At 43.1% G+C, this 243,793-nt stretch overlaps 2 protein-coding genes across 6 annotated transcripts in view; both read right to left on the bottom strand.

The window, feature by feature from the left end:
- Positions 1-336: 336 nt before the first annotated feature.
- On the bottom strand, positions 337-123,144 carry RADX (RPA1 related single stranded DNA binding protein, X-linked). 4 transcript variants are annotated; one of them, XM_077484856.1, is made up of 14 exons: positions 122,513-123,144; positions 91,069-91,211; positions 88,098-88,290; positions 56,967-57,075; positions 50,923-51,014; positions 49,756-49,878; positions 44,042-44,149; positions 43,076-43,243; positions 40,258-40,406; positions 35,488-35,693; positions 21,251-21,318; positions 12,290-12,592; positions 8,122-8,271; positions 337-566 (listed from the first exon to the last, which is right to left on the bottom strand). In XM_077484856.1, exons 1-14 carry the CDS (start codon positions 123,063-123,065, stop codon positions 430-432), a joined length of 2,502 nt encoding a protein of 833 aa, XP_077340982.1. In that variant the 5' UTR covers positions 123,066-123,144; the 3' UTR covers positions 337-429. The 4 variants fall into 4 exon arrangements, with proteins under 4 accessions (XP_077340982.1, XP_077340910.1, XP_077340918.1 ...); XM_077484784.1 differs by having other exon boundaries at positions 12,290-12,595; positions 122,513-123,143; XM_077484792.1 differs by having other exon boundaries at positions 12,290-12,595; positions 40,258-40,403; positions 122,513-123,143.
- A 65,478-nt stretch (positions 123,145-188,622) lies between these two features.
- NRK (Nik related kinase) overlaps positions 188,623-243,793 on the bottom strand; it is a 406,388-nt gene continuing 351,217 nt past the window's right edge. For both annotated transcript variants that reach the window (XM_077484749.1, XM_077484758.1), the window contains 4 exons: positions 237,607-237,756; positions 215,620-215,779; positions 201,020-201,159; positions 188,623-194,564 (listed from right to left, as the gene is read on the bottom strand). In XM_077484749.1, the coding sequence (XP_077340875.1) occupies positions 194,481-194,564; positions 201,020-201,159; positions 215,620-215,779; positions 237,607-237,756 (534 nt within the window). In that variant the 3' untranslated portion in view covers positions 188,623-194,480. The remainder of the gene's footprint in view (positions 194,565-201,019; positions 201,160-215,619; positions 215,780-237,606; positions 237,757-243,793) is intronic.

The following is a 243,793-nucleotide window of genomic DNA, read 5'->3' as shown; positions in this document are numbered from 1 at the left end:
ATAATTACTTCAGGGTAAACACTGCACTAATAATTCAAGTATATGCTCATTGAAAATACACTATACTTTCCAAATTGAAATAAAAAAAAAATCCTAAGAAAAATATACAATAGTATAAGCAGTGCAAATAATTAAACTGCATGAAAATTAAGCTGATACTTCTGCTCAAACACTGCTGCCCTCAACACCAATGGCTCATGATTAAAAAAAAAAAAAAAAGTATAATATATATATATATATATATATATATATATATATATATATATATATATATATATATATATATATATATATATATATATATATATATATATATATATATATATATATATATATATATATTATATACATACACACACAATTTCTTCATATAAAAATGTAAATACAAGAAACCAATAACTTGGTAGCAAAAATGTTACAGGGTTACAGTTATGCCGACTCCCCTATGACAGGATAGTAAATTCTGTTTAGGAAAATCTCCTTTTTTCTTTCTCCCAGGTGGCAAATGTCCAGGATACATATGGTATGCAGGCTGTCCTGTGCACTAGAATACTTCACAAGTTCATCTGTAGAAAAACAAAAAAAATAAAAAATGTATGGTTAACAATTATAATACATACAAAGAAAAGGGCACCACGATTACTCATAGGCATGAGATAATTGTATGTTCCTATTTAATACAAACTCAATGACTGCACTGGCAATGCTTGGCCAAACATGAGAACAAGGGACGTTTTTTTGTTTAATCTGACTCGCTATTCTCTTCACGATTACTCTGTGGTAGAGAGGTCTAATTGGCTTTCTATTGCTACATTTAATGCCAATGGGCAGTTTTAGAAAGTTTGCCTGACCTTTAGCAACTCCTCAAAAGCAGCATGGACGAATAAAAGTAAATTTAAAAAACTATGCTAAATTCAAATATAAAAAAAAAAAACAAAAAAAAAAATGTAAAAAGTAATTTCTTTCTCCGCCGGGACTCCGCGTTTTTTTTTTTTTTTTTTTTTTAAAGCCAGCAGCTACAAATACTGCAGCTGCTGACTTTTAAAATAGTGACACTTACCTGTCCAGCGCGCCCGCGATGTCGGCACCCGAAGCCGATCTCTAGGTCGTCTGTCGGGTGCTGCCGCCGCCATCTTGGGTATGGGAATCAGGAAATGGAGCCTTTCGGCTTCATTTCCCGGCTCCCTACTGCGCATGCGCGAGCCGCGCAATAAGGACGATCCCCGCTGCCTCTGGGATCTGTGTTTCCCAGCAGGCATCGGGGCACTTGCGGAAAGGGGCGTAATCTACGCCCCTTTCCGCAGAGAGCTATCCCGGAAGTGGGTGCAGAATACCTGTACTGTACAGGTATCTGCACCCCCCTCCCCCCTGAAAGGTGCCAATTGTGGCGCCGGAGGGGGGGAGGGTTCCGATGAGCGGAAGGTCCACTTTAGGGTGGACCTCCGCTTTAAAGTTTGCAAATTGTACTTCTCCCTGTACAGTTCTGGAATTCATTTGAATCAGACATGTAACTGTCCTACACAGAAAACACAAAATGTGTAAACCATAAATAAATCAATTATAAATGCCTCAAAATGGAAATAATGCATAGTAATTTGAATGTTAAGAGTAATTTTGTCACAACAGTTACTGTTTAATGAAAGTTGAAAATGTATCAAAGAAGCATCTTAGAGTGGGGGGAATAGAATGTGTTAAATCCCAATTAAACTTTTGCTTTAATACAGCAATCTACATTCCAAGCACATGAAAAAAAAGGGGTGTGTGCAAAGTCGTGCAGTTTGAGTAGGAAAGCCTGTGCCCAGCAATCAGCAAAGCCCATGCCCCCCGCTGACAGAGCTCCTGTTCTGACTGAACTGAAAAGAAAATACATAATCGATTTCATGGAGTACTTTCTAGGATGAAGTTTTCTCAACCAGTACTATGAAAAATAGGCTTTCCAGATGCAATGGTGGACATTACGAGTCAATTTCCTAACTTTCAAGAGAACCAATTTTTTTCAGGACCGTGGCTTTATGAGTCAGGCCATGGTCCTTGGTACAGGAGGCCGGGATAATGTGGAAGGGCCCAACCAGTGCCTGTCAGGAGTACAAGTATGACAGAGTACTCTTGGGCCAATTCAGCGCGCTGAGGATCACCGGAATGCCCTACATCTACATGGTACTGCAAAATAGACAAGAGATAATCTCGAAGAGGGGAATGCATAGATCAGGCTGTACCGATTCCATGATGCCACAAGATTGTTCACTACAAAGACCTGAAGGTCCATGGACCTTAAAAAAATGTCCAGTTTGTTGCTGAAACTGGACACCAGCAGATCCACATTTAGCACCCCACACCTGTGGCAAAAGGTATGAAACAACTCGCAACATTGAGCCTATTTCTACAGATCAATGCGGTGATGACCAAGCCTGTCTTTTCCATGCCCAAGATGTGAATGGTTGACAGGGCCAGAACCTGAAGCTCTGCCCAAAAAGATTATCACATTAACTTCCCTTTGAGGGGTGCAACTTCTTGTGCCTCTTCAATGATTCATGTAGGTGACGGCTGAGGCGCGGTCTGACTGTATTCTCATTGGGTGACCTTGTATTACAGAAATCCAGTGCTGAATTGGCAACGGAATTGCCCTGAGCCCCATCACGTTAATAGCAAGGTCCTCTGATGGAAAAAAAAAAAGTCCTGTGCACTGAGAGGACATCCAAGACTGCTTCTTAGCCCTGTCAGTCTCTCTGCTGGGATCATCATGAGAACCTTACATGACTGTGGAGGAAAGGACTTCCTATTTTCTCTTCATATATATGTCTCCGTTTTTCATCTAACTATAAAAGTCCACATGCGGCGCTAAATAAACAGTCAATCCAAGATGGGAGAGTTGATATACCAGTCACCTCTGGTCTGTCTGTTACATGCCTCCCTTCTTGGATCTACTGTTTATTTAGCACCGCATGTGGACTTTTATAATTTTATTTTGCCGATCAGCAAATTGCACTTTCTGCTCATAGTACTACTCTTATTATTAAGTAGTGTGGCTATTGACCAGTTTTTATATAATGTTTCATCCAACTATGCATGACTCATAGCCATGAGATTGTGTTTGCACGTACAAGCCTAATCAGAAATAGTTCCCTTAGAAAACATTTTGACTTGTAAACACTGCTGGAATGCATCGTATCACCAACTCTTTTTCAGACCAGTTTCAAACAGTCTACCTCCTATTGTTTTAACTGTATATAAGCTCGGGATTTCCTTTGAATAAACCAAACATGTTTTGGCCTCATCTTGTGTGGTGTCATTGTGTGTTCCCTGAGCTCCGTCGGGAGTTCCTCAGCCGTCCAGTTTTTAAAGTCCCCAACAAATGCTGGTGTCTGGTCATGGGATGCAAGATCATCTAAGGTGAGTGAATCGTTACTTATTTTTTGGCGTATTCTAACACCTTAGCTCTGATCAATTTAGCAGAAAAAGAATAACGGGGTGGAAATAAAAATATGTTTGGCACAAATCAAGTTTGTGCTTTGCATACAAGTTTTGCAGGAGCTGCACAAGGTGCCGTGTTTGGTAGGCGGCCGATAGCTTGGTAGCTCCCATTGAAACTCTACATTGCTTGTATTTTATGCTGCATGCTTAAGGTTATATAGATGTATAAGATTTATATGTAATTTGTGCGCTGACAAGACACTCTTGTGGTTGACCGGATTGTTGGATGTCTCTGTAAAAGGAGATTTGACAGCAGTGTGCCTGAAAGAACACACGCACATAGGGATAGCAGGAGAAATCATTTGGTATGGTGGCTCCCCCGCATCCTTATAGTGCGTTTAAGGCTTGGTTGAAAATGTGCTCCCAGGGTAGTAAATATGCAAAAAGTATGTAGGAAGAGTGTCATCAACAAATAAATTACTATGTTAATGCTTGGGTTAAATTTTTTTTATCAGCGTGATAGATAATGACACCTTAGCCGTAAACAGCTGCAGGCATAAACTGCCCCAATTTGAAAACTAACATAAGATAGTGACTCTGTTCTATCTGTTCCCTTTGATAAGTGGAGTAAATCTTGTTTGGTCAGTATCCCCTTTGAAATGTGTAATTAATAACCTTGGATTGCGAGCATAATCCGTTCCAGAAACATGCTTGGAATCAAAAGCACTTGTATATCAAAACAAATTTTGCCATAAGAAATAATGGAAACGCAAATGATTCGTTCCACAACCATTTATTCATAGGGCCTTCAGTTTAGAGGGCCATATAAAAAGATTATAGCAATGTTGTGAAACCATAAACTACCCATCCACAAATGGAAGCCTACACAAGGATATTAGAAGCAAAATCCATCAGGAGCTACAGAGTATAAAAGAGAAGAGAGGCGCCTCAAAGTGTAGCAATATGGTTCCATTTAATGAAGGTACAACATTTAGCAACTCACATGGTTGATGGTTAAAAGAGGCACATCTGAGTATGCAGGCATCTGGGGTAAAGCTGTCCACATAGACTGTCCTCCGCACCACCGGCCCTCACCGCTGTCAGTCTGAAATCGTGACCGGGAAGACTACCCTGCAGCAGAGCGATCTGAAAGAGGCTTAAACCGCTCGTGGAGCGCAGAGGGGAAGGGATGACATTGATGGTGACGAGGATGGTTCGTGTGGACAGCTTTACCCCGGATGTCTGCATACTTATATGTGCCTCTTTTAATCAACCATGTGAGTTGCTAAATGTTGTACCTTCATTAAATGAAACCATATTGCTACACAGAGGCACATTCTCTTTTTTGTGACATGACACTACTTGTATATCAAGTCAAAATGTATTTAAAAATTTTGCTCGTTTTGCAAAATGCTCTCAAACCAAAAACCAAGGTATTATATATACCATATATTCATATTATATATACACACACACATATTATATATATATATATATATATATATATATATATATATATATATATATATATATATATATATATATATATATATATATATATACTACAAAAGGGAGCTTTAATAAAGGGCCTCTCGCTTATTAGGTCTGAGGTCAGGATTCATTTTCCATGGAGACCGAGAAGGTCTTGCTGTGACAAGAAATGGCAAGATCTACCACAGTGAGTTCACACTTATGCAGAATACTATTGGTTAAAAAGTTTTTATTCCTTCTAAAGTCTCCCCAGAGTGAGGCAAGTCCCAGCGCAGTACAAACTCTACCAGACAGTGGACATGGACGGTCTTGGCTGGTTTAGGGATCTTCTGGGACCCCATAATAGAAACCCTGGGATGGCATAGACTGGCGTGCTCCAACGATAAGCAAGACCATATAGCATCAGTATGGGAAGCTATGGTATCTTAACTTGAACATCTGTTACAGGAATGACATCCTGATCTGATGCCTCAGAAGGAGGAGATTATCCTCAATTACCATCTCAACAGGCAATGCATCTAGCTCAAGGACCAAAAGGGGCACAACTGTGACCAACTGTCTATGGTCTCCAAGACCAAAAATTCTGATGCCCTGTCAGAACATTCTTCTCTAGACAGAAGAGAAAAAAGGCACTGCAGGCAGGCCAGCAGAATGGACAGAGGAAGGCAGGGAGTCAGAGGGGGGAGAAGTCAGAGGAGAAGTTATTTGGGGCCCTGAATGGATAAACTTCCATCCTCACTGAAGATAAAAGCTTAGCCCGAGCTAGCAAGCTTGACCCTCTTTTCCTGGGCTGACGATCCACTATGCTTGTGACATTGTCCCCGTAGAGGTACTCTGTAGGAATAGGGAGGGAAGGCCTCAATGGCAAGCAGTTGTAGGCCACAGTAACCCAGGTAGTGCAAGAATAGTGTGTGTCAGAGAGTGCGCGAGAGAGAGTGCGCGAGAGAGAGTGCGCGAGAGAGAGTGCGCGAGAGAGAGTGCGCGAGAGAGAGTGCGCGAGAGAGAGTGCGCGAGAGAGAGTGCGCGAGAGAGAGTGCGCGAGAGAGAGTGCGCGAGAGAGAGTGCGCGAGAGAGAGTGCGCGAGAGAGAGTGCGCGAGAGAGAGTGCGCGAGAGAGAGTGCGCGAGAGAGAGTGCGCGAGAGAGAGTGCGCGAGAGAGAGTGCGCGAGAGAGAGTGCGCGAGAGAGAGTGCGCGAGTGTGCGCGAGTGTGTGAGAATGAGAGTGTGTGAGAATGAGAGTGTGAGAGTGAGAGTGTGAGAGTGTGAGAGTGTGAGAGTGAGAGTGTGAGAGTGAGAGTGTGAGAGTGAGAGTGTGAGAGTGAGAGTGTGAGAGTGAGAGTGTGAGAGTGAGAGTGTGAGAGTGAGAGTGTGAGAGTGAGAGTGTGAGAGTGAGAGTGTGAGAGAGTGAGAGTGTGTGAGAGTGAGAGTGTGTGAGAGTGTGAGAGTGAGAGTGTGAGAGAGTGAGAGTGTGTGAGAGTGAGTGTGAGAGTGAGAGTGAGAGTGTGAGAGTGTGAGAGTGAGAGTGTGAGAGTGAGAGTGTGAGAGTGAGAGTGTGAGAGTGAGAGTGTGAGAGTGAGAGTGTGAGAGTGAGAGTGTGAGAGTGAGAGTGTGAGAGTGAGAGTGTGTGAGAGTGAACCAGAAGCTGTTGCTCGTCAAAACGTCCTACTAGCAAAGAGGAAGATGCAAAGGAAGGATTGCAGCCTCCATAACCTCAATAAGGTGCCAATGTGGGGAATGCATGCAGGCAATAGGCGTCAGAGCTAAAAAATGGCAGCAATTTTTATACTAACCCTGGCACTTCTAGTTCCTTACTGCGATCGGCAGGTCCCATGTACCCCAAAGGGGATCCCAAGGAATGGTGGGGGCCTGTCTGGGCTGAAAATTTAAAGGACTTCCACCTGAACACAATTCAGTGGACAGAGTTATCAAGTAATTAACCATATTCAGGCTTCGCCTTATATGATGGGGATAACCCACAGCAGGGCCCAGTACATAAAAGCAACATTACAAGCTGCCCCTGCATCATTTACCAGGAGGGGTACGATCTTCCAAGGCTCTGCCGTGAAGTCAATCAATATAGAAGGTGCAGTGTCTACATATGCAGCTGATAGATATAAGGACCTCCATAGAAGGGAAGCTTCTCTTAGTAGGAGAAAAATAAAATAAAAATAGGGTTCAAAACACAAGGATGCTTGTAAAAAAAAAAAATTAAGCTAACGGGGTGGATAGAGGGATGTCCCTGCAGCCAATTGTTTTTTTTTAGCCAGTGTCAGCAGCATGTAACCAACTCATAATGATTAAAGGGCCTGTGTCCTATACTGTGTAACTAAAGACAATAACAACGCCAACTAGAAATCCATTTGTTCAATGCATAATTAAACAAGAAAATGGGAGTACAAAACCACAATAAAGTCCCTTTAAAAGGATAGCTTCATCTTTTTGTTGGCAGAAGACCATTATATATTGGGTATGTAAATATCACCTCATGGTTAGTGACGTCGTTGAAGCACAAAGATAATCCAACTGCAAAATAAGAAGGTTCCTTTCCTTAAAGTGACATTAAAGGATATGCTCCAAAAATAAAAATCAATTACTTAGTGGCCCTGTAATCTATTCTTCATTACATTTTCTCTTAGTGCTTTTCTGCCTCTTTATAATGACCGCTGAGCAATCTAAACCTTTCCCATTTCATCTCACTTTTGGTTTGGAACAAGCAATTCACGTTTGCATTTGCAGTCATAAGCACTGGTCTATGCATACTACAAATCTCAGTCCCTAGTTCACCATGGGAGTGAGCAAGAGAAGGCCACTTATACATACAGGTGGAACCATGGAGAATGAACATAGCCACCCCCTACCAGGGAGCTGGATCAAAGCAGCAAAAAAAAAAATAAAAAATAAAAAAAAAAGGCGGAGATTTGGAGGCAGCTAAAAGCAAAAGGTACTCAGAGTTACAAAAAAAAGGTTGAATAGATTTTTTTTTTTTTTTTTTAATAAACCAGGGTTGAGTGACATTTTAAATTTAATAAACGCATATTATGCAGATTCTAAAAATATATTAAAAGCAGCAATAAAGAGAAGTTGAACACAGCTGGGGATCATTTTAAGAGACAAAAGGTTCATACCAAACAACAAATGACCACCTTCAAATTACATTATAGACATGATAGGAGCAAGTCGGTTCACTATCTTTGCAATTAAAAAAAAGGGCTTACCATACCTTTAAGAGACAGCCAGTGATGATCCTGGGTTTCCACATTCCAATCTAGATTAAGGCACTGCATATGGTTGGGAAGGCAATTTGGGCCAAACAGACTGAAGTTCTTACATACAGGCACAGACACGTCTATTGCTAGATCATGATTTATACCTGTTAAGACAGCACAAAGTTGTCCATTTATCATTGTACAAAAGATATTCTCTGCTCTCTTTCAGTTTTGAAATTGGATAAAGATATGACAAATGAGTACACCAATAAACATACATTCAAACGTCTATAAAAACTGTCTTGCATATACTATAAGATATGGAAGCACTGCGTTTGTTCTTTTTAAAGAGATGCGTACATTTTATTACTTACATCATTATGTAATTATGAATCACACAAGTCAAACACAGTAAACTTTACTGGTCCAACCAGGTTCCCAAGACAGAATGAGAGGAATTCCATGGTTCCTCCCGCTCTGACATCAGAAACCAGAAATGGATGAGGATTTTGTCACTTCTGGTTTGCATCTTGGATGCTTCGAAGAGCAGAGGAGAGATCTGGAGTCGATTAGATGCCAGATTTATTTATTTTTATAATTTTTTTTTTTTAAGAAAAGAGGACCTGTTAACGGCCAATCTATGCACACACTATAATAATAATAAATTATATATATATATATATATATATATATATATATATATATATATATATATATATATATATATATATATATATATATATATATATATATATATTACACACACACACACACACACGCGTACGCACTGGTATCTATATCGAGTACACTCCTCAAATTTTTGTAAATATTTTATTATATCTTTTCATGGGACAACACTGAAGTAATGACACTTTGCTACAATGTAAAGTAGTGAGTGTACAGCTTTGTGTAACAGTGTAAATTTGCCGCCTCCTGAAAATAACTGAACACAGCCATTAATGTCTAAACCGCTGGCAACAAAAGTGAGAAGTGAAAATGTCCAAATTAGGCCCAAAGTGTCACAATTCTGTGGCCACCATTATTTTCCAGCACTGCCTTAACCCTCTTGGGCATGGAGTTCACCAGAGCTTCACAGGTTGCCACTGGCGTCCATTTCCATTCCTCCATGGCGACATCACGGAACTGGTGGATGTTAGAGACCTTGCGCCGCTCCACCTTCCATTTGAGGATGCCCCACAGATGCTCAATGGGGTTTAGGTCTGGAGACATGCTTGGCCAGTCCATCACCTTTACCCTGAGCTTCTTTAGAAAGACGGTGGTCGTCTTGAAGGTGTGTTTGGGATCGTTATGTTGGAATACTGCCCTGCGGCCCAGTCTCCGAAGGGAGGGGGATTGTGCTTGGCTTCAATATGTCACAGTACACGTGAACCAAATACGTTTATTTTGGACTCATCAGACCACAGGACACGGTTCGAGTAATCCATGTCCCTAGTCTGCTGGTCTTCAGAAAACTGTTTGTGGGCTTTCTTGTGCATCATCTTTAGAAGAGGCTTCCTTCTGGGACAACAGCCATGCAGACCAAAATGATGCAGTGTGCGGTGTATGGTCTGAGCACTGACAGGCTGACCCCCCCCCCCACCCCTTCAACCTCTGCAGCAATGTTGGCAGCACTCATATGTCTATTTCCCAAAGACAACCTCTGAATACGACACGGAGCACGTGCACTCAACTTTTTTGGTCGACCACGGCGAGGCCTGTTCTGAGTGGAACCTGTCCTGTTAAACCACTGTATGGTCTTGGCCACCATGCTGCAGCTCAGTTTCAGGGTCTTGGCAATCTTCTTCTAGCCTAGGCCATCTTTATGTAGAGCAACAATTCTTTTTTTCGGATCCTCAGAAAGTCCTTTTCCCATGACATGCCATGTTGAACTTCCAGTGACCAGTAAGAGAGCGAGTGAAAATTTAACACACTTGAACCCCATTCACACCTAAAACCTTATAACACTAACAAGTCACATGACACCGGGAGGGAAAATGGCTAGTTGGGCCCAATTTGGACTTTTTCATTTAGGGGTGTACTCACTTTTGTTGGCAACAGTTTAGGACACTAATGGCTGTGTGTCGAGTTATTTTGAGGGGACAGCAAATTTAGACTGTTATACAAGCTGTGTACACACTACTTTACATCGTAGCAAAGTATAATTTCATCAGTGTTGTCACATGAAATAAAATAGTTACACAAATGTGGAGGGGTGTACTCACAGCTGACCTGTGACATTAATGTTTAACCACTTCCCGACCAGCGCACGCCAATGTACGTCCAATCTTAAATGCCGCCCTGCCATCGCGAGCGCGCCGGCGGTGGCGCGCTCACGTGCTGGTCGGGACCCCCGGGAGTCCGGTCACGGGTCCCGTGGACTCAATCGCCACGGGCATACCCGCGATTGTCTCAGGGGGGGCTGAACTGGGAGATGCCACTGTAAACAGCTTCTCCCAGTTCTGCCTAGCAACAAGTGACGCCGGTCTCTGCTCCATGTGATTGGAGCAGAGATCAGTGTTCACTAAAAGAAAGCCCAGCCCCCAACAGTTAGTAACACACCCCTAGGAACACTTAACCCCTACACTGCCACCCACTGGTTAACCCCTTCACTGCCAGTGTCATTTACACAGGAATCACTGCATTTGTATAGCAAAAAATAAGTAAAAAATAATGCGTTTTTTTCAAAATTGTCGCTTTTTGTTTATAGCGCAAAAAATAAAAACCGCAGGGGTGATCAAATACCACCAAAAGAAAGCTCTATTTTTGGGGGAAAAAAAAAGGACGTCAATCTTGTTTGGGAGCCACGTTGCACGACTGTCAGGTAAAGCGACTCAGTGTAGAATCGCAAAAAGTGGTCTGGTCTTTGGCCAGCAAAATGATCCGGGGCTGAAGTGGTTAAAGTGAAGCAATTCCTTTTTTCAACTTCTCAATACTGCACTGCAATAGTCATTTACAAGCATAACTGATTACCTATGCAAGCTGGCTGACCCCAAAATTGGATATGTTGTAGTTCTGGGTCCCCTCTTGGTGCTCCCTCAAGTTTGCTGCCCCTGTCACTTAGTGCTCATGCACACGGACGTTTTAAAAAACTGGCTGCAAAGCTAGCTCCGACGCCTGGAAAAATCGTCGTTAAAAACTTGATTTTTACCGCGTTTTGCATTGGCGTTTTTGCGCGTTTTTTAGCGTTAGCGTTAAGTAGTGTTTTTTAAGAAACACATCTCTTGGCTATAGCACTCAGAAAACAAAGAAAATATGTTGCGCGTTTATGCGTGTTTGTGCGCGTTTTCCCGCGATTCGCGTTTTTACAGCTCTAGCTCCACGCCACGGAACGCACTGGTCCTGGGTTTTTTTTACAGCTTAAAAACGCCTATGCCATTTGCAGCTCAAAAACGCCTAGGTGGGCATGAAGCCATAGACTAACATGGACAGCCGTTTTTAAGCTGCAAAAAAAGCTCAAAAAAGCGGCTGTAAAAACGTCCGTGTGCATGAGGCCTTATAGCTCAGAAGCAGTGCCATGTCAAGCTGACCAAGATTTCCCATAGAGGCCAATGTGTCTGTACTCGCAAGTGTACATAAAGTGAGGGCACGTAAAGCAGGGTATGTGTATACTAGGAAGCCATGATTCGGTGTACACCTTTTCAACTTTTTGATTTGAATTGTGATGATACGTTTTAGTTTTTACTATACATTTTTAAAGGTAGACTGCCATGAGAGAATCACTGGAGGCTGGCATTACTAAACGCTTACAAGAATGCCAACTCCCTGTCAGGTGCTCCGATTTCTGTGCGGAGTATACCCAGTACAAGTATAGAGATAAACAAATTTGACACGTTTTAGATTTTTGAAGAACACTTAGCTTATTTTAAGACTGACTAAAGCATATTGAAGTCAAAGACAGCCAGGCATTGAGAATTTTCAGAAGGAGGACAGTAATGGCAGTGCGCTGTGCTTCTCTAATGACAAAGTCACTGTAAAAAGGAAACCTTTGCTGAGAGAAACAGATGCTGCATTCATAGACTTCTCGTTCTGCAAATACTATCATGCTGACCCATTGCATATATGTTCAGGGTCAGTGGCTCCAAAAACTCAAAGGTTTACTCAAAGTGATGAAACGATTTACTGAGAATGTGAAAATGACTGGATACTTGTAAGAAAATCTAATTTTAGGAGTCTATACTTTACCCAGTATGGTGACTTCATAATGGCCAGGCCCACTGGCGCTTGGGAAATCTTGAATTTTCAGATTTGAGGTACAAATTGGCTTCACAAGTTTAGCTGGATGGAGATTGTACTGCTGCATGAGGAACTCCCTGTGGTTGTAGTCAAACTTTCGAGGTAGGCTTTCTGGAAATACTGTGCTATAATGTAAGTGATCCATAAGGTTATGTTTGATCTCGGACCAGAGAGCACTTTCCCAGGATCTTGCAGGAGACCATGTTCTGTCACTTTTTTCACTCTCCACAACATTGCTATGGGTTTTTTCGTCTACTGCGTAAACAAAGGTTGAAAATTTACAAAATTTCAATAAACAGAAAAGGTAGTATTTGCACTTGTATTAAAGGCATTATGTAAAAGCATATCCCACCAGTGGCTTATCATACAAACACAAAATTTAACAAAGGGATGGCATTATACTGCTATAGTCAACTCCATAGCAGATGGATATTCCAGCATTGTGTGGTTTCTGTCAAAACGAATAGAGCATTATGCGGTCCCTAGCCACTTAGTAGACCTCTCCTTATGCATAAAAAGAAAATACACTGCAATATACTTGGCTATATGGGAAAAAAAATAAAATCAGCAATGAAATCAACCTAAAACACAACAATTTAAAGTAACAAAATGAAATCAACCTGTAGCAAAAACAAAAACGAGCATCTGATAAATGCATTTAAAGAAGCAGCCAATGCCAAGAAACACACAAGCACCATTAGTCCAGTGAAGCACACCACAGGTAGTGTTAACGCGTGTTGTGGTGCAACACAGGCATTTTTAATGTAGAAATCAGGTGAGTGGTGCAGATCCTGGCACAGAACAGCCAGCTACTTTTTTCGATGACATGGTAAGAATGGATTTCAAGGGATTCATGCTGTGTTAAGTAAAGGTTTGAAGTTCCCCTAAAGGCTCCTGTATGAGACAAATTGAATTATGTAATGCACAAGCCTTATAAAGTAAAGCAAAACATTGATCATCCCCGACTAAGCCAAATCCTCCTTTGAGTCTCACATGCCACCCCAGTCAGACACTGCAGCTCACAGTGGAAGGGTTCAGCAACAGAGGAAGTGCTGCCAATCCAGAAAGCAGTAAGCAGGACTAGGCTTGGCCAGGTGCTGACAGGATACAGGCTTGTGAATCAACATTTGGAAAATCTATAGCCATGCCCGCTGAAACATTTATTCATACCACTGTACTGCAAATAGGCACAGCTAGCATGAGAGTGGAAATGATGCTAAGAATTCAGGAGCTGTGCAGCATTATTGCTACTCATCACTGAAAGCTACATTAGGTGGACTTTACTGGTCGTGCCAGTTATTTATAGGACTTTCCAGAGATATTAAATGGAAAACTAAGTGCTGATGCACTTGTTATTGCTGTACATATGTTTTCAGGAGAAGCTATAGCACTACTTTGTGTTACGAATGGGTTTATGGAGTATCTTTTGGAGTTTATTTTCAGGGTTAAAAGAGAAATTACCGTATTAATCGACGTATAACACGCACTTTTTTCCCCTTAAAATCAGGGGAAAATCGTGGATGCATGTTATACGCTGATCCCCCGCCGATTGCGAGCTCTTCTGCCTTTTCTGGAAGCCGCAGAGAATGACCAAAAGCCGCTGAGAACAGTCGAGAATGGCCAAAAATAGCCGAGAGCTACCGAGATACACAGGAGATCCACTCTGTATCTCGGCGGCGCCATTTTTAAACAGAAAGCCTGCAAAAGAAACGGACAAGGCTGCAAATGACTGGGAAGGCTGCAGATGACATGGAAGGCTGCAATGGAAGGCTGCAAATGACATGGAAGGCTGCAAATGACATGGAAGGCTGCAAATGACATGGAAGGCTGCAAATGACATGGAAGGCTGCAAATGACATGGAAGGCTGCAATGGAAGGTTGCAAATGACCGACAAGGCTGCAAATGACACTGACAAGGCTGCATTGATGGGCATTTAAATGTAAGTTTTTTTCCTTAAACTTCCCTCCTAAACTTGGGGCACATGTTATACGCCGATAAATACGGTAACTTTGAGTTAGCTTTAAGGGTGTAATAAAATCCTACTGTATATTAGATTACAAATATTTATATAGTGTTGTCAGTTTACTCAATACATTCATTCACAGCAGTCCATGTCCTCCAAGCTTTTATAATCTAAGGTCTCCATCTGTACACATACACTCCCAATTCCAAAAAAGTTGGGATTCTATGCAAAATCTATATAAAAAACAGAATGCAATGATTTGAAAATCTCATAAAACCAGAATTTATTCACAAAAAAATAAACACGTCCATATTTACCACAGTGTAGCATCCCCTCTTTTTAAACACCACTTTGTAAACATCTGGGAACTGAGACCAGTGGCTGGAGTTTTGGGAGAGGAATGTTGTCCCATTCTTTCCTGATATAGGTAATCCCACTACTAAACCATCCTGGGTCTTGTCGTATTTTTTATTTCAAGATGAAACATATCTGAGTATTAATGGTGCCTTTCCAAATGTGCCAGCTCCCTCTTTAGCCCAGAGGACTTGGTGCCAATGGTTGCCAAAAAAGAATGACAAACTTTGATGCGTTTGACCACAGAACAGTTTTCTACTTTGCAACAGATTATTTTAAATGAGCTTTGGCCCAGAGAAAACGACAGCATTTCTGGATCATGTTCTTATATGGCTGCTTCTTTGCATAACAACTTTTTCTTGTATTTTTGATGACACGTGAACAAACTGTATTTGGACATATTCTTGAGCCTATATGCAGTGATGTCCATCGCACAATCATGCCTGTTTCAGAGCCCAAAGATCACAGGCATCCAATATTGCATTTCAACCTTGCCCTTTGTGCACAGCAACGTCTCCAGATTCTCAGAATCTTTTGATATTACGTACCTTAGCTGAGATATTTAAAACCTTTGCAATTTTATACTGAGAAACATTATTCTGAATTTGACAGTTTTTAGATGCAGATTTTCACAGATTGGTGAACTTCTGCCCATCATTACTTCCGAGATCTCGACTCTCCAAGATGCTCTTTTTATACCTAATCATGTTACTGTCCTGTTGTCAATTAACCTAATAAGGTTCAAAATGTTCTTCCAGCTCTTCCTTGTTTGTACCACTTTGCCAGAATTTTGTTGCCATGCCCCAACTTTGAGACGTGTTGCTGCCATCAATTTCAAAATGACCATATTTTCTTCTTAAAAAACTACATTTACTCAGTTTAAACATTTGATGTATTTTCTATTGTGCATAAAATATGGGCTTTTGAGCTTTGCAGATCATTGCATTCTGATTTTATGTAGATTTTACACAGCGTCTCATCTTTTCTAGATATGAGGTTGTACTAGAACTAATTTAGACAGGAGACACCCTACCACCATGTTTTTGGAATGTGGGAGGAAACCGGTGTACTAGCATAAACTCATGCAAGCACAGGTAGATAACGCAAACTTCATGCAGACAGTGCCATGGTTGGCATATGAATCAAGGTCCCCCTACCTAAAAAGGCATAAGTAGTAATCATTGAGCCACTGTGTTACCCAACGCTAGCAGGTTTATCGTTTGGCAGAACAGACTTGTAAAGTCTGTTTTGTCAAAAAAAATAAAAAATCCCCTCAGACTTTAACCACTTGGGATCCACGCTATTGCCAAATGACGGCATTAGCGCGGATCTACTTTTCCGGGACTACGCCTATTGACGTCGTCCCGGGTACGAGCGGCCTGCGCGCGCTCTGAGGGGCGCGCGCGGCGCGCTCTGTGATCGGCGAGTCCGTGAGACTCGCCTGATCACCAATCCGTGCAAGGGGTCGATCCCGACCCCTTATCACGTGATCAGCTGTCAGCCAATGACAGCTGATCATGTGATAGAACGGAGCCGGTAATCGGCTATTATTCCTCCTCGCGCTGACAGCGCGAGGAGAGAAAAAAAAAGCCGATCACTGATGTCCCGATCACGGCCAGCAATACAGCTGACCACCTGCCCCCTGCCAGTGCCCACCTGCCCACCGCAGTGCCATCCTGAATAAAAGTAAGTGCCCCCCATCAGTGCCCCCCAGCAGTGCCCATAGTGCCCACAGTGCCACCCACAGTGCCCACAATGTGCCTCAAAGGTGCTGCACCCCAGTGCCGCCCATCAGTGCCCAGCAGTGCCGCCCATCAGTGCCCATCAGTCCCATCCATCAGTGGTACCTATCAGTGCCCATCCGTGCCACCCATCCGTGCCACTTATTCGTGCCACCCATCCATGCCATCTTATCTGTGCCCATCTTTGCCCATCAGTGCCGCCTTATCTGTGCCCATCGGTGCCGCCTTAACTATGCCCATCGGTGCCGCCTTAACTATGCCTATCAGTGCCCACCAGTGCAGCCTATCAGTGCCCACCAATGCAGCCCATCAGTGCCCACCAATGCAGCCCATCAGTGCCCACCAATGCAGCCCATCAGTGCCCACCAATGCAGCCCATCAGTGCCCACCAATGCAGCCCATCAGTGCCCACCAATGCAGCCCATCAGTGCCCACCAATGCAGCCCATCAGTGCCCACCAATGCAGCCCATCAGTGCCCACCAATGCAGCCCATCAGTGCCCACCAATGCAGCCCATCAGTGCCCACCAATGCAGCCCATCAGTGCCCACCAATGCAGCCCATCAGTGCCCACCAATGCAGCCCATCAGTGCCCACCAATGCAGCCCATCAGTGCCCACCAATGCAGCCCATCAGTGCCCACCAATGCAGCCCATCAGTGCCCACCAATGCAGCCCATCAGTGCCTACCAATGCAGCCCATCAGTGCCCACCAATGCAGCCCATCAGTGCCCACCAATGCAGCCCATCAGTGCCCACCAATGCAGCCCATCAGTGCCCACCAATGCAGCCCATCAGTGCCCACCAATGCAGCCCATCAGTGCCCACCAATGCAGCCCATCAGTGCCCACCAATGCAGCCCATCAGTGCCCACCAATGCAGCCCATCAGTGCCCACCAATGCAGCCCATCAGTGCCCACCAATGCAGCCATCAGTGCCCACCAATGCAGCCATCAGTGCCCACCAATGCAGCCATCAGTGCCCACCAATGCAGCCATCAGTGCCCACCAATGCAGCCATCAGTGCCGCCTAATCAGCGCACTTCAATGAAGGAGAAAAATTACCCGTTTGCAAAATTTTATAACTATTAAAACATGATTTTTTTTTTGCATCTTTTTTTGTTTGTTTAGCAAAAAATAAAACTCCGAGCTGTAATTAAATACCACCAAAAGAAAGTTCTATTTGTGGGAAAAAAATGATAAAAATTTCATTTGGGTACAGTGTTGTATGACCGCGTAATTGTCATTCAAAGTGCATCAGCGCTGAAAGCTGAAAATTGGTCTGGGACTGAGGGGGGTTTAAGTGCCCAGTAAGCAAGTGGTTAAGGGAAAGGCAGAAGTAGAGCCAGGGAGAATAAAAGTCCTGTATGCACATGTTATGCATTACCAGTGGCCCGTCCAAGCACCGAAAAGGTATAATGGTAAGACTCCAAAAGAAACAGGACGGAAGATGGTGGCAGTGACAGACGGAGCTCACAGAGTTAGTGTCATAATGTGCAAGTATGCTGTGCAACTTCCTCCACACAACAAAATTAGGTTTGCTTTAAAACTACCTGATGCTACTTTGACACGGAAAACCAAAATACTGCAAAAATATACTGTCTGCTACTTAACATGTATGTTAAAAACTGTGGTGGCATGTTTAAAAAAAAAAACGAAGAACATTAACATTTTTTATTTAGTCACACTAGTGCAGCACTATCAGCGCAATCCTTGGCTTCCCTTTTTGGAAAGACTGTGTGGTGTCACCATTCCAGGATTTGTTAGAGGACTTCTGGCCAATGATGTGGCAGATACAGGGGTTGTGTCTAATGCGGTGACTGATGATGCGGGGCGAGTGGCCTGACACGTCATGTCGTTGAAAGTGAGGCCTGAACCACACACATCAGTTTCATCGTGGCGAAGTGAACGCTTCATATACAGTGCGCTTGACATGGATAATGGTCCTTTCCTCATACTGAGGCTTGGACCGCACGCGCCAGTACCATCTTGTCTGACAGGAAGTGAATGCAGTATCACACCCACACTGGGAATACATCACAGGTTTGCATATCGTTATTGGGGTCACATTATCTATTTAAATGCAGTGGCCACAGCAGGCTTTTACCCCAGATGACGTCTAGAGGAAACACATTGGGACGAGCCTTCTTGATGCCACTGCGTTATCTTCACAGTCACTACTACAAGAGATTTTTATCTACTCAAATGTGTGTGGTCCTAACTTTTAAATAAATACTTAGTCTATCAAATAGATTTACACTATGTGGAACTTTGTTTTATTCCTTGGTCACATCGTGTGAGTACATGGGGAAGATTTGAGCCACCCTGTTTTGAGATCACCCACCATATAGGGGTATTGTCATTTTGAACCATCTTAAGGACGGGGTATTGTTATTTTGAACCATTTGAAGGACAGTGTGATTATCTCTCATTCGGGCCAGACATTGCTGACATGGATGGCCCAATCCGTCTGTGTTTTTTTCACCATAAGCTTTGAAGACTCATTGGGCGTACGCTCTTTTCGAGGCCAATAATTACGGTAAGCTTCTCCTGGTTGGTGACGGCAGCTATCTCCCATACTCATTCTTCTCACCTATTTTTTCATTGAGGTCATAAGGATATTATTCATCTGCTTGGACTAATCAAATACTTAGCTTCCAATTGTGGACTCACTAAGTTCATCAATGTATTAATTTATTTACATTCTTACACAATATGTTATTCAATGTAATGTGTATATAACCTATTTATAACCAATACTTCTATACGGTCTCTGGTTGCACAGCGACCGTTCCTTTTAGCGCTGCACATTTATTCCGTTATTACTTAACCACTTGCCGTCCAGCGCACGACGGTGTACGTCGACAGAATGGCACGGGCAGGCAAATGGGCGTACATATACGTCCCTTTAAATTTGCCGCCCTGCCATCGGGAGCGCGCCGCCGCGCTCCCGCGCTGGTCGGGACCTCCGTGAGTCCGGTCGCGGGACCCGCGGACTCGATCGCCGCGAGCATACCCGCGATCGTCTCACGGAGCGGCCGAATGAAGAAATGCCGTTGTAAACAACATTTCTCCATTCTGCCTAGCAACTAGTGACGCTGATCTCTGCTCCATGTGATTGGAGCAGAGATCAGTGTTCACTAAATGAAAGCCCAACCCCCCCCCCCCCCCCACAGTTAGTAACACACCCCTAGGAACACTTAACCCCTACACTGCCACCCACTGGTTAACCCCTTCACTGCCAGTGTCATTTACACAGGAATCACTGCATTTATATAGCAGTGATTACTGTATAAATGACAATGGTCCCAAAAATGTGTCAAAAATGTCCGATGGGTCCCCCACAATGTCGCAGTCACAATAAAAATTGCTGATCGCCGCCATTACTAGTAAAAAAAAAAAAAAAAAAAAAAAAAAAAAATTATTAATAAAAATGCTATAAAACTATCCCTATTTTGTAAACGCTATAACTTTTGCGCAAACCAATCATTCGCTTATTGCGATTTTTTTTCACCAAAAATATGTAGAAGAATACGTATCGGCCTAAACTGAGGGAAAAAATGTTTTTTTATATATTTTTGGGGGATATTTATTATAACAAAAAGTAAAAAATAATGCGTTTTTTTCGAAATTGTCGCTCTATTTTTGTTTATAGGGCAAAAAATTAAAACCGCAGGGGTGATCAAATACCACCAAAAGAAAGCTCTATTTGTGGGAAAAAACGGACGTCAATTTTGTTTGGGAGCCACGTCGCACGACCGCGCAATTGTCAGTTAAAGCGACGCAGTGCCGAATTGCAAAAAGTGGTCTGGTCTTTGACCAGCAAAATGGTCCGGTCTGAAAGTGGTTAACGTGCATTGCATGAAGAAAGCTATAACACAGTTATGAGGCAATTAATGCCTTTAAACCACCGCAGTTAACTGCCTAAACACAGGTAGAACTATTCTACAATATAAAAATGTAACAATTGCATATCCATTATAAACGAATTGAAGATCCAATAAAAACTCAAAAAAACTTCACTCCTACTCACTATTCACAGTACTGGGGTGAGCAATAAAATGATCTACCGTATATACTCGAGTATAGGTCGATCCGAATATAAGCCGAGGCCCCTAATTTACCACAAAAAAAATAGGAAAACTTATGGACTCGTGTATAAGCCGAGGGTGAGACATGCCTGTCCATCCCTGTGTGTCCAGCCTACCTGTGTGTCCAGCCTACCTGTGTGTCCAGCCTACCTGTGTGTCCAGCCTACCTGTGTGTCCAGCCTACCTGTGTGTCCAGCCTACCTGTGTGTCCAGCCTACCTGTGTGTCCAGCCTACCTGTGTGTCCAGCCTACCTGTGTGTCCAGCCTACCTGTGTGTCCAGCCTACCTGTGTGTCCAGCCTACCTGTGTCCTTCTGCAGCGATCTGCATGTAAAAACATATGGCGGCCATGCCAGGATCGCCGCACCTCTTCTCCTCGTCTGTGACAGACGGCGGCCATTCCACTGTTCAAAAGCCGCGCCTCCGTCTGTGATAGGCGGAACACTCAATTTCCCAGCAGTCAGTGTTCCGCCTATCACGGACATCCTCTCATCCTCGTCCGTAGTATGAGGATGAGCGGATGTCCGTGATAGGCGGACCACTGACTGCTGGGAAATTGAGTGTTCCGCCTATCACAGACAGGGAGGCGCGGCTTTTGAATAGTGGAATGGCCGCCGTCTGTCTGCACGACACGCTGATCGGGTAGACAGACGGCGGTGACTCGAGTATAAGCTGAGGGGGGCACTTTCAGCCTAAAAAAAAGGGGCTGAAAATCTCGGCTTATACTCGATTATATACGGTAACTAAAATGATGAGAAATTACCTTCAGAAAACAAGGACTCCTGTATTCTGGTATCCACATCATGACTACTTTTTGATGCAATCACAGAGCTGAAAGAAGAATAAAAAAAAAATATAAAACATTTTTTTTCGTTTTTTGTTTTTATTATAAAGGATTTCTATACCAGAACACGATCATTTTTATGTACAATAAATGTATACTTTTTACACATATTAAACATGTTAAATATTTTTTTCATAGAGAAGCCAGAAATATGAACCAAGCACAGGCTGGTGTCAATTTAATATTAATATCAGCAATACTTTTTATCAATGCACACCAAATGTGCACCAGAGAACCAATCTCTTGATTACAACACCAACACAAATCAGAGGACTGTGGGAACAATTGTTTCAACTTATCAGGAGTTATATAGCAATGTGATAGAAGTTTATATAAAAGTTCCTGAAAAAGAGAGAATGGAGCATCTGTGTGCAAAGATACATGCATGCTGCCATTGCTCATCATGAAATGTGTTAAAGGGGATGTAAAGGTAAATGTTTTTTCACCTTAACGCATTCTATGCGTTAAGGTGAAAAAACATCTGACACTCCCTGCGCCCCCAGCCCCCTTGTTTTACTTACCTCACCCCTCGAAAATCCCGCGCTCGCCCTCGCCGTCCTTCAGCACTCAGCCTGGCCGCTGATTGGCTGGAGTAGAAGGATGGAAAGCAGCGCAGCCATTGGCTCGCGCTGCTGTCAATCACATCCACTGATGCGGAGCGCCGGGGGGCTGGGCCGTGTGATACAACGAGCGGCTATAGCCGCCGGCTGCATCACGGGAGCGCGTCCGCAGATGCTTCTCACCATGCGAGGGAGCTCACATGAATGTGAGAAGTACCTGCGGGAGGAAGCAGAGACAGCCGCCGAGGGACCCCAGAAGAGCAGGTTCAGGGCCACTCTGTGCAAAACGAGCTGCACAGTGGAGGTAAGTATAACATGTTTGTTATTTAAAAAAAAAAAAAAAAAAAAAATTACTTTACAATCCCTTTAAGAACTGATTCCCAGAGTGCTTTAAATCTGTTTGGGCTTGAAGTGTAAGAGGATTGTAGCTAGGCGTACACTAGTATTTCCTTGAAGGCAATCCGATTCAAAAGGTGTTAAAGGTCTTAACAAGGAATGTTTCCGTGTTGTAGTGATGTAATTGTGCATCTGACATTATATCCTTTTTGGTTTAACGTGATCTCCTAATTCTATTATCATAGTTGTACGTGATTTTATTTTTGAAGAGACAAGTCCTGGTTTCAAGCCTGGGTTAGATCCTAGTGGTGTTAAAGGACCTGGTGAAATGGATAAATCTGAGAATTGAATCACTTGGTGGAAAACTTTTAGGGTTGCACCAATTAGTTTATCTGTGTTACAATGCCAATTAATAATTCTCATGAAATGAGAATTTGTTTGGATGTGCAAGTATTTGAGATTAATACATGGTCTTTTATCCTCCCCCGGAAATTTATAAAGGTAACAACTGCAAAGAGTAAAAAAAAAAAAAAAAACCCAAACAGTGCGAAAGCGCAGGACTTCCGGGAAGGCATGCTGACCTGGAGCTCCGATCCAGCCTTCCGAAGTCCTCAACGGAAGCTTCTCTCAACGGGACCCCCGCCGAGACAGAAACACGAACCCCCAGACAGTGGAAAGCTCCGGGCACCGTTTTGTATGCAGGGGAATGCACAGAAGGAGGTAATCCGGCAACTCTACTTCGGCCTACCCTCCCCCACAGTTCCTAAGATGGCGGCCACGACCTCTCCATGAGGGGGCACAGGAGACCAGGAATCCATAGCGGACCATCCTACATCTATCCAGCATGCCAATCCTCTGCTAGCAACCCCTGTGAATAACCTGCCTCCACACACCGCTTCTCCTACCTCCACTGAAGCACTCCTCAGCAGGACAATGAGACTTGCTGCGCACCCCCATGCTGCAATCCCTCCTCAGCCATCCGGGCTCCCAGCAGGCATTCCATCTGCAATCAGCCCACCAGACTGACATGGCCCAATTGCTGAACTGCTTCTCAGACATGCTTGCAGCAGGCCTAGCTCAGAGTGCATCACAGATCCCCATATCTATCAAAGCAGACCTGCAGAGCCTTGGGGCCCGCATAGGTGTCATTGAGCAGGCCGTAGATCACACAGCCGCATGTACCAACCAAAACACAAATTGCATTCAGATGCAGCAAGACCAACTCTAAATTGCACTTGCCAAAATTGACAATTTAGAGAATAGAAGCAGGAGATACAACTTCCGCATCAGAGGTATCCCTGAATCAGTCACCAATATCCTGGACACGGTAAAACTTCATAAAAGGACGTCATCCCAGACATCCTCAGTCAAACTCGAGCTAGACAGGGCCCACAGAGCTCTTCACCCCCCCCCCCCCCATAAAGATGGGCTCCCGAGAGATGTAGTGGTCAAACCCCACTACTATGGAATTAAAGAGGAAATCATGAGAAGGTCCTGTAATCTTGACCTCACCATACAGGGAATATTTTTTTTCTTTGAGTGGGCTAACCACCAACACTTCACAATTGAGAATTCTTGATCAAACTTAATGTTTTCAGGTTACCCTACCCAATTGTCTCAGACTTGGTGCTACTCCTTACCTCATCCCCTCCACCCCACATAATCTAATGGCATCTCCTGAGAGAACTGTTCAATGTTCTAATTGTTTGTTTGAATGTTTATGTCAGTTATCCCCTTTTACCGCTTTTTTTTTTAGCTCCTTAGCTACCATGCCTCAAGGTCCCACACCAATTTCCTTTATTTTTGGGGACCCGATATGCCCATGCATGCCAGAGGGTTCTCCCCTCTGGTGACATCAGAACAGCAACCTTTCTAGAGGTTAATTTTCTTTTTTTTTTTGTGGGTCTTGGTCCAGGACTTGGCTTGCCAGTCCTGCCCTGCATTATCCTAGTCGATATTGCCTAGGACTTTTCACATTCCCCTCTCTTACTCTTTCCTTCCCTTTTTTCCCTATGTACCTTCCCCTTTTACTTTTTCTCCCCTTATACTCCCCCCCCCCCCGGAACCTGCACAGAAGGCTACCATCAACCAGAAACTCCAGATGAGGTACCTACTCGGACTTTCCAGACTCAATACCCGATCATCAAGGTTCCAGGTAAGCCAAATGACATGTACTCGCTTCCACCCTCTCGTATCCATGGCCGATTCCAGATGGCCCTTAATATAGCCTCACATAATGCCTAAGGTCTAAACTGCACCGCTAAGAGATGCAAAGCCTTCCAAAGATATAACTCTAGGGGCATAGATATAATCCTCCTCCAAGAAACTCACTTCCCTAACAGTTATACCCGCTCCTTCCTCCATAATTGGCATCCCACCTTTTTCCTAGCAAACACAGAAGACAAAAAAGGGGGGTTGCTATACTACTTTCTAAACAGACATCATTCGCACATTCTTTGACAATTAAAGATAAAGAAGGGAGATACATACTAGTCAAGGGTACTATGGCAGGCAACCTGTACACCATTGTATCTTATTATGCACCCAACCGGGGCCAAGCCAAATTCTTCTCCTCAATGCTCACATCCCTCTCCCCCCACTTCGAGGGCAGAGTGATCATAGGCGGCAAATCCAACATCACCTTTGATCAATTGCTGGACAGATAGGCCCACGAGATCCCCCACCTTCAACCTCCCAAGCAGAGCCTCCGCATTGCCAGACTCCTTCACTCACTAGGCATTATGGATACTTGGAGGGAACTAAACCCATCCGCAAAAGATTATATACATAACTCAGCCCCACATAAGACCTACACTAGAATTGATCACATTTTTCTACCCACCTCTGAAATACACACAGCCACCCAAGTCTCCATACAAGATGTTCCATGGTCTGATCACTCCTTAGTGACCCTGAAACTTACAGACTATGACGCGCTCAGTAACGCGCCACTGGCGCCTAAATAAAACAATCCTTTCCAATGCAGTGCATGGCATTATGTTGGAAAAGGATTTTTGGGAATACTTTTCAATAAATGACACTGGAGACATTTCCCCAAGCTCTCTTTGGAGTGCCCACAAAGCAGTAATAAGAGGGAAGATTATCCAACTTTCTTCCAGACTAAAACGTGGACAACAATCGGAAGTCTTAAAATTAGAAAAAGAATAACCGCTTAAGCCCCGGACCATTTTGCTGGCCAAAGACCAGAGAACTTTTTGCGATTCGACACTGCATCAATATAACGGACAATTGCACAGACGTGCGACGTGGCTCCCAAACAGAATTGATGTCCTTTTTTATCCCACAGATAGAGCTTTCTTTTGGTGATATTTGATCACCTCTACGGTCATATTTTTTGCGCTATAAAAAAAAAAAAGCATTATCTTTTACATTTTGCTATAATATCCCCCAAAGATGTATAAAAAAAACTGTCCCCTCAGTTTAGGCCGATGCGTATTCTACATATTTTTGGTAAACCACCCCCCCCCCCAAAAAAAAACAAAAAAAAACGCAATAAGCGTTTGATTGGTGTGCGCATAAGTTATAACGTTTACAAAAATAGGATTTTTGTACTCACTGTAAAATCATTTTCTCTGTAATTCCCCGACCGACACAGCTCCTCTCTGTAACTAAATGGGTTTGTTAGCCTGCCATTAGGAGAACTAGGCAAAAATTGTAACAATGCACAGAACTTTAGTCCCGCCCCAGGGGCGGACCCTGTGCCAACAACCCTCCCTGCTCCCAGGCAGAACTCAGTGCGTCAACAAGCAGTATAACGTAGAGAAAAGGAGGGGTGGGTGCTGTGTCGGTCGGTGAATTACAGAGAAAAGGATTTTACGATGAGTACAAAAATCCTATTTTCTCTTATATTCACCAACCGACACAGCACCTCTCTGTAACTAAATGGGACGTCCCCAAGCAGTGCCAAACAAGGGGTGAGAAAAAAAACAGCATTAAAACTTCATCCACCATGGCAAGTGGGAACTAGTGAAACTAAACCTACAAAAAAACAGCAGTGTACGAAAAAACACACTGCCATATAACCGGGCATTCTCAACAGGAGAGAGCCCCAACACCGCAACCTTTTTGCGGAAGTAATGCAACAGTGCATTAACAGTACTGCGTTTTTATCGAAAAAACAGGAAAAAAAATCTCAAGTGCAACTACACGGCCGCCTGCAAAACTTTGCGGCCAAAACAGGCATCAGCCGATGCACTGACGTCTACCTTGTAGAACTCTGTAAACGTATGGACAGACGACCAGGTCGCCGCCTTACACACCTGAGCGACAGACGCTTGGTGTTGGAAGAACCAAGACGTTCCGATTGCTCTTGTAGAGTGGGCTGTGACTGGAAAGGGGGGCACCTGCCCCTTCAAGGCGTAGGTACCCCCTGAACAAAAGTACTCACTAATGAGTGAGATGCCAGGGGTCTCTGAAAAAAAGACAGCCAGGGCTGAAATTTGCCCCTTAATGGTGCTCAACGCCAATTTCTGGTCTACTCCTTGCTGAAGAAACAGCAGGATCCTGGATATAGAAAAGGAGCGCGGATGCCACCCTTTCTTCTCACACATGGAGATGTAGGCCTTCCTGGTACGATGGTATATCTTCCGTGAAGAAGACTTCCGCACATTCAGCATAGTTGGAATCACAGAATCCGACAGACCCTGGTTCCTCAGCACCTGGCTCTCGATAGCCATGCCGTTAAAGCCAGCGATGGTAAAGCAGGGTGAAAGATTGGACCTTGAGATAGGAGGTCCTCTCACAGCGGCAGTCGCCAGGGAGCGTCTGCCACCAGACGCACTAGATCTGCGTACCAGGGCTGCTGAGGCCAATCTGGGGCAACCAGGGTTACTGGGATGCCCTCGGCTTCCACTCTGCGAAGCAGACGTGGCAACAGTTTCAGTGGAGGAAAGGTGTAGATCAGCTGGTATTGATCCCACGGAGCCACCAGCGCGTCTGACGCGTCTGCCCATGGATCTCTTGTCCTGGACACGAATCTCGGCACCTTCTGATTGAGATGGGAGGCCAATAGATCCACATCTGGTGTGCCCCATCTCAGGCACAGCAGCCTGAATATCTCAGATGCAACGCCCATTCTCCTGGGTCCAGCATCTGACGACTCATAGTCCGCCTGCCAATTTTCCACCCCCGGGATGTAAATGGCTGACAGGGCCGGAACGTGTCGCTCTGCCCACCGAAGTATGTGAGCGACCTCCTGAGCAGCGGCTGAGCTTCTTGTTCCCCCTTGGCGATTTATGTACGCCATAGCCGTGGCGTTGTCTGACTGTATCCTGGTCGGATGTCCTTGAAGACACGTCGACCACGTGTGGAGGCAAAGCCCGATTGCTCTCAATCCGAACAGATTGATTGGCAACCTGGATTCGTCCATCGACCAGAGGCCTTGAGCTGACTGAATCCCCATCACTCCACCCCAGCCTGAGAGACTGGCGTCTGTAGTGATCACCGTCCATTTTAGAGGAAGGAACGATTTTCCAGAATGAATCACCGGGGGCTTCTACCACCAGATCAGAGAGTCCCTGACTGGCTGGCTCACCTGGACCTGTCGATCCAGGGACAATGGAGATTTGTCCCATTTTGACAAAATCTCCTTCTGCAGGACTCTGGTGTGGAACTAGGCATAAGGTACTGCCTCGAAGGAGGCTACCATGAGCCCCAGTACTCGCATGCAAAAGCAGAGCGACATCCACTTGCGGTTCATCAGTAGTTTGACCGCAGATCTGAGAGTCTGCCATTTGTCTGAGGGGAGAAAGACCCTTGCTTCCCTGGAGTCCAATAGTAAACCCAGGTACTTCAGACGCTGGGTCGGCACAACCACCGGACTTCTTTAGGTTCAACAGCCACCCAAATTCTCGCAGAGTCTGCATGGTGATCGCCACATCCTTGAATGCAGGAGTCCCCTCTACCGTGGATTGTGGTTACTTTATTTAACCTGCATACTGGGGGGTCCACGACCGGAGGAGCCGACCATTTCTTGAGAAGGCTTACCTCAAAGGGTTAACGCACCGCCATGTTTTTGGGGATCGAAAAGGTCCTTTGCGGCCGACTCCATTCCCTGTAGATGAACTTGTCAAAATAAGTTAAATACGGGAACACCTTAAGTGAACGTGCTGGCTTGCGGGACCCAAAAGGGACCGATACATCAGCAGAGGGATCAGCTGGCTCCTGTATCTTCAAGGTATCACGCACAGCTATGATAAGTGCTCCAACAAGCGCTTTGTCGCGCCTGGACTCAGATGGGAAATCATCCTCACTGTCCGAATGGTCCTGGTCAGCCTCGTCTGATAGGTCAGAGCAGGGGTCACCAGCCGCAGCAAGGCCAGAGTCTGCATCAGAGCTCTCCCCAGAGGACGGGGGGGCTAGGGGCCTTTTACGCGCAAATTTCCTTCCACGCACCGCCTCTATTTTAGCAACAAGAGAGTTAAGGACCGCTGTCAGAGTGTCCATGGGCACAGCGCTATCCGCAGGTGACCCGGTTGCAATAGCCTGGATTTCGGGGGAAGAATAACCAGCTTCTGAAGCCATGCTGACCCTACCCCATCTTCAACCTGCAAGGGGACTGCTGCTGCTGCCGCTTTGGGGGGAGAAGGGTGCCTAGCGCCAGACTCACCACCCTGGGGCGTTCTGTGAATGTTACTAGCCATGCCTGTAGTCCCTAGGAGGTTACCCAGATGCAGAGTGAAGAAACTGTCGGCAGCAGCTGTATAGAATATCGGTGAAACGATCTGCAGAGCTTTGCACCAGCGTTCAGGGAAGAGCCATCCAGAGTCCTGTATAAACAGTGGACACAGGAAACAGCATGTGAGAGCACATGTAAAGCTGTAACAAGAGAACTGCGGTGAAAAGAGCGCTCGGGCTTCAAAAAAATGTCCGCCAATGCAATAGGAAAAACCTATAGAAAATGGCTACTGAGGCTCACAAGGGGAACCTGCTTCGCCCACAGCCAAAATGGCCGCCAGACAGCGCCATGAGGTGACAGAAAAATAAAATAAAATAAAATATCACAGAACAGTGCTGCCTGCATTCAGCAAGAACACCTCCACAGACTCCTTTTGGGACCCCCCAGACCGGGACCAGGACCAACGCTAGCCACACAGAGTCCCCTACAGGTGAGAGACCCAGCGAACCCCACACACACACCGCCCGCAGCACATGCAGCCCCCCCTGGAGGGGGGAAGGAGGGGACATAAGGACGTGGGAGAGAAGAGAAGAGGAGGAGGTGAAGTGGCCCCCAAATCGACCTCCCAGGGAATGCCCAGCTGCTCACCTCACCAAAGCAAGGAGAGCCGTACTTACCAGTTCTGGAGAGCTGGGAGACATTCCATCACAGACCTACTCCTGCGCAGTTACAGGGTAGCTGCTGGCCCAGTATACTGTGATCCAGACATCAGTAGCCCAGTCATATGTATAACCCGGAGCATTGAAGCTCACCGACCACCTCTGGAGCTGAGGTATGTCGTGGCCTGCCGAGCCTTAGCTGCGGCCTGCACACGCTCGATGGCCGGACTGGGGAGACTACACGGATAACTTAACCAGCCTGCCACCCAGCCGGCAGTTGATAGAAGATCCCAGGATCTTCTATCTTGTGCAAAAAACATCAAACCTGCATCAAACAAATGGACCAAAGGGCCCGCAGGGTTCTGCCTGGGAGCAGGAAGGGTTGTTAGCAAAGGGTCCATCCCCCGGGGCAAGTTTCTGTGTATTGCGTTACAATTTTTGCCTAGTTCTTCTAATGGCAGGCTAACAAACCCATTTAGTTACAGAGAGGAGCTGTGTCGGTCGGTGAATATAAGAGAAAATGTGCCTTTAAGAGCTATGGGAGGAAGTGACCTTTTGGCATCGCTTCTGCCCTACTATGGTATGGTATGGAGACGGGTAGGGCCCATCTTAACCTCACTTGTCTCCATACCAAGGACCCGATCGAGAAAGGACCGCTACCGGCGGTGGAGGGAGCAGGAGAGCGGCGGGAGGGGATACCACCATTATCGGATACCACCATTATGGGAAGGAGGAATGGTTCCTGAAAAGATGGATCTCTCGGTTGGTTGTGGCAGCAGCTGCTGCCGTTACCAAGATATCCATCTTCAAACTGCCGACGTATATGTACAGCAGCCGGTCAGCAAGTGGTTAACCGACTCCGTTAAGGGTAGCTTAAACATTGAGCGGACCATTTCAGTAAGAGAATGCACCAGCAGCTTCTCAGCACGTAAGGCTGAAGAAGGTCCTTCCCCACTTGGAAGAGGAATCCTCAGCCTGTCCATGGTCCCCTGAGGGGGATACATCTTCCCCCTCCCACAGTTCCTCCATTTGAGACGCCTGGGTGGTAGAAGGGGACCTAATGAGTTTTCTTCCACTCTGAAGATGCGATCAAAGCCGCTAATCTTTCCTCTAAACCACTCATAGCTGAGGAGAAAACCTGCTCAGTTATATAGACAGGTGTTGAAGTGTTGTAAGCAATTGCAGCACTTGATGACCCTGATGGCTCCCTCTGACCAGCCTCCTTAGACCTGGATGGTGTTGCAGAGGGAGGGTCCTTAGGACCTGAGGGCGACCCCTTCGTGTCCTTAGTCTTTGTGGCATTTGAACCACCTCCTCTGGACCTAGTGCTGAGCACAAACGCAGAGGTATCACCAAAAAGATGCACCCACTGCTGAGCAATAGTCCAGCAACTGCTGCTGCTATTAAGCTCGGCCTGATGCTTTAAGTAAATGTGCCTGGGAATGCCTGTGCCACCCACTCACATGCCACCCATCCGTTCTGTGTCCCACCTAGCTGTATGCACCTGACAAAGGCATTATATAGCCATACAGCTCGCGTTGTCAATGCTGAAGCGTTGCTCCGCTAAGCACAGACCTCTTCCTCCGACCACCCACCATGCCCCTCCCTTGTCTAATTTTAACATTTTCCTCCGCGAGCGGGCTCTGATCCTGGCCACATGGAGGTGGACTGGAGGAGGAGGAAAGCCGCTGAAGGGAACCGTCGTAATGGCGGCGGGAGCAGTGCGGCATACCACTTTCTAATGCCATGCTCCCTCTGCCTGGAGAAAAGCTATCGAGGTGGGGGGACATTCCTAGGAGAAGAAAACCCCCCTTTGCCACGACTTCACCTGGAGCCTGGGCCGGAGGAAGCATGCAGCTTGACACAGAAGCGAGACTGACTAGCATGGGCAGGTACGTGCTCGACAGCCCCCAGTGGTGACTAAAGGCATAGCAACATTTACTTTAAAGGAGAAAACCCACAAGAATTAGAAAAATTCTTCAGGAATCTCTTACCTTATCCAGCTGCAGGGTTCTGTGGTAACAGACCCAACCTTCACCTCTCACAGTGGGCTCTGTTACAAAACCTTCAGAGACTGGGGCCCCCTTTTTAAAATCATGGGATCCACAGCTCTGGGCCTGTAAAAAACACCCCGCCAGGAATATGGCTGAAAAAAAAAAAAAAAAAAAACACTAGATCCCGGGGTCCAGGTCTCTAAAAAAGAGAAACGCTACAAGCAAAAAATCGAATTTCTTCAGACACAAGGACCGGGTACCATTCAATTCGGCCTGGAAAAGACACTTTGAATGGATCCCGTTGCATGGCTTGCCCCAGTAAGGAATATTCCAGTGGAGCTCAGCACAGCACACCTTTACTGGTGACCAACATCTAAGACACTGGCGAAAAAACTGGGGTACTCCCGGGTAAGGGGAGGGGTTATATGGAGAACTGAACTTCCTGTTTAGGGTGTGCCAGTGTCCATCACCTGAAGGTGCCATATAATCCACACAATTATTACTGTGACTCTGTGTCCGGTGATGTATGATAAAGAAAACATCAAATAAGGGAGAACTGATCCTTAAAGGTATTACCATTACATCTACCCCTATTGGCAGTGGGATTCTCGTCCCAGGCACACCTGTCCCAACCTGTTGTAGAACTTAGAATCTAGTACATTCCCCTGCAAAGTTCCCCCTGACACTCTTCTATCCCTGGAATATGTATTGACGATAGAGACAGCACTTGTACTGTACCAGACAGAATGTGGTTCACCTCCCTGAGTCACATGACCTCTGGTGAGGCCCTGGTGGTTGATATATATACCTGCAGAGACATTTCCGGATTGAATCTACAACTGGTTTGTCCTATAATCCAGAGCAAGGCGTACTGGCAAAAAAATGCCAAGATATTAATGAACAGTAAACTCTGCTGTGGAGACCGAGCCCCCTGAACTGTAGACAGCCTCCAATCAACTTGGAGAGATTGGCAACAGTGGTTATTCTGCAAATTCCTAAAAAGGAAGACTATCAACCACCAATTTTTGCTCTGTAACACCCCAGAAACAGAGCCTTACAGAAAGCCAATGCCTCGATCTTCAAGTTCCATACAGAGAACGATCCTCTACCAAGACCTGGAGTAGGACTGTATGTAAGTAACGTGCATTGACCTAAAAATACAGCTTCCTCCTGTAGAAATATCAAAGAAACCCTTGGAACCCACTGCTTCCTGAGCAAAAATTGAGGTAATGAGTATTGAGATATCTTCAGCAAGCCCAGCACTGGGGCTAGACCTTTTTTGAACCCTGTGAGTTGAGGCCAACCCAAAAGGGAAGATGCACACAAAAAAAAAAAAAAAAAAAAAAAAAAAAAAAAAAAGGCTTTCCACTGCAACTACAGAAATCCTTGATGAGCCCGGCAACAAACCACCAGATGAAGAAGACGTGCCTTTACAGATGTTTACCGGTTAGGCTTCGATCAACCGAGATCAGACACACATGATGAAGGTGATGTAACCACAGTGATGAAAAATGAATGCATCAGGAAGCGCATAGTAGGCGAGGATGAAAATGTGATGTGTCATGGAGGATAAACATTGCAGTTTTGGTTACTGACGCCACCCCCCCACGATTCCCTAATGATGACTGAGGAGAAGAATAAATTCAATACCTTCGCCATCTCCCCATCCTTTGTAACCAGATGTCCTTCCTCATTCTTTACGGGGCCAATATGGTGTGTCCTTTTTTTACTATTTACATACTCAAATAATTTCTTGGGATTTTTTTTGTTCTCCTCCACTATGTCTTTCATGTTCCATCTTAGCCATCCTTATTGCACCCTGCACTGCAATGCCAAACACCACAGTGGCTCAGGAGGCACCTGACACCACTGTCTAATCAGGAGATGTGGACCCAGTCAGATGCCTAAACTTGAGAGCGATGCTCCTTCCTGCCCCGGCTGCCTCTCTTTTCTGGAACCATTTAACCGGTATAACAGGTAAATAACGCAGCAACTATATTAGCCAATTTAATATACAATCCTCCAAGGATGGACGTCTAAAACAATGTTGGTTTACCTTTATGCAACCCCTTAGGTACCCAGGTATGCCATTATGCAAGTACCTAGGTATGCAAACATGCAGGCATACAAGTATTCTTGCCATTCATGAATTTATGTATGCAGTTCAAGACCAATAAGCACAGATGCATGTAGTCCCAGGTAAATAAGCACATATGTATGTAGTCCTAGGCAAATAAGCACATTCATGTAGTCCCGGGAAAAAAAAGTACATATGTATACAGCTTAAAGTAAATAAGCACATATGTAGTTTAATGTAAACATATACATTTGCAGTACAAAATGAAAAGATGCCAGCATGTGTTTAAGCAACATGAATCCATGGAAGCATGGGCTTATGTAACTATGCATTTAGTCGAAACACATGTCCCTGTAAACAGCCATTTATACAAAACATGCCCATGGAAACATGTATTTACCCAATAAGCAAGCATGCTTTGTGAAAATGTGTTTATGCAACATTACGCAACAGTCATCTATGCAGACATGTATAAACATACATCTTTATGCAGACCATGTATCTTTATGCAACCATGTATATGTATGCAAACATGTATAAACATGCATCTTTGTGCAACCACGTATCTTTATGCAAGCATTAAATGTGCCATTGCATATGCTTTTTCGAATGGTTCAGATTGAAGTCCATGATTCTTAATAGAACTGTCCAGACCTGTAATGCACATGCATTACATCAATGACCACCACCTTACAGACACTTGCGAAAAAACTGATGTGCTTCCTGTGTAGGAGGGGTTATATAGGGGAGGACTTCCTGTGATTGTTCTGACTGATCTACTAGTGTCCATTCACCTATAAGTGACGTATAACCCAAGTAGTTATTATAACAGGCTCTGTGTCCTGAGATGTACGATAAAGAAAAAGAGCCTTTAATATCACTTTAATGAACAGTAAAAGTGGCAAAATTCTAAAAGGTAGACCCTCTTTCCTCTACCATTAGAGGCACTGGGATTTAGGCGTGAAAACTGGTGCAGACTAATATTTTAGTGGAGTTAAAAAAAAAAAAAAAAATACCCAATGAAATGTTAATTTGACATTTAAAATCTCATCCAGGCCATTTTCCTTGTGTATGAAACTCAAGGATTTTTCTTGATTTCACAGGTTGACATATTCGTATGTACATGCAGTATTGAAAATAATTATCTTTGATACTGATTAAAGAAATGTGTATAGGGCAGCCTTTCAGAAATGTGGAAATTTATAAAGCTTTGCAGGGAAAAACAGCTTAAGTTCATGTAAGGCTGCTTTAATCTACTTCAAAGCAGAACCTACTTTTTAGTGCAATAATCATGTTTTTAATTGGCACAGGCTAAACCCTCAACCACTAAAACTGAAATTAATGTGAATATGAGGTCATATTTATGAGCCATTTCTTTTCAAGAATTTACTTTTGTTTGCCAGGAGGAAACACAATACAAAATATGTTTCTATATGTTTGCTGGCCGTTTATATTCTGGAATCTAAGCCATATTTGTACCATATGGCTAGGTCTAATATCGAACCATCACACCTATATGTGCATGTTGGACCTCCCATTTCAAAACCCCCTAATATAGATGTGCCTTTTGTTTGAGGATATAGCAGCAAAGGCTAACTAAAAAGATGTTGTAAGAAGTCTGAGAATTTGTGCCATTGTTCATTCTGCCCTAAAAAAATAAATGCAGTCGGCTTCATTAAATGTGATTTCTGGAAGTGGCTGCATTATAAAATGTACAGGAGAATATCTTGTTTAAAGGTAGTAGTATGTTCATGGCTCGGTTAGAATGCCGCTTTAGAAAATGGGCCCCTTTTAAGAAAAAAAAAAAAAAAAGTGAACATTTCAATATAGCTGAAAAACACAGCTAAAAATCAAGCCAAAAAATTTAAAGTTTATGAAACATTATCTACTCACATATCTTCTACTGCATGTTTCTTCCTTCTTTTTACTACGATCACATTACTGGTTTCACAGTGAGGGGAAACCTCTTCCACATTACTATGGGAACTGGCCAATACTGTTTGCTGCTTGCTCTGACCACTGCTGCAGGATTGTTCCACCAAGTCCAATTCAGTGTTTCCATGACATGTCACAGACACAAAGGAATCCAGCACCTCTTCCTGGAGAAAAAAAAAAATGCATAAGAACAGAACAACGTTCAGACAGGTTTTGTACATAAACCCCATAAAAATAAAGGCCAAGTGCACCTGTAAGGGAAAAAAATAAATGCACATATTTTTGCAGGAAAAACAATGTGTATTTATAATTGTATATAAATATATTAAAAATAAAGTGACTAAGACTAAGTCTAAGAAGACTTAAAGTCTTAGATTTTATTATTTTTCAACTTAAATCAGAACTAGTACTAATTCAGTTCCCTAAGGTGTCAGCATGTGCAATAAAATTGTATGTAGCTGTGGGTTACATACATAGACGTACAGTAGACCACACTGTTTTCCGGCCCCCGGGTATGAACGGAGACATCCCGGAACAGTCTACAGTCTGGTCTACAGTAGAGGTGCTCAGCCAATCACAGCAAGCAATGTAGACTAGTCTGTTTCTGGAAGTCTCCGCCCATATCTGGAACACAGTGTGGTATAGTGTATAGTACTGGAGTATGTAGACGGTCACAGATACAGAACATACAGTTTCGCACATGCAGCAGGCTGAAAGCTTAGGGAGAGACAATCAATGACTGACATAGTTTGTCCCAACAACAAACTATAAAAGAAGAAGAACAACATAATATGGCAGAAGGCTGTTATTCTGTTTAACAGTATCTGTAAAATAAGTAGTAAATAAATTAATAATAAAAAGTTTAACATATGCTAAATGCAATAAAAAATTTTTAATTATATTATTTTCAACTTGAGAACTAGTAATTTTATTTTTTTCCCCCCTAAGTTCTCTCCCTAAGGTGTCAGCAGTTGCATGTGTGATAAAAGTATGTATGTAGCTGCGAGTTACATACATAGTCATACAGTAGACTGCACCGAGTTCCCGCCCCCAGGTATGAGCAGAGACATCCCGGAACACAGTCTACAGTCTGGTCTACAGCAGCGGTGCTCAGGCAATCACAGCAAGCAATGTAGACTAGTCTGTTTCTGGAAGTCTCTGCTCATATCTGGAACACAGTGTAGTATAGTGTATAGTACTGGAGTATGTATACAGCCACAGATACAGAACATACAGTTTTGCATTTGCACATGCAACGGGCTGACAGCTTATTGAGCGACATAGTTTGGCCCAACAGCAACAAACTATGTATATGTACAGTACTAGATTAAAAGCTGGAGTTCTCTCTTAAATTGAAGTGCAAAAAAACAAAACAAAAAAAAAAAAAAAACTGTAGAAGCACTACAATGAACAACCAACTAATGGCAGTATGGCACAACTAGACAATTGGAACATACTGGTAGTCAGTCATACTATGTTGTATGTTCCAATTGTCCCAATAGCACAGTCCAATGCCAATTAATTTACTATGTTCAACAACATGGTAAATTAATTGGTCTATGCTATGGATTTATAAATCCATTTCAGTAAAAGTGGCAGATTTCTCTTTAAGAACAAAAGTTGTTCAGCTTTCTCACAGGAGAGACGGTTTCTCTTCTCATCAAGAATATGAGATACTAGACTGAATAGTCGCTCACTCTATACTGGTGCTTGGGGCAGATAAATATCTGCGTGTAATCTGTGCAAGCAAAGGAAAACGTTGTTTGTTGATGTGCCAGTACGCAAGGGGATTGTCACTTCTGGCGATAGGCTGTTCATCTAAATAAATGTCCAGCTGTTGGGTAGCTGCACTTGTTGTGGCACTGCTATGGACCGGGGTGCATTCATGTAAAATTTCTTCAAACATATCAGATATGGAGCGAGCGTTTTCCTCTTCACTTGTATGCAACCGTTTCTTCTCACTTTCCTCTGTGCTACACCTCAAAACTCCTTCACCGGATGCTTCCACCATCTCCAATTGTGCCTGTATCATTTCCCGTGCACGCTGCTTTTTCTCAACATTAAAATAATGCTCTTTAAATTGAGGATCTAGAACTGTGGCAATGCAGTACAAAGTACTCCATGTCTTGAAACCGGTTGGTAACGGCCTCCAGTAGAGTGGTTTTAGCCGTTTTTACGCCATGGTCTGTTTCTATCTCTTTTCCTAGCAGACACATCAGTGCGGCAATCAAGGGAATAACTTCAGAAATGGAAGCATTAGTTGAGCTTATTTCTTTTGTTAACTGTTTAAATGGAGATAGAAGAGACAAACTATTTTCAACTAACATCCACTGATGTGCGCTCAGTGTTGACGGCAGCTCGTAATTTGCAATGTATGCAGCTAAAACACGCTTTTGCTCAAGAAGACTTTGCAGCATATAGTAGGTGCTGTTCCATTGAGTGGCTACATCTTGCTGCAGTCGTTTCGGTGGCATTCCAAACTGTATCTGCAAAGCTTGTAATCTGGAATAAGCAAGCGGAGAATGCCTAAAGTGACCCACAACTTTTCTTCCTTTTTATACAATATCAGATATGGTGCGCTGACTCAGCAATCCTTCATTCACAGCCAATTGCAGCGTGTGTGCCATACACAGTATGCTTAGAGTTCACTGTCCTCCATTGCCTTTTCCATGTTCCACGCATTATCTCGGACAATCAAATGCACTTTAGACTTCTCAATGTGCCAAGTGTCAAGCATTGATTTTAAAGTATTCAGCTATTGCTGCTGCAGTATGTGATCCAACAAACTCGCGTGCATTAAGTAGGATGTTTTGCAATTGAAATTTGTCATCTATCCAAAGTACTGTCAGGCTAAGCATGCTCGTTGGACTGACGTCTGAACTCCAAATGTCGGTAGTAAAACTGATTGCTATGTCGGTAGTCATGAGCTCATGAACGTGTTTTCTAACACTGCAAAACAATTCAGGTAGACAAGTATCTGCAAATGTAGCGTCTGCTTGGTAGTAACGTGGCTCAATATGTTGCATGAGCCTACGGAATCCAATGTCCTCCACAACAGAGAATGGCTGGTCGTCTAATGCAATAAATTCCATAATTTTATCTGTTATGGCACGAGCTTTGGGACTGTCACTTGCAAATTTTTTTAACCTTTTCAAAGACTGTGGCCACAGATGGTGTTGAGCCTGAGTCACTTTTTGGAGGTGGTGTATCAAACCTGTTGAAAAATGCCTTGGCACTGTACCCACTCTTGAAATTTCTGCTGAGCAAAGACTACAGATTGCAAATTTGGGGTCATTATCAGAAACTTTAAAATATTTCCACACTGCAGACATGGTTCACCTTTGCTGGTAGCGCAGAATAATAGCAAAGAATGATCTATAGTGGAAGTGAAATCTGATGGGGGGGGGGGGGGAAAGAAAGGACTAAATCAATTTAAAAGCTAAACCCCAGGAGGCAGCTTTAAAAAAGTAAACTATCACTTTTTTTTCTTTAAAACGGTGCAGCTCTTGCCATGCAAGGTAGTTATGTCTGCACTGCAGTACATCTGACTTGTACCAAAAAGATAATATAATTGCACTGATTAAATTTCATTTGAAATGGAATGGATTGCTTGCAAATTGCATACATGATTTGTTGAAACCTGACAGTACGCAATAAAATATATAATATATAGTTTTTATTATATTTATTGCGTACTGTCATTTTTTTAAAAATGTGCTTGCTGTCATGTCAGTGTGTACTGTATAACTAACTATACTGTGACAAAATGACAAATTCAATGACAACAAGGGCATACAATTTTATAGTATACTACAGAATAAATAGCATGCCATTCCATTTCAAACCAGTTTTATTATATATAATATTTTTGCTACAAGTCAGATGTACTGCAGACAGACATATTTAATACCATACTGCATGGCAAAAGGCCAAGTAGTAAGTAATACATGTTGTTTGACTGCTATGACAGTTTCAGTAGTATAGCAAAATAAATAATACTAGTTGGATTGTTTCTGTCAGTTTAACTTAAGACAAAAAAGGCAATGCATTGGCTCACCGGCGAATAGTAGTAATGGTAGCCATCCAGGAGGGGCAGTGCCCGCTCTTGTACTTGAGTATGCTATGTGCAGCCCTCTATGAAGCCGTCTCTCGGGTCCCAGCAGCATCTCTCAAGCACGAGGAGCGTCTGCGGGGGAAGGTGTCGGCGTCTCAGCAGGGAACGTGCTTACGAGTGCGGCGTCTTAACCGCAAGGAACGTGCAAGCCGCCCTCAGAACAAGTGACGTCACCCAGAAGTTTCTCCCGCCGCTACTACGCATGCGCGATTTTCGGCACCATTATCGGCAAGAATTCTCTTTTGGCAAAATCCCGAAAGGCCGATATGTTTCGGCGGCCGAAATTTCGGTGCATCCCTATTTTTAACTAATAAAAACCTGCACCAACGCCGTGGCAGTGTGCCCCATTCAGTTGCTTTGTATTGGGGTGTGGCAAAAATATAACCCATCATTTTGCGGCAGGAGTACTGCCCGCCAAAACATGACAATTATTTGCTGTACCATAGCAAAGCAACTTGCATGTGTACTTTGACATGACATTCTAAAGACCTACACAAGTTTACATATGAACGAAAAAAAAAAAAAAAATATATAATATAATATAATATAATATAATATAACTATAATATATATATATATCATCAAAAGGAAGACAGGGAAGAAGAGACACGTACCGATTGTGCTTCTGAGGTTTCCAGTTCCTCATTTTCAACATATCTGCAAGCAGCAATTATACCCTGAATAGCAACACGCCTGTGTTCTCTGTAATGAATTCGATCAATATGTGCTTTAAGTTCATCAATTGTGGATAACATTATTTCTACTGAAGAAAAATAAATTTTACGGTTAAATACAGGTTTTATTATTGACAAAGTAAATATATACAAGTAGAAAAATAATGTCTAAATACAAAGAAGAGTAGAAGTCAAAGTCAGAAATACAAATTTATAATCCAGAGTAACATTCCACACAAAAAAACAAAAGAGAAAACAATTCCAAAACATGTTAACGGTAGCGGATGAAACTTCCATCAATGAGTATATGGTTAAGTTAGGTAAATATTTGGGAAGCGTAGTTGATTACTTGCTTACTGGGCACTTATAACACCTGCCCAGGCCAATTTTTAGCTTTCAGCGCTGTCGCACTTTGAATGACAATTGCGCCATCATGCTACACTGTACCCAAATGAATTATTTTTTATACACAAATAGAGCTTTCTTTTGGCAGTATTTAATCATCACTGGGTTTTACATTTTTTTTTTGCTAAAGAAACAAAAAAATATTTGCGAAACCGGTAATTTTTTTCCTTCACTGATAGGCAGCACTGATTGGTAGTACTGTGGGCACTGTATGTGACCCATGACCCTGTAACAGAAGCCAGTTAACAGATTTCTACCCTTCTCACGCTGTCAGCAGGAGGATAAAAAAAAAAGCAGATAAACAGCTTTGGTTTACTTCTGTGATCAGCTGTCATTGGCTGACAGCTGATCACGTGATAAATGGGCGCCGTGATTGGCCCTTTACCCTGTTCTGTGATCAGCGGAGTCCAAAGGACTCGACGATCACAGAGCGTGCCGCCCGGTACGGCGCAGGGGGCTCCCTGCCGGCACTGGAAGACTGCGCTGTAACCGTTTTTCAGCTATAGCACGGGCAGAGAGTGGGAAACCTGCTGTGGCAATGGCCATGACACAAGCAACACCCTCTCTTGCTGCCGGGTTAGCCCTTAACCACTTGCCCTCTGGGAGATTTACCCCCTCCTTTATGACCAGGATATTTTTTCTGATACGACACTGTTATTTCAACTGACAACTGCGCAGTCTTGCAATGCTGTACCCAAATAAAACGTAGCTCCTTTTTTCCCTACAAATCACACTTTTTGGTGGTATTTGATCACCAATGCGGTTTTTCTTTTTTGTGCAATAAACAAAAAAATAACTGACAATTTTGAAAGGAAAAAAAAAAAAAAAAAAAAAACACACTTTCTGCTATAAAACATAAAAAAATTTGTTAAAAAAATCTAAATTTCTTCATCAATTTAGGTCAATATGTATTCTGCTATATATTTTTGGTAAAAAAAAAAAATCCCAATAAGGGTATATTGATTGGTTTGTGCAAAAGTTATAGCATTTTTACAAACTATGGGATTGTTTTTCTACTAGTAATGACAGCGATTAGTGGCTTATAGGGGGGCTGCGATATTGCGATAATTGGGACAAACTTTTTGGGTTCCATTGACACTAATACAGTAATCAGTGCTAAAAATATGCACGGTCACTGTACAAATGACACTAGTTGGGAAGGGGTTAGACATCAGGGCGATTAAAAGGTTAACCGTTTGCCTTGCTAGTGTGTCATGGTTATGCAGTAATCTTCCCCTGTTTGCTTAACTCTCCTCATGTGTTCAGACTAAGAGGCCAGCCACTTCCACCTGATGGTTTTTAAAACCTCTCCTCTAAGCATGGCTCCACCCCAGGCCCCATCAGGGAACCCTATATTAACCTGTGCACTGCAAGCCAGCGGTGCTGATCAACCATTGTGTATTCACTGTGTGTTTGGCTTCCTGTTTCCTGCTTGCTGTGTGCTCTATGTTTGTCTCTGTTACTGACCTTGGCGTGTTCTTGACTATTCCTGTCTGCTCGTGACCCTGACCTTTTGGCATGTCCCAGACTATCCCTGTGACCCTGAAACTTTGGCGTGTATTCTGTTGATCCTGTCTGCTAGTTGCCCTGACCTCTGCCTTATCCCTTTACTATCCCTGTTGTTGCAGCCTGCTGTTTCCTTCTCCTGTAGTCTACCGTGAGCGTGAGCTGTAAGACCCTAGGGGCCTAGACCTGGAGCCAGACTGCAGAGAAGTCCATCCTCACCACTAGAGGCTCTTAGACTCCGCACCCTGGGGAATCCCAGCTCCAACTGGGATCTGTGTTAATGATCCAGTAGACCTGCTTCCTGAACCTCCCCGGGTAAAATCTGCAGCAGTCCTAGGGTCCACTATCTTAGCGGTGCACTTCCGATTCCTATGGAGTGCATCTGTCCCCTGGTCTCAGGTGACCTGACACAGTGTTTGTGCACTTTGTGGGAGTTGCCTTTACTAGGGGGAAGGCATTGATCCATGTTCCTTCTTTCCCTACTAACGGAACAGCGATCTGCCTTGCAGAGAGCCAGAACGGCGGACATAGAGTTCGTAGTACCTGCAGATCAGCTCCCGCTGTATATGAATCACAGCGGGAGCGGGTCGACCACGGCACGCATGTGTGCCCCAGACCCAGTAGTGTTGGATCACGTACTAGGCACATTAGGCACAGAGCGACCATCCTCCCGCAGTATATGTAGCGGAGGGGCGGGTTAGGGATGCGATAAAAACAAAAAACGCAGCTGAAATTATCCATTTTTTTTACCACCTGTGTTAACTAAGCCTTACAAATTATATAAAAACAATACATTTTTCTCTAAAAGTGACAAAAGGTAGTTAAAATGTGTAGTTTGAAAACAAACCTTTATTATCACTACAATACTTGTCAAATGTTGCTGGCGTTTGTGGGTATGGATGATATCCCCCAATGGTAATTTTTCTTTGGACATCAGCTTCATGCTGCGTTTTCATCCACTTAATGAAATCTTTAACTTTTTCATCACTTGTATAGGGCTGTCCTTTATGATAATCTGAGAGACAACATATCATAATTACTGCAAACTTGTGAAATCATTGTGACATCGGGATAACACACCATATACAAATATACATCACAAATTCTGAGAGATGATTAGCCTTCAGGCCTACAGCAGAGACAAGCGTTCCTATAAGGCTAGGGCTACACAAATGGCTTTCCGTATCAAGATCAGTTGATTTACTTGTGGCACATTCAATGTTAGTAGGAGGTACTAAGATGTGCAACTGATCTCATTGACTGCACACAATACAGTGAAGCAGCAGAAACTACTAGCACTTAACTTATAACTTAAGGCATATTAATTCGTTTTGGATAGAGAGGGATTTGACCTGTAAAATATTTTTATTGCTGTCTGTACCCCCAATTAGGGATATTCACCCCCTCCATTTGTTACGTTTACCATCATCGAAAGTGAAAGAAAATTTGTTCTCAGAACAGTAAGAGGGGAAATCTTCCAATGGGGATACTAGTTTGGTTTTTATACAAAAGTGCCATTTGCACGACCGCGCAAATGTCAGTTAAAGCAATGTAGTGCCGTTTCACAAAAAATGCTCTGGTCAGGAAGGGGGTAAATTCTCCTGGGGCTGAAGTGGTTAAAAATATCCCACCTCTTCTCTGCTAGTATCCTAGACCTGCTACTGTATCATTGGCTATATAAAACAATCATCCTCAACATTTTCATGCCCTCTATTCTTAAAAACAATTAACACCACAGGCTATTTAATATCCGGAAAGCATTTTAAGAAAAGCAAGCTCACAGGAATTGAAATAATTGCTTTGGCTTACATACTAGATATAAACACCTGACTTTCATTGGAGGTTGTAAGGTAAGCGTGGCAAATTGGATCCTCTGGATATTCATGCACCACACGCATCTGTGTGCACACCAGATATGTCACTATGAAAAAAATAAAATTAAATTAAAGTTTAGGAGCTGCCAGAGTAGGCTAGCATACATGAAGCTTAACTGTGGTCCAGGACAGCTAACCAAGAGAATAAAACAAATTTATCATACCTTAGGGAAGGAAAACAGCTGATAAAACCTCCAACTGAAGGTCAGATCTTGCTGCCCATCAAGTAGCCAAAGATCTTGAGAAATTTATTTTTTCTCAGCAGGAGTCTGATGACCTGTACCGTTACATTGGGAAGGGTTCACCTCTCCAATCCATCTGGCTATAGAACCTAAGCCCTTGTACACACGGTCGGAGATTCCGACAACCAAATCCGTCGGATTTTGTCCGAAACTGTTGCATACACACGGTCGGACGAAGTTGAAAATCCGATCGTTCAGAACGTGATGACGTTATTTCGTTACAAAGGAACTACGTTCAGGCTAGTAGACAATAGCTTTGGTGTAGGAATTTGATCTGAGCATGGGTGGCACTTTGTCCGATCGGAATTCTCTACATATGATCGGAGTATGTCCGATCGGAGCATTTTGTCGGAAAATATTTCCGGCAAGTTGGAAAATTTGGTCCGACGGATATTCCGACGGAAACAGTCCGATGCAGACCACACACAGTCGGAATATCCGACAAAACGCTCCGATCGGACACATTCCGTCGGAATCTCCGATCGTGTGTACAAGGGCTTAGAAGCTTTACCCGATCTTGTGGCCACCAAATAGAACTAAAAAGATGGCCAAGCTTTCTGAACATCTTAGTTCCAGATCTCTCAAGACAAAACCTTTCAATCTACAAGAAAGAAGAATCTAAAATCGACGCTACCTTCTGATTTATCTGGGTACTGCAGGAAACGGACACTTCTTGCAATCTACCGAAATCAAATAATATCTTGGGGAGATGCACATGAGCTGGCTAAAGGATTACGCAGGTCTTTTAAGACAAGCAAGAATGGTTCATTACATAAAAGTGATTACAAGTCACCCACTCCCATAATGCATGTAAGGACTATTTTTTTTTGTTTCTTGTTTGTATTGGCAGCCAAAAAGATCTGACCTGAAAGAGATGCCCTTCATGCAAATCAAAGTTGCCAGAAGTGTGGAAGGACACTGTTATGTCAGGAATGCATTGATTATCTTGTTAGAGGAATCAATGTCAGAATGCAGGGATCTAATTTCTTCGGTAAAGAGTGAACTTGATGCCACCATTCAGTCTTTGTTCCTCTTTGGCAAACCCCCCATCGAGTCAAGCAACTACCTCTGTCCTTGCAAAGGTCCACTTTTAGCCCCTCTGGTAGTTACGTAGTTAGATCCTGCTATCCAGGAGGGCCACCCACCTTCTCATTCCAATGGGGATTTGGAGGAAGAGGAGGGGGAGGGAATGAAGAATGCTCTCTCTAGCATGTCTGCAGTCCGTGACCATTTTCTTGCACCAAAGGTGCCAATAATGGGCAACAATAAATTCACATTAATTCACATTTTCGGTATCAGTTTTCAGCCTAGTGGTGTATTTTTTATTTTCGGCACCAAAAAACCCATTCAGTGCACCCCTACCTAGAACACATGCTTCATTGCCATTGTGACATCTCAAAAGTCACCTTTCAGGGCTGGACCCCCTTCTCTCAAAGGACACATTTTGAAAAATAATTTAGCTGATAGAATATTTATAAAATATTTTAGTATACAGTTATCAAAATCAGGGCAGAACTGAGCAGTGAGAGGGGAGAAGCACACAAAAAAAAGAGTGCCTGTCCCTCCCCTCTTCTGCACATTAACAGAAGACTTTGTATTTTGTGAATGAATCTGGAGGCATCTGGGAGTAGGCAGGAGGCGAGGGCCAGACATAGCCGCTGCAATGGCTACTGTTGAAGAACCAGAGACTAGGTCCAGCATTGGGCTCCCAAAACTACAGCAACAGTGGTCTTCCAGGAGTTCTATACAGTGCCTTGAAAAAAAGTATTCATACCCCTTGAAATTTTCCACATTTTGCCATGTTTCAGCCAAAAACAAATGTATTTTATATGGCTTTTATGTTATAGACCAACACAAAAAGGCACATAATTGTGAAGTGGAAGGAAAATGATAAAGGGGGCTGAATATTTTTCAAAACCAGAGGCAACACTTTGTAGAACCACATTTCACTGCAATTACAGCTGCAAAACTTAAATATAAAATGTGCAGAGCTTAAAAAAAAAAAAAAAAAAAAGGAAAAAATAAAATAAAAATTTACACAAAAAGTTTGTGATACTATGGACTTCTGCTTTAAAAGAAAAAAAAAAAAAAAAAAAACACACTGTATACGTAAATAAAGTCCCAAATACGAATGGTTTCGGATTGGCTGACATTTACCTAGTCAAGCCTATAAAGCAGAGGTCTCAAACTGGTGGCCCTCCAGCTGTTGAAAAACTACAAGTCCCATGAGGCATTGCAAGGCTGACAGTTAAGAGCAAGACTCCCAAAGGTAATGGCATGATGGGACTTGTAGTTTCGCAACATCTGAAGGGCCACCAGTTTGAGACCCCTGCTATAAAGCTTACCTATAGGTAGTGTAAATATCTCTTTAAAACGTACCGTTTAGGAGATATTTACATTACATGCTGCCAATGACATCACTGGCGTATGCGCTTTGAAGGAGCAGCCACCGGTGCCATTACGTCTGAGCCCTGTGCCGTGAACGGCGGCTTCCGCGTACATATGCGGGAGGGACATCATCACAGCTCAGGCCAGTCACAGAGCTGGAGCTTGCGAACCCAGAAGCAAGACAGGTGAAAACGGAAGCAGCTGCAGCATGGACATCACGGCACTGGAACAGTTTTGTTTTAAAGGTAAGTTTTACATAATGTGCTAGTATGTGATGCATACTAGCACAAGAAAATAAAGTCCAGCGGTATACAACGGGAGGAGGAGGAAGAGGGCAGGAGCTATCTGTAACCTGGATGACAGACCTATGTCCCTTGAATAGGAGCGTGATTTGACCACATTTGCGTAAGGGGCCACAACACAAGTGCTGATAAGCACAATAGGAGCTCTCTGAGGACACTCTGGTTTTTCTCATGATCACCACCTCTTGAAGACGACTTGTGGGACTGTCAGTCTTTCACTTAACCATTCGAATTCTGGAGATTTTGGACTATATTTACATATATGCTTTTTCTTTTGTAACAGAAGTCACTATTAATCACAGACTGGTGGGTTTGTTAGACTTTTTTTGTGTAGTATTTTCACTTATTGTGTGTGATGTTTTAGTGCTGCACAGTTAATATTTAGGTTTTGTAATGTCAAGTATCATGATAAGCAGATTTGCTTTATGAATACACAATTACAGCTTTTCAGAAGAAAAGCAGTCCTTTCTGCTAGTGTAGACAAGCCATTAGGGTCTGTTAACATCATGTATCCACTTGCCAACTACAATACATATACAGTGCCTTGAAAAAGTATTCACACCCCTTGACATTTTCCAACCAAAAACGTAAATGTATTTTATAGGGATTTTATGTGATAGACCAACACAAAGTGGCACATACTTGTGACGGAGAAGGAAACTGAAATGTTTTTCAACATTTTTTACAAATAAATATCTGAAAAGTATGGCATGCATTTGTATTTAGCCCTAGAGTGAATGCTTTGTTTATGTCTCTACCAGCCTTGCATGTCAAGGAGAGTGACATTTTTGTCCATTATTCTTTGCAAAATAGCTCAAGCTCTGTCAGATTGAATGGCAAGCATCTGTGAACAGCAATTTTCAAGTCTTGCCACAGATTCTCAATTGGATTTAGGTCTGGACTTTGACTGGGCCATTCTAACACATGAATATACTTTGATCTAAACAATTCCATTGAAGCTCTGACTGTACATTTAGGGTCCGTTCACACAGGGGCAACACGACTTTGAGCGAGACTTTGGGAGGCAACTTGGACACGACTTGAGTATGAATCACAGCACGACTTGAGGCAACTTACAAGGCAACTTGAAGTTGCTTCCAGGAGAGGAGACTTTACCAGTGGCCAATCACATAATAATCAGCTCTGTGGGAGGGAGGGGTTTGCCTAGAAAACTATTTTTACTTCCTGGAAAGTTGCTTCAGTTAAGACAGGGGATCAGACTTGGAGGCAACCTCTATTGAAATCAATGGGCACAAGTTGCCTAGAAGTCGGATTGAAGTAGTACAGGAACCTTTTCTGAAGTCGGAGCGACTTCAGTAGTGTACATTAAGACGGCTCTCATTCACTTACATTGATTTTTAAATGTTGCGCGACTTGAGGCAACTTGGGACGACTTCAAGTCGGATCCAAAGTTGCTCCTGTGTGAATGGACTCTTAGGATCGTTGTCTTGCTGGAAGGTTAACCTCTGCCCCAGTCTCAAGGCTTTTGTAGACTAACAGGTTTTCTTATAAGATTGTCCTTTTTCCATCCATCTTACCATCAACTCTGACCAGCTTCCCTATCCCTGCTGAAGAACAGCATCCCCACAACATGCAGCCACGGTGGGGGTGGCATGTTTAGGGTGATGTGCAGTTTTAGTTTTCCACCAGAGAGTTTTTCTTCTAAGCCAAAAAGTTCAATTTTGGTCTCATCTGACCAGAGCATCTTCTTTCAACAATGGCTTTATTCTTACCACTCTTCCATAAATGCCAGATTTGTTGAGCGCACAACTAATAGTTGTCCTGGACAGATTCTCCAACCTGATCTGTGAACCTCTGCATCTCCTTCGGAGTTACCATGGGTCTCATTGCTGCTTCTCTTATTAATGCTCTCCCTATCTGGCCTGTCCGTTTAGGTGGTCAGCCATGTCTTGCAGTTATGCCATAACCCAACCCCGCCTAAAAACGTATCCACTGCTTTATCCCTGACCTGTCTGGTGTGTTCCTTGGCCTTCATGATGCATTTTGCTCACTAAGGTTCACCAACAAACCTATGAGGGCTTCACAAAACAGCTGTATTTATACTGAGATTAAAATTACACACAGGTGGATTCTATTTACTAATTAGGTGACTTCTGAAGGCAATTGGTTCTACTAGATTTTAGTTAGGGGTATCAGAGTAAAGGGGGCTGAATACAAATGCATGCCACACTTTTTAGATATTTGTAAAATATTTTGAAAACAATTTATTATTTTCCTTCCACTTCTCAATTATGTGTCACTTTGTGTTGGTCTATCACATAAAATTCCAATAAAATATATTTACGTTTTTGGTTGTAACATGACAAAAGGTGAAAAATTTCAAAGGGGTAAGAATACTTTTAAGGCACTGTAAATCTGTCAGATGTAAAAAAAAAAAAAAAAAAAAGGAGGGCAGTCCAGGAGGTTACATGTACCTTATTGCAATTAACTCAATGTGCCTTAACTTTTTTTTTTTTTTTTTTTTTTTTTTTTTACAAAAGAGCTAAAATCCTAAAATTCAGCTTTAATGATTTTAAAATGATGGCCTACTCAAATCAAATAAATCTGAACAACAACAAGTAACAGAAATACAAAACTATAAAAATATGCAGACTGCATTTCAAGCTTCTTATGAATTTTGAACAAGTTGTTGGCCATGGAAACGCACAAGCCCTAGGCATGATGAGTAATCTAGCTCTGGTTTATAGTATATACACTCACTAGGATGAATTTTCTCAAATATGCTTGGTTGTGAGGTTGCAAAAATTTCAAGTAGAAGTGGCTGGTCAGAGGTCCCATCAATCACATGGACCCAACGATACAACCAAAAATCTTCACCTTCATCTGAAGAAACAAACCAAAAAAAAAAAAAAAAAAGGTTACAGCAGATGGTTCTTGTATGTCCAACAATTAAAATACTCCTTAACAGATACAGTATATATTCAAGATATGGGTAATGTGCAGTTAAAGCAGCATATTTTAGCAGTTTTAGAATGTGACTGCCAGTTTAGAGCTTTCACACATAATTACGTAATCACGTGACTTACAACATCCTATATAGGCACACGGTATTCTCAAAACAGCACCCAACTCAGGTTTTGCTGACACTATTTAGGACCGTTACCACCAAACTTACCACAGCTGTTCAAATACTGGGACATCAGGGAAGACTGACAGCAAACATTATATAATATATGTATATTTGTGAATGTTACGTTAGACTGCATCTGAGACGGTAGTTGGGCTGTAGTAATGTTTTTCAACTCCAACTCCGAGCCTGGATGGTGGCCCCATAGAAGTTTGTGTGAATGTAATGCACAAAATGGGACCAACAGACAGTCTTGTGGTATGTAGGTAAACCACCAAGGCCACAAGCGAGGGATCTTGGTAACTACAGATCTATTAAGGATAAGGGCAAGGTTAATTACATCAGGGCACAAGGGTAAAAGAATCAGTGCACTTTGTCTGAAAAAGTGTACTTATTTTTAAAGCATATGGTATAAAGTCTTCATTACAAAGTAATCAGTGTGACTATTAAAGCCATATCCATCACTTCCTTATTGAGCCAAAACTAAAGCTCTTCAAATCAGCAGGAAGCATTCGTTTTTCAGATTAAAGAGCTATAGGTCTGACTGCAGGGGGTGTGCTGGATCACAGAGAAAACTGCTTCCACACAAAGAACATTGATCCTTATGTACAGCATGCTGGCAGATCATAGGCTTCTGCTCAGGCTGTGGCTTCTACAAGTATGGAAGGAGAAAAAAGTGGGGAAAAAAAAAAAAAGGATGCAAAATGGCCAGGTTGTAAAGTTTGAAAATGAATTCATTCACCTTGCTAATAGCTACAGATATAAATACCTTTGTTTCATAAACAGTAAAGCTCAGTTACCTCGGCTCCGTTTTCGTTCACATCTTCCCACATATGTCACAAGACCAATTACATCACAGACTTGGTTATGGGGTAAATTATTCAGCTCTGTTCTAAAATTGTAAAGAAAAAAAAAATAAAAAAAAATAAACACACACACACTGGTGAAAAATTACAATTTAAAACCTATAAATACAGTTGAAAACGGCTCCAAGGTCTACAAATTAGAAAGTGACGAAGTACTGAAAAAAAGCCCCACAGCTACAAAAAACAAAAAAACCACAAGCATTGAAAATCAATCATGTTCTTCTGCAATGCATATTGCTTTTGGTAAAACATGCGGTCAGGCACTAGGAGCTTACTTACTGAACATGAACAGACCTGTATGTGACATGTAAAAACTTCTAAACAGAGTGCAAATGTGCCTATGTTCAATTAAGTATTTACAGATTCTTAAAGCAGAATAACATTTATTATGACCAAGTAGTTTGTTTAGATCAAGCGGGCCCAAAAAAATTATTTCATTAACCATCTAGTGCCTTGAAAAAGTATTCATACCCCTATGGCACAACTTCAAACCTAACAAGACATGGCCGTACACTTAAACTGACAGGCTGGGCAAGGAGAGCATTAATCAGAGAAGCAGCCAAGAGGCCCATGGTAACTCTGGAGGAGTTGCAGAGATCCACAGCTTAGGTGGGAGAATCTGTCCCCAGGACAACTATTAGTCGTGCACGCCTTCAATCTGGCCTTTATGGAAGAGTGGCAGTAAGAAAGCCATTTTTATAAGAAAAACATAAAAAGTCCAGTTTGCGAGAAGATGTGGTGTACACAGAAAACATGTGGGAGAAAGGTGATCTGGTCAGAAGAGACAAAAATGTAACTTTTTGGCCTAAAAGCAAAACGCTATGTGTGGCGATAAACTTAGGCTGGATTCAAACCTATGCATTTTTAGTGCTTTTTGCATTTTGCACTACAGTCGATTTAACATGGTTTCCTATGGAACATGTTCTGTAGTGAAAATCTGTAAAATGCAAAAAGCACTACAAAATGCATAGGTGTGAATCAGGCCTAACACTGCTCATCACCCTGAACACACTACCCCTACCTTGAAACATGATGGTGGCAGCATCATGTTGTGGGGATGCTTTTCTTCAGCAGGGACAGGGAAGATGGATGGAGCCAAATACAGGGCAATCTTAGAAGAAAACCTTTAATGCGCCCGTACACACGACCAGACCAGATTTTTGTTCGAAGGATGTTGGCTCCAACTTGTCTTCATACACACGGTCACACAAATGTTGGCCAACAATTACGAACGTAGTGACGTACAAAAACGTACAGGATGTCTCCATTATGAATGCTAGTTATATCTCTGGCTCGTGCTTGATTTTGGAGCATGCATGGACTTTTGTCCAATGGACTTGCGTACACTTGATCAGGAAGTCCGACAAACATTTGGTGGCGTAAAATTTGAGAACCTGCTGCTAGCCAACATTTGTTGGCGGAAAGTCAGCCAACAAATGTTCACACGGTCGGACTTTCTGCCAACAAGCTCACATCCACTATTTGTTGTCGGAAAATCCGATCCTGTTTACGGGGCATTAGTGTCTGCAAAAGACTTGAGACTGGGGGAGAGGTTCACCTTCCAGCAGGGAATGACCCTAAACATACAGCCAGAGCTACAATGGAATGGTTTAGATCAAAAGCATATTCATGTGTTAGAATGGCCCAAATTCCAGACCTAAACCCAAATGAGAATCTGTGGCAAGACTTGAAAATTGCTGTTCACAGATGGTCTCCATCCAATCGGACAGAGCTTAAGCTACTTTGCAAATTAGAATGGGAAAAAACGTCACTCTTAATGTGCAAAGCTGGTAAAGACATACGCAAAAGTTATTGACTCAAACATTTTTCATTTCCCTTCCACGTCAATTATGTTCCACTTTGTGTTGTTCTATCAATAAAATCCCCAAAAAATACATTTACATTTTTGGTTGTAACTGGACAAAATGCATTTTAACAGTGAGAGGCAGAACAAAAAATACAGAAAAAAACATTTAAAAAAAGTTATACATTTATTAGCATTTTAATGAGTGAAATAAGTATTTGACCCGTTTGCAAAACTTGACTTAGTACTTGGTGGCAAAACCCTTGTTTGCAGAGGTCAGACGTTTCTTGTAGTTGGTTACCAGGTTTGCACACATCAAGGGATTTTTTTCCCACTCCCCTTTGAAGATCCTCCCCAAGTATTTCAGGTTTCAAGGCTGACATTTGGTAACTCGAACCTCCAGCTCACTCCAGATATTTTCTATGGGATTAAGGTCTGAAGACTGGCTAGACCAATCCAGGACCTTAATGTGCTTCTTGAGCCACTCCTTTGTCCTCTTGGCCATGTGTTTTGGGTCACTGTCATGCTGGAATACCCATCCACGACCCATTTTCAATGCCATGGCTGTGGAAAGGAGGTTCTCACCCAAGATGTGATGGTACATGGTCCCGTCTCATGTCCCTTTGATGCGGTGAAGTTGTCTTGTCCCCTTAGCAGAAAAACACCCCCAAAGCATAAAGTTTCCACCTCCATGTTAGATGGTGGGGATAGTAGTCTTGGGGGCTGCATTCCTCCTCCTCTAAACACAACGAGTTGCGTTGATGCCAAAGAGCTCGCTTTTGGTCTCATCCGACCACCACACTTTCACTCAATTCTCTTCTGAATCATTAAGATGTTCACTAGAGAACTTCAGACGGGCCTGTACATGTGCTTTCTTGAACAGGGGAACCTTGAAGGTGCTGCAGGATTTGAGTTCTTCACAGCATAGTGCGTTAGCAATTGTTTTCTTGGTAACTGGTTCCAGCTGCCTTGAGATCATTGACAAGATTCTTTCGTGTAGTTCTGGGCTGATTCCTCACTGTTCTTATGATCATTGAAACTCCCCGAGGTGAGATCTTGCATGGAGCCACAGACCGAAGGAGGACTTTTGTGTTTCAACCATTTGTGAATAATCGCACCAACTGTTAGCCTCTCACAAAGCTGCTTGGCGATGGTCTTGTAGCCAATTCCAGCCTTGTGTAGGTCTACAATCTTGTCCCCGACATCCTTGGACAGCTCTTTGTTCTTGGCAATGGCGGAGAGATTGGAATCTTTTTGATTGCTTTTGTGGGCATGCGTCTTTCATACAGGTAACAAGCTGAGATTAGGAGCACTCCCTTGAAGAGTGCTCTTAATCTCAGCTCATTACCTGTATAGAAGACTTCTGGGAGCCAGAAACCTTGCTGATTGATAGGGGATCAAACACTTATTTCACTCATTAAAATTCAAATCAATTTATAACTTTGCTAAAAATTATTTATTTTTTTCTGGATATTTTTGTTATTTGGTTTCTCACGGGTAAAATAAGCCTATCATTAAAATGATAGACTGATCATTTCTTTGTCAGTGGGCAAACATACAAAATCAGCAGGGGATCAGATACTTTCCCCCTCACCGTATAGTGAGTCAATTAGTGGGCTGTGTATATAAAGATCTTCAAATTAACCAGCTCCAAATGTTTTAAGGATTCTCTCTTCTTGCCTGGAAGTAATTAAATGTATTAAAAAAATTTAACATCCAGGGCAAATATTAACAAAACGCCACAACAAAGGGTCTCTTTTGGTGGTACAGTTTGTTCTCACGAGGGACTTATTTTGGCATGTAAATTTCCTATAAATGGTCCTACAACTGGCATTGAGTGCAGAGCCAAAAAAACACAACTATTGTAATAGAACATGATATTGTAGTGTTGCTACCATAGCTTGAGACAATCTGAAAAATTCTCTCTCATCATACAAAGACATATTTACATTAGATGAATACCTTTTGTTCTGTACCTTTCAAAAGTACACGTCAAAATCCCTGACAAATTAAACTGGAGGATAGAGTGGGGGAAAAAAAAAAAAAAAAAAACACCAGCAGCAAGTGCCTTAGTAAAAATGCTAAAATAACTAGCCCATTTACAGATCTAAGAAGTTATATGCAAAGCTCGTCTTTCCTTGCGAAAGAAAAACTTGGTCCCACTACCACCCGAACCTCTGTTTTGGTTCTGCACATTACTGAACCATCAGGGAGGAGATGGAGTTAACCTTACCTTTTTCTTTTCTTGCTTAAGCAAAGCATTGTGTTCTTACACCTAAAAAGTTGCATTAATGTCCTCTTTTCTATGAGCTATGGATGCTGGTAATAATCCCATTTAAAGATCCGAAATACTGATTGTACCAAAGTCAATTGATGGATCGCCTTGGGTACAATCAGCCTGCCATAGATGGTTCGAATCTCAACTAGTTCTCACTAAACCAGCCAAGATATGAACCATCTATGTCCAGCTTTACCCTTTAGAGAAAAAAAAAAAAAAAAACAAACACACAAACATCGCTGCTATATTAGCTGACTTATGTGACTAGAAAATGCCCTGACAAAAAAAAAAAAAAAAAAAAAGATTTAGGCAGAATGGGGGGCTATTCCTGTATGTACAGGTAAAATTATTTTTGTGGGTTTTAACTTCTCTACACACTATCAGTTTTCCTGCAGACAATACTCTGAAGAGGGGGTCACAAGGGGGGGAAGAATTTGTGACAAAAAGTTTGCGTTTATCAGCATTTCAACTACTTTCACAAAGCTGGGCCCCCCTTCATATTGAGGGCATGCGGCCTGGTACGGCTCAGGAGGGGGGGGGGGGCGCTCGCTCGTCCCCACCCCCTGTCCTGGCCGGCCGGGTAGCGTGCTTGAATAAGGGTCTGGTATGGACCCCCACGCCGTTTTTTTCGGCGTGGGGGGGGGGGGTTCTCCTTAAAATCCATACCAGACCTAAGGGCCTGGTATGCTCTCGGAGGGGGAACCCTCGCCGTTTTTAAAAAAAAAAAAAATTTGGCATAGAGTTCCCCCTTAAGAGCTCATTCTCTGATTGGCCACGGCAAAAGTCACCTGGCCTGGGGCGACAAAGTCGTGTTGTAAGTCGCCCCAAGTCGTGTCCAAGTTGCCTCCAAAAGTCGTGTTGAAAGTCATGTTGCCCCTTTGTGGACCGGCTCTTAAGCCATCTAGTCCACAGGTGCTCTGCCTTTGCCTTGGTCACATCAAAAGAAACTATCTCCTGTCATCCTGTTCAAGACTTGCTTTTCTGACATCCCTTTTGGCTCCAGATTCTGCTTGCATTTCCACTACGTTGGTCCCTGACTTCTGGCTTGGAATTCCGATTACTGAACTTTGGCTATGTTTGACTGTTTGTTCTTTTTACTTTTATTATTAAACAAGTGTGATTTAACTGTACTTCCGTCTTGGCCTGATTTCATGGTTTCTGACATACATATAGGAAAAGCATAAAAATTAGACAATCTTTTAAAAAAATAACTTGGTTATTAAAAAAGTATTGGTAAAACCCCTCCAAAAAAGGTCCAAAATCAAAAATTTCCACCAGACTATAGTCTGCTCTTGGAAAGCCCCAACGTTAACTTTCTCCAAAGTAAATATACAGACAGAATGGGACTAGGATAATGAAAAATGACTGGCAATTTCTTCTTACACCCACAAGAAGTTAGCACAACATCTGGTCCTCAGATTTTCCACTCCCAGTCAGACGAAAAGGTGTTACACCTTTGAGCTACATGGATACCTGGATAGCTCCGGTGTCATTCTTGATAAACTAATTTCCTTCTCTCCTTTTCTAAATGTATAGACCGCTAACTACTGGGAGAATTCCAGAAGTGATGCTGGATGCTCTGTCAACTTACACTACATCTAATATTAAACCTTCATTTTATTTTCAGTATTACACATTTCTAAGAAGATTATTGTTTTACAGTTCAGCAGTGTATGTACAACTGTACAGACTTGATAATGACACTAACTTGTAATATAAAAATGAGTATAATTATCTCTGAATGTAGCTTGTGGGGGCTTTCCCCTCTTATTTGTATTATAAACATTGACTAAAAACGAATGAACAAGAAAAATGCATTAAACCAGGGTTTCTTGTATGAAATTCAGGAGTACAGATGCATGTGCAAGGAAAATCATGTAATTACTGAATCACCACCTTGTGACAAATTGATATTTTATTGCCGGCAGTCTCCACTCAGGCTTAACATCCTCTCTTCGAAGAACAGAAATCTTAGACATGGGGTCTCTGGCATTCAAGCTTATTTCTGTAAAAAATAAATAAATAAAAATAAAGTAAAAAAATAAAAAAAGCTCACAAAAACCACATAAACTATTCAGATTTTTTTTTTCAAACAGCCTCAATTTGTCTTTATATTTAACCTTACAACTTTCTTTAAAAAAGGATCTTCAGTAGTTTTTTAAAAAAATCCAACACTTACCAGTCCAGGAATCCAGCAGTGTCCTCAATCGGGCTGGTTCTTTGCCAGTCCTTAGGTTCCCAGAGACTCCATGTGGACTGTGGGGAATCCAGCAGTTAACTCCTTGCAGGTTCACAGCTGGCTCCCCACTGCACACATGGGAGCCTTGCTGCACTCTGAATAGTCCAGCAGCCTCCTGGGACTTAAGGCACGTCCCAGGAGGCTGCTGGCGGGGTAGAACTTCCGTTGGAATCACCTAGGTGATTCCAGCAGAATTGTGAGGGGGTACCTGACTAAAATACCCGCCACGCACCAAAAACTACGTTACACAAGTGGGTGGAGAGGGGGGATCAATCTAACATTTTAAGGGTGAAGTTCCACTTTAACCACATCATAATTTCTTACAATAGTGGGGTGGGGACATCCATCGAATCTCCCTCCAATGCTAGCCACGTGATCAATCATGGAGGCCAGGTGAGATCGCAAAGTGAAAACAGAGGGGAAAAATGCTTAAGAAAAGAAAACTGATGCAGTCAACACATCTAAAGATTGGCAAGCTGCAATATATGACATTTTTGGTTTTGGGTTCAATGCCACTTTAATCTTTAATAAGAAAATGTATTTTTCCCACGCTACCTGTGGCTATAGTGTGCTAGCTGTTGCAAACACCTAATTGGTCAACCAAAACCAACACAATGAATAGCGTAAAAATCAATAATTGGTCTTGCGTCCTAGGTAGAAACTAAAAAAAGTTATATAGAAGGTGTTAAAAAACCAAAGTAGATAAAAAGGTGGACGCATCTGAGATAAAGTCCTAAATTCTAATCAAACAATGCAAACAACCTAGATACATTCTAATAAAGTGATAAAAGTGGCAAAAGTCACATATAATCTTCAGACTGAATGGATAAAGTGCATGCAATTAAAATTGTCCAAATAGAAGACTCAAGTGAATATAAAAGTGCTTCAAGAAGATAGCGTTCATATAGACAAGTAAACTGAAGCTGTGAATTGCTGCTCCAGTTAACTCTGTGCGGAGAATGTAAACAATGATTTAGTGGTCGATTTCTTCAGTGAAAATGCACCTGTGTGAGTTGAGTTGCAGCTTGATATAGCGCGGTCATTTACTCAGCAGAATCTCGACACGCTTGGGACACACATTCACACATATACTAGGGCCTATTTGGACAAGATCCAATTAAGCTACCAGCATGTCTTTGGAGTGGAGAGGAAACCGGAGGAAACCCACGCAAACACCAGGCAGATGGTGTCGTGGTCGGGATTCGAACCAGTGACCCTTTTGCTGCTAGGTGAAAGTGCTACCCACTATACCACTGTGCTGATTAGCGCCTTACCTTACCGCTGTAAGGTAACAGCGTGAAAGAAAAATAGCATCCAACAAAATCCAGGCTCCTGTAGTAGATAGCTGGTAGTTTCTAGCCTGTGCAGCTCAGCAACGCATGGAAAAGAAGGGGAAGGTTTCCAGGTCCAATGCCAATGAAAAAAAGGAAAGAAGGGGGGGCCAGATCGTGAAGTATGTTGACACTTGAATTTATTCAGTTTGTTTTTGTATGTTTTAAAGGCGAATACCAAAACGGTATGTTTTTAAATGTAATAAATTCAAGAGTCAACATACTTCACGGAAGTGCTGGAGCAGCACTTCACAGCTTCAGATTACTCATCTATATGGACACCATCTTCTTGGGGCACTGTTATATTCACTTGAAGAGTCTTCTATTTGGACAATTTTAATTGTGTGCACTTTATCCATTCAGTCTGAAGATGTCGCTTTTGTCACTTGCACTTTATACATTAGACTGTATCTAGGTTGTTTACATTATTGTTTGACAATAATTTAGGATTTGATCTGTTATTTTAGCTTCTACCTAGAGCACAAAACAAAATAGATTTTTACACCACTTTAATCTTTGCTGCAGCAAACAGGACTGTTCAAAAAAAAAAGAAGCCATAGGTTATACAGACAGATTGTATTACAGTAAGAATTAATGAAGACTAAATTGGGCTTTACTTTAATGCATTACTTTTCTATGACGCTCACAAAACAGAAGTATACCATTACAGAATAACCATTCTAAAACTTGTTTCTCTAAGGACAATTTTTCTAATATTATGCAACCAACGTTAGGTCGAAGATTTTGTAACCCAAAATAGGGATCGGACAAGCAGATGCTTTGTTAGCGTAGATTGGGCACTGACTTCTAAACTATGATCACTTCTATATTAAAAGAAATTGTTACCCTTACCTGCTTAACCCTAATAATACATGTTTTAGGTCTCCCTCTCAGACACACCAGAGAGAAAGATTGTGCTGCTTTCTTAACCACTTCCCACCCAATGCATATATACGGCCGGGTGGGAGCCGTCTACTTCTGATAGGACGTTCATGAACGACCATCAGAAGGAGCGGGATCGCACGTGCCCGCGCAGCGGCGCGATCTCGGTGTGCTCGTGTCACCCGGACACAGCACATCTCAGATCGGCAGGAGGGCTCTGTGATTGGCCCTCCTGATCACATGACGGCCGTGTCCAATCACGCACGTCATGTGATGTAAACAAACAGCTGGTTGCTAGGCAATCGGCTCTCCTCACACGGAAGTCATCGCTGAGGAGAGGAGAGCAGATTGCTGCAGCCGGCTGATGATCAGTGAGTATGAGCTGTTTTTTACAGCTTTTTACTCACTGATCATCAGTCTAGTGTAAACACACCACACACACACACACACACACACACACACACACACACCAGTGTAAACAGTCCCCACACGTCCCCAAATGATAAAAACACATGTCCCTAATAATAAAAACATGTCCCCCACATATGTCCCACTAAAATCACATGTCCCAATGATTATCTGCACACATGATCATTTGCGTACATATGTCCGTGATCACACAAACCAATTATTATACACTTAACGGAATTTTTTTTACCAAAAGCATGTAGCAGAATACATTTTGGCTTAAATTTATGACAAAATTTGATTTTATTGGATTTCTTTTAAAAATGGAAAAAAGAAAATATTGTTTTTTTCCAAATTGCCGCTTTTTTTGCGCTTATATCGCAAAAAAAAAAAAAAAAAAAAAAAAAAAAAAAAAACGGAGTCGTGAATAAATAACACCAAAATAAAGCTCTATTTGTGCGAACAAAATGATAAAAATTTCATTTGGGTACAGTGTAGCATGACCGCGCAATTGTCACTGAAAGCGCTAGAGCGATGAAAGCTGAAAATTGGGCTGGGAAGGAAGGGGGCGAAAGTGCCCTGTATTGTAGTGGTTAAGCACACCAGTCACATCACGCTGATTAATCAAAGCTTCAACATATATATGATAAAGATTTGTTTGAAGCTTCATATGCATTTCATGGGAAAGCAGTCCTATGTAGAACTCTCATGTGGTATCAATTAGTCTCACCTCCCCCATTGTAAGAGATAAGGTTACATCCTTGTCCAAAGACACAGAGTTTCAAGTATGTTATAAGTTATTTTATATTACAATATTTCCTGATTAGGATTATTATTAAATACATTACATTTTAAACGTATACAATCTCCTGATATATGTAGTATTTGGTTTAAAAGATAGGAAACTTGTATTGTATAAGTTAAATGGTTTAATACATGGCAGTTTTGCCATCCCAATGACATTTTTTGATTAGACGGTTTTGCATTTCAACATCCTGTTGGATGAGGTGGGAGGGAACTTGCTCATTCAGAATTTGCAGGCTGTGGAACAACAGAGCTCAGAGGAACTTTAAATCATCCTTATTTGGGAAAAGGGTGGGGGGTTTAGTTGGAGTAGTAAGTTAGTAAAAAGGCAGACTTGCACTCCAGCAGACACGAGGAGACATTGGAGAAGACCTTCTTACACACACACACTATATACTCGAGTATAGGTCGATCCGAATATAAGCCGAGGCCCCTAATTTACCACAAAAAAAAAAATGGGAAAACGTATTGACTCGTGTATAAGCCGAGTGTGAGACATGCAGCAGCTACTGTTACAGCTTAAAAGAGTGGAAAAGAGGGTCAACAATGCCCATCTGCAGCTGCATACCTCCCTGTGTCCATGCCTGTGTCCCGTCCATGCCTGTGCCCCGTCCATGCCTGTGTCCATCACAGCCTACCTGTCTCTTTGCCTTCTGCAGCCTCTGTGTGCCATGCCGCACCTCTCCTCCTCGTCTGACAGACGGCGACCATTCCACTGTTCAAAAGCCGCGCCTCTCTGTCTGCGATAGGCGGAACACTCAATTTCCCAGCAGTCAGTGTTCCGCCTATCACGGACATCCTCTCATCCTCGTCCGTAGTATGAGAATGAAAGGATGTCCGTGATAGGCGGAACACTGACTGCTGGGAAATTGAGTGTTCCGCCTATCACAGACAGGGAGGCGCGGCTTTTGAATAGTGGAATGGTCGCCGTCTGCCTACCTGATCTGCGTGACATGAGTATAAGCCGAGGGGGGCACTTTCAGCCTAAAAAAAGGGGCTGAAAATCTCGGCTTATACTCGAGTATATACAGTATACAATCTTCATTTCAAGAATAAGAAGCTTACCAATGCTATTTTATATTCTACATTTTGGACACTGTTTTTGTAATATTTTGCTATTAAATCAATTTTGGAGTTTTTACACAAGAAATTAACAGATTTTCTAGAAAATTTCCTCATCAATATGAATTGAAATATAGTTAATACAGTAATAACTATATTTCTAGTTATACGCTGTATATGATATATACATTTATTTATTATGTACACACAGTCTTTCACTACTTTCCCAAGCAAAAATTACTAGGTCTGACCTAAACAAAAACTCTACAAATCTAATGAAGCTCATCACTTCAGTCTTTAGGTCAGAACTTTAAGCACATTTTATAAAACGGACCACAAATACATATCTTTACAAGGCAAATAATTCTCAAAATGTATAAAAACAGCAAGGAAAAAAAATAAAAAAGCAAACATTTACATCAAAATAGTTTTTACATAAATGGTAAAATGTTTGAATATATGTAATACTTAAAGTGGTTGTAAAGGCACAAGGTTTTCTACCTTCATGCATTCAGATAAAAAAAACCTGTGAGCAGCATAGGCCATGGGCAACATTAGGAGAAATATGGTTGTCCATAACTTAATGCAGAGAAAATTATTTTTCAGCGAGTGCAAAATCCATCTCACTGTTCCATTCATTGAAGGACACTGCAAGGTCTGCTTGATATGGAAACTAGCAATCCTTGGCCATGACAAAGACCCCAAAAAGGACAGAGGGATGCCCAGGGTCCCGAAAGTATCAGACACAGAGACCAACTAGGGCTGACTTGTGAGACATCTTGGAAGGCATGCAGAAGTCAAACAGGAGACTAAACACTGCTCCAATGGCACCTGCTCTAACAGCTCTTCAGTGGGGGACCAGACATCCTCCCAGTCATGTCAGGAATATCAGAGAACCTACTATGACTTAACAGATCAGGGTACAGGTAGTCCCAGAAAGTATACCTGCGGCACTCAGCAGATAGTCCATGTGCCCACAGGCAGCACCAGAAGCTAACACAAATGTACAGTATCTCACAAAAGTGAGTATACCCCTGACATTTTTGAAAATATTTTGTTATATATCTTTTCATGTGACAACACTGAAGAAATAACACTTTGCTACAATGTAAAGTAGTGAGTGTACAGCTTGTATAACAGTGTAAATTTGCTGTTCCCTCAAAATAACTCAACACAGCCATTAATGTCTAAACCGCTGGAACCAAAAGTGAGTACACCCCTAAGTGAAACTGTCCAAATTGAGCCATTTTCTCTCCCCGGTGTCATGTGACTCTGTAGTGTTATAAGGTTTCAGGTGTGAATGGGGAGTAGGTGTGGTAAATTTGGCGTTATCGCTCTCAAATCTCTCATACTGGTCACTGGAAGTTCAACATGGCACCTCATGGCAAAGAACTCGGAGGATATGGAAAAAAGAATTGTTGCTCTACATAAAGATGGACTAGGCTATAAGAAAATTGCCAAGACCCTGAAACTGAGCTGCAGCACAGTGGCCAATACCATACTGCAGTTTAACAGAACAGGTTCCACTCAGAACAGTCCTCGACATGGTCGATCAAACGTTGAGTGCACGTTCTCATCATTTCCAGAGGTTGTCTTTGGAAAATAGACTTATGAGTGTTGCCAGCATTGTTCCAGAGTTTGAGGGGGGGGGGGGAAGCCTGTCAGTGCTCAGACCATATGCCGCACACTGCATCAAATTGGTCTACATGGCTGTTGTCCCAGAAGGAAGCCTCTTCTAAAGATGATGCACAAGAAAGCCCACAGTTGGCTGAAGACAAGCAGACTAAGGACAGTACTGGAACCATGTCCAGTGGTCTGAGGAGTCCAAGATAAAATTTATTTGGTTCAGATGGTGTCAAGCGTGTGTGACAGCAAGCAGGCGAGGAGCACAATGCGTGTCTTGCCTGCAGTCAAGCATGGTGGTGGGAGTGTCATGGTCTGGGGCTGCATGAGTGCTGCCGGCACTGGGAAACTACAGTTTATTTAGGAAACCATGAATGCCAACATTTTCTGTGACATACTGAACCAAAGCATGATCCCCTCTCTCCGGAGGGCAGTATTCCAACATTATAATGACCCCAAGCACACCTCCAAGACGACCACTGACTTGCTAAAGAATCTGAGGATAAAGGTGATGGACTGGCAAAGCATATGTCTAGACCTAAACCCTATTGAGCATCTGTGGGGCATCCTCAAAACAGAAGATGGAGGAGCGCAAGGTCTTTAACATCCACTAGCTCCGTTATGTCGTCATGGAGGAGTGGAAAAGGATCAGTGCCAACCTGTGAAGCTCTGGTGAACTCCATGCCCAAGAGGGTTAAGGCAGTGCTGGAAAATAATGGTGGCCACACAAAATATTGACACTTTGGGCCTAATCTGGACATTTTCATTTAGGGGTGTATTCGCTTTTGTTGCCAGCAGTTTAGACATTAATGGCTGTGTGTTGAGTTATTTTGAGGGGATAGCATATTTACACTTATGCAAGCAAACTCTACTTTACATTGTAGCAAAGTGTAATTTCACATGAAGACATAACATTTTCAAAAATGTCAGGGGTGTACACTTTTGTGAGTTACTGTAGCTAGCAGTGTACCTACAGACAAGAAACAGCCCCCTCCTGGATCAGGTTGCATGCAACAGGCATGGGCAGAAATAAAATAAAAAAATAAAAACCCCCACAGCAAGATATTAGCACCTGCCTCAATTTACCAGCTGCTTAGGCCCCATTCACACCTGAGCGTAGCTTTTTCAGGCAGAAAACTGTGCGGTTTTACAGTGATTTGCCATGATTTTGTGCAGGGCAAAAAGGTTGCCAATGTAAAAAGAAGAAAATTGCCCAATAAAAAAAAAAAGTTCCAGAACTTGTTTGAGCTTCAGGCATTTTGGAGTGGAGATGTGAACCATCTCCATAGAGAATAATTCATTTTTTTTCCCCCTGCAGCGTTTTGCACCTGAGGCTTCAAGCTACAAAACGCACAGGTGTGAATGGGGCCTTAGTGGGCACTGTGGACAGCTGACCCCTGCCAGATGGATGTCAGGTTGGCAAACCCTGCTTGTAGTAAAGCACTATACATGCACTGGATAATACAGATTACAGAGCACCCAGGTTATGAGGGGAACCTCATGGAGAAAAACGACATAGGACAGCAGGTGACCCCAGTCTTTTCTGGCATATCAGATAAACCGTATATTGCCGAAGATTTGAGTCCCCCCCCCCCCCAAAAAAAATAGCGCTGTAAAACAACTCCCTCGCAGTCTCAGTGTGAAGACAGAAGGGTTGCACACAATACGTTTTTTTTTTCTGGATTATCTTGTACATCTCTGTGGTATATCTGACACTTTATTACACTACATGCGGATTTTACTTAAACTGCACTATAATGTGTAGTCCTTACTTGATTACATTTTCCGGTCTTGTCTTTAGGGCGTCTGTGCAGCCCACGTGTGCACTTGTGTGATGTGGCAATGCGCCCGCTCTGTGATGTGGATGGGCCGTGCTGTGGTCTGGTCTTGCCTGGAGGGTATGCTGGACGGACGTATTCATGGCAAGTACAGGTAAGAGATTTCTTAATTGCTTATGTAGCCTTACATGCGTTATGGTCTACACTATACTACCCTTTTTTCCTTTAGATAGCCCTGAGGGATTGCTGAACCTGACTTAACGGCGCAACTGCTCTGTGTGATTGTAGCTTGGGCTCTCTGCTCTAATGGTCCTGTATATGGAACCGGCTTTAAATATTTGTTTATGCTAAGTAGGTCTATGACTCCATGTCCAAATTCATATCACACCCACCCATATTCTCGCTCCCATCTGGTTGAGTTTATCCCAGTTAATAATATCGATAGTATAGTTACCATATGGCACTGAGCCAGTATCTTTGTTTCATCATATATATTTTCTGTTTTCTAAATGACTTATGTATGAATTGTTCTAGCTGGCCCTCTTATGAATACCCAAGTACTTGAAATACTATAGATGAAAATCTTTCATGGACAGATATAATGATGATCTATTTTTTTTTTTAACATAGGTTGTTATTATACAAAGTCTTAGCCATGTTTTATTTTAGATAGCGAGACGTGTTTTTCCTCCAAAAATCCCTAGGGTTGTCCTGACGAAGCTAGACAGCGAAACACATTGACACACAGGGGGGTCACTACTGTAAACTATGCACATTCATTTTTGTCATGTATTATAGGTTTAATTCTTTACCCCTTTACCATGTATTTATTACTAAACATTTTAAATCTACTGTTCACTGTGCCCTTAACCGGTTCCCGACCAGCGCACGACGATGTACGTAGACAGAATGGCACAGGCAGGCATATTGTCGTACAGGTACGTCCAATATTCAATGGCGCCCTGCCATCGGGAGTGCGCCGCCGCCGCGCTCCCGTGCTGGTCGGGACCCCCGTGAGTCCGGTCGCAGGACCTGATCGCCGCGGGCATCCCCACGATCGTCTCACGGGACGGCTGAATGGAGGAAATGCCGTGTAAACAGCATTTCTCCATTCTGCCTAGCAACTAGTGACGCTGATCTCTGCTCCATGTGATTGGAGCAGAGATCAGTGTTCACTAAATGAAAGCCCAACCCCCCCACAGTTAGTAACACACCCCTAAACCCCTACCCACTGGTTAACCCCTTCACTGCCAGTGTCATTTACACAGGAATCACTGCATTTATATAGCAGTGATTACTGTATAAATGACAATGGTCCCAAAAATGTGTCAAAAATGTCCGATGGGTCCCCCACAATAAAAAAAAATAAAAAAAAAAAAAAAAAAAATATATATTACTGTTCGCCGCCATTACTAGTATATAAAAAAAAAGAAAAAAATATTAATAAAAATGCTATAAAACTATCCCCATTTTGTAAACGCTGTAACTTTTGCGCAAACCAATCGCTTATTGTGATTTATTTTTTTTAACAAAAATACGTAGATGAATACGTATCGGCCTAAACTGAGGGAAATTTTTTTTTATATATATTTTTGGGGATATTGATTATAACAAAAACTAAAAAATTTGTTTTTTTTTTTCAAAAAAAATTTCGCTTTATTTTTGTTTATAGCGCAAAAAATAAAAACCGCAGGGGTGATCAAATACCACCAAAAGAAAGCTCTATTTGTGGGAAAAAAGGACGTCAATTTTGTTTGGGAGCCACGTCGCACGACCGCGCAATTGTCAGTTAAAGCGACGCAGTGCCGAATCGCAAAAAGTGGTCTGGTCTTTGACCAGCAAAATGGTCCGGTCTGTAAGTGGTTAAAGTCCAACCTTTGGGCTATTTTATCTTTTATACCAATTAGCCTTAATTGACGTACCATGCAAATAAATTCAGTGCTGGTGATAAACATTTCCATAAGGGGAATCAAAGGAAAGGTTCTCCTCTGTGCGATAGTGAGAGTAGGTGCCAGATTCTGTGTACGAATCCCACTCCATATGAAGTGTACACTTAGCAGACCTTGGCAAGTGAAGAGCCTGAATGGATAGTCTCAAAGCCTCCTCGTGGGATGTTGGTAAAGCTGGATGATTCTGGGTTAGGTGTATCTGGAACTCAGGGAACGATTGGCACATCCCGCTGATCAGTCTGTAGTACCCACCGCCCAATCGTACTCACACAGAGATGCCAAAGATGGTGCCGTGATCGCATAAAACAGATTGCAGCCCCATAGTGCGATTCTGAAAAGTGATTTATTGGTACAAAAAAAAATAAAAAAATAAAAAAACACACACCTCTTTAAAAACCACATATATTATAAGCATAGGTTCAAAAACGTGGATAATTACAACTGTCAGCTCAAACACCAGATGATAAGGTATTAGCTATGCGCTCTTATTCCTAGACAAGAGCTGAATGAAACCCCTCGTCTCTCCGGCAGCCTAGCTCACCCTGATTAAATGCTGTGTGCCAAATCCCTTTAGGATTTACCAATAAATCACTTTTTGGAATCACACTATGGGGCTGCAATCTGTTTTATGAGATCACAACACCATTTTTGGATCTCTGTGTGAGGATGATTGGGCGGTGGATACTACAGATGGAATCTTCCAGCAGCATTACTAGCAGCCCACGAGGAGGCTTGGCGAGACTATCCATTCAGGATCGTTCACTTGCCGAGGTCTGGTAAGTGTACACATAAGGAGTGGAAGTCATACATAGTGAGTGCGGGTGCCAGAGAGTCTATTGCACAGCAGAGAACCATTCCTTTGACCCCCTTGTGGAACTGTCTATTTAATCAATGTTTGTAGCGTTTTTTCAAAAATAACCAAGGCACTTAAAAAAGGAAAACTTTATTTTTTGTAGAAATTAAATGATCAGAATTAGGGAACAGCAATGACTGTAGCACGAAGAAAGATTACATCTAAAATTTCGGAATGTTACAACTATCAATAAGTAGGAAGTGCTGCCAACACAGGACATCACTAGTCTCGCACTGCTCTGGTGCAATTTAGTTCCAATCTTATTCCAGTCTCTTCCACAGTTCGGCGATTGTAGTGAGTTTCCTGGCCATAACCGTCACAAATGGTCTTCCAGAGGCTTTCTATTGGGTTTAGATCAGAACTCTGGGCTGTCCCTTATATTAATTCACGGTTTTCAGCTTCAAATAAACATTTGCATTCACTCTGCCATGTAGCTGTACAAGAGGTAATATAAATGAAAAAAAAAAAAAAAAATGCACATGAATCCACTCGCTAATCAGAAAGATCAAAAGATTAATACGCGAATATGATGGGCTCCCTCCCATGGAGCAGAGTCAATATGCATAAACAGAAAAAAGGAGAGGAGACCATAGCGGGCTCACAGCAGGAAAAGAGCAACAAAATTATATATTTTAATCATCAGAAAGTAAACTTTATTGAAACAAAATGCACATACGTCTAAAAAAAGAAATCCCACAGGTGTGTCACATACCTTCACCTGTGAGATCCTTTCCTTCACAGTACCACATAATCAACTAAATCATGGGTCTTCAAACTATGGCCCTCCAGTTGTTCAGGAACTACAATTCCCATCATGCCTAGTCATGTCTGTGAATGTCAGAGTTTTACAATGCCTCATGGGATGTGTACTTTCACAACAGCTGGAGGGCCGTAGTTTGAGGATCCCTGAATTAAAATATAACAAAGCTGTAGAAGAAAAATAAAATGAAAAAAACAAATGAATGTTGTATACTAAAAACAATACAATACGCTGCTGTCAGCTGAATAACCCCCCCTACCACTTCCTTCTAACCCCGATATTGTACTCTTAAGAAAATTTCCTAAGCCGGGTATAAAGCATAGCAGCACTTTCTCATGATCGCCTTATTGACCGCACCAAACCACAATATGGAATATATTTTTAGTCCATAGAGATCCAGCAGGAGGGAAAATATATGTTCACTTCCCAAGTAATCATATGTCAAATATCTTAATTTTGCAAGTCTATAGCTGGTATAACAGGTATGGAGCAAGAAGGCAGTCTAATAAATGGAGAAGATACAATCTGCTGATATATAAATAAAGAGGCAGTTCCTAAATGCTTCCACAGAATATAACAATCTAACACCCCTCAAACAGTATAGAGAGAGTGGGGGATCCATGTTGCATAGTACAAGTCCAAAGGTCTTCTCCTGTCGGAAGACACATCAGCCACCAAAAGGCTATATAGTCATATAGATGAAAAGAGACTCTGGGTATACCGGTCAGATACTGCTCACGTCATTCAGCTGTCTGTCGGATCACCGCGATCAGCCATCAGGAAGAATCCAGGAGGAATTAATCCACAGTGTAAAGGATAGCCACCATGATACAGGCAGACAGACTACAGGCAGAGCGGTTACCACATAGATGGCAGATAGTCGCTAAACAGCATTGGTCAGCGTGAAGGAGCAGACACTCTTAGCACATCCAGGTCATCAATAGTCTCCAAAAGGGATAAGTCCCGCACAGGCATCCAGTATATTTGTGTCAAAGCAAAGTCTATGCAGTAGTCAAAAACGGCAATCAAAATGTAGAGTCACTCGGGGAGTGTAGTTGGGGGGGGGGGGGGGTGACAGCGGCATTATGGCAACTCTAGGTCGACGAGTTTCGTGCCTATATACAAGCACTTCATCTGGACAATGTGCAGGAATAAATGCTTGGTTTATATACGGCAACCTGGCCAATAAAGATACCTGCACATTAATGATTTTTGTTGCTGCGCCATCTTGTGGATGGACTCTCACACTACAGCTAAACTTGAAATCGTTGCAACCTGGTGATAATTATCATTCTAAAAATGCAATCCAATAAAGGTAAGCTACCAAAGATAGAGATCTCTCTTAGAATAATGGATGCAACTACTATTAAATTCAAAGTAAGGAAGAAAGGGGGAAGTATTACATGGATAAATTCATATTTAGTTGGAGTTCAAACATACAAGGTGCAGGCATATAAGAGCTGTATAAGAGGCCCAACTCCTGCTACAGAAAATATCCCCCAAACCATGACGCTTCCCCCTCCACCTTTTACTGACTTCTTTAAACACTTTGGGTTCAGTCTTTCCCCAGTTATATGGCGAACATGTTTCTTATTGGACCCAAATAAACTAAACTTGCTTTTATCACTAAAGTGAACTTTGGACCAGTCCTCTGTGCACAAAACATGCCTCTCAGCAAAGGTTGGTCTAGCCCAGGGGTTAGCAATCCTTTTCCACTTAAGGGCTGGATTCAAAGTATGTGAATGCACAGAGGGCCGCATTCACCTGCTAATAAATGAAGATCATAAAAATCATAACATTACAGGTTTACCTCACTTTAAAGTGCTTAATACAAAGCCAGGTCACCGACAGAGTACGTAGCTGGGGATTCAGATTTTACTTCCCCCCCATCCTGGCATTCGAGGGTGTCCGATGCCAGCCCTGCTAGACACTATGGTCTGGAGAAGGGGTTCCTGTCCCAAAGGGAGAAGAGGTCACTGTCCACATGGGTGATGGGGTCCCCAATAGGGTCCCCCCCACTGCAGCATCCTCAGTACCCCTATACCACTGTTCTCTGCACCCTCTCCAGATGTAGAGTCCTCTGTAACCCCCCACTGTAGTGTCCTCTGTCCCCCAACCCTACAAACACAGGCTGTGTAGGTGGAACTCTCCTACCTTACACAGGTGTACAGCAAGCAGAGCAGCAAAGATTGCCATCACAGGGCTGGATGGGGGCAGGAACTGCTCAAGTTAACTTTTCAGATTAACAGGCTGGTGATTGGTTGCTAGGATCACCCAGCAGCGAAAATGTTTGTGAATTAATCATGGCACCGATGGGCCAGACATTCAGCGGTGGCGGCCCGCAGGTTGCTGACCCCTGGTGTAGCTTTTTGATTCAGAGGTTTGGTCACTGCAGAGTGGGCTTTCAGTCCAAATTCTCTGAAATGGCAAGGCACTTTCACAGGATCGAGCCTTACTCTGTTCACAGCTGCCGTGATGAACAGATTGCCCATTGAGATGCCCTGCATTATCCTGCATTTGTCTTTCATGGAGAATCAGCCTTCATGGGGGGGACTTGAATGAGTTTGACACTGATGGAATATTCTAGAAATAACTGATTTGGTTCAGCAGGGACTGGCCAAAGTTTTATCCATGTATAGGCTGGGTAGTTGTACACAAGTCAATGAAATGAATCATGCAAGGGCTAGCCCAAGAAAATTCTCTTTTCCCAAAACTACATATTTTTTTTGCTTTATATAGCAAAAATTCAACCTAGTAGTTTTTAAACGTCACCCAAAAAAAAAAAAAAATATTTTTTATATATATATATATATATATATATATATATATATATATATATATATATATATATATATATATATATATATATATATATATATATATATATATATATATATATATATATATATATATATATATATATATTCTCCATTGGTCATAAAATAAAATTTGGCTAGTGTTTACACTTTTTATTCAGCCCACTGCTCGGGGGAAAACAAAAAAAAAAAAAAAAAAAAAAAAAAAAGGAAGAAGAAAACCACACACACACACACACACACACACACACACACACACACACACCCCCCTCCATCCTAGGGGATTACTGTATTCTGACAGCAGCTGCCAGAATACAATCATCAGAGGCTGATCATGGAAAATGTTTTCATGGACCAAAGCTCAATCAGTGAACGGACACAGCCTAAGGCTCGGTTCACACAGGGGGCGATGCGAGGCGACACGACTTGCCTCGCCGTGACCTCAGCGGCGACTTGCAAATGACTTCTGTATAGAAGTCAATGCAAGTCGCCCCGAGGTCGCCCAAAAGTAGTACAGGAACCTTTTTTCTAAGTCGGAGCGACTCAAGTCGCTCCTCTTAGAACGGTTCCGTAGTACAGAACGGGGGCGACTTGTCAGGTCGCGGCACGGCAAGTCGTGTCGCCTCGCGTCGCCCCCTGTGTGAACGGAGCCTAAGAGTGCCACCAGGTATAAATGAAAAACAAAAAAAAAAAACACCAAACTAAAAAACAAATGAAGCTGCCACATTAATGGACTGGTAAAAAGCAAGATTTTTTTGTAAAAATACCACAAGTTCAAATAGTCTTGTTTATAAGCAAAAAATAAATAAAAAATCCAGAAACCTGGTAGTAAAATTTTCAATAAAAAGGTTCTTTTGTTCAGCAACAACACATAAATCATATCTCCATCGAGACAGGAGTGACACTAAAAATACACAAACCTGTGAGCACTAGGTATCCGTCATTATGCAGTTTTGCTAGATAGGTTTATTAAAAACTTTGAAAAAAATAAAACAATTTGGGTTATCATCATACAGTATTTATATAGAGTTAGTGTTTAAAGTTAAAATATTTAATATGTACTTCTGTAAGAATCCACTTTAACAGTAATACCTAATGGGAGAGTAAAGACAGCCAGATGAACTCCGAGACCCAATTACTGTACATAACACCAACCGACCAAATATGGAAGTAGTAACAAAAGTAGTAAGAGACAAGTTTGCTTATTAAATCTGATCTGTAAAGCACACATTTGGTTTTTCATTAATAAATAATTCAATGATAGAAGGCTTCTGTAGATTCCCATCCCGACTGCTGAAAAATACGACTACAGCCAGTTCTAAGCAATAGATCATATTAGCCGCATTGTGAGGCGTCTCACTCTGGTGGTTTGCAGCCAGCCCCTTTCTAGTAATAAGGCCCTCGACTCATCCATCAGTCTCTGACAAGTAATTTGCTTAGTTCATGCAGGGAAACCGAAACAAATCCCATCGACTTGTCAAAACAAGATAGTTCAAGAACACAGGGTGCCAACCTACTCCGAGTTAAAGTCTTGAGTTATCCTAGCACTGCATGACCAGTAAGCATGGACCACAAAATTCAGGCCACGCTGCTTTAATTGGTTTGATTTCATCCAGTCAACTACCAGTATAGGCAACCTGCAAAAGGGTCATTTTCTTTTAGCCGTTAAGGTTTTCCTTCCATAAAAACAACATTTAAAACCACTTTTGCAAAACTGGAGTAGGCAGGTGGCACGGATTAGGGGCACTAGCGGGACTGGTGGGAATCTAGATGGTTTCTATCAGCGTTCGAGTGTATGGAATTTGTATTCCTTTCCTAAAGCCTAACACACACACACAGATTATCGGTCAAATCCATTTATTTAGCAAGCTAGTCTCCATATTGCACACAGCTTAATAAAGTACAAAAATTCTCGTACGACAGAATAAAAAGTCGGAAGTGATTTAATTGTATTTTTGGATGAAAACTGTACTGTGTAAAAAGAAAAAAAAAAAAAGAAAAAATTTGTAAGATTCGTTTGTTAGTTCCTTTAGAAAATTTCGGACGAAAGCTGTGTACAATCAGATTATCGTACCATTGCTTTGAAAGCTGTATTTTTTGTACAATATTTCAATTGTGTGTACGGGGCCTAAAGGGTTTTCTTTCAGATACTCCAGTGTTTTCTCTCAAAAGTCCAAAAAGAAGCAAAAAAGAGAACACTAAAGATGCAAAGTCATCAGCAGTCCAAATTGCAGATCACATGTTTATTTTGGGGACAGAATCGCTTAAGGATGTTTTGGGGCCTCACAGGGTCACTTCCTCAAGGTAACAGTGACTTAAACCTTATGAAAAATGCTGTCTTCACAATAAAAGAGACACAAAATGCAATCATTTGAAGTGTTTGTTACTTTGCATCTTCCTACCAGTTTTTTCTCACACTCCAAAAAATACCCTTAAGCCTCATACACACGGTCGGACTTGTACAAACTTTTCCGTGGACTTTTGTACAAAGGGCGTGGTCCATAAGTTTGTATTGCATACACACGGTCTGACTTTTTGACAACAAACACGAACGTAGTGACGTCACAACGTACTGACGCCACTTCAAAAAAAGGACATTCAATGACTCCAGCGCCACCTTTGGTCAACTTCTGTATTGTAGTCTGATCTTTTGCATTGGTTCTGAGCATGCGTGTTTGTACCTTGTACAAAAGTCCGATGCTTTTGCGTACACACGGTCGGACTTTGCTCCATCGGACTTTTGTTGCCAGAAAGTTTGTCAGTTAGCACAGCCAACAAAAGTCAGATGAAAACAGAAAAAGTTTGTCCGATTGAGCGTACACACAGTCGGATGTTACTCCAAAACAGCTAATTTGCATGCTTGTCAAAAAGTCAGACCGTGTGTACGGGCCTTTACAGTGTAAAGTGCCAGTTCAAAGAGATAAACTTTTTTTTGTTTTGTTTCAGGTTAACCAGCCCCGGTAGGATTTAACCCACCCCCCCCCCCCCCCCCCCCCGTAAATGATCACTTTAAAACAGACTTATGTGTCACGCACCCTCCCAAAGAGAGCTTTCTTTTGGTGGTATTTGAGCACCCCTGCGGTTTTTATTTTTTTTCATTATAAAACAAATAGACTGAAATGTCTCTCTCTCTCTCTCTCTCTCTCTATCCATCTCTCCATATACACACACACACACCTTTCTGCTATAATACATATATCAAATATATATTTATTCATCAGTTTGGTAAAGAAAGAAATAAAGCAATATAGGTTTTTTTTTTGTGCAAAATTTATAGCGTCTACAAAATAGGGAATAGATTTATGGACTTTTTATTGTTTTTACTGGTAATGGCGGCTATCTGATTTTTGCGGGACTGCGACATTGGGAGCAAATACGACCCCAAGTGACACTTTTTGTGAACCAGTGACATTACAGTGATCCGTGTTTAAAAAAAAAAAAAAATGCATTGATCAATGTTTAAATTACACTAGCAGGGAATGGGTTAACACTAAGGGGAGATTAAGGGATGGGCTTACATGGACAACACAGATGGCTATTCCTTATCACTAGGACCAGCAGATCTCAGTGTTGTCCCATGTCAGAACGTGGATCCGCCTTGTTTACAGAATGGGGATTTGCAGAAAGGGGATCTGCCTCTGTGCTGCGACCGGGTGTGGCAAACAGGCATAGAGTCCGCCCGCCCCGCAGCAGCGAATGCCAACAAGACCACATGCACGGACCAACAGAGGTAAGTCGGTTTGCACAGCCAAGCCGCCTTGCCACAGTATATATGCGGAAGGCGGTCGGCAAGTGGTTCTAAAAAGGCATAAAGCTTTTTTTGTCTTTATGCATTAAGATAAAAAATTCTTGTGAGCGCAGCAGCTCCCCTCAGCCCCATCTCAATCCAGTGATATTGCACAAGAGCATTAGCTGTCCGGGACTCTGCCTCCTGATTGGCTGATAGACAGCAGTGGGCACCCCTGGCTTGTGCTGCGATCAAATCATGACTGTTTGAATGGACAAACAGAGCAGAGGCTTGGTTTGGGTGCCCTCATAGCAAGCTGGTTGCTATGGGGGCAGTGCCGAGGGGCCAGGAACACCAGCAAGGGACCAAAGGAGGAGGCTCTGGGCTGCTGGTTTGTTAATTTTACAAATAAATAAGAAGAAAGTCTTTAATATCACTTAAAGGCCAGATCTAGGGGGTGCCGGGTTGGGCTTTGCTCCACCAGTTTCAGGGATGCCCACCTACCAGGCTGCTCTGGATGCTGTGCGGGGCCCAGTGCCCTCCTGACCATCCTGCTGCGATAATTCGGGGGAGCTCTGGGGAATACAGCAGCTGGATGGTCAGAAGTGCTTTTCGCCACACTGTACACAGAGCAGGTTTTGGGAACACGGCCAGCCATCAGAACACCTACCGCAGCCCTCCAGAGTACTCTCCCCTCTGAACACACAGTGCACGCGACTCAGAAGGGCTGCTGCATTTGTTCGATTTGGCGGTTGGTTATTACTGGAAGAATCTGCTCTGTGTTCTTCACTGCACAGCCAGGGAGAAGCAATTTTCCTGACAGTCATGTGCAAGGGTCCGATATGGACACCCTGGACAAGAAGACACAAAAAGGAGAAAAATGAAGGGGCTGGGAAAAGAACAGAACACAATTGTTTCCTGTCACTGCAATGCTGGTGTGACAAATAAAAAATAAAAAAATAAAAGTAGTGATGACGGCCATAGATTTAACTGCTTTATCTGTCATGTGGTGTTTAGCTTGATTTAACCAGTGTTACCTAGTTTGTTTTTGTCCAATTAGCAGTTTGTTTTGTATAATTTTAGTTCAGAACATGTCCTGTAATGGTTGTGTGCATTTAGCCCACGAAAAGCTGTATACATTAATTTTGTTCATGTCTCAGCTCATCTCACCATGCTGTCATGTGAAAGGCATAACCAGTGACCTTGCGTGTGCCCCTCCCTGCCCTTTTCTTTCAGTAATACAAAAACGGTTAACAGGACAATCTCAGTTCATTGATTGGACAAACAGGCCCTTTCCATTAACCAATCCACATTCTCGTCTACAAACCCTAATGAAAAACTGTCACCCTCTCGCAGGCTTGAGCAATCCAGAGAACAAAAACCTGTCGTGTATTGGCCATCTCCTTCAACTGAGCTATTTACATCTCTGCAGACAGGTTAGCAGTTTTAACTCTGAAACTTCAGCATGTTTCATAACGCATGAAATAATAGCACGGCCAGAATACAGACATTTACCTCCCTCAGTTCATTTAGTGTTCTGAGCCCAAACACTGTTGCCCTAGGAGTACTGGGAGCAGAACCAGCTAAACTCATCTTCTAGGCAAACTGGGCATCCGAAACCTGGCAAGTTTTTATTCATTTCAAAGCTACAATCAAGCTTGACAAACTGCATATTAGCAGGCTGTACCCGTTAAGTACTCACAGGTATGCATACCTATAGAAAATTGTACTTGGAGAGTGCGCATGCGCGGCGCCCTGTGATGGACGCTTGAACACAGGGCTCCGCACCGCCCCAGCCAGCCCGCACACTTAGCGGCCGAACACCGCAGCGGATCGGGACCAAATTACCTGCGGAGGTGCCCGCTGACACGGGGGCACTTTTAATGTACGGGGGGGCCATCAGAAGGAGTTTAAACTCCCGTTTTGAGGGAATCCCGGGAGCGGCCAAAAAATCCAAGATGGCGGCGGAGCGGCCGCCTCACGAGGCTCACACAGGCTCATCTCCCTGGCGCGACAGACTGCATGAGGAGGTATGCGGAGAGGGTCTCTCACACTTATCCCAGGGAGGGCCTTTATCCCCTGCTACCACTGTCTCCCTGCTTAATCAGACGCTGGAGGAAATTCAGGGGCTTTCCCCTGGAGGGGAACACACAGGCAGGATTCAGAATACTTTATCTTACAAGGAGGCAGCCCTGCTCATCCCTCAGCCATCCCAGTCTCCTCAGGCACAGGACATGTCAGTGCTCTTTTCTAAATTTGCTGAAATGCTTGACAGAGGGCTAGCACAGACTGCATCTGTAATCACTTCTGATATCAAAGCTGATCTTCATATGCTGGGGAACCGAATTGAACATATTGAACTCAAATTGGACGCCACAGTTGACCGGGTGAACCAGAATACTGATCGATTTCAAGAATTACATGAGCAACTCGAAGGGGCGTACGCCAAAATTGATGATTTGGAAAATAGATCGCGCAGACTGAACTTTCGCGTCAGAGGACTACCTGAGTCCGTCACTGATGTGCATGAAGCAGTGCATTCTCTTATCAAGTCCCTTATACCTGACATAAGATCACACAGATTGGAATTAGACCGTGCGCATAGAGCTCTGGGCCCTCCCCGCAAGGATGGACTCCCGCGCGATATTGTAGTCAAATCGCACTACTTCAGCGTTAAGGAAGAGGTTATGAAGAGAGCCCGGTCTTCGCCTCAAATTCAGTTAATGGGTCATCAAATACAAAATTTACGCAGATATCTCTCCCTCCACCATTCAAAAGCAGCGTTCCCTCAAGCCTTTGCTAACGATCCTGACGCAGAAGAATATCAAATACTGGTGGATGTTCCCGTTTGGTCTGAAATTTGACTTTAATGGTAAACCTTAATCGCTTCTCTTCACTGCAGGACGGGGAACATTTGCTACGAAAGCTGGGTATTATTCCCACGGATCCTCCTTCACCCATGCAGACCTCCTCTTCTGGGATGTCCAAGCGACCACCACCATCTAGCCCGCTCACCTCCCTCTGGGTCTCGCCCAAGCACAAGAAAGCAAAGGATGGACTTCCTACATGATTTTGAGACTCTCCTCTACCGGGTTCCTGTTTTTGTCATAAGATTTTTTGGGCAGAGTTCACTCTGACCATGGGCCTCAGGGCCAGTTGAAAATTTTGAAATTTTTTTTATTTTTATTTATTTTTTGGGGGTTTTTGCCCATTGGACATTATTACACCTTAGTGCAGGCCTTATCTCAGGCCTTTAATTTGCATTATTTGGTCTTTAATATTTAAAAAGTTGATTATTGGTGTTCGGTTTTTCTCTATTTTAATGCATGCTTATTCATTGGTGTGGTGGGGGTTGGGGCGTACCTCCTGCGCACTCACTCTATCCTGGGTGAGAGATTCCCTAGTGGAGTGTTCTTACCTAGGATGGGACATTCCTCCTTTGGGGGGACTATGTGGTTGGTGGCTTCGGGCGGAGGGATTCTGTCCTTTCCTCCGTCTCGGATCCACTGTTTTTCTTTTATTTTTATCTCTTCTTTTTATTCTCTCTCTCTTTACCCCTTCTCTTCTTCCCTTTTTGCAGCTCTAGAAATGGACCCCCTCACATGTGACACGCGAAATTACGCTTGGTGGATCTCATGGATTCTCTGGAACTCGCATCTGGCATATAGCGCGAAGGTAGGCTTACAGAGATTTCCTGCCTTCGGTACCTCTCTGCTCCATGGCTAATCCCCCCAGTAATAGCACTTCACTACGCCTAGCTTCTCATAACGCCCAAGGCCTTAATTCACCGGTCAAACGTAAAAAAAATTTCCAACAATATTACGGCCAAAAAATTGATATCTTATTCCTTCAAGAAACGCACTTACCTAAATCGTACCAACCATCTTTCATTCATGCCAAATTTCCCAAATTTTTCTTAGCCAACGCTGACAATAAAACGAAAGGGGTGGGTATTTTCTTTGCACGTGGGGTTCAGTTTTCGGAAGTCTCCATTTTTAGAGACCCTGGAGGCAGATTCCTACTTGTTAAGGTTCTCATAGATGATCAAATTTATTCTCTTATTTCCTACTATGCACCGAATAAAGGACAAGCGAAATTTTTTCAATCCATGTTCAATACCCTAGCCCCAATAACAGAAGGTATTGTCATTTATGGTGGGGACTCTAACCTTGCGTTCGACTGTGGTGTTGACAAATCACGTCCCCCAGGAAAGGACAGGGTTCGTCCGACCAAGCAGAGTCTGAAAGTTGCTAGACAACCGTTTCATTATGGTCTAGTCGATATATGGAGGGAACTTAATCCTAGAACTCGGGACTATACTCATTATTCTAGTCCTCACCAAACCTTCGCTAGAATTGATCACTTTTTTGTCCTCCAACAACATATTACGCTGGTTCAAAGGGCAATTATTAAAGACTCTGCTTTGTCGGATCACTCCGCAGTTCTTCTCTCTTTCCAGGGTGGCTCACTCCCGCGATCGGGATTTCATTGGCGACTGAATGCTTCCATACTTAGTAACCCGGTTCATGTGACTGAGATAGAGAAACACATACAGGATTATTTCCACCTCAATGATGTGGACGACATCTCCCCTTCGTCGCTCTGGGCTGCTCATAAGGCCACCATTAGGGGTACCTTTATTCAAATCTCCTCTAGACTTCGCAAGGCTCGCAAATTAGACATAGACAGGCTTGAGAGGGAATTCTCCTCCTTAAGCAAATTAAATAAAGCTCATCCCTCTAAACTCACTGCTGACCAGCTTAATGCTACCCGCACCAATCTAAACCTTGCACTAACAGCTGTAGCGGAAAAAGATCTCAGATGGGAAGGGGGACGCTTCTATCATCAAAGTAACAGATTAGGCACATTACTTGCTAAAAGACTAACCCCCAAAACCAGACTGTTTTCTCTTCCCAAGATAAGATTGAAAGACGGGTCTCCCTCTCAGAATCCCCGTAAAATTTTGGCCGCTTTCCACGACTTATCTCTCTCTTTACGGTAGCAAGGTTGACTGCTCATCTCCTGGTGATGTCCATTCTTTTCTACAATCGATACAAATACCTAATTTAAAAGGTCGCCATAGGGATGAAATGGATGCGCCTATTTCGGCTGAGGAAATAGAAGGGGTCATCAAAAATCTAAAGACCAACTCCGCTCCTGGGCCGGATGGGTTCTCTGTTCATTACTATAAACACTTTTCTCAGGTCTTAGCCCCTTACTTAGCACGCTTCTTTAATCACCTCCGGTCTGGTTCTTCCCTGGATAAAGCCCTGAACTCAGCTTTCGTTACGGTCATACCTAAACCGGGAAAAGATCCCAGTTGTGTTGCTAATTATAGACCGATATCCTTGATAAATAATGATCTTAAAATCCTAACGAAACTCCTAGCTAATCGACTCTCTAACTTCATCAGTCTTTATATTCACGCTGACCAAGTGGGCTTTATCCCGGGAAGACAGGGACCGGATCAGATTAGGAGGGCAGTGGACGTAATTTCGCTCCTGGGTTCGAAGTGGGATGGGGAACCCCCCCCAACAGGGTTGTTTCCTTTCTCTTGATCTTATGAAAGCGTTTGACTCTGTTTCCTGGTCTTTCCTGTCTTCTACCCTGGAAAGATGGGGATTTGGTAAGTCATTTATGAATATCATTCACGCTCTCTACTCAAACCCAGAAGCCCAAATTAAGATGCAGGGTTACTATTCCAGCCCTTTCCCCGATTCTCAGGGGCACGAGACAAGGATGCCCCTTATCGCCCCTGCTCTTTTCCATGATCATTGAGACTCTGGCAGTAGCGATTAGAGCGAACCCAGACATTACAGGTGTCCGGTGTGGCCCTCAAACTCATAAATGTGCCTTGTTTGCGGATGACGTTCTGCTTTTTATTACTCATCCTACCACATCGCTCCCAGTTCTCTGCAAACTTCTCAATGATTTTGGTGAACTCTCGGGCCTTAAGGTCAAATATGCGAAATCCTCTGCGCTTAACATTAACCTTTCATTATCACTTGTCTCCCGACTAAAATCTAGCTTCAAGTTCACATGGTCAGACTCTTCCCTCCCTTACTTAGGAATACACCTGACGGCCTCCATTGACAGATTATACAATGCTAACTTTCCCTCGACTTTTCGCAAATTGGAGGAAGATCTCGTCTTTTGGGACTCACTTAAATTATCTTGGTTAGGTAGGGTGAATTCAGTCAAAATGACTCTTCTCCCACGTATCCTGTATCTTTTTCGGTCTCTACCTATCCTGGTACCTAAGGATCGTATCCGTATCTTTCAGGCCAGAATTATGAAATTTATTTGGGGATCCAAAAGCCACAGACTATCGAAGGAAACTATGTTCCGTATGAAAAATCAAGGGGGTCTTGGAGTCCAACATTCTCTGGTATTATAAGGCGGCACAACTCTCCCAATTATCTACGGTTTATTTAAAAATCGCTCACCCGGATTGGGTAAATATGGAAAGACAGGCAGTTCCCAACTTTACACTTGACTATCTTCTTTGGTGTGCACCTAAGATCAGACCAGCCATACTAGCACCTACACTCTCACACTCAATTGCTCTCTGGGACTCCATGAAAGCAAATCCACATATTACCTCCAACTGGAAGCCCCTCTCTCACTTTTTTGGGAACCCTCTATTTCCTCCGGGCCAGGACATTAAGGCATTTCGTTGGTGGCTCGATAAGGGCATTTATAGGATTGGCCACCTAGTCTCCCCCTCAGGTCCTTTTTCTCTAAGTCATTGTCTGAGGAAACTGCACATGCCGGTCTCGGAAAAATTCAGATTCCAACAAATCTCTCATTTCCTCAAATCTCTAGGATTGTCCTCAGGCTCTCCTCTCTCAATTACTGAATATGAACTTTGGGGTGGCCAGGCCATGGAGCAGAGAGGGGGGATTTCTGTGATTTATTGTGCGCTTGCCCAAACAGAATCTAAAACGCTTTTCATGCGGGAATGGGAAAATGATCTCCAGCAGCAATGGTCTTTAGGCGATTGGCACATGGCAACTCGTGCGGCAGCTAAAGGCTTACTCAATACAACTCTTATTGAAGCCAACTTAAAGGTTCTTATGAGGTGGTATATGGTTCCTCTGAGACTAGCCAAAATATACCCACACGCTTCTCCCCTCTGTTTCCGCGAATGTGGTCACATTGGCTCGATGGTACACATTTGGTGGGAGTGCCCCAAAATTAGAAATCTATGGAATAAGGTATTCCATATTATCCGGAAGATCACAACCTTGCCTATCCACAAAACGCCTCAAATAGCCCTTCTAAATTTCCCTCTACAGGGTGTTCCAAAATTAACACAACATCTCATTAGATTTATTCTCATTGGTACCAAACTTACCATTGCCAGGGCCTGGAAGCAGCCCACTGTTTCCTTGGGATTGGTAAAAAGGAAAATATCATGGTCCAAGAAAAGATAGTGAGCATCTTCCTTGACAAGGTAGATAAACACTCAGCGACATGGGATCCGTGGATCAGATACACCACCAAATGTCTTCATTCTCCTGAGCAACGTTCGTGAGCCAGGTGAGAGCGGTCCATTTCGATAGTTTCTTCTATCTCAACTGTTCCTTACTATCTCTACTTTTCCTTTTCCTCTCTATTCTTCATCTTTTCTTTCTCTTTACTGTTTTTCTATATCTAGTGCTCTCTTTGCTACCGTATCTAGGTTCAACATTGGGTTTCTATACTCTATAAGAGTACAACATTACCATGCTAAATGTGTTACATGACTTTCTCAGGGCAATTGCCTTTCTTTAGCTCAAACAGCTCTTTAATTACCTGATACGAGTTATTTTCACTCGCTTAGGCAAAGTGTTTTTTTTTGTTTTTTTCCTACCTAGACCAGTTGATAGGTTATTTGCAGGCTTATGGTATTCTTTTTTCTTTGTTTTTTTTTTGGGTCTGAACCTTCAGGTGTCCGACACAGTGTGATCCCATTTGGGGTGTCGGACACGAGTGGTCTTCCACTACTGTTTAGCTGCTAGTATTATGGGTTCTTAATCCCAAGTGTTGCTATGTACCCCTGCAGATATCTCTCGTGATACTCTTTGTATACCAGTTTGTATGCCTACCTTAGTCATCTCAACTATACTAGACTTGTTTTATCAAACCTTATGCTTTGCTCTCCATCTATGTGAAACTCATTGTTGTCAGCTATCACTTTGAGCACAGATCTGCTGTTATGTATTTCATTGTTATTTCAATAAAAATCTATTGAAAGTAGAAAATTGTACTTGGGACAGTCAAACATAATGAAATCCCAGAAACCACTCCTCAGATGCCTAATTGGTCTCAGTCAACACCGCTTTGAGCCCAGAGAAAAAAGTTAAATGCCAGGACAGTTTGACAGCTCTCGTTAACATCAAACGAAGAAACACCCAAGAGGACTTGAGCCAACGTAACGTTTTGCTTATTTGCTGGACTCTGCCAAGACCAGGATTTGCAAGTACTCTTCCTTTTCAACTACTTATTTTATGGTCTCTATTTCTTTGTTAACATCTTTTTTTCTGTAAATATTTTCAATAGCACCATTCTGACCTTTTCATTATTAAACCTCATTTTTAAAAAAGTGTTAACATAGCATTTAAAGCTTTAGAGACAAAAAAACAAAACTGTCTCTTGAAGAGCACTACTGTATAGTATAAATTCTCTGAACATACCTGTCTGTGGCATGTGTGTGTTAAAGACATTTATTCTAAAATCATAGTAGGTATTGCTTGTGAAATCTTGTTAAAGTCGGTGGTGGCAGTTAAAGGGTCAATTGCTTAAAGTAACTTAACCCAGTGACAAACCGCTCTCTGGATGCTGGCAACTATATTGTGGTCCTGTGAGCTGGAAAATCTTAGTGTAAGGCACAGCTGAGGGGCACGGTTATGCAAACAGTGTGATGCGAGATTGGTCAGTCCATTGTCATGAGTTGGTGAGAAGGGTCGGGATCTGACATCCATTTTCATCCCAGGCTCCTTGTCTGTTTTTCAACTGCACCCCCAAGATCAGTCAGACAGTCTTTTTTTTTAAAATACTTTTTCATTTATTAATATATAGAATTTACATTTTCCAGATATCTGAACCATAGCATAAACCATGCATCACAATGAATAAAAAAAATAAAAATTAACACACTATTCTTATGGCTACTATTGTACTATCACTAACTTAATGTAGACACCACCCCCCACCCTCCCTAGCCTTGGCACACCACCTGGGCTCTTTTAGTATCAGCACTTAAGAAAAGGTGAGTCAGGCAGTCAAAAACTGGCCTGGTTTCAGATATAATGGAGAAGGATTAGAATAACTGTCAAGTTTTTAATGGAGTCAGAATTATTTTTCCCCTCAGTTTCCGTTTTGCCCGACACGTTACCCAGACAGAATGGGACATGAAATCTGGTCTTTGGAGACAAAGCAACAAAAACCTAGCAAGAGGTTCTAACCCTCATCTCTACAAGACTTTTTTTCTGTATCCCTATTACTGTCTCCTCCTGATTTGACACCCATCAAATGACCAAAACTTGAAAAGAAAGCTCCTCAAAACATGCACAACTGGAGATATAAATGGTCAAGAGTGGTTCTAATCCGTTCCCAACATCCAAAAGAAGTTCTGGTTGGGTTAAGCTTTCAGATTTTCTTGGGGCTCTGGTGGAGAGATCTTAATGCTTGACCTCCTGGTCAAAAATGTTACATGGGCGTCCCACTATTGCACATTTGTTTAAAAAAAATAAAAAATAAAGTGTTTGAGTAAGAAAATAATTCCTAAAAAAAAAAAGTGGGAGGGATCTAGCTAGGGTTGCACCGATAAAAAAAAATAAAAAAAATAAATAAATCGGTACTTAAAGTCATGTGACAGTTTGTAAAGCACAATACAGACTACTGATATCTGTGCAGCACTGATAGGTGGCACTGATAGGTAGCAATTATGGGCAATGATTTGTGGAACTGATTGGCAGGCAGCGGCAATGAAATGCAGCACTGATTGCACTGGCAATTGCTGGCAGCCTGCCATGATAAATTAACAATGAGAGACAATAACAGATTAAACTCTCTTTAGTATACAAAAGATGCAACGCCCATCTTGGAACACCCCGCTCTCGGCCTCAGTAAGCAGCAGTGGACATCTTGTTACACCCAGCCCACATAGTTAGTAAACTATATGGGCTGAGTGTAACAAGATGTCTGCTGCCGCCATGTGACTGCTGCTTACCGAGGCCGGGTGCACCAAGATGGGCTTCGCTGTTCAAGCTCCGACGTAGACTGGGGGCCATCAATTCCGTTAATGAATGCGACGGCCCGGTTCACCAATGCAGTGACCAACACCCCTGCCGCCGGCCAGCATGCCAGGACTCGCTCTCTGCTTTGCCCACTGACTTCCAGGAGCCGCCTGTTCGTGCAAAGTTATCGGCTCAGACACCAGGAGCATTTGCCGAGTAAAAGTACTTAGGCAAATACTCGGTATCGGCACCCATACTAGTATCAGTGCATCCATAGATCTAGCCGTTCTAGATGTTCAGGAATAGATCTAAGCTTTTACTTGTTCAACAAGCTAGTATAATCCTCAAAACCTGGGAATGGCTTTGATGCCGATGCAGGCAACACTTACCATGTTAGAAGACAGAGAATGTGACATTCCTAAAAGGCTTCTGTAGGGTGGCAGAGGAAGAACTACTACTGGGAAGATGACCACCAAATTTAGCATGTTTTTAACAAAAAAAATAGTCACTCTAGGAGAGAATATACAATTAAACCAAAAGAGGACATTCACTCCACAGTGCAGTCAGTTAATCTAACATGTTTAAGGCAATGAAAAATGAAGGAGGTTTTATAGACAGATTACTAAAGGGGCAAAGCACAGGGAAGGACTTTAGCTGAGTGAGATTTATTCATAGTTTGAAATCTAAGCGTTAGATGATGCAGAAAGAAAAAATAAAATAAAAAATATGAAAATAAATAAATATGAGATATATATATATATATATATATATATATATATATATACTGTCAATTTAAATAACTCAATTGTGTATTTAGCAGTCTGGCCGAAGTTTTAATTTAAATCTCGAACACCTGTCTTATCAGCCGAAAGATGTGGAAAAGGCCCGTTAGTCGCACACTCTGGTGATTCAAGTTTTTCTGTTACTCTAACCTTCTCAAGATAGAACTGCAATAGAGGATTTAACAAGAACACATAAGTTAATAGCTGCTAAATTTGCGCTGCATGCGCTCGAAAAGAAAAGAGCGCATCATTCTTTTAACTGATGACTCAAACACAGTAAAACTGTGACAAACAAGACGTCATTTCTAGAAGACATAATGGCTGAAAAATAAAGATGCTAGATTTAAAAAAAAAAAGGAACTCCCCTCCTCAGCTGAATAACACATTTACCAAGAATGTTACGGGTTTGATTTATCTCACCCTTTATTGCTGGTTAAAGATCTATAAAACCATTTCCTAGTCAGCTACGCTGACAATGGTTTTTTTCCCCAGACACACAGGGGATTGCTAAAATGATAACTCTGTGGTAGGTGGGCACCAGAGAAAGCAATCCCAAAGGGATTACTGATCCCACGTTTTTTTTTTTTTTTTTTTTTTTGATGCACCAGGTAAAGAGAAAAGATGCTTTCCTTCACTATAAGGGGGAAAAAAATAAAAAATAAACTGACTGGTTGGTAAATTTTCCAAGTGCTCAACAAACTGTGCATCCCCCAGAGTTTTTTTTTCCTGTAACCGCTTTACCCCGCTTCATGACCAGGCCATTTTTAGCAATACGGCAGTGTGTTTTTTGACAATTGCATAGCCATGTAACACTACCCAAACATTTATGTAATTTTTGTCCCCACAAAAAGCTCTTTTGGTAGCATTTGATAGCCACTACAGAGATAGATACGCACACTTTTTTTAAATTTTGGCTATAAAATAGATAAAAAAAATAAAAATAAAAAACACACACACACACTCTTTGCAGTAAAAACACCTGACGTTTTAAGTGTCCAGCACAAGCGCCAATTCATTTACTTTGGCCAGAATAATTTATTCTGGTCATTGAAATGAATTAACACTCAGGCACTAAATAAAGACTAAAGACTAAAATCCGATCGTTCATGACGTTATTTAGCTACGACGGGACTACGTTCAGGCTAGTAGCCAATAGCTTTGGTCTAGGAATTTGATCTGAGCATGCGTGGCACTTTGTCTGATCGGAATTCTCTACAAACGTTCGGACAAAGTCTGATCGGATCATGTTGTCGGAAAATTTTTATATCCAGCTCTCAAACTTTGTTGGTCGGACATTCCAACGGAAAAAAAAAAAAAAAAAAAAAAAAAAAAAAAAAAATCAGATGAAGCCCACACACGGTTGGATTATCCGAAAACACTGTCCCGGTCGGACATTTTCCGTCGGAATATCCGACCGTGTGTACAAGGGCTTACAGGAGTGAATTTCCCTTCCTAGGGGTAGATTTCCTCTCGCTTCCTGTTGTCTCCCTCGGCTTGTAAATAGGAGTCCTTTGCAAGTCAGATGTTTGTAACTAGAGGACCGCCTGTATGCAAAGTCCAGGATGTGAGCTTTAAGCCTGGAAGCAGCATATGCGTGTTCCTTTGTGCTTAAAGCATGCTCGATCCCACGTCTATTGGAAACCATACAAATGTGTAAAATGGCCCATTAAAGACCACCATGCAGGGAAAGGCAAAGGGCAGCTGTCACTGGCAATTCCAAGTGTATAAACCCAAACTGCAATAAACACAAATCAACTGAGGCAAATCACATTACCTCAGAAATACTTTACCAAGATTAGGCAGTCTCTTCACCTGCGTATTCCCGGTTGTTGGGAGTGTCCTGTTTGGATAGCTGTTCTTCAAAGCATACTGCTGGAGTAAGACGACATTGCCAGTCTGAAGAGTGTTGTACCATTCCAGGCACAAATAATTCCACATAACCATGGACATCATACCAGAGTGATCAGCAACTTCAAAATAGGCCTGGAAACAGTGGGGGGGGGGGGGAATATACACACATGGACCATTAGTAAAACAGCAAATCACAAACATTTATTCAGATCTTCATATACTGTAAACCTTAATGCCGCAAACAAAAAGGAAGAAAGAGGATATTGCACAAGGCACCCAGGAGGTCATTTTGTGTATCATTTTACATTTCCGCAAGTGAAAAAGAAAAGAGAATAAAAAAAAAAAAAACACCCCTCACTTAGGCTGGATTCACACCTATGCATTTTTTGTGCTTTTTGTAGATTTGCACTACAGAGTGAGTTCCATAGGAAACGTGTTTAAAAAAAAAAAAAAAAAAAAAAAATCAATCTTAGTGCAAATCTGCAAAATGCACCAAAAATACATAGGTGTGAATCCAGCCTTTGGCCACATGCAGACTGGAAATGTCATCCTTTAGCATGCAATCCTGGCATTTTTCATGCACCTGAGAGGCACATGTCACAGTCTAACAGGCTGAAGCTCTACCAAGTGGCAAGCGAGGGTCATTTTATTCTACACTTGTAGCAAAGGGCTTGCAACTACTCCAAATGGAATGCCCATTCCTCCAGATCCAGACATATGCTAAAATTCCACACCCTGGGCATCCAACTTAAGACAATATTCGTTGTAAGTCCACAGCTGGCTAAATTTACAAACACACTTAGGTCAGCCATAGACGATTCAAACAGTTAATGGGCAGGCTGAAGAAGGACAGAGCAGGGCTGCGGATGACAGAGGCACATAAACTGAACATGGTGTCAGGGCTCAGCAGCCATGATAAATGTATAGCCAAGCAGGATCAGCCAGGTTATTTTAGGTGATAAAGGGGCCAAATTACACAGCACAAGCACTGTGCTGTATAACATGCTTTAGGGGATAAGGATCTGTTTTTTGTTTTCTTTAGGTTATTGAACACTTGAACTACTTCCCACCTGGCCGTATATATACACATTGGCCGGGTCAGGAACGTCCTTCAGAAGGAGGGGGATCGCGCATGTGCCCGTGCAGCGGCTTGATCCCGATGCGCTTGTGTCACCCGGACAGGGCGCATCTCGGATCGGTAGGTGGGCTCTGTGATTGGCCCTCCTGATCACATGACGGCCGTGTCCAATCACAGCCGTCATGTAGTGTAAACAGCCGGTTGCTAGGCAATCTGCTCTCCTCACAGAAGTTGTCGCTGAGGAGAGGAGAGCAGAGCAGATCGCTGCAGCCGGCTGGTGATCAGTGAGTATGAGCTGTTTTTACAGCTTTTTACTCACTGATCGCCAGTCTAGTATAAAACACACGTCCCCACACATGTCCCCCACATATGCCCCATTAAAATCACATGTCCCAATGATTATTTGCGTACATATGTCTGTGATCACACAAACAAATTATTATACACTTAACGGAATTTTTTTTTACCAAAAACATGTAGCAGAATATATTTTGGCTTAAATTTTTTTACGACAAAATTTGATTTTATTGGATTTCTTTTAAAAATATAAAGAAAATTGTTTTCCCCCCAAATTTCCGCTCTTTTTGCACTTATATCGCAAAAAAATAAAAAACAGTCGTGAATAAATACCACGAAAATAAATCTATTTGTGCGAACAAAATTATAAAAATTTCATTTGGGTACAGTGTAGCATGACCGCGCAATTGTCATTAAAAGAGCGAGAGCGATGAAAGCTGAAAATTGGGCTGGGAAGGAAGGGGGCGAAAGTGCCCTGTATTGTAGTGGTTAAAGTGGTTGTAAACTCTCCCCCACAACTTTGTTCCATATAAATCAGCATAAAAAACCCTAATGAACACTGCTTGTAGATATCTCCTTACTTGCTTAGCATTGTTGTAATCCTTTTTGTTCTTTAAAATGTCACTGAGCATGCTCATATCTGCCATAATTTAGGGCACACTGTGCTTGTCTTTCCATTATCAGGACTTCCTACGGCACAACACTGAAATTCCACAAGACTGCATAATCACCAAGAGCTTCCTACTACTCCCCATGTGACATCACATGGAGTGGGGAAAAAAAATAAAAAAAATAAAAAAAGGGGGGGGGGGGGGGGCATCGAACAGCATTACTGCAGTCTTATCAGCTGAAGACTGACATAGGCAAACACTAGATAATTGGCACAAGTTAATACCATGAAATAAAACAAGTCAGCTATGAGCAGGGAAGCAGGGTTGAAATAGAAACGTTTGATTGAGAAGGAAGCGCTCAATGTAAGGGCTGAAATACACTACATTGTGGACTCAGAAAACAATACTTAAAAGGTGACGCTGCCTAACCCCTGGAAACAAGTTTTTTTTACACAGTAAGTAATATGCGATTTGGGCTGGATTACAGTGACTCTTGCTTGATAATTACTTATTATAACGGACTAAATGAAAAGCAGCATCAGAGTGGAAGCGTTTACTTCAAGGCAGGCTTTGTCACAGTGAAACCTTGGGGGAAGCATCCAATATTAGAGTTTCTTCTAACTCAATAACTTGTGTGTAAAATAGTCTGTAAGCAACAAGAAATATTAATGCTTACATGACTAAAGTGATTCTTGTATACATTTTCTTATTACACATCCCTTTCAAGTGTGTTCATTTTATATTTACCTGGAGTTCCACAATGCTCCTAAAATATAGAATTTATATTTGCAAAGTACTTGAAGTGGCAGAAGCACATTATATATTTCCCCTGTAAATCCATAAAAGTTTGAAGATTTATTGAGCGAAAAATCTATTTTCCCTGTTGCAAAAATGAAGTTGAAAATACAGGGATCTTTTTCTTACCTGGTAAGGATATTCAATCTTCTTGTCAGCTTTCCCAAAATATCGAAGTCTGGATTTATGCATGATACGTACAAGCAGAGGGGGAAGTGGCATTTTTGACCTCCATCTTGGCTCCAATCTCTGTAGCGAACATACTTTGGACACTAAGAGGAAAGAAAAAACATAAAAAATAATAATAATAATAATAATAATAATAATTTAGACTTTTAGTATAAGGCATTTTCAGTCAAGAGTAGGACCAACTACTTAAAGGGCAGTAATATTTGCATGTTTGGTAGAGCATTTCCTATCCCCAGAATTGATGACAAACATCTCTCCTGAAATTCAGGACAGAGATACCATATCAGAGTCAGAGGAAAATTGATTTTACATGAAACTCTTCCCTGGCTTGGTCCTGTTTGACACTAGTACGTGACTGCGATGTGATTTCAACCACATTCCCGGTGTGATTTTTAGTGAAATGGCTTAGTGCATTTACTACTGCGACTCAGCCCTGCCATCAACAGCAGGGATGAATCATTGGTAAGAAGCTGGCATCCTTACAACCATAAGTCATCCTTGCAGGGGTTGGAGGAAAATGTCCAGTTTGGGCTTTGGGGACCCACTGAGACAGCGCCGATTCCACCTGCTAAACACAAAGGGTGATCCCATCCCTTTGTTTGCTTCGTGGTAGGGGAAGCAGCGCTGTAATTAGGTGGGAGCCAAGTGCCAGACTGGTCATGCTGGCAAGGTTTTACATTTTTTATTGTGTGTTTGGCGTTCATGATTAAACGTGGCCCTACATCGCCAGATAATGTGTTTGAAGGTGGATGTGCACCAGAGGACTTGTCAAACAGTTTTTATTTAGTTTTGGACGAACAAATAGGAGTACTCTGTAATTCACCAACTGACGCAGCTTCTCTTTAGACCATTGGGTTGTTATGCCACCTTCAGGAGAGGACTAGGCATTACATGTTAACATGTGATAATAAAAACTAGAACTTTCTAGTTCCATCCAAGCGGCGGTCCCTTAGGTAATAACTCCTCAGCACGTCAACAAGCAGTATAACAAAAGAAGAATATGAGGGGTGGGTGCTGTGTCAGTCGGTGAATTACAGAGAAAAGGATTTTACCGCGAGTACAAAAAATCCTATTTTCTCTTATATTCACCGACTGACAGCTTCTCTCTCTAGACCATTGGGACGACCCCAAGCAGTGCCAAAACGCTGAGCATCCCCAGTGACGTGCATGTGACCCCGCCCCCTCTGATGTAACGCAGGTTTTTGTTACATCAGAGGGGGCGGGGTCACCTGCAAGTCACTGGGAAGCCCGGCTTTCCCCTTAATTCAGAGGGGGGGTGGGCGGGGTCAGGTGACCCATCCTCTTCAGCTAAGACATGTCAGGCTGCCAGGATTCCTGCAGTGTCTCCGGTGGAGACAGGATGGATGCGCTGGATCATCGGGAGAGATCACCCATTGCTGGACCCCGGAGAGATGATCATCCATCACTGGATAGCAAGAGTGGATTACCACCGCTGGAATCTATTATTTTTAATAAAGGACTTTTCCCAAGTGTGAGTGTGTAACATTTTTTTTTTTTTTACACTTTCTTTGTGAAATGGTAGGGGTTTGTGATTACTAACTGTATGGGGCACTGCGTGACTGGGGAAACACACAGATCCCTCTTCCTGCTTAGCAGAGAGACAGATCTCAGATCTGCCTTGTTATCTTCGGCAGATCCCCATTCTGTCTCTGCGAGGAACGATAGCGGGCAGCTGGCAGACAGTCCGCCGGACCCGTTAATTAGCTCCCCCATCAAAGCGTTCACGTGCACCCGCCTACCAATGCTAGTGTAGGCATCGCCGTACCATTAATTCTCATAGTAGCTCGTATTGAACAGGAGTTCATGGGCATTTGCTTTTACAGGCGTTTCTCCCCCCACCACCAAAACACTACTCTGCTCATTTTTGACTAAACCATGTACACTTCAAAACACCAAATGCTCCTAAAATGTCACGTTTATGAGCGTTTAGCATTTTTTCTTGCAATGTTTTTTTTCTGCCTCTACACTCTTGAACTATGCCTCAAAGACCTATAGTGCATGGACACTTACAGTGCCTTGAAAAACTATTCATACCAATTGAAAATTTTCAACCCAAAAACGTAAATGTATTTTATTGGGATTTTATATGATAGACCAACACAAATTGGCACATAATTGTGAAGAGGAAGGGAATTTAAAAAGTTTTCAAATTTTACAAATAAGTTAAAAGTATGGTGTGCATTTGTATTCAGCCCCCCTGAGACAATACCTTGTAGAACCACCTTCTGCTGCAATTACAGCTTCAAATCTTTTTGGGGGATGTTTCTGCACATCTAGGAGAGTGAATTGTTTGCCCATTCTTTGAACAATAGCTCAAGCTCTGTCAGATTGGATGAAGAGCATCTGTGAACAGAAATTTTCAACTCTTGTCACAGATGACTATGCTTTGATCTAAACCATTCCATGGTAGCTCTGGCTGTATGTTTAGGGTCATTATCCTGCTGAAAGATGAACCTCCATTCCAGTCTCAAGTCTTTTGCAGCCTAACAGGTTTTCTAAGATTGCCCTGCATCTGGCTTCATCCATCTTCCCATTAACTCTGACCAGCTTCCCTGTCCCTGAGGAAAAGAACACCCACAACATGATGCTGGCACCACCATGTTTCACGGTGGGGATGGCGTTGTCAGGGCTGGCTTAGCCCTTCCGCCTCTGGGCTGGCCGCTCAGCTGTCAGCTAATTGCCAGCTCTCATCTCTCTCCACAGTTACCAGCTGTTCCCAATGATGCTCGTCTGACCTGCCCATTTAAAGCCTTCCAGCTCACTCCTCTGCCTTTGCGTTAGTCACATCACAGGGAACCATCTCCTGCAGTTTGTTTCAAGACTGGCTTGCTGACATCCCTCCTGGCTCCTTATCCTGCTTGCAGTTGCTCTCCTTGGATCCCCGACTTCAGGCCTGGCCGATTACCCGATCTGGTTCATGAACTTTGGACTGGATGACTACCCGATCTGGTTCCTGGACTCTGGCTATGCTTGACTACGCTTTTTCCATTTACCTTTTTATTAACCACTTTCAGACCGGACCATTTTGCTGGTAAATGACCAGAGGTCTTTTTACAATTTGGCACTGCGCTGCTTTAACTGGTAATTGCGCGGTCATGCAATGTTGTACCCAAACAAAATTTGCGTCCTTTTCTTCCCACAAATAGAGCTTTCTTTTGATGGTATTTGATTGCCTCTGCGATTTTTATTTTTTGCGATATAAACGTAAAAAGACCGCAAATTTTGAAAAAAATGATATTTTCTACTTTTTGTTATTAGAAAAATCCAATAAACTCAATTTTAGTCATACATTTAGGCCATAATGTATTCAGCCACATGTCTTTGGTAAAAAAAAAGTCAATAATTGTATATTTATTGGTTTGCGCAAAAGTTGTCACATCTACAAACTAAGGTACGTTTTCTGGAATTTACGCAGCTTTTAGTTTACGACTGCCTATCTCATTTCTTGAGGTGCTAAAATGGCAGGGCAGTACAAAACCCCCCCAAATGACCCCATTTTGGAAAGTAGACACCCTAAGGAAATTGATAAGTGGCATATTGAGCCCATTGAATATTTTATTTTTTTGCCTCAAGCGATTGAATAATGACAAAAAATATTTTTTTTTTTTTTTTACACAAAGTTGTCACTAAATGATATATTGCTCACACATGCTATGGGCATATGTGAAATGACACCCCAAAATAAATTCTGCTGCTTCTCCTGAGTACGGGGATACCACATATGTGGGACTTTTTGGGAGCCTAGCCGCGTACGGGGCCCCGAAAACCAAGAACCGCTTTCAGGTTTTCTAAGGGCGTAAATATTTGACTTCACTCCTCACTACCTATTACAGTTTTGAAGGCCATAAAATGCCAAGATGGCACAAAACCCCCACAAATGACCCCATTTTAGAAAGTAGACACCCCAAGCTATTTGCTGAGAGGCATGTTGAGTCCATGGAATATTTTATATTTTGCCACAAGTTGCGGGAAAATTACAAACTTTTTTTTTATTTATTTTTTTCACAAAGTTGTCACTAAATGATATATTGCTCATGCATGCCATGGGCATATGTGAAATGACACCCCAAAATAAATTCTGCTGCTTCTCCTGAGTACGGGGATACCACATATGTGGGACTTTTTGGGAGCCTAGCCGCGTACGGGGCCCCGAAAACCAAGCACCGCCTTCAGGCTTTCTAAGGGCGTTACAGTTTTGAAGGCCATAAAATGCCAAGATGGCACAAACCCCCCCCAAATGACCCCATTTTGGAAAGTAGACACCCCTAAATTTAGGGGTACACTAGTGAGACTAGGTAATAAATGGCGGGTGCCCTGAAACTATAAAAAAAATAACTAACCAACCAGCGTCACCTGTAACAGTTATATGGTGATCACTGGTGAAAGGGTTAACTAGGGGGCAATCAGGGGGCTTTATGCGGTAGTATATGGGGGTCCCTGGCGCTATAAAAAGCTGCGGCGAACCCAAATACCTACCTGCCTAACTAGCGTCACCTGTGACACTAATACAGCGATCAGAAAAACGATCGCTTATTAGGCTGGGTTCACACTGGAGCGATGTGGGAACGCCACGAATGCGCGGCGGGTTCCCGCATCACATGCCTCCCGGCAGCAGTTCACACTGCCCTATGCGAACTGCTGGGAGTGTCAGTGAAATGTTAATGACACCCCCAGATCAGTTCGCATATCGCAGTGCGATCTGCAAACTCGGATCGCATGGTGTGAACACCCATGCGATCCGATTCTGCTGCGGACCAAAAAAAGGGTCCCGTGTGAGTTTGCGGCGGGTGCGACACGAATTCAGCCATACTATCTGTATGGCTGAACTCGAATCGCACAGAGATCGGATGCGATTTGCACTGCAGTGCGAATCACATCCGTTCTCATAAACCGCTGCAATGTGAACCCAGCCTTAGTGACACTGGCAACGGGGGGTGATCACGGGGTTAAACCTTTATTGGGGGGTTAGGGGGGTACCTTAGAACTAAAGGGGGCTAACCCTAACTGCCCTAACAGTTATTACAGTCACAAATGACACCAATGCAAAAAAAAAAAAAAGCAATTGGTGTCACTGTGACTGGGGGGGCAGGGGTAATTGGGGGGTGATCGGGGGGTAAAGGGGGGGTGTGAGTGTGCCTGGCATGTTCTACTGTGTAGTGTAGTGCTTGTGCAACTCACCGATGCTCTCTCCTCGGTGCCGGAACGAAAAATACCGACACGGAGGAGAGAATACATCACTTCCTCTCCTGTGTTTACATTACAGGAGAGGAAGTGATGTCACCGGACATTTTCATTCGTCGGGAGCGATCGCGAGGGGGTGGCCATGAATGAATGGCCGTCCCCTCGTCCGGGATCGCTCCCGAACGAATACCGACCGCCGCAGGCACCGGGCGGGGGCCCGATCGGGCCCCCGACCCGCGGGCAGGCAAGGACGTACATGTAAGCCCTTATGCCTGCCCGTGCCATTCTGTCGACGTACATCGGCGTGCGGCGGTCGGCAAGTGGTTAATAAACAAAGTGTGATTTGATTGTACTTCAGTCTCAGTCTGATTCATGGTTTCTGACAGGTGTGCGGGGTTCGTTTTCTGACACACAGATTTGCTTTTAGGCTAAAAAGTTCAATTTTGGTCTCAGACCAGAGCACCTTTTTCCACATTTGCTGTACCGCCCATCCCCCACATGGCTTCTTGCAAACAGGGATTCTTATGGCTTTCAACAATGGCTCTCTTCTTGGCACTCTTCCATAAAGTCCTGATTTGTGTAACGCAGGACTAATAGTTGCCCTGTGGACAGATTTTTTCACGTGAGCTGTCGATCTCTGCAGTTCCTCCAGAGTTACCATGGTCCTCTTGGCTGCTTCTCCGATTAATGCTCTCCTTGCCTGGCCTGTCAGTTTAGGTGGACAGCCATGTTTTGGTAGGTTTGCAGTTGTGCCATATTCTTTCCATTTTCGGATGATGGATTGAATGATTGAACAGTGCTCCATGAGATGTTGTAAAAAAAAAAAAAAAAAAAAAAAGTAAGTATCCCAAGTTTTAATAACCTAACCCTGCTTTAAACTGGTCTACAACTTTATCCTGACCTGTCGGGTGTGTTCCTTGGCCTTCATGATGCGGTTTGTTCTCTAACAAAGCCCTGAGTGCTTCACAGAACAGCTACATTTATACTGAAATTGAAATTAAATAGCTGGACTCGATTTACTAATTAGGAGACTTCTGAAGGCAATTAGTTCCACTAGATTTTAGTTAGCACTTTTCAGATATTTGTAAAACAAAACAAAAAAAAAAAATAATAATAATGAACACCATTTATAATTTTCCTGCCACTACACAATTATGTGCTACTTTGTGTTAGTCAATCACCTAAAATCCCAATAAAATAAATTTAAGTTTTTGGTTATAACATTTCAAGGGGCACTACATAATGCATTACACTAGAGTACCTTCTGTATTTTTTTTTATACATACATACATACACCCCCATCATTTTCCTGGAGGAGTCAGCTCTGATACCACAAAACAGATTTTAGTTTGATAAACCGATTTGGATCCGATCTCAGAGGCACGACACAGCTTGTGTAAACCGTTATAAAAACGGTCGGTTTCAAGTCTGCAATGATGCAAGCAGTTCTCATTCTCTGTAAAAACACACAATGGGTTTGATTTACTAAAAGCAAATAGTCTGCACTACAAGTGCAGTTGCTCTAAATTAGAGAGGAAACATGCAAAAGGAGAAAAAATTTTTTTTAATAAAACCCACACAGCATTTTTGCATACAGTGCTCAGACTATTTTCCTTTAGTAAATAAACCTCCATATCTTTTTCATGGTTTGTTTCTTAGGTAAAACACTAGGCAGAACCAGTACAGGGTTTGATTTCCAAGTTTTAGAGGCAGTTTTTGCCTACAGGTGCCACACGAACCGAATCGGACACTGATCCAATCCAAACATGCGGGTATTATATACAGGGAACAAATGCTGACCGCACACAAAATCTGGCATTCGGGTATACTCACACTAGGTCAGTGATGGCGAACCTTGGCACCCCAGATGTTTTGGAACTACATTTCCCATGATGCTCTGGCACTCTGCAGTGTAGCTGAGCATCATGGGAAATGTAGTTCCAAAACATCTGGGGTGCCAAGGTTCGCCATCACTGCACTAGGTGTATGAATCCGGACTGATCACAGTTTACCTCCAGAGTCCAGGTCATTTGTGTAATGTTTTTGCCTTGTACTGTACTCTGGTATGGTTTGGTGTACCATGCCTGGGACTGCCTGAGGAAGCGATCTGGGGCATGGTTCAGCTGGACTGGCACAGCACGCTTAGGTGCAACCGCTGATGGCACAAACAAAATAAATAAAAACACCCCCCTCTCATACACAGAGTACTCATTAAGCACATAATCAGGGATCACTGTGGTCTGGCTAGCAGAGGGCAGAATATAGGCATGCTCATGCCCAGTACAATGTGAGCACAGACCAGCAGGGTAGGACAGGGCTCGACAAACCCAGGTCGCATTTGCGCCTAGATTTCGTGTCCTGGCGACTGGGGCAACGCTGCTGGGGTATCCTGTCTCCATTTGGACCCCGAACTCCGCCGCGCAATTCCATCGGGCCGCGCCGGCCAGTAATTGAGGCCGCGGCTTTGCGGCCTTCTAAAATCTTTCGGTAGTCTGGCGCCATCTTGTGGTGGATGTAGAAATTACACCCTATTCCAATAATGCTAATTCCTAATGGAGTGAAGCTCCCCTGCCTGTTTTTTGCCCAACGGTGAGTGTGGTGGCTGGTAAATGGCTTCTCATTTATATATATATAATATAATATTTGTAAAAAAAAAATTTTAATTAAGGAAAAAAAAAAATATTATTTGTAATCCTCCCTGCTTGACCCCTTTCACAAGGGCTGTCTCATCAGGTTCACCTGTCAGTTTTTCAGGCGGACCTGATCGAACCCTTAGCAGGGAAATGGCAGTAAATGAGCGGGAATATGTCGGAAATAATAGTCACATTCTTTTGTTAACCACTTCGTGCCCGCGCTATAGACGAAAGATGTCTACAGCGCGGACACCAATTGCCGGGAGGGCGTCCCTAGACATCCTCCTGTTTACTTCCCCTCTGCACGCCGCCATGGGCGAGCATCGGGGAAGTTCTGTGTTGGCCGTGTCCCTTGGATACAGCCAATCACAGATCATGCTAAATGACCAATCACAGCGGCCATTTAGCACTCGAGCGGTGTGTCCAATGAGAGGTGATCTCATATGTGGGGGGCTGGGGGCCATCTTCCCCTCACTCGTCTCCATGTCAGGCCAGGGACAGGTCCAGATCGCCGTCACGGACCTGGCTCCTAACTTTTTTCGCTGGCTCCTAGATTCCAAGCAAATTTGTCAACCCCTGGGGTAGGAGACAATTGTACTTGGGTAGTGTGAGCACACGATGTATGAAAAAAACTCTCAGGTTAACCGTTACAGCCCTGGCATCACATTACAGGCAGCCCTGGCATCACATGTCAACAAACCACACTGCATTGTGGGTTACCATGGGACATTGCCAAGCAAGCGCCAAGCAGTGGAGGTCTCAATTGAAGGGAAGATGAAACTAGAGTCAGTTTGACCATTTCTGCTTCATCAGATATCCTCTTATGATCATAAGACATACAACCAAAAGGCTATAAATACCGCAGCTTCCCATCAAGAAAAGAACGCATTTCTTCTATTGCTCTTCAGAAAGAACTGCAATTATGGGAACAAGATCAACCAATTACTATGCCACATAGGCAACTACAGCAACAAGACCACGACCGTGGGTGCAAGTAGAAACACCGGCGAGCCAATTTGCAGCTTCAGTGGATTGATACAAATTTAAATCACATAGTACACCATGCACTGAGTGCTGGCTGCATGCCCAAGAAACTAACAGCATACATGGTTCCTTCTCAACACAATAGATATACTAATTATTGTTCACTAGCATGTCAAAGGGCTATTTTCAGTGCAGTGCTTTCTGCTTATAAGACATAAAATTAAATCAGCTTCTACAAAGCTGTAAATATTACAAGGCAATGGAAATTTTACAATAAAAGCTACAAAAAAGTTGTCAATACAAGTCACACTTCGAACCTAAATAAAACGTTATTTTCGCAAGAACCCTAGGGGGAGCCACATTTCTAGATTGATGTGCTCTTCACACTGCAACAATTCTATTCAGCAGGTTTTTCATTCAACTACAATGTATTTCTTTATGAAAGTTCCTATCATTTTAATGAAACAAAAAAAAAAAAACTGACAAACCAGGAGGCTGCCAGTGCTGATCTCTTGTGAGATGCAAGTTTCCTCGACTCTCATGGTGCAAGGACAACTCGGAACGTCTCATGAAAACTTGTAGAATAAAATATTACAATGACCGCAATGTACCATCTAGAGGGAAGTGTTCATACTGCTGTCCATTTCCCTGCTGGAAAGATATCCTCGCCAGCGATAGGATCTGTAGTAAACACAAAGTATGAGATCGTTCGCCCTTGACAAAATTTTATATCATATGGAAACCCTGGATTAAATATTATACGTCAGATAATATTGATAACCGAGTTTTATTGTTATGGTGATTAAGATTTTTTATAGAATTACAACATTAGATGATATATAAAACCTCCTCCGGAGAATTATTCCCTCCCCTTCCCCTCCTATATACCTTTTATGTTCTTCCCTTACTATATAATACTTACTATAAACATACTTTAGAAGTTATGGTCAAAACTTTAAAATCATATATTCTTTTAGACATATTTATATTTTCTTGGGATTAAAACGTTTAAACTCAGCTATAAGAATGTTTTCAAATTCTAAAATATATAAAGGCCATTTATTGTCATTCCCACGAGAATATCTTGAAATTCTTCTTTGCTTTGTATCATCCGTACTTCAATATGTCTACTTTTTATTTCTGGTATCAAATAATTTGTCTTATATTCTGTACATGTAGGGCTGCAACTAACGATTATTTTCATAATCGATTAATCGGTTAATAACCTTTAAAAAAAAAAAAAAAAAAGTAGGTCAAATTGATGTTCATTTTCAACCACAGTGACGGGAACATTTGGAAATAATAGAAAACTTCTTAGTCAAAGGAAGTTTCAGACAACGTATGTGGTTTTCGTTCATAAATTACATTAATTTTAAAAACAGAATGTTAAAAACAAGTTAAAATTTCACACAAAATTCTTTCATTCAGAGAATGTACAAAGATTTTTCGTCTGAATATTCTCGTCTGAAAATGGATCTGTGTGGCCAGCATAAGGCTCGGTACACACCTATGCAGTTTGCTTTTGATCTGTTTCTGCAGTGCTTTTTGCGGTACGTTTTTATTTTTGCGCACGTGATTTTACTGCAATTTGCATTTTTTTTGGGCAGATTAAAAAACACAAATTAATGCAAAAACGCATTACATGCTTTTCTGCCGCTTCTCCATTGAAGTATATTGAAGCAATAAAGCACCATTTTGCGTTAAAAGTCCCTGACCCTTTCAGATGTGAACGTGTCCCATAGGAAACCATGTAAATGAACTGTAGTGCATTTCTGCAAAAAGCACCAATAAACACATAGATGTGAACCAGGTCTAATGCCCTGTACACACGGTCGGAAATTCCGATGGAAAAGTCCCGTCGTAACGAACAAACGCCATCACGTTCCAAACGATCAAATTTTCCGACAACTTTGTCCGTGTGTATGCAACACCAGTTTAGGACAAAATCCATCGGAAAAAATAAGACGGATTTTGTTGTCAGAATGTCCGACCGTGTGTACAAGGCATAAGACGTTTAGTAACATAATGGGGTTAAAAAAAAACTAAAATTAGCCCTTTATAGTAGTGATTATCTGCTTTTTTCTACTATAAGGGGTTAATTTTTTTACTGTAGAACAGTGAAAGTAATATTTACAGTAGTGATTATTTGCTCTTTGTACTATAAAGGGCTCATTTTTTTTAACCTCATTATGTTACTGGCCAATTAATCGATTATGAAAATGGTAATCGATTAATTTCATAATCGATTAATCGATTAGTTGTTTCAGCCCTATGTACATGTAATTTATTTTAACATAAAATAAACATTTTTGAACGAGAGATAATTCGCCCTACAGTGATCCTGTCAATAGTGAATACTTTAAAGCTTGTAGGAGTTGCATTCTCCTCCGCTTGTCCTAGGAGGCTGCAGGACCCTTCTGTCTGCACAGTGCTAAATAGCCGTGTGCTGATCACGTTCCCTCAAAAAAAAAAAAAAAAAAAAAAAAAAAAATTGGGGAAATGCACACGTGGTTGTCAAATTGGAGACCAGCTACTATATCCATGCAGCGCCTGCATGCCAATAGACACAAATAGGACTGCTTGCACGAAGATGCATGGAACACCCCAAATGTTTCCCCTTCTTGTAAGACATATTTAAATGCAGCAACTAAATATTACGTAATGAGGGCACAAAAGCCATTACAAATAGGACGTATGAATGTTTTACACGAGTGCCCAAATTAACCCAGATAAATAACTAAAATGTACCAAACAACATTTTTACCTAGATTTCTCTAAGCACTGGCTCTCTTAAAAATGTCAGATTTCTGGAAACCTGCTCCTGAATTGAACATGTATTAATTCTCAAATTCCAAATACGGTTTCCTAAACCCAGGGCCTTACTTTTAGCATTTCACAAATCTGAAGAAAATAGTCCGTATATGTCAGCTTATCCCTTTACTGAGAACTATTTGAGGTTTGGTGGTCTACAAATTTTAGTCATCAAATATATCTGATGATTAAATATAATACTGTACACATCAACTCTGTAAATTTTAATTCCAACAAAAACTTCCCCTTTGCCGGTTCTCATTTACAGCATTAGAAAGTTTGCAAAAAAAAAAAAAAAGTATTACATTTGATCTTTAGAAACGAAATACTGACTTACATGAGCATCAGCAAAACAAAGCAGCTGGTTCGATAATGAAATCTGAAAGCCAGGTAAAGGGCTACAGTAATACACTCAAATGCATATATGGCAGTGGTCCTCCAGTATTAGGATTACTATGCTCTAGGGGAGCGTATCTTCATGCCTGCCGGACATCCACAGGAGGCAGAACAGGGATCTGCCAGTGAAAAAGATCACCATTCTGTGAGGGGAGTACAGTGCGATTGCTGATCACTAGCAACAAACAAATTCTGTGTACTCCCAGTCAGTTCACACTTAACCCTTTGATCGCCCCCCTAGCGCTAACCCCTACCCTGCCAGTGTAATTTATGCAGTAATCAGTGCATTTTTATAGTACTGACCACTGTATAAAAAGGTCACTGGTCCAAAAAAAAGTGTGTCCCATCTGTCCCTTGCCATCCAAAAAAATAAAAATTGATGCTCACTGCCATTACTAGTAAAAAATAAAAAAAAATTATAAAAAAGGCCATAAATGTATCCCCTATTTTGTTGATGCTCTAACTTTTGCGCAAACCCAATGTAGTCATTGCGATTTTTTTTTTTTAAACCAAAAATATGTAGAATACATGAAGAAAAAAAAAAAAGACAAAAATTTTGTTTGGGTTGCACGGCCACACTACAGTCAGTTAAAGCGATGCAGTGCCATATCACAAAAAAAATGGCCTGGTCATTAAGGGGGTAAATCCTTCCGTGGCCAGATCCTCATCTCTGGTCCCTCGCTAGCACTCCTGGCTCCTCCCTCCTGCCATGTGACCCCACAGCAAGCAGCGGCACCCAAGCAGGTGTGCGCTCCCGAGCTACGGCTCGCTCCATTCACACAGAGCCGTGGCTTTTTGATCCGTTGCACCCCTAATCTGGATGATTCAGAGAAGAACTGGATGAAAGTGTTGTTCAGACGAGACCAAAAATCAAGCTCTTTGGCATCAACTCAACTTGCCATATTTGGAGGAGGAATGCTGCCTACGACACCAACAACACAATCCCTACCATCAAACATGGAGGTGGAAACACCTTAACCACTTCCCACCCAGCCAATGTACAAATATGGCCGGGTGGGAGCCGCCTCCTGACTGGACGTTCAGGAACGTTTTTCAGAAGGAGGGGGGTTGCACGACCGCGCAGTCCCGATGCGCTAGTATCACCCGGACACGGCGCATCTCGGATCGGCAGGAGGGCTCTGCGATTGACCCTCCTGATCACATGATGGCCGTGTCCAATCACAGCCGTCATGTGATCAAAAAAGCCAGTTGCTAGGCAATCGGCTCTCCTCTCACGGAAGTCGCTGAGGAGAGGAGAGCAGATCGCTGCAGCCGGCTGGTGATCAGTGAGTATGAGCTGTTTTTTTTTTTACAGCTTTTTACTCACTGATCGCTAGTCTAGTGTAAACACACATCACCACAGTGCAAACACACATCATTCACCACACAGTGTAAACACGTCCCCCCCCCCCCCCCCAAAAATAAATAAATAAATAAATAAATAAATCACATATCCCAATGTACATATGTCCGTGATCACACAAACCAATTATACACTTAATGGATTTTTTTTTTTACCAAAAACATGTAGCAGAATACATTTTGGCTTAAATTTATGACAAAATTTGATTTTATTGAATTTCTTTTAAAATAGAAAAAAGAAAATAGTTTTTTTTTTCCAAATTTCCGCTTATATCGCAAAAAATAAAGTCGTGAATAAATACCACCAAAATAAAGCTCTATTTGTGCAAACAAAATGATAAAAATTTCATTTGGGTACAGCGTAGCATGACTGCGCAATTGTCATTGAAATTACGAGAGCGATGAAAGCTGAAAATTGGGCTGGGAAGGAAGGGGGTGAAAGTGCCCGGTATTGTAGTGGTTAAAACACTTTTCTGCTAAGGGGACAGAACAACTTCACCACATAAAGGACAATGAATGGGGCCATGTACTGTCAAATCTTGGGTGAGAACCTCCTTCCTTCAGCCAGGGCATTGAAAATGGGTCGTGGACGGGTAATGACCCAAAAACACATAGCCAAGGCAACAAAAGGAGTGGCTCAAGAACAATACACAAGTAAAATGTGCAAAAACACAGTCAAAGATTTTTCCCAATGTCCACCAGTCTCTCACCAATTGAAACTAAAAATCCAATTATATGAATGAGAGTCCATATTAAGATTAACCACTTCAATACGGGGCACTTAAACACCTTCCTGCCCAGACCAATTTTCAGCTTTCAGCGCTGTCGCACTTTGAATAACAATTGCGCGGTCATGCTACACTGTACCCAAATAAAATTTTTATCATTTTTTTCCCACAAATAGAGCTTTCTTTTGGTGGTATTTGATCACCTCAGCGGTTTTTATTTTTTGCTAAACAAATAAAAAAATACCGAAAATTTTGAAAAAAAAAATTGTTTGTTTCACTTTCAAAACTTTGCAAATAAGTAAGTTTTCTCCTTCACTGATGGGCACCGATGAGGTGACACCAATGAAGTGGCACTGATGAGGTGGCATTGATGGACACCGATATGTGGCACTGATAGGCGGCACGGATGGGCACTGATAGGCGGTACAGATGGGAACTGATAAGCGGCATTGCATTATAATATATTGTACTAATGGATGCCAATCAGTAATGCATGCCAATCAGTGATGCCCATTATGGGCACTGATTGGAATCCCTGGTGGCATACCTTGTCCTGGGCATCCCTGGTGGTCTGGTGGCGTCCCTGGTGGTCCAGTGCTGATAATCGATCAGCACAGACCCCCCCCTGTCAGAGGAGCAGCCGATCGGCTCTCCTCTACTCGCGTCTGACAGACGCGAGTGAGGAAAAGCCGATCACCGGCTTTTCCTATTTACACTGTGATCAGCCGTGATTGGACACGGCTGATCACGTGGTAAAGAGTCTCCCTCGGAGACTCTTTACCGAGATCGTAGTTGCCGGGTGTCAGACTGACACCCTGCAACAACGATCGGCGCGCAGCGGCTCATAATCCTGATCACGTCATATGACGTCCGGTCAGGATTATGCAACCACTTTGCCACCGTCTATTTGTTATAGGGCGGGCGGCAAGTGGTTAAGATGATTATAAATGCAAAAGCTACTGTCCAGTAGAACAAAGGAAAGCATTTAAAACCAGGAGCTCCATCCATATCCAGGGCTGCCATCAGTGAAGGACAGAAACCATGTTCCAAAGTCTATGAAAAAAAAGCAAAGGAAGAGGCGCCTCTGGGTGTAGAGATAACATACACTTTAATTATAAAAACGTATTTAATACAGGCAACTCACATTTTGGATGTGATCTACGAGCATTCAGTCAGTCACTTTAAAAGCTGAGCATGGATGTGGTTATCTGATAGTCCGTCAAGCTGAGGCGCTGTAGCCGCTAGCGGCCAGGAAGTGGCACAGACGCCGGCCATGTAGTGCAGTTCAAAGCGGAACGAAGTCTGGAGCGCCGGCGGAGAGAGAGGACATCATGAGGTGGGTGTGACCGGTTTCGTGAGCGTACAGGCTGAAGTTGTTTGACAGCCGCGCTCCTTCATCAAGCAAGTGGGGACAACAACAAAGACTGATATAGAGATATATAGGCCATGCACAGGAGGAGGGGGAGGAGGCACTTAAAATGCAGGTGCAGAGGATTACAAATCTTAGTTGAAAAAAAATCAAATAAATATAACAATGGTACCGCAAACATTCAAGACTCATGGGTAAATACAGAGACAGCAATACATAAATGATATACACACACTATATCTTAAATAAATTAACCACTTGCTTACTGGGCACTTAACCACTTCCCACCCGGCCAATGCACATACACGGCCGGGTGGGAGCCGTCTACTCCTGATAGGACGTTCAGGAACGTCCATCAGGAGGAGCGGGATTGCGCACATGCCCGTGCAGCGGCGCGATCCCGATGCGCCCGTGTCACGGCGCATCTCAGATCGGCAGGAGGGCTCTGTGATTGGCCCTCCTGATCACATGACGGCCGTGTCCAATCACGGGCGTCATGTGATGTAAACAAACAGCCGGTTGCTAGGCAATCGGCTCCTCCTCTCCTCACACAGAAGTCATCGCTGAGGAGAGGAGAGCAGATTGCTGCAGTCGGCTGATGATCAGTGAGTATGAGCTGTTTTTTACAGCTTTTTACTCACTGATCTTCAGTCTAGTGTAAACACACAACACACCACACAGTGTAAACAGTCCCCACATATGTCCCCATAACACACATGTCCCCAAAAAATAAAAACACATGTCCCTAACAATAAAAACATGTCCCCCACATATGTCCCACTAAAATCACTTGTCCCAATGATTATCTGCACACATATGTACGTGATCACCTGCACACATATGTACATGATCATTTGCGTACATATGTCCGTGATCACACAAACCAATTATTATACACTTAACGGAATTTTTTTTTACCAAAAACATGTAGCAGAATATATTTTGGCTTAAATTTATGACAAAATTTGATTTTATTGGATTTCTTTTAAAATAGAAAATATTTTTTTTTTCCAAATCTCCGCTTTTTTGTGCTTATATCGCAAAAAATAAAAAACGGAGTCGTGAATAAATACCACCAAAATAAATCTCTATTTGTGCGAACAAAATGATAAAAATTTCATTTGGGTACAGTGTAGCATGACCGCGCAATTGTCACTGAAAGCGCTAGAGCGCTGAAAGCTGAAAATTGGGCTGGGAAGGAAGGGGGCGAAAGTGCCCTGTATTGTAGTGGTTAAACACCCTTCCTCACCAGACCAATTTTCAGCTTTCGGTGCTCTCACACTTTGAATGACAATTACTCAGTCATGCAACACTGTACCCAAATGAATTTTGTGTCCTTTTTTTCCCACAAATAGAGCTTTCTTTTGGTGGTATTTGATCACCTCTGGGGTTTTTATTTTTTGCGCTATAAATGAAAAAAACCGAAAATTTTGAAAAAAAAAAAACGCATATTTCTTTGTTTCTGTGATAAAATTTTGCAAATTATAAATTTTTTTTTCATAAATTTTGGCCACAATTTATACTGCTACATATTTTTGGTAAAAATAACCCAAATTAGTGGATATTATTTGGTCTTTGTGAAAGTTAGAGAGTCTACAAGCTGTGGTGCGAATCGCACAAAATTGATCACATCTGATGTACTGGTGGCCTATCTCGCTTCTTGTGACCCGAACAAGTCAGGAAAGTACAAATACCTCCCAAATGACCCCTTTTTTGAAAGTAGACATTCCAAGGTATTTAGTAAGATGCATGGTGAGGTTTTTGATGTCATCTTTTTCCCACAATTCTTTGCAAAATGAAGATTTTTTTTTTTCCCCCCTCACAAAATGTTCAATGTAATAAGGTATTTCTCTCACATGGCATCTGTATACCACAAATGACACCCCAAATTACGTTCTACTACTCCTTCTGAGTATTACGATGCCAAATGTGAGAGACTTTTACACAGCCTGGCCACATACAGAGCCCCAATATTGAAATAGCACCATCAGGCGTTCTAGGAGCATAAATTACACATCTTATTTCTCAACCACCTATTACAGTTTTGAAGGCCCTGGAGCACCAGGACAATGGAAATGCCCACAAAGTGACCCCACGTGGCACTGGAGGCAGATGGGGCTGACAGATGGCACTGGAGGCAGATGGCGCTGGCTATTTGCTCTGGCAAATGGCACTGGGGCTGGCAGGTGGCACTGGCAGGTGGCGCTGGGGCTGACGGATGGCACTGGGGCTGACGGATGGCACTGGGGCTGACTTACAGATCCTCTCTCTCCTCACACGCTGTCTGTGTGAGGAGGGAGAGATACGGCAATGGGAGATGATCTCATGTTTACATTTGAGATCATCTCCCATTGGCAGCTGCGATCACGCTGTGAACGGCCGGCTTTGATTGGCCGTTCACGGCGATCTATGTTTGCCTGTCTCCGGGAGACACGGCGAATACAAAACTTCCGCGATGCGCGCCCCCGGCGGCGCGCATTGCGGAAGTAAACAAAAGGACGTCCAGGCAAAGGAACCTGCCTGCTCTACGGCCATCATTCGGCTATAGGGCGGGCGGGAGGTGGTTAAAGTTAAACCAACATGCTGATGCAAAAATATAAGTATAGGTTAAAAAATGTACACATATAAACCTAAACATATAGAAACTATAAAGTATGTACGAGGTGCATGGCTACACAGAGGTGGATGCATCTAAAGCTGTGTGCACACATACATATACAAAAACATGTGTGCGCCTTGAGTTAATGATGCACGCCAATGATTTAGTTACTATTTTACATCTTAAGGAGAAGGAACGCACATTAACCACTTTCTGACCGGCGCACGCTGATGTACGTCGGCAGAATGGCACGGGCAGGCATATTGGCGTACAGGTACGTCCATTTTTTTTATATGCCATCCTGCCATTGCATGCGCGCTGCCGGCGGGCCCCACGGACTCAATCGCAACGGGGATACCTGCGATTGTCTCACGGGGCGGCTGTAAACAGCATCTCCCCGTTACGCCTAGCAACAAGTGACGCTGATCTCTGCTCCATGTGATTGGAGCAGAGATCAGAGTTCACCAACACAAAGCCCAGCCCCCCACAGTTAGTAACACGCCCCTAGGAACACTTAACCCCTACACTGCCACCCCGGTTAACCCCTTCACTGCCAGTGTCATTGCTCGCCGCCATTACTAGTTAAAAAAAAAAAAATTTTAATAAAGATGCCATAAAACTATCCCCACTATTTTGTAAACGCTATAACTTTTGCACAAACCAAATCGCTTACTGCGATTTTTTTTTACCAAAAATATGTAAAAGAATACGTATCGGCCTAAACTGAGGGGAAAAAAAAGTTTTTTTTTTTTTTTATATATATTTTTGGGGGATATTTATTATAACAAAAAGTAAAAAATGCGTTTCTCAAAATTGTCGTTTTTGTTTTTAGCGCAAAAAATGCAGGGGGTGATCAAATACCACCAAAAAAAAGCTCTATTTGTGGGGAAAAAAAAACAATTTTGTTTGGGAGCCACGTCGCACGACCGCGCAATTGTCAGTTAAAGCAACGCAGTGCCGAATCGCAAAAAGTGGTCTGGTCTTATGCCAGTAAATGGTTCGGTCTGAAAGTGGTTAAACACATGCGCGCACATATACACTCACATACCCATGACTATACATGTGTGTGCACCACATGGCAACCATGCACAACAATGTTTTCATATCCATTTATAAAAAGAGGAGAAAACGCATATTGTACTAAGCATATATTGGTTACGCACATGCGTGCGTATATACATACACGCGCATAGTCGAAGGTTACGGCAAGGTCTAAGGGGGGGGGGGGGGGGGAAGAGATGAGAGGTGAGGGCACATTAGTTAACAGTAGAAATTTCAATACTCTCATTGATGCCACCAGGGGAAAAAGTACATCTAGGAGTATATATCCAGTACATTTCGCGTGCACAGAGCTTTTTAAATCTCTCTGCTGCAGGAAGGGCGCTGGAGATTTGCTCAATCACCCAAACTTGAAGGCCTGCAGTGGATTTTTGGTGAACTGTAGCAAAGTGTCGGGGAACACTGAGGGTCTGTGACACCCTCTATACACCTTCTGTGTTCACCGAATCTTGTTCTTAGTGCCCGCATCTCCCGGCCTACATAAAAGCAGGCCACAAGGGCATAAAACAACATTAGTCTGATGAACAATTAAAAAAGTCCTAGTTGATAGGATTTCCCTTTTTGTCGTGAATGATTTTTGGCCATGACAGACAAAATGGTTTTACCATTTTGAAACAATGATGGTTTGGGTAGGATGAATTGGAGCTGGGCCATCACACACAGTGGTGGTAGATGATGCAGAAGGATTGGGGGCCCGACAGGCACCCAATGGTCCATTGTAAAATGTATTTAGAGCAAAGAGAAGCTCCTTATTTTTATATAGTGTGTGTGTTTAATGTACGTTCCTTCTCCTTAAGATGTAAAATAGTAACTAAATCATTGGCGTGCATCATTAACTCAAGGTGCACGCATGTTTGTGTATGTATGTATGTATATGTATGTGTGCACAGAGCTTTAGATGCAACCACCTGTGTAGCCATGCGCCTCGTACATACTTTATAGTTTCTATATATACACATTTTTTTACCTATATACATATTTATATTTTTGCATCAGCAGTAACTTCTTAATACAGAACATCATGATTTTTATAAAATAAAAAATAAAATAAAATAAAACTAGTTTTTCTTCCTCATGCCAGTTTTTTTTTTTTTTTAAAATTGTTTTTTTTCTTCCTCCCTTTTCTCCATATCATGTTAGTTTAACTTTATTTATGATATAGTGTGTATATCATTTATGTATTGCTGTCTCTGTATTTACCCATGAGTCTTGAATGTTTGCGGTACCATTGTTATATTTATTTGATTTTCAATTTTTACATTCATCATCTTTATTATTTTAAAGTGCCTCCTCCCCCTCATTCTGTGCATGGCATATTATGATAGATATAGATAGATAGATATAGTTGTTGTCCCACTTGCTTGATGAAGGAGCGCGGCTGTCAAACAATCTCAGCCTGTACGCTCACGAAACCGGTCACACCCACCTCATGTTGTCCTCTCTCTCCGCCGGCGCTCCAGACTTCGTTCTGCTTTGAACTGCACTCCACGGCCGGTGTCTGTGCCACTTCCTAGCCGCTAGTCCGTCAAGCTGAGGCGCTGTAGCCGCTATCAGATAACCACATCCATGCTCAAAGATCACATGCAAAATGTAAGTTGCCTGTATTAAATAAGTTTTTATAATTAAAGTGTAGGTTATCGCTACACCCAGAGGCGCCTCTTCCTTTGCTTTTTTTTGTGGCTCAAGAACAAGCACATTAAAAAGGTCCTGGAGTGGCCTAGTCAGTCTCCAGACCTTAATCCCATACAAAATGTAAGCCTTCAGCTCCCTCTATGTTGCCAAAACTTCAGCCTCAAAATCTTAATGACTTGTAGAGGATCTGCTAAGAGAAGTGGGACAAAATCCCTCCTGTGTGCAAACCTGGTGGCCAAATTACAAGAAACGCCTGACCTCCGATTGCCAACAAGGGTTTTGCAACCAAGCACCAAGTCGTGTTTTGTGAAGGGGTAAAAACTTTCCTTCCCTCATTAAAATGCAAATCAATTTATAACTTTTCTGAAAAAAAAATTTTGTTTTTCCCCCTCTCAGGGATCATGCACACAGGACGTAAAAAAAAATAAAGAAAAAAAAAAAAAAAAAAAAAGTATGACGTTTTTGCGTTTAGCCATGTTTTTACATTAGTGTTACTGCGCATTACCCACATTTACCGTTAGTGTTTTTGGGCTATTCTCATTAAAAAAAAAATAACTCCCTATAATGCAAAAACGCCAAAAAGAAATATCACACAGTAACATGTAATATAGCCACACATCTAATATACACAATTAGGATATGCAAATAATTGAACATGTAGATTTAAGAAAAATTTTAGAGTAAACATAAAAAGGAGCTGGTATACAGATGAAAAAAATTACACAATAAAATGTATATATCTTTTACATTTGATATGAATTTTGAAGATGATGGTTGGGTTTTACGTGTACCAGTGACAGTTGTAGCATTCCATATGTACAGCTGTCGAGAAGCACAATCAGCAGTAGCAGATTTTAATTCTATAAGTTCTGCACGTCGCTGTGTAGTTTCTAGCATCTTCCGCAAACTCTAAAGAAATTATGCATGGGAAAAAAATTAAATAAAAAATAAAACCACACCACACACCATTGTTCATATACCCGATGTGTAAAATAGAGGATAGACAATAGTAAGAAAAAGTTAATACTCCCCAATCATACCCTTATAGTAGATGAAGGCTGCCGTTTTGACTCAAGCAATGGAACAGACCTGAGCATCACTGACTGGTCACATTGTAGCGATATCAACCATCAACCGCTGAGCAACAGGAAATGAAATGTTAAACATAAATGTTCTGGAAAATGTTTGCATAACCTGTGAAAATGTGCTGCTCACTTTTAGGTTTCATGCACACTGGACGTTTTTACAACAGCTGTTTTTGGTTGTAGACGTTTTATTCTACACAGTCAAAAAACTCATCACCATGTTATCCTATGTGTACATGCACACAGGCTGTATCAGCAGTTTTTGGATGGGGCTTTTTTTTTGGATGGGGCTTTTTTTGTGCCAAAAAAAATAAATAAAAATAATAACAAAAAAATAAAAAAAACACACCACACACCCCCAACAACCCAAAATTAGTAGGCTTTGAGAGGAGTTCAGCTGCAAAAACGCTCCAATGTCAAAAACACTGATAAACGTTCAAAAAAAAAAAAAAAACCACACAACTCACTAGAGTTTAACGTTCTTGATCCATTGAAAAAAAGAAATCCTTTTTGGAAGCTGATCTGACCCTCTGACCGGATCCCACGCTGAAATGTCAACCACGGCTTCTCTGTGTAGGCGGGCGCAGAGGAGATGGAGGACAACAGAAGCCCCATGGGCGACATACATTTCACAGCCATTGTTGTCCGTGTCCTCTGCAGAGTTTTCCAAAAAGGTACTGTATTTATCGGCGTATAACACGCACATTCATTTTAAGAGGGACGTTTCAGGAAAAAAAAAAAAAAAACTAAAATTTTTGTATTGGCTTATAACACGCACGCGCTATTTGCACCCGATTTTCATGGTGAAAAAGTGAGTGTTCTACGCCAATAAATACAGTATGTACACTTTTTTTTTTTTTTTTTTTGCAGAGATGGAGGGGTTAGCGTTAGATGCCTGGTCTATAGATGCAGGGATTTTAGATTTGGCATGGACTTCCACTTTAAAGCTTAACACCAAGATAAGTAGAGTCACGTGTCAAATACCTTCCACTTATTACATGACAGAAATCGGACATGGAATCCACAGGCATGCTACCGGTAGCTGCGGACGATACAGCGGCATACGGGTTTTGCGCACCCGTGTCACTTTGCTGATGTGTATCGGCGTTAGCCGGTTGGCAAATGGTTAATGATTGTATGAAAAAACACGCAACAAGATGTTAGTCATTTGGAACAGGATATATAGACAGGATATACATTTTATCAGCAAATACAACATCTGAAAATAAATTGTACCCTCTACACTTAGTACTAAAAACCTGCTGTGGTCACTGGCCCTAGTCCCTGAATATAAATAAAAACAACATTAAATCAAAGCACAAAAGATGCACTTTTTTTTACATCACAAAAGTTTAAATCCTGAACAAATGCCTAGGGTCCAAACAAAAGTTTGCAGAATTACTCATTTCATATCATCAGAAAACTAGGGCAAACGTGGTGCCCCTTTCCAATCTACACATGAAGCTACATTGTAGTGGTCACAAAATAAATAAAAAGGATGGCTCTCATGCCAATAATTGTGTGATTTACAATACAATTCTGTAATATCGCTAATAAGCAGGGTGGATATAAATGGATAAAAAAAAAAAAAAAAAAAAAAAAAAAAAAAAAAAAAAAAAAAAGGAAGCGGGAGTGCGCTTAAAAACAAAAACTAAAAGCCAGCAGCTACAAATACTGCAGCTGCTGACTTTTAATAAATGGACACTCACCTGTCCTGGAGTCCAGCGATGTCGGCTGGCGAAGCGGATCAATCTCTCGGCTGCCATTCTCGGTGAGGGAATCAGGATGTGAAAAGTTACGGCTTCACTTCCCAGTTCCCTACTGCGCATGCACGAGTCGTGCTGCACGTCCTAAATAGTCCCCGCCATCTCCTGGGACCTGTGTGTTTTCCAGGAGATAGCAGGGGGGTGCGGGAAGGGGCGTGACTCCCGCGGGAGTCTATTCCCATATTATAAAAAGGTATCTGCACCCCCTCCCCCCGAAAGGTGCCAATTGTGGCACCTGGGGGGGGGGGGGAGAATCTCAGATGAGCGGAAGTTGCACTTTCTGGTGGAACTCCACTTTAAGCATGAGGCTGTATATTCTGCAACATTTATGGTAAACTCATTCAATTAATGTAAGCTGAGATAACATGCACTGCATTAAAGCATTCACGCAATGTCACAGTAACCATGAGATAAAACAGTTCAGGAAAATTTATTTTATCCCATTGTTTTGCAAATCTATGTACACTACAAACTGTACAATTGAATCGGTTCTGATATCTGTTTTACTAACCAGACAGCTTATTATTCTAAATAAGAAAACTTCATTTTGTTTGCAAATATTAAAAAGATACTAACTCCCAGCAAGAATGAGGCCTTACATTTTAAGAGCACCTGTCATTTCAGATCCATCATGGCAGCGCCCGTTAGCGGGCATCCGCTCACCTGCTGCCACTACGTCCCTCACCTTGCACTGCCTCATCACCAGTTGTCCCATTAAAAAGTGAATGGCACCGTCGGTGAGTTAACAGCAGGTCAGGGGAGTTGCTGTGGGACAGAGATGACAGTTGCTCTGTAAAAATGATAAAAAAAAAAAAAGGGCCTTTTTACTAAAAGATTTAAATTGACTTGATTCACTTATTAACAAGATGGATTTTAATTAAAAGAACAACTCGACTATTAATGGCATATCCTTTGTATAGAAAAATGGTTCCGCATTTTCGAGGAGCCTTGCCAAAGTTTGAGAAGTCAAACCGAAACCATCCGATTCAAAGCTGTGATCAGTAAATAAACCAACCGAAAAAGCTCTCCAAACAATGAACACATTACATGTTTTATATGGAGGAGTGCTCCAAATGTACCAACAACAAGGTCACCGCAATAAAAGGAAAAATTTACTATTTTTATTTACAAATACATAGTGCTCAGTTTCAAAAACAAGCAGTACCTAGCATCATTTAATACTGACAAATCCCAATATTGAAAATATAATGAAAAAGAAAGGGAGGAAAAAAAAAAATAATTAAATAGTCATTTTGAAAAAGCTTGCTGACCCTTAGGCTCGGTTCACACAGGGGCGACTTGTCCAGGGGACTTCGCCGCCTGACAAGTCGCCCCCGTTCTGTACTACGGAACCGTTCTAATAGGAGCGACTCTAGTAGTTCCGACTTAGAAAAAAGGTTCCTGTACTACTTTTGCGGCGACTTCGGACGACTTGCATTGACTTCTATACAGAAGTCGTTTTGCAAGTCGCCGCCGAGGTCGCGGCGCTGCAAGTCGTGCCACGTCTTGTGTGAACCGACCCTTAGGAGGACAAGTTTTATTAGGTTAAAAAAATAAATAAACCAACCACCACAAATATAAAAAACGGGTTTGGTAAGTGGATATATTTCAACATGAACGTTACCCAAGGGAACAGACAGCAGATGCCAACAAAAACAAACACCATACGCTATATACAGTTGTACTCATAAGTTTACATACCCTGGCAGAAGAGAGAACATGAATGAGAACAAAATTCTCACTCATGGTTAGCATTTGGCTGAAGCCATTTATTATCAATCAACTGTGTTTACTCTTTTTAAATCACAACAGAAAATAGGGGTGCAACGGATCGTCACCGATCCATGATCCCAACGGGTCACCCCGCTCGGATCGGCACATGCCGCGATCTCGCTCTTAGGAAAGGCCGCGGCTTCGGCCTAGCTCTGAAGCGGCGGCCATCTTTTTACACCCAGGCTGTTTACACTGATCGCTCCAACGGAGCGATCACTTGTAAACAAACCGGCATCATTACATGACGCCGGTTCCTCTCTCCCCTCTCTGTACCCATCTGTACAGTGGAGGGGAGAGATCCAGAGATGGAAGCAGCCATCCCTCCATACCCTGCAGTACCCAGCCAATATTACAGTGGGGACTATATGGTGGTGGAATTTTCACAGGTTTTTGCTAATTAAATTATTTGCTGATCCGAAAAATGATCCGATCCGTGACTCTGATCCGAGGAACGATCCGATCTGTGAGTTTTTTGATCCGTTGCACCCCTAACAGATACTAACTTAATGACCCTGATCAAAAGTTTACATACCCCAGTTCTTAAAGAGGAGGGCCGTTTATAATTAAAAAAAAAAAAAAAAAAAAATGAAAAGTCAGCAGCTGCAAACACTGCAGCTGCTGACTTAATAACCTGACTTACCTGTCCAGGGTGCCCGCGATGTCGGCCGCCCAAGGCCGACCCGTCCCTCGGCTCCCGGCGCCACCATTCCTTCTAAGGGAAACAGGCAGTGGAGCCGTGCGGCTTCACTGCCCGTTTCCTACTGCGCATGCGCAAGTCGCGCAGCGCTTTGTGAATGGGACGCGCTGTGTTCTGGGACAAAGTTCCCAGAACACAGTACAACCCATTACACAGAAGACAACGCGACAAGGAGAGAAGAAAGAAGATCTCCGCGGAGGAGGAAGATTAGGATTATGTGCCTAGCAACAGGCATTTCTGGTAAGTAAAAAAAAAAAAAAAAGTTTTTTTTTCTTTTAGATTTTTTTGTCATTTTTTAATTTTTTTTTTTTTTTTTTTTTCCAGGGTGGCCCTCCACTTTAATACCTTACCTTGTATTGCCTCCTTTAACATCAATGACAGCTTGAAGATTTTTGTGGTATTTGTGGATTAGGCTCTTTATCTTCTCAGATGACAGAGTTGCCCATTCCTCTTGGCAAAAAGCCTCCAGTTTCTGTAAATTCTTGGGCTGTCTTGCATGAACGGCACGTTTATTCCTCCTGTGGAAATGTTCCTCTAGTATTTGATAACATGCTGCATTCATATTGCCAACAATTTTGACCAAATTTCCTGTGCCTTTGTAGGTCACAAAACATCAGCGATCCTCCGTACCTTTCATCATAGGCCTTGTTGACTCCTCTTCAAATGTAGAGTGTTCGGTTGTGGCCAAAAAGCTCAATTTTGGTCTCCTCACTCCAAATGACTGTGCCAGAAAGTTTGAGGCTCGTCTCTGTGCCGTTTGGCATATTGTGTGGGATACTTTATGGCATTTGTGTAGTAATGGCTTTCTTCTGGCGACTCAACCATGCAGCCCAGATTTCAAGTGCCTCCTTATGGTGCCTCTTGAAAACAGCCAAACCACATGTTTCTGTATTTCACCTGACGTTATTTGTGGGTTTTTATGAAACCCCAACAATTTTCCTGGCAGTTATGGATGACATTTTAGTTGGTCGACCTGACCGTGGTTTGGTTTCAACAGAACCACTCATTTTCCACTTCTTGATTAGAGTTTGAACAATGCTGATTGGCATTTTCAAATCCTTGGCGATCTTTATATCCCTTTCCCGTTTTATACAGTTCAACTACCTTTTCCCAAACAGTTGATCGACAATAAATGGCTTCGCCAAAACACTAACCATGAGTGAAAAATAGTTGTGTTAACATTCATATTCTGTGAAAAACTGACAAGAAATCTTAAAGCGGAGGTCCACCCTAAAGTGGACCTTCCGCTCATCGGAACCCTCCCCCCCTCCGGCGCCACAATTGGCACCTTTCAGGGGGGAGGGGGGTGCAGATACCTGTACAGTACAGGTATCTGCACCCACTTCCGGGATAGCTCTCTGCGGAAAGGGGCGTAGATTACGCCCCTTTCCGCAAGTGCCCCGCTGCCTGCTGGGAAACACACAGATCCCAGAGGCAGCGGGGACCGTCCTGATTCCCATACCCAAGATAGCGGCGGCAGCACTCGAGAGACGATCTAGAGATCGGCTTCGGGTGCCGACATCGCGGGCGCGCTGGACAGGTAAGTGTCACCATTTTAAAAGTCAGCAGCTGCAGTATTTGTAGCTGCTGGCTTTTAAAAAAAAAAAAAAAAAAAAAAAAACACACACACAACGCAGAGTCCCGGTGGACTTGCCGCTTTAAATTCTGCGAGAACATGTAAACTTACGATGAGCGCGCACACACACACACACACACACACACACACACACACTAGACTGCAGAAAAAAAAAAAAAAAAAAAAAAAAATTTAAAAAAAGTGAAATAACTCTGAACACAAAAGGGTAACACTGTATAAATCACCAGGTTAACACTAATAGAAAAAAAGCACAATGGCAAACATGTCCTGTAAAGTGTTGTATACACACACACACCAATTTTACACAATAGGTCAGTTTTCAGGCATGGAAGTAACTAGATACATTTTTTTTTTTTTTTTTTTTTTTTATGATATTACAGTATTTAGGGGTCATTATTAAATAAGAATTTTGATGGATCTTGGAGTGCAGCCATTTCTTCAGTGTTGATGGTATGCGGAGCCGAGGTGGGCACCTGTGACATCATTAGGCTTCCTGTCTCACCTGGAGCAGCGAGTTCTTTTGTTGTTTGAATGTCAGACATGTGGGTGGAATCCAACAGTACGGTTGGGGTCCTTCCAGAGCCTGCATCGGCTCCGACATCAGCTTCTGGGTCACAGGACTGTAGAAGTTCACTCTGACCCACAGGAGAAGTATGACCCTCTTGGTGACCGGACTTCTCTTAATTACTGAAATAGTGTGCGGTGTGCGTCAGAAAGCAACATAGCGAGCCATTGGAATATAGACTACAGATAACTATGGAAAAAGATTGATCAGAAGAATAATCAATTTATCAAAGTGTATATGGACACCATCAGGCTCATTATACACGTTAATATCTGACCATATCATCAAGTTCAGATCTACAAAAACTACATAAAATGAGGAACTCCCTAATCCATCCAATCAATCCGCATCAGGCCCATTCACAACACAGTTGTTGGCAGATCTAAAAGGAGATTGTAGGGCTACTTTAACACTGAGGCCGGGGGGCGCTAGTTTTAGCGGTGTACTTTCAACCCCTGCAAGCAGTCAAATGATAAAAAGCACCGTTGCCAATTTGATTTCAATGGCAGGCGTGGTTTAGGAGCGATTTGGGAGTGGTGTATACACCGCTCCTGCACCACTCCAAAAATGCCGCTTGCAGGACTTTTTTCCCCCGTCCTGCAAGCGTACCGCCCCAGTGTGATAGCACTCAAGCTTTCACACTCGGGAGGCTTGAGAGGTGCTTTTCAGGCCCTATTTTTAGCGCAAACACCTGAAACATGTCCCAATGTGAAAGGGGTCCAAGGTATGTGGTGTGCTTAAAGCGGGAGTCCGCCAGGAGTCTGCCGTTTTTTTTTTTTTTTTTTTTTTTTTTTTTAATTATAAGCCAGCAGCTACAAATACTTCAGCTGCTGACTTTTAAAATAGTGACACTTACCCGCCCAGCGCGCCCGCGATGTCGTCACCCGAAGCCGATCTCTCGATCGTCTCTCGGGTGCTGCCGCCGCCATCTTGGGTGTGGGAATCAGGAAGTGGAGCCTTTCGGCTTCATTTCCCGGTTCCCTACTGCGCAATAAGGATGGACCCGCTGTCTCTGGGATCCGTGTGTTTCCCAGCAGGCAGCGGGGGACTTTCGGAAAGGGGCGTAGATTCTGCGGAAAGGGGCGTACCTTCTGCAGAATCTACGCCGGAAGTGGGTGCAGATACCTGTACTGTACAGGTACCTGCACCCCCCTCCCCCCTGAAAGGTGCCAATTGTGGCGCCGGAGGGGGAGGGGGGGGGATTCCAATGAGCGGAAGGTCCACTTTAGGGTGGGCCTCCACTTTAAAGTGGTTGTATAGTCAATTTTGGGACTTTAACCTGCAGGAAAGCCTATAAGAAGGCTTACCTGTAGGTAAAAAAAAAATATATATCTCCTAAACCTGTACGGTTTAGGAGATATTCCCCTTGCAATGTGCCGCTGACTGTAGCTGCGCATGCGCACAGGGGATTCTCGGCTAAAAGTCTGGCAGACGGCGGACCCTGCCGTAAAGAAATCTCCTGTGCGCATGCGCGGGAGTGACGATATCGTGGCTCCAGCCACTCACAGCGCCGGGAACTGCGATACCCGGAAGAAACGCAGAGGGAACATGTCAGCTCCCTCGACGTGGATCGGGCCAGATGTCGGGGCCTCGTTCTAAGGCAAGTATTTCATAATGAGCTAGTATGTGGTGCGTACTAGCTCATTATGCCTTTTCCTTTGCAGGTGAGAAGGAAAAAAAATAAAAAATAATAAATTACTTCAGCGGGTATACAGCCGCTTTTAGACCCCTTTCACACCAAGGGTGTTTTGCAGGCGCTATAGCGTTAGAAATAGCGCCTGCAATCTGCCCTAAAAAAGCTGCACCATTGTCTGTAGCATGAAAGCCCCGAGAGCTTTCACACTGGAGCGGTGTGCTGGCAGGACGTCAGGAAAAGTTCTGACGGCAGCTTCTTTGGAGCGGCGTGTTTATCGTTCCTCCACCGCTGCTCCCAATTGAAATCAATGGGGCAGCGATGCAATACCGCCGGCGGTTTTAACCCTTTCTCGGCTGCTAGCGGGGGGGGTAAAAGAGCCCCGCTAGCGGCCGGAATGCGCCGCAAATCAGACGGTAAAAAGTCGCTAAAAATAATGACGTTTTACCGCCGATGATAGGGGGTGGCGTGGCGCGAAAGGGGTCTAAGGCTCCGCTCACACTACTGTGATCTGAAAGTCATGTGACTGAGGCAACTTCCTGGCGAATTTGTCAGCAACTCGAGTACTACTGTGAAGCAAGGGAGGGGCTACACCACTGGTAATCCCTGGGTAATCTCCCTGTAATGTCAGATCCAAAACCATTATAAGAGAAGAGAACACTTTATTTTTTTATTCACACTTGCCTAGCTGTATGCAGCATTGGTCTGAGAGGCTGAGCCGGGTGCTGGTCCAGGCATGTGGGCGGATCCCGGATCCAGTGTCACGATCTTCCCCAATCCTGGACCAGCTCTGTGATGTCATCGGACAGCGGACTTGATGAGTCACAGGAGTGCAGAACGGACTCGACTCGCATGATTCACAATAGGGCGGCCATACAAGCTTTGCCAAGTACTAAAGACACGAGTGAGAAGGAAGTCACTTTGAAGTGGTACAGGAAACTTTCCTAAAGTCAGAGCAGCTTCACCAGCAATGGAGCTTCATGTCACGCAGGTCTCACAAGTCGCAGCAGTGCGATTTGCATCATGCCCCCCCCCCAGTTTCCACCAGTGTGGCTTTCATATCACACTACTTCCACGTGATTTCAAAGACGCACATCAGTGCGATTTGCTCTGCCAATTTCATTTTCAGCTTCACACAAACAGAAGTCTATGCAAGTTGCAATGAAATTGGTAGAAAGTGGTGCAGGAACTTGTCATAATCGACATGAACCATTGCATTGCCGGCAATGGGGGCGCGACTTAAAACGCGATTTGGAATTGTCAAATCGCATAACAAAGTCGCAGCGGTGTGACCGGGGCTTAGACAAGTATGTATGCGGAGGAGGATCTGAGGGACGGATAACCCTTCCATCTTTATGGGGGGGGGTCACGGGAGGAGCAAAGCGATGGGTTCTAGACACACACCAGCAGATCTCACCTGTCACACCAGAGCACATCGCACACAATGTAGTACGATCGGCCTGTGTGTGGTCTTGCAGTGATAGGTCACTTACCGTCCACAGGTCCCCGGTGCTCCCTGTCCTTGTCCCGGTCCCATATGTCCCCATAGGGATCCTCATTGTTCCAGAGGGGCAGATAGTGCTTCCTTCCCCCACACAGGGGTCCGATCTCCCCGCACACAGACAGCCCGATCTCCATGTCCCCTCCGATCTCCACCTCCTCTATACACACCAGGCCGGAGCCCGGCCTCTTCTCCACATAACGGTACGAGCACATGAGGATGGTGGCCCGGGATCCGGAGCGGAGCCGATTGCAGTGTACGAGGTGTGCGAGGTCCGGGGAGAGCAGCCAGGTGTCCTGCACCATCCCATCATACACAGTCACATCGTAGTGGTAGCGGCATCGGCCGATCTCACCTACATAGCGCTGTACGGCCACAACACACACCGGCTGGGGGTCGCGCATCACCAGTCTCAGGCTCGGCGTCCTCTGTACACTCTGCCGGGTACGCTGGAGCCAGGAGGACGGGGCCTGCTCTGTCACCGGGAGAGAGGAGCATGACGGCCCGGGACTCTCTTCAACCAACTCGGCCAGCTGATCGTACATGTCCCGCCAAGTCGGAGTGTGGCCGACCGCTGCGCCCTTCTTGTCTGTACATGCCCGGTGACGTTTGAAAAAGCCCGGGCCAAACACGACTAACCCTGGGAGAGCACCGCCTACAGGACGACCAGCCAATCACAATCCCATAACCATCACTAAACGCCGGGAGAGCACCGCCTACTGAAAAACCGGCCAATCACACTTCACTTAGTGCTAAACACCTCCCCTAAGACTGAGACTCTTCACTATCGTGTTCTGCGTGTGACTGAGGAGACCCGTTCACAAACTTCACACTCCTTCCACTTTTCATGTGACTTTGGGTTTCATTGATAACCATTTATATATGTGCGACTTAAAGTTGTAGCAACTCCAAAGTAGTTCATGCAATACTTTGGTCCAACATTCACCTAACTTGAGGGCCATAGACCATTGCTAACCCTCAAACGTTGCAGGAAAGTTCTAAGGGAATGCTATACAATGCCACAGATCTCCATCCATGATCACTAGTCAAAGTCTATCCAAGTTGCAGCCATCCAAAGTTACATCAAAGTTATGCCCCATACACACGATGAGATTATCGGACGCATGATCGTCCGTTTTTTTATTGCATGCTAATCTCAGATCGAATCTGATGAGTTTACTAAAGTCACGAAAATTCCCGCACGACAGAAAAAAAATTTGGAAGTGATGTCATGTGTATTGCATTTTCGAACGATAGCTGTACTGATTAAACGAAAATCGTACGATCTGGCATCGTAGCGGAAAAAATTTCCGTGCATGTCCGATAGAATTATATCGGATAAACTGTCCTAATCGGCTCTCGAAAGCTCTGTACTAACGATCCGATTATCGTACGATCGCTTCGAAAGCAGTATTTTCCGTATGATTTTCGGATCGTGTGTACGGGGCATTACTCTCCAAAGTCAGCGCAACTTTGGAGTTGTACAAGTGTGAATGGAACCCGAGTCTCCTTACCTGGACTCAGTGTGCTTACTCTCTCTTCTCTCCTCACCGATGGAGTCTCCTCATTCCTTCTACACTCCTCACTGTGATGTAGTCTCCTCGTTCCCTCTACACTCCTCACCGTGATGGAGCAGTGCATTGCTGCCTGATGATTGGCCAAGCATGCATTATGATCTGCATGTTTTGGCCAATCACAGTGCCATCAGAACAGAGAGCCATAATTGGCCAAAGGGTGCCTTTGGCCAATTATGGCTCAGGGTATTAAGTCCACACCCCACAATACATAAGGCTGCCTGCATGTCGGCCCTGTGTAGTGTGTTGCTGGCATTGACTGAGAGTGTAATTTCATTTAGATTGAGCAGGCAGGTGATTCAGTTAGCTGCAGTGTATTTAATATATATATATATATATATATATATATATATATATATATATATATATATATATATATAGATAGATAGATATATACAGTCAGTCTTGTATATACACTGTATCCAGTTTATCTTTATCTGACTGCAGTTCATTTCTGGTGTACACTTTCTAATATACTTCAGGCAGGCAGGTGAGTCAGTCAGTTAGCTGCAGTGTATTTAATGTATATATATGTGACGGACTGGGGTTTATATGGTCACAAAACAGACACCCCAAAGCAAAGTACATATTCATTTTTTTTTATATTTCTAAACATCTCCCTTCTATTCTATTAATAACCAGTAGATGGCAGAGAAGGTACACAAACAGAGTCTATATAAGGCCACACACCATGTGACTGAAAATTAAACTACTTCCAGCCATAAAGTCAGTGGTCATATCTCATGCTGTTTGTGTGATTCTTTGCAGGTATGTACTCTAAATTGTTCCTAATCTGTATTAACCTGTGATAGAAAGATTCCTAAACATCTTGAGCAGATGCAGAAAAAGTCTCAGCAGATTTTATGCTATAGTTTTGCTGTAATTAGAAGTTTAGAACAGCATGTGTCAGAAACAAGTGAAAAGTGCATAAGAACATGAAAATACTGCATTAGTCAGAACAAATGTCTATGATAAACACTAAACCATTCTAAATAGGTATATTTAAACCTGATTTATTGAAAATGGCATAGATTTATAGAAGCACATGTTTTCTGTTATTAATAAGAAAAAACCTATTGTATGTAAAGCTTATGTATTGCATCATACAGACATGCAATGTGCACCATCTAGTGGTTAAAAAAGAGTACTACCATGAAAATATTTGTATTAAAGCAATGCATTGCCAGTATGATTATTGCACACTTAAAGTGTACCAGAGAGATAAAGATAATTATCTATAACACTGAATAACAGGGATATATATGTGTTATTAAATTTAGTAATGTTCACTGTTGTAACTACGTTTTAAAATACTTTAGTTAAAATCGGTATTATATATATTGTTAATGGTTATAAACATGTGACTATAAAAATGTAAAAGATGTATTGTTATGTAAAAAAAAAACTACTTCCAGCCATAAAGTCAGTGGTCATATCTCATGCTGTTTGTGTGATTCTTTGCAGTCCACGCCAAGCTGATCACCTTATCTCATCGCGTCTACAATCATCGGCTCTCTTAATTCACATTTTGAGGCCGGTAACATTTACAGTCTTGTGTGTGTATATATATATATATATATATATATATATATATACATCCACTGTATTCAGTGTAGCTAGATCTGACTGCAGGCTGTTCCTGGTGTACTTTTTTAATATACTGTCAGGCAGGCGATTCAGTGAGCTGCAATGCATAAAATATATATACAGTCTCCTATATATATATATATATATATATATATATATATATATATATATATATATCCACTGCATTCCAGTCTAGCCTATATCTGACTGCAGGCCATTGCTGGTGTATGTTTTCAAATATACTTTCAGGCAGGCACGCAGGCAGGTGATTCAGTGATCTTTAGTGCATTGAATATATATACAGTCTCCTATATATATATCTCCACTGCATTCCAGTCTAGCCAAGCATATATCTGACTGCAGGCCATTCCTGGTGTACTTTTTCTAGTAAACTTCAGGCGGTGTTTTGCTAATAAAATTTTACAGCATGTCTGGAAGGCCACCAAGGAGAGGCAGACTCTCACAGACCATTAAAAGAGGGTAAGCAGGCTTTGTGTCTACAGCCAACAGTGCTGGTCATGGACACGGTAAATCCTCAGCACAAGGCCGTGGGGCACACTTGTCTTTTTTTTCGGCAGCTGGCAGTGGTGATCCACAATATGCAGAAGAGTTGGTAGGGTAGAGTGGATAACTAAGCCGTCCTCATCCTCTGTCACCCAGGCTCAGAGTAGTTTGCCTGCCAATGCAGCTGCCAAAGCGGCCTATTCCATCGGCTCAATGTCATCAGTCTCTCCTTACCTAGCCCCACCATCATGCATGGAGGAGTCCCCCAAACTGTTTGACCACAGTGTCGGGTACATGCTGCAGGAGGATGAGCAGCGCTTTGAAGGCTCCAATGATGGTACCCAGGTTGAGGAAGGCAGTAACATGAGCCCAGAGAGGGGGGGTGCCCAAGAAGGACAAGAAACTGGCAGTCATGTTCCCCCAGCTGCAGCATACTGCGAGGTTTGCTCCAGTGATGAGGAGGGAGGGAATGATGAGGTGCCTGATAGAAGAGAGGAGGAGGAGGCACATCTCCAACAAGGCAGAATGCCCTCCAGGGGCCAGCTTAATGGAATCCATCCGACTGCATCACACCACAGAGTTCCACATGTGCAGGGCGCTGCTGACTCCCCGCGTATTTTGAAAAGTTCTTTGGTGTGCTCCTCATCAGCTGGGATCTCCAACCCCACTATACCTTCAGTCCTCTCAGAGACCTGCACTGAGAGGAATGAAGGTGTAGAATTAGGTGTGCCAAGTACTTGCGAGCAATCTGCTATCGCTACACCAACATCCGATAGTAGCAGGCAAATTTCCCTACCCCAGTTGCTAAACCATCAAAATAAATTCAGTGCCAGCCATCCACATGCTCATCGGCTGAATGCTAGCTTGGCTAAATTGCTAGTACTCCAACTGCTGCCTTTTCAGCTGGGAGACTCTGCCCCCCTACGTGAATGTGCGGTACCTCAGTGGTAGGTTCCCAAACACCATTTCTTTTCACGGAAAGACATTTCAGCTCTCTACCGGCATGTGGAAGGCAATGTCTTGGCCTCGTTGGACAGGGCGGTCAGCGGTAAGGTGCATATTACCGCTGACTCATGGTCCAGCAGGCATGGACAGAGAGGTTACCTTTCTTTCACGGCGCATTGGGTAACTCTGCTGGCAGCTGGGAAGGATGCAGGACAGGGTGCAGTATTTTTGTGGAGCTTGTTCCACCACCACACCTTCAAAATGTTAGTAGTGGTGATTCTGCCACACCTCTCTCCTGCACCCCTCCTATTCTTCTTCCTCTATGGCCTCTTCCTCTGCAGATTTCTCCTCGGAATCAGCAGTGCTCTGTAGGCATTTAAGGGGCTACGCAAGCACTCAGGCAAAAAGATGCCATGCAGCGCTTGAGTTGGTCTGCTTAGAGGACAGGAGCCATATGGGGCAGAGATTCTCTGTCAGCTCTGCAGGGGCAGACTCAGAGGTGGTTGACGCCACACCAGCTTCAGCCAAGAATAGTGGTTTATGACTATGGCACCAACCACCTCTCTGCCCTCTGACAGGGACACTTGACCCATGTTCCCTGTTTGGCTCACATCCTTAATTTGGTGGTGCAGCGGTACTTGTGCAGGTACCTGGGCTTATAGGATCTCCTGAGACAGGCCAGGAAAGTCTGCAGGCATTTCCACCAGTCATATAATGCCAGTGCTCAGCTGGCTGACCTTCAAAAGCAATGCAACCTGCGCAAGAACTGCCTCATTTGTGACATGCTCACCAGGTGGAACTCGACATTGGCAATGCTGCAGTGGCTGTACACGCAGCAGAGGGCCATTAATGAGTACCTGTGTGAGTATGGCACCAGGACAGGGTCAGGGAAGCTTGGCTTTTTTTTCGCCACGCCAGTGGCTACTGATCAAGGATGCATGCACTGTCCTGTCACCATTTAAGGAGGCCACGAGGATGGTGAACAGTGACAGTGCATGCATCAGTGATACTGTCTCTCTTGTCTTCTTGTTGGAGCACATACTTTGTGGAATAATGGACAGGGCACTTGAGGCAGAAGAGAGGGAAGAAGAGGAGGACTTCTTTACCTCTCAAGGCCCCCCTTATCCAGACAGTATTCCTGTGGTCCCGCCGAAAACACAGGAAGAGGAGGAGGATGAGGATTGTGTTAGCATGGAGGTGGAGCCTAGCACGCAGCATCAGCAGCAGTCTTCAAGGGATAATTTTCAATCCCCAGAAACCCATGGACTTGTACATGGCTGGGCCTGCAAGGCCTCCCGGAGACGTCTCATCCTCTGCTCCCTCTGTGATGGCAAGATAAGGTCTGTAACCTTACCCTTGTACTGTGGATCAAGGAGAATGGCCAGCCAGTAATGGTCCCTCTCCTTGATCCAAAGAATATGAGGATCCTTCCGCAGGCTTTGCAGGATCAAGGAGGCCATGCAGCGTAGGTTAGCTGAGGCATTCGGTCCGGAGTCCTCTGGGTCACTAAGGACGACATGATCCACAGCCACCTCCTGTCAGCCACGTACAAGTCCAAAGTTTCTTGGGACTGTAAATCATCCCTAAAAGACTGCTGCTGCTGCTGCTGCTGCTGCTGCTGCTGCTGCTGCTGAGTGCCAGGCTCCACCTCCATGCTGACGCAATCCTCCTCCTCCTCTTCCTGTGTGATGGGTGGGACAGCAGGAACACTGTCTGGATAAAGGGGGCCTTGAGAGGCAAGGAAGTCCTCCTCTTCCTGCCTCTGTTCTGCCTCAAGTGCCCTGTCCATTATTCCATGCAGCGTATGTTCCAACAGGTGGACAAGAGGTACAGTGTCACTGATGCATGCACTGTCACTGCTCACCATCTTCATGGCCTCCTCAAATGGTGACAGGACAGTGCATGCATCCCTGATCATGCCCCACTGGCGTGGTGAAAAAAACTGAGCTCCCCTGACCCTGTCCTGGTGCCGTAGTCGCACAGGTACTCATTGATGGCCCTCTGCTGCATGTGCAGCCTCTGCAGCATGGCCAACGTTGCGTTCTACCTGGTGGGCATGCCACATATAAAGCGGTTCTTGGGCAGGTTCAACTCCTTTTGGAGCTCAGCCAGCCGAACACTGCCATTAAATGATTGGCAGAAATGCACACAGACTTTCCTTGCCTGCCTCAGGACATCCTGTAAGCCCGGGTACCTGCCCAAGGACTGCTGCACCACCAGGTTAAGGACGTGAGCCACACAGGGCACATGGGTCAGTTGTCCCTGTCGGAGGGCGGAGAGGTGGTTGGTGCCATTGTCACAAACCACCATTCCTGGCTTAAGCTGGCAATGGCGTCAACCACCTCTCGGCCTGCCCTTGCAGACCTGACAAAATATCTGCCCCAGTGTGGCTCCTGTCCCCCAAACAAACCAGCGTAAGCACAACATGGCATCTTTTTGCCTGCATACTTGCGTAGCCCCTTGAACGCCTACGGAGCACTGCTGGTTCCGAGGACAGAGCACTGGAAGAGGCTATGTAGGAAGAAGAAGAGGAGGGGGTGGAGGAGAGAGGTGTGTCACAACAGTAGTAGCATTTTGGAGGCGTGGTGGAGGAAAAACCTCCAACACTACTGCACCTTGTCCTTCCCAGCTGCCAGAAGAGTGACCGAATGGGCCGTGAAAGATAGGTAACATCCCTGTCCATGCCTGCTGGACCATGAGTCAGCAGTAATATGCACCTTACTGCTGACCGCCCTATCCAGCGAGGCATGGACATTGCCTTCCACATGCTGGTAGAGAGCCGGAATCGCCTTCCATGAGAAAAAGTGGTGTTTGGGGACCTGCCACTGAGAAACCGCACATTGAACAAACTCACGGAAGGGGGCCGAGTCTACCAACTGAAAAGGCAGCAGCTGAAGTTCAAGCAAGTTAGCCAAGCTAGCATTCAACCGCCGGTGCTTGTGGATGGCTGGGAGTGAACTTCTTTCGACGGTTCAGTGGCTGGGGCAGGGAAATTTGCCTGTCACAATCAGATGTCGGTGTACTGCTAGCAGAGTGCCCGCAAGTACTTGGCTGTGACACACCTAATTCTACACCTTCATTCCTCTCAGTGCAGGTTTCAGAGAGGACTGAAGGTCTAGTGGGGTTGGAGATCCCAGCTGATGAGGAGCAAGGAGAGGTCCGCTTTGTTCTTTGGTGTGGGTCTTTAAGGTACGCTTGCCAACGAGCTGCATGGCAGGTCAACATATGTCTGGTCAAGCATGTGGTGCCCAAGCAGCTGATGTTTTGACCACGCGAGATACGATTGAGACATATGTTGCAGATAGCAGCGGTGCGATCTGATGCACTCGTCTCAAAAAAGGCCCACACCAAAGAACTTTTGGAACAACGCGCAGAGGCAGCGCCCTGCACAGGCGGAACTCTGCGGTGTGATTCAGTCGGTGTGCTACCCCTAAGCTGGCCCCCGGAGGGCATCCTGCCTTGTTGGAGATGTGCCTCCTCCTCCTCTCTCCTATCAGGCACCCATGTGGAGTCAGTGACCTCATCATCCCCTCCCTCTTCATCGATGGAGCAAACCTGGCGGTATGCTGCAGCTGGTGGAACATGACTGCCAGATTGCTGTCCTTCTTGAGCATCCCCTCTCTTTGCACTTATGCTACTGCCTTCCTCTAGCTGGGTATCATCATCAGAGCCTTCAAAACGCTGGGCATCCTCCTGGAGCATGTACCCAACACTGTGCTCAAACGGTTCGGGGGACTCCTCAGGAGGACATGGTGGGTCTAGGGAAGGAGTGACTAATGACATTGAGACGAGGGAAGAGGACGCGTTGGCAGCTGCTTTGCTAGTACCCTGAGCTTGGATGAGAGAGGATGAGAAGGATGAGGAGGGCTTGGTCATCCACTCTACCAAGTGTTTGGCATGATGCGGCTCAACACGTCCAGCTGCCAAAAACAAGGACAAGCGTGTCCCATGGCCACATGCTGATGACGATGCGCCACTTCCACGACCAGCACTGTTGCCTCTAGACACAGAGCCTGCTTGCCCTCTTTTATTGGCTCGTGACTGTCTGCCTCTCCTTGTTGGCCTTCCAGACATAGTAATGGCCTGCAGGGAGATGGGAAAACAAGCAATTGGGTAACTTTAGGTGCACACTGAGCAGATGAAACAGTACACCGACTGTAATTACTGCAGCTGCCTGCCTGTGTTACAGAAACAGAACAACACCAGCAATAAGGGGTAGCTTCAGATGTATACTGTGCTGGAGGCACACAACACCCACTTTAACTGCTGCAGATGCCTGTATTACAGAACACCAGCAATAAGGGGTATCTTCAGGTGTATACTGTGCTGGAGGCACACAACACCCACTTTAACTGCTGCAGATGCCTGTATTACAGAACACCAGCAATAAGAGGTTTCTTCAGGTGTATACTGTGCTGGAGGCACACAACACCCAATTTAACTGCTGCAGATGCCTGTATTACAGAACACCAGTAATAAAGGGTAGCTTCAGGTGTATATTGTGTTGGAGGCACACAACACCCACTTTAACTGCTGCAGATGCCTGTATTACAGAACACTAGCAATAAGGGGTATCTTCAGGTGTATACTGTGCTGGAGGCACACAACACCCACTTTGCTGCAGATGCCTGTATTAGAGAACACCAGTAATAAAGGGTAGCTTCAGGTGTATATTGTGCTGGAGGCACACAACACCCAATTTAACAGATTCAGGTGCATATTGTGCTGGAGGCACACAACACCCACTTTAACTGCTGAAGATGCCTGTATTACAGAACACCAGTAATAAGGGGTATCTTCAGATGTATACTGTGCTGGAGGCACACAACATCCACTTTAACTGCTGCAGATGCTTGTATTACAGAACACCAGCAATAAGGGGTATCTTCAGGTGTATACTGTGCTGGAGGCACACAACACCCACTTTAACTGCTGCAGATGCCTGTATTACAGAACACCAGCAATAAGGGGTATCTTCAGGTGTATGCTGTGCTGGAGGCACACAACACCCACTTTAACTGCTGCAGATGCCTGTATTACAGAACACCAGCAATAATGGGTATCTTCAGGTGTATGCTGTGCTGGAGGCACACAACACCCACTTTAACTGCTGCAGATGCCTATATTACAGAACACCAGCAACAAGGGGCATCTTCAGGTGTATACTGTGCTGGAGGCACAAAACACCCACTTTAACAATGCTAGGTTCACAAGAAAAGAATACACTGTCCCTGCCTATCCTGCTCTCTCCCTGAACGCCGCAACACACTACACAAGGCCGCCTCGCTTGTGGCCTTATATAGTTTGGGGCGTGTACTAAACCCCCTGAGCTATAATTAGCCACAGGCATCCTGCCTGTGGCCAATTATGGCTCTCCTCGCTGCCGGCGCTGTGATAGGCCAAGCATGCGGGGTCACAGTGCATGCTTGGCCAATCATGAGCCAGAAATGCACTGCAATGGTGTAGTGCATTGTGGGCCGTTCGTGCCACACGAATATGGTGCGAACAGTCCACAAAGTTCTGATTTCGCCGAACAGACACACGGCCGATGTTTGAGTCGAACATGCGTTCGACTCGAACACCAAGCTCATCCCTAGTCTCCACTGATGCTTTATCACCAATCCTTGTTTCCCTAATAACCCCAAATTTTTAAAATCCAGTTGTCATTGGGACAGAAAGTGAGGTGAAATCTTCTGAACAGAGGCACAGACAGCAAAACAAATGTTACAGGGGTGATGATAACCCTTTGTTATGTTATCCAAAAAAGCTTAAAATAGATTTTTTTGGGCTGGAGCTACACTTACAAAATGTACCCAGCCGCGATGATCGGATTTGATCAGGAACCGATCAATCCCCAGGCCCAGGCCAATGAAATCTGGCCTGGACCTGGTGATCGCTCCTTACGAATGATATCCTTCCCCTGTCTGTGTAACTGTAAACACTGACAGGGGAAGTGATGTCATCTCCCTCGTTTTCTGAGAGCGTCAGAAAAGTGAGTTGCACCAACACTACACTGATACCAGGTCAGGTAGGCACACATTCACCCCCCCATCACCCCCGATCACCACCTGTCGCTGTGTCACCCAGTACTAGTGTCAATAGTGACACTAATCAGTGTTAGGGTAATTAGTCTTAGGCCCAGATAGGAATAGGGACCCCCCTAACCCCCCAATCAATGTTTAACCCCTTCATTACCCCCTGTCACCTGTGATGACAGTATAAGTGTCACGGGTGATGCGGTTGAGCTAGTTATTTTTTATAGCGTCAAGGCACCTGCCGTATTTTACCCAATAAAGGTTTAACCCCCTGATCACCTGGCGGGTGATCAAAGTTAGGTTTTAGGGTCAGATAGGGTCTGCGTCTCCCCAGGCAGTGTCAGGTTAGTGCCAGTACTGCTAACACCCACGGACGCACCATACGCCTCCCTTAGTAGTATAGTGTCTGAACAGATCAATATCTGATCTGATCAGAAGTATATTAGCGTCCCCAACAGTTTAGGGTTCCCAAAAACGCAGTGTTAGGGGGATCAGCCCAGATACCTGCTAGCACCTGCGTTTAGCCCCTCCACCCAGCCCAGCCCACCCAAGTGCAGTATCAGATCAATCACTGTCACTTACGTAACACAACACACATAAATGCAGCATTTGCAGAGTCAGGCATTTTTATACAGTCGCTGACAGTCAGGAGCTTTTTTACCTGTAAGCCCTTGTACACACGGTCGGAGATTCCGTCGGAATCTTTCCTATCGGACCGTTTTGTCGGATATTCCGACTGTGTGTGGTCTGCATCGGACTGTTTCCGTCGGAATATCCGACGGACCAACTTTTCCAACTTGCGGGTAAAATTTTGCGGCAAAATGCTCCGATCGGACATACTCCGATCATGTGTAGCCTACTCCGACGGACAAGGTGCCATGCATGCTCACAATCAAATTCAGACACGGAAGCGCTCGCTCAGGTAAAACTACTGCTCGTAATCGATATAGCACATTCGTCACACTGCAATGTTAAAAATTCTTTCATTAAGCGCATTCTCTTGTTCTTTACAATGCCGTAAGAATGAACTTCTTTTGAGGCTCATAGTCACACACACTTCTCCCGAACGTATTTCTTCAGTGTTTTTTAATAATTTCAGCAATACAATATTTTAAATCGTCACATCTACACATTTTTTTTTGTTTGTTTGTTTTTTTGGGGAATTGTGTGGTTGGTTTTTTTCATCAACATCTCCTTTTTTTGTCTGATTGCTCATCTTTGCATTTTTTGGGGTGTGTTTTGGGTTTCAACTTACCATAACACCATTATTATCTTTTTTGTATTTTTTTTTTTTTTTAATCTACAGGAGGTTGTTTAGTGTTGGTGCCCCTTGTTATTCATTTCACTTTGTATTTTTGAAATGTACCTGCCTGCTCACAAATAAACTGTCCTTTTTGAAGTAAAACACATACGCAAGTATTTCTTCAAACAAAAAAAACCTTTATTTAGGTCTCAAACAACTAAAAATAGGAAGGCAGCGCTGGAGAAACTTGTCAATTTGGTGAAGCCTTTGGCCCCCAGGGCAGACATGAACTAATTCTTAAAAGGAAAATTGGTGGCCTGAGGAGTACATATCTCAGGGAGAGAAGTCTGGTCCAGATGTCCTAGAGATCAGGAAAAGCAGATGCCATCTATGTCCCCAGGATGTGGTTCTTCAAGAGGCTGCATCTTCTGTCAGACCTGACTGAACCCAGGCCATCACTCTCTCGTCTTCCTTAGACACTTCCCTCCAGGCATCCTTCCAGGCTGTGGCTGGGCTCCTGTAGTTGTGGCAGGAGGAGGAGAAGGAGGGCGATGGTCAACCTCCTGGCTGCCACTTGCCACAGCCTCCCCCCGGCTGAGGTCTTCCTGTGTATGAAAATGGGACATAGTTTTAGTTTTTTGCTCATCAATCACACCATTTTGAGCTCATGACTGTTGCAAATTGAATGTTACCAAATAGAACAGACTATCATTCTGAGCACAGCATTTTTCATTCTCGTCCCAAACATTTTTGCTTACTACTCTCTATTGAGATGTAAACCACTTTGTTAAATCACAACTTACTGATCAATAAGAACATCTAGTTAACATCATTAAATGTACGACAAGAAATATGTTCAACAATGCAATACCTGTCTCAAGCTGAGCCCCTCCACATGTTGTTGCCTGGAAGGCCCAGGTTGGATGTTGGAAGCCTCAGCTGGGGGTGAAGGAAGCCTTGAAGGAAGACGGTCAAGTGGTGGCCTGGGTTCCCCCTGGTCTACCAGAAAATGCAGCCTCTCGAAGTACAACATCCTGGGGTAATAAATGGCATCTGAATCTCCTGATCTCAGGGATTCCAGGTGCTTCTTTCTCTCCCTGAGATATGTAATCTTCATGGCACCAATTTTAAACATCACATAGGTCATGTCTGCCGTGGGGACCATGATCCGCACCAAAGCAAGATGTTTCTCCAGCGCTGCCTTCCTCTTTCTTCGGTCATGATAAAATGGGTTGTTCATCTGCCACAGGCAGGGCAGCTCCCTGAACAGTTCAAGGAATAGCCCCATAAAATTGGCGTTTTTGAAGGGATCCATCTTGTCTGCAAGACACAACACAAGACAAACCCTAAAATACTAATATTGCCATGATAAACCCTCCTAATCTTGTCCCAACATAGGCCTAGATAGAAGCAGTCTAGTCTAGTGATGTACCAAGTTCAAAATGTTACCTTCGTTTGCACAATCGTCGCGTCAGCTCCTCACTCTGTTGACAGATCGTACGTACGACACACGCGTGTTGCATTTTATATTCAGTGCGCATGCGTGAAACTCCGCCCGCCCCTGACGTTCTTTCTAGACTATTCACGCGCCCCTTCTCTTTCAGCGCAGTGGGGAGAGCACGTGGCGGAGAGAACACAGGTGCGCAATCAGAGTTCCACTAACGAGGAGGAGGGTGAGGAAAGCCTGGAGCCTGAAACGTCCCGATCCAGGAAGAGAAGATTTAAGGCCTCAAATATATCTTTTGTAGAGATGTTGGAGATGGTCGACATATTGAAGAGGACCGACTATGATGGGAAGTATGGACCTTACCCAAACCCAAATATCAGAAAGGCCAAGATCAAGACTAAAGTTGTGAAGAGTCTTCTGAATAATTTTGGGGTATGCCGATCCAAGGATCAACTGAGAAAACGCTGGTCAGACCTGAAACTGAGGGAGCACGATCAGTACAGAAGGATCAAGCGTGTTCTTCAAAGAAGTAAGTAGTTGTTGTGTGTTCATATGATTATTCTTGCTTGCATACATGCTCCATGTGCTTTGATTTCATGTTGTGTAGTTTAAAATGGCCACTTTCAAGTTCATGGTTTCATTAGTTCGTAAGAAACATCGTTCTGCAGGGAAGTATTTCAGCTTTAGAAAGTGTCCACAATAATGTTCTCACCTTTGAACTCGGCCCAAAAACACAATTGTACAACACTTCGAAGCAATGTTTCATATTCCTATTTCTGCCCTCTGTGTGCAAAGTATTCCTTTTTTACATTCTCATAGGGGAAAGAAGACTCGGGAAGTCTGAGGACACCAGGGACCCCACCCCTCCCAAAGAAGGCGAAATTCCAACACCAGAAGCAGAGGAGCAGGAGGAGGAGGAGGAAGGAGAGATTGTTGAAGTTGGACAAATTGTCACCACAACAGGTGAGTGTCGGAGACCACAGCTTCCGGTAAGCTCATCAATGTATGTCGGCATATTTATAATACATGGTGTGTTTTTTTGCTTTTCTTTGTAGGTGATGTGGAAGAAGAATCACATTTTACCAGTGAAAGTGCCCAGATCCTGATTGGGGAGATAATGGGGTGCAAGCGGGATTTAGAAAATATACAGCAAAACATCAATGATGTTAAAAATAAAACGAAGAACATCATTGATGTTTTGGGGAGAGTGTGAAACACCCCAAACTAGCTAGGGTTTTATTTTTTTGTTTTTAAACAACAACTTTTGTCTTTTACAAAAAGCCAAATTTGGAAGATGCACACAGTGTGTCAACATGCCCTATCTCTCATCATGGGGGATCAATGTACGTGTTTTGTGGAAAGTGGCTGAGATGAAGGGGTTGCAGCCCCAAAACATGTACATTGATCCCCCATGATGGGAGATAGCACATGTTGACACACTGTGTGCATCTTCCAATTTTGGCTTTTCCAGGGGTGACACCCCATGTGATGAAGACAATATCAGCCCAGTTTGTACATACTCATGTCTGATATTGTCTTCACTTTTCAAAGTTGAACTTTGTAAGTTCCTGTGTTCTGTATGTTACGCTGTGATACATGCCTGTTTACACAAAAACACCAAGTTACCCAAAAATTACCTTAAATAATGTTTTTGATACACCCAATATGTTGGTTTGTTGTAAAACCCTTTTCTAAACGCACATGTGAATGTGCTTTGATTAAAAAGTGAAATTATCAACAATGTGTGGCTTCCTATTTCAATGCGCAAAAGCAGTATTTGGAGTAAAATTGTTGTTTTCGGTGACAATGGGTGTTATTTACTAAAGGCAACTCCACTTTGCACTCCAAGTGCAGTTTCAGGTGCACTTTTGCAGTGCACTTGTAGTGCATAGTGGATGTGCCTTTAGTAAATAACATCCACAGTGAAGTGTTAATTTTCACAATCATGCCATTTTCCTGACCCCACATATTTCTGCCATGGTGCTGAAAATGAGCAAGATTTTGGTCAGTAATGCACTACATACATGAGTTAACGAAAACAAGGTGTGTGTGTGTAGCAGACCCACAACATAATAAGATTATCTGAAGAAGAGACTGTCCCCTCATCTCGCTCAGAACTTGGATTTGCACTGTTGTAGAAAAAGGCACAACAACAAAAAACTAAAATTTACATATCAGACACCTAAAACCAAGCCAAGCAGTAAATGAAAACAAAGATTATTGGAGTTTCAAAGAAAAATGTATTACAAAAATGCCGCTCAGACATTGTCCGGCATATCAATGGCCCCCCTACCCACAAAGTACTCCATATATTGGGTTCGGACCTCACAGGCGCTTTGGGGTGGCAAGCCAGGACAAGCAGCTTCAAGGCCCGTGAAGTTCTCATTTTCAAGCAAGTCTGCATCTTGGCCAACTGAGACCGCATAGTTTGCTGAATGTCTTTTTAAGAAATTGTGCAGGACACAGCAGGCAAGCACTATGTGATTTATTTTATATTCCGCCATGTGGATAGGCGTTAAAAAAAGGCGGAACCGGCTGGCCAGTATTCCAAAAGTGTTCTCCACCACTCTTCTGGCTCTGGCCAGCCGGAAATTAAAAATCCTCTGGTCCGGGGTGAGGGTCTTCATCGGGAAAGGCCACATCAGATGGTTTGCCAGGGCAAACGCCTCATCTGCGACGAAGACGAACCGGAGTCCTTCCTGATTCTCCTCTGGGGGTGGCAAGCCCAGACTGCCACTCTGGAGATGCCAGTAGAATTCTGTCCATGCGAACACTCCACCATCCGACATCCGGCCATTTTGCCCAACGTCCACATACAAGAAGTCATAGGTCGCAGACACCACCGCCAACATCACGATACTATTAAACCCCTTGTAGTTAAAATAGTATGACCCCGAGTTGGGGGGTGGGACGATGCGGACATGTTTCCCCACAATTGGGAAAGTCCCAATGACTGGCAAAGTGGGAGGCCACAATCTGCCATTCCTGTGGCATTGAAGGAAACTGTGGAGTGAAACAAGACAAAAAATTTGTAATTTTGCAAATCAACATTGCAAGCAGATTAGACACCAACATTTTTGGCCGAGATCAGTATATGAGTATTTAAAGCCTAAAGTATAAGGTCCCCTTATCAGAGTCATCACCCCCTCATCCCTCCCCCACCCCCCACACCCCCCCCATCTGATGGGCCCTTTCAAAAAAATAGGGGGGGGGGATGTTTTGGACAGGTAACCCTCTCCACTTGATTGAGAGCTGAATGCCTAAATAATGTGTGATACTTTGGGAAGCCCCTCCTTACTTACACTATTGGCAGCCCACCGGACAGGTAAGAAGTGTCATAATACCAAAAATTTTAAAAAATGGAAGCACATTTTGACATTCTGCTATTACATATCAAGATAATAATAGGGGAAAAAAATAATAATAATTATAGCATTTGAAAGTATTGAGTCAGGCCCTTGCACTACATGCTTTGGTGAACTCATCCATAAATGTGACCATCAAAAAGGTAGGTAGAGTGTGTATTGGGTTTGGTAAAGTCAGCAGATAGGGGATTGCTATCAGCTGACCTAGCAGTTGGGGGGAGGGGGGTTCCTAATGAGTTTGGCATAAGCAAAAAAAAAAAAGTCACTATGCATTAATTGAAGCACACACATAACATTTGTAGACATTTTAGGGGGTGGTTAGGGGAAAGCAATACTATGGAGCTGACAAAAGACATTGGTAAGTGACTAGACTATAGTTTTATGGGCCCAGAAGAGCATGGTGGGGAAGTTAGTGAGGCAAATATGCATGAGGACAAAGGTTAAGAGCATATGAATTAGAGCATATTGCAATCATGGTAATTAGGGAAGGAGGAAAGAAATGCAAGACATTAGCAATCATTAAATACATAGAATGTGATGTTAAAGGATAAAACTTACCTTCATATAGTCCTTCTGCAGGACCTGAATGATGGCAGAACAGGTCTCTGGAATAATGATCCCCAGAGCCTGGGGGGAGATGCCTGTGGAGAACTTCAGGTCCTGAAGGCTTCTCCCTGTCGCCAAGTAGCGCAACGTGGCGATGGGCCTCTGCTCCGGAGTGATGGCTTGCCGCATGCAGGTATCCTGCCTGGTGATATAAGGGGACAGCAAAGCCAGCAGACGGTGAAAAACGGGGTCCGTCATCCGGAGATAATTCCTGAAATCATCAGGATTATTCTCCCGGATCTCATGGAACAAAGGCATGTGTGAGAACTGGTCACGCTGGCGCAACCAATTCTTGGTCCACAAACGCCTCCCCTCCCTGTTCATGGACCGGGCTTGTGTCAAAGTAAGAACCCCAACATTAAACATGGTTTGAAAATGGTCGACTGGTCAGAGCGGACAACAGAAAGCACTGATAAACAGCAATGCCTGAAAGAACGACCTGAATAGCAGAAACAAACAGACAATAAGCAATGCAAATCAAAGCGTACTATACCAAGATATAGTCCACAATGAGAAACTAATGCTTACTGACTACACACACTGATTATCAGATACGCAAAGACAAGCAGAAACTGAAGAGCAGTACCGAACTGAAGCACAAATCTGAAAAGCGCGAATCGTCTCTCACCAAATTTCTACTAACACGCGATAGGCACGAGATCAGCAGAAGGAGCCCAAAGGGTGCCGGACATGGTGCTGAACTTCCTTTTTCTAGTGCCGCCGTACGCGGCTTACGTCACCGTGTTCTTGGCAACTGGAAATTCCGACAACTGAGTCTGACCGTGTGTATGCAACATCACTTCCGGACCTCTTCCGGAATTAATCCGTCGGAATAACTCAGATGGATTTGGTTGTCGGAATCTCCGACCGTGTGTACAAGGGCTAAGTCTTACTAGTGTACCAATAAATTTAGAGCCCAAAATGGAAAATCAAAGGTACACTAGTGAAGAGGCCTATACGTTTCTGAGCATGACAGATAGTGAAGAGGAAGTCACTCATCTGTCATATTCAGGCTCAGAATACGATCCTGTAGATGACAGTGGCACCCTGACAGATAGCTCTAACGACGGAGTTGTGGTCCCTGCCATGGTCAGGTGTACCAGACCCCGATCTTCTTCTGCTGTCATTGAGGTGCAAGAACCGCAGGTCCCTCGTATGGAGCAGAGAGCCAGTACTAGCGCTACTATTCCTTTTGGTGAACTGGCAAGCACCATCAGCCTAGTACATCCTGGTCGTACATCCAGCACTGCAGTAACACTTGGTGACGTGGCGAGTTCCATAAGTGCAGTTCAAGCTGGCGAGGTGGCAAGCACAAGTGTCCCACTGTCACCAAGAAGACAAAGACAGGTCCGTCGAGCCCATAGTGCCCTTCCTGCTGCATTCGCCAATCCTAATTGGGAACCCACCACTTCTTCAGCACCCGTACTTCACCCCATTCACTGGCCAACCCGGGATTCAGGTGGAAACAGTCGATTTTATGTCACTTGATTTTTATTCACTGTTTTTCACCGAAGATCTCTATAGATCTATTGTGGACCAAAGCAATTTGTATGCTGGTCAATACATTGCCGCTAATCCCCCGCTAACCCTTGCCAGAGATTGGTCTCCGAAATCAAAAATGTACGCCCTTAGAAATCCTGAAAGCGGTGTTTGGTTTTTTGGGGCCCGGTAAGTCCCACACATGTGATATCCCTGTACTCAGGAGAAGCAGCAAAATGTATTTTGGGGTGTAATTCCACATATGCCCATAGCATGTGTGAGCAATATATCATTTAGTGACAACTTTGTGCAAAAAAAAAGTTTGTAATTTTCCCACAACTTGTGGCAAAATATTAAATATTCCATGGACTCAACATGCCTCTTAGCAAATAGCTTGGGGTGTCTACTTTCCAAAATGGGGTCATGGGAGGGGGGGGGGGGGGTTGTGCCACCTTGGCATTTTATTGCTTTCAAAACTGTGATAGGTAGTGAGGAATGAAATCATTTACGCTCTTAGAAATCCTGAAGGCGGTGCTTGGTTTTCGGGGCCCTGTACGCGGCTAGGCTCTCAAAAAGTCCCACATGTGGTATCCCCGCAGGGGATATAAATATCCTTTTTTTGGGTAAACAGACATGTTTAAAACCATATTGTTGTGACATCCTTATGGTGAACAAGATTCCAATGTCTAGCTACTGTACATTGGATTTTTTTTTCACACAATTCGTACAAGTGGTCATATATATAACCTATCTTTTAACCGACGTGTGGTGCGACCCACATATTGAATGAGGCACAGGTAATCACATAAATTAAAAACTTTGTATTACAGTTGATGAGTGATGTAATGTCAAAAGTTTTACCCGTAGAACTTGAGCGTACATCTTTGACCTTCTTGATATGGCAACAATAGCCACATCCCTTCATACCACATTTATAGTTGCCTCTAAAGTGCAGCCAATTAGAACCCAAGTGCTCACTAATGAATAGACTCAGTGAAAGGGACCCCCCTAAAGTGGATGCCCTACGAGATACCTTTATAGAGGATTTCACTATATATCGGGTCAAAATAGGCAAAATACAGGGATCAGTGCTAAGAATATACACTGACCAGGGGCGGATCCAGAGTCTAGTCTCGGGAGGGGCACTGCTATAAAATATGTTTTTTTGGGGGCAATTTATATGGGAAATGGCTGGTATTGGCACTTCAATCATTACGGCACCATGGTTGTTATGGTGTCAGGATGATTGAAGCGCATTATTTCTATTAATACATTGTAATATAAAATTAAATTGTTCATCTCACCATAATGCAGAATCAGTGGGAGCCCTGAGGATGTCACTTGCCATGTCGCCTGCCACCAAATGTGGATTGTCACTTGCCACGTCACCTGCCACACATTGCGGATTGTCACTTGCCACGTAGCCTGCCACACATTGCGGATTGCCACTTGCAACGTAGCCTGCCACACATTGCGGATTGTCACTTGCCACGTCACCTGCCACACATTGCGGATTGTCACTTGCCACGTCGCCTGCCACCAGATGCGGATTGCCACGTAGCCTGCCACACATTGCGGATTGCCACTTGCCACGTCACCTGCCACACATTGCGGATTGTCACTTGCCACGTTGCCTGACACACATTGTGGATTGCCACTTGCCACGTCACCTGCCACACATTGGGGATTGTCACTTGCCACGTCACCTGCCACGTTGCCTGCCACATATTGCGGATTGCCACTTGCCATGTCACCTGCCACACATTGCGGATTGTCACTTGCCACATTGCCTGCCACACATTGCGGATTGCCACTTGCCACGTAGCCTGCCACACATTGCGGATTGTCACTTGCCACGTCACCTGCCACACATTGCGGATTGCCACTTGCCACGTAGCCTGCCACACATTGCGGATTGTCACTTGCCACGTTACCTGCCACACATTGTGGATTGTCACTTGCCACGTCACCTGCCACACATTGCGGATTGTCACTTGCCACGTTGCCTGCCACACATTGCGGATTGCCACTTGCCATGTAGCCTGCCACACATTGCGGATTGTCACTTGCCACGTCACCTGCCACACATTGCGGATTGCCACTTGCCACGTCACCTGCCACACATTGCGGATTGTCGCTTGCCACCTCACCTGCCACACATTGTGGATTGTCGCTTGCCACGTCACCTGCAACACATTGCGGATTGTCGCTTGCCACGTCACCTGCCACACATTGCGGATTGTCACTTGCCACGTCACCTGCCACACATTGCGGATTGTCACTTGCCAGGTCACCTGCCACACATTGCGGATTGTCACTTGCCACGTCACCTGCCACACATTGCGAATTGCCACTTGCCACGTAGTCTGCCACACATTGTGGATTGCCACTTGCCACGTAGTCTGCCACACATTGTGGATTGCCACTTGCCACGTAGTCTGCCACACATTGCGGATTGCCACTTGCCACGTAGCCTGCCACACATTGCGGATTGCCACTTGCAACGTAGCCTGCCACACATTGCGGATTGTCACTTGCCACGTCACCTGCCACCAGATGCGGATTGCCACGTAGCCTGCCACACATTGCGGATTGCCACTTGCCACGTCACCTGCCACACATTGCGGATTGTCACTTGCCACGTTGCCTGACACACATTGTGGATTGCCACTTGCCACGTCACCTGCCACACATTGGGGATTGTCACTTGCCACGTCACCTGCCACGTTGCCTGCCACATATTGCGGATTGCCACTTGCCATGTCACCTGCCACACATTGCGGATTGTCACTTGCCACATTGCCTGCCACACATTGCGGATTGCCACTTGCCACGTAGCCTGCCACACATTGCGGATTGTCACTTGCCACGTCACCTGCCACACATTGCGGATTGCCACTTGCCACGTAGCCTGCCACACATTGCGGATTGTCACTTGCCACGTCACCTGCCACACATTGTGGATTGTCACTTGCCACGTCACCTGCCACACATTGCGGATTGTCACTTGCCACGTTGCCTGCCACACATTGCGGATTGCCACTTGCCATGTAGTCTGCCACACATTGCGGATTGTCACTTGCCACGTCACCTGCCACACATTGCGGATTGCCACTTGCCACGTCACCTGCCACACATTGCGGATTGTCGCTTGCCACCTCACCTGCCACACATTGCGGATTATCGCTTGCCACGTCACCTGCAACACATTGCGGATTGTCGCTTGCCACGTCACCTGCCACACATTGCGGATTGTCACTTGCCACGTCACCTGCCACACATTGCGGATTGTCACTTGCCAGGTCACCTGCCACACATTGCGGATTGTCACTTGCCACGTCACCTGCCACACATTGCGAATTGCCACTTGCCACGTAGTCTGCCACACATTGTGGATTGCCACTTGCCACGTAGTCTGCCACACATTGTGGATTGCCACTTGCCACGTAGTCTGCCACACATTGCGGATTGTCACTTGCCACGTAGTCTGCCACACATTGCGGATTGCCACTTGCCACGTAGTCTGCCACACATTGTGGATTGCCACTTGCCACGTAGTCTGCCACACATTGCGGATTGCCACTTGCCACGTAGTCTGCCACACATTGCGGATTGCCACTTGCCACGAAGCCTGCCATACATTGCGGATTGTCACCTACTGTGTCACTTTTCTGCTAAGGTGGTCTTTTGTTGGGTCCCAGAGTGAAGATAGGCAGCAGAGAGATGATGCAATCTCTCTGCTGCACACAGCTTCCTACACAGTGAGGGCAGGACTGGAGGGATGCAGGGCAGTGAGAGATGATGTCATCTCCCTGCTCTCCTGCCTGCTGGCTTCCTGATTGGCCAGCAGCCCTCCTAAGCTGCCCAGCTGCCCCCCCCACTCAGCGCGGGTACCCGCGGAACCGGCCGAGCGGGTACCCGCGGAACCGGCCGCGATTGGACCCGCGGAACCGGCCCGCTGGTACCCGCGGAACCGGCCGCGATTGGACCCACGGAACCGGCCCGCTGGTACCCGCGGAACCGGCCGCGATTGGACCCGCGGAACCGGCCCGCGGGTACCCGCGGAACCGGCCGCGATTGGACCCGCGGAACCGGCTTTGCTGTCATCAGCTGCCGGTATTCTCGGAGGGGGCAATTGACCCGTTGCCCCCTCCCTGGATCCGCCCCTGACACTGACACTGTACTAATGACACTGGCTGGGAAGGTGTTAACATCTAGGGGAAATCAAAGGGTTAACTGTGCGCCTAACAATGCTTGGTGTGTTTACTGTGTGCAGATTTTACTAAGGGATGTACTGGCTTTTAGGCAGGCCATACACAATGCAAATTTCTTTCCTGCAACCATGGGTTACAGGAGTGACATGGGGGTCAGCAGGGTACCAGGCATCTATCACACCAGGGAGTTTAGTAGAGAAGAAGAATCTGCCTGAGACTGAAATGCCCCGTAAACACGATCAGACTTTCCAACAATAAAACTGTGGATTTTTGTTTGAAGAATGTTGGCTCCAACTTGTCTTGCACACACATGGTCACACAAATATTGGTCAACAATTACGAACATGGGAACGTGGTGACGTGCAAGACATACGACGAGCTGAGAAAAAGGAAGTTCAATAGCCAGTGCGGCTCCTTCTGCTTGATTCTGAGCATGTGTGAACTTCTGTGCGTCGGACTTGTGTACACATGATCATAAATTTAAGAACCTGCTATCAAATATTTGTTGGCGGAAAGTCCAACAGAAAATGTTCGATGGAGCATACACAGGCATGTACTGAGCCATCGGGACTACCGGGAGTTTCCCGGTGGGCCGATGGCTCAGTGGGCCACTCTGATGTAAGGGGGCTGGTGATGGGCCACTCTGATGTCAGGGGGTGCTGATGGGACACTCTGATGTAAGGGGGCTGCTCATGACACACTTTGACGTAAGGGGACTGGTAATGGGACACTCTGACGTAAAGGGCGCTGATGGGACACTCTTTTGTAAGGGGGCTGGTGATGGGACACTCTGATGTAAGGGAGTGCTGATGGGACACTCAAAATGTAAGTGGGCCGGTCTGGATGAACTCCAGGGCCAAATTTCTGTCCCAGTCCAGCCCTGAGCATACACACGGTCGGACTATCAGCCAACAAGCTCACATCCAACATTTGTTGTCGGAAAATCCGATCGTGTGTACGGGGCATAACACTTGAAGATGACAGAGTCCGCACTCACCACCAACTGGAGAGGAAAGTATTCCATCTTCTTTTGCAGGTGCCTTTCACTGGATATTTTAAGTGACCTGGTAGCTTTAAAGAGGAAGTAAACCCTGATGAGTTTAGTTCCTCTTTCATTCCCTGCAAAGGCAAAGCATAATGGACTACTATGCATTGCATAGTAGCCCATTATGTGTCACTTACCCGACACAGGAGCCAGCGAAGTCGCCGCTGTCCCCTGTAGTCCGCCGCATCCATCTTGCTGGTGGCGTCTCGCAGCTCCGCCGCTGTCATTCGGGTGCCGACACGCGCGGCAGATCCATTGTTGGAAATGCCGCGCTCAGTGCGCCTGCGTGTCTTCAGGCAAATATCTCCTAAACCGTACAGGTTTAGGAGATATTTCTTGGACCTACAGGTAAGCCTTAATCTAAGCTTACCTGTAGGTCAAAGTGGTTTGTAAGGGTTTACAACCACTTTAAGACTGGTAGTAAGTAAGGTGATAAAACTATCTGCAGATGAATAAACAATCTGTTCTGGCCACCAAAGAAAAAAAGGATGTGTCCTTGTAAACATTTAAAAAGGGGAATTTTGCGATCTAACCTTGAAGTATGATTGTAGTCTGTTTGAAATGCAGGACAGCCATTGAGTGGTTTAGGGGAATCACAGATAATTTCTCTGAAGGCAGATGAATAAATGAGTTCATAGCTCATAGAGTGAGTCAGATCCAATGGAATATCCGGCTCTTAATGAAATTGCAATGTCCTTGTTCTGCTTAAAAAGAAATTTCCCCGGCACAAACCGCAGGAATGCACAAATAGCGTTGGCGTCTAGCTTTGTTTTTACATGTCGATAACCTGATTACTTCCGTTCTTTCCTAAATGAGCCATAAAAAGTGCACAACATTGCTTCTTAAATCTGTCGTTCAAAATTATAGGTGAAATAATAGGATTGTTGTGTAAATACTATAAAATTCTTTCCTTTGAATTTATTAAAGTGTTACCAAACGCACAACAGTAAAATCAGTTTGCATATGCAGTAAAGCATGCTTATCATACTCACTTTAGAACCTAAAGGGTTAATCATCTGTATTGTGTAAAAAGACTGTTTGATCCTGACTTCTCTGATCCTCTCATTCTTCCACAGTCCCCAAACCACCTCCTGATAGAACAGAGCCTTGGGGGCACACTGCAAATGCTCAGTTTGGTGTGTATTATTTTGTTTTCTTCGGAGAGTGCATGTGATCAGCACAAGGCCAATCAGCACTATCCAGGGAGAGGGTAAGGGGTCTTGCAGCCTCATAGGACAATTAGGCAAGAATGAAAACTCCTACAAGCTTTAACCACTTACAGACCGGACCATTTCGCTGGTCAAAGACCAGACCACTTTTTGCGATTCGGCACTGCGTCGCTTTAACTGACAATTGCGCGGTCGTGTGACGTGGCTCCCAAACAAAATTGACGTCCTTTTTCCCACAAATAGAGCTTTCTTTTGGTGGTATTTGATCACCTCTGCGGTTTTTATTTTTTGCGCTATAAACAAAAATAGAGCGACAATTTTGAAAAAAACGCATTATTTTTTACCTTTTGTTATAATAAATATCCCCCAAAAATATATAAAAAAACATTTTTTCCCTCAGTTTAGGCCGATACGTATTCTTCTACATATTTTTGGTAAAAAAAAACACAATAAGCGATTATTGATTGGTTTGCGCAAAAGTTATAACGTTTACAAAATAGGGATAGTTTTATGACATTTTTATTAATAATTTTTTATAATTTTTTTTTTACTAGTAATGGCGGCGATCAGCGATTTTTATTGTGACTGCGACATTGCAGCGGACACATCGGACATTTTTGACACATTTTTGGGACCACTGTCATTTATACAGTAATCACTGCTATATAAATGCAGTGATTCCTGTGTAAATGACACTGGCAGTGAAGGGGTTAACCAGTGGGTGGCAGTGTAGGGGTTAAGTATTCCTAATGGGTGTGTTACTAACTGTGGGGGGGGGGGGGCTGGGCTTTCAATTAGTGAACACATGGAGCAGAGATCAGCGTCACTAGTTGCTAGGCAGAACGGGGAAATGCTGTTTACACGGCATTTCCTCCATTCAGCCGCCCCGTGAGACGATCGCGGGTATGCCCGCGGCGATCGAGTCCGCGGGACCCGCGACTGGACTCATGGGGGTCCCGACCGTCACGCAAGCGTGTCGCCGGCGGCGCACTCACGATGGCAGGGCCGCATTGAAGATTGGACGTACCTGTACGCCAATATGCCTGCCCGTGCCATTCTGCCGACGTACATCAGTGTGCGCCGGTCGGGAACCGGTTAACCACTGCTCTGCTAGACACTCAAAGAATTCACAAGACTGCTGTAGCTGCTGATGAGAAAAAATATTTAGCTGTTTATATTTACTAAAACTATTGCATTTCATTGTTCTGTGTACTGTATTGGAGATGCAGCACCAGGCCTATACCATAATATAGACCCAGGCTGCCCAGTTTTACTGTCACTATTTTCTGTCACTTGTAAACACAGAAGCCCGGCTTCTGTGCTACAAGTGACAGTGTGCTGCTCCCTCAGAACCTCCCTGCACAGCACACATTGTGGACACAGGGGGACAGCTGCCGGGGCATGGATGTGTGTACACACGACTGAACTTTCTGGCAGAATTGGCCCGACCGAATCATTCTGCCAGATATTCTGATCGTGTGTGGGATAATCTGATTGTTTTTCTTTAAAAAATTCTGATGGACCTAGAAATAGAACATGTTTCAAATCTGTCTGATGGGCTCAATTCCTATCGGGAAAACCGTTCGTCTGTAAGCTGGTCCGACGGCCCAAATACGACGCAAGAGCAGATGTTGGCTACTGGTTGATAATTAGTATGAACTCCGCGCTAATTTTTTTTAATAAACAATTAATACATAAAATTATTGCAGTGCTGCTTCCCTGAAAAAGAGTGATAAACTCCTAATTAGTGAATAAATAACATATAGGAGAAGCTGTTAATCAAAAAAGTTATTAACATGATTAAATCCACTATCACTAATAATCAATAATAATTTTACCACTAATCACCAAATACAACATATACAATGATCCATGATTGACTCCATTGGATATTCATATTTAAAAGAACACAAAAAAACACATGCAATAACACCCTGGTGACACCAGATGTTACAAAATAAAATAAAGTCCTTATAATCCAAAGTGTCCCAATTTGTAAATCCTTTAAACGTGATGTGATTGCCACACACAAAACAATGATAGATCTTTAACATAGAAGAATGACTCCAACATCTTCCACGTGATCCTTCACCACAGCCTAGGTCAGTGAGGGCGAACCTTGGCACCCCAGATGTTTTGGAACTACATTTCCCATGATGCTCATGCACTCTGCAGTAGTGATGGACGAACGTTTCGCCCGGCGGTCGTTTCGCGGCGAATTTCCGACTTTCGCCGTCCGCGGGTTCGAACGCCTTTTTCCGTCGTTCGCCCCGGCGGACTTACGTGTTTAATGTATACAAGAACTTTAACCTTTCGTGACACGTTTATCATGTGTTACAGGACAACCAATTGAGACATGACAGCTCATGGACACTTGGACATTCCCCCTAACCTATAAATACACCCGATCCGGTGGCCATTTTACATTCTTTCTTCTGTCACTGTAGGGAAAGGATCCTGTGTGGAGTAGGGACAGAGAAAACGCTAGCTATTTGGTACACAAAAGTTCTTTTCAGGACTGGTATAGGTGTTAGGTCAGCAGCCTGAGTTTCTTTTGTCAGTTTAGATAAAGGGACAGAGCGCTGTATGCTGCTATTTTAGGGACAGCTCAGCCAGATTAGTCTTTCTTCATCATCATCATCATCATCATCATTAGCTGTTACTATCAGGTCCACAAAAGAGCTGTTCCAGCTAATCGTTCCAGCCTACTCTTTTTTGCCAATTTGTATAGGGACAGGCAGGAAGCAGTGTGTCAGGCAGTGAGGATAATTTTAAAGACTTGCTGTTACTATTAGTTCCACAAAGGTTCTTTTCAGGACTGGTATCAGTGGTACGGTAATAGGCTTGTACACGTATAATATTCTTTCTTCCAAATATAGAAAGAATATTATACTTGACTGCTGCCCTTCTGCTGCAGTCTGCTAATCATTCACAACTCACTTGTTCCACAAAGCTCTTTATCAGGACTGGTAACTTGGTCTGTCTAGGGTGCTACGGTACATAGGCTTGGGTGCGGTACAGTCTGCTGTTCTGTAAGGACCGCTATCGGTCCACAATACATAGGGTTGCCGTGCACTACTGCTGACCGCTGCCCTATACTGCAGCAGTCCTTCAGCGGTATAGGGACTGACGCACAGTCTGCTAAACACTAATACACAACCTGCTTGGTCCACAAAAGTTCTTATAAGGACTGGTAACTTGGTATAGGGTGCTACGGTACATAGGCCTGAGTGCGTTACAGTCTGCTGTTCTGTAAGGACCGCTATCGGTCCACAATACATAGGGTTGACGTGCACTACTGCTGACCGCTGCCCTATACTGCAGCAGTCCTTCAGCGGTATAGGGACTGACGCACAGTCTGCTAAACACTAACACACAACCTGCTTGGTCCACAAAAGTTTTTATAAGGACTGGTAACTTGGTATAGGGTGCTACGGTACATAGGCCTGAGTGCAGTACAGTCTGCTGTTCTGTAAGGACCGCTATCGGTCCACAATACATAGGGTTGACGTGCACTACTGCTGACCGCTGCCCTATACTGCAGCAGTCCTTCAGCGGTATAGGGACTAAGAGTTTTGTCACAGGGTGATTTAAAAAATGACAGGCAGAGGAAGAGGCAGGCCCTTCCGCAGGGGTGGTAGGGGTAGGGCAGGAGCAACAGCCTTGAGCCAAAGTGGGAAGTTGCAGAAGGTGCGTTCAATTACTTTAAAGGACGCACCAGACTTGGTTGAGTGGCTCACTCAGCCTTATTCTTCTGCACCCTCCTCATCCTCTCGATCTGCACCCTCTTCTTCACTCTCTGCTATGTGCACCCCCAAAGACACTACCACCAACAACACCACCACCACCACATACCTTCCGCTTGAGTGCAAATGGGGGCCTTCATGCTCCAGTGTTTTAATAGGGACCCCCGTATAAAAAGCATGAGGGTCAAGGACCAGTACTGGGTGGCAACGTACTTAGATCCCCGGTACAAACACAAAATGGCGGAAATGTTACCGCCGTCGCAGAGGGCTGTCAGAATGCAGCACTTCCAGGCCTTGCTTCGAGAAATGCTGCATTCTGCTTTTGCGTGCGCTGGCAGAGGAGCAATTCCCACTCCCAGAGAAGGATTTGCGGGTACCAATCCAACAGCGCCTGCAAGAAGAGGCCGGTTTGAAGATGTGTTGGTGACTTCGGATATGAGGTCATTCTTTCAGCCGACCCATCGACAGGTGTCATCCGGATCCAGCATCAGGGAACGCCTAGACCGTCAGGTGTCCGACTACATTGGGTTAACGGCCGATGTGGACGCTCTGAGGAGTGATGAACCCCTAGACTACTGGGTGGGCAGGCTTGACCTCTGGCCAGAGCTTGCCCAATTTGCAATCGAACTGTTGGCTTGCCCCTCATCCAGTGTCCTGTCCGAAAGGACGTTCAGCGCAGCAGGGGGGATTGTGACCGATAAGCGTACTCGCCTAGCTCACGACAGTGTTAACTACCTCACATTTCTAAAAATGAATGAGGCATGGATCTCGGAGGAATTCAACACATGTGATCAGTAGACCATGTATATGTCTATAAACAATTTTTGGAATCAAGCACACAGACCTTCTTAATTCATTTGGCTCACTTCCCTGACCCAAAAAAGCACACCGTACTATATGCCCCTACCCTCCTCTTTGAAGAGGTTGAGCGGTGTCATATTTCTACTGGGGCTGCTTATTATGAGGGGTTCCCACCATCCCTGTGCTGTGCTGACTTCCTCCTGGGTGTTCTTATTATGAGGGGCTCCCACCATCCCTGTGCTGTGCTGACTTCCTCCTGGGGGTTCTTATTATGAGGGGATCACACCATCCCTGTGCTGTGCTGACTTCCTCCTGGGGCTGCTTACGGTGCTGCTGTCAGCGCTGTATGTCACGGAGCTGCTGTCAGCGCTGTATGTCACGGAGCTGCTGTCAGCGCTGTATGTCACGGAGCTGCTGTCAGCGCTGTATGTCACGGAGCTGCTGTCAGCGCTGTATGTCACGGAGCTGCTGTCAGCGCTGTATGTCACGGAGCTGCTGTCAGCGCTGTATGTCACGGAGCTGCTGTCAGCGCTGTATGTCACGGAGCTGCTGTCAGCGCTGTATGTCACGGTGCTGCTGTCAGCGCTGTATGTCACGGAGCTGCTGTCAGCGCTGTATGTCACGGAGCTGCTGTCAGTGCTGTATGTCACGGAGCTGCTGTCAGCGCTGTATGTCACGGAGCTGCTGTCAGCGCTGTATGTCACGGAGCTGCTGTCAGCGCTGTATGTCACGGTGCTGCTGTCAGCGCTGTATGTCACGGAGCTGCTGTCAGCGCTGTATGTCACGGAGCTGCTGTCAGCGCTGTATGTCACGGAGCTGCTGTCAGCGCTGTATGTCACGGAGCTGCTGTCAGCGCTGTATGTCACGGAGCTGCTGTCAGCGCTGTATGTCACGGTGCTGATGTCAGTGCTCTGTATTACGGTGCTGCTGTCAGTGCTCTGTATCTCCTGCACCCTCTTGTTTGCCTACCCTGGTCCCTGACCTTCCCTCTCCTCCATTGCCTTCATTAGCTCCATAGTCCTGAATTGTCAGAACAATTTCCCAAATAAAAAAAAAATGCTTGTAGTTATCGATCCCAAATTCACCTCATACATGTATTATGCTATTGTCCAGGTGGTGGGACTACGTGCTACCCCCTAATAATTACCCCGTGGCCGCAAATTCGACCTAAAGGTTTGCGAAATTCGCCTCCCATTGAAGTCAATGGAGCCCGCGGCGAACGGTCGTTTTCGCGAACGTTTGTGTCCGTTCGCGTTTCGCGTTCGCGAAACGTCCCGTCGGAAGTTCGTCCATCACTACTCTGCAGTGTGGTTGAGCATCATGGGAAATGTAGTTCCAAAACATCTGGGGTGCCAAGGTTCGCCATCACTGGTCTAGGTAATCGACACCCAAAAAGTGACTGTAATATAGTTCAGCTTACCAGATGTTATTGACTACTTTACTGAAAAAGATGGTTCAAACCTTCCTCCTCACAGACAAATATGGGATATGAAAAACAGATAGAGAGTCTCCATAGCTAACACAATTTTATTAAAAGTCGTAAAAAAATGTTTAGCCAAATGGCTCCTTACTTCTAAAAGTGCCCTTTCCCCGGCACTGGGGCTGCTGGCATTTCTGGGACGAGCTGTGATCACTTTCCTCCACGGATGGCGTGAAAAGTAACGCAAAGTAACGTGACCGGGCACTGCATGCCACTCCCCCCTGAAGACGTTACATAAATGAGACGTACGTTGGAGGCAGTGCCCAGTCACGTTACTTCGCAGGATATCCGGTTCCCCTGGTTAGCGGTGCGAGTGTGTGGAAGTCACGCCATCCATGGAGGAAAGTGCGGAAACTTTTCCATCACAGCTCGCCCCAGAAATGCCAGCAGGCCCAGTGCCGGGGAAAAGGCACTTTTAGAAGTAAGGAGCCATTTGGCTAAACATTTTTTTTTCGACTTTTAATAAAATTGTGTTATGCTATGGAGGCTCTCTATCTGTTTTTCATATCCCATATTTGTCTGTGAGGAGAAAGGTTTGAAAGGTTTGAACCATCTTCAGGTCATCATATGTCTTTTTCAGTAAAGTAGTCAATAACATCTGGTAAGCTGAACTATATTACAGTCACTTTTTGGGTGTCGATTACCTAGGCTGTGGTGAAGGATCACGTGGAAGGTGTTGGCGTCATTTTTCTATGTTAAAGATCTATCATCATTTTGTGTGTGGCAATCACATCACCTTTAACGGATTTACAAAGTGGGACACTTTGGATTATAAGGACTTTATTTTATTTTGTAACATCTGGTGTCACCAGGGTGTTATTGCATATTTTTTTTTGTGTTCTTTTAAATATAAATATCCAATGGAGTCAATCATGGATCACTGTATAAGTTGAATTTGGTGATTAGTGGTAAAATTATTATTGATTATTAGTGATAGTGGATTTAATCACGTTAATAATTTTTTTGATTAACAGCGCCCCCTATATGTTATTTATTCATTGGCTACTGGTTATTAAACTTCCTTTTCTAGTCCCGTTGTACGTCACCACGTTCAAAACGAACAGACTTTTGCATGGACTTTAGTCTGTTCATGTGTGGGCAAGTCCGTTCAGTCAGAAGTCCATCATAACTCTGTCGTAAGTCCGTCGGGAAGACCATCGAACCTATTCTGCCAGAAAGTCCGGTCGTGTGTACGTGGCATTAGAGGGCTTGGTGGTTGAGAAACAGCCCAGTGCTCGAGTTCCACCACCCCCTGCTGGACTATCATACTGTCACACTGCTGCTGCTGTCCAGTGGTGGAGAGGAAGAGCCACTAATGGACTGTGTTGAAGGCCAAGACTGACTGCTTCTGAGAGGTGAGCAGATGGGGAAGGGTGTTTCTACAAAGGTGAGGGCAGTGGGGGAGCAGGAATCAGAGCTGAAGCAGCTGAATGCAGAGGTTATCATTCCCCTGGGGGGGGGGGGGGGATGGTTAGGAAGTGGCTGCAGAGATCTGTGAGGGAAGAGTACAGAGGTGAGCTTTGGATGTGGAGCAGCAATGTTCTCTCTGCATAGCAAACCTCTGAACCCCGCACTCTATGCCTAGCACCTTCCTGTGCATTAAGATGTCCTGACCCCATCACTCTGTGTATTACGCTGTCCTGACCCCATTGTTCTGTGTATTATGCTGTTTTGACCCCAGCACTCTGTGTATTATACTCCTGACCCCATCTCTCTGTGTATTACACTGTTCTGACCCCAGCACTCTGTGTATTACACTCCTGACCCAAGTGCTCTGTGTATTACACTCCTGACCCAAGTGCTCTGTGTATTACACTCCTGACCCAAGTGCTCTGTGTATTACACTCCTGATGCCAGCACTCTGTGTATTTTGATGTCCTGACCCCATTGCTCTGCATATTACTCTGTCCTGACCCCAGCACTCTGTGTATTACACTCCTGAACCCATAACTCTGTGTATTATGCTTTCCTGACCCCAGCGCTCTGTGTATTACAGTCCTGACCCCAGTGCTCTATGTATTACACTCCTGAAAATTTTCTGACAACAGAATTCAACCAGTTTTTGTCTGCCGAAAATTCGCAATTGGCTGTCAAAAGCAGCATACTAACAATCAGAAAATCAGCAGATCGTTTATTGGACGAAATTTATCTTCAGATTTTCTGACTGTGTGTATGGGCCTTAAGTGCCGGTTCACATTTGTGCGATGCGAGAAACCTGCGAATCCACTGTGGGTTCCCGCATCGCACCCAACACGCACGGCAGTTCACACTGTCATATGCAAACTACTGGGGAGTGTCATTATATGTTAACGACATCCCCATTTCAGCTCACGTATCACACTGCAAACTGACAGTTTGGACATGAATCAGATCGCATATGTGTGAACACACATGCGATCCGATTCTGGTCCGAACAGAAAAAAAGGGTCCTGTGCGTGTTTGGACCGAATGCAGTGCAATATCAGCCATACTATCTGTATGGCTGATATCGCACCACACAGACATCACATGTAATGTGAACAGCAGTGCACTGCGAATTACATGCGATGTCTGGCATCGCACAAGTGTGAACTGGTCCTTACACCCAAAGCTGCCATCAGATGAGGCCTGAACATTATGCTTTTAAAACTTATAGAATGTGTGAACGGAAGACCAGGTGGCAGCCTTGCAAATCTGTGAAACAAATGCCTTATGCCAAAAAACCCAGGAAGCACTTGCAGACTTAGAGTCCGTTCACACAGGGGCAACTTGGGATCCGACTTCAAGTCGCCCCAAGTCGCCTCAGGTCGGACAACATTTAAAAACCAATGTAAGTGAATGAGAGCCGTCTTAATGCACACTACTGAAGTCGCTCCGACTTCAAAAGAGGTTCCTGTACTACTTGAATCCGACTTGTAGGCGACCGGTACCCATTGATTTCAATGGAAGTCGCCTCCAAGTCGGATTTCTGTCTATACGGAGGCGACTTTGACAGAATTATTAGCTCTGAAGGGGGAACTCCACGCCAAATTTCTGCAAAAAATTTGGCGTGGGTTCCCCCTCCGAGAGCATACCAGGCCCTTAGGTCTGGTATGGATTCCAAGGGGAACCCCCTATGCCGAAAAAACGGCGTGGGGGTCCCCCCCAGATCCACACCAGACCCTTATCCGAGCACGCTACCCGGCCGGCCAGAAAAGGGGGTGGGGACGAGCGGGCGCCCCCCCCCCTCCTGAGCCGTACCAGGCCGCGTGCCCTCAACATGGGGGGGGTGCCTTGGGGGAGGGGGGGGCGTGCGGCCCCCCCCACCCCAAAGCACCTTGTCCCCATGTCGATGAGGACAAGGGCCTCTTCCCGACAACCCTGGCCGTTGGTTGTCGGGGTCTGCGGGCGGGGGGCTTATCGGAATCCGGGAGCCCCCTTTAATAAGGGGGCCCCCGGATACCGGCCCCCCACCCTATGTGAATGAGTATGGGGTACAATGTACCCCTACCCATTCACCTGTGAAAAAAAGTACAAAAAAAACACAACACAGGGAAAAAATATTTTATTGCACAGCTCCGGGGGTCTTCCGTCTTCGGGGGTCTTCTCGCCGGACTCCTCCGCTATCTTCTTGTAGCTCTTTTGCTAGCGGAGGAGTCCGGCTTTCTTCCTCGCCGCCGGCCTCTTCTCCCGACTTCGGGGGTCTTGTCCCCCTCTTCGGTTCTTCTGCCGGACCACCGCGCCTTCTTATAGATCTTTTTTCAGGCGGTGGCCCGGTCTTCTGTCGCCGCCGCCGCCGTCGCCTTACGTTCTTCTCCTTCTTCTTCTCCTGGAGATGTTGACTCGACGAGCTCTCCGGCCGCAATGCCAGGGACGCGCTGCGCTGCCACTTATATACTGACAATGGGGTGGTGTCACATGGGTTGATGTCACATGGTGACCCCGCCCCCTTACCATGTGACATTAACCCATGTGACCAACCCATGTGACATCAACCCATGTGACACCGCCCCATTGTCAGTATATAAGTGGCAGCGCAGCGCGTCCCTGGCATTGCGGCCGGAGAGCTCGTCGAGTCAACATCTCCAGGAGAAGAAGAAGGAGAAGAACGTAAGGCGACGGCGGCGGCGGCGACAGAAGACCGGGCCACCGCCTGTAAAAGAGCTATAAGAAGGCGCGGTGGCCCGGCAGAAGAACCGAAGAGGGGGACAAGACCCCCGAAGTCGGGAGAAGAGGCCGGCGGCGAGGAAGAAAGCCGGACTCCTCCGCTAGCAAAAGAGCTACAAGAAGATAGCGGAGGAGTCCGGCGAGAAGACCCCCGAAGACGGAAGACCCCCGGAGCTGTGCAATAAAATATTTTTTCCCTGTGTTGTGTTTTTTTTTTACTTTTTTTCACAGGTGAATGGGTAGGGGTACATTGTACCCCATACTCATTCACATAGGGTGGGGGGCCGGTATCCGGGGGCCCCCTTATTAAAGGGGGCTCCCGGATTCCGATAAGCCCCCCGCCCGCAGACCCCGACAACCAACGGCCAGGGTTGTCGGGAAGAGGCCCTTGTCCTCATCGACATGGGGACAAGGTGCTTTGGGGTGGGGGGGCCGCACGCCCCCCCTCCCCCAAGGCACCCCCCCATGTTGAGGGCACGCGGCCTGGTACGGCTCAGGAGGGGGGGGGCACCCGCTCGTCCCCACCCCCTTTTCTGGCCGGCCGGGTAGCGTGCTCGGATAAGGGTCTGGTGTGGATCTGGGGGGGACCCCCACGCCGTTTTTTCGGCGTAGGGGGTTCCCCTTGGAATCCATACCAGACCTAAGGGTCTGGTATGCTCTCGGAGGGGGAACCCACGCCAAATTTTTTGCAGACATTTGGCGTGGAGTTCCCCCTTGAGCTCATTCTCTGCTTGGCCACGGCAAAAGTCGTCCCAAGTCAGGTTGAAGTCATCACAAGTCGTGTTGAAGTCGTCCCAAGTCGCGCTGTGATCTTAACTCAAGTCGTGTCCAAGTTGCCTCACTCAAGTCGCCTACAAGTCGTGTTGCCCCTGTGTGAACGGACCCTTAGTAGAGTGCACTTTGATAGGAAAGGTTGGAACCTTGTTCTTCAGACCATGAGCTTGTATGATGAGCTGTCTAAAGGCCCGTACACACGGTCAGAAAATCTGAAGATAAATTTCGTCCAATGAACAATCTGCCAATTTTCTGTTCATTAGTATGCTGCTTTTGACAGCCGATTAGGAATTTTTCATCAGACAAAAACTGGATGTACAGGCTGGAAATTTTTTGTCTGATGTGACGTCCGATTTTCTTTTCATTAGTACGGTTTTCAGCAAGACTAGGCATGCTCAGAAATGAAAGAACACATACAAAACAATTCTACACATTTTGTCACTTCTGACGTTGAATTTTGTCATCAAAAAAAATTTCTCATGGTGAGTACCCTCTTCACTTTCGATTTGAGACTAGCATCAAACAAAAAACTAATGGCATTTTGCTGGCTACCATGCATACATAGGCCTCTTGAAGATTGGGGGTGGTTCTGAGGCCCGCAGTAGCCTCCCAAATCAAAGAAAGTGCTGACTCCTGCACATTCCTCCCCTTCTTGGTACTTTTTGTTGGAAGGCGGAGGGGAGGAACCTGGGATTCGGTCAGGCTACTAGGCCCGGCCACCTCCTGGCTGCCACTTTCCCCCGCCACCTCATGGCTACCACTTTCCACAGCCTCCTCCTGGCTGAGGCTTTCCTGTATATGAAAATGGGACATATTTTTAGTTTATTGTTCATCAATCAAACACAATTTTGTGAAATATGTTAAACAATGCTATACCTGACTCAAGCAAGGCTCTCCACATCTTCTTCCTGGGTGGAAGGCCCAGGTTGGACTTCTGAAGCTTCATCTGAGGTGGAAGGAAGAGTGGAAGGAAGTGTGGAAGGAAGGGTTGAGAGTGATGGCCTGATTTCAGTCTGGTCTGACAAAAACTGCAGTCTGTCAGAGTACCACAGCCTGGGGACATAAATGTCATCTGCTGCTTCTCCTGATCTCATGGAATCCTGTACCTTCTTGCGCTCCCTATTATATGCGCTCCTCAGGCCACCAATTTTGGCCTTCAAATAGTTGATGTTTGCCGTGGGGATCTGAGGCTTCACCAATTCCAGCAATTGATCCAGCACTGCCTGCCTCCTTCTTTTATTAGTATAAAAGGGGTGTTTCACCTGCCACAGACAGGGCAGCTCTCTGTACATATCAATGAATTGGGGGAGGAAGTCGTGATCATTGAATTGATCCATTTTCTCTGCAAGACACAACACAAGACAAAACCTAATGTCAGGCTAAACTCTCCCAATCTTGTCCTAATATAGGCCTCAATCTAGAAGCAGTATAGACCACTGATGCACTAACTTCAAATTATACCTTCGTTATCACGATCGGAGTCTGACTATCTTTGCCATTCTCCAGTGTCATATATTTTTTAATTGTGTCGGGGCTAGCACTTACTTTGGGGCGGTTTGCGCCTGCCCCCTTCACTGACAGAAGGAAGCTATATCTTATCTCAGGATTCACTCACAACAATACATGGCCAGTGTTCTATGGATGTCCTTGTCCTTATCCTATTATAAGTACAGTACAAAAATGCAGAACATCCCGCAGGTGCATATATTATAACCTCTTTGCAGTACATTTCTTACATTTAGACAATCTCCTTATGAGCCACTAGGGGGAGCATGAACATGTTCTGATACAAACTGAGGGCACAGTTCTATCCAAGGTTTATGTTCTGTGACTCACCCCTCAGATGTTTTCCAACGTTTTCGGTATGAGCTCATCACAGTCCCGGATAGCTGAGCAACCTGCTTTACAGTGGGCTCTGCCTCGGTAAGGAAGAGTAGGAAGGGGGGAAGACGTCCTCCGATAATCCGATGCTCTGAGGGTCTGTGGCCGAAAACACTCAGGCACACCGGACGAGTCTCTCCCGGACCTCCGCTAAATGCAGCCTGGTTCCCCCGTCCGTCCGACCGCATCGGTCCGTGAGCTCTTCCTCTCCGCTGGGACTCCAGTGGTTTCAGGCCGCTGGTTGCACCAGCAACCTGGAAAATACTGAGAGAAATGCTCCGGTTCTCGGTCGTCACACCACCTCGCATCAAGCGCATAGGACTCCGCGCTGGACGGACTGGGGCTAGGTAAGCCGGCTGTGAACTGGCTGGATGTAAGGGTAGTCCATCTCCTCAGCGCTACATCTTGGGAGGGTGCTTCACGGGCCTCGGGCTTAGCAGCAGCACCTGCGTGACGCCCACAACAGACTCCTGGCCAGCCGGTAGTTAAAAACTCAAAAACCCCCTGATCCGGGGTGAGGGTCCTCATTGGGAAAGGCTGCACCAGCCCAAATGCTTCATCAGTGAAAAGACAAACGGAAGACCAGCCACGTTGTCTTCTGCAGGTGGCAAGCCCAAGTCACCACTCCGGAGCCGTCTGTAGAACTCGGTCTGGGTGTTGACTCCACCATCCGGCCATTTCTCCCCACAACCACATAGAGAAACTCATATGTCGCTGACAGCACCACTAACATCACAATACTATTAAACCTCTTGTAATTATAATAGTATGACCCCTAGTTGGGGTGGCACAATGTGGATGTGTTTCCCATCAATTGCCCCTCCGCAGTTGGGAGTCCCATCGCTGGGCAAATTGGGAAGCCACAGTCTGCCATTCCCTGTGGCATTGAAGGAAACTGTGGAGTGAAACAAGAAAAAATAAATAGTACTTTTGCACATAACATTGCAAGCAGATTAGACACAAACATTCTTGGCCAACATAAGTAGCATTTATTTTAAGGAGTATTTAAAGACAAAAATATAAGGTCCACTCAGATTTCTCACCCCCTCTGATGGCCCATTTCAAAAAATTTTTTTGGGGGGAGATGTTTTGGACAGGTAACTCTCTCCACTTCATTGAGAGCTGAATGCATACATAATGTGTGTTACTTTGGCCAGCCCCTCCTTACTTACACTATTGACAGCCCATTGGACAGGTAAGAAGTGTCATAATATGAATACACACTGTACAAATTGAAGCACATTTTTACATTCTGCAATTACCTATGAAGCTAATAGGAGAACAAAACTTGAAACCATTTGTAAGTATTCAGGCAGGACCTTTCACTACATGCTTTGGTGAATTCATCCATAAGTATGAACACAAAAGACGTAGGTATAGTGTGTATGGGTTTTATCAAAGTCAGCAGATAGAGAATTGGTTCCATATGGGTTTGGGCACCAAAAAAAAGTATTTTGCACTTTGCCTGAATTTAAGGACAACAATAACATTTGTACAGATTTTAGGGGGTGTTTAGGGTAAAACACTACTATGAAGCTGACAAAATACATTGTTAAGTGACTGGGCTAGGTGTGTATGGGCCCAGGATAGCATGCTGGGGAGGTTAGTGAAGGCAAATATGCATGAAGGACAAAAAAAGGACCATAAAATAATTCAAGCATGCATGAGGACAAAGGGGACATTCACAGCATATTACAATCATGGTAATTAGGGAATAATTAAATAAATACAATACATTAGCAAAGATTAAATACATAGAATGTGATGTTAAAGGAGAAAACTTACCCTAATATAGTCCTTCTGCAGGACCTGAATGATGACAGAACAGGTTTCTGAAATAATGATCCCCAAAGCCTGGTGGGAGATGCCTGTTGAGAACTTGATGTCCTGCCGACTTCTCCCCATAGCCAAGTACCGCAAGGTGGCAACTAGCCTCTGTTCAGGAGTGATGGCTTGCCGCATTCAGGTGTCCTGCTTGGTAATATAAGGGGACAGCAAAGCCAACAGACGGTGAAAAACCGGGTCAGCCACCCGGAGATAATTCCTGAAATCATCAGGATTATTCTCACAGATCTCCCACAACAAAGGCATGTGCGAGAATTGGTTCATGGACTGGGCTTGTGTCAAAGTAAGAGCCCCAATACCAAGCCCCCGCATAGCACCAACTCTATGACAAGTACGTAACTGCAACATGACTTCAAAATGGTCCGCTGGTCAGAATGAACAGAACGCACTGAAAATCAGAAAGAACCTAAGACAACGAGCTCAAAATCAGAAACGAGCGGACAAGAACACACTGAAAATCAGATACATACTAGAAATAGCACACACTGAAAACCAGATGCGAATTGACTACACGCACTATAAACCAGATATGAACCCAAAAGCACAAACTGAAGAGCAGTAACAATCAGAAAAGCACGAATTGCCTCTCACCAAACTTCTACTAACACAAGATCAGCAGAAGGAGCCCAAAGGGTGGCACACTGGCTATTGAACTTCCTTTTTCTAGTCCCGTCGTACGTGTTGTATGTCACTGTGTTCTAGCCAATTGGAATTTCCGAAGACATTTGTGCGACCATGTGTATGCAAGACAAGTTTCAGCCAACATCCATCGGAGATAAATCCATGGTTTTGTTGTTGGAAATTATGATTGTTTGTACACGTCATAAGAGTTTAAATTTGTATGCAATAAGGCAGGCCCTTACACTACATGGTTTTGGAAAATCTGAAGACAAAAATCTGCAGAAAATCTAATAGTGTGTATGAGGCCTTAGACACCATAAAATGCTGATGTGAAAAGCTGGTACTCCTATACAGGGACTATCAAGAATGACAAACAGTGGCTGTGAGGTAAACCTGCACTAGACAGTAAAAGAGACATTTCTTTCTGATGTACTGTAGCTGGACAGGGAGACGGTGAACAATGTTCTGTTTGGGAAGAAAGGCCAAAACCTCCTTAGAAGTTGGCTTCAACATCACCTTATGTGAGATCAGAAAGGGTTACTTACAGAACAAGGCTGCCTGCTCAGACTTATTACATCACACAGGATATTTCTATGTAAAGTAGCGAGTAATAATAAAGAAACTGCTGGACATCATTTCTCAGGGAGGGCTTCCTGATAATTACAGTTGAACATGCCTGTGCAATGTGCATCAGCACGTTTTTTTGTATTTTCCATTGAGATAGTATTTGACAGGGTGACAACCTAGGAGAACAACTGGGAGACAGGGACAGAACATTGCCACCCTATAAAAGAAATCCCCTTAATGGCAGGATCACCAGTTATTTATTTAAAGCTGTGAGTTTAAAAATATTGAAAATGACAATAACCCCCTTGACGGTTAATATACGGCCTCTCGGCAGGTGCGCCCTGGCATCGAGCGGCCACATATATTGCAGAGCAAGCTGTGTCATGAGCGTGTGCGCCCTGCATGCACTCGGCACAGTTATCCGTGGCTAACGGAAAGATCCCAATCACTGCTTGTGATCAGCAGCTTTCTGATCACGTGACCACCGTGATAGCCAATAAGGGTGGTCACATGATCATATACCCCGCCTCACCTCCCGGCATCTAAAACCGTTACGGGGCCAGGAGGTGCCAGCGCCAAAGGGTTAACATAGTAAAACTTCATATTAGATTTTACCTACGGCACTGCAGTGACTTGTGGCTTTACAACTGGACAACCAAGTAGGGTAGAATTCTGTTGAACAGTATAGACAAATCGATTATAACTCTCTTGCATTAGTATAGTTCACCCGAAGTGAATTTTGAACCATTTTTAGCCAGGTACAATCAAACATTTAAGAAAAAAATGCTTTTAAGGCAGAATTGCAGTTTTGCATCAAAAAATCTCTACTTAGAAAATGAATGTAAATGTTAAGTGGATTATTTTCCATATCTGTGACCTTTTCCTAAAGGTATTTACATAATAAAAGCAACACCAGAGAACAAAAATGTTTATTCAATACATATGCTTTATTCATTCATTTTGTATTTATTTTTCAGAATATACATCTTTGGTTGTATAAGCACTAGTCCCAAACTACATCCATACTGGAGAAATTGTAATGTATTTATTGTGTAAATGTAAAACATAAAAGGTGAATTTTGCATTTGGTACTGAAATGAAATGCCCTGTCGTTACCAGTTACTATGAATGAATATTGCAGTTCCCTATTTAAGACCATTGTGTTCTAGAGCTCAGACATATATTCAGAAGCCTTTGTTGATTTATGGGAGAAAAATAAAGTTTGTAGAATTTGAATTTTCTGAAGTGATTAAATGTATTTATTTTTCTTTGAAAAAGAAAGCCATTTATGTGCAAAACATGCTGAAGTGTTGGGTCTGTGCCTTGTAACGCATGTTACAATATTTCTAGAATGGGTGCTTGGAAGTGGCAATCAGATCCTCTGTTACTGTATGAAGTATATGTAAAATTGCAGACCTTTATTTTTTTTCAGACTCCTCACAATAAATGTCACAAAGCTGAATTTGACAATACATAAATGTACCGTGTGTGTTTTTGTCTTCTTGCTTTCATAGATACTTGAATAACATAGGGCCTCCTTTGTATGGTCAGCTCAGCTTCTCACTGACTGGCTGCTAGACCTCCACTGCAGGTGACCAGCAGGTCCACACACTAGTTTGGGTTAATACTAGATAATGGATTTAATTTGTTTTTAATCCATTTTCTAATAAAAGACAATAGTTACATATATATATGTTTTTGTGTTTTCGATATGGTGCCTAACAAGTCCAATTTTCTGTGGTCTCTAATTTGTTCTGTATTATTTAGGGATGAGGCATAGTGTATCACTTTTTGTATCCATGATGGCCATGTCAGGGTGACATAATTTATTGTTTCATCTGGGGCTAAAAGAGGACTCAGAGTGCATCCCCAGGCATTTCAATCAGCGTGTGATGTCCCCATGAAGAGGTCTCAATCAGGCACTTGCATGGACCAGTACTACAGTATCTTCCCCCGCGGCCTTTGGACACAGGAGTTGGTGAGTGGGCTTTTGCCAAATCCTCCATAAGCCAGAACTCCGATTTACCCTTGTTGTCCTGCCTTACTTAGTTACATGGACCTTTGATTCTGTTACACTCTGCCTGGTAGTGGAAGCACTAGTTCACTACCCCATAGGATTACAATACTGGTTGCTCGTCAAGCCCTTTGGATGTACTGTGTTGACCATATTATAGGAGATCAATAAGTGCACCACCATAAAGTAACTAAAGATTTTAAGGGCCCTATCTGTGTTCAGGACACTAGTCGCTTACAAGTCAATCCACACTGGGGGTTAATGCAGTGCACTGGGTCAGCTATTGAGGTTAAGCAGGCCAGCTGGGACTGTGTTGCTAGGGTGAGTAAGGTAGAGGACTGACAGATAAAGATAAGGTCATTCCTTTACCCTCCTTCTGCCTGGACTCATTTAGCCCAATTTATTTGGGGTTGTCAGCTGCTCTATTGAAGTTAACAGTACATTCTCGACTTCCTATTCTCATGTGTTTACCTCTGCTTTTGGGGCAATTTCAATTAAAGGAGTTCTCTAAGCCTTTGTACACACGGTCGGATATTGCGACAACAAAATCCGTTGGATTTTGTCCAACGGATTTTGTCCGAAACTTGTGTTGCATACACACGGTCGGACAAAGTTGTCGGAAGGTCCAATCGTTTGGAATGTGGTGACGTTATTTCATTACGACGGGATTGCGTTCAGGCTAGTAGCCAATAGCTTTGGTCTAGGAATTTGATCTGAGCATGCGTGGCACTTTGTCCGATCGGAATTCTCTACAAACGATAGGCCACACACGGTTGGATTATCCGATAACACGGTCTGATCGGACATTTTTCGTCGGAATGTCCGACCGTGTGTACAAGGGCTAAGAGTTGACAAAGTTGACCTTGTTGATTTTTCCAATCAATTTTTGTCTTGTTATACCTCATTATACCTGCTTACTGCTTTATATTACTGTTACTGTTTGTTTCAAGCACACAGAAAAAGTTACATTCTGATTTCACTATAATCTCTTTTACTGTGGTATTTACACTACACTACCGCTAGGTGTGCCAGTGGAGTTGAAGAGGCAGAGTCAAGAACCAACAATATTCAAGTGGCTCCTGCGGGGGTAGCACTACAAAATCAATAACCACTGCTTTGTGGTATAATATTGGCATCAATCCATTGCTCTGATTGAATGAAAAGCAATTTGTTAAAGTCAGGTGTCAGGTAGCAACAACCCCCCAAAGCGTTTTAGGCCAATGCGGAATGACATATTTAATGTGGGCTGGTTTGACAGACCATACATAGTTATTCAGGATCAATTGGATTGGTTTGAAAGAAGACAGGTGGATATGGACTAGTAATATCTGAAGGAGATAAAGCATACAAGGTAATATACTTTGTTTGTTATACTGTTATACTGAGCTCCCTCCAGGCATACCTGCACTTAATGTATCCACTGCTATACATACTCCAACTCTGAGACTCTCAAATTTAGGTTGCTAGACGTGTGCAGAATGTAAAAATGTGTTTCTTTTCTGATAGATTGGCTATGTTACTAGTTTTGGTTCGTTATTTGTTTTTGGAATTCATTTAGTTTCATTTTGTTTTTCATTTTTGAACAAATTCAAATTTTTTGGAACGATTAAAATTCAAATTGGTGGAAAATTGATAGATGATCCAAATTTTGTGTCAACATTGGGTTCCTCCTGAACTATACTAGGCCGCATGACCTTAACATGGGGGGGTGCTCCTCCCCACCCCAAAAGCATCTTGCCCCTTTGTTGATGTGGACAAGGGTATCTTCCCCACAGCCATAGGTGGCGGTTGTGGGGGTCTTGGGGGGGGGGTGACTTATTGGAATCTGAAAGGGGGCCCCCAGATCCTGCCGCCCTCATGTGAATGAACATGGGGTACACTGTACCCCTACTCATTTACTAAAAAGTGTAAAAAATTACTTAAAGTGGTTGTATAGTCTTTTTTAGAAGTTTAACCTACAGGTAAGCCTATAATAAGGCTTACCTGTAGGTAAAAAAAATATCTCCTAAACCTGTATGGTTTAGGAGATATTCCCTTCGCAATGCGCCACTGATTGCAGCGGTGCATGCGCACAGGGGCTTCTCGGCTGAAAGTCCGGCAGACGCCGGACCCTGCCGAAAGAGATCTCCTGCGTGCATGTGACCATATCGGTGCTCCGGCCACTCACAGTGCCAGAGCCGCGATACCCGGAAGACACACACCGAGGGAACATGTCAGCTCCCTCGGCGTGGTTCGGGCGAGATGTCAGGGCCTCGTTCTACGGTAAGTATTTCATAATGAGCTAGTATGCGGTACTAGCTCATTATGACTTTTCCCTTGCAGGTCAGAAAAAAAAAAACGTCAGCGGGTTTACTACCACTTTAAAGCAAAGACAATTTTTGACAAGTCCTTTTATTAAAAAACAAAACAAACAAAAAACAAAAACAATGTCCCCCGAAGTAAATTCAGCATCAATCACAATGAACGCCATCAAATTCATTTGAATCATTTGTTTCATTCAGATTGGTTCAAACACCTAAACGAAACAAACCAATTTTGTTTCATTCATTAATGTTTAATTTTAATTCCCTGAAATTCGTTAATGTTGTTTTTGGAAATTCGAATACATCCAATTTTGTCCGAATTTCAATTTGGAACTAACATTTGGAATCACACATGTCTAAGGGCTGCAGAGGGTTATATTACATCCCTAAACAATATTTTTTACTTTTTGCTATAATAAATATCCCCCAAAAAAAGTCTTCATCAATTTAGGCCAATATGTATTCTTCTACATATTTTTGGTAAAAAAAAAATTGCAATAAGTGTATATTGATTGGTTTGCACAAAAGACCCCCACTTTGCTGAATTTTGTATTTTCTTATTGAAGTATTTCAGACAACTATACCACATTTTGGCCGCTAGCTGGGGCTCACAGAAGTTAATTTATTTAAAAAAAAATTGAGAAATTTATTTCAGCTTGTAGCAATGTTCCTGACATTGGAGCAACTAATGTTCTATAAATAGAGCAATTTGTATTGCAGAATGCCCGCCTATATTCCAGTGAAACCTGGGTTTGCATGAATGATCCAGAAGAGGGGTTCCAACTTCAAGATGAGAGGTGAGAGGAGCAGTCCTGGTATGTCCCATTTCTGATTTGGAATGGAGAAAAATGAATTTCATTTATTCAAACTTATGCCTAGAGAGGAATATTATGACCCGATCAATGCTCAGATGCGGAATCCAAATCCTGTAGCCCTATGAAAATCCAACTGACCTTCTCAAAGCTTTTTTGGCATCAATAGAAAGTATGGATAGCCTTCACCAGGGCAGAGTGGATGATGTTTATCACCAGGTTGTAAATTGTAAATTTTAAAGCTGTCCCTAGAACAAGGTGAGGGGAAATCTTTGAATTGGGTGCCTATATTGGGAACAACAGTCTAAGCCCTTGTACACACGGTCGGAGATTCCGACGGAATGTGTCCGATCGGACCGTTTTGTCGGATATTCCGACTGTGTGTGGTCTACATCTGACTGTTTCCGTCTGAGTATCCGACAGACCAAGTTTTCCAACTTGTTGGTAAAATTTTCCGACAAAATGCTCCGATCGGACATACTCCGATCATGTGTAGAGAATTCCGATCGGACGAAGTGCCACGCATGCTCAGATCAAATTCCTACACCAAAGCTATTGGCTACTAGCGTGAACGTAGTCCCGTCGTAACGAAATAACGTCATCACGTCAACTTTGTCCGACCGTTTGTATGCAACAGTTTCGGACAAAATCCGACGGACAAAATCCGACGGATTTGGTTGTCGGAATCTCGGACCGTGTGTACAAGGGCTAAGAGAGGAATTTCCTTCACTTTGGGAGCTTTCCCCTTAGCTCCTGTTTTACCATAGAAGTGACAGAAAGTGAACTGATTTCCTCGACAGAACACAGACCGCATAAAAATAAACTGGCAGAGGTTTTTAAACCTTCTTTACTCACCTAAAACTAAAAAAAGTATTGGGTACAGGATTTTTATAATACAAAACATGCCCAAAAATATAAAATATTAGCATTTTAAAGACAAATTTTTTTTTTTTTTTTTTTTTTGGAATAGGAAAATAGAGCAGTTACATGTGTTATATACAGTTCTCATTGTATATGATATAAATGAAATAGCTGGACTTACAAAGTCACACATACAGTAATGCATATGTCTGAGGAACGAATGGGAATGATGGTAAATCCCTCATATGGGAAGCATGAACACATTCAACCCCGGATTGAATTCAGGAGAATCAGGGAGAAGTTGGCAGCATGTGCTTCGCTACAAGGACTCATAGGTGTGGAGCTCCAGCTAGTGGAGGGCCATAAAAGATGTGTAAATAAATCAGAGGTATAATGGAAATCAATAAGGGTATCTGCATGGCTATAAAGCGGAAAAAGCCCAAACTATGCCCAATTGTTTCAGCATCAATTCAAGCGCATAAATTCTGTCATAAAGATCAATGGGCACAATCATTTGAACATGCTTGATGAGCAGATCTAGCTTCCACCTTACACTTCCTCAGCATATTAAGTGATTGCCTTAGTGCAGGTAGATAAGGTTGTGTGTGAAAGCAACTGGCCAATCACTGCGATAATTGCAATGACAGAACAGCTGGACCCAGTGTGGGAGCGTCAGAGCCTAGGGTTGGAAGCTGAACACCCCACTAAGTCCCTTGGTACAATGAAACGTGGTGCAAGCCCATCCGGGGGCAGGGTCCCACCATACGTCATCATGCCAATGACGCGCGAGTGGCTGCCATCCACGCTTCAGAGTGGAGTGCAAAATGGGGGAACCAACGCCACAGATCATGTATAGAAGGGCTCCATCATTAAACACACACATCCTGGTTCTCTCAGGGGAGAGGAGAGAGATCGGTGTTCATACGAAGTATGAACACCGATCTCTCTCCTCCCCTAGTCAGTCCCATCCCCCCTACAGTTAGAACACACCTAGGGAACACAGTTAACCCCTTAATCTCCCCCTAGTGTTAACCTCATCCCTGCCAGTGACATTTATACAGTAATCAATGGCTATTTTTAGCTCTGATCACTGTACAAATGTCAGTGGTCCCAAAATTCCATCAAAAGTGTCTGATCTGTCCGCAGCAATGTCGCAGTCCTGATAAAAATCACAGATCATCACCATCACTAGTAAAAAAATAATAATAATAAAAATGACATAAATCTATCCGCTATTTTGTAGATGCTATAATCAATATATGTTTATTGTGATTTATTTTTACCAAGAATATGTAGAGGAATACATATATTGGCCTAAACTGAGGAAAATCATTTGTGGGTTTTTTTTCAAAATTGTCGCTTTTTTTGTTTATATAGCAAATAAACAACCGCACAATTGTCAGTTAAAGCAACGCAGTGCCGTATCACAAATATATAGCCTGGCCAGGAAGGGGACAAATCCTTCCGGTGCTGAAGTGGTTAATTATAGTTATATTTGTTTATTGTACCTTTAATAAAATTTACTAATTTTATAAACATACTGTACTTGGTCTTTCTATAATAGATCCAATAGGGGCTTTCACAGTGCCTTGCGCACTATTAGTTCCAATTGTTTCATATTATCGGATCGGTCAGACCAAGGTATTTGATTTAGATAATTATATGTTTGATATATGTGATTATACGGTCTTGTTAAGTTCTTATCGATATGTTATATATCTGTACTTGCTGCTAGAAAGTTCCTTTTACATCTGGCTTAGGAAATAGATTATATACTCGCAACCTAAGTAAAACTTTATCTGGACATCTTTCACAGAAACAATATGGCCAATTATCTTGGAGACGATTGGGACACCTTAATGTACAAATTTCTAAAAGAATTTGACACCAACGAATCAGCAGAATCAGAAATCATATTTGCCTTTTACAACCTCACCCACGTGGTAGAAAAAAAATCATCCCTTTTCTGGCACACCAAATCCTTTTAGAATTATAACAAGGAAGGTGTCAATCCTTTTGGCCTCAGAGTTCAGATGAACTGAATTGAGACGATCGAACCTGAGTACCAAGCAGCATGGGAAGGGGTTTTGAAACAGTGCCCCACAGACTTGATGATGTTACTAATATCAGGGCCGTCTTTAATATAGATTGGACCCTGGGCAAAATTTTTATTGGGGCCCCTCCCCATGAAATTTCCCTCTCCACCTGCTCTGAGACATACAATAAATAGCAGCTAGACTTAAAATCAGTTTTCTGTATCAGATCAGGCAGCAATTGCGATTGGTTGCCAGCAGATACAGCATATCATTACTGCCTTTATTTACATATCAATGCTGCCAGCCGCAGCTATTTACTTAGTATTGTCGCTGCTATTTACATACGAATGCTGGTTATTTACATGTAAACAAAGGGTCTGCAGGTGAGTCATCTGCACACAACAATAGGGCAGAGCTGGGCAGCATTAGTACCAGCAATTCACACTGAGATATTGGGACACAGCACAGGAATAAAACTTCAAGGGATGAGGGAATTTAATCCTGGATAGTTGGCAAGTATGAGGCAGCTGTTTTGGGCCCCACAACAATGACAGGGCCCAAGGCAGCTGCCCCTTTTGCCCTGCCTTAAAGACGGCCCTGACTAATATCAGAATATCATAAAAGGATTACTAATATAGATGTCAAAATTGATACTTTGAACACACAACTGATTAAGCTTAAGACACATTGTCAGAAAAAGCATTGCTGTGCAGCAGGAATTGCACGACAGGGACGCATGTTCATGGCAAGTCGCCTGTCACCAACACTGTGGCCAAAGGGGTTATTTAAACTGAGCACTCTAAGGATTCTTTGCTGTTTGGGCTACAGCTTCTGTGTGTTCTGACCTGTTACCTGTGCTGACCTCTGATCTTGATCCGGCTTGTTCTCACTAATGCTGCCTTGATCCCCTGACCCTGGCTTGTTTTGGACTTCTCTTCTGCCTTCTGCTCTGTTAATCTGCCTGAAAGTTACCAACCCAGCTTGCCTGACCCTGCACCATCCAGCTCACCATGGCTCTGCTTTGCAAATCACAGCCAGTTCCTGCTCCTGCTGTGATTCCAGCCTGCCACAGCTCTGGTCTGTCAACCATTACCGACCTACCTGCTGCACTTCCAGCCACGGACAACTAGCCATACTGAATAATGGACTGACCCTAGGCACTCCTATGTCACCATGCTTCTGTGGCTCCTGTCTCAACATCAGTGGCCCACAAGCCGGTGTGGTAAGAGAGGCTCTCCTCTACACGTCAGGCTCACGAACCAGGTGCGTGATACACATGCTTTATATGACTCTTTAGAAAAAAAGCTAAAAGAGCATTTAGAAAAATTCAACAAATATATACTTATTAAAAAAGACAAAAAGCTTTATTGTGACAAAAAAGCCTTTAGAGAGGAATGTGCGTATAGATGGAATGATCTGTCCAAAGCGACCCATAGGAACAACACCCACCACACAGCAGCAGCCAATGGCCCCATTACTTCCAAAGATACGTCTTTGTCATTTAAGTTATCACAATCTGCACCAGAAAAATCTGAGGGGTGACGCCGTCCCAAACGATCATGTCAGGGGGATAAAGGGTAAACCTGGCCAGATTGAAGGTCAATTGCACAATCATACAATCGGCGTGGAGGCAAACTACCAGCTTGAATTTTGTCAAACACATCGCTAAAATCACGGTACTCCTCCTGCAGGGAGGAGAGTGAAGAGGTGCACTGGACCTTGGCTACCTTCTGAAAGCATGTGACCAGGAGAGAGCCTCAGCAAGGAGCTAATCAAAAGAGGGGTTGTGCCTCTGTAACCAAGGATAACCAATAACCAGCGGAAACTTAGATGAGGAAATAACTTGAAATTTGATTATCTCATGGTGAAGAGCCCCTACGGCCATGGACAAGGAAACAGTCTCATGAGTCACATGGGCAGGCTGTAGAGGTCTCCCATCAAGAGCCTTAATGGCAAGTGGAGTGGCATGCAGCTGCAGCGGAATCGAGAGCTTTGATACAAAGGCAGCATCAATAAACAGGCCTGCAGCCCCAGAGTCGATTAGATCCTGTATCTCAATGGACGACACAGCCCAAGAAAGGGTAACCAGAACCAGGGGCTTATCCTTCTGGATAACTGGGGATGAAACAATGCTACCTAAGGTCTATCCGTGACAGGACCTTAAGGTTCGGGCATTCCCTGGACAGGTAGGACCAGATTTCAAAAAGTGGCGTGCCTGGCCAAATAAAGGCACAATCTCTCCCTCCTCCTAAAGGCTCCCTCATCCGCAGAGAGACCCGTGAAGCCCAAGTGCATGGGTTCACCTTCACTGACCATCTCAATACTAGGAGGCATGGGTGGGACTGCAAAGCTCGGAGACAAATGTATGGGAGGCTTCTGCAAGCGCTCCTTAAGAGAGAGTCTTTCTCTGAGTCTGGAGTCAATGAGGATGGCAAACGTGATCAACTTCTCCAGCTCAGTGGGTATATCTCAGGCTGCTATCTCATCCTTGATGGTATCCGAGAGACCATGAGAAAAAGCAGCTACGAGGGCCTCGTTGTTCTAAGCAACCTCTGCTGCCAGAGTATGGAATTCAATGGCGCAATCGGCAACAGTTCTCCTACTCTGTTTGATGGACATGAGGCACTTAGCAGAAGAAGTAGAGCGTGCAGGAACGTCAAATAACCTTTTAAAGGAAGCCACAAACTCTGCGAAACTCAGGACAATGGGATTTTGCATTTCTCAGAGTGTTTGCCCAGGCCAAAGCTCTCTCAGAAAGCAAAGATATCATGAAATATACTTTGCTTCTGTCCGTGGGAAATGCCTGGGACAGCATCTCAAAGTATATCTGAACCTGGTTGAGAAACCCTCTGCATTGGACTGGATCACCCGAAATCGATGGGGAAGCGGGGCAGAACCAGACATACCTCTTAAAGAGGTAATACTCGAGGCGGTTGCCTGCACAGCGACTGGAGCGGCAGCAGGAATGGCCTGCAACACAGGTTGTACCGGAGCAGCCACAGTGGGAGATTCCAGGTGAGCCATGGTTGTAACACCATGGCAGACTGATCTATGTGGTGATCCTTCTCATCCAATCTGGAAAAAATATTATCAACAAGTGGATTGACTGCATCTTCTGAATCCATGACCTACTGTCAGAAACCATGAATCAGACTGACAGAAGTAAAGTTAAATCACACTTGTTTAACCCCCCTGACGGTATTCCCGAGTCTGGCTCGGGGTGGAATTTTCATACCAAAAGCGGTATCCCCGAGCCAGACTCGGGACTGCATCGCTGGATCCAGGAGGACGTTTACTCACCTTCTCCCTCGGATCCAGCGTTGTCTCCCCGCTGTACGAGCGAGCCGTGTCTCGCTCGATGCATCACATCGCCGATCTCCGTTCCCTGCGAGCGTTGCTACGCACGGGGACGGAGATCGGCGCCAAATTCAAAAAGCAAAACAAACAGTAAACATACAGTATAATGTAATCTTACAGATTACATTGCTGTATGTAAATATTTCACATCCCCTTTGTCCCTAGTGGTCTGTCCAGTGTCCTGCATGCAGTTTTATATTATAAAACTGTTCTTTATGCCTGGAAACTGGAGATTGTCCATAGCAACCAAAACTGTCCTTTTACATTAAAAATGGTTTTAGACCAGCTAGAAAACAGCGATAATAAATTAGAATCACTCGCAGAATTGAGCGATAGCGATTTGTGGGGAGATCCGTCATCAAATACTGAAAAGTAATGACAGTGACAATTCTGCAACTGAGCAAATTTCAGTGTTTTTGATTTGATTACATTATTGAATAATTTTTATTATTGTTATATTATTATTTGGTACAATTATTTATAATTTATTATATTATAATTTATGATTTCATTTTTCAAACTTTATTATACCCGGGATGTCTGCTAGACTCTGGTTTGGACAGATTTAAGTAAGTTATTCCTAAGAATTGCAGGACTACAATATAAAACGCCAAATTTTCATGCAAAATAATTGTACCGCTTTTAGCACCTAAAATCCGAAATAATCATACCGTCAGGGAGGTTAATAATAAAAGTAAATAGAACAAACATAGTCAAAACAGACAAAGTTGGGTAACCAGAACGGATAGTCAGACAAACCAGAAAGTCCGGAAGATAGGAATCAGCGTAGTGGAACAGCATAATAAAAAACAATTTTATTATGGAGGGCAGTATTACTTGCAAAGCAAAGCAAATAATCTCTTTATGGCACTATGGGAGAATGATGTTTTGTTGTCAAGTTGGGACTCCAGATTGCTTTTCTGGCGTTGCTTCATTGATGACGCCTTCTTTCTGTGGAAAGGGAATTAATAATTGTTACATTTGTTTATGTTAAGCCTCAATAGTAACCAATGGGGAATCAGATTCACTTATGAGCATAGTAAAACGTCTGGTAATTTTCTGGATTTGGTCATCTATAAAGAAAAGAATCATCTATTAGCTAAAACGTATTTCAAGCCCACAAAATAATGGTATAAAGAATTGTCTGTAGTGTTACTTTTAGACAGAGTCTACTGACCCCCAAAAAGAAAGCAGAGGGAAACCAGAATAATTTGAATGGTCCTTTTTTGGGACCTAAACTACCGGAAAAACCCAATGTTATATATATAGGAAAAAAATCAAACCTTGAAAGATACTTTTGCTCCTAGTGTAGTAAATCCCCCTCAGAAAGTTAGTATGTTTGGGAACCTTAAAAAATTTTTTCTGTGTAAGAGATGCACAGTGTGTAAAACATCAAAAAACATCAAAACGTCATCCTTTTCCTCACAAATTACCAAAGGTACGTAGTATCACTGATTTCATCACATGCGGAACTGTAGGGCTTATTTATCCCCTAAGGTATCCTTGTGGCCTCCAATATGTGGGAGGACCACTAGGGCACTTAATGTAAGAATAGGGGAACATTTAGCCAACATACGGAGGGGGTTTATTGGACACAATGTTTCTAAACATTTTCATCTTCATCAGAGGGATCCCTCCCTCTTACAGGTTATTGCTATAGAGAGGTATACCCCACATTGGAGAGCAAATAACCTTAAAATACATATCTCACATAGAGAAACCAGATAGATTTTCGATATCCAATGTTATAGCCCCTTGGGGATTAACGTTGAATGGGATATCAATTGCTATATAGATAACAGGTAGTCCCTGTTCTTTGTTTTCCTCCTCTCCCCTTTTTCCCCTTCCCCTTCCTAGAAATATTTCTGAGGGGATGGGTTATCTGCTATGGGATTGAAGGGTCAATGTGATGGTTGTAAGATATAGGAGACATGACCAATACTTCTGACACAGCAGGATATCTTTGCTGTGTGTGGGATATGGCAGGTCTGTTATATAATATAGGGTTAATATATAATTGGTCCTACCTAGTACCTAGGATAGTGTTAATAATTTTTAGATGGCTATGGATAAGTATTTTAGACCTCTTGAGTAACATCGGCTGTTCGTCCGTTCGGCGAAGTCCGAACATTTTGGTCCGTTCGCGCCAAATTCGTGCTGGCTCATGATTGGCCAAGCATGCACTGTGACCCCGCATGCTTGGCCAATTGCAGCGCCAGCAGCGAGGAGAGCCATGATTGGCCACAGGCAGGATGACCGCAGTATACACCGCTATATTCACCTCACCTATATAGCTAGTGATCTATCTTTTATAATAGAGCTTGCAGTCAGTAGTGTTAGGAGCTAGTGCGTGCTGTCTGCGTGCTCTGTACCCAGTACATACCGCTATATCCACCTACATAGCTGTTCTCTATTTGAGCCCACTTGCCATCTGCAGGAGTTATTGGAAGTTGTGTGTGACTCCAGCACAGCACAGTATACATCTGTATATACCCCTTTATCTCTGGTGTTCTATAATAAAGGCATCTGCAGGAGTTAGTGGGTGTTCTGTGTACCTTCAACACAGTACACACCGATCGTTTTCGGACGATTTTCGATCTTGCTGTTGTGTAGTGGGTTACTTTTTTACCAAAGATATGTAGCAGTATACATCTTGGCCAAAATTTATGAAGAAAAATTATTTGCAAAATTTTGTATCAGAAACAGAGAAAATGCATTTTTTTTAAACAGAATTTTCAGTTTTTCTCATTTATAGCACAAAAAATAAAAAACCCAGCGGTGATTAAATACCACCAAAAGATAGCTCTATTTGTGTGAAAAAAGGACACAAATTTCATATGGGTACAGTGTTGCATGACTGCATAATTGTCATTCAAAATGCGAGAGCACCGACAGCTGAAATTTGTTCTATAATAAAGGCATCTGCAGGAGTTAGTGGGTGTTGTGTGCCTCTAGCACAATATACACTACCCAACTGGCTGTGTTTGATGGCACAGTGGCAGCCTTTGATGGCAAAGTGGCTGCGTTTGATGTTTTTTTTTTTCAAATTTTTTTTTTTTAAAGTTTGTTTGCGCCCCCCCTAAAAAATTTTAACACCAGCCGCCACTGAATAAAACCAAACACATTAAACCTCATAAATAATACAATATGGCACAAATTATTTTCATTGGAGTATTATGGTCACAGCTTTATTAGTTAAAAGATCATAACAATAACATGATTTAGACACCATTCTTTAAAAACATACAAGAATTCTGACACAACCATTAAAGCCAGGTCCTTGACAATGCCACCCAATACCATGTTCTGTTTTAAGCCTGTACTGGTTGATGCCATCAGCCCAATTTTTCTGCCCCTGTTTAACAGGGACATGTAATTACAATTCTTGATATAATATTTCACAGGAGGGCCCCTTCCTGTGCCCACCCAGAGTAACGGTGAGGACTTATAGTGTTGTGGCACCAGCACCACAACCACCAAAGGTCAATTTTTCTACCACTGTTCAACAATGGCATGTAATTACAATTCTTGATATAATCGTTCACAGCAGGGCGCTCCAGTGCCCACCAAGAGTCACTTTGAGGGCTTACAATGTTGTGGCAAAACCAACACCTTGTTCCGCCATTTCTGCAGAGCATATAGGGCAGGCCCCTACTTTCAAATATCCAATTTACAAACATCTCCTACTTGCAAACGGAAGGAGACAACAGCAAGTGAGATGAAAAAAGATGGACGACAAAACAAATTATACAGGGGTGATAACCCTTCCCTATGTTTTCCAAAAAGCTTAAAAATAGTTTTTTTGACTGGAGCTACACTTTAAAAATGTACCAGTTGAAAATTACAAACAGATTCAACTTGACACAACATACCTACACAGTTCCTGTCTTGTTTGCACCGCCTGTATACTGCTGTTCTGAGTATATAGGGCCTGGGGGCCACACACATTTCCTTTTTTTAATATGGGTACGGGGTTCCCCTTAATATGCGTACAAGACCCAAAGAGGCTGGTAATGGGCAGGGAGGGCTACCCATGCCATTTTTCTCAATGATTTTCAACCATATTGCAGGAACCAGATATAACATTAAAACCGCAAGAAGTTTTAAATGGTGTTATTTCCGTTAAATGTCATTTTGTGCAGGGACTGTTCTAAACACGGGAAACACGTGGCACTTCACAGGCATACTACAGACACCCCCCAGGCACCATATTTAAAGGAATATTTCACTTTTTTTTTTCACTTTAATCGTCATTAAAATCAGTGCTCCCGCCAAAATGGCCATTTTTAAAAACATTTTAGGCATTGACCCATGTCCCCTGGGGCAGGAGCCAGGTCCCCAAACCCTTTTTAGGACAGTATCTTGCATATTAGCCGTTAAAATTAGCACTTTTAATTTCGAACGTTCGAGTCCCATAGACTTCAATGGGGTTCTAAAGTTTGTTCGAATTTGGGGTCCGTTCGAAAGTTCTGGTGCGAACCGAACCGGGGGGTGTTCGGCTCATCCCTACTCTTGAGTATGTCGGGGGATGCTGTGCCCTCCCCCCTTTTACCTTTCTTTTCAATAAATGTATAGTCTATATGTATATAGGTGCATATATATGACATTTCTCCTCTGAATAAGCTCCTCTAATTATTACTATTAAAATGTAATTTTTCATTATTATTGTTATCAGTACAACCCAGGAGGTAATGCTCTGCACAATAGTGGGGGATGTACTGATGCCAAAAGAGGTTTATATGAACTGATGATCAAATGCAAAATGTTTTTTTTTTAATGTTAAAAAAAAATCATTATTTATAATATAGAAATGTTTTTATGTATAAAACCGACAATGAATTGTATCAATAATATGGTAAAGTATTTGCTTCAGTTGCATATGAAAATTAACAATTTTTCCGCACCACGTGTATTTAGAGCATGGTGTGTGATGCTTAGACCTAGCCTCCATTCCCAGTCAATGCCTTGTATGGGGAAAGACGCCAGGTGGAGCACCAGTCTTTGACGCCACCACGCAGCATCTGGATGGCTTGAGCTGCGGCTGTTTGAAATTGTTTGGTTGCTTTTGGATGTCAGTGTTTTTTAGGTTTGTAATAAATCTTTTAAACGGAGATACTGCACCATGAAGCCTCTTTTTCTTTTTGAAAAAATATGGTGGTGCCCAGATCGACTGTTGGTGTACAACAAATTTGACGAATATTAATATAGTAAGTACTTCAACCGATCCTATGTAGTATCAACAGCATGGTGCAGTCCTTGTGACCACAAAAATTGCATATGAGAAAAAAGGAAGGGAAAGGCCTTCCAGAAGGATCACAGTAATTGAACACTACAGCTGAGTTGATTCAATTTTATTTAGAAAAAAACACACCATAATATCAAATATGACAAAATACCAAAAATAGCGGTCTGAGTATAACCTTCCAAGATATTAAAAAGGCAACAATGTCATTTAAAAAGAGGGATCGCAGCTGCACACACATCCACACAATCAGACATACACACAGCTCAAAGGATGAGAATTGATTGAAGTATTGTTGATCAATGTATTGCATATACTACCATCCTCCTTTCTAATGAAGCAGTAGATTGTGATCATCCCAAACAGGATATGTAACTTTGAGCTGATTGAAATGTAGATGCGCATAATCAAACAGGTAGGTATATCATGGTCCGTCCTAATTCATTAGTCCAAATTGACAGTACAGAGTTCATCTGTGACACTTAGGACTAGGGGCTTTAATTTACCTACTAGAGGCACAGGTGGCTTAATAGTACAGGCTACAATGTCCAGTAAGCAAGGCTGCGGGGATACAACTTCTTAAGTGTAATACTTGTTTAAAAGTTCACTGATCCATCACGTATAGGTTGGGGAGGGAAGAACACAGCAGGGGGAGTTTAGCGTTGTCAGTCCACAGCTAGTCAGTAAGTTCAACTGAATACTAGCAATCTAAGGTAGGATATAAACAAAAAAGTCAGTGTTACTACCCATACATCACATAGATAGCAGAGCTCCCAGGTGCTCGATCCACAGTCGTTGGCTGGGTAGGGAAATGAGGAAAAGATGATCCACACTCCGGTGATTGCTCCTAAAAAATGTAGTATTTATTAACAAACCACAGTGACCAAACGCAAATAAGAAAGGTTGGCGCGTTTCAGCCTATAAGGCCTTAGTCATAACCACCAACCACCGGCAATCTAAGATACTCTCCCCCAAGTCTGTGTCTCCTCATACCTCCACCCATCCTTTCTGAACCAAGCTCCACTCCTGAAGTCACTGGATTATCCCCTTGGGTAGTTGGTCCTGGTGCTAGATCAAGTGTCATCCCCGCCTGCAACAAGCTCTTGGTTGTTCCGTCTCCACTGCCTCAATATGCTGTTTGTGTTGGCGATACAACTCCTCCATCGTCACAAATGTGCTGACATCATGCTGATGCATTTCGTTAGCCAATAGCAGCTAACTTCCTCAGAGCAAGGAGGAGCTAAAGATGCTGGCTTAAATAGCCAAATACCTGACTGCAAAATCTTGCTTCAGCCACCAGATGTCATCTAAATGCTCACTTCCATTCAACTTTCAACATAGGAAGACAAATTAGCACATTAACACTTCAGCAGGGATGAGGAGAAAAAGGGAAAAAGATGAAAGTGAAAAAAAGGAAAAGAATGGGGAAAAAATAATAAAAAACAGTAACAAAATCAATAAAAATTAATAAATAACAATAAAGAAATAATACTAATAATGATGGGTAATAACCCCCTCATCCTCATTTATTAAATTCAAAATGATTTTTCCAAAAAAGGTTGCAAATTGCATTCATTGTTGAGGCCATGTGGAAATAAAGAGTTTAAATATTACCACATCTTCTCTTTTTGTAAGAGCACAGTGTCAAAATCACCTCTTCTCATAGACAGATTAAGTACATATATACCCTTTACTTTTAGCCCCTTTGAGTTGCCCCCATGGGACTGTGCAAAATGCAACGATAGTGGACAGTCGTCGTCTTTTTTTCTTGATGCTTCTGATGTGCTCGTCAACTCTGATCCAAGTTTTTAAATGACAAGGTTGTCTTTTTAATACCTTGGAAGGTTGTACTCAGATCATTATTTTTGGTATTTTTTCATATTTGATATTATGTTGTGTTTTTTCAAAATAAAATTTAATCAACTCAAACGTAGTGTTCAATTATTGCCACCCTTCTGGAAGGCCTTTTCCTTCCTTTTTTGTCTCTTTTTCTTTTTACCTGGTAAACATATTCCAATGTGGAAGACCATATAGAAGGATCTGTCAGAGCCTTTGTAAGGAATAGCACATGAGAACAACAGTCCGCTGTATCGGGAGGAATACCGGCTCTGGAGGAGTCCCGGGAGGAATATTCACAGGTTGAATGACCCATTACTGAGCGAGTTTGATCTCTATAATCTGAGATCCACCTTATCAGGTAAGCGGCCTCTCTTATCACAAACACCGAACAGAAGTTTCAAGTTACATCCGGGAATGTTTAATAACACAAATTTTTATTGAAGCACTATATACACTTGAACACATACACCATTGAATTTGTATTCGTTTTTTTTTTTTTTTGTATCTGGTTGCGCAATTTGATTTCTTTTCACATAGAAATCCTTTACCCCATTGACATAAAAAACCTCTGAAGAAGTACTGTAATTTGTCCATAACATGTAAGATATCCACGCCAGTATGCATCACCACTAGCCCGTTAGCAGCTTCCAGGGCAGTGGGTTCACCTACTGTTGCGATTTACCATGTATTTTAATAAAGTCACTATTGTTCTTAATTCTACTTATATTTGTTTATTGTACCTTTAATAAAATTTACTAATTTTATAAACATACTTGGTCTGTCTATAATAGATCCAATAGGGGTTTTAACAGTGCCTTGAGCACTAGTCGTTCCAATTGTTTCAGATTACGGGATCTGTCAGACTTTTTTTACTTTGTTCTTTCAAGGTCTTCTTTTTTGTTTTTTTATTTAAAGTTATAATATTTGGGGGGGGGTAGGTGAATTTTAGGCAAGTACATCTGTAGTCAAAAACCTCGAGAGCCTGCTCCCCCACCACTCTGTTTAGATGCTGGGATTAAAGCAAATACATGCGTGGCACCCTCCTAGCATAGGATGCTAGGTAAATTTAGTTTTTGGCTCCTTCTGTAATCAAGGGAACAGCAATTGTTTGGTCTGGTCTGTCCAGTGTTTTAGAAGTTGGGAATTTGTTTGCTTCCCCCTGCCTTTAGAAGTTGTTTCTACAGCTTAGGGAGGGAGAATTCAAATAACCAGCCTGCATATTGATCAAGGCCTAGTGAAGTAGAATAGTAAGGTATCGAACCAGGTAGAACTTCAGCAATGCATGTTTATTAACAGCTGATAACATACAAGTTTATGTTCAAAGTATTACAAGATTCAGGTCTAATTTATAAAGTTTCTTAGAATACAAGCATATTAGATATAGGTATTCTTATCCTCTAACCAAATTGAAACAATTGTGAATTGTTTTCACCTTGAACCAGAATGGGTCTTTTCTGCCAATTCTTGAGAACCCGTCACCTGATAGGGACCAGCCGGTCGACCAGTGGTGCGGTCCCCTCAAAGAGTTCTGGGTTACAGCTCAACCAAGTTCGTGAGGGAGACCACATTCTGGAACAAATTAAGAAGTCTTCTCTATTTAACTCGTACGAGGAGACAAGTTACGGACAGATATTTGCCTATTGGTTCTGACTGTCTGCCTCCCTTGCAATAGGGCTGCATAGACAAACAGTCAGCCTGATAGACGCCTATTTGACCTGTCTAACAATTGTAGAGCTTGCATTTATATACCCTTTTACAATCCTTATCTTAATCATCTCTCCTACATATGATTGGTCGCTAAGATCTATGTCAGTGTAACTATCCACAATATACACACATATATATTTCCTTATTCAATGTATTTTAACAGTTTTAATGAGGGTTTAAGCAGACCTTTGTTTGACCTTGTCAAACTTAATTAATGCACTGCAGATAACTTTCCCATATTCCACCTAATTATTTCTAAACCCCCTGTATAAGATGTTCTTATCTTATCTCTTGTGATTTATCTGCTGTCAAGTGTTTACTTTTCTAATTAGCGCTTACTTAAAAACTAAAACAATGAACTATCCTAATGAACCTTCACCCAGTAAACTATCTTATAAAAAGTATGAGAAAGAAGCAGAGAGGTCATCTAAAGTTCAACATTTAAAATTAAATCTTTCTACATCTATGGAAAACACAGTAAACATTATTAAAGAAACATAATTGTTGTTTTACTTATTGAATAATAATATTGGTAAAACCACTACTATATAATAATAACAATAATATGAATGTGAACATAAAATATACATTGGTTATTATGAAATTCTACTACACCAGCCAATTCCTGGGGAGTTGTGCCAGACAGTGGCTGGAAGGCTGATAATTAGTCTGAAGCCCTGGAGAGCTTGCTTTATCCCAGAAAGGGGAGTGTCCAGATTCAGGGGTCTACTGCCCCTGGAGTAGCCTTTGGACTGTGTTGATGTTTTGTGAGGTATCAGCAGTGGAGGAGCTGGGACCTGGATGTGATCCAGAACTGAGCGTAGACTTCACCAAGGGGATCTGGTCTAGAGAAAGACTGCCTCACTCACTTGAGTAAGTCCAGAGGAGGCTGGAAGGTGGCAACTGTCGTTATGAATAATGACCATGAATGGCTTTCTGGCAATTGTGTGCTTTTGCTATATAAGTGCCAGAGGTTGCTTGGCTTGAAACTGCTCTCATAGGGCCTCAGACACTTGCCATTCCCCCATCCCCAGCAGTGTCTTGGACTGTGAGCTTAGATAAGAGTGTCCTCTTGTAATGTGCAGTGTTCCTCAGATTGCACTAGGTAGAAATAGCTGTGCAGTGGTGCAAGGTAACCAGATGCCAAAGAGACTTGCCTTATGGCCCCCAGCTCTGAGGCCTTAGACTGTCCAACAGCCGCAACTACTTACCCTCCAATTCTGATTGCCCTCTAATGCTAGGTACTAACAGTTTTGAAATGTCCCATGCCCCAACCCCTCTCTTGTTACAAGTTTTACCAGAAAAAAAAATCACAAAAAGACAACCCTTAGACTATTTATTAATGCCGAATGGTCTGTTGCTTGGGTGGAAGGTGGCTCATGTACTGTTTGGGTGAGAACCAGTTAAAATCTGTGGCCTCTATCGAGGTAGCGCTACACATAGTAGTTTCTAGTAAGGAGAGGTACATGTGACTCACTCCATGTCATTGCTGGTGATTTGCCTAGCACTGTCATGCTGGGACAGGAAGATAGTCCTTGGTCCTAGGCAAGCTGACTGTTGACCGATTTAGAGATAATACAGGGCTGTCTTCCTTTGCTTTTGACAGCTGAATAGAATGGCAGGGACAGTAAGGAAAATCTGGGAAATGTGTAGTGATCCAGATAGCGGAGCTGAATATTTTAGAGCTGCCATTTTGAAGGGCTACTGGCAGACAGTTCAGACCCCTGCTCTTAGTCTGAATATGTGTGTCTTTTATTGTGTGGTGGAATAGTATGCATGGAATATAGATTTATTTCTGTTATGGTATTGTGAGTAGTAAGGAGGTTCTTTGAGGGGATTTTCCAAGTGCAGCCAGCTTTCACATCCTTGTTTATATAATGAATATTGGCACCCATCACCTAGACGGCCCTCAATGAGTGATTTTATTGGGTGTTCACACACCCATCAGTATGCAGCTGTAACAGGAAGCTGTGTTACATCTGCTAATGCCTGCTGCAAAAGTTTTCCAGCAGTATGACCATTTTAGGCAATGTTGATTTCTGACCCTTCTGCACCTTTAACTGGCAACTGCTCTAGGACGTTTATAAAAAAAAAAAAAAAATGCCAGACACTGGGGAACTGCATACTATATGGTGAAAATTAAATATGTGTTATAGTGGTCCTGACCCCAATGATTGTACAGAGCCCTGGAACACACAAAGTTCAGAGCTGCCAAAACCAATCAAAAATATTTCACAAATTGTATAAAAATGTCAAATAAATAACACTTGTCTAACACAGAAATGGCCAATGCATAAAAATATCCGTCAATGCCTTTATGCCATCGCTGTGTGAGGCATATTTAATTTACTTTCCCTTGAGGTAATGTAATGTGTATTTTACCACGATAACAAACACTGCAGCCATTTCCAATATTTCACATTTCAAGAGATAAGCATACAGCAGCGTCTTATGAGGCTTCATTGCCAATTAAGTTGCATCTGCTGTAATCAAACAGAATGACAGAATCTAAATATTCTTCTTTTGATGGTCAAGCTGTGCCCATGTGGATTCTTGCCACTGATGGAGAAAAATAACACACAAAGCAGATGTGCCTTTGGCAATAACATTTTATTATTAATTGACAAATCATGTCATAGCGTTAGTAAGCATTAAGAACATATGCTGCATTTAAATATATAATTATATAAAAGACATGGGGTTTTGAGTATTGCACGTCATTTGTGTACAAAATACTTTGGGGGTTTTTCTCACAGTTTTATTTTATTAAAATGTTACAGAAGCATTATTACCATTTGTTTTTTTTTTTTTGTTTTTTTTAACTAAAGAACCATGCAAGCTGTGTTTGCTTCAAAACTTCAAAGACCTTTTGCACTATTCACAAACCTAGCCATATTCCATTCATCAACAGGTAACACAAAAAGGAAAAGACTACTGTCATAATGCAGTTTAGGACCGGTTTGATTTTAAAAATAGATCTAAACCCTAAATAGTTGAAATTTAGTTAGATAAAACACTATCATAAACTATTGCCAATTTTTTAATTACTTACAGTTTTTACCTTTTTTTATTCCTTTTTGCATCTCAAACACTTCTGACCTCCTGTAGCCACTTTAGCCATTTCCTGTCTACAATACATGCGCCACTGGCTGCACATCGTTGTTGTGGTTTGACTTTCTAATGGCTGCAGTGGAACATGGCTGGGCACTATGTGTCTCCCTTCATGGGAGGATTATCCGTTTCATTTTTATTTTATTTTTAAACCAAAAACTCCAGATTAAAACAAAACCAAAAACTTCTGAAAGCACATTAACATGTTAATCCTCAAAATGAGAATAGGTTTAGACCTACTTTAAAATAAATAGTTACAAATGGGTAGCTCAATAAATAACATGGTAAGTAAATCAATTATATGCTGTCATCTATAGCAGCTAACCAGATGTCTAATTGTACTAGACTGATTATGGGCTCCCATGCACAAACATTTGAAGTCAGTTAAAGCTGGTTTAAAGTCAATTTGTAATTTGCTTTTTAAGCCATCATCCCTGATAATACTTCTGATATCTAAAATGTCAATGTATATTAGCCTAAAAGTTGATTGGCTGCCATTTAGTACAGTACATTTCTATTGTATTTCAATAGGAGGACTGTGGTCCTCCTTTTCTGCCATTTACTACATTGTTAAGTTATGAGACATGAAAACCTGTCTTAAGGAATATGGAGGTTGGCCTTAATGACATTCCCTTCTAAAAAAATACTAGTTGCCTAGCTGTCAAGCCAATGCCATAGCTTCATTAATATCAGAGAAAATTATCCAAGATATGCAGACGTATGCCCCATACACACTTATCAGATTTTCTGCAGATTTTTTCCTTCAGATTTACCAAAACCATGTAGTGCAAGGGCCTGCCTGATTGCATACATATTAAAACTCCTATGGTTTGACCTCATATTTTATGGTTTTGGTAAATCTAAAGAAAAAACTCAGCAGAAAAACTGATAATGTGTATGGGGCTTAAGAGTTCCGACTTTGCTCTGGCATTCTGGATCCGCATTATTGGTCCAGGCCAATGATGCAAAAAGTATGAAAGAACAGATCAGCAGGATTGTATGTTTGTCTCGCCTATATTTTATATGCATTTAAATGTAGTATGGTATTCAAAAAGCAGAGCTCAAAAATATTCTGTACACAATCCTGGCATTTTGCTGACACTAATAATCTCAAAAACGATCTATTTAACCTTCAACAAGTCTTTAAAACGCCATCCAATACATTTACATTTTTCCTACATGCATAACCCCACTATGCTTCACTTGCTTTACAATCTTATATTTTAAAATTTTCCCAACCTTATACAAATCTAATACATCATAAAGTTTTTCCTGGCCAATGTCATGCTTTGTAATCCAGCTTTACACACAGTTTACACACATACTATTTCCTAATTAGAGTTTATATTTAGTGCCAGCAAAATTTTAGGGGAATGTGCATTACAACCTACAGTCCATAGAAATTGTTGACTTTTTCAACATATTTGACAGGCAAATATTAGATTTGGTTTAAAATAGTGTCTACAGATAAATTTGATATACTTAAACAAAAAAGCACAAAAATCGATATGGTTTATTTAATTTCATGATCTAAATTAACAAAATGCAGTGATATTACTGGAAAAGTAAGTACACGCCTACATTTACTACCACGTAAAATCAATGACGTTAAAGTCCAGTGTTCACATTTAGGTGCTAATGGTTAGATCCAGGAGAGTATGCAGGTGAAACGTGTCTTATTAAATGTGATAGTAAATGTGATATTATACTTACCTGCAAAAGCATTGCACAGAGAGGCCCCAATCCTCCTATTCTGCCCCCCCCCCCCCCCCCCGATGCCCTGGGCTCCTCCTCTGCATATGTCACCTACGGAAGCAACTTTTTAAGGTGACGCACACTTGATCCTGAGCTGGGCTGTGTGCTTCTATTGACACATACATTGTGGCCCGGCCCTGCCCCCGGTCCCTCTTCATATGATTTGATTGACAGCAGCCAATGGCTCCTGCAGCTGCCTCAGTCCCTGTGAGGGGAGGAAGAAGCGTTGCTGTTTTCAGACCCAGTACTGAATCGAGATCAGGCTCAGGTAAATCTTTGGGGAGGGGGATCTGAACATGAACTTTTTTTTACCTTAATGTAGAGACACTATTAAGGTAAAAAAAATGTTATCCTTTACAACCATAGCGTCTAGTGTTTGCTTTGCTTTTGACATGTAGAGCTTGCTAAGGCCATCAGAAAGAAAGATGTGAATTCCAGTTTGGGTCAAGTACATACATCTACAATCAGAAAGATTGCACCAATTTAACCCAAATGGAAGGTGTGCCAGGAAAAAGCCTCTGCTTTTAGAAAAGAACCTTAGAACATGATTACAGTTTGCCATTGGACATATAGGCAAAGACCAAGTTTTCTGTTGAAGCGTGATCAATCAAAGATAGAGTTGTTTTGTCACAGAAATAGAAAACATGTTTGCTGCAAACAGAACACAGTATTTCAGGAGAATAACCTCCCCACTGTGAAGCATGGTGGTGGAAATGTTATGGTTTGGGGTTGCTCTGCTGCTTCAGGATCTGGGCATTGAGTCAACTATGCATTCTGCATTAAATCAAAGTGTGCTTGATGAGAATGTGAGGCCATTTATTCAAAAGTTCAAGTTGAACTAGAAGTGAGCCTTTCAGATAATGATCTGAAGCACACTAGCAAATCCACCAAAAGATAACTCAGAAAGAAGAAAATTAGAGAGTTATAAATCAACAAACTCCTGAAGATTTGTAGGAGGATTTTGAAACAGGCAGTTCATGCAAGGAAACCCACAAACACAATTTTGCATAGAGAAGTAGTTAAATATAAAGGTTGGGGACTGGTGGACAGTTATGTGAAATGCCTACAGGATATAATTTATGCTAAAAGGTGGCAAAAACACAGTTTTATGCCAAGGGTATATTTCATTTTTCCATGGTACACTTGATATTTTTGTTGAATAAATTATCAAAAAAAGCTAAATGTTCTTGTGTTGTTATTAAAGCATTTTACCTCTTTCTGTAGCCACTTTTTGAATAAATATCTAATGTTTGCCTGTTCAGATATGTCGAAAAACTCAACAAAATATATGCAGTGTACTTCATTTAAAGTGGTTGTAAACCCTTACAAACCACTTTGACCTACAGGTAAGCCTAGATTAAGGCTTACCTGTAGGTCCAAGAAATATCTCCTAAACCTATACGGTTTAGGAGATATTTACCTGAAGACAGCCACCGATGTCTACGGTGCATGCGCCGTAGACAGCGGCGCGCAGGCGCACTGGGTAAGCCGCAGATTGCGGCGATATGCCGCGAGTGTCAGCTCCTGTGCGCATGCGTGGGAGTGACGTCATCACTGCTCCGGAAAATCACAGCGCCGGAGCAGCGAGACCCACGGAGACCCACCAAGAAGATGGACGCTCGGAACTACAGGGGACAGCGGTGACTTCGCTGGCTCCTGTGTCAGGTAAGTGACACATAATGGACTACTATGCGATGCATAGTAGCCCATTATGCTTTACCTTTGCAGGGAATCAAAGAGGAAGTAAACCCATCAGGGTTTACTTCCTCTTTAACACATGTATGTACTGATCCAGAGAATACCATGCCCAAAATACTTCACTGCTGCCCAAAGCTTTCAAAGATCAGTATAGCAGAAAATGAAGGTCATGCATACACCTAAAAGTGGCGTACAAGGAAATTATTTACAAATTACAGTACACTGCCTCTTTAGTAATATGCCCAGGGCAGGACTTAGGGCGGAGGGGGCCCCTGGGCTTGAGTCACTTTCGGGCCCTACCTTCTATACATTACCGTATTTATCGGCATATAACACGTGCCGGCGTATAACACGCACCCCAAGTTTAGGAGGGAATTTTAAGGGAAAAACGTACATTTAAATGTCCATCAATGCAGCCTTATCAGTGTCCATGTGCAGCCTTGCCCATCCATCAGCAGCCTTGTCCAGTGTCATTGCAGCCTTGTCAGTGTCATTTGTAGCCCTGTCAGTGTAGCCTTGTCATTTGCAGCCTTGTCATTGAAGTTTAAAAATAGCGCTGCCAAGATATAGAGTCCTGTGTATCTCGGCGGCTCTCGGGGCCTCTCACAGTCCCGAGCGGAGCCAAGAGTAGCCGAGCCACTTGGCTTGGCTCACAGTCATGCCCAGTTCCTGTGTTATGTCCATCATAGGGCAGGACTGGGCGTGACTGTGAGCCGAGCTGAGCGAGTACACATCTCGGCGGGGCTCCCTATTGGGCGGGGCCCATGGGCTTGAGCCCAGTCAATCCCAATGGTAAGTCCAGCCCTGAATATGCCAAATAACTATACCCAACTCCACACATTTTAGTAGTGGAAGTCGTTTTCTGTAGCTTCTAATTTTTGTGGTGTTCTTGTTCTCCTGCTCAAGATAAGCAGTATACCCTTTTTTTTTTTAAACCAATGTCAGCCCCTTTTCTATATGCTTTAGTAACTCAAGTAGGTTGTGTCCTGAAAACTGGAAACTAGCTTTACACTTGCTAGTAACCCAGCCTCATAATAGCATTAACATATCTTGCTGCCCCACTTTATATTTTTTAAAACAAATAAGCATTTGGACAGGGTTTTCTGAAAAATCTATTTCTATACTCAAGAATTTGAGGTGGAATCAGCTTTGGTGACTGTCATCATTTAAGATTCTAGAAACAACATTTCTATTCACTCTACACTGTGTGTTGGACCAACCTTCCACAGTGACAGTTGGCAATACATCACTAGCTAATCTTTGCCCCATCAACAGTGACCATCTTAGAACTGGGCATCACAACCATGCCAATCAAGGTTATGCTGATCTACTGTTATCAAGTTACACATATTCAGATTGTCGCATAACTGCTCTGGAATTTCTGCATAATACTATTTCATAATGCAATATATTACAATTTGACTGGAACTATACCAGACAATAGCAATCCTCTTTTTGCAGCCTTCATGTACCCATGGAAAAAAACAAGTGTGCAACCTTTCTTTCAATTGTAAACTCTGCAAATAATGCATTCAGTTGAATTACTTTGGCAAGGGCAAACCCATATTTCCTTATTTTCTGTAAAAATGCCTATTGCCCCCCCCCCCCTTTTTTATTTTCTACACAATCAACTATATGTAAAATCACTGCTACATGAAATTGTTTATGACCAGTTGCTGTAAGTGTTCTGTTCACAGATAGTTTAAATGGTGCTCTCAGACAACCTAGACATGTTTTAAATGCTACAAAGGATGAAAACACAGGGCAGTATTTTAGATAGATTAACCTACACCTGCTTTAGTTTTAGAATTTTCAGTTAATGTTCTTGTAGAGTAATACAGTATAAGCATTAGACCATGACATAGGATAGTTCATCAAAAGTTTACAATTCATGTAATAATAATAAAAAAAAAAAAAAAGTCCTGAGGCAAGATTTATAACACAGATTGGCCTAAGTGTCATGGCACATATCTGTCCCATGAATAAATCCCATAGAATAGATTAAAGCATAAAACTAAATATAACCAACTCTGGCTCTTAAAACAGCAATACTTTTAACTTTAGATTTTTTCATAACCAAATTTGGATAGAATGCCTAACATGTATTATTTGGAGAGTAATTCATTTTATCTAAAAAATGACTATCTCAAGTTGTACTTAAAATTTATTAGAAATGACTTTGCAGTTTCACTATAACTTTCCCTATTTAAATTCAATTGATTAACTTTTCATGCATACAACTGATAGCTAAAATGTCAGTCAAACTATATTACAGCCCTATTTTACATTGCAGTGTATGGGATTTCTACATTTTAATAGACGTTCCTGTCCTTCAAGTAAGTTATATATATATATATATATACAGTGTTAGCGGCACAATGTCTAATGCAGAGGCAAAAGTGCAATTAAACAGAAACTGCTAATTACCCAAAAATCATTACGATTCTTCAACAAAACAGTGCATATTCAGGATTTATAATAACACATTACAGTTCTTATCAATTATGAGCACTTTAGGAATAAATATACTTGCTGATTGACTGATATGGTCAACTAATCAGAACACTGCATTTTGTTTCATTAAAGAGGTTGTAAACCCTTACATATGCACAGTGAAGTGACTGGCTTCAGGAACTAAACAGAGACTAAACAAATTCTCCTACATAAGCTGTACCTGTTTATCTGTAGTCTTTTCTTCTCTATAACCATTCAAAGTCCAGACTTTATACAGTTTTTTCTGAGCATTCATACTCTGCAGAGCTCGGTGAGAGCTGTTTGGTGTGAAGGGACACAAAGCACGCAGGAACAGAGTTGAGGATGTCAATCACAGACTGTGTGCTGGAGATCCCTCCATCACCTTTTTACCTCTTAGCCCTTGTACACACGGTCGGAGAATCTGTCGGAATGAGTCTTATCAGACCGTGTCGTCAGATAATCCGACTGTGTGTGGTATGCATCGGACTGATTCCGTCCGAATCTCCGTCCGACCCAATTTTCCAACATGTTGGAAATATTTTCTGACCAACTGGGCCGGACGGACCTAATCCGATCATGTGTAGAGCATTTTCATCGGACCAAGTGCCACGCATGCTCAGATCAAATTCCTACATCAAAGCTATTGGCTACTAGCCTGAATGTAGTCCCAACGTAACGAAATTACGTCATCACGTTCTGAAAGATCGGATTTTTCACCAACTTGGCCCGACCGTGTGTATGCAACAGTTTCGGACACAATCCGTCGGACTAAATCCGACGGGCAAAATTCCGACGGCTTTGGTTGGCAAAATCTCCGACCGTGTGCACGTGGGCTAAGTTTCAGACAAATGTGTCAGAATTGACTTATGCAGAAAGCAGAGGAACAAGGCAGCAGACAGAAATGACACTGGATTGAGACAAGTACACATTATATATGGATATGCTCTGTTCATATTTCATGTCAGAGGTTTACAACCACTTTAAAGGTTCAAACCGTCCCAACTAGTTAATTCTTCCAGTAGCTTTTGGGAACTCCAATTTCTTCCTGCATTCAAGTTCCTACTCAAACATTTGGAGAAGGTTTTTACTTACTCTTGAATTTTCATGTAGCTTACAATATATGAAGAATGCAGCAGAAAATGTGCTACCAGTGCAGTCCCTGAGAGATATATGAATCTGGTATGTAGACTGGATTGAACCCACCAGAGTATCACTAAGATACCTTGACAGAGTGATGAAAATAGATATGCTATATGAGCTCAACCAATTTGGAAAAAAACAAACTCTTCGAGGTTAGGTACCTGTATAATTTAATCAATTGTTTTTGAAATATTGAATATATATGTATGTATTTATATTATGTTCCACGACTACTTAGCCTCTGTAGTTTCTAGAACAGGAACCTAAAAGTTTCTATCCAACTCCCTGCATCCTCTAACATATTAAACAGGTCAGCAATTACTGGGAGACCAACTTATCTGTAATAGACAAGTACGAAATACAAATTTCAGACAGAAGACAACTTAAAACCCAGGAATGCTACATGTGATTTACAGATGTAAATTACCCCAAAAATAAACACCTTCAACAACCAGGATCCAGCACAAATAGTGATTTTTTTGGACTATAGTGCATATCAATGAAGCAGTATTACATGGCCTCCATTACTGTTCAGTTTTCTCGATTCTTATTTTTGGTTACCAGCTGAACAGGGCATTTTGTCCAAGAGTCATAAAGTAAATTTGACTGCTGCCACCAGACTGCATTGAAGCAAAAAATACCTGGAAAGGAAATAATATACCACAATTAGAATTCTAGAGGTAACAACACAGTCCACATGAGATAAATGTTATATTTTGAGATCCCAGTAGTTTAGCGACATCTACCAACCTGTCCTCCTATCCTTGTTCAGAAATGTGACACTTCATACTAAAGACTGTACTGGGTAGCCAACTGCACCTAATCCCGGAAGAGAGTATCAGAGAGCTTCAGATGCCCACAGTCAGGATGGCTGCGTGCTGGATCAGGAGTTACAAGTAATTTCTAAGAGGTGCATAAAGGCCCAGAAACTGTATAATATACAACACATGCCAATTTATAATGTATTAGTGATAACTGCCACGGGGGTTATTGAACATTTTTTAAAAACGGGCAGAACTCAACTTTAGCCTGACTACAGAGCATAGATTAAAACTTGTGTTCAAAAAGCTAAATAAAACATTCTGTGATAAGCCACAAAAAATAAATAAATAAAATTATATATATATATATATATATATATATATATATATATATATATTGTAAACTATAGTGAATATATTTCTATATTTTATTTCCATGATTGTTCTGATCAAGATAGCGCTAAAATGCTGCCTATATGTTATGGCACTTTATTTTGCATTTCAGAGCACCACAGGCTAATGCCTCAGTATTTGAGAGGTTATATGTGTGGCAGCAATCAGGACAATAAGACAGGGTCAGTCAAGCTTCTGTCATTAATGTCCAGTTTATTAGTCATTGCTCTGTCACATGTGGCTGTTCTCTGGGGCCAGAGATGGGATGATTACCAAATGACAGTAGAGTTCATTTAGTGACAGGGGCATCAGCTTATCATATTAGTTAGCCAAATTCTGCATGCAATTCCTAAGGCGTAAAGAAAATGCTAAGCAAGTCATTCATTCAGTATGTCCAATTATGGGTTATGAAACCACAATGCTTAAACAAATGTAACAGTATAGAAAATCTAAGCTGGCACTAACACAGCTTTCAGTTTATCCAGCAGTGGTGTATTAATGTACAAAAATCTGACACACTAAGGCTCATTTAAAAGTCAGGAAGGAGCTGGGAATGCTTTTATAATGTAAACTATTTCCATTAGGCAGAGCATTTAGCCATATCTGGTAAAAGGGAATATCCGCAGCCATGTGTGAATTCTTTATCATGCGCATACACCTAACGAAATGCCTCCACAGGTACTACGGCTTGAATCACTAGTTACCACTTTTAGTGGTTTAAATAGTTTTATCTTTCTGTTTAAAGGGGTTGTAAACCTTCAAGGTTTTTCACCTCAATGCATTCTATGCATTGAGGTGAGAAAACACCTGTAATGCTTCAGCCCCCCGAGCTCCCGTTTTACTTACCTGAACCCCCGATATCTCATCCCAGGGACGAGCACATCAGGCCCTGATTGGATGGATTGATAGCAGCACAGTCATCGGCTCGTCTTCAAATCCAATGACCTGGGCGCTGGGGGAGTTGGGTTGAGTCATACATTCGGCGTCTATGGATGCCAAATGAATGACTCGAGAGCGTGCCCATAAGGTAACCCCCCAGGAGATCACTTCTCCCAGGGGGTTATCTAATGCGGGGAGGAGCCACGAGAGCCACCAAGGGACCCCAGAAGACCATGTTCAGGGCTACTCTTTGCAAAACGAGCTGCACAGTGGAGGTAAGTATGACAGGTTTCCTTTCTAGAGCAATGTATTATGGAGAAGAACACTGCAATATGTTTCTCAGGGCTAAACTGTATTATTATGTTCAGGTGTGTGCCTTGTATGCTTTGACCATGCATACATTTATTGAAAACACAATTTTTAATCCAGTTACTATAGATTATTCTTGATATTGGCTTCCTGAACTCTCCTGCAGAGTAGCACCGAGGCCTTGTTCACACTATACATGCACAAAAGCTAATGGAAAAAATGCACAGATTTAACTTGCATTGAATATTTTTGTTTTGTTCACACCATGTGTAAAAAAGAACGTCTCTGCAAGGACACATGGAAAACAACTCTGCTCTGTTCACACCACAATGCTGGTGTTGTGTGCATTTTTGTTTTCTACACAGAAATATGCATACATGTTGCATATTTTTGCACATAAAAAGTACACAAGTGACAATGCACAAACAAAGTCATTATTTTCAACGTGCCTTTGCAGGGAAATGTGCATAAAAACGCATGTTTCGGCACACTGTGTGAATGAGGCCTTAGAACAGGGATATGCAATTAGTGGACCTCCAGCTGTTGCAAAACTACAAGTCCCATGAGGCATAGAAAGACTCTGAAAGCCAGCCACACGCATGACACCCAGAGTCAGAGGCATGATGGGACTTATAGTTTTGCAACAGCTGGAGGTGCACTAATTGTATATCCCTGCTTTAGAAGAAGGCACAGCTACCCTTTGAGCCAGTTGGAGGCAACCATACAAAAAGGGAAGACCACATGGATACCATATTCATCTTCTGCTATTCCTTCAATGAGCTTAACACAGGCTGGGGAGGAGAGGAGACTGTGAGAGCAGAACTTCATCTGCCATTTTTGTTCTATACCCATTAGATAGGTTAGTACTATTGATATAACTTGTAAAGTGGGGAAGGACATGTTGTAATGTGCACACAGAGCATGCTAGTAGTTAAAAGAGTGAGGTATATTAGATATCTGGGGCATAAAACCAGGGCTATATTTTCTATAATGCCACTTGCTGGTCTGTGTCTGGGGCAATGCTTTTTAGGATATGCAGTACCAAGCATAGCAATTCACAAATTGTCAGGGCTCGCTTAGCCCTTCCTACTCTGGGCTGGCCGCTCAGCTGTCGGCTAATTGCCAGCTCTCTTCTCTTTCCACAGTTACCAGCTGTTCCCGATGATGCTCGTCTGACCTGCCTATTTAAAGCCTTCCATCTCACTCTTTCCTTTGTCTTCGTGTTGGTCACATCACTGAAACCATCTCCTGCTGTTTGTTTCAAGACTGGCTTGCTTATATCCCTCCTGGCTTCTTATCCTGCTTGCAGTTGCTCTTCCTGGATCCCTGACTTCTGGCCTGGCTGATTACCTGATCTGGTTAATGAACTTTGGACTGGCTGACTACCCGATCTGGCTACTGAACTCTGGCTATGCTTGACTACGCTTTTTTCCATTTACCTTTTTATTTTTATTAATAAACAAGTGTGATTTGATTGTACTTCTGTCTCAGTCTGTTTCATGGTTTCTGACACAAATCATAACTTTTACCCAATTTCTCACACATCTTTCAGTCTCTAGACATTTATTATTACATTCCAAGAACTGTAGGAGAAAGTAGGAACAGAGGATGTTTAGGGGGTCAGAAGGCTCTTTCAGGAAACATGAAACCATCTCCGTTTCCAACATCAGTTAGACACAAGGGGCAGAGCATGTACAGAGGGGTGTACTTATTCAAATGTGCCTAAAGCAGCCTAACGTCTACATACAGCCCTGCATATTACTGGGATATACTTGCCTGGAGTTCTGCTTTAAAGTGGAACTGAACTCGGAACGTGAAGGTTTGCCTTGTTATACAGGACATTTAAGAGATGGTAACTGTGCCTGTGACAGATCCAACCAGGACAGGGGCTATTCGAGGGGACTGCAGGGTAGCCTCTTGCCAACTAAGGGCTCTGGCTTTTGAGGGGGCCCTATTCTTTAGGAGGTGTGTGCCTGGGGGACCTTTGGAGTGGTTTTGCTTCATATTCGGGCCCATGTCTCCCCGGAAACACACAGACTCTGGAAAACATAGGCCTTGAATACAGATTTGGGAGATCTGCAACCAGCATTGATTGCTTCAAACCCCCTCTCCCCCCAGACTCAGAGATTCTAAGCAGAAGATTATAATCAGCTCCAAACAATCTGATGCTGGTGTCTTCTGTAATGTGTAATCTTGTGATCTGTCTATTAGGCTGTCTTTTTCTCATTGTACAATTCCCAATTTTGTGCCTCCTAGGTGTAAATTCACATTGTTAACTGAGTCACCTATTGTTTCTGTCCGTCTGCTAGTATTGTGTCCACTTCACCTTGTTACAAAACTTTTGTGGGGTGTTTATGTGTTTCAGGATTATGTTATTGGTTCACTATGTGTACTGATAATACTGTTTAAAGTTTGCATTGTTTAGGATAATGTGATCAAGCTCTAATGTGATTTTGTGTGGTATATATTCTGTGTGAATTTACAATAAAGTTAGTTCCAGCTTGCACCTAGTGTCATCTAGTTCTTGGGTAAAACAGCTATAATACCTTATTCCAAATGTGGAGGAAGCTGTTTTTTGGCCTAAGCACTCAGGTGATGTGCCAGGAAATCTGTTATAGGAAGTAGCCTAAAAAAAACACCTTTAATCTGCAATCCCTCCTAAAAAAATGTCTTTCTGACATGTGCCTAATGCCTCATAGTTGTAATTCTGCAGTGTGAGATCTAAGGCAATGCTGCCTTTGATTGCTAGTCTTATGAGATTTGGGATATTACTCATTTGTAGGCTTGGGGGGTCTGAGAAAACAAAGCCTTGCCTCTACCAATATGTGCGACCCCACACTGACACAGTGCACAACAAGTTATGGTAAATCAGCAACTGGGAAAAGATCAGCTACAATGGGACCATAGGCTATACTGGGGACCATCTCTTTATCCCGTTGTCTATTTTGGGGCAGAATTCAGTTCCGTTAAGGAGAATCTGTCACTTTCACCACCTTTCCTCACCACATGGAAATTTGCCTTTGCTGCAATCCCCTGCTACTGTGTCTGTCAGGGCATACAGTGCTTGGCTCCAAGTGGCCAATCCTCAGGCCTGAACACTGGAGGAGGACAGAAAGCAATTAATCATGTAACAGCTGGGGCAAAGACTGACACAGAGCTTATAATGACTCATGGTTTTAACAAATGAAAGAAGTTGTATGCAAGTATGGCATAGGGGAGTATAGGTGGCAGGCTGGTAAAAACGTTGCCCCGAAAGAACAGATTCTCTTTAAACTAAGAAACCAAATAAGCTTTGACACGTGACAACTAAAAAAAACAAAGTGAGCATGTGAAAGTTGTGAATTAGCCCCCTGGAGAACTTGTTTTTGAAGTTTTTGAAGTTCCTATGTACTATAAACTAATTAAGTGTAACGAAACCCATAGATTTAACGTTTTCCTATTCAAGGCATATCATGAATGATACCTGTCACAGTTGCTTGACTCTCAATGCAACCGTCAAGCCATTAAATGGCTGGTATCATAACGGATAACATGGGCAGCATTATAGCAACTGCATATCAAAGAGAGTCTAATATGGCAGCTTCCTTGCCTTTAAAGGATAGGAGGGTTTAGTTTCACTTTAATATGATCTGTCCCGACCTACCACTTTAACCGATAACGGAGTTGTGCTGCGGCAACATGGCTCGGCTTTGCGAATCGCCGTCATGTTACGTCAGTAACATATTAGGCCACAAGGGAGTGCCCCCTGCTCGCCCATGGTGCCGATGCGCATGCCCAACAGTCACGATCACCGCCGGGCTCCCGTGATCACTCTGGGCACACCAAGAACCGGGATCTGTGTGTATAAAGACACAGTTTCCGGTTCTCTGAGGAGAGAACATATTTTCTGTTCATACAGAGTACGAACAGCAATCTGTCATCTCCCCTGCACAGTCCCCTCCCTCCTTCAGTTAGAACACACACTAGGGAACACATTAACCCCTCGATCGCCCCCTAGTGTTAACCCCTTCCCTGCCAGTGACACTTTTACAGTATTCAATGCATTTTCATAGCACTGATCACTGTATAAATGCCAATGGTCTCAAAAATGTGTCAAAATTGTCCGATGTGTCCGCCATAATGTCGCAGTCCCGATAAAAATCACAGATCGCTGCCATTACTAGTAAAAAAATAATAATAATAAAAATGCCATAAAACTATCCCCTATTTTGTAGATGCTATAACTTTTGCGCAAACCAATATACGCTTTTTGCATTTTTTTTACCAAAAATATGTAGAAGAATACATATCGGCCTAAACTGAGGAAAAAATATATTTTTTTATATATATTTTTGGGGGGTATTTACTATAGCAAAAAATTTTATGTTTATAGCGCAAAAAAATAAAAACCACAGAGGCGATCAAATACCACCAAAAGAAAGCTCTACTTGTGGGGGGGGGGAAAAAAAGGACATCAATTTTGTTTGAGCGCAATGTCACACGACCGCGTAATTGTCAGTTAAAGCGACGCAGTGCCGAATCGCAAAAAGGGCTCTGGTCAGCAAGGGGGTAAAATCTTCCGGGGCTGAAGCAGTTAAAGGTGGGACCCCAGCTACAAATTACTTAAATGTGCATACCACTTAATGAAAGTATACTAATTCACATATATAGTAATGCTAAAAATAAATGATCACCTTGTAAATCACAATAATTACATACCTATTTCAGTCATGATCATACACAGTATATAGACAATGTTGTTACAAATACTCTACCTTGTCATTTCTTTCACACAAGAATTTTAACTTCTGTGCCTTCTTGTGCATAAAAACCCCTTCTAAATTCCCCGTTTCTCCAGATCGCAGCTCGATTGCCTTTTCTCCCCATCCCATTATTTGATTAGATTGTAGATAAGCTGAATAAAAAGGATAAAGTTTGTGTTAACGCTAAGATTAAGCTTGTCAGATAAATTAGCATGAAAGCTAAAAGCTGTATAATATTTTTGCAAAACACTGTAAAACAGATTACAAGAAAGCAATCACTCTGACATCCACTATGTATAGAGAAAAAATGACATTCATTTACAATGCAGGGTCAAGCATAGAGGAGTGTACAAGCTTCATAATGTATCAGAATATGTGGCCAAAAGTGTACAACACTCTGAAAGTAATGAGGCGTATGAAGTCATTATGTCATCCACAGACATGCACCTGATGACTTGTTTATACTGGATCTCTGGGTACCCCCCTTTGGGCCAGGGGATCAGTTGCTTACAGCTGATATATTCATCCATTTTGTTAATACTTAACAGCATGCAGGACATTTTTACTTTCGCTTAAAATGGTCTTCTTAACATCAAACAAAACTCTAAAAGTCTGTCAAAGCTTGCAAAAATAGGCTTTAGGAATCAGTAAGGCATATACTGTATGCACCCACTGTACCACCACCATAATGCATTTAAAAAAAACGGTACCTTATAAATGTAGCACTGACCCCGGAAGGAGCTGCTGGTTTTTATTGGGCTTACCGTTACCTCACCTGCTCGCTTGTCCGTCTCAGGGTTCCCGTTGGAAAGTGAATCAAAGAATGTTAACTCTGACAATTAGTCCTTTTTCCAAGATTTATTTGAGATAAACAAAAAGTTTTGCGATAGAGGTTTAAGGGGAGTTCAGGTACCTGGTAATTGCGGGTTAGAGGTATTTTCTTGATCCAGAGGACACACCGCTTCCACAGACTGGATCTAGCAATCACTGGATAGGCCTCTCTCACTGACCTAGCAGCCGATGAGATGCTCCAACAAAGTCTCAGCCACAGACTTGTCAATTTAGATGAACTTCTTGAGAAATTAAAGAGCTGTCACACAGCACCAGTCTCCCCCAGCCGACCCGGCGATAATGTGTGACCTGGGCTGAGTCCTCCAACTGAGTCTCCAGGCTCTTCCAGAGATACCATCCTTGTTGCTCGGTCCTCTCCTGGAAAAGTCCTCCCCTGGATCCTCCAGTCGCTTGGCTTCTCCCCGCAGGCAAGACAGCACAGGACCACCCCTGGATCAGTAGGCCCCAAGACCCCTAGGTCTACCCCTTCAGCTGCAAAGCCTCGGGGCTGCCGGCCCCGAGATAGAGGAATAGGCAGCAGATACCCCAGGCCAGGAGGGCCATGAGATCAGGATAGCGAACCCCGGAAAAGAGACCCATCAAAAGGGCATCAGTACCTTAAATACCCCCAGCCAGAATGCACAGCGGGTGAACCACTCCCACTGGGCTATTTCCGAGTAAAAGGGGTATTCAATGTATTCAGACTGTTGCATTTCCAACACTTACCGGTGGTGACAGCGACACCTACGGCCATGTGGAAACTAGCACAACCCAGTTGAACTGGCACAGAAACCAGAACTTTGAAAACTGCAGCTTCAGACAACTTAAATTTGAAAAAACAATAGCGTCTGCTCATTAGGAGCAGGGCGCTACACATGTATGTAGAAACGTTAAGAATTTAGAAACACTCAGAGCTAAGAGGGAAAAATACACTTGCATTTATGTGGATATTGGTTTTCATGTTGCTGTACAGGTAAAGGCAGCTCATCTTTGAACCTTCAGAACAGTCCACAGACAGACATTACCAACAAAGATAAACATACAAAGTTAGAAGTTTACAGATATTTTCACATAATGCAAAATAGTTTCAGTCTAATAGATCCTATTAAGACTTGATAAAAGTGATTAAGGAGAAAAGAGGGTTTGGGACTTTATATGAGGCACAGTACATGTGCCTCCATCCCTAATTGCTGAGATACATGGGAGAGGGATTTGGGACTTTATATGAAACATGCAGCCAGGGAGGCATCACGGCATGAATGTGTCTGGCGGGTAATTGTGAGTTGTTACCATATATATTGCATAGTGACATAATACATACAAAAATGTAAAATAAGTAGAATTTATTCCATACATAATGCATAACATGGTAGCATAATGGCATAGCAATATATTGGTTCACAATGATATCATCAAAGAAAACATCAATCTCATTATTGCGTGTCTCCACAATAAAAAAAACATGATTTGAATTGGTAAGATCCAGTAGAACATAATGTTAATAACAATCTTGAGATGTAAACAAAGGGGCATCTAATAGCTTGAGGCGTTTCGTGGCTAATTTCCACTCTTCAGGAGCAGATGCAAGATAGGGGTCTATAAAAAGTGGATCCCCCACTCATACTTATAGACCAACTATGAGTCTGGGCTCCCAGCTGGCCTCCAGCTTTCCACGCATGTGCCTAGACTCATAGTTGGTCATTAAGTATGAGTGGGGGATCCACCTTTTCATCTTCCTTCCCCTCCTCCTCTTATAGACATACCCAATTGAATATTTATTTTTAACATTTTTATAGACACCTATCCTGCATCTGCTCTTGAAGAGTGGAAGTTCTTCTGGATCTTACCAATTCAAATCATGATTTTTTATTGCGGAGACACGCAATAACGAGTTTGTTGTTTTATATAAAGATATCATTGTGAAACAATATGATGCTATGCCATTATGCTACCATGTTATGTTATTTTTTTATTTTTGTATGCATTATATATGGTCAAATCTCCCAATTACCCATCAGATACATTCATGCCGTGATGCCTCTTGATGTTTCTTGATCAAAGTGCTACCATAATAGGTGCAATAACAAACATCAATAGCGCGTATGGATTATGTTCATTGACAAAAATACATGGGGATCAATGTTTTATGCTGCCAGTAAAAACAGGTGGGTTTAAATGGAAATCGAACGTTAATCCTGTCATTCTAATCCCCTAATCTGTTTCCTGTAAATTGATTCAGCTAAATGAAAGGTCTTACAGTTCATAAGAGATTACAGATGGTTGTAACCTCCAATATTATCCTATGTATACAAGCTTACAGCAGACCTACACAACAGTGTGCGTGTCTCTGGTCAGATACTGGAAAAATAATTGAGAGCCACAGCCAGAAGGTTGAAAGCGATTAAAATATTGATTAACATTATGCATCATCTCAGAGGGAGAACTCAAATATTGACTTTATAAATAGCCTTTTTCAGTCATCTAGGAAGCTTGTACTATACTTCTTTTATGTTCTGTCTAATGAATTGGCTGCACACACATTTCCATTCTATCAGGTAACTTGCTTGGTAATTACTAAACATTCTCTGGATGTCTGATGGGGAAAAAAATGTTCTCTTAGCCCTTGTACACACGGTCGGAGAATCCATCGGAATGTGTCCTATCAGACCGCGTTGTCGGATAATCCGACTGTGTGTGGTATGCATCGGACTGATTCCGTCGGAATATCCGTCGGACCCAATTTTCCAACTTGTTGGAAATATTTTCCGACCAACTGGTTCGATCGGACATACTCCGATCATGTGTAGAGAATTTTGATCGGACCAAGTGCCACGCATGCTCAGATCAAATTCCTACACCAAAGCTATTGGCTACTAGCCTGAACGTAGTCCCATCGTAACGAAATTACGCCATCACGTTCTGAATGTTTGGATTTTTCGACAACTTAGTCCGACCGTGTGTATGCAACAGTTTCGGACAAGATCCGACGGGCAAAATCTGACTGACAAGATCCGACGGATTTGGTTGCCGAAATCTCCGACCGTGTGTACAGGGGCTTCGTCACATACATTATACTGAATTTGTAATGTTACTGGTGAATGTGCTGTACATGTGGATAGAATGGACCTCATGTACCTCAAGGAAATATTCTGTTGGCCACACCTATTCTAAATATTTAAGCTGTTACTTTTTGAAGATATAGAAGTCAAGGCCTCATGCACACTGGAGAAAAGGTAGCATTAAAAACACGCCTAAAGCCAAGTTTTGTAAACGCACCTAAGCGCAGGGGCGGGCTGGGTCAGGGGGCAGGGATGCCATTACCCCCCAGGCTGCTCTGATTCCCCGTAAAAAAGCTAATATGCTGCAAACTGGGAACTGAGCATGTGCAGTTGGCCTTGTGTTACTGCTCTGGTGACTCCCGAGGGAGGTTGGCAGGGCTGGATAACAGCCCAGAAGCGCAGGAACGTTAGCGCTGTGAGCGGACATCTATCATGTCACAGTGCTTTTCCCGGCTTCTGAGCTGACAGTCTGTGTCCATTGATTCCATTCAGACTGAGCACGGCTGAATGGAAGAGGGTGGATCTGCTCCTCCTCCTCCAGCCCCCTCTCACACTGTGCCCGCCCACACTCCGGGCAGCCTGTGTGCTGCGTCTGTGAATAGGACGTGTGGGCGGGAATGTTCAAACTGAGATCTGTCAGTGTTCTGTATGGGACGCTCAGAGAGCTGATAGCCGAGCCAGTGAGCCTTCTGCCTGCTGGGTCCTTCCTTCCAAGTAAGTGAGCTGTGACCGGCCTCTCCCCCTTCTCTCTGCAGATAAGAAGGTTTCTTTCAGCAGCCTTGTGCAGTACCTGTTCCTATGTATTATATAGTGGGCTCACACTGGTCTGCTGCAGTTTGGCTGCAGTGTTGCTGATCTCACCGTCTTCCTGCATGTCCCATAGACTTCTATTAGTTTGCACAATTTTGCTGCATTTTCTGAAAGTGCACAAAAATGACTGCATCTTTGGTGTGCTATAAAAAAAAACTGCAGCAAAAACGCACAGCCTAAAAGAAGCCTATGGGACTGCAGCTAAGGAAAACTGTGTACATAAGCACTGCGGGCAAACTGCAGCACACTAGTGTGCGCCCAAAGGCTTGCACACACTTGCAGCAGGCACTGCCACTCCGCTGAAAAGTGATCAATGCCCAGGTCACTTTTGCTCATGCTCAGCGGCTCCAACAAGAGCTGTCAGGTTTTTTTTTTTGTTCAACTTGCTGGATTGAGTAAAAAAAACAAAAAACAACTAGAAGTGTGTACAAGGCTTTACTATGTTGATAAAGGAATCAAGCAATTTTCTTGAGGAGTGGTCTCTGTGTGGACAATTTGGAGTAATATATCTCTCTGTCAGTGGTGGCTGGTGCTCAGAATTTTTTTTTTTGGGGGGGGGGGGGGGTGCAAACTAAAAAATACTGAAAAGAAACCCCATCAATTGCAGCCTCACTCTGCCATCCATTGCAGCCACTGTGCCCAGCAATTGCAGCTTCACTGTGCCCAGCAATTGCAGCCAATGTTACTCCCCCATCGGCATTTAACCAGCACCCCCACCTCACCTGCTGTCTGACCGGCACTTACCCCATCTTAGCGGAGGGTCAGGCAGCAAGTGATGGAGGGGAGCTGTGTGACAGGCAGTGGCTTCTGTGTTCTCTATGCTTCCTCCATGCCTTTCAGCCAATCAGGTGACAGGTATCAGACCCACTCTTCCTGATTGGCAGAGAGGCGGTTCAGTGTTAGAAAAGCAAATATTCATTTGCTTTTCTAAAACACCTGGGTGGGCTCTGAGCGCAATGCTCTGTGCTCCGAGTCCACCCTACTTTGAAGCCTATTAGAGCCTATGGTCAAGCTGCTTGAGGTGATGTTGGGAGCAGTGAATGAATTAAAACATATGTGTGTCATGGGAGCATGAGCCAGCAGCAGAGGAAGAGATCACATCCTTAAATCTCAGCCAGGGTTCATGCTGGGACTTGAAGTGCTTTACTTTTGGGGATGTGACACCCCAACAGTGAAGGACTAAAGGTCCCAGCACGAACCCCTCAGAGCTCAGGATGTGTCACACACCCCTGCCTCCTCCCAACTAGTGAAGGACTACAGGTCCCACTGTCCCAGCTTAAACCCCTCAGAACTGAGGATGTGTCACCCCCCCCATTAGTGAAGGACTACAGGGCATAGCATGAACCAGTGGGACCTAATGGGACACATCCTTAGATCTCAGGAGTTAATGCTGGGACTTGTGGTTTGTCACTAGTTGCGGGGGGGGGGGGGGGGTCAGGTCCTCAGCTTTGATGGATTCATACAAGGACTTGCTTGCAGTTTAGTTCCTGGAGGCCACGGTAGTGCAAGTCTCCCACAGGTCCTGGAGGGCCACATTGTACTCCCTGCCCCTGCCTCCCACTTTTGTGATCATGAATAACCTTAGAGACTATTTTCCCGATCCATCACTTTGCCACCACTGGTTCTATGGGCCACTTGACTGGACTTTCCCCCCAGGCCTAAGGCTGCCAGCCCTCCCCTGCCTAAGCGCTTTTATTTGTGTTAAGCGATTGGGTATTCATCCCATTGGCTAGATTCTGGCCATTGTAATGAATGAATGCTCAATCACTAAATATGTCTAAACGCATTTACAAAATATGGCTTTGGGCATGTTTTTAACACTGCTTGTTCCTCCTCTGGAGCAAGGCATTCAGGGCATGAGGCTTTATATTCTACATCTGAAGTACAAAATAACAAATTTGTTTTGTTTGCTTTTTCACAAAAATTATTAGTTGAATAATGCATTTCTCACACACAGCATAGGCATACTTACAATTACACCCCACACATTCTGCTATGCCTCATGATTATGGGGATACCACATGTGCAAGACTTTTTCACAATCTAGATGCCCAAAATCAAAAGAGCACCCTCAAGTGTTCCAAGAGGCAAAATTACGCATCTAATTTCCTGACTACCTATCACATTTTTGAAGATCATGGAGTATCAGGACAGTGGAAACAACCATAAAAGGACTCTATTTTTTAATCAAGCACTACTGAAATAACATTTTTTCCACAAGTTTTTGGAAAATGCATGAAAGAAAATGTATTTCTTTACACAAAGGTGTCCATTTAATAATCTATTTCTTACACATAGCATGGGCATACTTAGAATTACAACCCAAAACACATTTTACTACTCCTTTAGAGTAAGGGGATACTAAAGCCCCGTACACACGAGAGGACTTATGTCCGACAGACTTCCGAAGGAGTTCCGTCGGAGTTCTGCCGGAGTTCCGACGGAGTTCTGACGGACTTTTCGGCTGAGCGGACTTGGCCACACACAATCACACTAAACTCCGACGGATTTGAACGTGATGACGTACGACTGGATTCGAATAAGGAAGTTCATAGCCAGTAGCCAATAGCTGCCCTAGCGTCGGTTTTAGTCCGTCGGAATAGCATACACACAAGCAAATTTTTCGAAGGGACCGGGTCCGGCGGAGTTCCTTCGGAAAAATTTGAAGCATGTTCCATATTCTAAAGTCCTTCGGACTTTGGCGAGTCAAAAGTCCGTTGCAGCCCACACACGATCGAATAGTCTGACGGAATCAGTCCGTCGGACTTTGGATGTTGAAAAGTCCGCTCGTGTGTACGGGGCTTACGTGTGTGCAACTTTACTGTTTGAACTGTACTGGACATTGTGTTTTGTGTATCACACAAATCAACCAATTGTGTCAAAACGAATGTACTGTAATGGTCACTTCTGTATGAGTGATGAGGGAAAATAGCTTAGTGTAGCATCACCTATAGCAGTTCCAGTTCCTATAAACCAAGCAAACCTAGCCTTCTGGTATATGACTGCACCCAGGAATGGCAAGTTCACTGGTCAGGAATTACAGGAGGTGGAAGAAAGGAAGAACAAAAGAGTCCATGTAGTACCGGGAGTGCAGTTGTCTGCAAAAGGTGCATGGGACTGATCTCTCACAGGAACATAGTCTGTCAGATGTGCAGATGGGTCAGCGTCCCTGTACCCGGAAGCTTCTGGGAGGAGGTACCCATACATCCAAGAACAACACTTGTTTAATCTGGCTGTATGCGTACAGTGGGCGGGCAGGAGGAAGTTAAGAAATACACAACAAGGATTTATGAAAAAGACTGTGGTTGTCAAACCGACCTGATTTTTCTTTATGAAGAACTAAGCAAAAACAGACAAGGAAGTGTCTCTAGAAATAGTATACTGAGATTTAAAGAGGAAGTAAACCCTGATGGGTTTACTTCCTCTTTCATTCCCTGCAAAGGCAAAGCATAATGGACTACTATGCATCGCATAGTAGCCCATTATGTGTCACTTACCTGACACAGGAGCCAGCGATGTCACCGCTGTCCCCCGTAGTCCGGCGCTTCCATCTTCTCGGTGGGGTCTCGCAGCTCCGCCGCTGTCATTCGGCTAAGCCGCAATGACGTCACTCCCGCGCATGCACACGGGAGCTGAGACGCGCGGCATCTTCGTCATCGAAGATGCCACGCTCAGTGTGCCTGCGCATGCGCCGTAGACAGCGGTGCCTGTCTTCGGGCAAATATCTCCTAAACCGTATAGGTTTAGGAGATATTTCTTGGACCTACAGGTAAGCCTTAATCTAGGCTTACCTGTAGGTCAAAGTGGTTTGTAAGGGTTTACAACCACTTTAAGGATATTAGTGGTGTACCTCATGGTTCAGTGTTGGGACTCTTACTTTTTACCCTATTTATAAATGATATGAAGTTTGGGATTAAAAAGTACAATTTCTGTGTTTACAGATGACAGCAAGCTATGTAGCAGAATAGCATCCTTTCAGGATGTTTCCAACTTACAAGCTGGCCTCAATGCACTGTTTAATTGGACAACTGTGAGACAAATGAGGTTAATGTCAATAAACAAAGTTATGCACTTGGGGGCAAAAAAGCATGCATACATCATACTGTACATTGTAGACGGAGTACAACTGAGGTAGTCAATGGCAGAGAAGAATCTGGGTGTTTTGGTTGATCATATATACTACTTATTATTTACAGTGCCTTGAAAAAATATTCATACCCCTTGAGATTTTCCACATTTTGTTATGTTACAACTAAAAACTTAACGTATTTTATTGGGATTTTATGTGATAGACCAACACAAAGTGGCACATAATTGTGAAGTGGAAGGAAAATGATAAATGGTTTTCAATTTCTTTTACAAATAAATATCTGAAATGTGTGGTGTGCATTTTTTCAGCCCCCCGAGTCAATACTTTGTAGAACCACCTTTCACTGTAATTACAGCTGCAAGTCTTTTTGGGTACAGTATGTCTCTACCAGCTTTGCACATTCAGAGAGTGAAGTTTTTGCCCATTCTTCTTTGCAAGATAGCTCAAACTCCGTCAGATTGGATGGAGAGCGTCTGTGAACAGCAATTTTCAAGTCTTGCCACAGATGCAGGTTTAGTTTTCTGCCACACATAGTGTTTTGCTTTTAGGCCAAAAAGTTCAATTTTGGTCTCATCTGACCAGAGCACTTTCTACATTGCTGTGTCCCCCACGTGGCTTCTTGCAAACTGCAAACGAGACTTCTTATAGCTTTCTGCTTGCCATTCTTAGCAGTCCCGCTCCCTCTGCACCCCCATCCAGAGCACATTCTCTATGTTAACATTGCAGATTTGAAGGCTGTAAAGCTATTGGGTCACAACTGGGAGGCACGTGAAAGTTCATCTGAGCTGCTAAGAGAATCTTGTCATGGTGTCCAACATGCAATGTGTTGGGCACTGCATGCAGCCTGCCATGTTTCGATACTACAGAGTGGCAGTGGTGTGCTGGATGCCAAGATGCTCCCCGCACTCCTGCACCTGGTACTCCTTGCCTGCCTGAAACATGCAAATGAGAGACTTTTTTGCCTGAATGTTAGATAAATTCAACAGAGGAAAGCCACTCACTTCAGACCTTTGCTGTCTCTTATTTCAACACCCCCACTGCCTATCTGATTCGACTTTTTAGCAAATGCAAAAATGCTTACTTCCTCCTGAAAATCACAAGTGATTAAATACTTTTTTAAAGATTTGAATGATCCAACAAACTATAATTTGTCTTTGCTTAGACATTAGATATATAATTAATAGAACCACTTTAGAGCAAAATTAAATACAGTGTACGATATATGTTTTTGAGAGATCAATTAAGCAACACAGTTGTTCAGGTAATGAGCATTGTCTAATTAAAAGGGCAAACGTTTGTGTAAATAGAATCTTAATGGTGGTCACAGGTTTTCATATTATTAAGAGCCATGTTTGACTATTCATTTGCTGCCCTCTATCAAGAGTTGTGAAGGTCATAGCATGGCCTGTGGGAACTAATTAAATGGAAAAATTTCTGTCTGTTAGGCATCAGAAGCTATCACCATGGATTTTGTGTTTGGTAGTTTGTTTTCTTCAGTCCTGCAGATTTTTGTATAGGAGCTATAAAAAGAGAACAAAGTCCGAATTCAAAAAACGAGCAGTTATAATTATTTTAAAATAAGTTTCTACCTAATCATTTTTTTTTAATACCATCCAAACCATCCTCTTAAAATGGCAATGATAACATTTTTTGATAGAATCAGGTTTAGATCATTGCCCTAAACTGCCTCCACTTCCTCTCTTTGATTGCTTCTTTCTTTCTCACTGTTGCGTGGTTAGATTGAACCAGGCATGTCATGAAAAAAAAATTCAGTGTCTCCTCTTTCCTGTACTACTTGCTCCTGAAAACCGGACAAGGTGCCTGTAATACCTAACCGGAAGAGGTCACATGATGAGAGCTAAATCAGTTATCCATACTCTAGCTTCAGCACCTCAAACCATTAAGTGCCTAACAGCAGATTTTTTACAATATTGGTATCATGCATTTTAATTTTGTTTGCAATCATGGAAAGTTTTATGCAGGCAAATTTCCTTAAAAGTCTCACATTTGGCCCTATTTTTTTCCAAAAAGATTTCATTATATATTTCAAGATAAATACAGCACAGTGTAACAATAGAACAACATGGGTACCAGGTTCCATTACAAAAACAAAAATTCACATGTTCCAAATATAGTAATTATCCGGTAGACACACAAATTCCATACATATTTTATTTGCGTCATGAGAGAAAGAATTTAGTCAATGCTCTAGGGTGTAAGTGTTCCTCAGGGCATTATGACTCCTTTCAGAATAGTTTATTGCTATTTCAGAAATTTTCTGGAACCACCTATTAGAGCATAGGTATATTAGTTCGACTTTTACCCACTTGTCCTCATCTGTAGTCAGGGACATGCGGCATGGTATCGGGTATTGTTACTCTAACCAGACACCACGTCCATCAGTTGCAAGGTTCAGATTGTAGCTAGGAAGAAGAAAAGAAGATGAGGTAGGGAAAGTGAGGGGGGAAGACTATAGAGAGGGGGTGGAAACCCACCTGCTACCCTCTCCGTCTACTGTTCACCTGTTACATCCGCTAGGTAATCCGAATCCCCAGAAAGATCCATCCACAATAGCTTTGCTTAGGGATAGTTGGTTACAAAGTTTGTTGCAAAAAATCCTGATAGGACTGAGAATTCTTGTATATGATCCACACCTCCCAGACAACTGAGAAGCTAGTGATTTTATCTTGTGCAGTGAGGATTAGTGCCTCCATCATTGCTATGTGGTGAACCCGAAGAGCCCATTCTTTTAGCGAAGGCAGTTGTGTGGACCTCCAATGTACCGGTACACAGAGCCTAGCAGCGTTTATTACGTGCATAGCTATTGATTTGAGATATTTTTTTGGGGAGATTTTGGATAAGTGTAGCAGGTATTGTTCTGGTGTGAACTCCAATGGGAGAGAGGAAATTGCTGTAGTCACTTCATGTATTTTACGCCAGAATGGCTGGATCAGAGGGCAGGACCACCAGACACGAAGGAGGGTCATTTGCCCCTATTTTGAACCACTTCACACATCGAGGAGTTTCCTCGATTTCTCGTAAGATCAACAAGCATTTTTTAGGCCTCATGGACACTGAATGTTTGGTGTTTTTTTCCTGCCTCTAAATGTCACTGCATGTTAGCCTATGGGGTTGATTTACTAAAGGCAAATAGACATGCACTTTGCAAAGTGCAGTTTCACTGTGCAAGTGCATTTGCTCCAGAGCTTAGCATCTGGGAGCAGCAGCATTTTGACAGGAAAAATCTGATGCACCTAAATACTAGGTGCTTATAGCGCTTCAGTGTTAATTCATTTCAATGGCCAAAATAAATTATTATTCTGGCCAATGAAATGGATTAACATCCAAGTGCTTGGCACAACTAAATGCATTAAAAGTCTCTAGCGTTGTTTCTGCTGAAAACTCTGCTGCCAGGAGGAAAGGAGTCTAGGAGAGTTAGCAAAATGTCCAGTACATAAGGCCTTATGCTTTCAGTCTTGTAAAACTTTTTTGCACAGATGCAGACACTTGAAACTTACAGAACGCTTAAAATGCAAATTTCAGTAACTTAGTATCATATATCAACCTTTTTTTAAGAGTTCTTATTTCTGAAAACAGAATGATGGACTTTAGAATAAAACATCCATTTAAATGTATGTACACAGGGTTCTAAGGCTCCATGCACACTGGACACTGAACGCCATTTTAGAGCATTTTAGTACAAAGTCCATTTGTTGCCTCTAAACAACAGCTGTTTAGTGTTTATTCTGGCAGTAAGCACCAATCAGAAACACAAACCAGTTTTTTTTTTCCTGCCTCTAAACACTGAGCTAAAAATATGCCTCTAATAGTCCTAAATTGCATGGATACATAGGATAATATTGATCTGTTTCTACAGGCAGAACACAAAACTCCTGTAGAAGCAGCGATTTTCAAGCCAGTGTGCATGAACTTGTACACACGGTCAGATTACTGGACGAAATTTCATCAGTTTTTTGTTTGATGCTAGTTTCAAATCGAAAGTGAAGAGGGTACTCACCATCAGAAAATTTTCTGATGATAAAATTCTAGATCAGAAGTGACGTAATGTGTTGAATTGTTTTGTATGTGTTTTTTCTTTTCTGAGCACGCCTAGACCTGCTCTTCAGATTTCTTGTCAGAAAACCATACTAATGAAAAGAAAGTCGGATGTGGTCACATCAGACAAAAATTTTCAAACCTGCACATCTAGTTTTTGCCTGCCGCAAATTCATAATCGGTTGTCAAAAGCAGCACACTAATGTTTACAAAATCATCAGATCGTTTATCGGACAAAGTTTATCTTCAGATTTTCTGACCGTGTGTATGGGCCTTAAAGAAGAAGTAAACTCTCCCACTCTGATGCATCTTTTCATTTAGTCCATTATAATAAGTAGTTATCAAACTATAGCCACTGTAATCCAGCCCAAATTGCATATTACTTACTGTTTAAAGAAACTTTAAAAAACTTGTTTCCAGGGGTTAGGCAGCGCCATCTTAAGTATTGTTCTCTGAGTCCACAGTGGAGTGTATTTCTGCCCTTACATTGAGCACTTCCTGTACTGTTAACCAAGCCTCCTTCTCAATCCAACGTTTCTATGGCAACCCTGCTTCCCTGTTCATAGCTGACTTGTTTATTTCATAGTATTTATTTGTGCCGATTACCTAGTGTTTGCCTGTATGAGTCTTATCAGCTTCAGCTAATAAGACTGCAGTACTGCTGTCCCTTTCCCTGCTTTACACTGTATGTGAGGTCACATGGTGTGTAGAAGGAAGCTCTGAGTGATTAGCAGCCTGCTGGGAGTTCAGTGCTGTGCCGTAGGAAGTCCTGATAACAGATAGATAAGACATAGAGAGTGTGCCGTAAATCAGGGGAGATCTGGGCATGCTCAGTGATGTCATTCTAAAGGACAAAAAGGATTACAACAATACTAAGCAATTAAGGAGATATCTAAAAGCAGTGTTCATTAGGGTTTTTTATGCTGATTCACATGGGACAAAGTTGTAGGGGAGGGTTTACAACCACTTTAAGACCCCATACACAATATTAGATTTTCTGCTGATTATTGTCTTCTGATTTACCAAAACCATATACTATGAGGTCAAACCTTAAGAGTTTAAATTTGTATGCAATCAGGCAAGCCCTTGCACTACATGGTTTTGGTAAATCTGAAGACAAAAATCTGCAGAAAATCTACAAGTGTGTATGGGGCCTTAGTCTAGTTGTGCTCTCCGATTTACACTGCTGAGCTACTGAAGAAATCTGTAGAATAGGATATCTAAGCATCCATATTGTACCTGTGAATGCTTCCCCTGACTATTCCATATTGTTAATCCCATGTTTAGAAACACACAAAATGTGCTGAGGTGCATAAGTAATGATTTTTTCAAAGTGCCAAAATAACAATAAGCAACAGCTACCAAAAGAATCAGATTTCACAAAATCGTCTAAAACAAAACAATATTCTGTAACACTGACCACAGACAGACAATGTGCATGCCATACGTTCCAATAACCTGGATACATCTGTACTGAGCTGGGAAGAATGTTCCTTAATGCCCTTGTTGCCAGATCAGGACAACTGTCAGAGTCAGTGTCTAAGACAGTTCTTAATTCAGATTCAATTTACTGCACAATGTGGAACTTAAGAAGCTGAGTTGATAGCACACCCCCAGGGTTTTACTTATATATAAATCTGTCTATTCTGATTATGTATGCCCCTTAACATTATCTACAATTATGGCTACATGTGAAAGTAAAAGTAGAAATTAAATATGCATCAGATTACCTTACAAATGCAACAACCTTCCCCAACAGAACTCACCAACAGATGCTGGCATTTCTCCCCATTGTAGTACATTTTCTTTTGTAAAGTGTCCATATGTATCGATATAAACCCCTTCATCTTCATAGCTCAGCAGAAGTTCCATACCATTGGTGTTGGGAAGGATGATAATGGCATGTGGGTGAATGTTTCCCTGGATCTGAAATGACAGTATTGTTCCATCAGTTTCTTTCAAAAATGATCAAAAACAACAATAACCACATTGCATTATTTATTAGACCTTTCTAGAAATATTGTTGTATATCCCTTTTTATTTTTTTATTTTTGCTAACATTGCTCATTTTTATCCAGATGTATGCAAATAAATGACTAAGCATAATTTTAGGATCTTTTCCAAGTTACACTGACATAGAAAGACTTCATGCAAAGGTTCCATTAATATGCAGGTAAATATCTGGAAGTAGGCGGTTGGATCTGATTCCTAACCTTTACCTTATTGAAAAATAACTTAGGCAGGCAATACATGGTTATATTCCGAACAAATTTTCTTTTCAAAATCAGAAATTTTGTGCGTTTTGTAATCCAGTGGTGCCACCATTGATTTTTGAAATTGGACCAACCAAGCCTTCAAATTTCACCTCATGTTGCTACAGAAAATAATTTGTGTCTGGGAATCTTCTTTTCTTTCCGGGAATTTTCTTTTCTTGCACTCGTGCATTCATTTTTCAATTATATTTCTCACACGATTCTCCCATCATTGATTAGAAAATCATTAGTTTTTCCAAAAATTTCCAACATGTCCGAACACTCAAATTCGATAGCCGTGCAAAAATCGGCCATTTCTTTGTCCCACTAATGGTATGAAATTAAAACAAAAATTCTTTGAAAGGATTTTCGAAAGAAAATTGGTTCAGAATTCGGACCATGTTTTTTTTTTGCTAGGAAACTGGTACAAATAATATAATTAAACATTTACTATAATTTTACATTGAAATTCTTGATGCCAGCCATTTAAGAACCCGAAGCCAGATTCAAATTCATGTAACATAGATGTATAATATCATATGTCATAGTTATAATCAAAGGCTCAGACCATAAACCAGAGTGTGAAATTTATATTAGATCTAGTCATGCAAATTAAGGTCATTTTAACCTAACAATGTAAACTGGCCATATACAGAGAATGATTGAAGGTATCTTTATAATCTGATTCACAATGGTTTTTGGTGAAACATTTCCTTGCACAAGTTTTAATGTTTAGGAAATTCAGGATAAGGGAAGGAATGCATACATAGTTCCGATATATCTTGGAATGAAGAAATTGCCCTAAATTGTTTTTCTATGACAAGCAAGCAAGTGGGAGTTTCCGAGGGTGCCCCATAGACACAAGTTCATCTTCTGCTCTGGCCATTATTGCCTGCATGAGGATATTGACTGCATGAGGATATGTCTTTAATATTGACTGGACCCTGGGCAAACCTTTTCTTGGGCCCCCGCTTTCATGCAATTTCGATCGCCACATTCTTTGAGACATACAATAAAAAGCAGCTAGACTCAAAATCAGTTTACTGAATCAGATCAGGCAGCGATTGTGATTGGTTGCCAGAGGTTAGAGTGTATCATTACCATTCACTGACTGGCTGCTAGAGGTTACAGCACGCATTATGGCTCGCTGTTTATTTTCTAGAGGTTACAGCACATGACTTCTCCTTGTTGATTGGTTGCTAGACATCAATACTGCTCACTAATTGATTGCTACAGGTTACTGGACATCTATACCACTCACTAATTGGTTGCTAGAGGTTACTGCACATTATTACTGCTCACTGATTGGCTCCTAGAGGTTACTGCATATCCTTACGGCTCAATTATTGGTTGCAAGAGGTTAGTGCACAGCATTTCTGCCCACTGATTGGTTGCTGAAGGTTACAGCACATCATCTCCTCACTACCTGCACACCATGGACTGGGGAAGTGAGAGGATCCATCAATAGACAGAAAACTCCCAGGAATCCTTGGGCTCCTGGGATCACTGGCAATCACTGGCAATCAGTGCAATCCTACCCCAAAAAAACCCTGAAGGCATGTACAATTTATGGCTGTAGGAAACACAATATGCTTCAAAATTTCAAGGTTATAAGCACATTATATACATAAATTAAAATGATTACATGAATGACATTAAACATTCAAAGTAGCTATAAAATAATAAGGAGAAACTAGAGAAACGAATATATCACCATTCATTCAGTAGAGTTCTTTTTTCAGGGCGGGATAAAACATGGCTCTAGTTCTCAATACTAAGGCCCCTTTCACACTGGGGCAGTGCAGGCGTCGGCGGTAAAGCGCCGCTATTTTTAGCGGCGCTTTACCGTCGTTTTAGCGGTGGTCTGCGGGCGCTAGCGGGGTGGTTTTAACCCCCGCTAGCGGCCGAAAAAGGGTTAAAACCGCCCGCAAAGCGCCGCTGCAGCGGCGCTTTGCCGGCGGTATTGCCGCGCTGTCCCATTGATTTCAATGGGTAGGATCGGTTTAGGAGCGGTGAATACACCGCTCCTTCACCGCTCCAAAGATGCGGCTAGCAGGACTTCTTTCACTGTCCTGCCAGCGCACCGCTCCAGTGTGAAAGCCCTCCGGCTTTCACACTGGAGTGAAAGGGGCCGTTTTTTTTCAGGCGCTACACAGGCGCTATTTTTAGCGCTGTAACGCCTGAATACCGCCCCAGTGTGAAAGCAGCCTAAGAATGCAATGGGGCGTCAACTTAAGGTGGGAAAAACTAGCATTTCTGACCCTTCTTAACAAATATAGTAGTTCAGTATTACAAAGGGTCTAACTATTCACTTGTGTATCATGTTTGTATTTAGATCCATCAGATAGCTAACATTACATTGACAAGATATGCTATTGTTTGGTAAAACAAGCAAAATTTTTTACCATTACTTGGATGTATGACAAAATAACGTTTACTGAATGTATTTTGATATTAACAAGGCTCATTCAATGTGGTCTAGACAGGGCTGGGACAAGGGCTGGGACAAGGGCTGGGCAGAAGGGGCGGCTGCCCTGGGCACTGTGGTATCATGTGAGGTGAGCAGGGGGCTGCCAGGAGATTTGTGTTGGGGGGCAGCAGGCGGTGGGAATTGTTCTAGGAAGGGACATTTGGGGGAGGGGGTGCTATGAGTTGCGATTTGGGGGGATATGCGTTGGGATGAGGGAAGAGGATTTGTGCTAGAAGGGTGGAATTGGGGAGGTTTGTGCTAGAAGAGCTGATATGGTAGAGGGGAAGGGAATTTGTGCTAAGAGGGGCATTTTTGGGGGGGGATAGGGGATTTGTGCTAGTAGAGACGATTGGGGGGATTTGTGCTAGGAGGAGAAATGGGGGGGGGGTTTGTGCTAGGAGGGAGGGATTTGTAGTGGGGGAGAGGAAATTTAAGGGGTAGAGGATTTGTGCTAGAAAGGGTGAATTTTGGGGGATTTGTGCTTGAGTGAGAGAGATGATTTGAGCTGGGAGGGAGGATGGGGGGAGTGGGGGAGATTTGTGCTGGAAGGAGGGGAAATTTTAGGGGGTAAGCATTCAGATTAGCGCTAGATTTTATTTATTTTTTTACACAAAATGCTCATACATCCAAAAAAATCTTGTCTGAAGACACCTGTTCAGACAATAACTACCCAAGAGGGGATTTCTTTTCAATTTATAGTTATTTCCTTTCACTTTTTGCGGAGTCAATGGTACAGAAAGTAAAGTAAAATCTCCCCTAATGTACACAGCAAAATATTTACAATCTGACAAGGGTTTTAACAATTCCCTACTCTATCCAAAGCTAAAAATAAACACTTTAGCTAGACATATTGTACACTTCAAAATATACTACGGTGACATGCAGCATGCTCTTCCTTTTTCTGCTTCTCAAATATTGGTGTCAGGGCTGGGCTCAGCCCTTTCCTCTCTGAGTTGGCCACTCAGCTGTTGGCTAATTGCCAGCTCCCATCTCTCTCCACAGTTACTCAGCTGTTGATGATATCTTGCTCGTCAGTCCTGCCTACTTAAGCTGTTCAGTTCAGAGGAGCTCTGCCTTCACCTTGGTCAACATCACAGGAACGATCTCCTGCAATCCTGTTCAAGACTTGCTTTGCTGACATCTCTTCTGGCTCCAGATCCTGCTTGCTGTTCCACTACATTGATCCCTGCCATCTGGCTTGGCTGACTATCCGTTCCGGTTACTGAACTTTGGCTTTTTTTTTATTAAGTTTGTTCTTTTTACTTTTATTATTAAACAAGCATGATTTAACTGTACTTCTTTCTCAGCCTGATTTCATGGTTTCTGACAATTGGTCAGTTTTGTATTTACTTTGTATATTTTGTTACAGCTATTCTGTGCTAAGTGTATAAAAAAATATTATTATAATATGGTAAATGCAGAACATATTTACTCATCTTTACCTTTCCAGCTATCCTTGCTTACTTGTTACTGAACTCAAAGGCTTGCCATCAATGGAAAGCAACACAATCTAAGTAATTATCTGTCTACGTCAGCCTTTCTCAACCTTTTTTCAATAGTAGCACCCTTAAAAATTATGCAGTTTAAAATGAAATAAAGATGTAAATGTTACTTGTCAATCAGAAGCTTGAGTCTGAGACAATGCACACAACCACTAGCTGAAATTAACTTTACATTGGAAACCTCTGTTCACATCAGAAATCCCCCCCCCCCCATCAAACTGAGTTCAACGAATCACATCAGAGTCGCCCCTTCACAGCAGAGGTCCCTTATCAGGTCAGAGGCTTCCCATCATATCAGGGTCTCCCCTTCACATCAGAGTCACCCCTTTAAATCAGAGGCCCCACATTACATCACAGAGCCCCCCATTCAAGGCTAGAGCCTCAACAGATCAGAGTCACCTCTCTTCATCAAAGACCCCTTTACAGGAGTCCCCCATCACTCGTGAGTTTCCCCATCACCACAAAGTCCACCCATCACAGAGCCCTATAATCACACAGGCATCACATCAAAAAGGCCCCCAGTCACACAGGGCCCCTCATCACAGAACACCCCAATCACTCAGACCCCTCCCCATCAAAGAGCCATTTGTTGCTATGGTGCTGGTAGCTGGCCTGCCTGTTACATAGTTACATAGATAGTCAGGTTGAAAAAAGACACAAGTCCATCTAGTTCAACCATAAAAAATAAAAAAATCATACAATCCCATATACCTAATCCTATACCCACAGTTGATCCAGAGGAAGGCAAAACCCCCCAGAAATACAGGATCCAATTTGATACAGCAGGGGAAAAAAAATCCTTCTTGATCCCGGAGAGGCAATCAGATTATCCCTGTATCAACTTTACCTATAAATGTTAGTACCCAGTTATATTATGTACATTTAGGAAAGAATCCAGCCCTTTCTTAAAGCAATCCACTGAGCTGGCCAGAACCACCTCTGGAGGGAATCTATTCCACATTTTCACAGCTCTTAGCCCCTGTACACACGGTCGGAGATTTCGACAACCAAATCCGTCGGATTTTGTCCGTCAGATTTTGTCCGTTGGATCTTGTCCGAAACTGTTGCATACACACGGTCGGACAAAGTTGTCGAAAAATCCGATCTTTCAGAACGTGATGACGTAATTTCGTTACGATGGGACTACATTCAGGCTAGTAGCCAATAGCTTTGATGTAGGAATTTGATTTGAAAATGCGTGGCACTTGGTCCGATCAAAATTCTCTACACATGATCGGAGTATGTCCGATCAGACCAGTTTGTCGGAAAATATTTCCAACAAGTTGGAAAATTGGGTCCGACAGATGTTCAGACGGAATCAGTCCGATGCATACCACACACAGTCGGATTATCCGACAACACGGTCCGATAGGACACATTCAGACGGATTCTCCGACCATGTGTACAAGGGCTAACTGTGAAAAAACCTTTCCGTATTTGGAGAGGATACCTGTACCATGGCAACACATGATGCTGATCCAGTGCAAACAGGATCCCGTGTGCATAACACCCCGGGAGAACCCAGATCACACCCAGGTTAAGAAACATCTTCTAAATAATAGATTTATGTGTTGGTTAATTAATTAATTACAAAGCATTGGATGAGCATGTTGTAACAGATTTAAAAGAAATCTGACAGTTGTGCAACCATTCTTTTCTCCAAAGAAAATAATGGTCTTTTCACTACACCTGCACTTCAGGATCACATTGGATGTAACATTGGCCATTTCGGGGAGATTGTGTAACAAAATAAAAAAGCCCAGGAACAGGGTTGATTTACTAAAACTGGAGAGTGCAAATTCTGGTGCAGCTGTGCATGGTAGCCAATCAGCTTCTAACTTCAGCTAGAACTGAAGAACTGGAAGTTGATTGGTTTCTATGCAGAAATGCACCAGCATTTGCACTCTCCAGTTTTAGTAAATCAACCTCAGCTTGTCAATTTTGTTGAGAGATCTAAATGTATATTTTCTTGTTGGACCACCAAGTATTTTCCCAAACTACTAATACATTTTATTAACCCACAGTATGGAATCTTCTGCATAATATTCAAAGCCTGAATGAACAAATATGCAGTACATATACATACTCCTTTCTCCAGTCATAGCTATAATCTGTGTTTACAAGTAAAGCATTGCAAAGTTTCAGTTGAGAGTAACAAGTGGTAAATGTACTTGCCAGAGACAATAAGGGGAGGCCAAATTCTGTAGTCCATCTCTCTGCCATCACTATCCGCAATACCAACACTGGTACCCAGAGCTGTAAAGAAATCTTAATGCGTTGCCTTGGTATTTTCATGAGCAGATGAAACAAAAAGATAATCGCAGAAGACAAAAAAACAAAAAAAACATTCAACGTAACAGAAAAAAAAAAGCTGTCTTTCTGAGGACGAACTGCTCTGCAGGATAGGGTGATGCAGCAATTAAAGATTCTGCAAAGACTTCGAATATCAGATGACCCCTTCGTTTAAGAAAAAATCTGATCGATAAGCAACAGAGCTATGAGGATTTACACTATATCAGATCCTTGATAATGAACAGGGAGGAGAGATGTTTATTTTTAGAAGAATCAAACCAAAAAAAAAGAAAAAAAAAAAAAAAAAAAAAAAAGAAGAAGAAGCACAAATGAGTGGTAATCTCCTAGGGGAGCCTTAAATTAAGGACATAATTTCTCTGTGAAATATGTCTAGTATTATTGAACGCTCTATTTTTAACAACCCAGGTCAAGGAGAAAAAAAAAAAAAAACTGTGAATGTTGAATTAATTATTGCCAGCTTTAAACACTATATGAAATCCAGGTAATGATGGCATTGTTAGTGAAACAGAAATATATTCCACACTACTTGATTTCCTAGGCTCACTAACCATATTTACATTTACTTGTCTGTACTGTGAAAAAAAAGTGGGGTGGGGGTGGTCATAAAGGTTTAACTTACAAGCAACTTTTAGTATAATTAGGGACATGGCCATAAATAAGGGGGTATCACCAGTCCCTCCTGTAGAGGGCCCAAGCCAGCAGGGGAGCCCATGCAGCAGGGTGAATCGGATGTGGAAAGTCTACTCTTCAGCTTCAACTTTATAACCCTGCACTGTCCGTTAAAGACTCAAATGAGGTCAAGTATCAGGGCAGATTTTCACATGAGAGATGGAAGCTGACTGCTTCTGATTATCTGGATTCAGATTTGGACCCATTCCAAAAACCTCATAAAAAAAAAATGTTTTAAACCATACGCCTACACTTGACAAATCTTTAACAACAACTGAGAAAAAAAAATAGCTTTGGTGGAGAATTACTTTGATAACAAATTGGCATAATAAAAAAAGATTACATAGTACGAGAATTTTTGGAGAAGAAAAATTATTTTAATTGGCTGCGTTATTAAACGATAATTCACATAAGAGTCCAAACTACAATTTTCACAAAATAAAAAATATTACTTATATCTTTGTTTGGATAAGAGGAATTTGGATGAGGTTAGGGAAGCATATATGGTAAAATGACTATTACTGATGTCCTTGGGAGCCACACTCAGAAAGCCTCCCTGTGGAGGCATATTAAACATAGAAATCGATGTGCATGCTGTGTACAGAACAACTCTAGGTAGCCATATTGCATTGCATTTTCAGAAAATTACAGAGCTGCAGATTGAAAAGGAAAGGTAATTTTTAATAACATTCAATTACAATATGACTTGTGTCACAGTTGTATACTTTATGTTATATTTTTTTCTTTATTTTCTTTTTTTTAAAGTTACCTTTTAAGTTTTTATATATAAAGTGGTGATATAATGAAAGTTGAAAATCCCAGTTATATCAATGCATATCAAATGGGAAGACATAACTCAGTAACTTTGACAAGGTTTAAAAGGACTTAGTAAAATTGATTATAAGATAGATCTGTACTAAATATTAATAATAAAAATGTATGTCAAAAATAGGATGAAGAAAGGACAGCTCTAGGTAGAAATGCTTTGAGTGATATACTGTAGAAGAACAGATGTGTAACATGTAACTTGTTCATTTTGTGAGAAATCAGTGAGGCAAAATATATTGTGTGAGCAGTGGCATCAAACAAATGTTGTGTCATTTTATCATTTGAAATTTACCCTCACCCTCTGGCATGCAGGCTCTCTTCTACATTACAGAAATCCCTGGAAGAGAGGGAGTAGGAGACATAACCATATTGCTGGGGCCTACAGGATCTGCAGAGCTTACATATGAGTGGACTGAAAGTGCAATGGGAGCATGCAAAAGAGCATACTGTAATGTCAGGGCTCAAGTCCTGCGGGAACTCACGGGAACGGAGTTCCTGTACTTTTTCCACAACAGGAACTCAGTTCCCATTAGCAGCCGTGTCCTGCAAGACTTTGAAGTATGCAAGGTGTGTGGCAGGTGCTACACCAGCAGCCACCGACACAGCTCGCAATAGTAAGTGCCGCACACCTGACCATTCAGGCATTGCCAGTAGGGGGCCCCATGACAGCTTTCGCTTCGATCTACCTGTCAATCACAGCTAGCTGATGGGTAGATCAGGTCCCTGCTGCTAAGAGATTGTATTTAGTCAGACCTCTCGTGATGCTCCTCCCCGCCGGCCCCTCTTGATTTTCTGTCTCCTCATCTCCCCCCCTTGTCCTGCATACTTGCTCTGTGTGTCCCGCTGAATCCCCCCTCCTCTATCTTCAGTGCCATATGATGAGAGAACCCAGAGGAGGAGCACAGCTATTCTGCTCACAGGACATGCAGGGAGAGGTGAGCTGAGGGAGGAACATCAGTTTGGGGTGGTAAGCTGAGCACAATACCTGGCAAAGTTAAATGCCAGGAGGGAAGTTTATGTGGAAATATGTGAAGGGTTGGAATAGCAGCGAGTGTGTGTTGGAGCCCCTGCAGAGTTTGCAGCCCCCCCAAGCTAACATACATCTCCTAAGCAGGAACACATCACTATCTCCCCAAGCATTCTGTTCAGATAATGTGCACTTCATTTATGACCTTTCCATTTAACCCTGTGTTATCCAAACTCTGTTCAATGAAAAGTGTAAAATCACCACATAAACACTCTATATACAAAATAACATTCCCCAATAAAGATCAGAACATGATGTTCACATTTGCATGGAAGCACAATGAATGAATGCTGATTATTCAGAGAATTACTGGATTTATGTTTATTGAGGATTGTTTTGTTTTTTTATGTACTAAATGTTAAGTTCATACAAACAATAGGAAAATTGGATGAAAAATACCACTTTTGAAGCGTTCGTGCATATGAGGGTATCATATTTTTTATTTTTTTGGTGGGGGAGTGGATCTTGGGTGGGAGTTCCCACACTTTTTTCCCCAGGACTTGACCCCTGTGTAATGTGTAATGAAACCCTACTGCACCTGGGGCTGGATTTGAGACAACAGAATGTAAGACTCAACAAAGCCGGTTTATTATACCTGGAATCTGGCTTTAAACGTAGAGGTTTTCCTTTCACATTTTATATACAATCAAGTTTGTTTGATGTAGATAAATGGGAATTTATCCCTTTACCTTGTTTTTATAAATGTTTATATCTATATTAATTTTGTAGCCCTGTTGAAGAGGGGAGCATTTTTGGCCCCTAAACAACATTGGCTGTTTTATGCAACATTATGAACAATTAAAGTTATTTGGACTCCATCATTTGGTTTGGCACTCATCGTTTGCTTATGCCCCATTCACTTTCTAGTAGGGATGAGGGTGGGGTTTGCCACTACCATGGTTTTGATGCAAACCATAATGCACTGCAAGGCCTTTGAGCCTTTGAACTATGACCAGTAGACTTACACCAATAAGGGAGCATTTGGATAAGCCAGCCCCCTCATGATTAAAGGAGGGGGGGGGGGGGCACAGAGCAGCTACAGTGTCATCTATCAACCTCTTTGCTGAAAGAACGGCATTCACTTTTTACTGACTATCTGCTCCTAGGATTGCCTTTTGTTCTGCACCATTTGAAAGAAAAAAAAAATGCAAGCACATTGCAAACCTAAACCAACAACACCCTATCCCAAAATATAAAGTAACAAAGCTCAGCATAAACCATTTGAGCCTATTATGCCTAATTACATTTATCTTGCTCCTGGCTTATTTGACGCCAATGTACACTCTGCAGAATCGTAATTCTTGTAGTAAAACTTCAGCCTGTGTTCGTTGTCTCTAGTAAATTTAGGTCTAGCTTTGCTATTCAAAATGATCAATTTCCAATGTCTTGCCTAGCTAATGTCATATACAAACCATAACTACCTGCCAAAATGTCTCCCTTGCAAATGTTTCCCTGGGCCCAGGCTAAACTTTTCCAGCTTAGACACTTCCTTCACCCAACTTCTTGCAAGTTTACAACTTTTTCCGACCTGACCTCCACAAAAAAAATACCAGCTCATATGCTTTATTCTTATTGACAGGTTAAACATTTTCTCCTATCCAAACAGCATTCATTGCCTTTACAACATCCCACAGATTTTGAGCATATTTGTTGCTAAGGTCCTGCCTAAGGGAAATGAATTACTATTATTTGTAAGCTTTTATATAACTCTACCCGAGCCTCAGGGATACCAACATGCCTATATGAAAAAGTGGGAGATTGCCCTCCACTGTCCCATATCCCTAGCACAATGGGACAAAATCTGGGCAGCCACTGCTAAATCTTCAATTTGTTTCCTTCATATGGAAACTAATTATAAGGTCTTAACATTTTGGTATAGAATGCCTAAGGTCCTAAATGCCCTTGATTGTTCTATTCGGCAACATTGCTGGCACTGTGGGCAATACACAGGAACATTAATTCATATATTTCGGCAATGCCCCTTGATACACACATACCGTCAACAGATATTTTGAGTGCTCCAACAAGTTTTCGATGTTTCCTTAGAGCCCTTTCACACCACACCGCCCATAGCGTGGGCGGTTAAACGCCGCTATTTTTATTTGATTTGCTTTTACCCCCGCTTTTACCCCCGCTAGTGCCCAAGAAAGGGTTAAAACCACCGTCAATACGCCACAATAGCGGCGTTTTGCCAGCGGTAATACATCGCTGCCCCATTGATTTCAATGGGGAGCAGCGGTGGAGGAGCGGTAAACACACCGCTCCTTCACCGCTCCAAAGAAGCTGCTGGCAGGACTTTTCCCTGACATCCTGCCAGCGCACCGCTGTAGTGTGAAAGCCCGAGGGCTTTCACACTACAGACAATGATGCAGCTTTTTCAGGGCGGATTGCAGGCGCTACTTCTAACGCTATAGCGCCTTCAAAATGCCTTGGTATGAAAGGGGTCTAAGGGTTAGGTCCACTGCACAGTATACTTGGGTCTACCATATCCCAGAATGCCCAAGCACGCAAAGAAAATGATTTACACACACCCTAAGAGTGGCTAAGCGACAGATCCTTCTTCACTGGAGATCGCCAGACCCTCCAACTCTATCTGGCTTTTTCAGTAACATGGCGGATCTACATCATCTAAGATATCTTGCTGCTAAATTGTGAGACCAAATACACCTCTTTGATCGCACCTGGTCTTATTGGGACAACTCCCCATATGGTTATTTGGAAACTTCTCCCACGGCCCCTGATGATTCACCTGGCTCACATTATCTGGATCCTTTATAACCACAACCTCAAGCATATGTGTCATGAAGATCCTGCCAGTACCCGGCGCTCCAGTTCCTGTTGTGCGCAATCGTGTGCGCCTCTGTTGGCGCCAGGCGGGTTACTTAAACCTGCCTGTTGCAGACAGTCCCCGATGTCTGCTCTACAGCGTTGTGCGCCCAAAACCTAATCTGAGACTTTACCTGTGATAAGAGCTGATCCAGTCTGCTGAGATGATCCAGTCTGCTGAGATGATCCAGTCTGCTAAAATGATCCAGTCTGCTAAAATGATCCAGTCTGCTAAAATGATCCAGTCTGCTACACTGATCCAGTCTGCTACACTGATCCAGTCTGCTACACTGATCCTGTCTGCTACACTGATCCTGTCTGCTACACTGATCCTGTCTGCTGAGCTGATCAAGTCTGCTGAGCTGATCAAGTCTGCTGAGCTGATCAAGTCTGCTGAGTTGATCCAGTCTGCTACACTGATCCTGTCTGCTGAGCTGATCCAGTTGGCTAAACTGATCCTGTCTGCTGAGCTGATCCAGCCTGGTACTCTGATCCTGTCTGCTGAGCTGATCCAGTCTGCTACACTGACCCAGTCTGCTATGCTGATCCAGTCTGTTAATCCGTTCCGGTCTGTTGATCCTGCAAGGCACCCGTTCCCCTTCTTACTCCTGTGTCTTCTGTTACCTTACCATGGGGCCAAGAGTGGGAGCCGTAAGGAAGGCCTCCCTCTGCAATTCGGGCTCAAAACCATCAGGTACGTGACAATATGTGTATATATATATGCTAATTGGTTACAGATGACCTGATTTAGTCCTCTATTTTCTCTCTTTGTTTTTTTCATATGATTTTCTTATTTCCATTAACCTCTACCTGCTTTGAATTGAATTATTGACTACCTGAACCATATTTGTCATCGTTGATGTATTGGTCAAAACTGACATTTAGCCACGTCCTATTGCTGTTACATAACCTGCAACACTTTGACTTATGTGATTGTATTGACCTGTTTCCTTGTACCCCATTTTGTATATTACTTTGTAATGCAAGCCCACTTGCTACTTACTTCCTTTTTACTTCTATGAGCAAACTTTATGATGTATCTTCACTTTACGTTTTGTGTGGCATATTCTATGTTTCAGAATTTCAATAAAAAGACAATTACAAAAAACAAAAACAAAAAGAAAGATCAATTTAACATTGCTGTGCCATGTGCGTTCTTTTAATTTTTTCAGCAAAACTGCTGCCTAAACTTTCTCTGTACATGTCAGCAAATACACATTCATTCATGCATCTGCCGTCTCTTCTTAATAAGAATCTTATAGAAGCTAGCAGGCAGAACAGTTTTGAATTAGTACTAACAGGGCTAGCCTCAGCAAACTACTGCACAATTTGTATCCATTGTTCAAAGTGGGCCTAATACTTAATCAAGAAGCATGCATCGCTGCTAAAATGAAATGAAAAAAACTTTTTTTTACCAAAAATTTTAATAAATCAAATTTGAGTGCTGCTGCTGTATGTAAGTCAAGCTAATTGTAAAAAAACGTAAATAAATTCCACAGCCAATTATACGTTGCCAGTGTACACTGTACTGAGGCTGTTGATTAAATTCATACTGTTCCATAACACCACATATAGCTTAGAATTTTACCTATAGGTAAGCCTATAATAAGGCTTACCTATAGGTAATGTAAATAGCTCCTAAACATGTGGCGTTTAGGAGATATTTACTGTACATGCAGCCAGTGACATCACTGGTGCATGCGCTCTGAAGGGACGGCCACTGGTGCTGTTCCTTCAGAGCCCTGTGCCGTGACCGGCAGCTCCCAACAATTTTAAATTGCCCATATTGTATTCAGTTATCTTAGCAACTAATGTGTTTTTTAATTATCGCAATAAATTATAAATATATTAAATAAATAAAATGAATGTAGATCATAAATTATTTTTTACTAATAAAGGCAGTGGTGTTGGGGGGGGGGGGGGCTGAGGGGGGCCGGAGCCCCTTAGTGGGTCCCCAGAAAGCCCCGGGTCTCGGGCATGCACAGTTCTGTTATTATCCCCTGTGGCCAAGCGGGGACTGATCTGACCTCAAGCAAGGCAGAGTAACATAGCAGGTCCTGCCTCCTGCATCGCCTATGATGGATGTCCCACTGGTCCAATGCCAGAACCGCGGGACATGTGACATCATAAGGGCTGCAGGCTCCAGAAGGTGGGAATTACAATGCGGCCACCGTGCCACTGTGATAAGATCCCCACTCGGCGCTCGGGCTGGCGGATTTCCTCTCCTGTCATGGCTCTGGCTGCCTGGAGTGCCTGCTGTCTACTCTACTGTGATGGGCCTCTGCACACTATGGCTGAGCTGCAGGAAGAGGTCACATCACCTGAAGTCTGGTCATCTAGGTCAGTGCGTGTCAGTGTGGGTCAGGTAGGTCAGTGTATCTCGTGTATGTCAGGTAGGTCAGTGTATGTCAGGTAAACAATGAGGGAGGATGTGAGACCATAGCAGGCTCACAAATTCGTTCAATTCATTCATGAGCCCGCTATGGTCTCACATCCTCCCTCATTGTTTGCCTCTATAATACGTTTGTGCTCCTGGGAAGGAAGCCTATCATATTGACGGAAAAATCCTCTAAATTGAATTAGATTTTTGAGTGGATTCAAGTGCTTTCCTTTATTATTTATTACACAGTGTAGGTCAGGTAGGTCAGTGTAATGGTCAGTGTAAGTAAGGTAGGTCAGTGTGTGTCAGGTAGGTCAGTGCGCATCAGGTAGGTAACACCCCCTGGTGCCGGGTTCGGACTTCAGGCTGAAGTCCCTGGTCTTTTTGCCAACTAGCAATGCCCCTGAATAAAGGAATGATTAAGTAATAAGAATGTTAATGTATTTCATGAAGTTCTTTAAATATTAAACGCACGTAAATCAATTATATACCATACATTTGCATAAAAATTGCTCTGCATTGTTCACTGCTGGCTGTAAAATACACCGAAATCCTAGTAAAGTATTTAATGAAGTAAATAAATGTTTGTATATCTATAGCGTAATTAAACACACATGGATCTAATCGTCACATAAGCTCATTTGTGGATTAAGTAGAAAGCTACTTGAATCTGAACAGTCACACTGGGGCTTGAAATGCAACTCTAGCCAATAGGCTTTGTTTTCAGTAGCGTTGTGAAGAGTTGGAATATCTTTTTTTTTTCTGTCTGTGTCCTGTTGCAGGGTGTTACCTCACACATTCTGTGTTGGTGATGTTTTCACAGTTGCATAAAATAAAATAAAAGACAGCAATAACAGAATGACTGAAGGCTACATCCTCCATCAGCTTTTTATTTTTGTCTGGGTTCCCATTGGCAATTTCGAAATTCCTGTCCTGTGAAGGGAACATTTCTCCAATGAGACTTCAGGCAGCAATAAACACCTGACAGATAATTGAACCCATCTACTCTATAGAGCGCTCAGGATAAAAGAGTGCTTTATTCCATGTTCCATTTTAGGAGCAAAAGTATCTGACAGACTAGCAGTCTGTGTTGCCTATAACAACAAATCAGGCTTTGCGTCATGTTTATAGTGCATTTTAAAATCTATTACAAGCTGGGCCGTCTTTAAGGCAGGGCAAAAGGGGCAGCTGCCCTGGGAGCTGTCATTGTTCTGGGGCCCAAAGCAGCTGCCTCATACTTGCCAACTATCCCAGTGGAAATTCCCTTGTCCCTTGAAGTTTTAGTCCCAACATCTCAGTGTGAAGTGATGGTACTAATGCTGCCCAGCTCTACCCTATTGTTGTGTACAGATGACTCACCTGCAGACCCTGTGTTTACATGTAAATAACCGGCATTCATATGTAAATAGTGGCGGCATTACTAAGTAAATAGATGCGGCCGGCAGCATTGATATGTAAATAAAGGTGGCATTCATATGTGTATCATGCTCCCCTGCAGTGAGGAGATGATGTGCTGTAACCTCCAGCAACCAATCAGTGAGCAGTATTACTTTACAGTAATCTCTAGTAACCAATTAACAAGCAGAAGTCATTTGCTGTAACCTCAAGCAACTAATCAGTGAGCCGTAATGTGTGCTGTAACCTCTAGCAACCAGTCATTAAGCAGTAATGATATGCTGTAACCGCTGGTAACCAATCTCAATTGCTGCCTGATCTGATACAGTAAACTAATTTTAAGTCTAGCTGCAATTTATTGTATGTCTCAGAGCAGGTGGAGAGCAAAACTGCATGGGGGGGGGGGGGGGGGGGGGTGCAAGAAAATTTTTGCCCAGGGTCCAATCAATATTAAAGACGGCTCTGAGTACAAGGCCCAGTATTTTGACCAGTAACCTTAAAAGATGTTCATATTCAGTAAATGGAGAATTAAAGTAGGTCACCAATGCATTTGTACTTTCAGTTGCAGAACATAACACAAGTAAACCATCAAAAGCAGTCTAAATCTGCACCAAGCCCTTTATTACTACCAATGGGGATATGTCAAAATGCTGTGCTCAGAATGTTCCAAGTTATTTTATAAAAAAATATTAGGTGACAGATCTAGCTTATCACCAGCTACAAATACCATGAAAAATGTTCCAGTGAATTCCTTGGTGTGTGAGTGTTTTGAAATACAAATGTTCCCTTATCCAGATATACTCTCTTTAAAGACATAAGAAACAGAAGCTTTACACACATTTATTATTAAAGCCTCCTCACTGTACAAAGCAGTGTGAGGTTTCATGCACACTGGGTGTCAAACGCCACTTTTAGGGGGCTTTTGACTTTCTTCTCTGCCTCTAAATGCCCCACCAGAACCAACCCATTTAGGAGAGACGCGTTTCACTGCTAAAAAAATGCCCAGCACGCCTAAACACATGCTAACACTAGGCACATCAAGCATTTTTAGTATTCGTTCATTTCAAAGGCCATAATAAATTTACATTCTGGGCAATGAAATGAACACCCAAGTGCTTGATGACCTTAAAGCGGAGGTCCACCCTAAAATGGACCTCCGCTCATCGGAATTCCCCCCCCCTCCGGCGCCACAATCGGCACCTTTCAGGGGGGAGGGGGGTGCAGTTACCTGGATAATCCAGGTAACTGCACCCACTTCCGGGCTAGCTCTCTGCGGAACGGGGCGTACGTTACGCCCCCGTTCCGCAAGCGCCCGCCCCCTTCAGCAAGTGCCCCGCTGCCTGCTGGGAAACACACAGCTCCCAGAGGCAGCGGGGACCGTCCGGATTGCGCCGCGCGGCTCGCGCATGCGCAGTAGGGAACCGGGAAATGAAGCCGAAAGGCTCCATTTCCTGATTCCCATACCCAAGATGGCGGCGGGACCCGGCAGCCGAGCGAGCGATCGGCTTCGGGTGCCGACATCGCGGGCGCGCTGGACAGGTAAGTGTCACTATTTAAAAGTCAGCAGCTGCAGTATTTGTAGCTGCTGGCTTTAAAAAAAAAAAAAAAAAAACGCGGAGTCCCGGTGGACTCCCGCTTTAAACGTGCCTAAACACCCTTGCAAAAACATGGCTTTAGGAGCATTTTTAATGCCACTTTTCTCCTGCTAGGAGAAAGGCATTTAGAATAGCTGGGTACACACCTAGTATGCATGGGGCCTTAATGTCCCTGTACCCTGTACTGTACGTAAAAATGCCAAGGCTCTGCCCATGGATCAAAGATTCAAGCAGACCAAGAGCATTGGAGTCAGCTGGAGTGGGGATTTACGATAAGTATTATAGCTTGTACTTTAACCCCTAGAGATATCAAGCATTTAACCCTTGTGTGTGTGTGTGTGTGGGGGGGGGGGGGGCTGCACTGCAACAAGAGCGTTTTTTTCAAATAAAAATCCTGAAGTTGGGCTTTAATGCCGCGTACATACGATCGGAATTCCGGACAGAAAAAGACAGATGAGAGCTTTTCACCGGAAATTGCGACCGTGTGTATGCTCCATCTGAATTTAGCTGTCCGAATTTCTGCCAGCAAAAAATTGATCGCATGTTCTCAATTTTCCAGACGGAAAAACTTTCCCATCGGTAATTCTGATCGTGTGTATGCAATTCCGACAGGCCAAAAATCACGCATGCCCAGATTCAACTACGAGACAGAAGCTATTGGCTACTGGCTATTGAACTTCCTTTTTCTAGTCCCGTCGTACGTGTTGTACGTCACAGCGTTATAAACAATCGGAATTTGATGTGACATGTGTAGGCAAGGCAGCTTGAGCCGAATTCCGTCGGAATTCCGTTGGGAAAACCATCAGAGCTTTTTCCAACGAGAATTCCGATCAGGTGTACGCGGCATAAGAGAAGCAAGAGTACAAACTAATCTGCTGTAGCACTATGCACTATGAGTGTATTTATAAAGAATACAGCAGCCATTACACTAGTTTATAAAGTGGTGTTTTGGGCTTTTTTGCTGTATGCTTTACAAATGTGCCTTATGCTTCTCTTGCTCGGGAACTCTAAATCAAGCGAAGGTGTATTTATTTTAATTAATTAAAAAAGTGCAGGAAGTAGCAAAGTCCAGTCATGTGAGTCAAAGCTATGGCTGGTTTCTCCTTCTATGCAGAGAATATTCTAGTGGCCACCACAGGCATGAACAATGAGTGGCATGTAACATACAGAGCACAGTGTGGTGTAAACAGTGTGGTGTTCACAGGAGAGTGAATTGCAATATCCACCTTTAGCTGCCTAGGGCACACTGCTGCCTAGGGCGCCCGGCCACTGGTGTTCCTACTCTATTCTCTCTGCAGTAAGCAACTAAAGCCCCATACACACTATCAGATTTTCTGCAGATTTTTTCCTTCAGATTTACCAAAACCATATAATATGAGGTCAAACCTTAGGAGTGTCAATTTATATGCAATCAGGCAGGCCCTTCTACTACATGGTTTTGGTAAATCTGAAGACAAAAATCAGCAGAAAATCCGATAGTGTATATGGGGCTTAAGTCTCAGCATCAGCAGGCAGCTGCCACTCCGTTCACACATAGGGGGTTATTTACTAAAGGAAAATCTACTTTGCACTGCAAGTGCACTTGAACGTGAAGTCGCTGTAGATCTGAGGAGGACATGCAAGGATAATAAAAAACAGCATTTTCGCTTGCACATGAATGGATAATAAAATCAGCAGAGCTTCCACTAATTATAGATCTACCCCTTAGATTTAGAGCGACTGCACTTCCAAGTGCACTTTTCCTTTCGTAAATAACCCCCACAGTGTCAGAGACACAGTGGCGGAGCACTATGTCTGTGTCCTGACTCCCGAATGAATGGAAACAAGCAAACATTCATTGATGGGCACTGGTAGGCTGCATTGATAGGTGCAGGTGGGCTGCATTTGATGGGCGCTTCATTAAAAATGTGAGGTACACGTGGGCAGGGCAAAGGGGGTGGAGTCAGGGGGGGTAGCAAAATTAGGTTTCACCTAGGGTGTCAAAAAACCTTGCCCCAGCCCTGCTTAATAGTAACACACATTTGAAAGAACTCTGCACTAACAAATATTCTGGATGCTGTTGTAGACTAATGTCGGCCATACACGGTTCGAATTTCGAAAGAATTTTCTTTCGAAAATCGTATCTAAGAATTTTCGTATGAATTTCGCACCATTAGTGCGCTGCAGCAACAGCCGATTTTCGTGCGGAAATAAAATTTGAGGAATCGAACATGTTGGAAATTTTTAGAAAAACGAACGATTTTCTAATCAATGATGGGAGAATCGTGCGAGAAACGTAATAAGAAAAGAAAATTTCCGGAGAGAAAAGAAGATTCCCAGCCAAGAAAATTATTTTCTGTAGCAACATGAGGTGAAATTGAAGGCTTGGTCGGTCGAATTTCGAAAATCAATGGTGGCATCATCGGATCACAAAAAAAACAAATTTTCTGATTTTGAAAAGAAAATTCGTTCGAAATTCGACCGTGTATGGCCTGCATTAATTTATGAAATGCTAGTTGCCAGGCTATGTGGCTTTTGCCAAGTTGCTGGCTTGGAACATGCTTGTAGCATGTATAGACAGAGGGCGAACATGACTATCAGGCAGCTTCTTTTTTTTTTTAACAGCTTAGCAATGGCAGCATAGCCAAATCATTTACAAGCCAATCTATGCAGGAGAATAGGGCCCAGGGGCCCAAATACAGCCTTCAAACTCTTGCAGTAAGCTAAGAGGATGTTAAAAAGCCATGCAGCTGCTTATAGGCAGTTGCTAGCTATGCAGTTCAAGCAATGTAAAATGGTGTAGCATCTCTGTGTGTATTGCAGTCTCTCAATGACAAAGAATAAACAATGATACCATTTTTTTCTTTCTTTTTTTTTCAAGATCCAGTTGTGGCCACAGGAGAGGAAGTGTATAAAAATCTGAACACAAAAAGGTTTTACCTTTAGATACACTTTAAGACCCTTTTCACACTGAGGCAGTTTTCAAGCGTTTTAGCGCTAGAAATAGCACCTGTAAAGCACCTGAAAACTGCCTCCCATGCCACCCGAGTGTGAAAGCGCGAGTTCTTTCACACTGCGGCAGTGCGCTTGTGGGACGCTAGAAAAAGTCCTGCAAGCAACTCATTCACTCCTTGATTATTTCCCCCCTTGACTACTGCAACTCTCTCCTTAATGGCCTACCCTTAAGCAGGCTATCCCCCCTTCAGTCTATTATGAACTCTGCTGCTAGACTAATATACCTCACTAATCGATCCGTGACTGCCGCCCCTCTCTGCCAATCCCTTCACTGGCTTCCCCTACCCCACTGTGTAAAATTCAAAATGCTAACCATAGCATACAAAGCCATCCACAACATTGCCCCATCTACATCACCAACCTCATCTGCAGATATCGCCCAAATCGTCCCATCCGCTCCTCCCAGGACATCCTGCTTTCTAGCTTCCTTGTTACCTCCTCCCATGCACGCCTTCAAGACTTCTCCAGAGCCTCTCCCATCCTCTGGAACTCCCTGCCCCGGTCTTTCCGCTCATGCCCCTACCCTGTCCACCTTTAGGAGATCCCTGATCCATTTATTCAGGGAAGCCTATCCCACACCCACCTAACAACTGTCCTCGAGCCACTTCCATTAAATCATTCTCTGCAGCTATTACTTTTGTACCACCACCCCTTCCCTTTAGAATGTAAGCCCTCCTGTACCTTTTGTATTGAACTGTACTGTAATTGTGTTGCCCCCCCCCCCCCCCCATACATTGTGAAGTGCTGCATAAACAGTTGGCGTTATATAAATTGTGTATAATAATAAGCAGCATTTTTGGGGTGGTTTGGGTACGTTGTATACAACGCTCCCAAAATGCCCTGCCCATTGAAATTAATGGGTAGAGCTTCCAAAGTGCCCGAAAAGCGTTACGGAAGCGCCGCAACACTGACGTTTTTAACCCCCTTCTTTGGGGTTAAAAGTGTCCCACTTAAACAGCAGTAAAGCGCCATTAAATGAGTGACACTTTACCGTTAACGCACAGGCGGCCCCAGTGTGAAAGGGATTTAAGGGTAAATGCCAGGAATGTCCCCATCAGTTGCACTAAAGAAGCAATTTGGAATAAATATTTAGCAAGTCTACTTGAGTTTGATTCACTACCATTAAATATGTTTTTTTAAAAACTTTACAGTTTGTAATACCAGAGATGGTATCATTCATTGTTTCTGCAAGTTGCTAGTCTGAACTCTCAAAGACCAATAATTAATCAACTGAAATCAATTCAGAACATCTCACAGTGTTGAATAAAAGAGATCAATGTGAAGAAGATATGGACAGTGGCAGCCAGGAATTGTGAGAATAATTGTCCCTTGTTTAATTTAGTTCTTTGTCTCTGTTTGATGGCTTCATTGAACATCATGTACAGTACAATGTGGTAGTTTGCATTTATACATAATTTCAACAAGAAAATAACAGATATATTTTACTGACTTTTGGGAAAACATGATAAAACACACACAAATTCTTAATAAGTAGCACTTACATGGGTGGGTAAGTACAGATCGTATACTGTGCCAGAGTCAACATCAACGGCATGAAATCCCACCGAAGAGCCATAGATAACCTTCAGTCTTTGTCCATTTTCAATGGTAAGATCAACAAATAAAGGTTTTTGATGCAGAGATGAAAATGACTAAAAAAAAGGAAAAACAATGATGAAGTATTACAAAGTAGGACTAGTGCTTGTCATAAAACTGGTTTCTGCCAGTACACCACAATACAGCAATAACTACAGGGTTAATTTATTAAAAAATACAGCCTTACCACTACTGTGTGTTTCATAAATGTGGTATGTGTTTCATTTGCTTTGGGGCTCAAAAAAAAAAAAAAAAGAAAGAAAGAAAAAGGAAAGTCCATTTAATGTAATAAATGATGAAAAAAGTGCTGGGTGAGGGAAGAATCCTATAACAGGACCCGGGGCCATGTGACAGCTCTTTTTCTATTCATGAGATTTCTACAACACTTTCTAGAACACTACAGGTCCAACACCATGCTCTGCAATTTATATAAACATATGTCAGTGCAGTGTGGAGCATTTCCAAAATTGTCCTGCGGTGAGCTTATCTGTTGCCAGCAAATCATGATAGGAAGGCTGCGTGCATTGCATACTTCTAACATGTTAACATTTTTTGGTATACCAAGTTCAAGTCACCCTAGGCGCAAAGTAGAACAACTGGATACAATAAGATACTTACTTGTAAGCTGCAAATAGTGTATAATAAATAGGTGCAGTATACCAAGAAATCTTAAATAATAGTAAGAAATAAGCAAAATATAATTATTGCCCATATTAAAGTGATATACAGGGCCTTGAAAAAGGTATTCATACTCCTTGAAATTGTCCACATTTTGTCATGTTACAACACCAAAAACATAAATGTATTTTATTGTATTTTATTGGGATTCTATGTGATAGACAAGCACAAAGTGGCACATAATTGTGAAGTGGAAGGAAAAAGATAAATGGTTTTTCAAATTTTTTACAAATATTTGAAAAATGTGACATGCATTAGCTCCAGCTCTGTCATATTGGATGGAGAGCATCTGTGAACAGCAATGTTCAAGTCTTACCACAGATTCTCAATTGGATTTAGGTCTAGACTTCGACTGAGTCATTCTAACACACGAATATGCTTTAATCTAAACCATTCCATTGTAGTTCTGGTTGAATGAGTCATTGTCCTGCTAGAAGGTGAACCTCTGCCCCAGTTTCAAGTATTTTGCAGACTCTTAGCCCTTGTACACACGGTCGGACATTCCGACGGAAAATGTCTGATCGGACCATGTTGTCGGATAATCCGACCATGTGTGGGCTCCATCGGGCTGTTTCCGTCGGAATATCCAACCAACATAGTTTTAGAGCAGGGCTATAAAACTTTCCGACAACATGATCCGATCGGACTTAGTCCGACTGTGTGTAGAGAATTCCGATCGGACAAAGTGCCACGCATGCTCAGATCAAATTCCTAGACCAAAGCTAATGGCTACTAGCCTGAACGTAGTCCCATCGTAACGAAATAACGTCACCGTGTTCTGAACGATCGGATTTTCCGACAACTTTGTCCGACCGTGCGTATGCAAGAGTTTCGGACAAAATCCGTCGGACAAAATCCAACGGATTTGGTTGTCAGAATGTCCGACCGTGTGTACAAGGGCTAACACGTTTTCTTCTAAGAGTGTCCTGTATTTGGCTCCATCCAACTTTACATCAACTCTGACCAGCTTTCTTACCCCTGCTGAAGAAAAGCATTCCCACAACATGATGTTTCACGGTGCGGTGGGGATGGTGTACTCAGGGTGATGTGAAGTGTCAGTAGTGGCAGCTGGTGAAGTTTTAGGATGGGGGGGACCAGACCCCGCCCTTCCTTTTTGACCCATGCCACTTGGTGAAAATGGGTTGCAGCTAAATAGTGGGCGTGGCTCTAAGGTGGTGTGGTTAGTGTCTGAGATGAACAAGGGATGGAGGGAGAGAGGGAGGGACAGCAGGCCCAGATCCTACACAACAATAGAAATATTGTATTCTAGAAAGTTTAACAATTAGCAGATAGATATTCCAAACACCTGGTGTTAGCACTTCAATCATCCCGACACCATGGTTGTTATAGTGTCAGGGTGATTGAAGCACATTATTTCTAATATTACATTGTAATATAAAATTAAATCATTTAACTCACCATAATGTAGAATCAGTGATTGCCCTGATCATGTCACTTGCCACATCACCTGCCACCAGATGCCATCAGGTGCCCCCAGCAAAGTCCCTCCTTACATCTGTGTCCCCGTCAGCAGAGTCCTTCCTTACATCTGTGAACCCAACAGAGCCCCTCCTTACATTTGTGTCCCCAGTGGAGCCCCTCCTTACATCTGTGTCCCCAGCGGAGCCCCTCCAATTCATCTGTGTCCCCAGCGGAGCCGCTCCATACATCTGTGTCCCCAGCGGAGCCCCTTCTTACATCTGTGCCCCCAGCGGAGTCCCTCCTTACATCAGGTGCCCCCAGCAGAGTCCCTCCTTACATCTGTGTTCTCGTCAGTGGAGCCTCTCCTTACATCAGTGTCCCCAGCGGAGCCCCTCCTTAAATCAATGTCCCCAGCGGAGCCCCCCCCTTACATCAATGTCCCCAGCGGAGCCCCTCCTTACATCAGTGTCCCCAGCAAAGCCCCTCCTTACATCAGTGTCCCCAGCAGAGCACCTCCATACATCTGTGTCCCCAGCAGAGCCCCTCCATACATCTGTGTCCCCAGCGGAACAGCAGGGCCCTTCTCACATCTGTGTCCCCAGCAGCACAGCCCTCCTTCAAGCCACGTTTGACTCTCCCCAGCTAGTTCCTGGCTTTCTCCATGTGTTCAGTGGAGAGGGGAGGAGCCTCCCCTCTCCACTGAACACAAGGGGATTAGTCCTTAGGGTGGCCATATTTTTGTAACCTGCCGGAAGTGACTTTGTTCTCACACTGAGAACGAAGCACTTTTTTTTTCTTCAATAGGCACACAAAAATGCAAACATAACAAGCACTAATATTTCCTACCTTTATACAAAAGCAAATATTTTGGATAAACAAAACAAAACGTTTGCCTTTAAGGGTTCTACACTTCAAAATGAATAAAGTACTATGACTCCCCAGTCTTGACATATTAGTCAGATCTAGTGCTGTATCTTTAAGGGCTGGAGATGTGGAAGCTGACTCTAACCCCATGACACTTTTAGTAACAGGAGCATAGGAGTAGTCAATGGTCCCTCTATATGATTCAGTGTTCGAAAAACATTCTTCTTGATTCATATACTTTCACCAATTGTTGTATTCAGATTTTATTTAAAATGGGCAATACGATATTTATATTACATAGATTTTTAAGGGTTTGGGTGGGGATTTAAGAAAGCAAAAGTAAAACTACAGCATCAATCAATAAGTAGACAAGTGTGGCATAAAGTTATTACCAAGACGTTGAAAACAATGTCAGCTCATATATATTGACCAATGTTTTAAATCAAAGAGTCCCACAAAAGCAAGCACCATTTTAATATTTTAATGGTGCTGAAGAGTACTGCGCCCTCTAGTGCCCACACAATGAGATGCATGAAATTGAGGGGGGTTTTCAAGCAGTTAAATTTGGACTTAACACCCCATACCAGAAATACGAAAAAGGGAAGAAAAAATAAAAATGAACTAAAATACATTTTAAACATTTATAAAAAAAAAAAAAAATTAAAACATAAGAAAAGAAGCACATAAAAGGCCTTCACAGTATGAAGAACTTCATTATTAGGCCTTTAACAATACAACTGTTTAACAGATGACAGATACATTTTATTAATTTGTTTCCACAGTGGCATTCAGCCTTTTCTTTTTCTAAAAGTTATCAATTTTATTCACAGTATGAGTCAAGCTAACACTGCAATTGTTTATGAAGACCAAACTATACTAGGTGGCAGGAAATAGCACAGGACCGTAATTTGGATTATTGCTTGCCTCCAGACACTTAGAAGTAATCAGAAGTAGTTTTCAAGCAGGCTTAGAAATTGACTAGCACAAAGCGCCATCTAAACCCATCAAAACTATAACAGGTGAACAGAGGGTAACAGGAACGGTAAAGGAAGCCACATTTTGCCTTTTTCTCAACAAATGTCTTTAATGAGTCGCTGAATTTTAGTTTTAATTGTAGATATTTTCCCAATATACAAAAAAGATACCATCATATTAAAGCAATATTAAACACAAAACCAATAATGTATTACAAAAATTTATTATATTGCAGCTTACCAATCATAACATATGGTAACTGCATCATTTTACTTTTCTTTGGCATTTTCCACTCTACTTTCAAGTGAGGTCTGGTCAGTAACACACCTCCTGTATTAATGAGATGCAACTCTGGAGGACTGAGTACAGGGGGCACAGCAGACAGCCCCATTGTAAGTCTGGTCAGGGGGGGTGCTAAATGTATTGACAGATTTAGAACTACTAACAAATTGAAGCCAAAGTCCAGCTAACAATTTATATTCAGTCTGCATTCACATCGGAGCAGAGTGACTTTCAGGCATCTTTATTTCAGAGTTTTTGAGCATTTTTAGATGCGTATTACAAGCGTTTTAGAAGCACATTACAAGCATTTTGCAGCTTCTGGTGTTTTTGTTTAGCCAATAGAAAACACAAGGGGGGCGAGAGGTAGAGGAGATCAGGGGTGGAAAGCTGCTGTTTGAGCAGAAAAAGTGGGACAAACCAGTGGTGGCTGGTGCTCCATCGGTCATGCAGGGCGACAGACGGACCTGACCATGGACCCCCCTATTGAAATCCATGCCTCTGGTGCCCTACAAGTAGATTAGGGGTCGGATGCATGGATTGGGGGGGGGGGGGGCGCCGCCCATGCGGCCCCTACGGACAGGCGGCCACTGGACAAAATTCTTGTAAAACGTTCATGTAGCACATTTTTAGGCGTTCCCATTGATGTCTATGGGTCCCAATCTGCCTCCAATTTGCCAAAAAACTCATGTACTGTTTGAGCTACAGGCATTTTGCTTCAGGTGACAGAATGCACAGATGTGAACAGAGTCCATTGAAATGAATGGGATCTGGCATGTTGAGCTACAAGCTTCAAGCTGAAAATTGCTCAGGTGTGAACAGGGCCTTACATCAAACATTTTTTTTTCCTTTTGGGATAAAGGTTTTGCATGAATAAATACAAGCTAATCATTTTAATCCCCCCTGCCAGTGTTAAGTGGTTTGTCTCATCTATGTAAACTGATACATTCTGTTGGAGTTGTGCTTTTGAAAATAATAGACTTGCTGGCTAGTTCACCAGATTAAAATAGAAGAAATAAAGCCTAAAAAAAGGAAACAAAACAAATACAGCCATCAAATCTCAGAATTGGTAAGCTGCAATATACAGTGCCTTGAAAAAGTATTCATACCCCTTGAAATTTTCCACATTTTGTCATGTGAAAAGTGTGGCATGCATTTGTATTCATCCCCCCCCAAGTCAATACTTTGTAGAACCACCTTTTGCTGCAACTACAGCTGCAAGTCTTTTTGGGGTTGCCACAGATTCTCAATTGGATTTAGGTCTGAACTTTGACTGGGCCATTCTAACACATGAATATAATAGATAGTCTTGCGAGCAACTGGAATGTAATATGTGTAATATATGAAAGCAGCAAGTAACACACTCCCAATATAAATGTACAAATAAATTCAAAACAAAACACCAGCAACAAAACAAGAATATGCTTTGATCTAAACCAATCCATTGCAGCTCTGGCTTTATGTTTAGGGTTATTATACTGCTGGAAGGTGAACCACTGCCCCAGTTTTAAGTCTTTTACAGACTCTTAGCCCTTTTACACACGGTCGGACTTTCCGATAACCAAATCCGTCATACAAAATCTTATTTTATCCAAAACTGTTGCATACACACGGTCGGACAAAATTGTCAGAAAATCCGATAGTTCAGAACGTGGTGACGTTATTTCGGGACTACGTTCAGGCTAGTAGCCAATAGCTTTGGTGTAGGAATTTGATCTGAGCATGCGTGGCACTTTGTCCGATCAGAATTCTCTACACATGATCGGAGTATGTCCTATCGGATCATGTTGTCGGAAAATTTTATAGCCAAGCTGGAAAACGTGGTCCGTCGGATATTCTGATGGAAACAGTCCGATGGAGCCCATACATGGTCGG

Source organism: Lithobates pipiens, unplaced genomic scaffold (genome assembly GCF_037356315.1).
Source record: "Lithobates pipiens isolate NorthernLeopardFrog02 unplaced genomic scaffold, aLitPip1_a1.2 Scaffold_1, whole genome shotgun sequence".
NCBI classification, from domain to species: Eukaryota; Metazoa; Chordata; class Amphibia; order Anura; family Ranidae; genus Lithobates; species Lithobates pipiens.
Note: the sequence above shows the minus strand (reverse complement) of the source record. Positions and strands in the feature narration are given on the sequence as shown.

Bases quoted from the DNA above. Each gene is read 5' to 3' on its own strand.
- RADX (XM_077484784.1), bottom strand. From the start codon at position 123,065: ATGTACGATCAGCTGGCCGAGTTGGTTGAAGAGAGTCCCGGGCCGTCA. The intron at 88,291-91,068 runs GTAAGAAAAAGA...CACTGTTTCCAG, and splicing joins AGATTGAATATCCTTACCAG to GCCTATTTTGAAGTTGCTGA. The intron at 51,015-56,966 runs GTGGTGATTCAG...TTACAATTTTAG, and splicing joins AAATATCAATTTGTCACAAG to AACAGAGCTGAATAATTTAC.